The sequence below is a fragment of the Mirounga angustirostris genome, unplaced genomic scaffold (genome assembly GCF_029215605.1).
Source record: "Mirounga angustirostris isolate CCGP_5_RB_7025 unplaced genomic scaffold, mMirAng1.0.hap1 SCAF_12, whole genome shotgun sequence".
In the NCBI taxonomy this organism is placed as follows: Eukaryota; Metazoa; Chordata; class Mammalia; order Carnivora; family Phocidae; genus Mirounga; species Mirounga angustirostris.
Genome location: NW_026991720.1, coordinates 13,609,018 through 13,894,599, shown reverse-complemented (window position 1 = coordinate 13,894,599; position 285,582 = coordinate 13,609,018). Strand labels below are relative to the sequence as shown.

Here is a 285,582-nt window from a genome sequence, read left to right as displayed (position 1 = left end):
TTTATGACAAGTGTTGACCCTGTACAAAAGTGAAGTTTTACACACACCCCAACCTCCTCCTGTTTTCTATCCTCACTCGTGGTGCAATCGACACAGCCCCCCAGGCTTCATGTTGCCTAGCTCTTTTTGGAAATAAATGCACTTGGATGTTTTGCTGGGAAAGCTGCCTTCTCCTCAGAGCATGTGTGCCATACAGCCACAGCGAAGGGAAAATAGAAAACCTCTAAAGCAGTAAATTATCACTCTCACTCAGACGGTGCTTCGTCACTCTAGACAAGCCACCCAACCTAGCTGTGCCTGGATTTCTCTAACGCACCCTGGACCGATTCGGGTGACAGACACACGCGGAGCTAGAAGGCAAGGAGCTCCCACTGTGAAGGAGGAACACGGACATGTCACAGTTTGAATTTGAGTGGATCCAAGAAAATCAGTTCTGGGAAAGTGGCAAGAGAGAGAAAAAAATGCCTTGCTACAAACATAAAAAATGCCTTGCTACAAACAAGAGCTGTGCAGTGATGAGAGAATGGGAAGCTTACCTAAAGGACACCATGAGACCCGTGGCCTGTCTCGGGTTGACCAGATGAAGAATGATCCATTTTTAAGCAAAGTATGGCACTGAAATGATTTTCAACCTGGGATTCTGCTGCAGCTCAAAGGGGGGCAAATGTGAACTCCGGGCCTGGACCCACCCTAGGGGGTTTAGTGCTGAGAACACTAGGATTTGGTGTTGAGATAATTTGGTGTTGGTAATATCTTCTGAGTTAGGGCTAGTGATAGTGGAGGACCAACCAAGAGATGTGACCTACCTGGTTGAAAAGCTATCCTGAAAAGGAAAAAATCCAACATCTGTGATTTCATACATAAATATAATTCTTGCTGAGCAAGGGGAGAGGGAAAAGAATTAAGAGAGAAGGGTGGGACAAGAGAACAGAATGCAGATCAGATTTAAGAGGGGCAGAATAGGGCGCCTGGGTGGCTCAGTTGGTTAAGCATCTGCCTTTGGCTCAGGTCAAGATCCCAGAGTCCCAGGATCGAGTCCCACATCAGGCTCCCTGCTTGGCAGGGAGTCTGCTTCTCCCTCTGACCCTACCCCTTCTTGTGCTCACTCTTTCTCTCTCTCAAATAAATAAATAAAATAAAATAATAAAATCTTTAAGCAGCACAGAATATAACACTGAGGGATATCGTAGAGATCAACATAGAAGTATGTCCAGAGAATGGGGCTAAGTTGGGCCCAAATTTAGATAGGTCCCTAAAATGACCGCTACCTTCCAAATATCAGGATTCCTCTTCTTCTCCACATTTCCCTAGGGCTTAGTGCAGACAGGAGCAGGAAGCCCTTCAAAAAGGAATGGACCAGAACAGTGCCTCTCCTGGCTGGCCCCGCCTCCCGCATCATCGGCCTCCCCTCTGCTCCGCAGCCCAGCGAGTCCGGGAAGGGCACAGAATTGCAGTCAGGAACGGAAGCTGCTGGAGGCCTGACTCACCCTGTCCCCAGCCACTCAGGTCATGGGTGGGCAGGCCTGCGCACGATGAATCACTGAGCGCTGTGAATGCTATTCTGAGCTCTGCCAAGGACACGGATGCTCTGTTGGCACCCTGGCACCCTTCACAGTTTCTCTCCTTCCTTGTCTGGCTGCCAGGAGACAAGTGCTGTAGGAACGGAGTATTTGAGTTTTTGTAGCCGAAGACAGAAACTATCTAACTCTTTCTATTCCTGCTTCCCTTCTCAGTTCCTGGAAATCACTAATCCAAAGCGGGGACTGAGAGCTACCTCGTTCCAAACCCAACTGAGGTAGCCTTGGGGAGAAGCCTCCAGGGAAGGGTAGGGGAGGGCGGGGTGTACCTCGTGTAATTTCCCAAATGAGTCACCTGGCTATTTACTTTGACGGAAAGTACTTAAGAAGATTATAAGCGTTGTGGACATCGCTGCTGTAAACATCGGGGTGCATGTACCCCTTCGGATCCCTACATTTGTATCTTTGGGGTAAATACCCAGTAGTGCAATTGCTGGATCGTATGGTAGCTCTATTTTCAACTTTTTGAGGAACCTCCATACTGTTTTCCAGAGTGGCTGCACCAGTTTGCATTCCCACCAACAGTGTAGGAGGGTTCTCCTTTCTGTCCTTCGACAGATGAATGGGATAAAGAAGATGTGGTGTGTACACACACACACACACACACAGGAATATTATGCAGCCATCAAAAAGAATGAAATCTTGCCATTTGCAACAACGTGGATGGAACTGGAGGGTATTATGCTAAGTGAAATAAGTCAATCAGAGAAAGACATGTATCATATGACCTCACTGATATGAGGAATTCTTAATCTCAGGAAAGAAACTGATGGTTGCTGGAGTGGTGGGGGGTGGGAGGGATGGGGTGGCTGGGTGATAGACATTGGGGAGGGTATGTGCTATGGTGAGCGCTGTGAAGTGTGCAAGACTGTTGAATCACAGATCTGTACCTCTGAAACAAATCATACATTATATGTTAAAAAAAAAAAAGAAGAAGAAGAAGAAGAAGATAGCAGGAGGGGAAGAATGAAGGGGGGGAATCGGAGGGGGAGACGAACCATGACAGACTACAGACTCTGAAAAACAAACTGAGGGTTCTAGAGGGGAGGGGGGTGGGAGGACGGATTAGCCTGGTGATGGGTATTAAAGAGGGCACATACTGCATGGAGCACTGGGTGTTATACGCAAACAATGAATCATGGAACACTACATCAAAAACTAATGATGTAATGTATGGTGATTAACATAACATAATAAAAAAAAAAGAAGAAGAAGAAGTATATAAGTGTTAAGTTCTAGATTCTACAAAGAAAAGCCAGACTGGTACCTACAGCTCTGCATAACTGCACAGCACTTGGGTTAATTCCCCAATCTATCAAGCTCCCATACAGTCAGTGATGACTTACACCCAAGCAAGCCACACAAAGAGTTAAATGTTACATGGACTATATCAAACCCACCAAAAGCTGCTGGACTTAGCTACCAAGAATTTAAATAAGAATGTGGCTTTGTAATATCCTCCTACTCCTCAGTATTAAATTACAAGAAGATCCACAGGGGAAAGTCTGCTGCCCTTCATCCTCTTATTGCCTGTGTCACAGACCCTTGGGGATAGGCATTTGGAAAAGCAAAGCTCATACTTCAGGAAGATGATAATTTTAGTACGTTCCATTAACAAATATTTATTGAATATAGCATTTGGGGCGTTATAGAGATGAAGGCGGCACCCTGGAAGAGATTAATTCTAGTAGGAGAGATAAGATATGTACACAAATCATTTTAAAGAAGCACAAAGTCCCACAGGATATGAGGAAGGAGAATATCTAGTTTGATGAAAGTCAGGCAGGATCCATGAGCTGTGACTTGGAGAACGAGTACACTTTCCACAAGGGAAGAGGCAGAGATGATATTTAAGGTGCAGAACACTCTCTCATTTTTCTACAGGGGTGTGGGGAGATAAAACTGGAGAAGCACATAGGGTTTGGACACACAGGGCCTTAAGCAACAATCCAGTGGGTGTGGAGAACTCACTGAAGACACTTAACAGGGTGAGAGTCAGGATCGACTCAGTTCCTACAAGCTCAGCCTTGCAGTTGCTCGCAGGGTGGACCAAAAGGGAGAGAAACCAGGGCTAGAGAACAAGTGTTTTAGTTCAGATGGGACCAATGGAAGCCTGAAGGAAGGCAGTGTGCTATGGGGATAGAAAGGGAAACAGGTGTGTACAGTGTTATGGAGGGGATTAAGCAGAGCCCAAATTTCACTGAATGTGAGGAGAGGAGAGGAGAGAAAGACATCAAAATGACGCTGGAAAACTAGAAACCGTAAGAGATAAATGTGTGTTTCAACCTGAAAAAATGATTTGAAGCTGGAATGACAAAAAATGATAGCAGCATTCATAGGCTTACAGACATAAGGAGGGGGAAGAGATTTGGGGGATGGTTCTCCTTTGTGAAAGTTAAGAGGCTGTGCAGATGCCCAGAACACAGTCAAAAATACTTAGGAGAGAGGGCGCCTCGGTGGCTCAGTTGGTTAAGCGACTGCCTTCGGTTCAGGTCATGATCCTGGAGTCCCGGGATCGAGTCCCGCATCGGGCTCCCTGCTCGGCAGGGAGTCTGCTTCTCCCTCTCCCGCTCCCCCCTCTTGTGCTCTTTCTCTCTCTCACTCTCTCTCTCAAATAAATAAATAAAATCTTTAAAAACAAAAATACTTAGGAGAGAGATGAGGGTGGAGAGAGAGATGTGGGAGTCACCCACACAGGGGTACCAGTGGGGACTATGGGACACAGCAAAGAAGAGCATTCTGAAGGCAGAACTAACCTAATGAAGGCCTACATTTAAAGAACAGAAGAAACAGAAACAATGAGGGAAAGCAAAAAGAATGAGTATTTCCTGAATTCCAACCGTGTGCTTGTGCTGAGATTCCCATATACTATTATCTGTGAAGTATTTTTCCCATTTTAGAGATGAGAAAACTACATCTCAGCTTAGTCCACCAAACAACGCAGAATCCCACATCAGAAACCCAAGAATCATTCTCTTCAAGTCCATTTTCTTCACCTCTCACAGTCAAGTGCAACCTACCTCGTTACTTCCACCTCTGAATCCTCCTTGACTCTCTTCCCTTCTTTCATCTTTACTTTGGGCCCTTTATTCTTCCCTGCTTAGGCATAACCTCCTATCTCCAGATCTTCCCATTCACGGTCTCACTCACCACCAATCCATCTCCTCCCCTACCACCATCCAGTTCTCACAAAGCCTTCAGAAGCTTGCAAGGCCCCACTTATCTCCCTAGGATCACCTCAAGCCCCTCACTTGCAAGCACCCACACTCAAGCCTCACAGACTAACCTGTGGTTCACAGAAGCCAGCTAACACCCAATCTCTGCACATGTTCCCTCTCTTCCAAGACTATCTCCAATTGTTCAAGAGCAATTTAGGCATATCTTCAAGTTGATCTTCCCAAGGGCCTGTTTTCTGTACTCCTCACAGCCCTGGCCATACCCCCATCACAGCACTTATCACACTAAAATGTTTTATCCATATGATGGTCTCTCTCATGTATTAACAGCAGTTTGGGAGCAGGGATTTTCTTCTATACACTGGTGTCTAACACTCAACATCTGGTAGAATTAATAAGACAATCAATTTAAATCCAAATCTGATTTTGAGGTCCACATTCCTTCCACCATACCATAAATTCAGAGAGTAGACAGAGAAACAAGATAGTGTATGATGACAAAAAGGTAAGAGGCCATCTATGAAAAACCCACAGCTAACATCAAACTTAATGGTGAAAGACTGGATGTTTTCCTCCTAAGATTAGGAGCAGGACAAGGATGGCCACTGTTGCCACTTCTATTCAACACTGTACTGGAAGTTCTAACCAGGGAAATTAGGTAAGAAAAAGAAATAACAGTCATCCATATTGGAAAGGAAGAAGTAAAACTATTTCTATTCCCAGATGATGTGATCTTGCATACAAAAAAAAAAAAAAAAATCCTAAGAGGGATGCCTGGGTGGCTCAGCAGGTTAAGTGTCTGCCTTTGGCTCAGGTCATGATCCCAGGGTCCTGGGATCGCGTCCCGCATTGGGCTCCTTGCTCAGTGGGAAGCCCGTTTCTCCCTCTGCCTGCCGCCCCCCTGTTCATTCTCTCTCTCTCTGACAAATAAATAAATAAATAAATAAATAAACAAATAAATCCATCTTGAAAAAAGATATAAATCCTAAGGAATTCAGAAAACAATTATAAGAACATAAAACAAGTTCAGCTAGGGGGTAAGACACAAGCTCAATATACAAAAATCAGCTCTATCTCTATATACTAGCAGTGAACAATATGAAATGAAATTAAGCAAACAGGGGCGCCTTGTTGGCTCAGTCAGTTAAGCCTCTGCCTTCGACTCAGCTCATGATCCCAGGGTCCTGGGATCAAGTCCTGCACTGGGCTCCCTGCTCAGGCGGTGGTCTGCTTCTCCCTCTGCCCCTCCCCACTGCTTGTGCTCTCTCACTCTCTCTCAAATAAATAAATAAAATCTAAAAAAGAAAAGAAAAAGGGTGCCTGGGTGGCTCAGTTGGTTAAGTGACTGCCTTCGGCTCAGGTCATGATCCTGGAGTCCCAGGATTGAGTCCCGCATCGGGCTCCCTGCTCGGCGGGGAGTCTGCTTCTCCTCCCTCTCCTGCTCTCTGTCTCTCGTTCTCTCTCTCTCTCAAATAAATAAATAAAATATAAAAAAAAAAAAAAAGAAAAGAAATTAACCAAACAATCCCATTTACAATAGCCTCAAAAAGAAAAATTACTTAGGAATAAATGTAACAAAAGAAGTACAAGACTTGTACACTGAAAACAATGAAACGTGATTGAATGAAATTGAAGAAGACCTAAATAAATGGAAAGACATCCCATATTCAAGAACTGGAAGATTTAAGATGGCAATACTCCCCAAATTGATCTACAGAGTCAACACAATCCCTTTCCAAATTCCAGCTGCCTTCTTTTTTTGCATAAATTGACAAACTATGAAATTTACATGGAAATATAAGGAACCCAGAATCACCAAACCAATTCTGACAAAGAAGAACAGAATAGGAACACCCACTCTTCCTGTTCTCAAAACTCACTACAAAGCTTCAAAAATCAAGACCATGCAGTACTGACATAAGGACAGACATAGAGATCATCTAGACATATAGGTCAATGGCACAGAATTGAGAATCCAGAAATAAACCCTTACATTAATGATCAATGGATCTTTGACAAGGGTGCCAAGACAATTCAATGAGGAAAGAATATCTTTTCAAGAAAAGATGCTGAAACTGGATGTCCACATGCCGAAGAATGAACTTGGACTCCTATCTTATACCATATACAAAAATTAACTCAAAATGGATCGTGCACCTAAAGGTAAGAGCTAAAACAAGAAAACTCTTAAGAGAAAACTTAGGACTAAATCTTTATGACCTTGGATTAGGCAAAGATATCTTACATATGACACCAAAATCAAAAGCAACGAAAGAAAAAATATGTAAGCTGACTTTATCAAAATTTTTTTAAAAAATTGTGTTTCAAAGGACACCAGCAAGAAAGTGAAAAGACAATCCACAGGTTAAGAGAAAATACTTTCAAATCATATATCTAATAAGGGACTTACATCCAGAATACATAAAGAACTCCTACAACCCAACAATAAAAAGACAAATAACCTAATTTTAAAATGGGCACAGGAAACATTTTTCCAGGAAGACATACAAACAGCCAATAAACACATGAAAAGTTGCTCAACATCATTAGTTATGAGAGAACTGCAAATCAAAACCACAATAAGACATCACTTCAAATCTATGAAGATGACTAAGTTTATTTTTTATTTTATTTTTTTAAGATTTTATTTATTTATTTGACAGGGAGAGATATAGCGAGAGAGGGAACACAAGCAGGGGGAGTGGGAGAGGGAGAAGCAGGCTTCCCGCTGAGCAGGGAGCCCGATGCGGGGCTCGATCCCAGGACCCTGGGATCACGACCTGAGCCGAAGGCAGATGCTTAACTGACTGAGCCACCCAGGAGCCCCTGAAGATGACTAAGTTCAAAAAAGTCACACAACAATAAGTACAGATGAAGATGTGGAGAAATTGGAACTTTCACCGATTGCTGGTTGGAATGTAAAATGGTGTAGCCACTTTAGAAGATAGTTTGGCAGTTCTATATGTTAAATATAGTCACCATAGGACTCAGCAATTCCACACCTAGGAATATACCCAAGAGACCTGAAAACATATAACCACACAAAACTTGTACATAAATCTCACAGCAGGATTTTTCACAATAGCCAAAAGTGGGTATAACCCAAATGTCCATCAACTGAAGAATGAATCAACAAAATGTGGTGTATGCATACAATCCAGTTAAAAAAAAAAAAAATGGAATGAAGAACTAACACATGGAAATGAATGAGCCTTTGTCTCAATTTTACCGGCCGGATTTTAATTCATGGAGGTTACGAGTGATGACACAGACAGGTGGATGCCTTGGAAGATCTTTATTACTTACAATTCCTAAGAGGAGGGTTCACCATGCCACACAGGGCCACACGGGGAAGCTCGGGTTGGGGTCTGGAGGCAGGAGGAGTAGGAGAAAACCGGAACCAGAGCCCTTATTACGTTTTCTGCAGGAAAGGCAAGGCAGGACAGGGTAAATAGTTTAGGACTGGCTTGTCTGAATAATTCCAAGAGGGTTTGGGAAATAGGGGCTGTCCCTAGTTGTCTGGCCCTGGGGTGATTTAGGGGAAAAAATACTGGCGTGGTGTGTGAGCGGTGGATAAAGTAGATGGTTGGTTCAGGGTGTGGGCTCTGGATTGGTTCGTTTGCATATGGAAAGTGTGCTCCAGGGTGAGTCCTTTGTTATCTCTAAGAATTGGCTAACCCGGGCGCGTGGGTGGCTCAGTCGGTTAGGCGACTGCCTTCCGCTCAGGTCACGATCCTGGAGTCCCGGGATGGAGTCCCACATCAGGCTCCCTGCTCCGTGGGAAGCCTGCTTCTCCCTCTCCCACTCCCCCTGCTTGTGTTCCCTCTCTGGCTCTGTCTCTCTGTCAAATAAATAAATAAAATCTTAAAAAAAAAAAAAAGAATGCCGAAAATAAGAAAGTACAGTTAATACAGTTGGCCCTCTGATGAATGAATGCCAAGTAGACAAATACAGAATCTAAAAAAACCCAGTTAGAACAGCCTTGAAAACATTATGCTAAGAAGCCAATCACAAAAGATTGCATATTATTATATGATCCCATTTATATGAAATGTCCAGAATAGACAATTAGATACAGAATGTAAATTAGGGGGCGCCTGGGTGGCGCAGTCAGTTAAGCGCATGACTCTTGGTTTCAGCTCAGGTTGGGATCTCAGGGTTGTGAGATGAAAACCCCGTGTCGGGCTGTGAGCTCAGCGCAGAGTCTGCTAGAGATTATCTTCCTCTCCCTTTGTTCCTCCCCCTACTTGCACTGGTGTGCTCTCTCTCTCTCTCTAAAATAAATAAATAAAATCTTTTTAAAAAATGTAAATCAGTAGTTGCCAGGAGCTGGGGAGAAAGGAGAAGGAGAGTGACTGCTAATGAATCTGGGGTTTCTTCCTGGGTGATGAAAATATTCCAAAATTAATTAACATAACATAATTTTAAAAAAAGGAAAAAAAATTCCAAAATTAACAGCAGTGATGGATGTACAACTCTGTGAATGTGCCTAAAACCACTATCCACTTTAAGTGGGTGACTTGTATGGTATGTATAAATTATATCTCAATAAAGTTGTTATTTAAAAAATAAAAGGTTAGGGAAGAGAGGTGTTCAACGCTGTAACAAACAAGACATCAGTGGAAGAGAAGTGTCCCCCATGCTTGCTCTCAGAGCTCTGGTCTCCCAGATTTTCTCACTGGAGGTAAGGGTTCATGCAAGATCTCAAAATTAATCCAGTAAAGAAAAGAGACACTTTTGATACTAGACCAGGAGAATAACACCACAAAAACAATGTTTAAGAAGATTATTCTAAGAGTTGAATGTGCGGCAGACTGGAGCAGGACAAGACAAAAATTAGGCAGGGAACACCAAAAATAAGGCTGCTGTGAATAATTCAGGTAGACGAAGGTGGCTTAGAAAGCAACACGAACAATGAATGAGAAAAGCAAGAAAGGATCAGCAACACCTGGAGGCTGACTGCATGAAGACAGGAAAAGATGTGTCAAAAATGATCCTTAAGGCTATGAACCTGGGGGCCTGCAGGATGGTACTGACAGTTAAAGAGAAACCAGAAAGTATGAGGATTATGGCACAGTTGAGGACTTATGGTCCAGGAAAAGAGACAGCTACTTAATGACGAAGAATCAAGGTTGTTCAAAAATGTTCCAAGTAGCTTATTAGACAAAGACCAGTAGGAAGGTTATATAGTGGATTTGCAGGGTGGAGAAAATGAACTACATTAAATTGGGCTGCCAACAGGACATCCTCGTGAGCTCCAGGCAATTTAAGATTTAAAAATGAGTAACAAATTGGGGCTAGAGATAAATACTCCGTAGTCATCTGTAGGTTTTAGAAAAATGTGAAAAAGGAAGCTTTCTAAAGGAAAGAACTAGAACAGAGAAAATTAAACATTCACTAAGTTCTACCTTCACTCTCCAGGCACTGTATTAAGGAGATTTTTCTAAATGATTAGAAGATGATCCTGACTTTCCAGAGCTCTGTAGACTGATAAAGACAAGGCTGAAAATAGAGTATGAACAAGAGCCTCTGGAGCACAGAAGATGAAACAATTTTGTCCAGAGAGTGTTCTCGAGATTGAAGATTAGGAGAGGGGAAATCAAATCCGAGAGAGAAGAAGAGCTCAAAAAAGATAGTCGAAGACTTCAAAAGTAAAGAACTGCACTGGTACATGTGATCAGAAAGCGATAGCTGGGGGAATAGTTTCAATACAAATTTAAGATTGGAAGCCCAAAAAGCTAAAAGAGAGAGGGAAGCTGTCCTCAAATATTCCAAGAGAAAAAATACATCTGTGTTACTTTGGAAGGAAGAAATAATAAGGAAAGGAGAACGAATTTTCTAACAATTCGAGCTACTGAATGATGCAATGGTCCCACTAGGGAGGGTGCGCTCTGTCACCGGACGAGAACATTCCCAAGTGCAGGTACCAGACAGCTGTTAGGGGACGATGCGAAGGAGTTCACACCGTGGGGAGGAGGTAGACTACCCTTTAGCTCTCACCTCAATAATTCAAAGCTAGTGTCCAGGTTAGGGAAGGAATAGTTAGTGGGAGGAGGAAAGAGAGGGAGAGAGAGGGGGAGGTTTGCATGGGTAGCCCATCCATTTGGATTTGGACTTGGACTCATTCCTCACGGTAGAAGGGATGGCAGCAGCAAGGTGTGAAGGGAACGGTTGAGGATCTCAACTGAGGAGCTTGCAGAGTTTAATGACTGGAAATGAACGTGAGATTTACAGGGAAGCTAAGGCATCACTTCCTCTGGGAGACAGAACTGTCCAAGTGCATAAAACCCAGAGAATCTGCATCTTTCCGTAAAACAGGCTGGGCGGCCGTCAGTGGCAGTAGGAGGCTGGGGGCAGGGCTGGGGGTAGGGAACGGAACCCCACATACACGGTAATAATGAAATAAAGAGGGTTTCAAACCACATGTACAGCAATGATGATGTAAAGAACACGTGGCACCCTCTGGTGCTGGAAAGCACAGCAGGCAGGGTCTCTGGGACTTTGTCTCCCCCTGCTGAGTCAAGAAGCATGAGCCGCCTGACCGGGAAAGACGGGCTTCTTTTGGGGTGGGGAGAGGGAGGAAGACGTAACTGTTGATATAAAATCTCCTTACAGATGAGAACCACCACAATCCCGCAGCACTACATTTGGAAGCTCTGGCAAAAAGTAGCAGCGCGGTGCCCGAGCCAAATAGGAGCTGGATGCGGGAAGGGGGACAGCTCTGGGGCATTTCTATATGCCACCCCTGAAAGTCTTTTCTCGAAAAGATTCTTGTCTTAACTAACCCATCCCTTTATCCAGAGGCTGTTTCAATAGCCTAAGTGATTGCAGAGACCAGAGGTGGGGAGTAGGGGGTGGGGGGGGCTTTGGTCTTATTTTAACTTAATTAGGAACCTTTCCTCTGGTCATGACACAGGCTTGTTTCTTGAAAGTTCTGCTAAAATGACCAATCTGGGTGATGATGCAGCACTTACATTCATTCCTCCCAAGAGCTCATTCATAGGATCATCTTTTACATGAACCCAATTCGTAGTACCAACAACGGTGAAACCTGTTTCACGGCTCTGGGGGCATTTGGGGCAGAGTCTCGGTGGACTCGACTCTAGTCACTGCTGCTTCACCTCCCAGCCGCACCCGACTGCCTCTAGTTCTTTTATATCCCCACTAACATCTTCATCCCACAAAACAGAGCCAACTCGTGTATGCTACTCATTAGGCGGTTAGTTTAATGGAAACCAACTGCATTACTGTTAGGTTTCTGAAACTTGTCTATGGTGAGGCTAGGAAAACAAACAAATCGCTAAATAAATAAGCAATTGCACGCGTGCACGCACACACACACACACACACACACAGAATCTAGGACTATGGTATCCTGATGTCCCTCTATAGGGTGTGATAGTAACTATTAAACAAGGTGAAGGCCTTTGAAGTCCTCAGCTGAAAGGTTTCACCTAAATACAATCATCCCATTAAAATCCACAACATTCTGGTCAGACAGGGCAGCACTTTTATCAACACTCCACCGTGATAAAGGGGATTCAAAACAGTTCCAAATGATTTTGTTACTTCTTGAAATTCGGGAAGGGCAAAAGGAAAAAACAGCTATTCCTTCAATAGGAGGGCAATAGCAGGCCCGAAAAAGCGGAGTCCCAGCATCTCAGAAGCAAGCCCCTCATTCAAAGGTAATGAAGCATTCATCAGAAAGAAAGGAACCAAGCAGGGATCTTGGTCAAGAGGAAAGAGGCAGACCTGGCACAGGGGTGCACATGACATCATCATACCTGCACCGACTATCCCGGAGCCCGGAAGGAGGGAAGAAATGACAATACAAGTGTCTGTCAGGTGGCGGAGTCCCCCTGAGCCTCAGGGAGAAGGACCAAGAAAAAGAGGGAAGAGGCGTTCTTTACAAAGGCAAACTTGGGGCGGGAGGCAACCGCAGATGGAGGCCACGGGCTGGCATAAGAGCAGCAGCTCTGAGGGGCCTGGGGCAGGGGGGGGGACCCCCCGCCAAGCAGCAGGTGCAGGGCCAGAGGCAGTTTAACGCAAGATCTGCTCAGGTCCTGGCACTCTGGGCTCGGAAAAGATGAGAGCAGTTGCACAATGTATATACCTTGCAAGTAAGGCTAGGATGGGAGTCAATAAGAGGAGGTCGTATGGTATGATGGCAAAGATGCTAGAGTTAGGTCAAAAGGCCTGCGTTTTTATTCCGTTCTGCTTCTGTCATGTACTAGCTTTGTGACCCTGGGCAAACTACTGAATGTCTCTGAGCTCAGCTCTCCCATCTGAGGAACAGAACCACACGTCCTGCCTGTCTCACAATGATGTGGTGGGCATAAGAGAAAGTAGTGAGTAGGTGGGCACTTTTTAAAGACGTACATGCATGTGAACTATTATGTGAGGATGACAGAAAGACCACACCACTGGGTACTCAGGTACAGAATTTCAAGTATTAGACCTGACGTATTTGTATATATGTACGTATGTGTGTGTATGCAACATATATATTTACATATAACATATATATACTGTTGCCTATAATAACCTATAACACACGCATATAACCATTTTAGTGATCTATATTATCTATGTTCACATAAATATCGTTATCTCCTATTTAATCTGATTTATTCCTATAGATGCTGAAACAAACTTGGTCACCAGAAGTGATCAGGGCATCGAAGGAAAAGCAAAAGGAAGATGACCCTCGATCTAAAAGTGCAAGAGGCCACATAGGAAGGTAAACTGGCTGTCTTGATTAAATGGCGGGTGCACCCTTGGACATGGAGCTGACTCTTTGATGCTCACCATTTAATTGAGGAAATGACAACCAGAAACAACCAGGGAACAAAATAGAGCAGTAAAATCAATAGCCTGGGGCAGGCTGTGTGGCCTACGAATAACGGCTCTGGAACTTTAAAGGAGAGAAAGAGCATTAGGAGCGGCGTCATGAGGAAAAGCTCCGGAGGCAGGACGCCAGGGGCTGAGACGGATAAAGAGCAATGGAACGGCGGCGGCAGAAGCAGGACAGTCCAGGTAAAATCACACAGCAGGAATACAAACATCGGCTTGAACAGCATGGGATCTGCGCTAGAGCAAAAAGCTCACTGTTCACCGTTGCTTAGCCTCTGGGAGAGCTGACGGGTCTCCCAAGGAGCCTGAGGAGAGGATAATGCACCCTAGGCCAGCCGGCCTCCTAACCTGGCCACTACGGCAGGAGGCGGTACTGTACATAAAACAAGTGGAAGGGCCTTTGGCAGGGTGAGGGACCCACAGCCCGCTGTGCCTACCCTCCACTCTCTCATTTTCCTTCTACCTTTTCCAACATGATCAACATTTACTCAGCACCAACCATGCAGGAAATTGGAGAAAAAGAGCAACAATCTCCTTGGGGAGTTAGATGTAAAAAATAGCTAAGACAGAAACAGCTAAGCACCAAGTAATACTGCTATTCCTAGCCAAGGAAGGCGAGACAGTGGATGCTAGTCAGGCTGGGTGGAAAAGGTTTCTTGGACTCGCTGGTGCTGGCCAAGCCTGGGAGGAAAGATGAGATTCCCAAGGCTGAGAGTTAAAAAAGGGGTATTATAGACAAGAAGGTGTGCACACCAACGGGAATACTCGTAACACTACTGAACTATACGCTTAAAATGGTTAAGATGGTAAATGTTATCTGTATTTTAATCACAGTTTTTTAAAAACTTTTTAAAAATTTACATACAGGTGCTTCCTTAAAAAAAAGACAAGAAGATATGAAAACACAACTGCCATTTGCAGCAAGTGATAAGCCAACCCGCCTGATTTTGTAGAAGGTTCGTGTAGAGTGGCAATCAGTAAAGAAACCAGTCAGCTTGAAACCAGACTGTGGAAAACCTCATGCCAGGTGGTACTTGGTTCTCTGCACCAGGGTTTCTAACTTTGTGGTCCAGGGAAGGGCTTCAAGTTTTGGCCCATGAACACCCTGTAACAAATTTTGAACGTTCATTCATATGTGTGTTTTGATCTAGGGAGAGGGTAAATGACTTTCAGATTCTCAAAAGGGTTTATGACTTAAAAACCTTGAAAACCGTTCATGCAGGCAATTGGCAGAGTGGTCTGTGTGGGGACGGGACAAGGGGGTTGAGGTTATAGGGCTTGAGTCCATTTCCCTTGAGACTTGCTCTTCACTATACACCAGAGAGTATTTAACAAACTGATGCCATACACCTCTTTAGTGGTTTCTTATTCACTAAGTATTCACAAGAGCTACTGGTAGATGAGAACAGCCCATCTGGGAAAGTTGCTGACACTTATTGTAGAAAAGAAACTACCAGCAGGTGAACAGAGAAGAGAACCCAGTAAAGGGGAGAGGAAGTCAGGAGAGTCAATAAATTAAAATGCTACAGAAGCCAGCGGGGAAAGTCCAGGGGAAGATGGAGTGGTTACCAGTGTCCAGTATAAGAGAGGAAATAAGAAAAATAAGAAATGAGAGAGGGCGCCTGGGTGGCTCAGTTGGTTGAGCGACTGCCTTCGGCTCAGGTCATGATCCTGGAGTCCCGGGATCGAGTCCCGCATCGGGCTCCCTGCTCAGCGGGGAGTCTGCTTCTCCCTCTGACCCTCTCCCCTCTCGTGCTCTCTGTCTCTCATTCTCTCTGTCTCAAATAAATAAAAAATAAATTAATTAATTAAAAAAAAAAAAGAAATGAGAGAAAAAGATCTCCAAATTCAATGGTCTTCAGATGTGCGGTTTCTGTAGGGTGAGGAAAGAAGAGGTCAGAGGGTAAGGATAAGGTGTGCAAACCGGGGCGCGTGTAGAGAAGGGAGGTGCTGCCGATAATTATGTCAGAACAACAGGAATAAACCGGGACTGTCCGGGGCAAGCAGATACACAGTTCGTTACCTCACTGAGGAGGAAGTTAGTAGGCTACCCGGAAAGGCAGCAGAGGTATCCAGGAACTCAAAGGGTTTGGTTGTGCAAAGAAAAATAGGATAGGAGTCAGCAGAACTAGGAGGGATAAGAAAAGGCTTTATCAGTTACTTATGGGAGAGGCAGGGAAGACTTCTGGAGGTTTTAAAGAGGGGAGGGAGGAAATGCATGAGAGCGTCCTGCATCCTCCATCAACTTCACGATGCATTTCTTGTGTGAACGTTGACTATGGGTCTCCGGTCTTCTAGGAAGCAGGAAGGAACAGAATAAGCAGGAGTGGGGAGGGGACTTTCTTCCTTTGAAACTACACTGAAGGAGAGAAGAAAACACAGCGTGACCAGAAAGGGCAAGCCAGTGATTTTCTTCAACCTAGTGAGCATCCCAGATGTAGCTGTCAGAGAAGCTGTCATCTCCAAATTAGCTTTCCCTATGGCCTTTTCTTCAAGGGAGAAGAAATTAATAAGAAAGTGAAGTTAGGAGTTCCTTAAAGCTGATTCTTATGTAGCCTGCCAGAACTAGAACAATAAGGAAATAAATCCATCATGAAATATATCCTTTCACTCAGGGCTAAGCACTTATCTATTTATAATTTCATTTCAGATACTGCTTGGGGGCTACAGAGAGGTCAGGTGAACACTCACCCAGCTAAGTGTAAATAGGGTAAAAAATAAAAATAAACAGGATAAGAAAACAATGTTGGTGTCAGGACACAAAAATGCTACCATACTGATTATGTGGGCAGAGAGGAAACTCTCAGCCAAATGTCAGAAGGAGGTTAAATAATAAAAAATGGCATTCATCTATAAATAATTCTTAGATTACAACCAGGCACTCATCCAAACTTAGCACAATCTCACACAAAGGGGAAGGGAAGGTGTTCACAGAACATAACAGAGATGGGGCCATCAGGGAGAAGCTATCCGTACAAGCAGGAGCACCATAGGGTCAGTAAATGGTCAACCCCAGGAAATTATAAGGCATCAACCACATTCTAGAACGAGGAAGTCAGAGTATATATTTAAATAACCAGATGGACAGGTATTTACTATAAAAGTCAGTTTATTTTCCCTTCCTGTATTTCATATTTTCCCTTTTTTTTGTCAGTAATGAGGAATTAACTGACTGGAAATCTCCTTGATTAAATAACATTAACAAGCTCATAAATTTACACACCACATTTTAGAGTATAAAGCAAGAAGCTGAAAAATATTCCCTAACCCAACACCAATTAGGCAGCCCTCAAAATTGCACATTTTCCCCCTTGTTCGTGTTCATAATTTAAAATACATATACAGAATGACCCTAAAAATGTTGGGCTAATTCCCAGCCTCGGAGACATACATGCCACAAACTTCTAAAGAGCAGATGCCGAGTCCCGAGGCCCGAGTAACCCACTGATGTGATTCAAGGTCACAGACTTGATGCGTACCAGGACAAAAGGTCTTTCCTCCGTCTCTAATTCTAGTCTTCTGCTGAGGTAACTCAAGGAACCTGGTTGTGAGAAAGATCAATTCTCTGAAAACAGGGCTAAGCAGATTAGCATCCTAGTGGATCCTAACGTTCCCAGAGAGCAAATCCGGGGTTGAGTACTTCGGTTGTGAGCTACCCCTTGGAATGTGCATGACAACTGATGATGTACCTTATGGTCCTTGAACGGAAGACTGAGTACTTCCAGGAGTCCAAGTTAATTGTGAATGAAGACAGAAGAGAACGAGCTGACAATAATTTGAAGGCATTTCTGCTTCTGGAGCTGATTAACTTTAAATCAGATACAGAGTGCCTGAGCCAGTCACCATGTAGTGTGATTTTTCCCACCACGGTTAACAAAGGGATTCTTTGTCCAAGGCAGGCTTATGCTTGATCCAGCTTGAGCACTCTACCAGGATTTGAGGCTTCAAAGATGAGCCGCTCTCGGCAAACTCATCATCAAAGCAAAATCCAGTGATCCAATGAGCCCATCATTGATGCAAACCATGTGCAACCGTCTCGTGGCCACTCAACTGTCCAGGCTGGAGAATTAGGGTCCAAGTCCAAGACAGTATTTCAGGTTAAAAGGATAAATCTCAACAGGCCAAATAAAGAGGCTGGCAGACTGATAGGCCGTCCAGTACATTTATGAAGCAACAAAGAAAATCATCCATAATAACTCATGTAGTGCAGAAAAACAGCCCAGCCTTCAGCACTGGTCAGCATCTCAAGTGGCTGACATTGTTGAAAGAGGCTTGACAATCTGAGGTTTTGTTGGAGCTCTTAAGACAACCCCCAATAGGGTGAATTAGAAGAAATAATAGTCCTGATGTGTCTTCCATTGTTCTTCTCTTCTCTTCTTCTCTTCTGGCAACACTCACTCACTCAATACATGAGCCTGTCGTCTTTGCATAAGATAGCAGGTTTCCCTCACTATTAACGGCGAGATAAATAAAATTGTACAACTTGTCTGTGAAGAGAAAAAAGCATTAAATATGCACTGATAATTTAATTAACTCTGTTAGAGCATCATGTTTTGAACGTAGTAATGAATGTGGACAGCATTCATTTCGACTTCATACAAAGATGACTCGATCTTTTCTAATGAATTAGAAAACGATTTTGAAAATTGAGGTTAATATTTTTTTAAAAAACTTAATGTTACATAGTCTCCAGAAAAATAACTAAGGTACACAAAATTAAATAATTTGCCACAGTAGAGCAAAAAATTGGTACTGGAGCTCGCTTTATTTATTTTTTATTTGTTTAAGTAATCTCTGCACCCAATGTGGGGCTCAAACTCATGACCCCAGGGCCAAGAGTCACATGCTCTGACTGAGCCAGCCAGGCGCCCCTGGAGCTCACTTTAAAAACAGTGCTTCTCACAATAAATCCAGTTTTCTTTCTAGTACAATTTCTTGTATGATCACACAGCAGGTTCACCAGGAGACATTTCCCTCTACTTAGCACAGATGTCAGAATAGGAACACAGAGACATATGGCCCAGTCTTTAGAAGCTGGAAGGCAGTTAGGCAGAAGAAGCATCCTTTGTGATAGCAGAATACATCGCCTTAAGGCAGCTCCAGGGAATTCGGGCGCTGAACTCCTGGGCTCCTTGGACAAGGCTGGAGGACCATGGCTGGACTTGGGGTGCTTGAGGCTGTCTCCAATTAGGATGTACTAGATTTACGGATGGGATACAAAATGCATCCCCTCGTGGATGAAGCTGTCACCAGACTCTCTCAAGTAGACCTATCTTGAGTACCAATAATGTAGGAGAGGAGGTCACATACTTATTCAACAGAGAGCAACATTTTAAAAGTATAAGGCTTTGCTCTGAATTGGCTAGTTCCCAGAAAGTACACAATTCTAGCCAAGAATGTTGAAGGCATGACAAATATTTTCTCAAGAGACTCTCTTCATTTTAGAACCTACATACCACAGTGTTAATTATAGCAATGCTTCTTTTTGAACCCAATGTTGCTTGGTGTATGCTGTAATTTCCTTCAGAATTCCCAAATTATATCTAGCAGATAGAGAGTACCCTGGGAAGAGTACACCGATTAATACTTTCAGCAAGTCTCTCACCACTTTTTCTAGAATTATAAATGACAATACTCATTAGGCTCAGGTCAAGGGCAAACTAAAAACCCATTCCCACCTTGAAAAAAGAACGTATCTTTTAGACTCATGACATGTTACTTTTCACAAAAGGGTCATTAAGAGCAATCAGGAATTGTGCTGATTTAAAAAGTGATCTAAGTAAATGCTTTGAACTAAATTCGTAAGAAAAACCAGGAGTTAAAAAAGGCACACACTCACTTACCATGAGAATGAAAAAGTAGAACACCCACATCCATCCCAGATTGTCCTGGATCAAAGACACTAAATACTACAAGGGAGAAAAAGAAATTACAATATAATCCTTTATAAATTAATCAAACGAAGTAGCTGAAAGGTAGATTAAACACTGCTCTTCCAGAAAATGAGAAGGGAGTTAGGATTTGTAGAATGGTTTTCGGTTTGCAAAGCTTTCACGTGCATGTGCCTACTTAAGATATCTGGCCTTCCTCTTGTAAGCTGGCAGAGTCCAAGTACAAACACTGCAGAAGAGATGACATGACTATAAGGTTTATTTTTATTCACTTTGCTAATAAGAGAGGAAGATGAACATCCTCAAGCCACTTCTGTTTAATCGTTCTTCCAATGAAAGGTAGTATAATTGATGCTTGTTTTCTTTTTTTTTTTTTTCACGATTTTATTTATTTGACAGAGAGAGACACAGCGAGACAGGGAACACAAGCAGGGGGAGTGGGAAAGGGAGAAGCAGGCTTCCCGGGGAGCAGGGAGCCCGATGCGGGGCTCAATCCCAGGACCCTGAGATCATGACCTGAGCCTAAGGCAGACGGTTAACACCAGGCGCCCCTAATTGATGCTTTTAAAAATAGTTTGTCTTTTAAGCATGTTGCCCACTTTTCAATGGTGTTATTTAGACTCAGAGGATTTCTATACGGCTTTAGCATTCGACAACAAATTCTTTTACTTTATTTCAATCACCGAAAAGAATCTAATAGCATTTAACCCATTTTCTTTTTCTATTATGATAAAATATATATAAAATTGGCCATTTTAACCATTTTTAAGTGTACAATTCAGAGGCATTACGTACATTCACAGTGTTGTACCATTATCACCACTATCTATTCCCAAAATTTTTCATCACCCTAAACACCAAGGCTGCACCCATTAAGCAATAACTCCCCACCACCCCCTCTTCCCAGCCCCCTGGTAACCTCTGAGAATTTGCCTGTTCTAGAGATTTCATGTTCAGTGGAGTCACACAATATTTGTCCTTTTGGGCCTGGCTTACCTCACTCAGCATACTGTCTTCAAGGCTGCGGCACATGTTGGAATAGCATCCCTTTCTATGGCTGGATAATATTCCACGCTGTGGACATGCCACCTTTTGTCTGTCCTTCATCAGCTGCTCAACATTTGGCTTGTTTCAGCCTTTTGGTTATTATGAATAACGCTGCCGGGAACACTGGTATATATACGTATGAGTCCTGTTTTCAGTTCTTTAAGGTATATTCCTAGGAAAGGAACTGCGGGGTCACACGGTAATTCCATGTTTAACTTTTTGAGGACCCACCAAAGCATTTTCCACAGCAGCTGCACCATTTTCCATTCCCACCAGCAATGTCAGAGATCCAGTTCCCCCAGATCCTCATAACTGCTTGTTCTTTTCTGTTGTTATTTGTAAAGTGATAGCCATCCTAATAGGTGTGAAGTGGTATCTCACTGAGGTTTTGATTTGCATTTCCCTAATAACTAAGGATGTTGAGAATCTTTACAGGTGTTTATTGGCCATTTGTATATATTTGTCATGAAGATTTATCCCTACAATTTCTTCTAAGAGTTTTTATAGTTTTAGTTCTTAAAGTTAGGTTTTGATCCATTTTGCGTCAGTTTTTGTCTACGCTGTAAGGCAAGGGGTCCACCTTCATCCTGCGTGTGTGTATATCCAGCTTCCCCAGCACCATCTGGTGAAGAAACCATTCTTTCCCCATTGAATGGTCTTGGCACCTTTGTCAAAAATCAACTGACCAGGGCGCCTGGGTGGCTCAGTCGGTTAAGCATCTGCCTTCGGCTGAGGTCATGATCCCAGGGTCCTGGGATGGAGCCCTGTGTTGGACTCTCTGCTCAGTGGGAAGCCTGCTTCTCCCTCTCCCTCTGCCTGCCACTCCCTCTGCTGTGCTCTCTCTCCCTCTGTCAAGTAAATAAATAAAATCTTTAAAAAAAAAAATCAACTGACCACAGATGTGAGAGTTTACCCATGTTCTTCCATCACACACTACCAGTGAATTTATAAGCGGAAAAAAAGCAAAATGAGTGAGTGATGTAGCCTAGATTACATAATGGAAAGCAAAAAAGCAGAGGTCTAGTCACCCATTAAAGGGCTCACAGCAGCGCTCCCAAGTGTTTCTGCCACTTTATCTTTCTTTTAAACAGTTTTATTGACATATAATTTACATAACATAAAGTTCACCCATTTAAAGTATACAACTCAATATTTACAGAATTGTGCAACTATTACCATAATGTAATTTTAGACCATTTCTATCACCCCCTACCAAAAGAAATGTTCTACCCATCAACAGTCACTCTGTAAATCCACTTGACCCCAGGCAACCATTAATCTAATTTCCTTCCCTACAGACTTGCCCATTTTGGGATAGCTCATATGAACGAAATCATTTAAGTACATGGTCTTTTGTAACTGGCTTCTTTTACTTAGCATACTATTTTTCAGGTGCATCCACGTAACATCTATCCACTTTTAAGTGCCAGATACCCTCTTCAAAGGCCAAATACTACTGCATCATATGAATATAGACATTTTGTTTATCCATTCCTCAGTTGATGGACATCTGGGTTTTTTCTACTTTTTAGCTGTTATAAGTAATCCAGCTATGAACATGTATGTGTTCAAGTGTTTATGTGGACATTTGTTCTCATTTTCCTTGGATAGATACCACAATTTAATCTTACTGAGCCCCTACTATGTGTCAAAAACATACTAAGCCATTGGGACCACAAAGATGAAGGGAACAGTTCCTGTTCTCAAGGAAATGCAGAGTCTGGCACAGATAAACCAGTAAATGTGATGCACCATGACAAGCACTCTGTTAGAGGTAGGCACCAACCGCTATGGAAACCAAGAGAGAAACAAACATTTTTCTTGTGAAGTCAAGGGAAGGTGGGGAAAAAAACTGTTCGGGGTAAATCAGAAGAGCCAGGACAAGGCTCATCACGTTTCTAATATTAAGTCATAGAGTTTGGCAGGCGAGAATTCTACCACTGAACCACCAATGCCTGGTAAGTCATAGAGTTTGGAATCTCATACCCCACGCAATGGGAAATTATTCAAAAATCAATATGGAAGAGGAATGAATAAAGCTAACAATGATTTACTCCAGATCCCATTTCCCCAACCACCAAAATGAGCCTAATGCCGACCCAAGTTCATAGTTAGGGATCCAAATACTGGCAGGTGAGACATTCCAAATACAAATAAACTCCTTGAGGGATGCCTGGGTGGCTCAGTCAGTTAAGTGTCTGCCTCCAGCTCAGGCCATGATCCCAGGGTCCTGAGATGGAGTCCTGCATCAGGCTCCCCATTCAGCGAGGAGTCTGCTTCTCCCTCTGACCCTCCCCTTTCTCATGCTCTCTCTCTCTCTCTCTCTCAAATAAATAAAAATCTTTTTTTTTTTTAAAGATTTTATTTATTTATTTGGCAGAGAGAGACACAGCAACAGAGGGAACACAAGCAGGGGGAGTGGGAGAGGGAGAAGCAGGCTTCCCGCAGAGCAGGGAGCCCGAAGCGGGGCTCGATCCCAGGACCCTGGGATCATGATCTGAGCCGAAGGCAGATGCTTAACCACTGAGACACCCAGGCGCCCCAGCAAATAAATAAAAATCTTAAACAACAACAACTAAACTCCTTGAAATGCTCATTATATAACCCACCCATTTGATTAATGAAAAAACATCAGGGAGAAATGATAACTGAGAATACAGTGATATCAGAAAAGGATGTCCAATACAATCACCCCTTACCCTTTATATAAAGACCTCTGAACTAGAAGCCAATAGAATTTTTGGTTCCTACTCCAGCGCACAATCAAGTAAGCACATTTCTCCTACTTTTGCTAGGTTTTTTCTTTCTCTTCAGTCTCATAATCAAGTACGCTAAGCTTGATATATCAACCCTATCAACCATTCGTTCTACAGCCACTCAACAGATATGAGCATGTCTACTGTGTGCCAGACACCGTCCTATGTACTGGGGCTACCATGGGACACAATAACAAATAAATATATAACATATGGCTGGGTAGTGATAAGCATGAAGATGGCTTATTTTCCTCAATACTTGCTCTCTCATTAACCACCAGCAATCAGACATTGGTGATCTATCCCCACAGAGCAAGCAAAACAGCAATATTCAAGGCCGGTAATGACCTGAGTATCGAAACTTAGAGACTTTTTTCTTCCATTCTCCTTCTCTGGCCCCTCTACACCTCTGATCTCACTGACTAACACCTCCCCTTGCCTACACGGCACTGCTGACTTCCTATGTCTTTGACCACTGGGCAACCCCTGAGGTTTTGCCTGTATTTTCTTTGCCCGTTAAACATCTCATTATCTTCCAAAGTTTCATCTATTTTATCTATGCAGATGATTCTCTGATCCTTCTTTTTGCAAAATTAGCCCTCAATGACCTGGAAAGGTATACCCTAGGAGAGGCATGAGTCGCTACTGTCCCAAGGAAGAGAAGGCTGAATTTAAGCCTTTGAATAGTTCTGACTACTTACTGTAGGCCAATCTTAGCCTAGACAATCTCAAGTTTAGAGTGCCTAAGAATCACCAGGAAGGCTTGTTGAAACACAGATCTCCAGGTTCTAATTCAGCAAGCCTGCAGTAAGCTCAGTGTTCTGTACTTTAATAAATAACCCAGATGATTCTGACACAAGACATTTATGAACCTCCCTTTGAGACACAGTCATTGGAAGCAGAGAAAGTGACTCAGAGCAGCTGCCGAATCCATGGCAATTTCTGGTAGAGATCCATGAGAAGAACTTGCATGTCTGGTATGAGAGAGGAGGTTGGGTGTGCATGCCAGGTGGGGGATAATGAGAAGCACGTGTCTCGTGGCCCCTCGGAGTGCCAAGTTCAGGCTGGGAAGAAGGGAGTAGCAAACTGGGACTGAGGATCTGTCTTATGAGGTGTCAGCTTATTTCCAGACAGGAAGAATCTGGAAATAAAAGTGGGAAGAAAAAACTAAAAAATGTAGAGGGACCTTCCACATTAGGTCCCGTTAGCTGACCTCAAAGAAGATTAGAAACCTAAGGCTTACAGAAAAGTATACTACGCAGAACGAGAGTGCCACCTACTGTGGCCCAGAGGGCAGGTGTAAATTCCTCCACCAATGAGAGACTACTCACCACTCAATTTCAACCCCTCTCTTGTTCCCTCACCTGGCCCACTGCAGCTCCAATGCTTCCAGTGCCATCAACAATTCCTGTGACGGTCGCCAAAGCCTCACTGCTCCCTTGGATCAACTCCTGGCGACCCAGGTCCGCAGAAATAGCAGAGCTAATCATGTTAGAAGGTCCGCCAATAAAAAATCCTGAAGTCATAAACAAAACAGGTTCTCATTAAAACATTATTCATCACACCACTAGAAATCTACTGGACGAGACAACTCTTATCCCAACCTTTTAATCAGTATGTTGGAGAGAAACAGCGGAAGGGGGAGGAAAAAAACAGTAAAGATGAAAACTCTTCCAGATCATGTCATCTTCAAACTAGTTAGCATCCACTTTTCTGAAAGCCCTACTTGAATTATACGATATTCTGGTATATTTTATAAAAACCAAAGATACAGAAAATACAGTGAATATACAGCCTTTCTAATCCTGTAAAGACTGCATTCATCAATAACTAATTACACTTGGGGCGCCTGGGTGGCTCAGTTGGTTGGGCGACTGCCTTTGGCTCAGGTCATGGTCCTGGAGTCCCGGGATAGAGTCCCGCATCGGGCTCCCTGCTCGGCAGGGAGTCTGCTTCTCCCTCTGGCCCTCCCCCATCTCATGTGCTCTCTCTCATTCTCTCTCTCTCAAATAAATAAATAAAATCTTTAAAATAAAAATAAAAACAAAAAAAGATTAAAAAAAATAACTAATTACACTTGCTTCTCAACTTCTACTATGGTAGAGTTGTATCAACTGAGTATTTGACTATCCAAATTCAATCACACATATTGAAAAAAAAGCGAGAAGAGAAAAAGCTCTGTCGTCTGACAGACGGTTCTATCAGCCACTGCTCCCCACAAGGCTGTCTGAGGACTGAGCAGGAATTGGCCCACGTGACTCTGTTCACGTGGCTGGAATGAGTTTCATGTCACATATCATGAGCAGCTCTCACTATCCTGAGTAGGATCTAAAGTTTAAAAATAATCTTTCTATACCATGGTCCCTAATTACACTCAACTGTTTCATCTGGTGCTCACATGGAGAAATACTGACCAATTCCAACATAGCTGGAAAACCTTTTTTTTTTTAAAGATTTTATTTATTTATTTGACAGAGAGACACACAGCGAGAGGGAACACAAGCAGGGGGAGTGGGAGAGGGAGAAGCAGGCTTCCCGCTGAGCAGGGAGTCCGATGCGGGGCTCGATCCCAGGATCCCAGGACCCTGGGATCATGACCAGAGCCTAAGGCAGATGCCCAACGACCGAGCCATCCAGGTGCCCCAGGAAAACCTTTTTGAAAGCTGGTGAATTGGTTTCCAGTGTGGCATCTTCCTAAACCACCTCCAGAAGTAGTAAGGGAAGCTGGGGAAGCAATCAAACATTTTAGAAAAATCTCTGTCCAAGGGGACTGCTTCCGTAACAACAGGACTGAAGAGGTCACATAATAGCAGAGAAACAGAATCTGAATCTGAAGTAGGCAGCTTTCCTTTTACCATCGGAGCTCTTTATAATGAAGGTTTTAGTATTACTCAAACCGAGGGAGCAAACGGTTTCCCTTTCCTTTCTATTTACAGGGGAGCAGTAACAGTATAGTAAAATGGAGCCACACGACACACCTGTAACCGCCATCAGAAGTGCATTAATGGACTTATCGTTCGGAGAACCTATGAGAAAAGATGCAGAAACAGCATGCTGACTTTAAAAGCAGATTACATCGGCCCCCACTGAACAGCACAGAAAGATCTGGATCTCAGTGACCTCACAGATCACTCCCAGAGACAACAAAGGGATACAACTCTTTCACCGCCTACTCCAACTTTTATTTGTAATGTCTGCCTCTTGCTGGTGCTCAAGCTAATGAGACTTCTAAAAGCTGAAGAAAAACTCTACTCCCATCTCAGCAGCATCTTAAGGGACATATACCAAACCTACTAATTACCATCTTTCCTCTTTTGAAACCCTTTCCCTTTTATTGTTTTATTGGCTCTAATGCTGGCCCTCTGGAGCCTACCCTCAAACAAAGCAGATACACTCCCAAGCAAGCTTTTAAACAAACCAACAAAGCAGGAGAGATGCCAGTTTCCTCCCCAACACAAATAAAACTACGTGACGATACTTTTACCAGGCATTTACAGGACAATACAAAGGTCTCGTATCAACCTTTGTAGCTGGTCTCAAGCATCTCTCCGGGGTTGATCACTGACTCATGGCAAATGCCTTAGTCCTGAGAGATCAGAAAAATAATTCAGTTGCAAGGGAATACTCACGGCTATATCCAACGAGGGACCCAACAGCCAGAAGCAGACTGAGAGCTAAAACTGGTGCTCTCTTCTGTAATATGTCAGAGATGAAACCTTGCAAAGTCCCACCTGCAAGTACCAAGAGGGCATCACAAGCAAAATTGTTTATGATTTAGCTCAGTTTATCTGAAGCTTGTTCCCCACGTACTCTCTCCCTGCTAGCAGGATCCTGACACTGGTCTACCCAAAAAGATGGCTGACTCTCCCAAAAAAGCTTCCTCCACAGCTTCCTTTAAGGAAGATTACCTGACTGTTAATGGCTACAAAGGCTGATAGGAACAGGACACCATGAATCACACAGCAAAATAAGGAAAAAGGAAAAAATCATCAAAACCACCCACTGTCCCTTGCTGTTCTCACTTCTCAAACCAGGCTTTTCCTGATTTTTCTTTTTATTTATTTTATTTTATTTTACTTTATTTTATTTTAGAGACAGAGCCCATGCATGTGCAGGAGCAGAGGGATCTTTTTTTTTTTTTTTAGATTTTATTTATTTATTTGACAGAGAGAGAGAGCACAAGCAGGGAAGTGGGAGAGGGAGAAGGAGAAGCAGGCTCCCTACTGAGCAGGGAGCCCAATGTGGGGGCTCGATCCCAGGACCCTGAGATCATGACCTGAGCCAAAGGCAGATGCTTAATCGACTGAGCCACCCAGGCGCCCCAGAGGGAGAGAATCTTAAGCAGGCTTCATGCTCAGCACAGGGCCCGACATGGGGCTCAATCTCACGACCCTGAGATCATGACCTGAGCCAAAATCAAGAGTCGGATGCCTAACGGACTGAGCCACCCAGGTACCCCTCTGCTTTTTATTTTAAAAGATGGTTCATTAAAGACCATGCCTCATGAGCTGTTAGTAGCGGCCAATAAATGTTCACTAAAATTAAATGCAGTGATTATGATTTGGTGATAATGAACAGGTCAGGATCTTTAGAAAGAGGTAATGTGAATCCTTTAAGCAACAAGGTCACATTTAGATACAGCCACATTTTGAGCAATAGGGGTTATGGGACATCTGGTACATCCTCATTGGACAGCAGGACCCAGAAGTATGGTCAGGTCTAACGGTGGCAGCCTCACCTTTGGCTCTGTATCTAAGAATAAGGGCAGACAAGTTCAAGTACAGTAACAGCGTATCACCTGAGGACTCACTGCTCTCAGGTGCTCAGGGCAGCTTAGCCTTACCACAATTCTAAATCCAAACATTACAGAAAGGATGTTATGATTTTGCCATAGCCATATAGGTAACACCCAGTAAAATGCACTCTGTACAACGGTCTTATTTTAGAGTTTCTGAAGTACTTGTTTATGCTTCCAGCCGTAGCAAAAAGTCACTATTAAAATCTGCTGTGTGCGGTGGAACAGTTGCAAAATACTCATTGAAATGAATCCCCACTATTATTCCTACCTCTAGGATCTGACAAAATCCATACACTAAGCTAGTATTTTCCCTTCTTTGACTGTGCGTGGTGGGGAAGGTGGGAAGTAGATAAAACGAACACATTCACATTCTAACTTGGATCTCTGGCATACAATTAGCTTTAGATCTAAGATATCACTGAAAGTGTGCGAAAGGGTTACATTTAAAGAGATCACAGAGGGAAACATCCCTGTGCTTCCCAACACAAAAGAACTGATCCATAAACAAAGAACCGAGAAAAAAAGAGCCCTATAAATCACAGGGCCTGCCCGTGGGCTGGCTCTTCCTTTCTATGGATTCTTTTTTTTTAAGACTTTAGCTGTTTACTGGTAGGACGGTTTAGGAAAAATGGCTGTAGACTAAGTAATAAAACTTTAAACGATGTCAGATTTCATAACCCAGTAAAATATTACCAGTGACTAACTCTCTTCACAGAAAAAGATCATCTGGCATTACCTATAATTCCTCCAACATCATACCAAATGGACAACTTGTCAGCTTCAGCCTCCTTCCATCCAAAGTTGTTACTCAGATAAAAGGGCAACCAGAAGAAGAAGGAATAATTTACTAACTTCAAGCAGGCGTAGGCCAGTGAGTACTACAAGAAAAACATTCGACCTTCGATAAGGAACAAACAACAGCACAGATGGACCACAATTCTTAATGTAATTAAAAACCAAAACCATACACAGGGGTTTGGGAAGAATAGTACCTGATTTTAAAATTACACACTTCTATAAATTCCCATTTGCCTGACTTTACCTAGTCTCCCTCTTCTCTTTATCCCCATTAGCTTCCAGAAAGGCATGTGCAGCAGGCCTCTGGAATAAAAATACACATGACTATTTCTTAATTGTCCCCAGTTTCTTCTTTCAGTTCCCCGGCAGAAGCAAAGCAGTGTTTTGAACCTCAAAGGGAGAGCATACACTCATGTTTCTTTATTTAGACAAAGATAAAAGGTATTCATACCACTAACTATCATTAACCACAAGCAAAGAAATCCAGTAAACATCACAGCTTTTATTCCAAGCAGCCCCACCTTTTTGGTTCTTCTACTTCCTGCAAAATTAACATTTTGAACAGTGGAGAGCAATGTGACGAAACTATAGTTTCAAGGTCTAAGGAAAGCAGCGACATTAGAACTACTTTCACATTATGGTTTCCAAAAGCCTTGTATTCCAACATCCAGTGGAAAAGCAAAAAGTATCTTTGCTGAGTCAGAAATCAAAGAGTATGACCGTCCTGGGCCTTGTGGCTCTGCTTGGAGGACTAAAAGTGGCAGTGGCGCTAAGACTCCTATATTCAACACATTATTACCAGGGACTCCTGACATTTAGCATCAAAGGAAAAAGGGGGAGGAACAGAGAGGCTGACTTCAAAGGGTGTCTGGAGAGTATATTCTTTTCCCCGGAGCGGCCAGTTACTGCCTAGGTATCACTTGTTGTAAAACCACTTCCCTGGCAGGGCAACGGCCGCCCCCTAGAGAGCCGAGTCCCAATCATGAGGGTGTTTTGTCCAGAGAGCCTGCTCCAGAGACAAAGGAATTAAGTTAACTCCGTTTTCTCTGCATCCCTGCCTGAGTCAGGGAACAATTGCTCGTGAAATACAAAGGAGTAGCAAGAGTTTCATATTTAGTCACAACAGATGGAAGGTCTGTCCCAGAAAGGAAGCTATTACCAGCAGAATATTTTAACAACTACTTAAAAATCACTAATCTTTAGCCTAAGAACAGGCCTCAAGGACCTTGCATTCCGCTTGTATAATATATTGTCTTTTGGCTACAGAACTGCAGAAATGTACACTTACATTCTCACTCACACTTCACTGTCTGTCTGCAAATGTCGGTCCTCTCAGCCTGGGGGCACAGGCAGAGGGGACTAGTAAGCATGCAGACTCTGAAGCTAGCTGAGGGGTGACATTTGTAAAGCACCATTAGACAATAAAATAAACAAAACCAGGTGCTTATTCACAATACAGTAACCCAGCGTTATAGACCCCGGGGTAGACTGGGTTACACTCTGCTCCGTGGGAAGGGGGCACCGAGGACACAAGGATGGGCTGAGTGACTTACCCCAGGCCTTACAGAGAGTTAATGGTAAGCTGGAAATATAACCTAGGCCTCCTAACTTCCATTCCCGCACGGGCACGCCCAAAACATCAAGACAGAAAAACTGCAGAAGGGACTTAGTTCAGACGTTAGTAAATTCTCCTGACCGCAAAGGTTTTGGAAACACTGGAATGCATTACCAAGAAATACTGCTGGAGTACTGTGTTCTGCACCTTTTAATAAAAGGGCAAACAATTTTTTTTCTAGAATAAGAATACAGGCAAATAAGGCAGACTTAAATGAACCATTCAAAACCCCTCTTGGTCACATATAATTCTATACTACTTCAACAGGCCAAAAAGAACGTATTTAAAAACATTAATTTTGCCTTCTTACTTGAATGCAGGGTCAGGGTCAGCAAACTAGAGCTCACGGGCCAAACCTGTCCACACCCCTTTGTTCCATACCATCCAGGGTTTCATGTGTTCTACAGATGTGAGTAGCTGTGGTAGAGACTGTACGGCCCCCCGCCAACCCCAAGGCTGAACACATTTAGTATCTGGCTCTTCACAGAAAAGGAACACCAACTCTGCATTAGAACACAGGTAAAATTTCAAGTTGTGGCCACCCCAGACACGAGCTGAGGGGCACTATACAATATTCCTCTGAACGTATATTCCTAAAATAAAGTATCAAAGAGAAGCTAAATACTTCAAGATGCTTTATCGCAGGTAGAGCTAATATCCAGGCTATAATATCTCACGAGTTGTGGTAAGGAGATCTGAACATCCTTACCGGTATAACTCCAGGAAGACAACAGGCCTGATAAAAGCTTATTGCCTTGACCTGGGTAACAGCACTGCCCTCTTGGATGGAATAATTAGGCTCATATTCGTCTTCGTTGTCAGCACCATTAATCAATGGCCTGTGTGAGTCTTCTTCAAAATGTTCTTCTGCCTCGATACCTGGGAGACCTAGAACAGTAAGAGCCACGATTTATAGAGTACCTTCTAGACGCCTGGCACTGTGCAAGGTGCTTTGTACATATCATCACTCCTGGGGTCGAGATTATTTTTATCTCCACTTTACAGAAGCAGCAACTAAGGTTCAAGGCCAAGGTCAACCAGAGTTGATTAAGGTCACACAGCTAATAAGCAACAAAGTCAGGACTCTGATTCTACTTTACTAACTAGATTCAAAGCAATGCTTTTTCAACGACATTATACTATCTCTATTACATTTAAGAAAACGTTAATAACATACAATTAAACTGACATGTCTCTTCAATAACACGCAAAAGATGGAATTGTACATCTCTTTGCTTCTGTGGTTTTGCTTGTATGTAACCACAGATAAGTATCAAACTAAATTACTTTTATGAAAGGAGAGAAATCTGTCTGAAGAAGTGAAATGAGAAATAGATCATGCTAATTTCCAGTCAGTGTCTCAATTACAAAGCTCATTTGCAAATGCAGAGTTTTCTCTGACTCTAGAAAGGCGAGCCTCCCTCCCCTCAAACGTCTGCAGCTGCGCCCAGTCAGCCAACCGGTGTCTACGGGACACAAACAGCAAATACCACTCCTTCAACCCCCTGAAAGGAGCTCACAGTTCTCCTAGGGAACAAGAGACCGGCCGTGCTGGCCTCAGGTTTCTCTTCGCCCATAACAGTTAAGACGTGCTGAACAGAAAGGACAGCTTCTCGGGGCGCCTGGGTGGCTCAGTTGGTTAAACGACTGCCTTCGGCTCAGGTCATGATCCTGGAGTCCCGGGATCGAGTCCCGCATCGGGCTCCCTGCTCGGCAGGGGGTCTGCTTCTCCCTCTGACCCTCCCCCCTCTCATGTGCTCTCTCTCACTCTCTCTCTCTCAAATAAATAAAATCTTTAAAAAAAAAAAAAAGAAAGGACGGCTTCTCACCAATTTCTTCTGGTGACACCAGGAGTCCAAAGAAGATGACGATCCCACCGGCAAACTGCACAGCCGCTGTCACGAGAAAGGCATACTGGAGAAGAGAGGAGAGAGGTGCTGTTTGCACATCTGGGATACTGCTTAGAGCACATTCACGAGAAGCACATGTGGGGAAGGTGGGGGATCGGGTGGGAAGAAGAGGGCGATGGGGAAGGAAATGAGCACCGAGTGCTCAGGCCGAGCCAGGCACAGAGCTGTTTCACTTGTGTTTTCCACGCATTTTCCCCCTGAGGCTCAGAGAGGCCAGTTAAGGTCCCAGGGACAGGGGCGCCTGGGTGGCTCAGATGGTTGGGCGTCTGCCTTCGGCTCAGGTCATGATCCCAGGGTCCTGGGATCCAGCCCCACATCGGGCTCCCTGCTCAGCGGGAAGCCTGCTTCTCCCTCTCCCACTCCCCCTGCTTGTGTTCCCTCTTTCGCTGCGTTTCTCTCTGTCAAATAAATAAAATCTTTAAAAAAAAAAAAAAAGGTCCCAGGGACAGTGAGTGGTACCACCACAACTGTGAAATCAGGACTGGCTCCAAAACCTCATTCTCTGTCGCACAGAGCCTCCCACAAGAGACACTGTCTGCCCTCGAAAATATTCTATCCAGTTGAGGGGATTAAACAATACCCCAAACAATAGTACAAGGCATCAAGTAGGCGAATAAAGGAGAAGGCCCCGTCCTAATAAGAAACACAGATCGAAGGAAACCGCTAAAGATGCAACACGGTGTCCTCAGGAAGAGCTGAAAAGGCAACTGACGGTCTGTCCCAGCACGCCTGAAGCGAAGGGACAGGGTGGGAATGAAAGAGAAAGCCTCCCGCATGGTCCAAGTGGGGGCTTCTGCTAAGGGACAGCCGGGAATAAAACCGCTAGGAAAAGGTGAGATCAAGATTAAAGAACCTCAAAAGCCAGGCTGCACAGCGGAATTTTATTTAATAGGGAATGGAGCCTGATGTGGACAGACGATCTAAATTTCTGGAAAAGACAGTGACAAAATTAGTGTTTCCAAGAGTCAAATCTGGGAGCCACACTTGAACCAAAATTCCCACCTGAGCCAATTGGTATAATCCAGACGCAAAGCCAAAAAGCCTGGAATAAAGGTGACTGGGGCGCGCCTGGATGGCTCAGATGGTTGAGCGTCTGCCTTCGGCTCAGGTCATGATCCCGGGGTCCTGGGATCAAGTCCTGCATCGGGCTCCCCGCTCAGCAGGGAACCTGCTTCTCCCTCTGCCTCTCTCTCTCTGTCTCTTATGAATAAATAAAATCTTTAAAAAAAAAAAAAAAAGGTGACGGGGAATACAGAAAGGACTTCTCACTGAGCCAAACTCGACCAAAATTCTTCTGAGACCAAACACCTGGTGAACTATTTCAAAATTTATCTACTTTTTATTTTTTTTTAAGATTTTATTTATTTATTTTGACAGAGAGAGAGACACACACACAGCAAGAGAGGGAACACAAGCAGCGGGAGTGGGAGAGGGAGAAGCAGGCTTCCCGCCGAGCAGGCAGCCCGACACGGGGCTCGATCCCAGGACCCTGGGATCATGACCCGAGCCGAACGCAGACGCCCAACGACTGAGCCACCCAGGCGCCCCTTGAACAACACATTCAAATCCTTTACCTTTCTTTTTGTGTATTGTTGGTCTTCTTATCAATTTGCAGGTACTCTTTACATATTAGGGAGATTAGCTCTTGATCTGTGACATGAATTGCAAATAATTTTTTACCCAATTGATTATACTGTCTTTAGACTTGGTATTTTTTCCATGAATAATTTCTGTGTTTGAAAGTCTCAGAAGTTTGTCTACTTTTAATATAAGCCTTGCCCCACCCAAACACAGCTCTACACTGTGTTCTAGATGGCCACAGTATTATTTCCTAAAAAACAAAACGTATTATATGTACTCAAGAAAAAGTTAGAAGGAAATACCTACCTCATACCCGTATTGCAGAACAGAAGAAGCTAGGCATGCTCCCAAAATATTGCCCACTGAAGCACAGGCACTCCAGAGACCAAAAACAACTCCTCGTCTAAGACAGAGAACAGTGACAAACAGAAGACAATAGAATCAGAATGAATTCTGGTGCAGTTCAAATACAAAATGGCCAAAACAGTGAAAGTTCACATTCCAAAGAATCAACATTCTATCTTAAGATTTTTTTTTTTTTAAGATTTTTTATTTATTTATTTGACAGAGGGAGAGACAGCGAGAGAGGGAACACAAGCAGGGGGAGTGGGAGAGGGAGAAGCAGGCTCCCCGCAGAGCAGGGAGCCCGATGCGGGGCTCGATCCCAGGACCCCGGGATCATGACCTGAGCCAAAGGCAGACGCTTAACGACTGAGCCACCCAGGCGCCCCCTTAAGATTTTTTTAAAGTATACCCAAATGACAAAACATCAGGTCACTTTAAGATAGTATTAAACAAGGGGTGCCTGGGTGGCTCAGTCGGTTCGTTAAGCGTCTGCCTTAGGCTCAGGTCATGATCCCAGGGTCCCAGGGAGTCTGCCTCTCCCTCTCCCGGTCCCTGCTCCTGCTCTCTCTCACTCTCTCTCATGTGCACACTCTCTCTCTCTCTAATAAATAAATAAAATCTTCTATAAAAAAACGTAATATTACACTAAAGTTCAATTTCGGGCGCATCACAAGACACTGTTAAGAGAATTTTGAAAGTAAGCCACAGACTAGGAGGAAATATTCGCATATCGCTTATCTAGTAAAAGACTCACATCTAGAATATAAAGAACTCTCAAAACTCAGTAATACAAAAACAATCCAGTGGCGCTGGCTGGCTCAGTAGGTGGAGCGTGCAACTCTTGATCTTGGGGTTGTAAGTTCAAGCCCCATGTTGGGTATAGAGATTACTTTAAAAAAATTAAATCTCGGGGCGCCTGGGTGGCTCAGTCATTAAGCGTCTGCCTTTGGCTCAGGTCATGATCCCAGGGTCCTGGGATCCAGCCCCGCATTGGGCTCCCTGCTCAGTGGGAAGCCTGCTTCTCCCTCTCCTGCTCCCCCTGCTTGTGTTCCCTCTCTCGCTGTGTCTCTCTATATCAAATAAATTTTAAAAATCTTTAAAAATAAATAAATAAATATAAAAAATTAAATCTTAAAAAAAATCCAGTAAGGGGTGCCTGGGTGGCTCAGTCGTTAAGCGTCTGCCTTCGGCTCAGGTCATGATCCCAGGGTCCTGGGATCGAGCCCCACATCGGGCTCCCTGCTCGGCGGGAAGCCTGCTTCTCCCTCTCCCACTCCCCCTGCTTGTGTTCCCTCTCTCGCTGTGTCTCTCTCGGTCAAATAAATAAAATCTTTAAAAAAAAAAAAATCCAATAAAATGTTAAAGAGTATGAATGTACAATCATCTCAAGATAAAAAGTTTTTGAAAAAAAAAAAGATAAAAAGTTTTTGAAAAAGAGGCTTCATGCACACAAAAACATGATGCAAATAAGCAAATAAAAAGGTGTTCAACATCATCAGACATTAGGGAAATGCAAATTAAATCCACAATGATGTATTATATACCTACTAGGATAGCTAAAAGAGAAAAGACCACACATACGTGTTGGCAAGAACACATAGCAACTAGAGCCCTTACACCCTGCTGATGGGAATGTAAAATGGTAAAAACCACTTTGGAAGAGTCCGCCGGTTTCTTTCTTTTTTTTTTTTAAAGATCTTATTTATTTATGAGTCAGAGAGAGAGCACAAGCATGGGGAGTGACAGGCTGAGCAGGGAGCCCTAATTGGGACTCAATCCCCGGACCCCAGGATCCTGACCCAGGCCGAAGGCAGACGCTTAACTGACTGAGCCACCCAGGCGTCCCGACCACGGTTCCTTAAAAAGATAAACACACACCTACCATATGACCCAGCCATTCCACTTTGACATATTCATCCAAGGAAAATGAAAGCATATGTTCATACAAGAATTTGTACACAAACATTCACAGGCGCTTTATCTGTAATAGCCAAAAACTGACAACAACCCAAATAAATGTTCACCAACAGGCGAAAAGATAAATTGTGATACAATCGATTACTGCTCAGCTATAGAAAGGAATAAACTATCGATGCACACATGACTGGATCTCAGAATAATTACACTGAATGAAAGTAGACAAGAAACAGTATATACTGTCTGATTCTATTATATAAAGTTTGAGAAAATGCAAATTAACCTAAAGTGACAGAAAGCTGATCAAGAGTTACCTGGAGATGGCAATGGGAGGGAGCGGAAGGTAACAGGAGGGGGGAGGAGAGGAATTACCAAAGGGCATGAGGAAACTTTTGGGGGTAATGCATATGCCCATTTTCTTAACTGTGATGGTGGTTTTAAGGATGTATGCAGGCTGAATTTCATCAAATGGTACGTCTTAAATATGTGCAGCTTATTACATACCTTAATAAAGCCATTAGAAAAAAGGGGGAGAAAAAGGTAAACAACTGAATGGAAGGAAAACTAGCTATTACAACAGTCCCGGAGAAAAATGATTAGTTCTGAACACAGGCAATGGCAGTAGGGCTGGTAAAAGAAAGATGAGTTAATTTGTTTTTTAAAGATTTTATTTTTAAATCATCTCTACACCCAACATGGGGCTCAAACTCATGACCCTGAAATCAAGAGTCACATGCTCTTCCGACTGAGCAAGCCAGGTGCCCCAAATTAATATTTTTAACATCAAAATCTGTATTTTATTTATTTGATATGTGTATTTTTAAATGTGTTTTATTTATAAGGAATTTCTATACCCCACATGGGGCTCAAACTCACGACCCCAGGATGAAGAGTGATACGCTTTTCTGACAGAGCCAGCCTGGTGCCCCTCTATTAATATCATACTATGTTAGGTCTAGATTTTTTTAGTTTTTTTTTTTTTAAGAATTTATGTATTTATTTGACAGAGAAAGAGACAGCGAGAGAGGGAACACAAGCAGGGGAAGTGGGAGGGGGAGAAGCAGGCTTCCCAAGGAGCAGGGAGCCCGATGCGGGGCTCGATCCCAGGACTCTGGGATCATGACCTGAGCCGAAGGCAGACACTTAACGACTGAGCCACCCAGGCACCCCTAGATTTCTTAGCTCCTTAAACATTTTTATAACCTCACTGAGACAGAAGGAGTCTTAGAAACGAACAGCAAGACAACACAGCAGAGTGAAAAATAGTTTGTTCAGAAGTCCTAGCTCTGCTGCTTCCAGCTGTGCAATCTCAAGCAGGTCACGGCCAGTGTTCTCAGCTAGAACACGCTATGCTCCTCACAGCACTGAGCTCAGTGCTATGTGCGAAAGGGCTTGGTACTGCACGAGTGTACATGTTAGTTTGACCAAGCCTAAATCTGCTTAAAAACTATGACCCTGGGGGCGCCTGGCTGGCTCAGTCAACAGAGTGTGAGACTCTTGATCTCAGGGTTGTGAGTTTGAGCCCCACAATGGGTGTAGAGATTATGTATGAATAAAATCTTTTTTAAAAAATAAAAACTATGGGGCGCCTGGGTGGCTCAGTTGGTTGAGCGACTGCCTTCGGCTCAGGTCACGATCCTGGAGTCCCAGGATCGAGTCCCGCATCGGGCTCCCTGCTCAGCAGGAAGTCTGCTTCTCCCTCTGACCCTCCTCCCTCTCGTGCTCTCTGTCTCTCATTCTCTCTCTCGCAAATAAATAAATAAAATCTTTAAAAAAAAATAAAAAATAAAAACAAAAACTATGACCCTGATAAAGGGGCATGATTCATCCGAAGTTAACAGTTCATAAATGTGTATCTCACAATATATAAATATTTATCCAGGAAAAATGAAAGAAATCCAAATTAATAATATTCCTGAAATCAGAATGTCACCAAAAAGGCAAACAACAAAGCCAAGTCTTTGGGTATCTCAACTTATTTTCCATGCTGTAAATGAAATATAGCTCTTCTTCCTGGTAGCCTGGAAGATACTATAGCAGATGCCCACCCTCATGCCATGGCCTGCATCACACATAAACTCACATACCATCTGACAACTACTTGAAGGTTTAGGGGAAAAATGTCCAATTTGGGCTTTTAAGTCCCAAAGTTTGGCATTCTTCATCCGCATCTTATTAGAGTCTTCGTTATGTGATCTTAGGCAAGTCCCATAGATAATTTTTGCCTCAGTTTCTTCACCTTTAATGTAAGAAGGTAAAACTAGACCACTGAGTCTCAAAAAGGGGAGGGGAAGGCAAAACCCACAGGAAGACACGTGATGGGATGGCATGTGAGATTTATTTTATCATGTTATGTTACTTATGTTCTGTAAAGGGAAGATTTTTATTAAAAATTGAGATGTAATGCCTTAGCCACGCTCAAAATCTGACCATGGCCCAGTGAATATTAAGAATGTGCCTCACTGGGTTGCCTGGGTGGCTCAGTCGGTAAAGTGGTTACCTTTGGCTCAGGACATGATCCTAAGGTCCTGGGATGGAGTCCCACATCAGGCTCCTTGCTCGGCAGAGAGCCTGCTTCTCCCTCTGCCAGCCATTCCCCCTGCTTGTGCTCTCTCTCTCTCTCTGATTTAAAAAACAAAAAAAGAATGTGCCTCACCGGGGCACCTGGGTGGCTCAGTTGGTTAAACATCCAACTCTTGATTTCAGCTCCCGGTTGTAAGATGGAGACCCACATCAGGCTCCATGCTGGGTGTAGAGCCTCCTTAAGATCTCTCTTTCCCTCTGCCCCTCCCCCTGCTCATGTGCACACGCGCACTCTCTCTCTCTCAAAAAACAAAGAAAAAGAATGAGCCTCACTGGGCTAGGCCATCCCCCAAGTCCACACCATTTCCTGTAATGCACTCCCAACACAAAAGCTTCTCTCTCTCAACTAGTCTAACTTTCTAAAACAGAGAAAAGATGTGGGTAGTGTCGAAAAGATCGACTAAATTGATGACAAGTCTGAGTAATCTCAAATTAAAACCACTTAAAAAGAGAAATTAAAGAGGAAGGGAGAGGCATACCCAGCTTTCCCAAACCAGTTGCCCATAACGGCAACCACGCAGGGCCAACCAGTGGACTGCAGCAGGCCATTTACAATCCACAGACAGCAGTAGAACCCCTTGTTGTAGAAACGCAGCCATTCTGTGACTGTGCCAAAGACGTACACCTGAGAGATGAAGGGAAGAAAAGGGGACATGTGACATCCACACAGACACCTTTGGGGACACTGAACTGCCTACCACACCTACGTTTGTGCGTGAAGAGACACATTCAAAGGACTAGGTCCTAAGAGACCTGTGCCGACTCTTCAGATGCTCCTGTTTAGGGCAGCACTGAGTGAGACACCCACCAGACCGCCACCACTGACCAGAGACGTCAAACACATGCTCGTTCAAGATTACCCTTGTCTGACTCGTAGCTTAAGCTCTAAGAAGTTCAATCCTCGTTGTTCAACTTCATTAGACAACTCTTTCCGTTTTCTCGTCCCCAGGCGCATGTGTGTGGAGGACTATTATAGGGACTGACTGAGGTCACATATGTGTGGTCAGGGCAGTGCCATGCACACTGTGGGGATCAGGACGCGCCAGCTACGGTCCTTACTGCAATCGTTAAGAGAACCAGTGTAACCTGTGATCTGCTCAGTAATTCAGGAGCATTCGCCAAGTCACTGCTCTTTTCTTGGCATTTTGCTAAAGTGGATGTTTTATCGGTAGTCAAAGTTTCTTTTGGAATATTATGCGTGGGCTAAAAACTAGTATGTACAATACTGTAGGATTCCATTCTGGAAAAAGCACAACTATGAGGACAGAAAAATGGTCAGTGGTTGCCAGAGGCTGGGGGAAGGGTGGGGGGGAGAGTGGTGGTGACACAACTATACTCGTTTGTCAAAACTCAGAACTACACACCAAGAAGGGTGAGTTTATGCGCATACTTCAATTTTTCAAAAAATGTGAAAAAACAGAACAAAAATGTACACAGGTTTTAAAACAATACGTATATATGTGTGGGTCAGCGGGCCATGAATAAGTGAAGTACGTCAATCTCTCAAACAGCAGATACTGGAAAGCAAAAATAAAATTGGGTCTAATCGAACTCCATGCTTTCATTCAACCAACAAAAATTCCTCACTAGGAGCTAGGAAACAAAAAAAGATGCATCAGGGCGCCTGGGTGGCTCAGTTGGTTAAGCGACTGCCTTCAGCTCAGGTCATGATCCTGGAGTCCCGGGATCGAGTCCCGCATCGGGCTCCCTGCTCAGCGGGGAGTCTGCTTCTCCCTCTGACCCTCCCCCCTCTCATGTGCTCTCTCTCTCTCTCTCTCTCTCATTCTCTCTGGCTCAAATAAATAAATAAAATCTTCAAAAAAAAAAAATGCATCAAACGTGGATCTTGGCCTCTCTGGCACTTGATTAGGCAGGTGTTGTTCCACAAGCCTCACACACAGAAACCCATATAACCATCCCTACCAGCCCTGGTGGGAGGTACTCAAACGAGGAGGCTGAAGCACACAGCAATCACACCCAGGAAAGGGCAGAGGAGGGACAGACACCCAGGGAGTCCAGGTCTTGGGAAATCTGTGACCTCAACCACCGTGCCACAGACTCCTGGGGAAAGCAAGAATGATACAGAAATCAGTGGACTTCCTCGTCAACAACCTCAGTGCCTTCAAAGAAACACAGGAGGGGGAGTATAGAAGAGGAACCGATTACTTTTAAGAATGAATGAGGTCAGTAAAGGAAGACATCGTGAAGGAAGTGCCATTTGGCCAATAACTTGCTGGCGACATTGAGTGAGACTATGGAGAGCTGAAAAGAGAGCCATTCAAGGCAGGAAGAAGAGCAAGCACAAACGTAGTGAGGCAGAAAGGCACAGGATACGGTAGGACCACAGAAAATAGTTTGGCCAGAGCCAAGTGGTGAAGTGTAGTGACAGACACGACTGTCAAGGCGGGCCATGACCCGGTTCTCGAGAGCACCAAATGCAGTGCTATTTATGCTTGGCTCTTGTGCTCACTTCGGCAGCACGTATACTCTTTATGTGTGGCTCTGGTGCTGAGTCATGGAAGGGGCCTGATCCAAACCTCACTTTAAAAGGACTCCCCTAGGGGCGCCTGGGTGGCTCAGTTATTAAACGTCTGCCTTCAGCTCGGGTCATGGTCCCAGGGCCCTGGGATCGAGCCCCGCATTGGGCTCCCTGCTCCGCGGGAAGCCTGCTTCTCCCTCTCCCACGCCCCCTGCTTGTGTTCCCTCTCTCGCTATGTCTCTCCCTGTCAAATAAATAAATAAAATCTTAAAATAAAAATAAAAATAAAAAAACCTGAAGATTAATTTTACTTTTCTATTCTACATATAGAAATGGGGGGGGGGTACTTGGATTCTAAAATACCCGACCAAGATGATGATATTGATGATGATGATGATGATGATAATACCTTTTCAACTTACCACTAGCGCAGAAGAGCACATGCCAAAAGATAGAACCCATCGTAAGTTAAGCCGATCTCCAACAATTCCACTGATGAAAAGGCCCTAAAAATAAAGCATTTTATTTTACAGCTCTTAATAACAACACAGCCTGACAAAAGGAAGATGTTTTGCCAAGCAACTAGGGAAATAAAACACTAACATGACTCAAAATTAAACTTCATTCTTATGCCCAGACTAGCTGTCTCCATCAGCTTCACAAACGTTCCATGAAACGACAGTGCGCTTCTGCACATTATACTATAAACCAACTCACGCACCAAAATACCGTAATCCAGTGTAAACTTTGATTCTACCAAAAGTAGATCCCCCTCACTGCCTAAAAGGAGACTGGAAAAACAAAAATAAAAACAAAACGGAACAAAACTAGGAATACTAATAAAACAAGCACACAAATATATTTCATTTTCTAGAACAGATCAACTCTTAAAGATCAGTTATCTGCATTCCCAGAGGCTGCTCTTAGCCATCTGCATTCTGAATCAAGGTATGTTACAACATGTCCTGCACCACAGAAGCTTCTGGGGCACAGGCACTGCCTGTTTAATCGGACCTTTGGGTTTCATGACCTCACGAGGCAGGGAGAGTAGGGACGCACAGACGGTAATTAGTTGAAGATAAGTACAAATGTTCTGCCTTCTGCTTTCCTCCCACTGAGTGGCCGGAAATAAAAACCTGGGTCATGGTAGCAAGGCAGACTAAAGAGCCCAGGGCAATACACTAAGTTTCTTCCATAAATCTGTAAAATGAATCAACACCCTGACGGAAAACCTAAATCCAGATACAAGCGTTTCTGATCAACTGATGACATCCACATTAGAGAAAATTTACATGATGTGTCTTATTATGGTCAACCTGTCACAACCTCAAAAGAGGCACCTGTAGGCTTTCGATTCTGTGCTCTATAGCTGCCACTCACATGTCTTATGCTATATATAGTAAAGGGGGTGAAGAAAATCTCTCAGTGTTTCAGATCGGGGATTCAATTCATCCGTGTTGTTCCAAATGCCCGCATGACACCTGGAAGCTACAGAAGAACATGCAGCTCGATATAAAGAAGAAGTATGATCACTGACATTTCGTGGTACCTTTTATCTCCTAAACCTATTTAATCCTAGGGATAGGTATTATCACAACTCTATAGAAGAGGAAACTAAAGATCAAAAGAAGGTTAAATTCCATTTCAAAAAAGTTTCACACAGCTAGTTGACGGTGGAAGAGCTGGTCTTTGCACTAGACTACACCGCTTCTTAAAATACTCCATAAAAGGCTCAAAGAGAGGCACCCCTGGGAGTGCTCCAGCCAAAGCCGGATGACCCTGTACTAGCATTTCATACAGAAAACGCCCAGGGTGAGGAGCATGGCTACATGATGGAAGGTCTGCTCCAATTGTTTCTACAAGTTTCCTCTTTGAAGAAGACATTCCAATAACTGCCCAAATAAACATTCAGAGAGTACTTTAGGACTTTCACCGGGTATTTCACATCACCTGGACATTCGTAATTAAAAGGCTTTTTATGGGGCACTTGGGTGGCTCAGTCTGTAAGTGTCTGACCCTTGATTTCGGCTCAGGTCATGGTTTTGGGGTTGTGGGATTGAGCCCCGTGTAGCTTGACAGGGAGTCTGCTTGGGATTCTCTCTCTCTCCCTCTGCCCCTCCCCCTGCTTACACATGCACACATGCTCTCACTCAGAGAAATAAACCTTTAAAAAAAAAAAAAAAAGGCTTTTGTGTAACTGTACACATTTTCAAAAGAGGAAATCAGACACTGGGAGGAAAGGAGGACCACTCACGGTGCGTGGGTCCAGTGGCTACCACCACTTCCCACAGCCTTACTTCAGCAACCACCAGACTTGCTCCCTACAACCACACAGAGATTCTTCCTTCAAAACACAGTTAAAACCTACTCTTCCAACCTCTGTTACTCCCACCCTAGATCTAAGCCACTATCATCCTTCACCTCAAAATCGGAATAGCCTAACCTGTCTCCTTATTTCTGTCTCTGCCCTTTGGTCTAGTCTCCCGGGGCAGCAAGTGCGCCTGTCCAAACACAGGGCAGATCCTGGTACTCCTCTGTGTAAAACCTTCCAGGGCTCTCATCTCACTCAAGATTAAAGCCAAAGCCCAAATAAAGGAACCAAAGCCCTAAAGGTCTGAGCCCCATACCTTCTCTGGCCTCACTTCCTGTCACTCTGTTCCAGTCAACCTGACCTCACCCACGTCAGGTCTTTGCTCAAATATCCCCTCTTACCTGAGGTCTTCCCCAGCCATCCTACTTAAATTACAACTCCCACCCACAGCTATTTATTCCCCTTTTCCTGCTTTTTTCTCCACAGCACCTACCCCCTTCAACCATACTCTCTATTTGCTTACGTATAGCATTGTATTACTGTTTGTTTTCCTTAGATCCCACTTCAAGAATGTAAGTTTTATAGGGCGCCTGGGTGGCTCAGTTGGTTAAGCGACTGCCTTCGGCTCAGGTCATGATCCTGGAGTCCCGGGATCGAGTCCCGCATCGGGCTCCCTGCTCGGCAGGGAGTCTGCTTCTCCCTCTGACCCTCCTCCCTCTCATGCTCTCTGTCTCTCATTCTCTCTGTCTCAAATAAATAATAAATAAAATCTTTAAAAAAAAAAAAAAAGAATGTAAGTTTTATAAAGCTAGGGATTATTCCTGTGTTGCTCATTGATGAACTCCCACAGACCTGGCACGTGCTAGGTGTTCAGTAAATATCTGTCAAATGGATGAATAAAGGAATGGATGGGTGGGTGGGCAGGTGGGTGGATGGATGGATGGATGGGAGGGACACAGAATATAAACTTCAGCTATGCTGAACTCTCCTCAGTCAGCAAATTCTAGAATCCCTTACAAACTTAATAAGGTTTCCATTTACATCTTTCCTCAACCTAAAACCCCCAAATTCTAAAACTTACCACAGCATAAGAGAAGAGGAAAATAGTATCCAGTGTCCCGAGGAAAAGAGTGGCTTCCTCTGCGCTGGGAAACAAATGGTTGCTGTTCCAAATCTAGAGCAACACAACAAGAACCACGTCAGTCCCCGCTGGTACCTGTCAGTCCTTCCTCTTTCTCAAAGCACCCTCATCTACAGCCTCTGCCCACCCTCACAGAACCCTGGGGAGGTTTAACAGAGGAAACCGGCACTCATGCCGAAAGGTCTGCAAGGTCAAAGCTATTTGCACGATACTGAAATGTTATCTGCTTTTGCCCTTTAACTTTTCCCTTGATGGTGCAAACGCAGTGGGGGGAAAAATAATAATCGCTATATTTACTGCCACGGTCAAAGTTAAAAAAAAAAAAAAAAGCCAATTTCACTTAAGAACATCCTTGGTACATGCTAAATGCTCAAAAAATATTTGTGGAGTAGTGGGGCACCTGGGTGGCTCAGTCGGTTGAGTGCTGGACTCTTGATGCCAGCTCAGGTCATGATCTCAGAGTCGTGAGATCGAGCCCCGTGGGCTCCGTGCTCAGCGCAGAGTCTGCTTGTCTCTCTCCCTCTATTCCACCCCCTCACGCATGCTCTCTCTTTCTCAAATAAATAAAAATCTTAAAAAAATTTTTTTTTTGTTGAGCAGTAAAAAGTGTTAATTTTACTAAAGCTGGCCCCTGAGTACACTTATTTTTAACACCCTGTGTGCCGGAGTGGGGAGTGTGTAGAGCACTGGGCACAGCAAAGTACCGGGGCTGCACTGAGGGAAAGCACTTGGCAGCTGGGTGAGGTGCAAGCGAGGAGACTGTTTTTTACTTGAAAGAATGACTGACAGACAAGCTATAGTTATTCAGATTTGGGTATTTGGCAGACATTTCCTCAAAAAAGAACGAAATAAGCCTGTCACTTCAGAATCCATTCAAAGTAAAGACAGACAAATGGGTCTTAATGTAAGGGTATAAAAAGTTAATTGATACAGTTTCAGATTCCACATGGCAACTAACCTCTAAGAAACTGCCACTTGTCAAAGTCTGGTGTAGTAACAAAGATGAATGCCCACAATTAACTGAAAAGGCTATTAAAATACTTCTCCCCTTCCCACTATGTATCTGTCAAAGGTCAAAATCTCTTCGTATAGTTCAAAGGATCATGTTGCAAGAGACTGAATTCAGAAGCAGACGTGAAAAACTACTATCTTCTATTAAGCCAGACATGATGAGATCTGCAAAAATGTAAATCAATGCCACTCTCCTCATTAAGTGATTTTGTTTCAAAAAATCATTTTTCATAAAATGTTATTTATGTTAACACATTATGAGTTTATTTAATTCACTTAAAAATAACTTTAAAAATCTATGTATTTTTTAAAGATTTTATTTATTATTTATTTTAGAGGTCGGAGGAGAGGCAGAGGGAGAGAGAGAATCTCAAGCAGACTCTGTGCTGAGTGTGGAACCCGACGTGGGGCTTGACCCCAAGACCCTGAGATCATGACCTGAGCCGAAATCAAGAGTCAGATGCTTACCCGACTGAGCCACCCAGGCAAGCCTCCCCTTTTTATTGTTGAAAACCGATGTATTTTTTTTTTCAATTTCTAGTTTTAGTTTCTAAAACACTAAGTATCTAAAAATATGAACCCACATAGCCAAAAGCTCTTTGGGATCCTCAGAGCAAAAATTTAGAGAACTACAGGAATAAATGATTTCTGAGATGGGTTGTCACAGGAAAGAAATTCTGACTCTAGAATATTAAGAAGAAAAATCACAATCAGCAATAAATAAAATCTTTAAAACAAAGTAAAATTATAAAATATATAAAGCGTGATTCTAAAGGATTGGGACTCATTTCTTGTGGCTTATGGCACTGGTCTTGCTCCTTTAACACCACCTCACACACTGCTGCCATGACAGAGAAGAGCCTACAAAGCTAAGCCCTATCAGTGTGCTAAGTGGGGCCCTAAAGTTCTCCAGTTAGAGTTATTTTGCCACATTTTCCCTCAGACTTTGACCCTGATGTTCATCAGGACCCAGGACTAAGCCCTGTTGGGCATACACCAACGTGAGCTAGAGACCACGGCCTCAAGCAACTGCTCGAAGTTTCTGGAGTTTTTCTTTATTCTCTCAAGAGGTCACCAAAACTCCCTGCAGGTGTGGCTTTCACAAGAACTGACAAACTTAAAACAGCTTTCTTCTGCTTCACTGCCAGAATTCAGCTGAAATATACTTTTGATGGCTTACTTAACAAATAGAACACAAAACCAAACCAAAAACTAAAAAAACCAAGTAGGACTAACACAAAGATACAGAAAATAGGATAATAGAAAAAGCCTAGAAAAGAAAGTTTACTTCAGTCACAGAAGTCAAAATCAAGACAAGTATACCAGTTAGTAAGAAATGGTCCATCCAAAGGAGTGAATCATCCAATGTTTTGTGAAAGTCACCGACAAAATGACTTTACCATGCTGAAACCCCATACACTTCAGTGGTTTAAGCTGGCCTGCGTGTATGTACAATTATCATGTGAACCCACCGGCTCGTATGAACATGGGGTTTTCCTGTGTCTGATGGGGAGGGTTTGCACGAATCTACGAGAACAGCGGCATGCTGAGGCACTTCCTGGAAACACGAAATTGTGTGCTTATAACAACAGTGACAGTGTGGGTTTGGGTTTCCTAAGCGAGAATGTTCATCACCGAGTGAGGGCGAGGCATGGGGTGGGGACCTACTGACAAGAGATTCCAGCAGTGGTGAGCAGAGGATGAGCTCATGCTGACCTGCGTTCAGGGGTCTGTTCTCTGCCTACAGTGAGTGGTATCAGTTGACGTGAGGTTCTTCAGGGAAAGAGTGGCTGTGGATGAGCTTGAGATGGAAAGCTGAGGACACCCTGAATCCCGCTTCCCTCTCCTGGACAGTGGAGGCTCCCCACGCTATTCTCATGGAAGGACTATACTGTCTGGAGAGGTAAGGCTTTTTAATTTAGTGAACAAAATTCTGTTTACAATTTTCAGTCAATTGTCTGACTCGTCAAATTTAACCATTACCTCCTTATTATCTCTATACATAGATCTTATGTTATGTTCAATGGCTGTTTTCAATGTTTGTGCAAATCAGAGGGATCCATTATAAATTCTCAAGGAAAAGACACTGTGTGTGCTTAATTCATTTTGTAAAGCATCTAAGATGGCTATGCATAACAATGAAAGCTATCAAAAGTAATTTTTGATGATGCTGACACTTAAGAAATGTTTAACAATATATAAGCAAAATACTTTTCAGAATAATTCCACATAAACTTCTGGTTCTAAGAACGCTTCCCACTTTGGCCAAGAAAGGAGGTCTCAAAGGGAGGCCAGGGTTGACAGTTACAGACCCAGAAGCACAGGAAGAGTGAAAGGCACAGATGGCCCCAGCAGCTCCACTCCCAGCAGTGGGCTTCAGAAAGGAAAAAAACCAGACCTTAAGGTCTAAAGAAAGGAACAGAAGGTCAGCACTTCTGTCCATGATGGCAGAGATGGAAGTACAAACATCTCCAGGATCAGTCTGAACTTGACTTCTATATAACCAATCCATCCAAACTACTTAATCCATAGTTCTGAAAAACCAGAATGGTGAAACCTATTTTAGCAACAATTAGAGTAAAAAAACAAACAGCTAAGCAGAAAAGTTAATGCAAGTCCCATAAGAGCTAATAATGTGACATAGTTACTGGCAGGAAAGAGTTAACACGGCAGGCCTGGGAGGAGGGGGGATTGGTTAGCCAGGTGATGGGTATTAAGAAGGGCACGTACTGCATGGAGCACTGGGTGTTATATGAAAACAATGGATCATGGAACACTACATCAAAAACTAATGATGTGATGTATGGTGACTAACATAATAAAATTTTTAAAAATTAAAAAACAAACAAACAAAAAAAAAACATGGCAGGCCTGAGACTGTTCTCCTCAAAAGGGCCTACTTGTGAAGTGAGCCCCTTGGCTGGCATCTGGGAACTGGGATTTGGGGAGGGTTCCCATCCTTCTCTGCTAAGAGTGGTTCACTGTACCTAAACTGTTTGTACAAACAATGTGGTTTATGCTGAACCTGCTTTCCTTCTGAGAGTCTGGAATTTTTGTATGTGCCAGGCACAGGGCACCTACATGACCAATCCCAATAAAAACCCTGGGCGCTGGGGCGCCTGGGTGGCTCAGTTGGTTAAGCGACTGCCTTCAGCTCAGGTCATGATCCCAGGGTCCTGGGATCGAGTCCCGCATCGGACTCCCTGCTCTGCGGGGAGCCTGCTTCCCCCTCTCCCACTCCCCCTGCTTGTGTTCCCTCTCTCGCTGTGTCTCTCAATGTTGTCACAACTTGTTGCTAGAAGAATTACATCCATCCCATGCACTCCACTGAAAAAACACTCTTGGAAACTTGTACCTGGCTTCCTCCAGACCTCAGCCTGCCGAGGTTTTCTTTGAATATTCAGCAGGCTGTCATGTAGCAGGAATCGACTACTATGCGTGGCTCAGAAGAAAACCCAAGATCAAGGGGCGCCTGGGTGGCTCAGTCGTTAAGCGGCTGCCTTCGGCTCAGGTCATGATCTCAGAGTCCTGGGATCGAGCCCCGCATTGGGCTCCTTGCTCTGCGGGAAGCCTGCTTCTCCCTCTCCCACTCCCCCTGCTTGTGTTCCCTCTCTCGCTGTGTCTATCTCTGTCAAATGAATAAATAAAATCTTAAAAAAAAAAAAGAAAACCCAAGATCGAAATTAAACAGCAGAATAGTTTTCCCTCAATACAAGAAAGAACTTCCTCGAAGTATTAAAGCAGAAGGTGAGTGAGCATCTTTCAATAATGACAAAGAAAGATTCCATTCTGGCTGAGAGGTCAGAGCACACGACCCCTCTAAGGCCACCCTGTTCTGAAGGTTTCTGATAAGTCACTTGATCACTTAGACATACTCACTGTGCACACAACACTAGTCAAGACTGAGTGTGAAATCTAGCCCTCTAGAAATCCAAATCAAAACCTCAATGAGATACCACCTCACACCAGTCAGAATGGCTAAAATTAACAAGTCAGGAAACGACAGATGTTGGTGGGGATGTGGAGAAAGGGGAACCCTCCTACACTGTTGGTGGGAATGCAAGCTGGTGCAACCAGTCTGGAAAACTGTATGGAGGTTCTTCAAAAAGTTGAAAATAGAGCTACCATATGATCCAACAATTGCACTACTGGGTATTTACCCCAAAGATACAAATGTAGGGATCTGAAGGGGTATGTGCACCCCGATGTTTATAGCAGCAATGTCCACAATAGCCAAACTATGGAAAGAGCCAAGATGTCCATCGACAGATGAATGGATAAAGAAGATGTGGTGCATATATACAATGGAATATTATGCAGCCATCAAAAGGAATGAAATCTTGCCATTTGCAACGACGTGGATGGAACTGGAGGTGTTATGCTGAGTGAAATAAGTCAATCAGAGAAAGACATGTATCATATGACCTCACTGATATGAGGAATTCTTAATCTCAGGAAACAAACGGAGGGTTGCTGGAGTGGTGGTGAGTGGGAGGAATGGGGTGGCTGGGTGTTAGACATTGGGGAGAGTATGTGCTATGGTGAGCGCTGTGAAGTGTGCAAGACTGTTGAATCACAGACCTGTACCTCTGAAGCAAATAATACATTATATGTTTAAAAAAAAAAAAAAAAGAAGAAGATAGCAGGAGGGGAAGAATGAAGGGGAGGAAATCGGATGGGAAGACGAACCATGAGAGACGATGGACTCTGAAAAACAAACTGAGGGTTCTAGAGGGGAGGGGGGTGGGAGGATGGGTTAGCCTGGTGATGGGTATTAAAGAGGGCATGTATTGAATGGAGCACTGGGTGTTATACGCAAACAGTGAATCATGGAACACTACATCAAAAACTAATGATGTAATGTATGGCGATTAACTTAACATAAAAAAAATCTAGCCCTCTATTCTTAACATCTTTTCTTTTAAAAGTTCCTGATAACTTAAATTCAATAAAAATTGTACAAGAGGGCTGCCTGGCTGGCTCAATCGGAAGAGCACGCAACTTTTGATCTCGGAGTCATTAGTTCAAGCCCCTTGTTGGGTGTGGAGATTACTAAAAAAACAAAAAACAAAACACTTTTTTTTTTAAAGATTTTTTATTTATTTATTTTTGCGAGGGAGAGCGCGTGCGCACACCAGAGAGCAAGCTTGAGCAGGGGGGAGGGGCGAAGGGAGAAGCAGACTCCCTGCTGAGCAGGGAGCCCAAAGCAGGGCTCAATCCCAGAACCCTGGGATCAGGAACCGAGCCACCTAGGCACCCAAAAATAAACTTTAAATAAAGGGGGGTGGGAAAGAAAAATCGTAAAAGAGCATCTTCAACAGAACATCAGTTCTGTGAGGACAGGCTCTTTTTTTCCTTTTAAACCTTCCTCTAGGTTTTTTTGGGGGTGGGTAATGCTCACTGCCTAGAACAGTGTTTATGCAAGACAGACTCTCAATAAGCAATTGACTGAGTAACTTAATCACATTTTGAGGGGATAGTCCTATAACCTTCAGATCTCTATCAACTTTTAATTGATCCAAATAGGGGGAAAGTATTTTAAGAAATCAGACATGCTGGGGCACCTGGGTGGCTCAGTTGGTTAAGCATCTGACTTTGGCTCAGGTCATGATCTCAGGGGTCCTGGGATCAAGCTCCGGTTGGGCTCCCCACTCAGTAGGGAGTCTGCTTCCCCTCTCTCTCTGCCCCGCCTGCCCCTCCCGTAGCTTGTCCTCTCTCTCTCAAATGAATAAATAAAGTCTTTTTGAAAAAAAAAAAGTAAGACATGCCAAGAATATTAATATGTATGTATAATCCCACATAAGTAGAACTCAAGGAATGTGGTAAAGAATGAGGGGAGTGGACTTGTGTATTGACTAAGGATATTGTAAAGAATAGCATCTCCATTCCAAACTGGGATTCACCTGATCCATAATGAATTCAAGGAAGTGGATACATACTCCCTGACTCTAGACTTTTTTTTTTTTAAGATTTTACTCACTTATTTGAAAGAGAGAGAGCATGAGAGAGGGGAGGGTCAGAGGGAGAACCAGACTCCCCGCTGAGCAGGGAGCCCGATGCAGGACTCGATCCCAGGACTCCAGATCATGACCTGAGTCAAGGCAGTCGCTTGACCAACTGCACCATTCAGGTGCCCTGACTTCTAGACTCTTAAGCAAGATACAAACAAATGAAACAATTAGAAAGTATGTAAATACTGAGACATTAAACTATGTAACACATGGTGTACACCTTTCAGAGGGGGGAAAATCAGTGGAAGGTGGGAAGAAACTTGAGAGAAAAAGTGGTGATTTCAGGACGCCTGGATGGCTCAGTCAGTAGAGCATAAGCCTCTTGGTCTCAGGGTCGTGAGTTCGAGCCTCATGTTGGGTATAGAGATGACTTAAAAAAAAAGAAAAAGTGGTATTTTATCTTGCCACAAAGGAAAAAGCAAGATTTAGATGGGTGGGAAGAAAGCAAAAGAGCATACAAAAGAATATGAGCAAAATCTCAAAGGCAGAAATGAATACAGGTACTTGTGAAATTCAATTAAAAAACCACCTCAACAGAGATGTGTCACTTCAAAACAGTGAGAAGGAAGCTGGATGCAAGGGTAAATAAAACAGGCTTGAGTCAGGGCAAGCTAAGAAACTGGGCAGAACAGTTTGGGTTTTATGCCATAGGAAACAGCCATTTCAGAGTCCTAGGCAGATGAACGAAACAAAGTAGAAGAACTTGAGAGGAATTTAGGGGTGGGCACAGCTCCCTTCCTAAACCCATCCCAACATTTGCTCTGCTTACCTCTACAGGCAGTCTAACTGACTTGTTGAAAGCACTTGGGGTCCACTGCTTAGAGATACTGACTTTAACATTGCTAAAAGTTTTTCTTGATGCGTGGAGCAACGAATAACTGCAAAAGAGAAAAGAAATACGACTGAATGAATAGCAAAGAAAACGGCATTCAATAAAATTTCAGATATAGTCCCATTTGTTTTATTCAACTTTAGAATTCTTCTCTTAAAAAAAAAAAAGGAAAAGTACTGCTTTATGAGAACTATCAATTGAACAGTCTCTGCCAAGCAAAAGAAAAAATTAATTACTCTTCTTCATTATGAGCCCCTGTGTTCACTCATAACTTACCCCTCCACCTAGAAGATAGACGCATGACTGATCCCAACCCACTCTAAATCATGGTGGCAGTTCTGTAAAGAATTTGAAGTCTTTAACAACCGTTGGCCCCTTGATGCATTAGCCATTAAGTAGCTTTCTCTGGAGTCCTGTCTTTTCCTCCCATTGGTGTCTCCTCTCACCCCTCAAAAATGGATATCCCTAACATAAGCATCCAAAATTACCTATCAACTCTTACACAGAGAGCCATTTCCTAGTTTCTGCCTTAAAACAAACAAATAAATCACATCATTTGTGGTGACTTCAATAAAGATTAATAACAAACAAAATCTGCCCAGAAGAAATAATCAAAATAGCTGAGTCTCAGGGTTATAAATAACATGGCTCCTAAAACCAAACAGCCTGATTTATGGCATCTATGGACCACCAAAGAGAGCCACTGAGGGCCACAGAATCATAAATATGGATGATCCTTCAGTCAGGCTAACACTCGGGATCTCACAGGAGTTTCTAGAGCTCCTCACAATTGTCTCATACCATCTTTACTGCTCAAGGATGCACAGGGCACTCCCTGAATATTCGCACCCTTTGTTCTGAAGCTCCTGGTTTTAATCGTATATTAAACCAGGGTTTCTCAACCATGGCACTAGTGACATTTTGGGCCCCCCAAATTCTCTATTGTGGAAGGCTAACCTGTGCGTTGTAGGATCTACAGGAGCGACCCTGGTCTCTACCCACTGCAAGTGGCACCCTTTTGGTGACAACCAAAAATGCCTCCAGACATTGCCAAACATGGGCAAAATGGTCCTTGAAAACTACTTAGAGGTACCAGAAATCACAGCAGAAAGAATAACCAGCCTATTTCATAAGCCCATGCCAATCACCACACTAAACACTTGCTGTGCCAATAACTAGCTCCCTCAAACAAACAAAACCAAAAAACCCAAGGGCACAGTTTGAGCAACGAACATACCTGAAGAAGGTGAGCAGGAACACAACAACATGATGATGGCTGAACCGGGAGAACAGAGTTCCTCTTTGAAAAATATTTGGCCAGGCCATAGTCTTCTGACCTTCCTCCTCACTTCTGACCTTAAAGTTTGGATAGTGAATTATTTACATCATTTCTTCTTTCTGGAAAGGCAAAATGCATTATCAACATTACTTAAAATAGGCAGTCTATCCAAAAACTGAATTATGTAGACTTATAATAGTCAGTATATTATCAGACCTTGAAAAAAATCACATGGGCTAGCTGACACCAGAAAACTGACACCAGATAATTGTGTTTATAACAAGTCCCTAAAAAGAAAAATAATTTTTTTTACGATTTTTATTTATTCATTGAGACACAGAGAGAGAGAGGGAGAGAGAGAGGGAGAGAGAGAGAAAGAGAGCACGAGCAGGGGGAGAGGCAGAGGGAGAGGGAGAAGCAGGCTCCCTGCTGAGTCAGGATCCGGATGTGGGGCTCGATCCCAGGACCCTGGGATCATGACCTGAGCCAAAGGCAGAGGCTTAACCATCTGAGCCACCCAGGCGCCCCAAAGGAAAAATTCTTGACAAAAGATTACATCCTAATAGAAAGAATTCTAACTGAACCATGAAAGACTGTGGACTCTGAGAAACAAACTGAGGGTTCTAGAGGGGAGGGGGGTGGGGGGATGGGTTAGCTTCGTGATGGGTATTAAAGAGGGCATGTATTGGGGCACCTGGGTGGCTCAGTCGTTAAGCGTCTGCCTTTGGCTCAGGTCGTGATCCCAGGGTCCTGGGATCGAGCCCCGCATCAGGCTCTCTGCTTGGTGGGAAGCCTGCTTCTCCCTTTCCCACTGTTCTCTCTTGCTTGCTGTATCTCTCTGTCAAATAAACAAATAAAATCTTTAAAAAATAAAAATAAAAAAAAATAAAGAGGGCACGTATTGAATGGAGCACTGGGTGTTATATGCAATGAATCTTGGAACACTACATCAAAAAAAATAATTAAAAAAAAAAGAACTCTCATACAAACTGATAAGAAAATCACTAATTCAGGGGTGCCTGGCTGGTTCAATCAGAAGAACATACGACTCTTGATTTCGGAGTTGTGAGTTCCAGCCCCATGCTGGGTGTAGAGACTACTTAAAAATAAAATCTTTTCCTTTTTAAGATTTTATTTATGAGACAGAGAGAGTGAGTGAGAGAGAGAGAGCATAAGCGGGGTGGGGGGCAGAGGGAGAGGAATAAGCAGACTCTCCACTGAGCAGGGAGATTGATGCGGGCCTTGATCTGACTGAACCACCCAGGTGCACACCTTAAAAATAAAATCTTAAAAAAAAGAAAAGAAAAGAAAAGAAAAGGGCGCCTGGGTGGCTCAGTCGTTGGGCGTCTGCCTTCGGCTCGGGTCATGATCCCAGGCTCCTGGGATCGAGCCCCACATCAATCTCCCTGCTCTGCAGGGAGCCTGCTTCTCCCTCTCCCACTCCCCCTGCTTGTGTTCCCTCTCTCGCTGTGTCTCTCTCTGTCAAATAAATAAACAAAATCTTTAAAAAAAGAAAACACTAATTCTGACAGAAAAATGAGGAAAGGAAATGAACAGGAAATTCAGAAAAAATGAAATGGCTATTAAGCTTATCAAAAGCTCCAATCTTACCAGTAACACAAGAAATGCTAAGTAAGCAAGAAAACGTTTGCATAGTTAAAAAAGATGTGCCCAATGTAGTTCAAGGTCTAATGACTCCTGAACTCTCATATGCTGCCGAGGGCGGTGAAACACAGTATTAGAGGAAGATAATCAACCATGTTCATCAAGAGCCTTTGACACAAAAATTCAATTTCCAGGGATCTACTCCTAAAGAAATACAAGATGCATTCAGGTCTATAAACAAAGGTAGTTTTCATAATGTGTCAAAGGAGCTTTTTTATATTAAAAAAATGAACTTTGTAATGTTCATCATCATTAGCCATCAGGGAAATCCAAATCAAAACCACACTGAGATACCACCTTACACCAGTTAGAATGGCAAAAATGGACAGGGAAAGAAACAACAAATGTTGGAGAGGTTGTGGAGAAAGGGGAACCCTCTTACACTGTTGGTGGGAATGCAAGTTGGTACAGCCACTTTGGAAAACCGTGTGGAGGTGCCTCAAAAATTTAAAAATAGAGCTACCCTATGACCCAGCAATTGCACTACTGGTTTACCCCAAAGACACAGATGTAGTGAAAAGAAGGGCCATATGCACCCCAATGTTCATAGCAGCAATGTCCACAATAGCCAAACTGTGGAAAGAGCCGAGATGCCCTTCAACAGATGAATGGATAAAGATGTGGTCCATATATACAATGGAATATTACTCAGCCATCAGAAAAGATGAATACCCAACTTTTACATCAACATGGATGGGACTGGAGGAGATTATGCTAAGTGAAATAAGTCAAGCAGAGAAAGTCAATTATCATATGGTTTCACTTATTTGTGGAACATAAGGAATAACATGGAGGACATTAGGAGAAGAAAGGGAAAAATGGGGGGGGAATTGGAGGGAGAGATGAACCATGAGAGACTATGGACCTGAGAAACAAACAGGGTTTTAGAGGAGAGGGGGGAGGGGGGATTGGTTAGCCAGGTGATGGGTATTAAGGAGGGCACGTACTGCATGGAGCATTGGGTGTTATACGAAAACAATGGATCATGGATCACTACATCAAAAACTAATGATGTATTGTATGGTGACTAACATAACATAATAAAATTAAAAACTACAAAAAAAAAAAATGAACTTTGTGTCAGTCATAAGGAAATGGGGAAAGAGGCAAGGCCACTCCCATCTGTCTGTCTCCACTACTTCCCTTCACTGCTCCTTGGTCCTCTCTGAACTCTGCACCATGCTCTGACAAAGTAAGCATCTAAACATAATGCCTCCAGTTATTCGTCTGCAGAAACAACCTAAACGTGCAATTAAAAGGGGAATGATTAAATGAATTATGGTAGAGCCATATGGCTGAATATTTTATAATCATGTGACATGATGAATTAAAGCTTTTTAATGACATGAGAAAATGTCACGTAAAAACAGTAAAAAATGGGGCACCTGGCTGGCTCAGTCAGGAGAGCATAGGATTCTTGATGTCGGGGTCATGAGTTCAAGACCCACGTTGGGCGTAGATTACTTACAAAAAAAAAAAAAAGAGATGACTTATAATCAACTCAACACTATGTTTACATAATATTTACAAATAAATAAGGAATGCACTAGTTCTCTCTGGCAGAAGCATTATGGGTAACTTTAATTTTCTATATCCTTTCCTAAAAATTTTACAATAAAGGTATATATTACTTCTACAATCAGAAGGGAAAACATCCACAGCATTGGAAAAGTCCTATAATTTACCTGCATATTAGGAAAAAAATAAATTAAATTAACAAAACGACCTGTATGCTACATACTACAGTAGTCCAGGTATAGACAAACTCCAGAACGCCCAGTACTGAAATTGACAAGTCACAGGGCTTTGCTTTCAAGGCTGTGCTCCTTGTAACTGTTGTTACATTCATGTTTCCACTAGCCATGCTTGGTGGATGTAGCCAAACCTTACCAGCTGCCATGAGGCCATTCCTGAAACTTTTGTATAAAAGGTACAAAGTTGAGGGCGCCTGGGTGGCTCAGTCGTTAAGCGTCTGCCTTCAGCTCGGGTCATGATCCCAGGGTCCTGGGATCGAGTCCCACATCGGGCTCCCCGCTCTGCGGGAAGCCTGCTTCTCCCTCTCCCATTCCCCCTGCTTGTGTTCCTGCTCTTGCTGTGTCTCTCTCTGTCAAAAAAATAAATAAAATCTTTAAAAATAAATAAAAATAAATAAAAAATAAAAGGTACAAAGTTGAGGTGGTTAAAATTATATAAACATTACAGCTGTTTCACTTACTGGCTATAAGCCCTTGGACAAGCCAATCTTTTTTTTTTTTAATATTTTATTTATTTGAAAGAGAGAGAGAGCACAAGCAGGGGGAGCGGCAGAGGGAGAGGGAGAAACAGGCTCCCCGCTGAGCAGGGGGCCCAATGCAGGGCCCGATCCCAGGACCCTGAGATCATGACCTGAGCTGAAGGCAGATGCTCAACCATCTGAGCCACCCAGGTGCCCCTGGACAAGCCAATCTTTATGAATCACAGATGGTCATCTATAAAATGGCCTATCTGTTCTGAGGGTTAGGAGACTAAAATAAACAATATATGTAAGGTATTAAGATAATTATTTTAGCCACTGACCTGCCCAGGATTAATCAATCCCACATTGGTAGAATGTAGCTATTTCATTTCATCTTTCTGCCTGAAAAATGTTCACAAAATAATAAGCCAAGTAGGATTTTTAAAAATTCCACTTACAAGATGTAACAAATAAACTTTGTAATTCCAGAAAGTTACAAACCGGAGAGCTATTAGTGTCACTGCTAAATTTACCTCCATCCCCTAAATTAAACATGAGACCCCAGTGGAACAACTCAGAGTTTTATGTAAATTGTAATTCTATGAATTGAACACATTCACACCTCGAAACAGAGTACTGAGTACTTCAGAAAAGGATATGATTTATGAAGTTCAGTAACTTATCAGGTAAAATAATAATTCCAAAAATGTACACTCTACCAGATTGGGATTACATTGCTTTGACAATAATGGTTGTGTATTTCAAGGTTGTACAGTTACATTAATAACTTTACATGACTACTGAGCTGTTTGAGACCATCTGGATTTCATTTCTAAATAAACCACTTTTTCCTTAGCTACAGTGATAGCAGAGAAAGGGCTTAGTAAGTACACCGGGAAAATGGTTTTAAATATTCACCTGCTGTCGGCAGAATGCCATTTAAAATGAATACTATTATAGCATCTGGTCTTAAGTAATTACAGTAATTAACAATAATAATAATAATACCTTGCACTTATATTCCCTACATCACAGAAGTAATTTCTAATCATCTGTGAGCTCTGCGACCCTGGGGAAGTGCTGAGAGTTTCTGCCAAGTCTGAATCCACCAAGCACATCCTACTTTCTGAAGACCATTTTCTTTCCTGCTCTAAATACAGACAGAACAAACCTAACATTTTTCAAGTGTATGTAAATCCTGTTAAAATTAATAAAACCAAAATTCATTTAAGTATTTCTAAATTCATAGTAGCTTGCCATCTAGTATTTTCTCAATTAATGGATACTGAATATACAACTATCATATGAGAACAAGAATTAGCTTTTAAAAACAAAACTTATTGGGGCGCCTGGGTGGCTCAGTTGGTTAAGCGACTGCCTTCAGCTCAGGTCATGATCCCAGGGTCCTGGGATCGAGTCCCGCATCGGGCTCCCTGCTCTGCGGGGAGCCTGCTTCTCCCTCTCCCACTCCCCCTGCTTGTGTTCCCTCTCTTGCTGTGTCTCTCTCTGTCAAATAAATAAATAAAATCTTTAAAAAAAAAAAAAAAACTTATTAAAAATAAGATCCTTGGGGCACCAGGGTGGCTCAGTCGTTAAGCATCTGCCTTCGGCTCAGGTCATGATCCCAGGGTCCTGGGACGGAGCCCCACCATCGGGCTCCCTGCCCAACGGAGGGTCTGCTTCTCCCTCTCCCACTGTCCCTGCTTGTGTTCCCTCTCTCACTATGTATCTCTCTGTCAAATAAATAAAATATTTTTTAAATAAATAAAAAAATAAAAATAAGATTCTCCCCATCAAAAAGGATCCAAACCACTGAGCCATGTTCTACTTTTCAAAACAAGCTGATAATCATTAACTCATCTGATTCATAATGAAGCTTTTTTGAGTCCTAGAAGATCTCCCATACAAGGTATTTTCCAGGATGGAACACTCCACATTGCGTGATCAATGTTACATAAAAGATGGCTTCACATGTAACATGTCCAGATAGAAGGCAATCTCCCCTTTATAAAACAATGCCTTGGAATATAAAGCATACCAAAACTGCCACTTTCTACAGATATTCAGAGACCATTCCAACCCCACATCAGTAAGATTTCAGGTTGTTGTGTATTAGGAACACCGTGGGAGACACCGACTAGAAAGTGGACGGGGTGGAAGGCTGGCAGGAAAGGAGATGGCACACATAAAGCATCTCGCCCCCCATGTCCATGTCACCTGACCCAATCTTCACCCCACAACCTTCTTATCTTGCTCTCTGGAAATCTAGATATGCAGTGAATGAACTTCTCCACATGGTCACCCTCCTCTGAGAGTTCTTTGCCTCAGACTCCTGCCTTCCCCCAGATGACCTGCCCCCTCTGAGGTCTCTCAAGAGAGCTGTCTTTCTTCTCACGGTCACTCTTCCTCCTCACAAGACCCCAGCTTCTCTGAACTCAGGCTGGCGTCGGGGGGGGGGGACCTCTACCGCCCGCTGCCCCACTGTCTTGTCACCTCCTGACCTCCCAGCACTCCGCTCTCACTGCAGACAGCCCCTTGCCTCACTTTCCTTCCGCCACCGCTTCCGTCCCAGCGCAACAGCCAGGTGGCTCAACTCTCCATCCCCTGTCCTCTTCACCACCCATCTTTTCCTCTGCCCCACGTCGAAAACCCACTCTGCCCCACATCGAAAACCCGGTCCAGTACCTACAAGACCTCCCCAACCTAGACTGCAAACACCCTACATTCTTTCCCTCTCCCACTTCCCACTCAACGGTCATCTTGCCTCAGCAAGGCGCCCAATTTGGTCACCTCACCACTTTCCCATTATGCATTACCCTCCTCTTGTCCTCATTTCCTTCTTTACTTAGAATCTAACCAACTCCCTTGGGGGCCCTTTTTTTTTTTTTTTTTTTTTGCTTGCCTCTGTCCTTCCCTGCACCCAAGGAGTTGGAGTTTTGCCTGAGAAAAATCACATAAGCAGGCCGATTTCACTTTTTAGATTCAAAACCACAAACCTCAAAGAACATGCAACACTGCCCAGCATGTCTACACTTTCCTAATTATTTTGCTTCCTCAACCTCTAAGACAACAACTTCACACTTCACTCTTTAAAGTCCCGGCATCCTTCTCTCTCCTTCACCTGGTACAATGGCTTTCTGCCAATGACCCCCCAGAACTAGGGCTCTAATGTGGACCCTCCAGAGCTCCCAACAGTACAGCCAACCGTCCACTTGATATGCTGCCATGGATCTGAAGCAAGATTCTTCGTTTCCTCCCTCCAGACCTATTCCTCCCCCAATATTCCCCACCTCATAAATGACACCACCATTCCTCCAAGTTGCCCAAGGTAACCAGGACTTATCCTTCACTTTTCCTTTTCTCTCTCAGCTTCCACATCCATCCCACTTCTAATTAGCTCCCAAAATACATCCCAAATCTATCCACCTCTCTCCATCCACACTGCCACCACAAAGATTAACCACCCATATCTCCACCAAGCCTACCCCAACAGCCTTCTGCAGGCTTTCACTATTTCTACATCTACCCTGCCCCGAACTCATTCTCCACACATCAGCCAGAAATAGACCTTTTTTTTTTTTTAAGATTTTATTTATTTGAGGGGTGCCTGGGTGGCTCAGTCGTTAGGCGTCTGCCTCCGGCTCAGGCCATGATCCCAGGGTCCTGGGATCAAGCCCTATATTGGGCTCCTTGCTCAGCAGGGAGTCTGCTTCTCCCTCTCCCCCCTCTTGTGCTCTCTCTCTCTCTCAAATAAATAAAATCTTAAAAAAAAAAAAAAAAAAGAAAGAAACTCTTTGCCATGGCCTTCAAAGCCTGAATACCCCAGTCCTCCACAGTAAAATAGGAAGGTTAAGGTGGGGGAGAGCTATGGAGTTGACAGCTGTGGTTGGCAAAAGGAGGCTAGGAATGAAGAAGGGGACTGCCTGAGGCAATGCTTTTTGAGAGATTGGGTTTTTTTTTTAATTGTTTTATTGATTTTCAATAGGTTATACATGCCTAAGGCAGAAAAATCAAAAGACATCAAAGGGTACATACAGTGATGTCTCCCTCTGTGATCTCATCACCCTGTGTTCCTAAATCCTCACAGAATCTATGCCTGTGCATACACTCCAGGTAGAGCCCCTCATACACATCCACAAAAGAGCCTATCACACGCACTATTCTGCACCTTTTTCTTTTTTTTTCTTTCAAAGATTTTATTTATTTATTTGACAGAGAGAAAGAGAAAGCACAAGTAGGGGGAGTGGGAGAGGGAGCAGACTCCCCACTGAGCAGGGAGCCCAAAACAGGGCTGGATCCCAGGACCCTGGGATCATGACCCAAGCCAAAGGCAGATGCTCAACCAACTGAGCCACCCAGGCGCCACTTTCTTTCCTTCACTTATCAGAAGTTAGAGATCTGTCCTTACCCACACCTAGAGAGTTACCCCATTCCAATCTCCTACCAGACATCTGTGTGGTTCCCAAGCCTTTGGCAGGATGGAGCCAGCCATACTATGACACAGTGAGGAGCTAGCCCGTTTCCTTCCTCCTCTTTGCCCACCTTCCTCCCCACCCTCGCCAGTACCACTCTCTCGCTCACGGCAACCACCCCACACCTAATTCTTTTCTTGTCCCTGAGCCCTTTCTTGCTTTTGCCTTTGCATTTGCTGTTCCACTGCCTGAAATGCTTCTCTCCTGGTTCTTTGCAAATGGCTTGCTCTTTCCTTTTCTTGGCTCATCCTCAAGTCATCTCCCTCAGTGTGTGCCCTGACGGCCCTATCTACAATGCTTGGGGCACTCAGTGACCTCTTTCATCTCTGTCTCTGTTTCTTCCCTTCATAGCATTGCTCCCAATCGAACTACTCTGGTTTAACTGTTTACATGTGGATTGTTCATCTGTAAGCTCCCCAAGAGCAGTGGCCTCATCTCTCTTAAGTCCATGGCTATTATCTCCAGCACCTAGCAGAGCATTCAGAACCATCAATAAAGATTTTGTGAATGAATTAGTTCTTTTGCCATAACCAACACCGTACACTTTCTTTCTTTTTTTTTTTTTAAGATTTTATTTATTTATTTGAGAAACAGAGACACAGTGAGAGAGGGAACACAAGCAGGGGGAGCGGGAGAAGGAGAAGCAGGCCTCCCACGGAGCAGGGAGCCCGACGTGGGGCTCGATCCCAGGACCCCGGGATCATGACCCGAGCTGAAGGCAGACGCCCAACGACTGAGCCACCCAGGCGCCCCAACACCGTATACTTTCAAAGTGCCAGGCACTGTGCTAGGTACTTGCCCTGAACTACTGCATTTAGGTTCTCACATCTTAGAGATGAGAAAACAGATTTTACAAAGCAATATCTCTTTACAGATGAAGCAAGCATTCAAACCCAGACCTGACCCTAGTCTCTATACTATACTGTGTAAGAAAAAAGGTTAAAATATCCTAAGTCGAGTAAAACATAGTAATCAGAAATATCTCACTGGAGGCTTAGAGGTATAAATTCAGAACGGAAAACAAAACACCCACACCTTACTAGTAATAGTGTTACTCAAGGAGTAGGACATTAAATGGGCAATGACTTCACTTGTCAGACTTCAGTTTTTACATTTGCAAAGTAAAAAGATTATGTGTACTGAAATATAAAAAGGCAGCTGGAAGAGTATTAAATGCACAGTTGAGTTGAGCTATTTTGACAGTATTGTGTATGTTGTAATTTAGCACCTCAATGCTTGACACTTAGGCAAATATCCTTTTCATCCCACATTATCTCATTTGATGCCGTTTACTTGTACCACCTGAACCCTTCTACTCAAAACTGAAGTCTTCTGTAATTTTTCTCTCTTCTTAAATTGTTGCATTACCAGAGATGTAAAGTACTTAGCACTTACCTGTAAAATTATCCTGTCTTATTCCAGGGTTCCTAAAACTACATTCTTCCTACCTATTTTAAACATATTCCAAAGACAAGGAGGTTTCAAGATACAAATCTTTCCCTCCTGGGGCACTTGGCTGGTTCAGGTGGAGCATGCAACCCTCGATCTAGGGGTCTGGGTTTAAGCCCCACACTGGGGGATAGATGGTACTTAAAAAAAAAAAATCTGGGTGGCTCAGTGGGTTAAGCATCTGCCTTCAGCTCAGGTCATGATCCCAGGGTCCTCCGATGGAGCCCTGCATCTGGCCCCCTGCTCAGCAGGGTGTCTGCTTCTCCCCATCCCTCTGCATCTCCCCCTGCTCATGCTCTTGCGCGTGCTCTCTCAGATAAATCAATAAAATCTTTAAAAAAAAAAAAAAGTTAACGGAAGAACGATGCTAGGTGAAGCCACGTGTGGCCCACAGAGGCATTAAAGTTAGAGTTGTAACCACAGACCCTCCACTTAAAGTCTCTGAGCCTCAATTCCCTTATTTAAGAATTAATTTTGAGATAATTTCAGAAAGTTCCTAGTACAGAGCCTGGCACACAGTAAGCATCCAACAAATGGCAAAGAATTCAGCACCAAGACACTGAAGAAAGGTGGCAATTAAGATTCAGGTTTCGTTCACCCGGGACGAAACATACTCTTCTCCCTATAAACATTCAGTAATAAGTTACTATGAGATCACCTACAATCTTACATTTCAGGAAACACCACAAACCCTGCGGACACATTCCCATTATCCCCTGCCAAAAGTGAGAATAAACAGACCCCATTCTGCAAATAAGATTACCGAGGGAACGACGAATAAGTAATTTGACGGAATTCCTTGACTGAGGCCACAGTAGTTGCCAGAACACAAAACTCAGTTATTCCATTAAGACCCCTCTAACCCCTCCGGCCTCAGTGCATCACCTTTTCCAAAAGCCTGCCTTCCCACCCAACTGAAAAGCGCCCCCTCGCCGGTCTGAACGACAGCCCCGCTGCTGGACAAGAGCCCTCGTGGCGCGGCCCGGCCCCGACTCCTCCCCAGGGCCCTCCGCGATCCTCCCGCTCTCCTGCCGCTGCGGTCCTCGCCGGCCCCGCCCGGCTCCGCACACGGGGCACCGAGGAGCCGGGCCCGGGGCGGAGGGGAGCGCCGGCCGCTGCCTCCAGCCCACGGCGCCACACCCACCGGCCGCCACCCGCCGCATCTCCGCGTCGTCGCCCCCAGTCCCGTGGAAGCCCCCGCGGACCGTCCCCGCGGGCGGCGCCCCCACTCCTCACCCCAAACCGGGCTCCGGCCCCTTCTCGGTCGGACCCCACGCGCCGCGGCTGGCGCACCCGAGACGCGCCGTCGTGGCCGTGCTGCGGCCCACCGCCCGCTCGCTCCGCTCCGCTGCCCTCAGCCCCTCGCCCGTACCGCCACCTCACCCGCGGCTCGGCGGCCAGGGTTTCCGGACGCTCACGTGACCCGCCCTTCCCCGAGGCATGCTGGGAGCTGTAGTCCGACCGCGGCTGCACCGGCAGGCCGCCAGGGTGGCGGGGAAGGCGGAGGGAGGAGGAGGACGGAGGCCTTGGTGAACCTGGCTGCTGGGCTGGGGGAGGGGACGATGGCCAGGAATGTAAACTGGAAAAAGGCAGTGAGAGAGAGGTAAGATATAATCTGGAGAGAAGTGCTATCTAGGTCATCTTTTTTCAGAAAAGCTTTACTCTGCTCTTTCTTTTTATTAAAAGTAAAACGCTACTAAGTTTGCTACTGAGTAGCCAGCCATAAGGGCATAAGACTTAGATTTTTGTTTAAATTAATTAAATGCAGTGGCCCCTGCAGGCGGCCAGTAATCTGCCGCTATCATTCACCGTTCTGCGCTCCACCCCCCCCAACCCAGTCAAACAGATGAATGTTAAGATCCTGACAGCCTCTCGAAAAATTTAAAGGCCTTAGGACACAGGACTTGCAAGTAAAATCTGCTGCCCTCCTGGGCTCTCTTTCAACTGTTGGGGAAATACAACTTTAAAAAGAAATCTCCTAACCCAGAAAACCTCTCCACGAAGAGAGCAGAGAAAGAAAACAGATTTACTGGGCGCCTGGGTGGCTCAGTCATTAAGCGTCTGCCTTCAGCTCAGGTCATGGTCCCAGGGTCCTGGGATCGAGACCCGCATCGGGCTCCCTGCTCCGCGGGAAGCCTGCTTCTCCCTCTCCCGCTCCCCCTGCTTGTGTTCCCTCTCTCGCTGTGTCTCTGTCAAATAAATAAAATCTTTAAAAAGAAAACAGATTTACTACTGGATAAGCATTAAACCAGAACGTGATGCTCATTATGAACAATGAACTAACAGATTGCAAAAAGACAGGGGCGCCTGGGTGGCTCAGTTGGTTAAGCCACTGCCTTCGGCTCAGGTCATGATCCTGGAGTCTCGGGATCGAGTCCCGCATCGGGCTCCCTGCTCAGCGGGGAGTCTGCTTCTTCCTCTGACCCTCTTCCCTCTCATGCTCTCTCTCAAATAAATAAATAAAATCTTTGAAAAAAAAAAAAAAGACAGAAAGGAATCTCCCGCATATACAGCCAAGCATATACAACCCCTTACATGCATGTTTTCAGGATAAACCATCACCAGTCCTCAAACGAGAAGACTTGACAGGACATTTTGTTACATATAGTTGGTCCTAACTTTATCATGGTAATTGGGGAGACTGCCTATGTTGGCTTCTTCAAAGGAGAAACAAACTCCTCATATCTTTAGGACAAGAGATAGTGTTGCAAGTTGGAGCAAGGCGCCCACAGATGTTAGGCTTGGGAACTAGGGGCCTGGAGCACTCCCCGGATGTTTATTTCAAAAGCTGGCTCCTGGGTCCTGGAAAGGTTCCTGATAGGAGACTGGCAAGAGATTATTTAGCCATTACGAAGCTATTCATCTATTTGAAAGGGACAAAGAAAGAAATTTTGAAAGAAAAAGAAAGAAAAGGGCAGGGTGGAGGTGGGGGTTCTTCTTTAGTTTCTCTTCCCTTCTTTTTTTTTTTTTAAAGACTTATTTATTTGACAGAGAGAGACACAGTGAGAGAGGGAACACAAGCAGGGGGAGTGGGAAAGGAGAAGCAGGCTTCCCGCGAAGCAGGGAGACCCATGTGGGGCTTGATCCCAGGACTCTGGGATCATGACCTGAGCCGAAGGCAGACGCATAACAACTGAGCCACCCAGGCGCCCCTCCCTTCCCTTTGCTATTTCTAAGGGAGAATTAAGCCTCTTATTTTCAATTTGTATTTGCCATGTGATGTCAGGGTGAGCAAAACCAAATCAGCCAAATGGTTCACTTTTCTTTTAAAAAATGTGGAGGGGTTCCTGGCTGGCTCAGTTGGTGAAGTATGCAACTCTTGATCTTGGGGTGGTGAATTCGAGCCCCATGTTGGGTGTAGAGATTACTTAATAAAATCCCTACACGTGCATATATGGAATATTATTCAGCCTTTAAAAGGAATGAAATTCTGACACACGCTACAACATAGATGAACCTGGAGAGCATTATGCTAAATGAAATAAGCCAGTCACAAAAGGACAGATATTGTATGATTCCATTTACATGAAGTACCTAGAGTAATCAAAATCATAGGGAGAGAAAGTAGGATCATGGTTAGTAGAAATGGGAGTTATTGTTTAATGGGTAGAGTTTCAGTTGGGGATGATGCAAAAGTTCTGGAGATGGATAGTAGTGATGGTTGCACAACAATGTGAATATGTTTAATGCCATTGAACAGAATCCTTCAAAATGGCTAAAATGGAGGCACCTGGGTGGCTCAGTCAGTTAAGCATCCAACTCTTGATTTCAGCTCAGGTCGTGATCTCAGGGTCGTGAGATGGAGCCCTTTGTTGGGTCCCACACTCAGCACAGAGTCTGCTTAAGATTCTCTCCCTTTCCCTCTGCCCCTCCCCACCCCAGCTCTCACTCTCTCTCTCTCAAAAAAAAAAAAAAAGCTAAAATGGTAAAGTGTACATATTGTGAAACATATGTGTGTGCATGTACATATGTCTACGTATGCATGTGTGGAGAGGAATAAAATAAGTATAGGGCGCCTGGGTGGCTCAGTTAAGTGTCTGCCTTCAGCTCAGGTCATGATCCCAGGGTCTCCTTGCTCAGTGGGGGACTCCTTGCTCAGTGGGGAGTCTGCTCCTCCCTCTCCCTCTGCCCTCCCCTGGTTTGTGCTCTCTCTCTCTAGCTCTCTCTCAAATAAATAAATAAAATCTTTAAAAAAATAAATTAATTAAATAAAATAAGTATATAACCTGCGTCACTACCACCCAGGCCAAGAAGCCCACACCACACTCTGCGCTCATAGTCATGTTGGCAGAAATGGTCTGGTGGAGAAAGTCAGAATGGGGGAGACGGAATCTCTCTCTCTCCTTAACTTCCATAACCATCTAGGCATTTTACTATTTGATTATTTTTTTTTAAGATTTTATTTATTTATTTGCGAGGGAGAGAGAGAGAACATGGAGGGGGGAGGACAGAGGGAGAAGCAGGCTCCCCGCTGAGCAGGGAACCTGCCCGCAGGGCTCCATCCCAGGACCCTGAGATCATGACCTGAGCCAAAGGCAGACGCTTAACCAACTGAACCTCCCAGGCGCCCTAGACATTTTACTATTTGATTTCTACTTCTAGATGTTCTCCAAGTACTGGGGCTGAGTCAGCTGACTTTTTTTTTCTTCCCCAGTAACCATTACCAGAAGAAGAAACCGTTTTGACACCTAGCCTCACCGACATGCACATCTAACAGGTTTTATTTCCTGCCTCCCACCCATACAGGGTGCTGGATCTTGAACTATATGTCATTTTCAGTGCACAGACGTCTGCCTGTGACTCCCCAAGTGACAACGTGCCCCAGGTGCACTCGCCAGTGCTTTTGTTTTCTTGCTCTACCTGCCAGCACCGGGTTTATGACTCAAGAGAGGTTCCTGAAAAGTGATGTGTAAATGGAATATGGGGTAAGAGAAATTATAACTTACAGGTTTTCTGAAGGAATTACAGAAAGAAATGCTCTTGGAAAGTGAATAAACCCTCATCTATTTCAGTGCTTCTCGATCTTTTTAGACCCCAACCCACAGTAAGAGATACATTTTACATCACCTGGGTACATCCATGCATGGACACAACTGACCCAAACAGGGTACGAAACAGTACTTAGCCTTACCGCATGAGATACATTCTGAAATTCTGTCCTAGTTTCTTCTGTAAAAATGCTGGTTGCAGGCCACCTGGCTGGCTCAGTCGGCAGAGCACAATGCCTCTCAGTCTCGGGTCGTGAATTAAAAGCCCATGTTGGGCATGGAGCCTTCTTTAAAAAAAAAAAAAATGCTGGTTGCCACCCACAAAAAAAATGGATTTCATGACTCACTAATAGGTCTCAGCCCACAGTTTGAAAACACTATACCAATTTAAATATTTTATCAATCTGATGTTTCCATTTTGCACATGGTAGCTTAACTGCCTACACCTTACATTCTACATTATGGAGAAAATCTAGTCCCTAAGATATGATAAGCGGTGACTCTTCCAGACTCTGTGAGGGAAAAACTTAAGTTTTATGCTTTTACTGCCAGTAGGAGACTGATAAATTCTAGGTTTTCTCAGACCTAGAAATCAACCTTCATTCTGTGGTAGATTTTTTGAGGAAGGAAAACAAATGTTTTTCAGCTCTTTCTTCCCATGCAAGTTCAGAGTTGTTTTGTTTTTGGTTTTGTTTTTGTTTTTTAATCTTCTCTTTGGGTCGCCTCCTTTCTCTCCGTGGCTCCTCAGAAAGAGTTATTCAAGTCCACAAAACAGCCAAATGACTCAAGACCTAGATCTGTATTCTCCTTCACCTTGCCCCCCCTCAACTAGCCGCCCCCCACCCCAGCCAAACAAGGGACCCCAGGAAAAACCGGAGGGCAAGGACTGCAAAAGAGAAGGTGAGTAGAAGGAAGGAACAGGGTGGCTGAATAGTTAAGGGCTAGTCCTTGTCGTCTGGCTCTGCTAAGTGCCGAATGTCAGGAGGGCAAGTTGACTGCGTGGGGAGCACTGGCCAGCGCCTCGCCCTGCGCTTTGTACCCAACGGCAGCTGAGGCCAGGGCGGTGGGAGGGCTCGCGCTTTCCTTTCACTTTCTCAGGTCGCCAAGCCCGACACCTGGGGACCGAACACCAGCTCCCACCACTCCGACCAGGCCCGGAGGGAGGAAGAAAGGTGTGGAGGGCGGGGAAGGAAAACTAGGAGAATAAAGTAAACATTACCTGCCAGCAGAGGTGGGAGAGCGAGCCAGGTAAGCAACAGGTGAACCAGGAAGGTGAAGGCTACAGGATGCGGGGTGGAGGGCATCCGGCACCGGCGGGTGGGCACTGCTCATTTCTCCTTGCAGGGGGCGCTGGCTAAGGTAAAGAGGGCTTTTGTGAAAACAAACCCGGAGGACTTGCTTGGGGCAGGGGGAAGGTGGAAGTAAGGTCCCTCCCTGCTCAAGGTAGTGATATGACACCGGAAGTGGAATGGCCTTCTTTATTTGAAAAGCCAGAAGGAAAAAAGTGGTTTCATTGTGTCTTTTGTCTGCTGCATCATTTGCCAGAGGTGAGTTTCAGAGGCGTCCAAGAGAGGAATGGGAGCCTTCTTCATCTGTTTAAAGCTCAGGGTTTTCATGTACAGATTATGAGTCTGTGTGCTTTCTTATTTGTGTGATGATTCAGACCTGTCCTTTTCTGACTTTAGAGAAAACCAAAAAATAAAACTGGAAGAAATGGAGGAGGGTGTCATAAGGCAGGAACAACGTGAAGCATGTCAAATTTAATCATCCAATGGGATAAGTTTTCATGTATTTTTATGAAACATTGGATGAGGAGACCCAACACAACATCATGTGAAGAACGGTTGAAAGGCCCAGGGATATTTGCCTTGAGGGGATATGTTTGCTGCCTCAGATTTCTGATGGGCTGTCATGTGGAATCGGAATCTGCCAAGTCCTGGCACAGCCCGAGGGGCAACAGATGGAAACCCCATGGAGATAGAGTTCAACCCATGTAAATTACAGTTGCACATGCCAAGTGGATTCTTGCAGGAGGTAGTAAGTTCCCTGTGATCAAAGATATCAAAGTACAGGTAGATATTGAAGCAGAAATGCTGAGGTGGGAATAAAGTTTCAGGTGAGTGATTCTGTTGATCAGTGCCCCCCCAACCTGGATGGTCATCAGAATCACCTGGGAAGTGTGTGCCTGTGTGTGTGTGTCTTTAAATATATTTGGCAGATCTCGAATGGGCTCTAGCAATATATCTTTCTAAGTATCTCTTTCAGATAGTTGTGACATAATCAGTTTGGGAAACACTGTCATTAGAAACTTTAAGTTATTTCTCAGCCCAGAGTAAAATATGCCATAAACACTTGAAAACCATAGTTTTCATTTTGGGGTTTTTTGGGTTTTTTTTAAGTTTATTTTTAAGTGATTCCTACACCCAACATGGGGCTTGAACTCACAACCCTGGGATCAAGAGTCATGTGCTCTACCAACTGAGCCAGCCAGGTGCTCCACGTAGTTTTCATCTTGAATATTCTCGAAATCGTAATTTCCTGGTCAAGAAAACCAGAAGAAAAAGGCCATGTCTCTCTTCCCCAAACTGACTTCTGTGTCAAATCTTGTCGGTCCTTGTTGCTGGTTGCCTGGACGGTCTGTCTTCTGTAGTTGGGAGTTTTCCTCCCCGTGGGAAGTGAAGCTAGGATGACAGCGAGGAGTGTTCTCCACCTGATGAATGGCAGGTGGGACACTCCCGTAGGCATCTACCCTGCCATCCTCCTGCTCTGGGCGCTTGACAGAGCATGGGGTACTTCCTCGCCTCAGTGACTAAGATTTCAGTCAATGTTGTCATCTGAGAGTGTCGCTTGTGTGCTGGCCCCCACAGAGAATGGCAGTTAAACCTCTTCATTTTAAAGCAATGCCAACCCATGGAGACTAGGTGTGGGCATGTGGGGACAGCTCCCTTGTACCTGACCAGGAATTAATATCCTTCTCCCACAAGAATGCGAGTGCTATGAATGAACAACCTCTCTTTCTCTTGTCCTGTCCTACATCCCAAGTGCCTAGAACAGTGCCTGGTGCCTGATGGAACAGTGTCTAGTTCACTAAAAAGATGCTGGATTCCTTCTTTTCTTCCTAGGTCCATTCTAGGTGGCAAGGAGCCATGCAATTCTCCAGCTCATCCAGGGCAGCAGATGAGAATTTTGACTATTTGTTCAAGATTATCCTCATTGGGGATTCCAATGTGGGGAAGACGTGTGTGGTACAGCATTTCAAATCTGGGGTCTACACAGAGACACAGCAGAACACGATTGGGGTGGACTTCACTGTGCGCTCCCTTGAGATCGATGGCAAGAAAGTGAAGGTCAGAAAGGCACGGGGTTGGCTCCTCCTCTCTTAGCTAGAGGTTTTTTTTTTTTTTTTTAAGATTTTATTTATTTGAGAGAGAGAGAGAGAGCATCAGCAGGGGGGAGGGGTAGAGGGAGAAGCAGATCCCTACTGAGCAAGGAGCCAACGTGGGGCTCCATCCCAGGACCCTGGGATCATGACCTGAGTCGAAGGCAAATGCCCAACTGACTGAGCCACCCAGGTGCCCCTTAGGTAGAGTTCTTAACACCACAACACATGCCTGAGGAATAAAAGATTTAAATATAAAACATGAAGTCATAGGAATACCAGAAAAAAAGACCATTGAAATATTTATTTTTATCATTGTGGGATGGGGAAATCAGCCTTTTTTTTTTTTTTTTAAGATTTTATTTATTTGAGAGAAAGATTGAGAGAACGAGTGGGAGGAGGGGCAGAGGGAGAAGCCAACTAGCCGCAAGCAGGGAGCCTGATGCAGGACTCAATCCCTGAGATCATGACCTGAGCCAAAGGCAGATGCTTAACTGACTGAGCCACTGATGCACCAGCAGTCTTTTTTTTTTTTTTTTTTTAAGATTTTATGTATTTATTTGAAAGAGAGAGAGCAAAGCGGGGGAGAGGGGTATGAGGAAGCAGAGAGAGAGGGAGAGGAACAGGCAGACTCCCTGCTGAGCGCAGAGCCCAACGCAAGGCTGATCCCAGGACCCCAAGATCATGACCCAAGCCGAAATCAGACGCTTAACTGACTGAGCCACCCAGGCGCCCCAGGAAATAAGCCTTTTAAGACAAGAACCCAGAAGCCATAAAAGAAAAGATTGCTCAATCATAACTACCTAAAGGCCAAGTTTCTATATCTCTATATAATGATATAAAGGTCAAATTTCTACATCCACAAAAATACCATAAACAAAGTCAAAAGATGAATGACAAACTGTAAAGAAATACTTGCAAATATGGAACTGACAAAAGGCTAATTTCTTTAACATAAAAGGAGCCCCAATAAATATCTAAGAAAAAGACTAACAACCAAATACAAAAAGTAGGCAATCCACAGATTGGACACAATTGCTATTTCATAAATTCGATAAGAACTAGTTCAGAAATTCATGTCAAGATATAAAGGTGCCCATCCTCACTCATGATTTTAAAAGTGCAAATGTGAATCAAAAACCAATGATGTAATGTATGGTGATTAACATAACATAATAAAATTTAAAAAATAAAAATAAAAGTGCAAATTCAAATAACAGTGAGAGACTTTTACCCATTTGGTTAGAAAAGATCAGAAAGTGTTGGTGAAAGTGTTGGTGAAAATGTAAAGCTTGGGATCTTTATTAAATAAAAACAACTGTAAAAAGACATTTTGGAGACAATCAGGAGAATTTTAACATATTAGATGATACCAAGGAGTTAGTGAGAAGCTGATTAGCAGTGATTAGGGCATTGTGCTTCTGTATGAAAATGTCTACTTTTGACACAAATGAAATGACATGACGTCTGGGATTCACCCAGGTCAGTAACACCTCAGGGGCGCCTGGGTAGCTCAGTGGTTGAGTGTCTGCCTTTGGCTCAGGTCATGATCTCAGGGTCCTGGGATCGAGCCCCGCATCGGGCTCCCTGCTCAGAAAGGAGCCTGCTTCTCCCTCTCCCACTCCCCCTGCTTGTGTTCCCTCTCGGTGTGTCTCTGTCAATAAATAAATAAACTTCTTTAATAAAAAATAAATAAAATAACACCTAGGGGCTAGATGAAGCAAGAGTGGTGAAATCTTGATAATTACTGAGTCTGGATATTGGCTATATGAGGGTTCCTTGCTTTATTCTCTCTAGTTTGGGGTACGTTTGCATCTTTCTTTAGGGGCTCTTGGCTGGCTCAGTCGGTAGAGCATGCGACTCTTGATCTCAGGGTCATGAGTACAAGCCCCACACTGGGTGCCGAGTTTCCTTAATGAAGTAAAGAATTAATTAATTAGTATATTTTATAAATAGTGTGAGAGAGTGAACAAACGGGTACCCTCAGACACAGTGGGAGGGTGTACAATCAGGTGCCCCGGCGTGGGATGGTCACTGAGAAGGTATTATCATAAGGACACTCCTAAACAGACACAGCTGAGTGGTCCTTTAAAATCAGAACGGTTCAGCCAGTGTTATCACCTTGAGTGGGATCAACGAGCAGGTTCCAAAGGTTGACCCCGAAATCTAGACAAAGGGATGATGGAGGTAAAAAGGTCAAGAACACCAGACCTATGACATTGGGTCCACCTCTCCGACTAAAGTGTCCCTTAGGTGGTGGCTCCCAAACCTGAAAGCACATCCAAATCACCCTGAGGAGCAAAAGGAAACACGGATCCCTGGGCCCCACTCCTGACCTACTGAATATCTCCAAGTGAGACCCAGGAAACTGCCTTTTTCGGACGAAGGAGGTGAGCAAGCTGCCATCAGGCACGGGAACTCCTGATGCAGACCCCCCTTTCCTGCCCTCTTCCAGATGCAAGTGTGGGACACGGCGGGCCAGGAGCGCTTCCGGACCATCACTCAGAGCTACTACCGCAGTGCCCACGCCGCCATCATTGCCTACGACCTCACCCGACGGTCCACCTTCGAGTCTGTTCCTCACTGGATCCACGAGATAGAAAAATACGGAGCGGCGAACTTGGTCATTATGCTGATTGGTATGGCGTTTTCAAAGCATTTGGCTTTTCTTTCCTGGGCCCCTCTGCGGATGCTCAGGTTTTTGTGTGTTTCTGATGGCAAGGGAACGTGAAATCATAAAAGTGCAGGTGGTAGACGGGACCTCACAAAGCGGCCCCCAAACTCCCACCAGATTCACTGGAGAATGTGGGTGGAGGGGTGTGAACTTGTTAATAATACGGTTTCCAAGGCCCCACCTTAGAGTGTCTGGTCCCAAACACCTGGGATGGGGCCCGGGCTACTCGATGAAGGCATCATATCCCAACTGATTTGATGCAAATGTGTGTAGACCACACAGGAAATCCCCTGGAGGCTGAGGTTAACAATATCAAACAGCTCCAAATCCCCAAGGGAGCCACTCACAGGCCTGGGACCGCACCCATGAATGACTCCTTTACAACTGCTAGGATCCTAAGCAAATCTTAACGACAAACCACCATCAAAATTAACAGCAACTTCAACTGCACAAAGGAAACGGCCGGCTTAACGTGAGCGGTCCTACTGCATGTTCAGAAGGTGTACATTTCCATCCCTTCTCAGTAGTTTGAGTTTTGCAAACAGAGCTGCCTTTTCCTTCCTCCTATGAACACAACTATTAACTAAGTGGCTGTTTGATTTTGGCAAGATGGTTTAGGCCCTTGCTCCTCAAAGTGCGGTCTGTGGGCCAGCAGTTACCCGCCAGAGTTTGTGAAAAGTGCAAGATCTTAGGCCACATCCCACACTTCCTGAATCAGAATCTTCATTTTAAGAGGATCCTAAGGAGATTCATAGGCAAATGGAAGTTTACACAGAACAAGTCTAGACAGTGAGCTGTGAGACTCTCATGAGAAAGAGCTAAACACACCGTGTTTAATGGCTAATTCATCCTCTGACAAGCATGTCCTAGCCCTGTGGCCAGACACCCTCTGAGCCTTGTTCCTGATCTATAAGATGTGACTAATACTTAATGGGTTGTGGTAAAACTTTAATGAGATACTGTATATAAATTGCTTAGCAGTGCCTGGCACCAAGTAAGTGTTTAATAGACCGTAGGATGTGTTCTAGGAAGTTTGTTTGAGGAACGGTCTCCTCTATGTTCCAAATAATTCAGGGCTTAGAGGGGAGGGTGCAAGTTCCCAGGACCTAGGAAGAGCCAGCGATCAAGCCCCAGCCAGAGCAGGAGACACAGTGGGGCCAGCCTGCTTCTCCCCCTCCCCAACCCCCCTACCCTTCCAACACCCCCCCCCCCCGGCCGCCCTGCCCACCACCACCAACAGGCAGGACCTGTGCACCCTCCTCTCAGGGCTGGGCTCTGGGAGCCAGCCCCTTTGTGCTGTATTGTGCACCTGTTCCCTCTCTCAGCTGCTTCTCACGCCTTACTCTTACTCGTGGAATCCCTCAAAACATCATCTCCGACCTGCTCCCGCCACAGACCTCATTCTCTCAGTATCTCCTTGCTCACAAGGCAATCCCCGTTCCTTCTTTTCATGGCAAAGCATGACCCAGGCTGCTGGTCAACCCAAGGACGGGCAGGTGCGGGGCAAGGTGCCTACCTGAGACCAAGAGCTGGGCCCCGATGGTGAAGGTGGTCACAGGATGCAAAGCCTGGCCACAGGCGGGTCCTAGAAGAGGTCACTGGCACGTGTTCTGAGCACATCTAGCCCATTCATTATTACTGCCATGATTCCAGAAAGGGCGTTTTGATTCATAGTTCGGCTCCTGTCGTACGCACAGACTTGAAGGGAGCTCATGCCGTTCCTCTAACTTGAGAAACAAAGTCATTCCAAGAGCCTAGAGTGCGCTCCCTCCTTCCTGCTACCTCAGATCCAAAGTCCCAGATTCCACAGTCTGCTGCCAAAGTAGATGCCCCTCAGCTTCCGTCCCCTCGTTTTCTCCGAGGGGCTTGTCCCACATGGCAGAAAGCAGGGGGGAGAGATTAGTGAGGCTTCCCCACGGAGGGCACCTCGTCTCTCTGGGAGGAGCGAGATGCCTCTCTCCTGTAGCTTCTCACCCAAAGGCCCTGTTGGGACCAGAAACTTTTGTGATTTGACTTCTGGTATAAAGGACACTTCTACAAGCAGAGTTCAGAGTTCGAGGAATAAGCACTGACCCCAAAAGAGCTGTATTTCTTCCCCAACAACCACTTCTGGGAACAACGAAAAGAAGGATGCTCACGAGGTGTCCTGCATCCTTCAGGATAGCAGGGCCCCACCCTTGGGGTGTGAGGACCAGGGGCCGTGCTAGGGAGATGCTGGTGACAGGTGACATTAAACGCTTAGCCGATCCAGGTACAATTCTGAGCCCTCGGAGTCACTGCATTTAACTGGACTTTGGAGTCAGACAGATTGGGGTTCAGAGCTCCTTCTCTGCCTTCCCTTCTGAACTTGGACTCGTTGCTCTCTCTAAATTTCTATTTCCTCATCTATGAAACAGATACCTGCTTCAGGTGTACTGTTGAGTTGAATGGATATATCTGAAGCACTTAGCGTGGTGCTAAGACCTCAGTAAGGGGAAGCCATTATTTCCTGGTGGAGCAAAGATGAGGCTCTGCTGTGCTAGCTGGAGGGGCTCAGAGGCCCCCCCGGGGGGAGAGCGGAGCCAACGGGGAGGGACATCCATGACCTCCGGGGCAGAAGGAAACCCCACCAGGGGTAGCTCCCAGAGAAAGGACAAGGGTGGAAAACGTGCATCTAAGGGGAATGAAGACGTTCTGATCACACTAAGTTTTCCCAGGAAGGTGGACTGGATCTCTTTTCCATTAAATTCCTGTGCTCCCAACAATGTAGTAGTTGTTCCTTGGGGCCTGGAAGCCTGCAAGGCAAAGCTGCATGCCCCCAGGAACACTTCCCTTCTGAGCTATCTTTGGAAGACAAAGCCTTTTCTCCAATGTCCTGGGCCTCCCTCGATGACTCTCCCCCCAGCACTCTCCTTAACTGCTAATTCCTCTGCAGCAGACACAGATGGGGCAGAGGAGGAGGTAACAAATGCTAAGATGGGGGCACCTGGGTAGCTTAGTTGGTTAAGCATCTGCCTTCAGTTCAGGTCATGATCCCGGGGTCCTGGGATCGAGCCCCGCATCGGGCTCCCTGCTCAGTGGAGAGCCTGTTTCTCCCTCTCCCTCTGCCTCTCCCCCTGCTTGTGCTCTCTCGCGCGCTCTCTCCCTCTAGATCGCTCTATCTCAAGTAAAATAAAATCTTTTAAAGAATGCTAAGATGTGGGGCGCCTGGGTGGCTCAGTTGGTTAAGCGACTGCCTTCGGCTCAGGTCATGATCCTGGAGTCCCGGGATCGAGTCCCGCATCAGGTTCCCTGCTCGGCAGGGGGTCTGCTTCTCCCTCTGACCCTCCTCCCTCTCATGCTCTCTGTCTCTCATTCTCTCTCTCTCAAATAAATAAATAAAATCTTAAAAAAAAAAAAAAAAGAATGCTAAGATGTTGCAGGATTTCCAGGAATCTCACAGCTGTTGTGGTATCTACACCCTAGTCTGTCATTCCTTACAACCATCTCTGCCTCACTTTACGATTGGTTCTAGAAATGCCCCCAAAGATGATCAGGATGTGTCAGTTTAGGACGCAGACTTTCACACAAATGTCAGAGAGCTGATTGTGCACCAATTTGTACTGCTCCTTCTCTCCGGCCATTTACCGGAAGACCAGCCCCTTGGTAGTGTCCCTGTGTTTAAAATCCTTGGTGGACCCCCACTGCCCCCAAGATAGCATACAAATTCCTGAGCACAGCCTACAAGCACCCCGCTTTCCTCCTCCAGAAGGCTGGCTCTTATCTTTGCCTCATCCCTTCTGCTATTTGTGGCCTCCCAGCTCTTAGTACCCACCATGAGAGGGAGGGGTCAGGAGCCAACTTCCTTTATAGGTTATACGGGATGTTCTCCTGACTTCCCTCGGCACCTGCTATCTGTCCCCTTAGGATTTCAGGCAAACCTTCCACTTTAACTGCTGCTATATTTCCAAGTCCACGGTCTCTCAGCAAAAACCCTTTGTGCCTAAGAGTTCAGCCTTCAGAATCTGTCAGATTTTAGAAGAATGCATTCTATGTCATGTACCACCCTCAGTAGGTCTGGGCCAACACCCCAAGGTCAAATGCCTGCTTACTTAGGCAGTGCAGTGAAATGTGTGACATAGTCCTACAAAGCAGGTTGAATAAAAACCTCAAATGCCAGTTTAGGGCAGATGTTACTGTCAGAGGAATTGCCAAATACACTTAGGGGTTTCCGAGGTTTTTGGGTTTGGGAAATGTGGACAAGGGATTATACACCTGTAGTACTAACAACTGTTGCCATTCACCTGGTCCTTGACCTATATTATTTCGTGGCCTATCTCAGATCAGAAAATTCCTGTACAGTTGTTGAACTGCCTGTGTGTCTGTCTTGTCTCCGTAACAAGATGAGGCACTCCTTCCTTCGGGGCAGGAACATCTCTGGGTGCCCAACACACAGCCCTTACTTAGCAAGCAAGGATTTGGATTGCGAGGGGCAAACACACGGTTTCTTTCCCTTCCACCAGGTGTCCCGGCACATTGTGAGGTGTGTGGAGGGGCTGGGCACTGGGCAGACAGTGCTGCTGACCTGCCCTGGCAATGGGGCAGGTTGGCGGAGCAGGTCATAAAAGGCAGAAACAGTGCCACTGAGCCCAGCACCTACAGCTCAAAGTGAGGGATGCAAGGAGCTCCCACTCCTACAGCATCCCTCCCCACCCCACCCCCCCAAGAGGCTCTCACCGCTGCCTTCCAGAAGCAGAGCTGTGCCCTGAGCTTCAGCCTCCCGGGCTATGCATATGCATGCAGCTGTCTTGAAGAGATGTGCCTGAGTTCGTTTCCAGGGGCTGCTGTGACAAATTACCACACACCGAGCAGCTTAAAATCGTGGGAGGGTGTTCCCTCTCAATTCTGGAGGTCAGAAATCTGAACTCGGTATCACTGGGCCAAAATCAAGGCGTCCGCAGGGCCGCACGGCTCCGGGGGTTCCAAGGGAGCATCTGTTCTTTGCCTCTTTCCGCTTCTGGTGGCTGCCAGCACTCTGTGCTGTGGCCACAACATCTAGTGTGTACGTCCCTCTTCATCTTACCTCCTGTGTGTGTGTGACGTCTCCCCCCACCCCCCAGTCCACTCATCAGGGTACCTGTGGCTTTATTGGGGCCCATCCAGCTAATCCAGGTTCATCTCCCCATCTTGAGATTCTTAATAACATCTGCAAAGACCCATCTTCCAAATAAGGTGACATTCAGTTTCCAGGGATTAGAACCCGGTATCTTTGGGAGTCAGTTTTCAGCCCAGCCCAGTAGGTAGGTGGTGTCTCAGACTGAACACAGTTGTAAGAAAGGTTCCTTCAGCCCTGAGCCAACATTGCCTGGGGGATGGAGTCCTGCAGCCTGCAGCCTGGGTCTGCATTAGCAAGCCCTACTTTAGCCTACTTAAAAAAAAAAAAAAAAAAATTATTTTTAGGTAATCTCTACACCCAATGTGCAGCTCGAATTTACAATCCTGAGATCAAGAGTCCCATGCTCTACCAACTGAGCCAGCCAGGCGCCCCTGAGTAGACATTTTTTTAAAAAGATTATGTTTATTTATTTGAGAGAGCGAGCATGAGTGGGGGGGAGGAGCAGAGGGACAAGCAGACTCCACGCCGAGCATGGAGCCTGACATGGGGCCTGATCCCACACCCCGAGACCATGACCTGTGTTGAAATCAAGAGTTGGCCGCTGGGGCGCCTGGCTGGCTTAGTCGGTTAAGTGGCTGCCTTCGGCTCAAGTCATGATCCCAGGGTCCCAGGGTCCCAGGGTCCTGGGATTGAGCCCCACATCGGGCTCCCTGCTCCAAGGGAAGCCTGCTTCTCCCTCTCCCACCCCCCCTGCTTGTGTTCCCTTTCTCACCGTCAAATAAAATCTTAAAAAAAAAAAAAAAAAGAGTTGGCTGCTTAACCAACTGAGCCACCCAGACGCCCCCTAAATAGATATTTTTAATTTCAATATATGTCAATCCATCAGTCTTTCCCCAGTGATACAGTGCACAACTTTGCATGCACACACATGCAAAGGAGTGCACTGTATCAGTGGGGAAATCTGAATAAGCTCTATGGGATGTACCAATGGTAATTTCCTGGTTTTGATGTCAGACAATCATTCCCCAAGAGGTTACCAGTGGGGAAACTGGATGAACAGTACGCTAGACCTCCCTGAAGGACCTCCTTCAACAACCTGTGAGTCTATAATTGTTTCAAAATGAAAAGTTTTAAAGGTTTTCATGGTGGGGAGGGTTAATTATGGGGGGAAAGGGTCTAAGAAGGCTCCTTTATGAGAAAAAACAAGTTGAGAAACACTGGTCTGGCCCATCTTAATTACAGTAGCTTTGTAATAAATCCTGATGTCTGGTAGAACAAATCCTGCAGGAAAACAATTTTACCTTTAGATTCCTGCCTCAGAGAAATCAAAGTCCAATGATTGGATGCATGTAGGGTTGAAGTGGAAAAGCAAAAGAGATGGGTCACTCTTCCTTCTATAACCAGTCCTGGGCCATGCTCACAAAACCCTTCATTGAACTTTCTGGGGTAATAGGGAATGTTCTATATCCTGAGGGGAATGATGGTTACAGAGCATATACATTTGTCAGAATTCATGAACTGCACACTTAAAGTCTGCCTCCTGTTATATTTAAGTTGTAGCTAAATCCTGCATTATTCATTTCGTACCTTCAATCCGGCAAATCCTCATCACAAGCTCCTCATCTAGCCCAGGCCACCTGCTTGTGGATCCCACAGTATCCAACCCTTTGTGGTTTGGAAAAGAGAGCAGAAAGAGAAACAAGATTTGAAGGAGTAACAGAGAAGCCCGAGACACCCTCTCTGGCACAAGCTTTACCTAGTTAGACTTAGAAGGAAGGAATGACTGTCCCTCCGTAGAACGTAGAGGCTCCACCTGTCCCTGCCAATAAAACACACACCTCCGGCCCGTTTCTCACAGCTCCTCAGGATCTCATCTGACAGTGAATTAAGACAGTGGCTCTTTTTCCATCAATCCGTGGTTTCATTTTCAGTAAATCTGCCCACAATGGCTGTTTAGGAATGAATCACGCATGAATACTGTTGAACTAAAATGTTTCTATTAAAGGTTCATTAAAAAAAAAAAAAAAAAAAAAAACCACAGATTCAGTTCCTCCATGGAATATTTGCTTCTTTCTTGCTCCCAGGGAACAAATGTGACCTGTGGGAAAAACGGAATGTCCTGTTTGAGGATGCCTGCACACTGGCTGAGAAGTACGGCCTCCTTGCTGTTTTAGAAACATCTGCCAAAGAGTCTAAGAACATAGACGAGGTCTTCATGCTGATGGCCAGGGAGCTGATCACCCGCAACAGCCTGCACTTATTTGGGGAGAGCACCCTGAACAGCCTGTCCCCGGATTCTAGGCCGGTCCTTGTGGCCCAGGGTCCGAAGGAGAAGACCCACTGCATGTGCTGAAGACGTTCACGAGGCCAGTTGCAGCCACTGGATGCCACGTCTGATGCTGAAGGTAGCTGGATACCCTGTTGTCTGCCACGTAGCATCTCAGACCAAAGCACAGACTTGCCGCTGGGCCTTAACCCTTTCCTCCAGGATGGGGAGCACTTTGCCTGGAATCACACCAGAGGCCAGACCTGCTGACCCCGAGTAAAGCCACACCACTGTTTCTCTTGGTTCTGTTTCAGACTTGAGGCACAGGGGTAGGAGGACAAGGTCTACTCTTTATCCTTCCATTTTGTCTCCCCAACGCTTCCAACCAGTTTCTACTGAATTTTGCTTCTCGCTTGAAGAAGGTAGTGAAGAAAGAATAAAGGAGGGATATCAAGAGAGGGGAGAGGATGTTTAGAACATTCCAGAGCTGTTTAAAACAGCTGGGGTGCGGGGTGGGGGTGGGGGGGATGTGGAAAAAAAGCCTGCAGTGATAAACCAGAACGCTGTTAACTTTTGCTTCCCGACATTCACACCTCAGGTCTTTAGTTTGGGAGCAAAGCCTTTGACATCGAGACCATAAATACTGTCTTGCCAAATGGTCAAGAGCCATGTGATGGAGACAGAATTGGATCTCACTCTATCCTAGTGGGGCTGATGGGACCACCTTCCTAGAATGTGGGAGATGCCAACAATTTCCTTCTAAAATACCAGATTATCTGCTGGATAAAAACCCGCTTCTGAATTGAAATTCAGTTGGCTCACAGATGAATGTCAAGCCAATATTGACCTTGCTGTGTGGCCCCCATGCATGCCTTGTACCTTCCAGAACCTGTGGATAATAAACATTGTTTTTTCAAAGTTCCCTGATGGTTGTTGCTGGGGCACATCTTGTAATCATAACAAGAACCACAAGGGCTGAGGGGCGCCTGGGTGGCTCAGTCCTTAAGCATCTGCCTTTAGCTCAGGTCATGATCTCAGGGTCCTGGGATCGAGCCCCGCATCAGGCTCCCTGCTCGGCGAGAGGCCTGCTTCTCCCTCTCCCACTCCCCCTGCTTGTGTTCCCTCTCTCGCTATGCCTCTCTCTGTCAAATAGATAAATAAAATCCCTAAAAAAAAAAAAAAAAAGAACCACAAGGGCTGGTTCAACCACAACAATGGCTCTGAACCAGGAAAAGTCTGTGGGGACTCACCTCAGCACTACCCAGAGGCTGAGCCCAGCACAAAACAGATAACCACTAACTACGTGTGGCTTGAGTATTGAAATGTGGCTAATTCGAATTTGAGATGAGCTCTAAGTGCAAAATACACACCAGATTTTGAACACTTAGTACAAAAAAAAAAAAAAAGAGTATAAAGAATCTTACAGGGGCACCTGGGTGGCTCAGTCATTAAGCGTCTGCCTTTGGCTCAGGTCATGATCCCAGGGTCCTGGGATCGAGTCCCACATGGGCTCCCTGCTCAGCGGGGAGCCTGCTTCTCCCTCTCCCACTCCCCTTGCTTGTGTTCCCCATCTCACTGTCTCTCTCTCTGTCAAATGAATAAATAAAATCTTAAAAAAAAAAAAAAAGGAATCTTACAATAATTTTATATTGATTATATTTTGAAATATTTTAGATACACTAGGTTAAATAAACATTTTATTAATGTTTCACCTGGTTTTTTACTTTTTTAAATGTGGCTACTAGAAAAATTTAAATTACATACGTGGTTCACACCATACATCTTATCAGATGGTACAATGAAGCAATGCCCCTCAAAGTGTAGTTCGCCAACCAGACGTGTAAGCGTGGCCAGGGGATGCTTGTTACCGATTCTTGAGCCCGTGACTGATGGAATCAGACTCTTTTCAGAAATCCACGTTCACCCAAGCTTGCCGGGTGATTCTTCCCCACACTGAAACTTTCAAATTGCTACTGTATAGAGGTTGGAGGGGTTAGGAGGAAGATCATAGAGAAGTAATCACATTTTAATTCATTTCACGATATATTGGTTGGACCTACCTTTAGGAAGCATGAGGGAAATCTAGTTCTATGCCAGAGAGAATACATGCATCAGAGCAGATCAACCTCTTTCATCTTCATGTTATTGTTCTGAAGGAAGGGTTAAGCACAGCAGAACCTCATAGGCAGATCAGGAATGTATCCGTACTAAAGCCACTGCATGATTTTCCGAGGAAGCAAGAAGCAGACAGTCATTAGAAAGGGTAAGGAAAATTGAGTAGGTCAGGGGAGAGTGAGCGAAGAAGAGGCTGAGCAAGATATGAGAATAATGTCTCATGCAAATCTTTCTTCACTTCTGTGCACATCAACCTCAGTACTCTGAAGAGCTCATCAGCTTCTCGGGTTATGCACTCCGGGGATCAGATGGAATTAAAATATTCCTACCAGGAGGGTACACATGTGAGAACAAGGCCACCTGAACACCAGCAACCTGTAATTAACCAGACTGGGCTTCTGCCGAAATTATAGTCCTTCGACAGAAACCCGCAAGTCCCCTTGAAAGGGTATCCAGCGTGGAACGGCGGCGTCACTGACCGTGGGGGCCCAATTCCCGGGGCTCAGGGCAGTCTCATAACCCACGCTGTGAAGCCAGCTTGGCAGGCTCCCCTTGAGAGCCATGCTCCAGCAAGGCTGTGTGTTACTGAATCCTGGCATTTTTCTCACATCCCCAAAACTGTAGAGTTGGTACCAAGTGAGTTATGTGAAATTAAGTTCCAAAAGGGACACTTTGGAAAATCGTAACATTGCAAACGTCTCAATATTTTGCCTGCCAATGTCAAGTACATTTCCATGTGTGAGGAAATCTTTCAGTTAATATTTCATTGTTCCCAGACAATTCCTGAATCTCTTCCCCATTCTGTTACTGAAAAGGTCTATTAGTAATAGGAATAGGACTACAGTAATATTAATAATGGCAAACACATATAGCAATTACTATGTACCCGGCACTGTACCAAACACTTTATTTATACTAACTCAATGAATCCTGCCTACTATCTTCTGAAGTGGGTACTATTTGTAACTCCTATTTTAAAATGACGATATAAAACACTGAGGGATTAAGGTCACACAGTAAGTGGCAAAGCCAGGATTCAAACCCAAACAATCTGGTTCCAGAGCCACTCTTGGCAATGAGGCTCTACTCCCTAACCAGATGACCAGTATCGGATTTGGGTTCCGTCCTATTAACCCCTCATCATCATCAACACACACAAAGAAAGAGAAATATACTCATCCTAAGATATACTCTCAAACATACATTTCAGTATCCTTCAAAGTCAAGTCCTGCAGCTCTCTCTAAAAGAAGCCTGGGGTGGGGGCGCGGGAGGAGGCAGTGTGGGAGGGGCCGGGTGGAGAAAGGTAGCCCGATGGGTGCATTAGGCTTGTCCTATCTAACCACAGGGGAATTATGGAGGAGCTGTGGCTGAATGATGCCAGGCCCAGCCGGAGTCCACCTCCTCTTGAACAGGGATGATGTGGAAACTCCACTTTGCTTATATGCAAGGTTATCTGGGTGACCCAAGGCCAACTAGGCTGAGTTCTACCCCAGCACAAGGGTTAAATGGGGAGGATGGAGAAGCAAGCATACATCAGTGCTCCCTGCAGGTCGCTTACAAACCTCCAGATAATGCAGAAGAAATTCTGGGGATTCACATCATCAAAGGCAATAATAGTGCCTGCTTCAACTTCTCATTTTCAAAAATATCAGTATCTGCTCAAGAGCCTGTGATCAAGCATTGAGTAAACATGTAAAAGTGCTCACAAGATTCACTTAGTTGGTTTACCATTCATCAGAATCCTGATCGCTGCTAAGGTGGTTTTGATGTCATAGTTTCTTTTGCGTATACTCTTGAACACATTGTTTAATCTATACCCAAAAACAACCGGAGGTAAACTACAAGTTGAGCACAGAGTAGGTGATAATTCTGCAAAATCATCCAAAGATTGCTCTTCATCTGACACCTTATTTACTTATTACTTAATTTTACTTATTCATTTTCTAAGATTTTTCTTTTTTTGACTTTATTTTTATTTATTCATTCATTCATTTTTTTAAGTAGGTTCCGCACCCAGTGAGGAGCCTAATGCCGGGCTCAAACACGACTCCGAGATCAAAAGTCACACACTCCACCAACTGAGCCAGCCAGGTGCCCCTAAATTTACTTACTCTTATATAGTGTATCAGGATGTCTCTAGAACTTAACAGGTCAATGTTTGAAAACAAAAAAAACGATTAAAAGGGACCACAGCGTGATGATTATATTCAACTAGTGTTTTCATTTACTGGGAATAAAAATTATCTACACATTGTGTTAATTTTTAGAAATGCTTGCAAATAGCCACCTGAAACCTTATCTAATTTAGAAACAAAATCCAAAAATAAAATTTATAATATCAGTAAAACATGAAACCATTTATTTTCTTTTCATTTTTTAAAAGATTTACTTACTTGAGAGAGAGAGAGGGAAGGGGGAGGGAGAGAGTTAAGAGCGAGGAGGGGGGTGGGTGTAGGCAGAGGGAGAGGGAGAAGCAGACTCCCCACTGAGCAGGGAGTCCACACAGGGCTTGATTCTAGGACCCTGGGATCATGACCTGAGTGGAAGGCAGGCGCTTAGCTGGCTGAGCCACCCAGGTACCCCTGTTTTATTTTCTTTAAGTTTTTTTAATTTTTTCTTTTCCTAAAGTAATCTCCACATTCAACATGGGGCTCCATCTCACAACCCTGAGATCCGGAGTCAGATGCTTTGCCGACTGAACCAGCCAGGTGCTGAAAAAAATTGTATTTTAAATAAATTTTAATACAAATTTTAAAGGACACCTTGGTGGCTCAGTCAGTTGGGCATCTGCCTTCAGCTCAGGTCACGATCCCAGGGTCTTGGGATTGAGCCAAAGTCAGGCTCCCTGTTCAGTGGGGAATCCACTTCCCCCTCCCCCTCCCCCTGCTCAAGCTCTCTAATAAATAAAATCTTTAAAAAAAAATACAAACTTTAATAATTTGTCAGCCAGAAGAATTTTTCACTTTAACTATTATGTACCATGTAGAAACATTAAAACTATTTTTTAATCCCTAAGGGAGTTACTAAGATTACATATTACTCAGAAACAAGCAAGAAAGGGATCTGTCATTTGGGGGGAAAAGAAAAAGTTTAAGTACACTAGCTTTAGGGCGCCCGGGTGGCTCAGTTGTTAAGTGTCTGCCTTCGGCTCAGTCATGATCCCAGGGTCCTGGGATCCAGTCCCACATCGGGCTCCCTGCTTCGCAGGAAGCCTGCTTGGTCTCGCTCTCTCTCTGTCAAACAAAATGTTAAGTACACTAGCTTTAGAAAAGCTTATTTTTTTCAATTTATTTTTGGTATGCTGCATATTCAAGAAAAATTTTAAGTTACAGAAAATCTTATTATCACAAGCACATGGGATTCCATGCAGAACGACTTTCTCAACTTGATATTGTACATCTTGTTCTAAATATTTACTTTCTCTAACATTTCAGCATGCACAGGATGTAGCTATTACTCAGGTAGGCCCTCAAAAGGTATAAATTCTGGCCTGGCCTCTTATAATATGAACCTGGCAACTCATTTCCACGTTGGGGGGTTTTAATATTCTCAACTGGAACAGGGGAGTCTGAATCACAGCATGGGTCTGCATCTTGGCTGTGCTTCCAACCAGCCAAAGTCCTTGCTAAACACGCAGATCCCCAGGCCCCAGCCCTGGAGCTATGCTTCAGCAGCTCTGGACAAGCATATATCATCTGTACTTTCTAGAAGTCTCTTCGAGGCTCAAGGTGACTCTCACAAGCCAAGTGGACTGGGCATTAAAGACTAGAACCGATCTGTTTGTCCTAAAGCTCTCCGAGCATCCAAAGCCTTAGTGGCCAGTGACCACAGAGATTGAAGGCCAATGAAGAGGTGCAAAGCAGCCCACTGTCCTCTTGGGAGTTTTGCTACTCAAACATAGGATGTTTACCATGAGCTCAATTTAAGGGTTGCTATATACTTGGGGCACCTGGGTGGCTCAGTCATTAAGCGTCTGCCTTCAGCTCAGGTCATGATCTCGGGGTCCTGGGATCAGGCACCGTATCGGGCAACCTGCTCAGCGGGAAGCCTGCTTCTCCCTCTCCCACTCCCCCTACTTGTGTTTCCTCCCTCGCTGTGTCTGTCAAGTAAAATCTTAAAAAAAAAAAAAAAAAAGTTGCTATATACTTTGTCCTAGAGGATGTGGGAGTTAAAATAGTATCTGAAAGAATATCCCAGGCGCCTGGGTGGCACAGTCGGTTAAGCATCTGCCTTCGGCTCAGGTCATGATCCCCGGATCCTGGGATCAAGTCCCAGAGATTTATTTATTCCAGAGAGAGCACATGAGAATAAGGAGAGCGTGCACGCCTGTGAGAGGGGGGAGGAGCAGAGGGAGAATCTTCAGAGCTGGGAGCCTGACTCAGGGCTTGCTGTCATGAACCTGAGATCATGACCTGAGCTGAAACCAAGAGTTGGATGCTGAGCTGAAGAAGCCAACCAGGAACCGCCCCAATTTCATTTTTGTAACAATTCATTATTAGATCACGAAAGTATTGGTCCATGATGGATTAGAAAGGTAAAAAGATACAAAGGTAAAAAAAAAAAGATAGCAGTCTTTTACCATGAACAATTTAACATAGGTGAAAACATTAAGATTGGAGAAAAAAGGGGCACTTGGCTGGCTCAGTAGAGCATGCAACTCTTGACCTCGGGGTTGAAAGTACTAGCCCCACTTTGGGTGTAGAGATTACTTAAAATCTTTTTTTTAAGATTTTATTTATTTCAGAGAGAGAATGAGAGACAGAAAGCATGAGAGGGAGGAGGGTCAGAGGGAGAAGCAGACTCCCCGCCGAGCAGGGAGCCCGATGCGGGACTCGATCCCAGGACTCCAGGATCTTGACCTGAGCCGAAGACAGTCGCTTAACCAACTGAGCCACCCAGGCGCCCCAGGAGATTACTTAAAATCTTAAAAATTGGGGAAAAATAGTGTTCAGCTCTACAAATTGCTCTGAGAAGCCAAAGAAAAGGTTTCCACAATTTCTGAATTTGGTGGGACCATCGTCCTTGACCTTCGGCAATGTACTTTTTGGGGGACTGATGAGGGCGAAGTCCATTGCATGAGGCAGTCTACTTAAGTAGTGTCTGGCCTCTAACCTGAAGGACCTAAATTGAAGCCTACCTCATTTTACCCACTGTGAAACCACAGGCAAATGACAATCTACGTTTCCGTTTCATAGTAAATTGGGAGATGCCACTTTCCTCAAATTGCTACAAGCATTAAATGAGAACTAAATGAAGTTTTAAACATAATAGGGAACACGAGTGGGGGGAGAGGCAGGAGAAGCAGCAGCAGATTCCCCACTGAGCAGAGAGCTGGATGCGGGGCTGGATCCCAGGACCCTGAGATCAGGACCTGAGTGGAAGTCAGATGCTTAATGGGCTGAGCCACCCAGGTGTCCCACTTTTATGTAAACTCTATACCAACGTGAGGCTAGAACTCATGACTGGAGATCAAGAATCCTATGCTCTACTGACTGAACCAGCCAGGAGCCCCAAATTCTACCTAACTTTTAAAGGTGTAGTAAAATTGTTCAATGGGGTAAGAAACGTCCACCATTACAATAAAGATTATAGTTAATTCCATTGCACACACAAAAAAGCGTATCTGTAGGGGTGCCTGGGTCACAGAAGATTTCCTTTTGTGTTATAAACTGTAATCATGGGAGCGAGATCTCACGTCAATATTCACAAGTTCAACCCATACCCAAAGGGGAGGATATTCTATCCAGATGAGGGCCATGGGGATCCTCCCAGAATTCTGCCTAAACACTGGATTCTTTGGGTTATAGAATGTTTTCTTATGCCTTTGTTGTATTTTTAAGATTTGACAGACAGGGAAAGCACAAACAGGGAGAGAAGCAGGCTCCTTGCTCAGCAAGAAGCCCCAAGCAGAACTCCCAGCGTCCTGGGATCACGACCTGAGCCTAAGGCAGATGCTTAACCGACTGAGCCACCCAGGTGTCCCAGATTTTGTTAGCATTTTATATTGTAGAAATGTAGTAAAAAAAGTGAAGTTAATATTAAGTGAGTACTGCCCCTTGATTTCAGTGCCCATGCTTGCCTTTCTTTAATTCTGTTGGTACCAAAACTTGATTTTCAAGCTGCAGTCCATAGATTTCTAGGTCTCTGTAGAAACGTATTTCGGTGTCCCTAAGAGTATAGGCCATTACAACAACGTTCTCCAAACTTTTGACTATTGTTCACATTAACACATTTTTTTTTAAAGACTTTATTTGACAGAGACACATCCAGAGAGGGAACACAAGCAGAGGGAATGGGAGAGGGAAAAGCAGGCTCCCCGCAGAACAGAAAGCCTGACATGGGGCTTGATCCCAGAACCCTGGCATCATGACCTGAGCCGAAGGCAGCAGACGCCCAACTGGCTGAGCCACCCAGGCACCCCAAGAAATATTCTTAAATGCCGCTTTGTGGCCCAGTAAAAGGTTTTCCCAAAACATGCCTGGGTCACCAGCTGCAGTGACCACCACTGCTCTGTAAGGGAGGTTCCAGGTTTCTACTGCTCCTTGGTATATACTACCATTATGATTAGCAAACAAGCCACTTCAATGCATTCATGGTCTCAGACTAAACTACAAGTAGTATGTTGGCTATTTTTATAATCTGCAGGATTTAAATAATGTACTATGCAAGAAACTAAATTTCTTACATTTGAATCTCTTAGTGCAAATAAACTTCATAATTAAAAACAAAGATAAATCATTCCCCCAAAGTCTTGAGGCTTAGGACACCACCGGGTAAAGAGAAAGCAGATGTTAAACTCAAAGGATGGCTGATGAAGGGTCCGGACACAGTGTGAAGAATGTAACTGTTTTCAAACAGAAGGTCTCACATATTACTGAACCTACTGGTGGATAATGTAGTAACAGAAAAATCATTTTTCCTATAAACAAGTCTATTGTGGGAAGGACTAGGTGGGTCAGTTGGTTAAACGTCTGCCTTTGGCCCAGATAATGATCTCAGGGTGCTGGAATTGAGTCCCTCATCATGTGTCCTGCTCAGTGGGAAGTCAGCTCCTCCCTCTCCTTCTGCCCCTCCTCCCCCTGCTCATGCTCTCTCTCAGGTAATCTTAGGACATGTCTATTGTGCAGGTGGTAGTGATGTTGATGAGGATGCGAACACATGACCTTCATGCAGCGTAAATATGTGTGCCATCCCTTATAGACCCAGCTTGCTTCTTCTCCAATGCCTCCTCTTGGGAGTTGTACCTGATGTATTACCAATTTTCATCCGCATCCACTGGGGAATAGGATGATTCTGCTTTTGCTTCTTGGCCAGGAATCACTGTTCTTGAAAGTCTTGCGAGAAGACATGGCAAGAAACAGTCAACCACCAAGCATGTAAATAGTATTACTCAGGTCACCCAGGAAAAGTGAGCTACATCCAGAAAGGAAGCAAACAGCAGATCTGTGTGGAGATGGAGACGTGGAGTCCCACGCCATGTCTGTCATGGACACACTACCTGTCTGCCACTGGGCTAGTAACTTCCGCACCTTGGTGTCTCCATTTGTAAAATGAGAAATACTGGCTTTAACTACTTTATAAACTCATGAGGATCAATTAAGATTCAATTAAGATCAATCAAGGGGCACCTGGATGGCTCAGTCATTAAGTGTCTGCCTTCGATGGGCACCTGGATTGGATGGCTCAGTCATTAAGTGTCTGCCTTCGGCTCAGGTCATGATCCCAAGGTCCTGGGATGGAGCGCCGCATCAGGCTCCCTGCTCGGCGGGAAGCCTGCTTCTCCCTCTGCCACTCCCTCTGCTTGTGCTCCCCGTCAAAATCTTTAAAAAAAAAAAAAAAAAGAACACCATCGAATTGTTTTGTAAATCATTTTTTCAAGACAGTGTTTTATAGCTAGGTGATAGACTTCAAATTGTGGCACTGGTGGCCCAATAATGTGAGGGCTTTAGGACAGTGAGGGCTAAGGTCTCTTGGGGACAGGATTCTGGGGGTGCAGTGCCTTCAAGGGAGAAGTTTCAGTTAGGCCAGGACCAGAGAAAAAAATGGCACAACTAAATCCGTGAGATCTGACTGCACACCCACTAGGGTAGCTGAAACTTAAAAAATAGGCAGCAACAAGTGCTGGTGAGGATGTGAAGACACTGGAATCCATTCTCAGGGTGTGCCACTTGGGAAAAGTGGTTCCTCAAAATGTTAAACACAGGATCATCATATGACCAAGCAAGTTTACTTTTAGGTATATGTAGCAGAGAAATGGAAACATGTTCCCAAGAACTTGTGCATGAGTGTTCACTGCAGAAGAGCCAGGAATGGGAACCCAAGTATCTAGCCATATATTGGAATACTCTTCAGGTAGAAAAAGGATGAATTACTGATACATGCTACCAATAAACCACGAGAACATTATGCAAAGTCAAAGCCAGTCACAGAAGGCCACATTTGATTCCATTTATATGAAGTGCTCAGCATAGGCAAATCCAGAAACAGCAAGCCCCTCTGATGTGAATGCCAGAGGCCAGCGGTTGCTGGGGGATAAAGGGGAGGAGGAAAGGGAGTGACTAACGGGAATCCGGTTTCTTTTGGAGAGGATGAAAATCGTCTGAAACCAGACAGTGATGAGGACTGCACAACGCTGTACTGGATAAACCACTAAATTGTACACTTTAAAGACATCCTGAGGTTTAAAAAAAGGAAATAATGGCATGAGAAATGAGTCAAGGTTAAGGATTTTCTCATAGGTGGTCTACAGGTGTGATAGGAGGCCGTGAACAGCACTGCCAGGGAGGGGGAAGAGAAATGGGACGGGAAGTAGCACAGACGTTGCCCCCAGCAGCACGTACCCGTGCCAAGAGATGATAAAGGGCTGGCATTGGGAGCAAAAAAGAGGCAGTGCTAGAAATGTGGAGTCCACAAGATGCCAAAACTCACTGAGCAGGATGAATTGGAGGAAGAACAGGTTCATTAAGGATCTGTTAGAATAGCCTGGGTGGCTCAGTCCGTTACAGGGTCCTACTCTTGATCTCAACTCAGGTCCTATCTCCAGGACTGAGTTCAAGCCCCGTGTTGGGCTCCATGCTGGGTGTGGATCCTACTAAAAAAAAGGATCTGTTAGAATGTAAATCTTGGGAGGGAGGATCTACCAATCTGTTCCTTATATACCAAGTAGCTAAAAAAAAATTGGAACTCAAAATCTGATGAATTAAGGTTAAAAGTTAGTACAGTGTAGGTAACTGGACTTGGACCCTTCCTCCCGAGAAGATTACTGGAACAGTGGGAGAAATTTGTAAAGTCATCGCATTGCCATGATATACCCTGATACTTGTATTGGGGTTGCAGAGCAAAAAACAGGTACTTGACTGAAGTACTTAAGCATGTCACGCCTACAATATTCTCAAATGGATCAGCAGGGTCAAAGACATACAGAATAAAAAATCAAATGCGGCAAACGTTAAATGGTGTATTGCAGTTTTTCTCTAAGGTTGAAATTTGACCAGAAAAAGGCTAGGGAACCAATAGGTGTGTATTCTACACATCTGCATATGCACACGCACACAGACACACACACAGTTGAGCCGTGTAATATATATTAGAACTTCCAACCTATAAAAACAGAGCATCTGGGCTGACCATACATTCCAATGAGCTTTCCTAATTGCACATCCCTTCAAATCCAACTACTCTCCTAACACTAATCAGAACAGCAGCAATGTGTTTACTGAACAAGAAGGTACATACCAGAATAGCTGCTTTAATGTTCTAAGATCTAAATTAGACTAAGGAAAGGTTGCGTGCAGGATGGTTTATTGATCACTAACTTGCTTGACTACTAGTTATTGAACACTAGAACAAGGTAAAAAAATGCTTTTTTTGTGTGGCTCTTTAAAGAGGATCGCCGGGGTGCCTGGGTGGCTCAGTCGGTTAAGCGTCTGCCTTCAGCTCAGGTCATGTTCCCAGGGTCCCGGGATGGAGGTCCACATCGGGCTCCCTGCTCAGCGGGGGGAGTCTCCTTCTCCCTCTGACCCCTCTGTCCCCACTCAAAATCTTAAAATTCCACCTGCTGCTCAAGCCTATGGAAACTCTCAAACTGCTTCTAGTGTTTGAAGGATACTTAAACTACCCTGTTTACAACAGTATTTTTTTTTTTAAACTGAGCTCTGTGTCCAATGTGGGGCTTGAACCCATGACCCTAAGATCTACAGTTGCATGCTCTACTGATTGAGCCAGTAATAATTTAAATAAATGCTTCTGACATTTCAAAAACTACCAGTCTCCTGGGGTACCTGGTGGCTCAGGCAAGTTAAGTGTCTACTTTCAGCTCAGGTCATGATCCAGGGTCCTGGGATCTAGCCCCCTGCTCAGAGGGAAGCCTGCTTCTCCCTTTCCTGCTGCCACTCCCCCTGCTTGTGCTGAGAAAATCTTTTAAAAAAAAATTGGAAACACACTAGACCAGTCACCTTCTAAAATAACATTTCCATCAGTAACATTTATTACCAATGGGTAAGACAAGAAAAAGAAAGCAAGAACAGTTTGCAATATTCTACTAGTATCTATATACCAAATACCAATTTTAAACCACGCAAGTCTGTGTTGGTTCATTAAGACAATTTACTTCATCATATAATTGGGGAATTTAGTTTTTACTTGATTACCTTGAGTGAGTAAGATGCCTTAAAAAAATATTCTGAACATAATTGAGTATTTTAAACAGAAGTACCTTTTTTAGTTTTCCTTATAAAATGATGGTTTCAACCTAGGACAGGCTGCTATGCTGTGACAACCATGACCCCTTTTTCTCCATATCCTGCACCTTCTCCATCTCAAGTGGGTAATTATTTGCTTCAAATGAATCTGTGGGGGCGCCTGGGTGGCTCAGTTGGTTAAGCGACACCTGGAGTCCCGGGATCGAGTCCCGCATCGGGCTCCCTGCTCAGCAGGGAGTCTGCTTCTCCCTCTGACCCTCCCCCCTCTCATGCTCTCTCTCTCATTCTCTCTCTCAAATAAATAATAAAATCTTTAAAAAACAAAACAAAACAAAAACAAATGAATCTGTGGGAGCTCACAGGAGTTTAAGAAATGGAAACAGCACTTACTGTGGTGTGTGTAGTGGCGGGGCAGAGATTTGAGACCAGTTTTGTGCAGTGGAGAAGGGAGAATTCCACTTTCAACAGGCGGGCACACAGAGCGCACGTGCAATGCACAGGACAAGACAGCAACACACATTATGACTGGCGGATACACGAACTTCCCCTGCCTTTTCCAAGATGCAAAGGGAGCTGCTCCCAACACAAACGTACCTCAACTCCAGTAAGCTATGGTCACTGCCTCCGTAGACCATTCCCTGGACCACAGACTCAAATACGTCAACAGGGCAGCTACTGATGAGCCTCTCCCTACTTTCCAGACACCAAAATGCAGAGCCTTTTAAGTCTCTTCCCCACTCAGAGCCCCAACACTTCTACCTTGCCTCGGAGGCTCTCCACCCCTCTGGGGGTGCACGTGAACCCCAGCACGACCTGGTCAGTAGCAGCTGAAGGCAGACTTTCAGCACTTCTGGAAGGAAGCAGTGGATACATGAGCTCACAGAAACAGACAACTTGTGGACCTACAACTGTTACCATGACCATGCCAAGTCACAATACACACGATTCCTAGAAATGCAAACACTGGTAATTCCTAATCCAAATGTTTTAAAAGATTCCACTTACTTAAGAGTGACAGCGAGCACAAGTAGGATGAGGGGCAGAGGAAGAGGGAGAAGTGGGCTCCCAGATGAGCAGGGAACGGGGATCATGACCTGAGCTGAGAACAGACTGAGCCCCCGAGGTGCCCCTCTAGGAAGCAGTATTTTTACAAATAAGCAATGCAAAAAGGTCACCACAGAATGGTTTTTATTAGAAGTGTGATAGAACAGTCGGAGAGAAAAGTACCCTTTCAAAACACACCATGTGTTGTGACCTACCTGCTATTTGTGGGTAGGAAGCGAGTTCAACCACAGGCGGATGGCAGTGCTTTTGGCCACTCAAGGCGGCCTAAGAGTTAGTCTTGCAAATTCTGAAGTACAAAATAGTGTGATGATCCCAGCTGGTAAGGTCTCGCTCAAACATTTCTCAGCAGGCCAGGTCTAGGGAAGCTATCACTTTTCTCAATGAACCGTATCCACAGAACTGATGAAGTGATCAGAGTCAAGAAACAAATGCTATGCTTTGACACCTACACGGTTCAGAACAGCTCATTACACAAAACAGAAAGCCAACGTGGGGTGTTTTTTTTATTGTTTTATTTGGGAAAAGTGCTTCTTACAAAAGGGCAGCTGCAAAATACAGAGACCTCTGCAACAATTACTTGTTTTTTCTTAAGAGTGAAAGAATGGGTGGGATCCAAGGAATGAGTCAAAGCAGTAGATGGGACAAATGAGGAGCATCTCCAAGTTATTTTAGGAACTAGAGCGACAAAACTCAAAGCTAAAGTTTCCAATCTTCTAACAACTTAACTTTAGCTCGTCTTGTGGATTACCACCCCCGCCCCCCTTCAGTGGAAAAGCATGACTTACTCCTGCCAACCAATAACCCCACTACAAGAAACACCTTCAACTAAGTTCTGAATCACATCTGTCTACCTGCAAAGCTCAGGGATGGAATGAGGCAAATACCCACAAAAACAAACACAAAAACCTGACCCTGACAACAAAACCTCAAATGAGGACAAACATTTGTCCCAAAGTGCCTGGCCTGGAGAGGCTGGGAGACCCTAAAATATTAAATACAACTCTGTATCCGAGCCCTGGTTTGTGTTACTGAATGGGACCAGCAGACAGGCGACCCCTGTGGCTAGGCTAAGCCCATTACTATTTATATAGACAGAGCTAGCACCGCTCTACCGACAGCTACCGATATCCTGCTTTGTCCTTCACATCTATGTGCCATACAAGGCTGAAACCACTAAACCAAAGTTTTTCCACTAAGGCTAAGAACACAGCATCTATGCAGGGATGAGAAGCTTTTCACAGTCTCACACACACCAAGTCCATCAGCCCCCGGGAGTCCGCTTCCAGCTCGGCCGTTCGGGCAGGCCACTGCATCTGTTGTACGTGTTCCTTCTCAACTTCCCTGTCGTGCTCAACACAGTAAAAATCTCAACACATTCGCACCTGGTTCTGGTTACCCAGTAGTAGGACTTGTGCGCAATTCAACGAGAGACCAAAACCATAGAACAGGTGCACAGTGGGAGTTATGGGGTAGAGAACAGATTTAAAAACACAGATGTGCAGATTTCACCAGAAACCTTGGGTATCCACCTCGTAAGTCTGTGGCAGGCTACGTGCCACAGTGCAGATCCGTCACCCATCCCGTCTATTCTTGTACCCCAAAGCAGGGCAAATACTGTTCTTGAACCTGGGATCCTCTAAGTGTGGAGAGTCCATCAACGCTACCCTAGAACGGTGTCAATCTGGTGGAAAACAGATGACGCAACATACCTATGCTAACTGTCTGACAGTTAAATTCATGTTACAAAAAAACTAGCTTTAAGGTTTATTTTTGTAACTTTTTTAACAGAAAACAACACACTCCTTGGGGCAAGGTGAGGGATCGAGACAGGCCCTGGGTAAGGAGGATCACGACAGCACCTGGAGTTGATAGGCCTGCCTAGGAGAGAAGCTCGGGCACTGCCACACCACCAGAGGGCACAGCTACTGTCTGAGGCTCAGCAGACCAGTTCACCGGCCACGTCAAGCTGCTATAGATCCAAGTCATAAAAATCTTCCAGCTCATCATGAAACAAGTCCCACTCATCTTCAGAGTCTGTCAGGTCGTCGTCCCCACCTGCAGCCAAAAGCATAAGCAACATCTCGCCCAGCTCAAAGGTGACAACCTCCTCTTCTTCGTTGTCAAAGGGGTTGCTGTTCTCTCTTTCCTCAATGAGCTCCCAGAAGTGGTTCCTTCGTTGGGCCTGTAAGAAACAAGGCCATGATAGGGATGGCACTGTCCAGTAGCATCTTCTATTCTGTTGTTTCTAAGGCAAAACATCCAGCACACCAGAGGGCATGACGAACCAGACTTCTTATTTAGGGTTGACTTTACCAATTCCTCCCCTCTGGTTACTTGAGGCAAACCGCTTACTCTAGACCTTTAAGAGCTAGCTTTTCCTCACCTATCCCTCCCAGTTTCCTGAGGTTGCCGTTCTTTCATCTGCCAGTCTCACTCCCAGACCTGAGTGTTAATCTCCTTCCCCTACCCCAATCTGTGTGGGACTCAACTGATAGCGTGGTATTTCCCCTCCTTTAAAAAAACAGCGAGAGTTACCCGGTATCTGCTTGATGTTCCCACTTTCTGTCTCTGTGGCTCCTCTCTACGGCCATCAGGGTACGCATGCTTGTAAAAACAGTTCCCTCCAAATGGGCAGCTCCCACGTCCTTCATCAAAATACCTGCACGCCTTGTTGCTGGAAAGGAAAATATCGCAACCCTTATTCACAGCGGATTTCAGGTCTGTATTTGACTATCATCCGGTATTTCTTTAAACAGGTAGTGATAGAACCAGCATGTCTGCTTCCAGCCCTCCCCAAGGTGTGTTCTAAAACATGTGTGTACTAATGCATGAAGCACTGACTACAGCAAGATACTCTGGTTCAAGTCTGTGCTGTTCGTAACAGCTCCAGTCCCGCAGATCCAGCAGAGAGAGAAATCTTCTAGGAAGCCCACACACAAGCACACAGGACAACTGTAACACGGACTCAGAATGAGGCCGGAACCCACTCACGGGGCTTCAGCTATCAGAGCAGACTTCGTTATAACCCAGTCCCTGGGCGTGCACCCCAAGGACTGCGTTATAGCAAGGTACACAACGGGTAAGTGTTATCAGGGGTGACAAAAAGGAACTGTACTGGGAAGGCAAAGAAAGGGTAGGAAGGAGGTAGGAGTATATAATGCAGCACTGTTCTTTTCAAAGTGAACCCAAGCGACGTTGGGATCTTAGCCTGAGAAAAGGCTGCAGTGCTCATACCTCATTGCTTCCTTGTATTTCTGAATGAGTTTCTGCTTCTCTTCTTTCTCCTCCACCCAGTACTCACTTGGAATGACAAAGTTAGATGTGATCCGGCATTCTGGGCAGGACCTGGGAAACAATGAACAGGCTGCAATGCACATCCCCCGTGACAGGCCCACTCTTCCTCAAGGACACACCCTGGTGCGTCACCTCCATACTTAAAAGACTTAACTGAAAGCCAAGTGGGCATTTCCTGAAAGGGTTCCACACACTGTCACACAACTGACCATTTCTTTTTGAGGCAAGACAAACTCCTTAAATCAACTCAATGGCTAGCCAGTTCACTCAAAAAAAGTAACTTCCATTTAAAAAAAACAAAAAACGAAAAACAAAAACAGAAAAAAGAAAACAAAAGAAGACATTTCACACGGACTCCTTTTTCTTTCATTTAAATAAATTTATTTCTTGTAACTTTGCTCTGTTTAGATTATGTAGTTTTTGTTCAGTTATGAGAACAATCTTTAAAGGATGGTGGATTATTGGCTAGCTTAATGGATGAATAGGAAAGTGGAAAATGTAAAACGTCAGGAAACATACATTCAGAGCTAGGTAAGTTTCTTCACTGAGCCTAAACTGGCTAATCCATTAAACACAGTCTCCTCAGAAAAAGCACGAAGATTCTACTAACTGATACACAGGGTTTCCTCATTCAAATAAAAGATCTACCAACTAACCTAGAAGCTAGCTGAAATACAAAGAAGAAATTCCAATTAGAACACCCCCGTTTCAAGATAAAATGCATGCATTTAAATGCGGTCCATCTGGTTGAAAGTTGGCACAAGATACTAAATTCTTCCCCAAAATAGAAAGCACAAACGAAGATTGGGGAGGAGTCTCACTTTATGATCTTGCTCTCAAATTGCTTAGCACTCCTCCACTTGCGAATACACTTGAGACAGTAAGTGTGGTTGCAGTTGGAGAGAATCCCAAAGCGGCGCTCGCTGGGGTTGGCTTTTTCATAGACCACCTCCATGCAGATGCCACACACCATGTCCTTACTGCGCTGGACAGCAAATGAGAGCTCCATGTCCTTCTCATGGGCCTCAATGCAAGACTAGAAAAAGTGGAGAGAGAAGAAGTGTAATCAAGTCACTGAATAATGAAAAGACTTCAACTTGACAGTTAATGACTCAGTTCAAATAATAGTCAACTGAAAAGATGTCCCCAACTGACTCGAAAAGCGGCTTTGTTCAAATACAGGTGGACACATTCTACATATTTACATCCATCACTAGAGTCAAACTAAGAACTCAACTTCAGAAACTGGGGGGAAAAAAGTATCACCCAATCTTCGCTACCCTCCATGTTACAATCCATGTTAAGACAGTTTTTCATTCTAAGCTTGATCTTCTGGTTTCTAAATGGAAAATGTAATTAAGATTAAGGTCTTAATTTACATGTCATGAAGTGAGGGTGAAGGAAGCTAACATTTATTAGGCGACAATTAGGTGCTTAAGCACCTAATTTTCACATTAAAAAAAACAGCTTTGAGGGCGCCTAGGTGGCTCAGATGGTTAAGCAGCTCCGGTCATGATCCCAGGGTCCTGGGATCGAGTCTCACATCAGGTTCCCTGCTAGGCGGGGAGCCTGCTTCTCCCTCTGCCTCTGCCTCTCTCTCTCTGTCTCTGACTCTCATGAATAAATAAAACAAAAAAAATAAAGTAAAATAAAAATTAAAAAACAGCTTTGAGATAGATACTTCACATACCATAGGATTCATTCATTTAAAGGATACAATTAAATGGTCTTTGTAGATGCAAAGTCATGCAACCATCAAACCAGTCAGTACTGGAATGTGTTCACTACCCCAAGAACCACCCCATACTCACAGCAAGGAAATCACTTCCCCGGAAACCGACCCGACCCTTCCCCCACTTCACTGTCAACTACTAATCTGTGGCTGTTCTTATTCAGGGCATTTCATATTAAGTGTGTCCTTTTGTGACAGGTTTTGTTCACTTAGCACATTTCCAAAGTTATCTATACTGAAGGTATCAGTATTTTATTTCTTTTTATTGCTGAGTAATATTCCATCACAGGGACAGACCGCTATTTATCCATTCATCAGGTGATGGACATTTTGGTTGTTTCCACTTTGGGGCTATTAACAATTATGGGGGCACCTTGCCCACACAGAAGATCATGTAACCCTTGATCTCGGGGTTGTGGGTCTAAACCCAATGTTGGGTATAGAGATTACTTAAACTTTTTAAAAAGAGGTGGGCACTTGTGTGGCTTGGTGGGTTTTGGCTGAGGTTCTGGTCTCAGGGTTCTGAAATTGAGTTACCATGTCTGACACTGCACTTAGCAGGGAGTCTGCTTAAGATCCTTTCTCCCGGGCGCCTGGGTGGCTCAGTTGGTTAAGCGACTGCCTTCGGCTCAGGTCATGATCCTGGAGTCCCGGGATCGAGTCCCGCATCGGGCTCCCTGCTCGGCAGGAAGTCTGCTTCTCCCTCTGACCCTCCCCCCTCTCATGTGCTCTATGTCTCTCTCATTCTCTCTGTCTCAAATAAATAAATAAAATCTTTAAAAAAAAAAAAAAGATCCTTTCTCCCCCCCCCCCCTCTCAAATCTGTAAAAAGAGGGGCGTACTGGCTCAGTCAGTGAAGTGTGCAGCTCTTGATCTCGTAATTGTGGGTTCAAGCCCGACACTGGGCATCAAGTCTACGTAAAAGTGAGGCTGACGGACATTATATATATACACACATACTTTTTAGATTTAGAACACATTAATTTTAAGGAATAGAAAAAAAGCAAAGTCACCCATAATTACACATAACTATAGTATTTTAATAACATTTTTTATTTTCTGAAAGTTCTTTTTAAACAATCCTAAAAGACACTACTAAAAGGGGGGTGGGGGGGAAGGAAACAAATAGCACTGCTGCCAATACCCAATATATAGCTGAAAGACAAGGATTTAACTTGCCCCAATTCTTTTTTTTTTTTTTTTTTTTTTTTTTTTAAGATTTTATTTATTTATTTGACAGAGAGAGATACAGCGAGAGAAGGAACACAAGCACGGGGAGTGGGAGAGGGAGAAGCAGGCTTCCCGCCGAGCAGGAAGCCCGATGTGGGGCTCGATCCCAGGACCCTGGGATCATGACCTGAGCCGAAGGCAGACGCTTAACGACTGAGCCACCCAGGCACCCTAACTTGCCCCAATTCACACAGCCAGCATGTCGTGAAGGTAGGATTCAATCATGTCTCTTATACTATGGCTTTACCCAACAACCAATTAATTTTTTTAAATATGATAATGGTTAGAAGCAGAATTTGTTGCTCCAATAAATATAAAGTTTGTAAAACAATGTCTTCAACAAAAAACTTACATTGCAATTGGGCTTAAAAACCATAGTCTGGGGGGTGCCTGAGTGGCTCAATGGGTTAGTGGTCTGTCTTCGGCTCAGGTCATGATACAGGTCCTTGTTGCTCAGCAGGGAGCCTGCCCTCTCTCTCCTGCTCCTATTCTCACTTGCGAGAACCGTAGTCTGAAATCCTCATCCACCGTGATTGGGAATGTAAAATGGTGTACTCACTGTGCAAAAAGTCTGGCATTGCTCAAAGTGTTAAGCATCAAGTTACCAGATGACCCAGCAACTCTACTCTCTAAGGTAACTTAAAACATGCCCACAAAAACTTACATATGAATGCTCATGGCATTATTCCCAATAGCGAGTGGGTGAAACAATCCTAAAGTCCTTCAACTGACGAAACGGAAAAACAAAATGTGGTATAGCTATACAGTGCATTATTATTCAGCCAGAAAAAGGAATGAAGTGCTGATACACACCACAACACAAATAAACCTTGAAAACATTATGCTAATGTTTAAGACAGTCACAAAGGCTACATAGGATTCCATTCATATGTGATCTCCACAACAGGCCAGTCCAGCCATTAGTAGATTAGTTGTTGCCAGGGAACTGCAGGGAAGGGCAGAACAAACAGTAATGGAGCTAAGGGGCATGAAGTTTTTCAGGGGAACTGTGGTAATGGCTGCACAAGCATGTTAATGTATTAAATACCAATGAGATGTGCGTCTTTGAAGAAATCTCGCATGCATTAACGGACTACTTCCCTGAAGACTTACTTTTATATGCTGCGATCTCTGGGCAGCATCCGTCGGATGGAGGACCTGCAGCCCACACATGTCGCAGGAGTCGCCGTGGAGATACACACAGTTCTCCCCGTACCGGCATTCTCCGACCGTAGCATAGGGACAAAGCTGCTGCTTGGTTTCTGCTGCCGTTTGCTCTTTCTCCAATTCCTCCTTGGTCACTGAGCCCTGCGGGGATGCTTCAGTGCAGGAAGGGGCAGCTGAAAACATTTAAGAGGGTAGTAAAGGTCCAAAATGGGTAAAGCAGATAATATGAACCAAGGTAACTGAGAACCTAACTGAACAGAAAACACATGAGAAGAACTTCAATTAAATTCCGAAATCTATTAACTAATCCCTTCACTCGAGAGATCAATTTTCTAATGCTGCTTGTTTAAAAAAAAAAAAAAAAAAACCCCACTTCTACGTACTTCTTGTGCGATTGCACTGATTAAAGATGCTTCGGTTTTTCAAAACATTCTAAATTCACTGGGATTCAAAAAGTTTCTTTCACTCCATCGGTTATATCCAATTTAGAGTATTAACTCAGGCTAAGTGTGAAGAGTGGAAGCAGGAAGGTTGCGAAAGCCTGCTAACTGGTGAGCTATGGCCTAGCACCCTAAGTTGTTTTTAGTCTTCAAAATACTCACTACGGCCACAGTAGGGCTGCCCAGGAACAAACTCAATGGCATTCACCCAGTCTTCTGAACCTGCTCCTACAGTTGCAAAGTTTGAATTTCTTGACTCGGCTTCGCCCGTATTCATTTCAACAACTGGTCCAATGCCTGATGAGAGACTTGAGGAAGCAGCAAGGGATGATTTCGCAGTTAGATCTGCAGCAGTCACTTCGTCCTGTTTCAAAGGCTTGCTATGTTCATATCTAAAAAAAAATTCAAAGTCAGCAGTCACTGTCTAGCCAGCAGCCCCAATTAGGGTATGAATTCCCTGATCCTGTCCTTGGGTTGTTTTCAAAATCTCTTACCTATGAATCACCCAGGAAATTGTTAAAAGGCAAATCTGGAATCTAAGTCTGGGGCAGAGCCCATGATTCTGCATGTCTATCAAGCCCGCACAGGGTATTACTGCTGGTCCAAGCACTCTTTGAGTAGCAAGGTCACAGACCAGGGGTCAGGAAACTTAGAGCCTTCAACCAGGTTTGGCCTAGAGGTCATGTTTGCCCACCCCTGCAGATGACCATCTATCATCCCTCAAACTCCACTCGAATCTGGAGTCTCACGGTTCCCATGGCAACTCTGCTAAAGAGACTGCACCGGAAGACTGATCAAAGCAAGGCGGACCCTCAAACTCAAGTAGAAAACATAGAATATTTTACCACGTATGTTAAAGTGTTCACAATATTAAACAGGAGACTTACTTAATAATAAATATACAACATGTATTCTTTTCCTACATTGAGTCATTGACCTGATAACTTTTCAAATTTTTACTCTATACCTTTTCATTCCTTTTCATTTGTAAATTATTAAAACACATCAACTATTCCCTTCAAGAACCAACTTCCAGCCCAACAAAATCCCCACAATTGAGACATTCAGACACAATAAATTAATGATACGTAGTAAGTCTGAATTGGCATAACTCACAGTACACGTTATCTAGCAGGTCTTGCAAACTAATTGGGCCATCCTAACCATGGGCCACCTGTGTTACTGGTGTGTGTATTTCCATCTAAAATAAACATAAAGGCTAACTACATACACACCATCCCTTAGCTTACTGTGAACATTTGCTTGTATTTACCATTGTATTCTATCATCTCAAACCTTCATATTCCCACTCTTAAGCTTTAGGGAACCTACTTTCCCTTGCCTTCCTTCCAAGTACCTGCTGTCAGCTATAAAACCCGATGTGTTTTATTCCAGACTGGAATCCTAAATCCTCCAAGCTGAGAGCAGAAACCACTGGGAGTATGCACCTGCACCACACCTCACTTCATTGTCAAAAAATTGTCAAGTAGTGTTCTAATGTGACTCTAAGCTGCTCTGTATGACAGGAACCAATGGCCACACAGCTCTTTATACTTCAATGTACAACCAGTTTGTTGGTCCCAGCACTAGCCATATTTTCAAGTATTCAAGTAGCACAGGTAGCTCATAGTTACCATATTAGACAGCATTTTTTAATAGATTTTACTGGAGAGAGAGCATGAGCAGTGGGGAGGGACAAAGGAGAGGGAGAAGAAGACTCCCCGCTGGACCTGAGCCAAAGACAAACACTTAACCGACTCAACTAAGCCACCTGGGCACCCAAACAGTTCAATTTTTTGAGCAACATCTACTAATAAACACATGCCATGCATTAAGGACCGTATCATCTGGGGCGCCTAGGTGTCTCAGTCAGTTAAATGAAGTAATGATCTTGGGGGTCGTGAGACAGCCCCACCTTGGGCTCCAGGCTGGGTGTGGAGCCTGATTCTTCTCTCCCTCTCCCTGACCCCCAAGGCTTGCTCTCAAAATAAATAAATCTTTAAAAAAGAAAAAAAAAAACTACTGAGGGGTTAAATTTAGTGAATAAAGCCGGGTCCTTGAATACAAATGATAATCTATTGAGTATTAACTTTTAGGGATGCTTGGGTGGCTGAGTCGGTTAAGCATCTGCCTGCATCTGACTTCTGCTCCTTGCTCAGCAGGGAGCCTGCTTCTCCCTCTGCCTCCTGTTCCCTCGTTTGTGCTTCCTAAGAAAAAAAATGAGTATTAACTTTTAAAATCAAATCTGCCTATTTAGCCAAAATTAATCCTTTACTGCAGAATAGATCTATAAAAATGATTCTGAAGTGAAGATTTGTCCATAGGTACTAGGAAAGAAAGTCCAAATAAGAAAAAAAAAAAACCTAATAAAGCAAGAAAGATGCAAGACGCATTTTGAAAGGTGCTTACTAAGGGCACCTGGGTGGCTCAGTCATCATGATCCCAGGTTCCTGGGACTGAGCCCTGCATCAGGCTCTCCACTCAGCAGGGAGCCTTCTCCCTCTCCCTGCCACTCTGTCAACTTGTGTGTGCTCTCTCTCAAATATAAAAGTAAAAAAACAAACAACCAAAAGGTGCTTACTAAGAAATATGGTTCACTGAAGCATGGACCTTAAGAACAGGGATCAATCCAGCCTATGACCCTCAGGCCGAGCCCAGAGCTAAAAATGGTTTTGATACTGAGCAAGCCAGCCAGGCTCCCCATTGACAAATAACTTCTTTTACAGGCCACAGGCCATTTATGTGGGCAATTTTAACTGTATAATTCAGGAGACAGCAACGGACTTGTATTCTTGGTTTTGATATTTTTAAATGGTTGAAAAATGTACTCAAATTTCAGCGTCTCAGTAAGTTTCGTGGGAACACACCACATTCATTCGCTTATGTATAATCTACGGCTGCTATTGCCCTGAGAACAGTATGGCCTCCAAAGCCAAAATACATTTATTATCTGGCCCTGTACAAACGAAGCCTGCCAATTCCTACTTAAGAGGACTAACACCTACTGGATTCAGAGTCCATGATTGTGTTTGTAATGATTATTAAATTAATTCCTTAAGATTAAAGACCTATCACAGAATCCGTGATCCTTTTAATCAAAGTGTTAAGAAACAATACTGAGACAACACTGAAACAATCATTGGGCTTTTCTTTCACATCTTTGCAAATACTCTGGTATAGTATTAATTTCTATGTAAGGAAACTGAAATTTTTCTTCCATCTTTAAGCAAGATTAAGATAGATGCTTTCCCCTCTGGTTGGCTACTTCCTACCCCCAATCATTCCAAGGTCTGGTATCTGTCTTTAAAATTTTAACTTAGGGGGCACGGGGGTAGCTCAGTAGGTTTAGCGTCTGACTCTTGGTTTCAGCTCAGGTCATGGTCTCAGGGTTCCTAGGATCTCCTGGGAATCATGTCTGTGTCTCTCCTCCCTCTGCCCCTCTCCCCGCTTGCGTGCTCTCTTTCAAATAAATAAATCTTAAACACGTTAATTTGCGGTACTCAGTGGGTCCAGAGGGAAAGAGCCCTCCAAAGGAAACAAAATCTACCATAGCAAAGTGTTAAGAAACAATATTTGGTTTTCAACCAAGGCAATACTCCCTCTTTCTCCACTGGGTGTTCATCAACAATGAGGGAGTTCTTATGGCATTAAGTGGGGGCAAAGGATGTTGAGAGGTCGTGCAATGTGTACAACACTTCTGAGTAATCAAGAACTGGCTTAAGTTAACAGTGCCACCTTCATGACGCAGGGACACAGTAACATTTGTGAACTGCTGGCATTAGGACATTGTCTTTCATCATAAACTATTACCTCTATGAGGCATTCAATATTTGAAATCCCTGGGCACTGGCCAATTTGTGTAAAAAGATCCCTATGCAGAAAGAGTGAAAAGTAGGTGTAAATCTTCCAGCCAGTCTGTCCCAATTGCCACAGAAGCTTCTTTCAGGCCAACTAGTAATAGGTTTCCCTAATTCCTTTCACTTCACCCTGAGAGCTCTAAACCTAGCTCAAATCAGATCACTGGCCAAAGAGGGAGCTGCATCTTTAAAGAAAAAAGCCAGTCATCAGGTGACTTGAAACTGCCTCCAGGTCAGGGCGTCGCCAAAACAGTGCACCCACCTCACTCCCTGGCCTCGACCTCCATCCCTCAGTCTCCCACAAGGAAGTCGACTGATTACAGGGTTAGATTGAGGATGGGCTTCCATACTTATTCCCAAGGAGAATATGAAATGCCTAAATGCCATTTAGGGCTGGGGAAGTTACCTGAAAAATAAGCTGATTAACACATACAGCCTCAGCCTTAGCTTCGATTTCTTCAATTTAACCTTTTTTTCACTCTCCCCACCTATATGGTCCAATCTGATGAGTCCCTCTTCTGAAGCAACAGCTGATCTGTTTACCAGCTGTACTTTCCCTCCTCCTATCACACGGCATACTCTCCACTTCTCTCTGCTGGACACCCTAGTTTCCCCTCCCACTCCTGACATTTGTTTCTTCTCTCCCAGGACGGAGTGTACAAGACTCTCGGCTGATTGTTTAGGCAATCAGGCTCCCCTACAATTAAGCTGGCCTAGAAAACCTGCAGAGACCATCCTACTACAAAGAATCACTCCTTTATATATTAGTAGGATGGAGTTCTACCAACCCCCCCCCTTTCATACTGTGACAATAAGCCTGGCGGTTTGGGTTTGGGGGGGGGTCCATTTTTCCCCTTTCCAGTAATACTGCAATGAAAAAAAATTAGCAGAGAGCAAAAGGACTCAGGTATCAGAGTTTCCATTTCTGAGCTCTTACAGTCACATGAAAAAAAATCTATTTTTCTCTATCCTTACTAGATTTCCTAGTAAAATGTGGGATAACTGCACATTAATATCCCACCCATCAATAATTTCCTAGCCTTTTGAATTCTAAGCATATGATCGTAGTAGAATGCTAAAACGGGCTGACATTCCCCAAATGTCTTACCTAATATGATGGTTTATGGTTAAAGTATGTCCAGAAGAATTCTTTGACACGCCACCCTTCAAAAGGTGGGCCCAATCTCTCTCCCCTTGAACACTTCAACATGGGCTGGATTTAGTGACTTGCTTGTAATGCAGAGTATAGCGGAAGTGAGTGCAGGACTTCTGAGACTAGGACATAAAAGGCATTGTGGATGTGTCCTTGCTGGCTCTCTTGAATCACTTGCTCTGGGGAAAGATAGCAACCAAGTAGGACACTAAAGCAGCCCTAAGGAGAGGTCCAGCTGGTAAAAAACTAAGGTCTCTCGGCATCTTAGAAGTGATCCTCCAAGCCCCCGGGCAGAGGTCAGATAATGGCGGCCCTGCCCAAATTCCTGACGGCAGTCTCTACAATCTCACAGCTAGACCACCCAAGTGAGACCCCCAGAAACTGGGAGATGTTTATCATTTCTAAGCTGCTAAATCTCAGGGTAATTTGTTCAACATCAACAGGTAACTATTTTTTATTGGTTTTATTTATTTGACAGAAAGAGAACAAGCAGGGGGAAGGACAGACAGAGGAGGAAGCAGCAGGCTCCCCGCTGAGCAGAGAGCCCAATGAGGGGCTCGATCCCAGGACCCTGGGATCATGACCTAATCAAGGCAGCTACTTACCCGACTGAGCCACCCAGGCCACTCCAATCAACAGGTAACTAAAACATCTTTTCTAACTTGGGAAGATTAATAAAACCTCCACCTATTTCTTTTTTTTTAGATTTTATTTATTTGAGAGAGCGAGACAGAGAGAGCACATGAGAGGGGGGAGGGTTGGGAGGGTCAGAGGGAGAAGCAGACTTCCTGCTGAGCAGGGAGCCCAATGCGGGACTCGATCCCAGGACTCCAGGATCATGACCTGAGCCACCCAGGCGCCCAACCTCCACCTATTTCTAAGCACAAGCCACTGCTGCTGAATCGCAATGTAACAGGATTATGGTACCAATTCAATTAATAATGATAAGAGATTAAAGAATGAATCCCTCTTGGTTCTTAACATTCTGATGGTTACTAGACACATTCCTGAGTATTCCCTCTAAATCTAAGCTTAGATTAGTTTTGCAAGCTGAAGGGTTTCAGGAAAGTTGACACTGAATGATAAGCAATGATAAGCTCTCGTTAAGTAGTAACACTATTCCAAATGCCTACGATGCCATTTTCTCTCCTAATTCATTATTAAGAGATATGCACATCACTTATAGTCTTAAAAAGGAAATACGATATACAAATACTTTCTCCACACCTTATCCCTAGGTTTGCAGAAGGAGCTCCTCAGGAATTACTACATTACAAACTCATTTTTTTTGAAAAAAATGTATTAATACATGCCCTCCAAGTTAAGAGATTTAAAGTGTACTAACACTAAGGAATACTTTTCAAAGCATTTATCTATTTATAAAGCTATTGGCATTATGTATTTTACTCACTTTTTCTCAACCTCTCAGCAAAACTGATCTGTGTGTTCTGAAACAAGTCTTACCTGCAGCGGTCTCCGTAAATGCAGTATCCTCGCTGAAAATACTTGCACACTACACCGTAAGGACTGTCAGAGAGGTCATGGGAGTAGCGGCAGTTATCTCCTTCCTTACAAACGCCGTGCATGAAATACCTGTGAGAAGAACGAACCACAAAGTTCAAGGTAGTCCTAAGAGAATTCATGACCAATGGACACCACCAGTAACACACTAGAGAGTTCCATATAGTAGTGATATCCTAGTGCTGTATGGTAATATACCCAATATATCCTATTCTACACAAACATGTGAAATGAACACAACAGCAAGCAGAAATAAGACCGTATGAGGAGATTATCCGTTATGGTACCACACGAAGACTACCTATACATATGTGCACCAATTTAAATTTCAACTCTGAGGTGCTCATTAATCTGGTCTCTGCAGTTTGACCACAGTTCTCATTTCACAGTCCTAGGGAGGTAGTAACTTTAGCTATAATGGCAGCTCTACCTGTAAAAAAGATAAAGCAAGAAACAATGTAGACCAGAATGGGTCAGACTACTCTATGTTTCACTACTTCATGAAACCATTTTAGGGGTGCCTGGGTGGCTCAGTCAGTTAAGGGTCTGCCTTATCGGCTCATGTCATCATGATCTCAGGGTCCTGGGATTGGACCCCGCGTTGTGCTCCCTGTTTTGCAGGGAGCCTGCTTCTCCCTCTGCCTCTGCCCCCGATTCTTGCTTGCGCTCTCTTGTGCTCTCTATATAGTGCTCCCTCAAAGGTTTTAAAAAGATTTTATTTATTCATCTGACAGACACAGAGAGGGGGAACACAAGCAGGGGGAGTGGGACATGTCGAGAAGCAGGCTTCCCGACAGAGCAGGGAGCCCAATGCGGGGCTCGATCCCAGGACCCTGGGATCATGACCTGAGCCGAAGGGGGATGCTTAACAACTGAGCCACCCAGGATCCCCAATAAAAAATTTTTTTAAAGATTACTTGACAGAGACACAGAGGGAACAAGTGGGGAGAGTAGGAGAGGGAGAAGCAGCCTCCCTGACCTGAACCAAAGGCAGACGCTTAACTGTCTGAGCCACTCAGGTACCCCTAAATAAAATCTTAAAAAAGAAACCATTTTAATGCTTGAAAAGCCACGTGAAGGGTACCTGAATGGCTCAGCTGCTTAAGCAACTCGATCTCAGCTTAGGTCTCCATCTCAGGGTTCTGAGTGCAAGCCCCACGCTGGACTCCAAACTGGGCATGGAATCTGCTTGTAACTTCATGTAAAATCCACATGTGAAAATATAACCAAATTTGCTGCACACACAGAGGCCAAGAGAAATCACCTTATGTTCTTTGGTTAGCAGATTATTGCTCCTCAGCCTTAAAGTATTACATGTGTACCTAACTAGCAGTTTCTGCAGTTTCCTTAACACCAAGTATCAGAGTATGCCTTAGTAGGACCTGGAATAGCACCATCAGCATCATCTGGGAATTTGCTAGAAATAAATACCTCATACCTACTAAAATCAGAAAGTGGGGATGGAGGGGGATGAGTAGAGCAAGCAGCATCTACAGTTCTCTAGGTTAGAAGTGATAGTCATTTTTTGATCACGTAAAGCAGAACCACCACCACCATCCTCCATCTTCCCATCACTGACTTCTGTCAGGGTTCTTTTCTCCCCCCCTGCCCCATTTTTTTTTTTAAAGTAAATTCTACGTCCAACGTGGGGCTTGAACCCACAACCAGAGATCAAGAACCACATGCTCTAGTAGTGACTGAGCCAGCCAGGCAGGGCACCCCAAGTATTTTTTTTTTCTTTGCTCCTTTATTGGTATCGGTCTCTTGAGCAGAGAGAGCAATGAAGGTTTATTTTTGGCAGGCCACAACTCCCCAAACAGGCACAGAAGGAAAAAGTACGTATTTCCTTAGTGTGGCTGACAACATCACTATATCCAAGAGTGTCACAGTTATCTAGAATGAGTGTATACTCCACTTGCCCACTTATCTCTGAGTATGTACAAAATATCCGTATTTACCTAAGGAAACTGGAAGGCAGCTGCCCAAAACTGAAATGTGAAAGGTTCTATTCAAAGAGTACCTGTAAGGGAAAACTTCTGCATGACAGTACATCACTTTAAAAGACTAACATGTTGGTGGAAATAATTAAAATGACCAATATCCTAAAGTGCCCTGGAGTTGTAGTCTGTTAACAAAATCTAAGAATATACTAGGAAGTGATAATTTAACTATAGTTGACCTAATTTCAACAGTTATTTTAAGTTTACCATAATGTAACTCAGGCAACTTTGAGTTAAACCACCTGTTTTTCAATAGGTAATTTTGGGGGAGCCTGGGTGGCTCGTCGCTTAAGCGTCTCACTTGCTCAGGTCTGATCCTGGGATCAAGCCCTGCAATGGGCTCCCCACTCAATGGGGAGTCTACTTGTCCCTCTCCCTCTGCTCCTCCCCCTGCTTGTGCTCTTTCTAGGTCTTAAAAAAAAAAACCTCATTTGACTGCATAAATGAAAACATCAGACACCCCCTAACTATACAAGCCAATGAGAATTACATTGTAGGGGAGCCTGGGTGGCTCAGTCGTTAAGCATCCGCTTTCGGCTCAGGTCACGATCCCAGGGTCCTGGGAATGAGCCCCGCATCAGGCTCCCTGCTCGGCGGGAAGGCTCCTTCTCCCTCTCTCACTCCCCGTGCTTGTGGTTCCCTCTCTCGCTGTCTCTCCCGTCAAATAAAATCTTTAAAAAAATTGCATTGTAATCACCACAGCAGTAAAATATTGCTTCAAAGTACATAGAAAAGTATCCAGGGGTACCTGGGTGACTCGGTTAAGGTGTCTGCCTTCGGCTCAGGACATGATCCCTGAGACCCAGGATTGAGCCCCCTTTCCAGCTCCCTGCACAATGGGGAGTCTGCTTCTCCCTCTGCCCCTCACCCTGTGCTTTCTCACACTCAAGTAAATAAGGATAATCTTTAAAGAAAAAAAAAGTATCCAGTTGGCAATAGGTTATCCTCTTGAAACAGTAGCAGTGCTCAAACCCATAGTTTACAGTCTCATGCCCAGTGAGAACTGTTCCTGTTTAAACACAAGAAGGTGTCTATACCTTCAGTGCTTCTTTGGGATCATTTTAAGTCAGATACAGATATGGAGGGGCGCCTTGGTGGCTCAGTCACTAAGCATCTGCCTTCGGCTCAGGTCATGATCCCGGCGTCCTGGGATTGAGTCCCACACAGGGCTCCCTGCTCAGTGGGGAGCCTCCTTCTCCTGCTCCCCCTGCTTGTGCATTCTGACAAAATCTTCAACAAAAAACTGGGGAGACTTAAATTCCAGCTTTGTCAATGAGAAGCTATGTGACTTTCAGCAGGTTTCAGCAATCTTTTAGATATAAGAATTTAAGTCAGTATCTGCATAGTCTGTGCTACGCATGTTCATTCAGATCTGTCCTTCCACATCTTTACTCTGCCCTGCCAGACTACATTTCTTCACTATATTGGTTTATGACCAGCCTGGCAGAGGAGGTACACAGAACAAATCAAGTTTAAGAGTAAGGCAGGGGGTGCCTGCGTGACGCAGTCGTTAAGCGTCTGCCTTCAGCTCAGGTCATGATCCCAGGGTCCTGGGATCGAGCCCTGCATCAGGCTCCCTGCTCGGCAGGAAGCCTGCTTCTTCCTCTCCCACTCCACCTGCTTGTGTTCCCTGTCTCGCTGGGTCTGTCAAATAAAATCTTAAAAAAAAAAAAATAAAAATAAAAGTAAGAGTAAGGCAAACGATTAAGGCAAGACACCTGTATGTCATGCTACAAGATTTTAGGTAACTGTAGTAATATAGCCAAAATACAAAGAAACTTTTCATATGCAGAAAGATACATCATGTATCTAGCTGGTTCAACATGAAGCCGGAGAAGAATTACCCAACAATGACATTATGTTCCTGATGTCCAGAACTACCAACACAGAAGGAATTCAAGCAGACACAAAATCACCCGATACTTCAGAATCAACAAAAATGCTAGAACACAAGCCCTAATTAGTTACTGCCAAATACTAAACATAAATGGTTGTTTGGTATGTATGGTCTGGGTTTTCAGCTTATTTTTCTGGCCTTTTGTCCCTCAGTGATATGAACACTATTGGTATTTCCAGAATTAAATACAATTCTCACAGTGAAATCCCTCCTCACCAACCCATCTCTAAGAGATTATGATTGTGAAAAGTGTTACGCGTATCAGAAAGTAGAAAAAAAGGCAAACCTCTCCCAAGAAATTTCTCCCCAAAATGAAACCAAAGTTTTGTTTTTTTGTTTTTTATTTTTTTTATTTTTTTTTAAAGATTTTATTTATTTATTTATTTATTTATTTGACAGAGAGAGACACAGTGAGAGAGGGAACACAAGCAGGGGGAGTGGGAGAGGGAGAAGCAGGCCTCCCGCCGCGCAGGGAGCCCGATGCGGGGCTCGATCCCAGGACCCCGGGATCATGACCTGAGCAGAAGGCAGGCGCTTAACGACTGAGCCACCCAGGCGCCCGTTTTTTATTTTTTAAAGATTTTATTTATTTACTTGACAGAGAGACACACACAGCGAAGAGAGGAAACACAAGCAGGGGGAGTGGGAGAGGGATAAGCAGGTTTCCCGCAGAGCGGGGAGCCCAATGAGGGGCTCAATCCCAGGACCCTGGGGCCATGACCTGACTGAGCCACCCAGGCGCCCCTCGAAGTTTTATTTTTTAAATGCCACCACCAAGCCACCATCCAAATCTTGATGCCATTGCCCAGACTAAAGCTTCCTTTGGAGAAAAGGCTGGGCCATAGGACTTTTTAAAATGTTTTTATTTTAGAGAGAAGGATGGGGGGAGCGCAGAGGGAGAGGGAGAGAATCTCAAGGCAGACTCCCCACTGAGCTTGGATGGGTATGGGGTCCATCCCTCCACCGAGATGACCTCTGACCCTCATGACCTCTGACCCTTCCTCTGGCTCGTGCTCTCACTGCAATTGTCACTCCAGACAGTGTCCAGTTAAGACAAATATAATCGCCTAGCAATCTCCCTACTGCTGTACCTCTTGGAAACCTAAGAACGTTTGCCAAAATACATTACAAAACACCCTAACAGTAGCTTCTGGGGTACAACAGACCCGAACAATACCCTCAAAGTACCTCTAGGCATCATAACAACCTGCCTGTGGGTTGACAGAAGAAATTACAGAATGCTACCTAATTCAGCATTTACCACTTCATCAGCTATAGCATTTTTTAACTGATACTTAATCTGAGGAGTGCATGTACTATTTTTCAGACTAGACTGCAAATTCCTGGTGGCTGAGGACCATGGTTTACTCTGCTTTTTATCTCTTACAATACTTATACAAATAATAGTTACCTATTTAATAAAAACTGTTAAGTGACATGGCAAATGTCAGTAGCAAATTAATTCTTAATGAATGGGCTGGTAACTTTTTCAATGCCACCCCTTCAAAAAAGCCTATATGCTAGATAGTTTCCAAGTAATAAACTTCACTATGGATAGAGAATTTCTGGAATAATTTCCTTTATTTTTAAAAATCAAAATGAACACACTTGGTTTTGGGATATTATTTCAAATGCCAGAACAGTCATCTACCACTGTAGAACTCTCATAAAGCAGTGTCTAAATCCAAAATTATAGCTTGCAAGTTATGACTTTTAAGTATTTTAACCCTATACTCTCGAAGAAGCTAAAAGCAATAGCATATTTCATAATATTCCTCCAATAAAAAAATATGAAAAATGGCCTGGTGGGGGCAGCATTATACAGTTCCCTGGGAAGGTATAAGTTTTTCTTAAGCTGCAGACATCAAACACAATGAGGTAGAATTTTGAGAAATATAAATAGTAACCAGTACGAAAATTGAGCGATTTAAAAAATCTGTCCTCCAAATTACTACTTGGAGGATTATGACCTAAGTAAATAGCCTTTTTTTTAAAGATTGTATTTGACAGAGAGAGACCTAGAGCAGGAACACAAGCAGGGGGAGTGGGAGAGAGAGATGCAGGCTTCCCGCAGAGCAGAGAGCCTGATGTGGGGCTCGATCCCAGGACCCTGGGATCATGACCTGAGCCGAAGGCAGACGCTTAAGGACTGAGCCACCCAGGCGCCCCCTAAGTAAATAGCCTTAACTGCTAGATGGAAAGAAATAAGCAGAAACACTGAAGTGTATCACTTAGCTTAATTCTCCTCTAGGGAGATTTAGCAACACAATGAAAATACATTTTTGCATTCCCTTTAACATCTAGGGCATCGTCTCTTGTTGTAGGCACTAATACTTATTTAATGAATAACTGAATGAGGTAGTCCCCAAAAGATACTTAAGTACACATAAGGATAAACAAAATAGGGCCCCTGCTCAAGAAAGCTCAAGGTCCACAATAAATGAAGATCTCATATTCACTATCCAAAGAGAATTTTAAAATAGATGTTCATACCTAGAACTGAAAAATGTCAAATATTAAAATCAAAGATATACTAGCCCGTACTTTTTAAAAATTAAATACTAGCCCGTACTTTTTAAAAATTAAAACTTAAGAAAAAACTAGTACATCTAAGCATGTTATCTTTTACATAATGCCTTTCCAAAATATTAGATTACTGAGCTATGTAAATTTTTTAAAATACATATATAAAATCTATTGGTTCATGGGCAATGAATTCCCACCAGTCCAGGAACAATCTACAATATTGCATTTAACTCAAAGATCCTGAAGTCAAGCAAAGAGGAATGCTTAGTCTGGGTTTTCAGCTTATTTTTCTGGCCTTTTATCTGGCCTATTTAGTAAGCTATTCTGAATTCTGGTTATATACTGCTGAGGAACTAGAAAAGGGAAGTAAGAACAGAGCCAAGTGTCCAACAGAGAAGAAAGTGTAAAAGTGACAATGAATTCTGGGCACTGCTGTAAAGTTGGGTTCAAGTTACAGCTGCCAAGATAAAAAATGAGATAACTATGGTAATACCAGGTTGGTGATGGGTGTTAAAAGCTAGACTATATTGAGATTGGAAATGATAGGTTAAAATCAAGGCTTTGTATGGAGTTCCTGTTAAGAACTCATATTCAAGCAACATTATTTTCAGTATATAGAAGTAGATTGGCACTGCCGAGTGAAGGGCTAAAAACTCAGGTATATAAAGGTTACACTAGTTCTTTTTTTAAAGATCCAACTAGCACATATAAATCAACTGCAGCACTGTAGAAAAAAGAAATTGTAAATAGGGACTTCATAACTGTTTCATGAACAAGAATTTTGAAATTCTCATTCAAGATACTGCACTTGATTCCATTCTTACGATCTACAACGACTGGTAAAGAGAAGCGACCTAAAAGAGCTTTTATGCTTCTTCATCCCGCTACTGAAAATAAGCTCAAGTTTATTATTCATGCCTTACATGTATATAAAAACAGAGAACGCCATTTAGTATCACTGTTAACACCAGGACAGTGAGTTCTGTATACTAAGAATCCTTACGTATTGCATGGAAATTATTATCCCACCCCCGGGTGAAAACCGGCATTCCAGTTGCATTTTTTCAACTGCTAGAAAAACGCTTCCAGTCGCTAATGATCACTTCTAAAAGAATCCAAGGTAACGTTCAATTAAATGCACTCATCCTGTATGTACAGCTCGATCAATTTTTACACGCGTACACACGTACCTATTACCGCCATCCACTAATTTTTCAAATACTTGCATCTATCGGACATACCAAACCCAAACAAAGCCGCTCTCCTTCAGAAGTAAAATGCGTGTTATTTCAAGAGAACATTTTCACCGCGGGAGGGGAATGGACAGCTCGTGTGTAATTTAAGGCGGAGGAGACGACCTCAGCCGGCACTCGGTTCTAAGACAAAGCTCAGAACCGCCAACCTCGATAAACATACAAAGAAGAAATAACAAAAGCTACTTCTCGGGTGGGGCGGGGGCGGGGAGACGCGAGCAGACGTTACCAACGGATGACACGGTGCCGAGGCCAGGCGGCCAGGCCGCCTCGTCCGGGCCCGCGGCCGCGCTCCCCAGCCCCGCAGGCCTGCAGGGAGGCCGGCTGCAGGCTACAACACGCACCCTTCCTTCCTTTCGAACCTGCGGAGCTGCACGCAGGGGCTGCAGATCCCGCGACAAAAAGGAGGACGAGTCTGCCCACCTTTCTCTCTACGCGGCGCGCCGCTCCGCCAGCGCGGGGAGGGCGGCGGGCGGTGCGGCGGCCCCGCAGCAGAGCCGCGCGCGCCCGGCACCGCGGCGGCCGGCGGGGGTTGACGCAGCGCGGGCGGGGAAGCCGCGGCGGCCAAACGCCGCTCTCCTCCCTCCTCCGCCCGCCCCCGGCAGCCCGCCCGCCCCTTCCTCTGCGCCCTCTCCGCGGCCTCGGCCCCCTCCCCGCGCCGGCGCCCGGCTGCGCAGCAGCGTCTCACCTGCAGGTGACCTGTTTAGTCCAGCCGCCGCCGCTGCCGTCGCTGCCGCCTCCCCCTCCCCCCGCCCCCGAGGACGGGGAGGTGACTGTGGGGATAGGGGTGGGGGAGGCCGCTGCCACCGCCGCCGCTGCCGCTCCTGCTCCTGATGTTGTGGCTGTTGTTCCGGGAGCTGCAGCCTCCGCCATTACTGTTTATCCCACACAGCAATAGCACCGGAACTTCCGGGATCACATAGTTCCGGTCCGGCTGCGGGAGAAGGCGGCGAGGCGAGGGGAGGGGAAGGAGACTGGGGCGCCGGCTCGCTCCTCTTGGCTTCGCGTAGGGTCTCCGAGCGCTCTAGCCGCTCGGACTGCGGGCTGGAGCCGCAGCGCCCGCGGCCCGCCCCTCGACCCCGGCGCCCAGCGTCCTGATTGGCGGATGAGACAGCCCCGCCTGCGGGGGCGGGGCAGGGGCGGGGCCCCGCGAGCTGGGCCCACCCTCACTGCTCCCCCCGCCCCCCGACACACACACTGGGCGGCACATCTAGGGAACTTTATAATATAAAGTCCTCATTTCAAGAGTGCTAACCCAGAGGAATACCTGCTAGCAGAGGCTGATACAGTGGAGGGCGGGAATTGAGGACCTGGGGTGGACTTTCCCATTTACTGACTCTACCAACTGACCCGGTCAGCAGAGGGAACCGGGGATACAGACCTATTCTCTCTGAGCCCGTTTCCTCATCTCCAATGGGATGATGGGCGACCCTCCCTCACAGGGTTGCTGTGAGGATTATAGGACATGCAATCACTGAGGTTAGTGCCTGGTACATATTAAACACTTAATGTTCTCTTATTCCTCCAATCAGGGTGTCTTCTCTAAACCCAGGAGACTAGCATGGTACCAAACAGGTTCTGGAGTCAGCTTGTCTCCCTCACCTCCCGGTGTCTCCCATTCCTGGCTATGTGCCTTTGAGCAAGCTAATTTACCTCTTAGTGATCCTGCTTTCTCGATCTGTAAGTAACAGTAAGGGTCTATGGAAAACACTGTTCTTTCACACAATACTGAACAGATAGTAACATAAGGTGTCTGAAATATCCCAGCTTACAGTCATTTGTAAAACTGAAAATTAAAATGTATATAATCCTATTTCCCTATTAATGTCCACTGTCCTCTGACATGCTGCCTATTAAATTCTGATTTTCCATAGGCAGTTTTTCTTCATAAGCCCTTGATTTGCTTTTCTTTAAGTCCACCTAAGAGTGAAAATCCTCCCCAGTGGCGATCAGACCAGGATGTACCTAACAGACACAAATAAGGACAGTGACAAAGCCAACAGAAAACCGTGTTTCTCCCAAGGCCACGCGATGGCTGCAAAAAGACTAACAATCCCTTTTTTTCAGTAAGTTTTAAAAATTGTCTTCCCAGTCCCACTTCTTTGCTCCCTCCAACCTCCCAAAGATCATTGAGATGCCCAGTTCCTAAACTTCCCTACCTCATGATGGTACCTAATCCGGGGCTGGTTCCTTTTCTGCTGGTCTCTCCCAAGCCAGCTTAGACCTTGTAAGGGGCCCCGCCCCTCCCTACTGCCCTTCCACGTTGCCCCCCCATTTCTTAGCTGCAGTCACCCCTGCTGCAGCAAGTTCATAAATTTAACTTCGTGGGACTACAGGTATAGTCCCAATAGTCTTGAGTTTTACCTTACCGAGTAATACTGTGATTTTTAGTTCAATTTTTTTTTTAGAGATTTTGTCAGAGCGAGAGCGCACAAGCAGGGTCAACAGTGGAGGGAGGGAGAAGCAGGATCCCCACCAAACAGGGAGCCCGGATGTGGGGCTCAATCTCAGGGTCCTGGGATCATGACCTGAGCCAAACGCAGTTTCTTAACCACCTGAGCCACCCAATGTTGATTTTTAAAAAGGGAAGTGAGGGAGGGGCACCTGGCTGGCTCACTAGAGAAGGCAGCACTTGATCTACAGGTCCTGAGTTCCAGGTTGAGCTGAAGATTGAGTTAAAAATGGGGGAGGTAGGGGAAGCAAGCACTTCAAGAGGGTTACTTGGGCTCCTGTTCCCAGCTCAGTGCAGGAGTTTGCTTGTCCCTCTCTAAAATATTAAAGAAAAAAGGGCTACTTCAACTTAAAGCATTCCTCTATTTTAGGAAAATTCTCTTGTATGTTATGGATTCGTTTTGTCTCCATATTGCTGCCCTCACCCGGAAAGCACTGGCGCCCAGCTCAGAGCCCCCAGTGGTATCATGAGATCATGAAAGATCTGAGCCTCAGTAACACACCTGAAAAGGCCCTGGGCATGAACTTCAGAATAATCCAGACCTGGTCCGAAGATGGGGGGAGGGATGGGACCCAGGGCTGTCCCCAAGGTCACATGTGCCCATCCAAGCTTAGTTCTGAATTTCTGATCTCCCTGCTCAACCCTTCAGCCAGAGCGAAGGTGTGTCTCTGCTCAAAGTCCTCCAAATAGGGTTTCAATCAGAGTAACTCCTTGGCAATGAAAAGAATTCTCTCATGTTATAAAAATTACTATGCCTTGGCTCACCATCCATACCAACAGGAATAATGATGTTTTGTTTCAGGAAACAAACTAGAGTCATCTGTTGATTCCTGGGAGGTAAGTTCAGCACAAGGGCAGTTCATGCATTTCTTCACTCAAGAAGTATTAGTGACTCTGCTATACACCGAAAAGCCAGGTTCTTTATTGTAGGAGCCAAGAGCCTCCCTCCTGTGTGGTATGATGTGCGGGCACCAAGAACCTTCTCAGATTACGAATGCCTTCTTAGATGCCAAGGTCCAGATGGGGACAACCACAGGCTGGGGAGGACTCCCATGGGAGCACTCACCCCACTCCACCTCCACTGACTGGGCATCAAGGCCAGTTTAAGAACCCTCGGCAGACACAAGGGAAAGAGAGAAAGGATTCCCAATGAAGGGCATGGTGGGCATTCTCCTTCACAATTTTGTGAAGAAAAGCTATAGCCAAGCTGTAGTCCTCGAGTATAGTGACCTTGTTTATTGAAACAAAAATGTTCCACAACCTGACAAAGCAGTGGACTGGTCAGGTAAACAGGAAGCTTGAAGTCAGGGCTGTGCAGAAGACCCAGGTGACCCAGGAATCAGAACTTCAGTCCCTGAACCTAGCTGTTTGACAGAGCCAAGTTACTGCCCGTTTCCTCACCCGTGAAATACCTCCCTCGTTAAGTATTCAATGTGTTAATATACATAATGCTCAAAGGACAGTCGCTGGCCTTAGTAAGGGCTAGATAGGTATTTACTCGTTTCCACTGATGTTGGCACAGGATGTTTTTGCTTGTTAAGATTTTGAAGACAGAGCACACATGCACAAGCAGGGGGAGGGGCAGAGGGAGGGGGAGAAGCAGAGCTGGATGAGGGCTCCATCTCAGGACCCTGAGATCATGACCTGAGCTGAAGGCAGATGCTTAACCAACTGAGCCATCCGGCATAGGATATTAAAATAGTTTTGTCAAATTTAGCGAATAAAAATACAGGATGCCCAGTTATATCTGAATTTCACTAAAAAAAATATATATTTTTAGTAAGCTCTATGCCCAATGTGGGCATAGAACTCAGGACCCTGAGAGCAAGTTACATGCTCTGCTGATTGAGCAAAATAGGTGCTCCTACATCTGAATTTCGGATAAACAAACTGGTTTTTCATGTAAGTATATCCCCAGTATTGCATGGCTCAGGTCATGGTCCCAGGGTCCTGGGATGGGGCTCCCTGCTCGGTGGGAACCCTGCTTCTCCCTCCCACTCCCCCTGCTTGTGTTCCCTCTCCCGCTGTCTTTGTCAAGTAAATAAAATCTGTAAAAAAAAGAAAAAAAGTGATTTCACTGTCTGAACTTCAAATATAATGCCTCCTCTGCTTTACCTGACTACGTTACAACCAGTTTTCATGATGCTGGCAGGCCAGGTTTGAGGACCTGGAGAGGGGGTCCCATGGGTCTAGCCAAGAGGGCCCTTACCTTCATGTAGGGTGGAAATCAAATGTGAGCCAGAAGGAAGTGACAGCAAAGTTTAGTGAATGAGACACGCAGGGACAGAGCATCTGAGAACTAGGAAAATAACATGGGGTCTCTTCTTTGCTTAGGGTCTAGGGTTCTTATTGGCGGTTTTGCTCTGATGGACATGTCCTCTTAGGCCTGGGAACTGGTCAGACTAAGGACAGGGTCCAGGTGTCCTTTCTTAGTTACTCAATCCCTGAAGCCAGGGGTCTTGGCAGCAAGGTGTTTGGAGTCAGAGGTCCTGGAGAATGTTTAGGGAGGGGTCACTCCCCAGGTATTATCGAATGTACAGGAGAAAACTTCCCAAGGATATCACTAACTCTTTGTCCCTTTCAAGGGGGAGGTATGCCATTTGCATTTACAAGGCATGTGTAGCGTGGGGCTGAGGGTGCAGGCCAAAGCAAGAATAGAAGCTGGAAAAGGAGTTGGGGGCACCTGGGAGGCTCAGTAAATTAAGCCCCTGCCTTTGGCTTGGGTCATGATCCAGAGTCATCAGGCTCCCTGCTCAGTGGGGAGTCTGCTTCTCCCTCTGCCCCTCACCCTGCTTATGCTCTCAAAGAAAGAAAAAGAAAGGCTGGAAAAGGAGCAAAAGGGGGAAAAAAACTGGTTTTCTCCCCCATGGTCTCAAAAAACTTTCACCTACTTTACGTACTTTGAGCCTCCCAACAGGCTTTTGCAGTAGGACAAGCACAGATGACCGTGCCTCTTTACTCTTTACATCTGTAAAACGAGGTGTAGACAGGAAGGGATACTATATACACAGGTTCACACAGCAATCCCCGCCCCCCCCCCCCCGGAGTGACAGAGCAGGGCTTGAAGCTTGAGGAATTTTGAGGTCTGGTGCTCCCTCCCCAGCATGTGCTGAAGTCAGGCCAGGCCCTGCCTTAAGGGAGTTTTTCATTTGAAAGGGGGACCTGCAGGGGCGCCTGGGTGGCTCAGTCGGTTAAGCGACTGCCTTCGGCTCAGGTCATGATCCTGGAGTCCCTGGATGAGTCCCGCATCGGGCTCCCTGCTCTGCAGGGAGTCTGCTCCTCCCTCTGACCCTCCCCCCTCTCATGTGCTCTGTCTCTCTCATTCTGTCTCAAATAAATAAAATCTTTAAAAAAAAAGGGGGGGGGACCTGCAGACCAGACACAATCATGCTTGTCCCTCCGTGCAGAGTGCTACAGAATTAAAGTATAAGAAGGCCTGGCATCCTGCCATGGCACCTTGGGAGTCTACACTGGGAAGAAGTTTAGTTTGTACTCTGGCACCAACTTTGAAAATTTTAGCCTGGCAGTAAACAGTGCTACTCTGTGCTATTTTTCTCAAAAGGGGATTTAAATTTAAAAAAAAAAAAAAGATTTTTTATTTGAGAAAGCACGTGCAACCTAAGTCAGGGGAGGGTTAGAAGGAGAGAATCTCTAGCAGACCCCCGCCCACTAAGTGGGGAGCCAGCTGCAGGGGAATCCATCTCCCGATCGAGATCACGACCTGACCCAAAACCCAGAGCCCACTAACCACAGACCCAGGTGCCCCTCCCAAGGGGATTTGAATAATAATTTGGTCCCTGTAAAAAAGTTTGTATTCTCAGAGGTCAGTGGCTTCCCCTGACTTTTAAGTATCATCTCCCACATTTATAAATTTTGTAGCAAGTACTGTGTTAATTTGTGACTTGCATAATTTTTTAACAATGCAGTCACCTGACTCAAGTATTTATAAAACTAGAAAGGCGTGACAAAGATTCTCTGACCAAATACTCAAGGTCCCCTGAACTCCAGTAGGCCTCAATTTTTCAACTTCCATTTTCATCTCTACATTGTCTGATTTTAGCCAGAATCCTCCACCCTCCATATCTGATCAGGCTCACCTTACACCATCCCTCAGGTTGAAACGACTTCAACCACCTCCATTTTGACCTCAGTCTGTACTTTCTCACTGATTAAGTTCTCCTTTCCAGCATATCTCTAATTCAGGGCAAAGACCCTGCGGGTAAAGCATCCCCTGATGGGAACTGAAAATGTCCCCCTCGAACAATAAGGACTGCCCTCAGCCGGTGAGACCCCACATGATTGACTCCAAGATGATCAACCTGACCTTTACTGCCCACCTGCAGGTACCCACCCACCTTTGTCCTGCATTTTTTATATAAATCTGGAAATGGGGCATCTGGCTGGCTCAGTGGATAGACCGTAAGACTCGTAATCTTAGGGTTGGGTTTAAGCCCCACATTGGATGTACGGCCTATTTAAAAAAAAACTCCCAGTATTTCCAGGACTCAGCCTGACTGAGGTTGTCAATCTGCTGTCTTCCCCGTCTGAGCCTCACTGAAGTAAATCCGTTTGTTTCACCATCACAGTCTCCTTTGCCTTTGGGTTTTGGCAGCAGTGAGTGGCCGAACCCAGTCTGTCTGGGACCCCCAGAGGCAGGTGCTTGGTCACCCCTGCCCCCTGCCTACTAGGTGAGGTCTGATCACCCTGGTTTGCCTTCAAGAGTCCTGTTAGGTCGGTTTAGCCGAAGTGCCCCCTTACCCCGTTTTTTCCTTCATTTTCCATCCACTGAATCCCCCACCCCACCCCCGCTTTGCTCCTTGGCTGTATATTCCAACTTGCCCAAGCTGAAGTAGAGCCCAATCTTGCCCCGCTCTGTAAGCCGCCACCCCGTTCCTATACCCACCGGGATGGCTCCCCTTCTTGTTTTAAGTTTTCATAGTCAACTAACTTACTAAGTTGGCCTTGCCATGCTTTCCCAAATGCCATTGCAGTTAGAACGTTATTTTCTTTGAATAGGTATGGAGTGAAAACGTCACCACCTAGGCCCCAAGACCTGGCCTTTACTGCCAGCCTGCTTGAACTCACTAACCTTTGTCTTACATTTTCCCTAAGCTCTTCTTCCCGGCTTTCCCCTTAATTCAGGCAAATGAAACCTAAAACCATCCCCAGGTGATGGGCCGGCCCGGGCCAAATCTCCTGCGGGCCCAGACCACCCAGCCTGAGCGGAAACCTCCCTCATGCCTGCGCAGATGGACCTTGGAGTGACCTCATTATACTACTAAGATCTCTGCTCAGAGAGGAGCCTCAACCACTTACAGAACACACCAAGGGCGCCTGGGTGGCTCAGTTGGTTAAGCGACTGCTTTCGGCTCAGGTCATGATCCTGGAGTCCCTGGATTGAGTCCCGCATCGGGCTCCCTGCTCGGCAGGGAGCCTGCTTCTCCCTCTGACCCTCCCCCCTCTCATGTGCTCTCTCATTCTGTTTCAAATAAATAAATAAAATCTTAAAAAAAAAAAATAACACACCAAGTATGTATAGGCCAAGTTCCCTTAAATGTGCAACCCTCACGCCCGCCTCTTCCTACGATGACCAGCCTCCCCCATCTAAATATTTATCCTAACCCTGAAGGAATCTATTCACCCTCTCAGGGTGTCACGTCTCTGGAGGCCATTCCCCATGATCTCATTTGCCAAAAGTAAGAATTTTCTTTGTGTGGCCACTCAACCTGGTCGTTTCTGACTCACCTAACAATGAGCTCACAAAAATTCTCTCCCCCACGCCACCGTTCCTTTCTCCCGGCCACCCATCTCATACCAAATAGCAACTACTGCTTTTCATTATTTGTATATCCTTCCGGAGATATCTTATGCACACTCAAATGAATGTCTGTACTTTTTCCTCCTCTTGAAGACTAGTGGCAGGTTAGACACCTGGCCCCCGCCCCCCCATCTAACAAACAATGTATTTAAAGCTCTTTCCATATCAGAACCTAAAGGGAATCTTCATTCTTTATACTCGCATAGTTCTCTGCTGGGTCATTTATATGACCGGTCCCCCTGTTAGGAACAACTGGTGTTGTTTTCAGTAACAGGGTTTCATTCAATTAATCATGTTTTATGTAGGATGATATCTTGTATATGGGGGATTAGGTCTGCAGGATAAACTAGAACTGGATTTCTTAAAAGAGTATGGACATTTACCATGTTAACAGATTTTATGAAAACGTCCCCCATACAGGCTGTTCCCATTTATAGTCCCATCAGCAATGCATTCGAACACCTGTTTGCAAAACAACCTCACCAATCCCACAAGCAACCAAATTTTTGGCTATTTGCCAACCCAAGGCGGGGGGGGGGGGGGGGTGTAACATTTCTACACTCAAAATGTTACCTTTCCCAAGTTTTTATTTGTAAAAATCATCTTTACACCCAGCTTGAGGCTCGAACTCACAACCCGGCGATCAAGAGTTGCATGCTTCAACTGAGGTGCTAGGTGCCCCTTTTCTTTTTCAGGGATGTTCTTTTACGTATGAACTTTAGAATCTGAGTGTCTAACTTTCAAATCCCGTTATTTTTATTTTTAACATCAAACACTTTGGGAAGGACCTTCCTACCCCCATCTGAACACAATGCTTGGAGGTCTTTCTCCTCAGCATTTTAGGTCAATGCCTGACTCAGATTAGGGGACCAAAGTATTTGTGTAAGTAAACAAGTGGATAGATAATCAATGAAGAACATGGGCATGGACATGGGCATGGATGAGGGAAATTTAATTTGTGGAGCCTTACCTGACCTCCAAGGTTTCCCTCCTGCTTTTGATGTTTGTCGTGGTGGGGTTCGGAGCCGACGGCCAAGAAAATTCTTGAGGTGGGTTCAGTACCAAAAAACGTGGTCTTACCAAAGCAGAGGGACAAGGAGACTCGCGGGCAGGAAAGATTGCGGCTCCGGGATGCGGAAGAGCAACTGATTATATACTGTGGAGTTGGGTGGAGGCAAAGACGGAGGGAAGTTTCCAGAAGGACTTTCATATGCTAAAGAAGACCTCTCAGATCCTGGAGGCCTGCTAATTGTCAAGCTAAGGTTGTTTTTCCCTCTAGCAAAGCATTAACATTAAGACAATTGGGAGTTTCCCGGAGGAATGTTACAGTCTGCCCGCCTCAAGTACTTGTCAATGCGCAGCAGGTTATAAGGACATTTAATTTTATCTACATTTCCTCTGCCTTTGTTCCCCACATCACTTTGACGGAACGGGAACGAAGGTTTTAGGATAAGAATAAGGAAAATTTAGGGATAACTCAGCACCTCCTCTTTAAACTGCTGGCTGGTCCAGCTCCTTCACTTCTAACCTGGAGTTTGGTGCTTGAGGGCATTCTCTTAGGGAGGGGCAAAACATGCTACTAGGTTTCCAACTTCCATTCTTGCCTCTGCTACTTGTAGGAGCTGAAAACGATTGATAATCTCAAAAAAGAGCAGGGCCACCTGTGGGTAGGAAAAAGCTAAACTAGATTCTACAAAAGGGCTCAGAGTAGCCTTTTAAAATACAGAGACTTTAGAGTTAGAAAAAAATCTTGTCTGCTTTAACCTTTGCTTTCTTGCTTTGGTGGAGGGTGGGGGAGGGTTGGGGGAGGGGGGGGCGGGGAAGTGGTTAGAAGTTGCAAATGAAACTCTGCTGGAATCCCTGAGACCCAGTGGGCAGCCTAATCGGCCTTGGAAATGTTCCATTTCAGAGAATTCTGGAGTCCCGACTGAGAACTAGAAGCCGAGAATGAGTTTGAGAATTAACCAGTCTTCTTTGGTTAAAATACCAGATTTTGTCTTTTTAAGAAAAAGCCTCTTCCAGCTTCAGCCTAAAGGCGCCGCAGTTAGGGGATGATGGCGTCAGGGAATGCATTCACTCATACGATCACTCAGGTGCCTCCGGGAAGTCTTTGCTAACATAATTGCACAGAGTCCTAAAGGATTAGAAAGAAGAAGGCATGGGGCACCTGGGTGGCTCAGTTGGTTAAGCGACTGCCTTCGGCTCAGGTCAGGATCCTGGAGTCCCAGGATCGAGTCCCGCATCGGGCTCCCTGCTCGGCGGGGAGTCTGCTTCTCCCTCTGACCCTCCTCCCTCTCATGCTCTCTGTCTCTCATTCTCTCTTTCTCTCAAATAAATAAATAAAATCTTTAAAAAAGAAAGAAAGAAAGAAGGCATGTAAAGGTCCAAGGGGATCGTGGACAGGACAGAGGGATCGGCAGGTGTGGAAGCTGAGCGTTGGGGCCTTGGCTGATGTGACCCAGGAACGGCTCGTGCCAGTGTGGCTGGAGCCCAGGGACCGAGAGCGTGGGCAGAGACAGGCAGGCTGGCTCGAGAGCCCTGGGGAGAGATGGTGGGAGCTGGTGCCCTGGGGAGCACACTCCTCCCGACACCCCAGCTCACAGCATAGTTCCAGGGCGCAGGGGTGCCAAAGCACCTGGCTGGGGGGGGTGGGGGCGCAAACAGACCAGGTTCGGCCAAAATCCAAAGGCAGAGAGACGGGCGGTGGTGAAACAAGAAAGGATTTTGTTTCAGCGAGGTCCACACTGGGAAGACAGTAGACTAGGGTCTCAAAAGGCTGTCTCCAAGTGCTAAAACTACTTCCAGGTTTAAGGAAGGAAAATGCGGGACAAAGATGAGTGGATCCCAGCAGGTGGGCCGTACAGGTCAGGTTGATCCCAGTCTTGGGGTCAATCATGGGTGGGGTCTTGCTGGCTCCGGGCAGTTCTTATCACTGGAGGGGGCAGTTTCGGTTCTCAGCAGGGGATGCTTTGCCTGCAGGGTCTTTTGCCTGAGTCAAAAGATAAGTTGGAAAGAAGAACTTAATCAGTAAGAAAGCACAAACTGAGGTCAAAATGGAGGTGGTTGAGGGCGCCTGAGTGGCTCAGTCGTTAAGTGTCTGCCTTCGGCTCAGGTCATGATCCTGGGGTCCTGGGATCGAGGCCCGCATTGGGCTCCCTGCTGGGTGGGGGGTCTGCTCCTCCCTCTCCTTCTGTCTGCCGCTCCCCCTGCTTGTACTCTCTCTCTCTCACTCTCTCGCTAATAAAAAATAAAAAATCTTAAAAAAAAAAAAATGGAGGTGGTTGAGGGGAGCCTGGGTGGCTCAGTCGGTTAAGCATCTGCCTTCGGCTCGGGTCATGATCTCAGGGTCCTGGGATCGAGTCCCACATCGGGCTCCCTGCTCAGCAGGGAGCCTCCTTCTCCCTCTCCCTCTGCCCCCACTCCATGCTCTCTCCCAAACTCGAAGTCAGCCGTGAGTAAGCAGCTGAGATGAGGACTCTGTCTGGCCCAGGTGAGCTTCTTAGGGTCAAGCAGTGCAAGATCACTATGATGTTTAGGGATCACAGGGCCTTCGGTGGCCCTGTTTCTAATGAGGTCAGATGCGGAAGGGTCAGCATCTGCAGAGTCAGGCACTTTGCTGCAGAAATCCCCGCTTTTTAAAGGAGTTTGTTCAGTCTTTATGCGGAGGGAGCAGAAGGCTAGCTGAGGACGGGCAGAAGCCGACTCCCCACAACCCGCCCCCCCATGGGATATGTGTGACATGCCTCAGGCACTCCAGGCTGCCCGAAAGGAAACACAAATAGTTAATTTATAGAGCTGAGTCTCCCTCGGTTTACAAAAGTCGTAGCAATTTACAAGAACAAAGCATTTCTATCAATGGCCTAGCTTCCAGAAAGGAATGTAGATACAATTAAATGTCCTTGTAATCTGCAGCCCTTTCTTTGAGAGATACTTCAAGTGAGCAGAGTGTAATGTTCCTCCAGGAAGCTCCCAAATATCTTACTGTTAATGCCTGCCTTACTGGAAGGAAAGACAACCCTAACTTGACAATGCCAAGGCTTCCGTATCCTGAGTCTTCTTTACCATACAAATATGCTTTCGAAACCTCCCTTTTCCTTACCTCCCCAACTCCCAAGAATATAATCAGCCACCCCTCACAAACCTGGGGCAGTAGCTCTTTTGGCCCACAGGTCCTGTCCCTGTGCTTTAATAAACCACCATTTTCCACCAGAGATGTCTCAAGAATTCTTTCTCGGTCGTTGGCTCTGGACCTCATGAGCCCCACCGAACCTCACCTATATATATATTTCTTTAAAGATTTTATTTATTTATTTGAGAGAGAGAATGAGATAGAGAGCATGAGAGGGGGGAGGGTCAGAGAGAGAGGCAGCCTTCCCGCTGAGCAGGGAGCCCGACGTGGGACTCGATCCCGGGACTCCAGGATCATGACCTGAGCCGAAGGCAGTCGCTTAACCAACTGAGCCACCCAGGCGCCCACCTCACCTATATTCTAAAACCGTATCATTTAGCCTTGCGGACCTCTTCTGGTTATAGTGGTTATCAGTTCTCAGCTCTTCCAGGCTCTCTTTTTTTTTTTTTTTTAAGATTTTATTTATTTATTTGACAGAGAGAGAGATAGCGAGAGCAGGAACCCAAGCAGGGGGAGTGGGAGAGAGAGAAGCAGGCTTCCCGCCGAGCAGGGAGCCCGATGTGGGACTCGATCCCAGGACCCCGGGATCATGACCTGAGCCGAAGGCAGACGACGCTTAATGACTGAGCCACCCAGGCGCCCTCTTCCAGGCTCTCTTGCTGGTTATCAGTTCTGGATGCCACCAGTATGTTCTGGTTCTAGCAATATCTATTCTCAGTTCATTGCCCTTGGCTGCCTTCCCGATTCATTATGTCATTGCTTGGCAAGAGTCACTGCTCAACTTGAGTGACTCCATCTTGCTCTCTACAAGGCAACAGAGACCCCTCCCCCCCTTTTTTCACCCTTGGGTAGTCACAGATGCAGAGTATCTATTCAGCTTTCTGTCTGCTTCTGCTCCTGGCTTCATACTTATCAGGGAGCTTTGATCTGAAGGATTACAGCAATGCCTTCTGGATTTGGTAGTTATTACAGAGGAAGAAAAAACTTTGCCTCTATCCTGTTATGTTCAGTAACTGGGGCTTGTGAATTAAATTGACAAAAGCCATTAATAGGAGAAAAGAGTTTATTTCATAAGCATAAGGGGAGTCATCAAAAGAAGTAGCTGGCTCCTGGGGTACCTGGCTGGCTCAGTTGGAAGAGCATAGGACTCTTGGTCTTGGGGTTGTAAGTTCGAGCCCCAGTTTGGGTGTAGAGATTACTATAAATAAATAAACTTTTTTGGGCGCCTGGGTGGCTCAGTTGGTTAAGCGACTGCCTTCGGCTCAGGTCATGATCCCAGGGTCCTGGGATAGAGTCCCACATCGGGCTCCCGGCTCAGCGGGGAGCCTGCTTCTCCCTCTGACTCTCTCCTCTCTCATGCTGTTTCTCTCTCGCTCGCCCTCTAATAAATAAATAAATAAAATCTTAAAATAAATAAATAAATAAATAAACTTTTTTAAAAAGTAGCTGGCTCTTAAATGGTTAAAAGTTAAAGGCTTATATATCTAACTTAGTAAGGAAACAGGAGAGGGGAGAAAAGGCTACTATGGGAAAAACCAGTAGGCTTCATTAGGAAAGACAAATGGGTTTCTAGAACAGATGAGAGATAAAAAAAAAGTTTGTGATAATGTTTGTATACACAGTTATGCATGGTCTTTCTGTCCTCTTTTTTTTTTTTTTTTAAGATTTTATTTATTTATTTGAGAGAGAGAGACTGAGAGAGAGAGCACATGAGAGGGGGGAGGGTCAGAGGGAGAAGCAGGCTCCCTGCCGAGCAGGGAGCCCGATGCGGGACTCAATCCAGGGACTCCAGGATCATGACCTGAGCCGAAGGCAGTCGCTTAACCAACTGAGCCACCCAGGCGCCCTCTTTCTGTCCTCTTAAGGGCCATAAAGGGGACCTACAATAGCCTCACTTTCCAGAAGTTGTTGCTTTTAGTCAGTAAGCAAAGCACTGAAAGGGCTTTTTTTTCTTCATCTTTTGAATCTCAAATGTCTTCAGCTTAAAATAATCGTGATATCAACTCTGGTCTTCTGAGTGGGTCCCCCGTTATCAAGGTGTATCTCCCAGCATCTTGTGCCTGTTGTCCCCAAACTGAAAATGCACGTGTAACTGATGGATGAAACCAATGCTCTTGGATAAGAGAGCTGGGCAGAGAGTGCTTGCATTTCTATGTGCTAGTAGGACAGGGATCTGAGCTGCCAAAGCTGCCCCCCACCCCAAAGAGCAGTAGCAGGCCCCCGGCCCCTCGGCCTGTAGGGGAGCCTTCACCTCGCCTACCCCACCTCAGCCCGGTGCCCACAGCCCCCTGCTCCCTCTCACAGCACTGGCCCAGCTCCCAGAGCTCCAATTCCCCATTCAGGCACCACCTGCAAGGCCCAGAGGCTGCCTGCCTATGCCTTCCCCTCTCTCTCTCTCTCTCCACAGCAACCTTGGGCCAAGTCCTGGTCTTTTCACCGCTGAAATTCTCCTCCGATGTGCCCACTTCCCTCACCGTCACCACCACTACCCGAAGCCAAGGCACTGTTGCTACTTGCTGGCCTATTTCAGTGGCCTCATAAGTGGTCTGTGGGCATCCACTCTGGTCCTTTCCATTCCATGCCCAACATTGCAGGCAGTGATCTTCTAAATCTAAAGATGCTTATGTCATGGGGTGCCTGGTTGGCTCAGTCGGTGAAGTGTGCAGCTCTGGATCTCGGGGTCATGAGTTCGAGCCCCAAGCTGGGTGTAGAGATGACGTAAAAATAAAATTTTTATTAAATAAATAAAAATAAAGATGCATATGTTGTTCTCTTGCTTAAAACTATTTATAGTTTCTAGTAACTTTTAGAATAAAAATTTTCACTATTAACACGACCTATAGAGCCTTATGAAGTTTGGCCCTTTTATAGACTGAACTGTACCCCTCTCTCCAATTCTTATGTTGCAGCCCTAACCCTCACTACCTCAGAATGTGACTGTATTTGGAGATAGAGCCTTTAAGGAGGTAATTAAGGTTAAGTGAGGTCACTGGGGTGGCCCCTAATCCAGTGACCGGTCCCCTTATGAGAAGAGGAGTTTAGGTCACAGACATGCACAGAGGACAGAATTTGTGAAGACACAGAGAAAAGACAGTCCGCAAGCCAAGGAGAGAGGCCTCTGAAGAAACCAAACGTTGGCTTCTGCCTCTGGAGCTGGGAGACAATACGTTTCCGTGACGTTACCTCGTCTGGAGTGTTTCGCGATGGCAGCCCTGACAACCAACACGACCCCTACTCACCTCTCCAGGTCCGGGTCTCTACAAAGCTCCATTGGCTTGGTTTCTAGAACTCGCTTTAATCTCTCCCACCAAGTGGCCATTCCAAGCCATTTCCAACCTTCTCTCCTTTGCCCATTCCCACTACAGGAGCCAAATGCATACTGGTTTCTCAGCATCCCTTGTAGCAGAAGATAGCCGTGGGGTCAGCTCTGGCCAATGAGCTGGGAGAGCCGGCTGCCGGAGGCTTCTGGGAAAGGTCCCCTGGATTTCATGGGTAGGCGGAGAGCTCCCATTTGGTCCTCCTGCTTCCTGCCTTTGAAAACCATCTCAATCTCTGGAGCTGGGCTGATGAGAGGACAAGCCTGAGACCAAGCCCTAATGCATGAAAGACGGCAAGCAGAGAGAGGCTGGCTCCTTAAGGACAGTGTGCAGCAGCTGGGCCAGCGCCAACAGCCACCACCTCCATACTTCTCCTTGTGTGAAAAAAGAAACTCCATTGGTTTAAGCCACCTGCTGTCCGACTTTGTGTTTCTTGGAGCCCAAAGCATTTCTAACCAATACATGATTCAAGGCTTTGCACACGCTATTCCCTCTTTCTAGAATGCTGTTTCCTGCTCTCCTCAACTTTCAGATCTCCGACAAGTGCCACTTTCTTGGGGAAGCGTTCTCTAGACTCCTAACCAAGTCCAACCCCCTTTGATCTACTCTCCGACTCCAGTTCCCCATCCGTCTTAACGCCTTGCATGATGGCAACATTTTGTTTGCTTGTGCGTGATTATATGAGTGTCTTTCTTACCCCCCAGAAGCTCTTGAGATCAGGGACCATGTCTATATTTGTTTACCGTTGTACCTCCAATGTCTACCACACTCAATCTGTGTCGAATGAATGAATAAATGAACAAGTGTCAGGAAGGACCAACGTCAAGACATGCGTTCGTTCAAACTAGAATAGTATTTGGCACATCATTGTAGTTCAAGAAATACATGTCTAATGAGTAAATGAATGAGTGGACGGGGGGATACAAAGATGAAAAGAAATAGCACTTGTCTTGGGGGAGCTGAGACCGGAAGAGGCGAAGAGGACCCCAAAACAAAGCCTTTTATTGGGGAATGTGCAAATGCCGCAAGGTGCTATCAGAGCTCAGAGAAGCAGCCTGTAAGTTGGACCTGATTAGGAGCGAGGGTAGCAGGGAAGGTGCAACATGAGTTGAATATTAAGTGAGCTGAGCTAGCGCATGTGCCCTAGGTGCAGATTGCACGAAGCTGACGGACAGGATGGTGTGGGAGGGAGGCTGGGAGCAGCTCTGCGTTCGCTGCTGGAGCATGAAGTCCTATGCAGGAAAGGGCAGCCTGCGGCCCTCTGCACGTGGCGGGAGGGGGCAGGGCACACTTGGATTTGGTCCTGCCAGTCATGGGAAGCCCTGCAAGATTTTGGGCAGGCGCCTGGCCGGGCTGGTCAGATCACATTCTAGCAGTGGAAGAAACGTGGCTCTGAGTCCTCAAGCTGCCAACTTTGCCGTTGTTCCCAGCCCTTCTAACTGGGGTGTTTCCAAGGGCAGGCAAGGTTTCCACACACAGGTTGTTCCAAAAAACACATCTACCCTATTGACTGAGTCAAGTAAACAGGTTCTGACCATTCACCTGGGACCTGGGCACCCGCCCTGCCCTGCAGTCTCTCTACTCCAAGCCAGATCATAATACTGGGTGTCTTAAAATCCACAGGGACCACTTTGACCCCTGGTGTCCCACACCCTCATCCTCAATGACCTGCTTTCTCTCTCGCCCTCCCTCCCTTCCTTTCTGCATTCCTCCCTTCCTTCCCTTCTTTCTTTCTGTGCCCCAGATACCATGGCTTCAGCCCCTGCACCTGCTCTGCCTCCATCCACTGCCCCTGCAGCCGATCCTCTGGCCACAACCCACATCGCCTCTCCCAAACGCTGCATCATCTGGTAGTGCTTTCAGAGACAATCATCTCGCGAGCCCAGGACCCCCAAGAAATGCAATTTGTTGCAAAATTGTCTTTCTTGGTCGCCAGATCCTCCCCTAAATCAATGAGAAGCTACAGGCTTTAAGTAGAAAGCTGGTTGATTCCACTAGACCATCAGTGGGGATTCTGTTCCAACACTGCATTTGAAAGGTAAAAATGCCTGGTGTGACCCCAATGCCCATTGACAGGTAAATGGATAAACAAAAGGTGCATATACATATACTGGAATGAATATTGTTTAGGCTTAAAATGGAATGGAATTCCAGGCTCCAACCTGGATGAACCTTAAGGACGTTATGCTAAGGGCAGATACTGCAGGACTCCACTTACGTGAGGTACCTAGACTAGTTAAATTCGTAGAGGCAGGAAGTAGAATAGAGTTCGTTGGGGTGGGGGGGGTGGTAAGGGAGCAGGGGGAGTCTTATTTAATGGGTCCGCAGTTACAGTTGGGGGTGGGGAAAAAGTTCTCAAGATGGATGGCAGTGATGGGTGCACAATAAAGTGAATATACTTAACACTGCTAACCCTACACTTAGAAATGGTTACGATGGTAAATTTTATGTTTATATACACTTTAACACAATTAAAACAAAATTTTAAAAAGATTTTATCTTTAAGTAATCTCTACACCCAACGTGGGGCTCGAACTTAACAGCCCGGAGATCAAGAGTCACATGTGGGGCACCTGGGTGGCTCAGTCGGTTAAGCATCTGCCTTCGGCTCAGGTCATGATCCCGGGGTCCTGGGATCGAGTCCCGCATCGGGCTCCCTGCTCAGCGGGAAGCCTGCTTCTCCCTCTCCCACTCCCCCTGCTTGTGTTCCCTCTCTCGCTGTGTCTCTCTCTGTCAAATAAATAAATAAAATCTTAAAAAAAAAAAAAGAGTCTCATGCTCCACCAACTGAGGCAGCCAGGCGTCCCCAAAAATGTTTTAACATGAATGGATTTAGGAGCATTTGGAATACATACCGCGCACGTGGTTGAGTGCCCGTTCTCTGTGAAGCCCTGCGAGACCCGGAGCCCCCCGAGGGGCCTGGTGTGCCCCTCAGGAAGGCAGACATCCCTGGGAGAGAGAACGGTGCAGTTGGCTACCAAATAAGGAGGTGCACGAGCTAGAAATAGCTGTTAAGACCAGCTGAGGCGCATCCTGACTTTAAGATCAGCTCAGCTGTTAGCCGCCTGGGAGACACGGGGCCAGAGCTCCCTCTTTGTCGCCTCCCTCTTCATCCACCACCTGTCCTGCCAAGCGCACCAGCTCCTCCTTCCCTCTCCCATCTGCCCCATGGCACCATCAGCGGAAGGCTCTGGGATCCCGCTCTGAGCAGGCTTCGAGGCCACCCTTCCCGGGGGTGGCGGCAGGTGCTCCCAGAGTCAGTTGAGTCTGGGTTCAGGAGGGACCTCTTCTCCTATGTTACAGGTGGGGAAACAGAAGGGCAGGAGGTGAGGACACGTGTCCCAAGTTCCACAGTAACTTGGAGGCAGAGCTGGGCCATGAGGCTGCAGACCCCACTCACCCCCCTACTTCATTGCCCTGTTGATGCTGGATCCCCCTGCCCCCCCGCCGTGGGAAGAAAGTGGGAATCTGGAGAGGTGGCTGAAATAAATTGTCCCTCCCCTCAGTGAGGCCAGGACATTCTCAGTTTGCCAGTGAGATACTGATTTGCTGGGCTTGGCACACAACACACAGGGATGAGGATGACGTTTTTTTTGCTCTTTTTGATGTGGGTGTATGAGCAAACAAAAGGGTGTAGAACCAACGTGCCCAGTCTAAACTGAAGGGGATCAGTATATGCCACCCGAAAATATGCCAAAGATACTTTGAGCTGAAGGCAATCGAGAATCAACAGATAAAGTCTTTATTTTTTAAAGTAAGCTCTAAGCCCAATGTGGGGTTTGAACTCACGACCTCGAGACCAAGAGTCACAGGTTCTACCGACAGAGTCAGCCGGAGCCCCTCCTCCTGAATTTTATCACCATAGATTAATTTTCTTTTGTGTTGTTTTGTTGGATGCGTGTAGAAAGAGAATGCTGCAGTATGTTTCATTCTACACGCGGGTGGTGAGGCTCATCATGTTAGCGCTCCATCATAGCAGTGTTCCAAGACCCCTCTCTGCTCTTCTCCCATGTGAAGTCCTTATTTTTACTATATTCAGATTTATCAGTGTTTTGCTTTATTTTTATTTATTTAAAGATTTTATTTATTTATTTAAACAGAAAGTGACAGAGAGAGCACAAGCAGGGGGAGTGGGAGAGGGAGAAGCAGGCTTCCCGCAGAGCAGGGAGCCGGATGCAGGGACTCGATCCCAGGACCGTGGGATCATGACCTAAGCTGAAGGCAGCCACTTAACCAACTGAGCCACCCAGGCGTCCCAGTGTTTTGCTTTATACTTTGCCTGCTCTATGTCTTGTCAGGGAACTCACCCACCTTGAGGTCAGGAAGACTCTCCCGTATTGGCTTCTGAAATGTTATATCTAGCTTTTTACATTTTGGTTTGTTTTAACAAGCTGTTAGATGGTGCTTACCAAGTTCCAAACCTTAAAAATGTTAACTAATTTAAACCTCATAAAAGCCCCATTTATTATTTCAATCTTCTAGATGAGGAAATTGAGAGAGACGTTCGGTAAGTCACTCCGAGTCCCACAGCTAGTGAGGGCAAGCCAGAATTCAAACCCACAGTTTCCAGAATCTGGGATTAATACTTGGCACACTTTGGTGGATACCTGGAGTTAATTTGTATGCATGGGCAAAGGTGGGGGGCCACTTTTCTTCTTTCTCCATATGGAAAACCACCAGCACCAGATAACAGTGTGATTCAGGGATACTTTTTTTTTTTTTTTTTTAAGATTTTATTTATCTCAGGGGCGCCTGGGTGGCTCAGTCGTTGGGCGTCTGCCTTCGGCTCAGGTCATGATCCCAGGGTCCTGGGATCGAGCCCCGCATCGGGCTCCCTGCTCCGCGGGAAGCCTGCTTCTCCCTCTCCTGCTCCCCCTGCTTGTGTTCCCTCTCTCGTTGTGTCTCTCTCTGTCAAATAAATAAATAAATCTTAAAAAAAAGAAAAAGATTTTATTTATCTCAGAGATAGAGAGCAGGGCGAAGGGCAGAGGGAGAGGGACAAGCAGCCCCGACACGGAACTCGATTCCACTACCCTGAGATTACGATGGGAGCTGAAACCAAGAGTCGGATGCTCAACTGACTGAGCCACCCAGGCGCCCATTCATTCAGGGACTCTCTGAAGCCGCTTCAGAGCAAATCACTGTTCTTTCAGCCTTAAAAAAAGAAAGAAAGAAAAGAAAGGCCAAGTTCCTTCCTTAAGTACCTTGTCCTTCCTTCCCTTGGATCTGCAGGTCTTCAAGGATAGTAGAGAGCCTCTCTCATGCCTTGGGTCCTGGTCTTGCCTTTTCAAAATGGTGCAAACACCCAAAATGTCCTTCCCCAGATACAGAGCACTTAGTGCGGGAACAAGTGTGACAAAAACGCTCCTGCCTTCTCGGGCCTCTTTCCGAAGAAGGAGGCTGATCTGCCACCCCGGTCTCCTCTGTCGAGGGCATTGTCCACGGTCCACTGGTATGACCCTGGCAATCACGGCCCAGTGTGGGGTCGGTGGGGGGCTGGGGACGTGGGGAGCCTGCAAAGGAAGGGCGGGTATGGCCCCGGACAGAATGTTTGAGCTGTTCCCGGGGTTCAGGGGCCGGAAGCAATGCCAAGATTCAGGGAGATGTTTGATGCGGCCCCTGGATGTGTCCCTGGGAAGAGGACTAATCAGGGAGACGCCTGTGTGTCCAGAACGTGCAGCAATCTCACGGGTGGGGAGCGGAGGGTCGCAGGGGAGGATGCCATCAGCCGGTGCAGAGAACACAGGCTTCTGTAAGGAGCACGGTGTTTACCAATCGTGAGCGAAGTGCAGTGCGCGTTTGTGGGCGCTCTTAGTCTCCGGGGTTGCCGTGCAGTAGCCTCAACCCTACGGCGGGGCGTCCACTGTCCTCACGCTGGCCTGGCAGCGGCTGCTTCCTTCTGCAGGGGCTGTGGTCCCGTGACCCGGGCAGCTACAAGGTGGGCTCATCCCAGACGCCCAGTTTCCCTCCCCCTGGACCCCCAGAGACGGGTCTCGACTCGTCGAAATAGAACTCACACACCCTAAAGTTCACCCTTTCGAGGTGCACAGCTCGGTGGTTTCTAGTGTGGTCACGACCATCAGCGCTCGCTCATCCCAGAATATTCTCATCACCGCACAGGGATCTTGCCTCTTTTTACCTGCTGTGGGTGGCCCCAGGGGCCACCCCTGGGGTGGAGGGGCAGGGGTTTGGGGACCCTCGGTTCTTTTTCTACATGCTGCTTAAAGTGGAGAGGTTTCGATGTTCCCCTGAAGGTCACCAGTGCACGTGTGTGGGGGGGTGTACCCCCCCGTGGGGGTGCGCGTGGGGGGGGGCAGGGCACGCTGTGTTGCCTCAGATGGTGGAGGGTTTGGGCCGCAGGGAACCTGTGGGTAGTAGGCAGGTCCAGTCAGGGAGGGGATGGCAAGTCAAGGAGAACATTCAGGACAGCGGCACCCCCTGCCGCCCCCATCTCTAGGCGAGGGGAGGGTGCCTTTTTTTATGATAATCACCTGTGAGCAACAAAGAATAACCAGACCCTATGAAGGAAGTAAGCCATTGAGGGTGTTATCACTAGTCCTTGCTCAATGGTGATGTCAATAGAGATGCTAAAAGGATTTAAGCTCCCTGGTTAGCTTTCTATAAAAGACCGACGCTGGCAACCCTGTCGGGACCCCTCTCACTCGTGAGAGCTTTTTCTGTATCTTCACTCAATAAACTTCTGTCGCTTTACTGCGAGGTTCATTCTCCGTGAGACAAGAACCTCGCTCTCCCGCTTCAGTTGGAGGCAATTGTGTAGAGGAAGTTGGCATTTATCTCATAGAAATGTATGTGTGGATGATAAACGGCCAGAGTGAAAATAAGTGCCCCAGAATATAAATGCTCTGCAACATTATTGCTGTGGGTTTGTGTGTGTGTGTCTCGGGGGGGGGTTTAACAGGTACACAACGCAAAATGTATCATTTTCACTGTTTTTAAACTATACAGCTCAGCGGCATTAAGTACATTCATGTTGTACAGCGATCACCTGGTTTTTGTTTTTATTTGTTATTTTTTTAAAAGATTTTATTTATTTATTTGAGAAAGAGAGAGAGGACAGGGAGCACGAGCAAGGGGAGGGGGAGGGGCAGAGGGAGAAGCAGGCTTCCCGCCGAGCAGGGAGCCCGATGCGGGGCTCGATCCCAGGACCCTGGGATCATGACCTGAGCCGAAGGCAGACGTTCAACGACTGAGCCACAGGTGCCCCTGGTTTTTGTTTTTTAAGCGCAGTGTTTTGTCGCAGCTAGAAGTGCAGGATGGTGACAGTCGGGCTTGGTGTAGCCCGAACCCCACTGGCTCCCCCGGCAGGCGGATGCCCCATCCCTGCAGGCTTTCAGCTTCCCTCTGCTCCGCAGCACCATGTCCTGACTCAGCAGGGGCTTGGCTAGGCCGGAGGGAGGGGCCCCGGAACCGAGGACCTGCGGCCGGTGGACCCACGCTGCTGGGAAGGGCCCTGACCCACCTGCCCCTGAGTCACCCTAGTGGCTGACCCCCCCTCCCCCCACCGCCCGCTTGGGCACAGTCCGCTGTGCCAGCTCCGGCTCAGGGCTCCCCGGGCCGGATAAACCAGCACAGTGAGGGCGGAAGAGCAACCTGGGCCCCAGGCCAAACTCCAGGTCTGGGGGTCAGGTCGGCGGCCAGGCCTCCCGGAGCTGCCACCCGGCTCCGCCCACTGGATCAGCCCTTTCGCACCTGCCTGAGAGAGTGATGCGTGAGTCCCCGGGAATCTGGAGTCCTCTGCCCGAAAGACAGCTCAGTCCACATTCTGCCCATGCGGGTGAGGGAATTTTTTTTTTAAGATTTTATTTATTTGAGAGAGAGAGAATGAGAGAGAGAGAACACATGAGAGGGGGGGAGGGTCAGAGGACGAAGCAGACTCCCGGCCGAGCAGGGAGCCCGATGCGGGACTCGATCCCAGGACTCCAGGATCATGACCTGAGCCGAAGGCAGTCGCTCAACCAACTGAGCCACCCAGGCGCCCCGCGGGTGAGGGAACTAACAACCCGTGGTGAGGTTTGGGCGCAGGACTGGACTGGGTGCTCTTAGCAAGACGGTTGGGGTGGGGCGGGCGATGGTAGCAGGCAGAGGAGGGCAAGAGGGGCAGCTGAGGAGCCCCGGGTTGAACCAAAGGTGAGGCTGTTGTGCCTTTTTGGCCCGTTGTCGCGGAAGCTGGCACCAGCCTCTGTCAATTGTGACCAGAAAGGAGTCAGAGGTTGGCAGCTACGCCCCACCCAAGAGCTGGGTGAGGGCGAGGTGTGGCCACCCGATAAGCCGGGGTGTGAAGTTAATTGGCCTTCACAGGTGAGCGCAGCCCAGTGACCCCTCTCACCTGCCCCTGGCTCTTATTCACCTCTGCTCAGGCCAGAATCTCCCTTTCCTCCTCCGCCTGTTTCAGCCCCTCCTGGCCACCCAAGTCCGGCTCTGAGCTCAGCTCACATGGTGAAGTCTGAGCCCCCTCCCCCGCCCCTGCTCTCACCCACCCTGCCCTCCTCTGAGCTCATCCCCACAGCAATCCCTCCTCGGGACTTTTGGGGGCCTAGCACGTACTGCCTTGGGTTAGCTTTCAAGCCTGCGCAAGGTAACTTGAGTAATGGGACCTTTTTTAAAAAACCGAATCCACCAGGTTTGGTATCTCAGATGAGTGTGGGTGGCCCCGTGTAAGCGTATACCCATTTCATTTGTTTTTATTTTTGCAGAGCATTTTAGGGGCTCTTAGGCAATGCTGAACACAGGACATACAGGCAGAGGTCTCATTTCCAAAACCTGGCCCTGAGATTACTCTCCATCAGTGAAACATAAGGGAGAATTTGCTTACAAGGGAGATCAGTCACCTGAGGAGGTGAGTCACCTAAGACAGAGTCCTGTAAATGTGTGAAGACATTGGGGCAACTCCTGGCCAATGAAAGGTTCTAGGGCTTTAGCTCCAGGTAGATTAAGGTGGATCCCAGGAATCTGCATTTCAAACTAGTATCCCACCAAACTGACGCAGGAGGTGCCAATCACCCCTGAGAAGCATGGGGTCCTCTCTGAGAAGTGTGGCCGGAAGGTGATGGATATCGCTGAGCAAGCTGGAACCGGTCTGAAGAAGGGAAGGGAGCACCGAAAGGTGGGGTGCCCTCAGACGTTGTGGGTGGGAATGAAAAATGGTGCAACCACTGTGGAAATCAGTCGGATGGTCCCCCCAAATTGAAATGTAGACATTTCTCTAGGATCCAGCAATTCCACTCCTAGGTACATCTACTCAAAGAAACTGAAAACAGGTACGTAAATAAATACACGTGCGCATGTTTGCAGCAGGACTGTTCCCAATGGTCAAAAGGTGGAAATAAACCGAGTGTCCATTGATGGAAGAATGAGTAAACGAAATGTGGTCCAACCATACCCCGCATATCATTCGGCCATAAGCAGGAATGAAGTACTGTTAGGTGCTACGGCGTGGATGCCCCTCGAAAACATTATACTCGGTGAAAACAACCAGACACAAAAGGTGACATATTGTGATCCCACTTGTATAAAATACCCAGAAGAGAGAAACCCATAGAGATGGCAAGAAGAGTGGTGGTTGCCAGGGGCTGGGGGTGAGGAGGGGCTGGGAGTAACTGCTTAATGCGTACAGGGTTTTCTTTTGGGGTGATGGAAATGTCTTTTGGTTGTTGCTAATGTTGTGAGTATACTAAATGCCACTGAATTGTTCACTTTAAAATGATTGATTGTATGTTCTGTGAACTTCACCCCAATATACGAAAAAGGGGGAAAAAGACAGGGTGGGTAGGAAGGAAAGGGCCCAGGGTCAAGGAGGCGGCAGGATTCTCCAGCACTGCCTGGGGGAAACGGGTCCTGTGATTCACCGCGAACTGAAACCCTGGGCTTCTAAACACATACACATACACATTCTCATGGAAAATGTATGCCTTTTATTGGCATTAGAGGACTGGGTTCTTGGATAGATGCTCCATGTGCAGCAAGACACAGAGGCTGGGTGGCGGTGATCTGGTCCAGCCCACCCAGGCCTTAGAGCCACACTTCGTTTCTGAACCCAAACCGTGTTATCCATCCAGAATCTGCCCTAAACCGTGAGCTCAGATTACAACTCTGCTTTGTTTCTCTTGCCTCTGACCCTGCCCAGCCTAATTTACCACTTTGCAAGTTGTTGACAACTTTTCAGTTGATTTAGTTTAAACGTAAGCAAGGCCAGGGCCGGATGGGAGGAATGCTGGGAAGGTGGGTCGGAGGGCTCTCCAGGGTCTGATGATGGTTTCTTTTTGACTTGAGTGCTGCTTACACGGATGTGGTCATTTGCAAAAGTCTGTGACGCTGTATACTCATGATCTGAGAACTCTTCTGTATGTATATTGTACTTCAAGCAAAAATGAAAATAAGGCATTTATACAAAGATGCTTTTCTCAATGCTCTTTATGATATTAAAAACTGGAACTAGCTTGGGGCGCCTGGGTGGCTCAGTTGGTTAAGCGACTGCCTTCGGCTCAGGTCATGATCCTGGAGTCCTGGGATCGAGTCCCACATCGGGCTCCCTGCTCGGCGGAGAGTCTGCTTCTCCCTCTGACCCTTCCCCCTCTCATGCTCTCTCTCTAATAAATAAATAAACAAATCTAAAAAAAACAAACAAACCTGGAAATAGCTTGCATGCATAGGAGTAGAAGATTGGTAAACTGATTTCTAATACATTTATAAAACAGAATGTTACACAGTCATTAGAAATGTTGACAAAGATGTATATTTATTCACTTGGAGGTGTTAAGTAAACAATATGAAATAAGTTAGAAAAGAAGGTATATTCCAAAATATTAAAAGTGATCATCTCTGGGCAGAATACTGGTATTCATAACATTAACTACTCTGAGGAGCTTGTAAGGTACAAATTCCTGAGACCCCACCACTCAGAGATTCCCCTTCCGTCTCCCCCGCTCAACCCCAACCACACGTACCTACCCAGGCTAATTGTGATGCATAGCCTGGTTCCAACCTTGGACCCCCTTGAGAATCTGATACAAACCGTGGATCCTCTCTTAAAACACAAATGGACACACCAAGTCTTGGCTGTAACTTGTGGGCAGAAGGGCGTCATCCATGACTCCAGTTAAGAACCTCTAATGTAGAATGATAGAGATCAACCGCTTCATTTTCCTCGTTCTTCTTTTTTTTTCTTCCTTATTAGACCCCTTGCTCCCCACTCCCTGAAGGTGAGAATCTCTGCCAAGTGGCACAGATCCTTGGGCCACTGCCAAGGTCAGAGCACATCCCTTTTGTGTGTTTTTGTCGGACCGCTGCTGCCATCCAGAGGGGGTCTGCTCGTGCGATGTGCAAGCAGCGGGTCGGCCCACTGGTGGCCCTGAGGCCTGCTTCAGAACTTGCCTGCGCTGCCTGCCTTCTCTTCCTGCATCCTCACTGTGACCTTTGCAGGACAGGACTTGGGGTGCAGGCTTTACCCCCACCGCTCTGCTTCTGGTCCCGAGAAGGCAAGCCGCCTAGCTGGCGCATGAGTCTGATGAAGCTAGCCCCGAAGTTCTGATGACCCCTCTTGTAAACATCAACACCACAAGCCCCTCCACATATGCTGATCTGGGTCCCTACAATGAGATGGGAAACATTCCCTACAATATAAATGGAAGTAGGGTCAAAGCTGTGGATTACATGTTTTAAGGACCCCAAGAATATTTTATTAACAGATCCCATGAGGAGATCTCTTTTTCTGTGTCCCTCTGAAAGTCATGGACTGCTCGGGCAGTGGATGGTTCTATGGCTTCGAAGAGAAAAAAGGCCATCGGGAAGTGTCGGGTCCATTTGGGCCCAGAGGAGTGGGGAGCACGACCAACGGCCTCGGCCACCAGGTGGCGTCCCCGGCCGGCCTGGACGTGCAGCTCAGCCCAGGAAGCCAAATGTCTGCGGTGCTCGCGCTCCTTCCTTCATGCTCCAGGCAAGCACATTCCACACACAGGCCAGTCCATTCCCCGAGGACACCTGTCACCTGTGAGCACGAGTACCCTAGGACCGCCACTGCCCTCCTCCCCTAACACCTGCATCTGTCCCCAGCTCCACCCAGAGGGGCGCCTTGTTTTCCGGTCCCTGGTCACCGCTCCTGCCCTCCCCTTCCTCCTCTCTTCTGGGGGTCAGAGCGCAGCCGCCAGGCAGGATGAACCAGGGCACCATGGCATAGGGCACGAGAGAGTTTTCTTAGCCCTGGCATAATAAAAAGAAAACCCAAACACTTTTCTTTCTTTTAATACCTAAGAGTAAAAAATAGAAAAAATCCCAAACCCAACAACCCAAACAATCCATCTGGAAGTTGCTGCCATGCCTGGTCGCAGGTCCCCTTTCCAGGGCTGTTCTGCGGGAGCAGCCCCTGCCGGGCCCTGGGTCCTGGGGAGGCCCTGCGGCAGCCTGAAACCATCCCGGCCTTTACCCCGCACAACCAGGACCCAGCGTTCCAGAAAGGCCACCAGGGCTGTTTCTGTAAAAAATGTGGTTGTAACCAGGAGGAAGTTGTCCCTTGAGGCTGGGCTGGAGGTTATTTCTTGTGGAGAAACTTCATTTTATTGCCTAAAAAAAAGAGAAGGAGAACATGTCACCAGGCAGACAAAAGTGAAATCGTGCCCTTTTCATCCCGGACGTGGTGGGGATGATTGTGGCCTCCCAGGCCACCTCTGGAGCCTCTCCTCACGCAAGCTCCCCAACGCAAAGGGACCTTCCTCAGATGTGGGGAGTTTTGAAAGGAAGCGTGTCAGGAGTGTTTGCTCCTGACACGCTGACACAGGGAGCACCGAATGTAACATGTCCTTGAGGAGCCACAGGAGGAGAAAACCCCTGGCAGCACGGGCGGGTAGGAGGGCCTCCCCAGGAAACCAGCCGTCCTGCGGAAGGAAGGCACAGTGTGGCCCACTTGCAGCTCCTCCTGGGCGCCTTATCACCCTCGAGTAAACCAAGGTCCTTCTAATTCTTTTGGTTTTTGTCTTTTAATTTTTACTTATTTTTTTAAGTAATCTCTATACCTAACATGGGGCTTGAACTCACAACCCCTGAGATCGAGAGTGGCGCGTTCCATGGACCGAGCCAGCCTGGCGCCCCAACGACCTTGTAATTCTTACATTTCCACTAATTTGGAGGCTGCTCCAGGTCTTCACTACCAGACACCCTTCTTCGGTTCCCCTCATGCTTCCTAAGCTCAGTTCCCCAGAAGACTGAAGAGTGTGGGAGAGAAGAGTGAGGAACAGAGCAGGACGGCCCAGGGGCCGGTGAGGCAGGGAGGGGTGCTTTGTTTCCCTTGTCTATCCTCTGGGGCCAGATCAGAACAGGAGCCTACGAGGCCACAGTGCAGCGAGCTCTGCATTATTTGGCACCCGCCCCAGGGGAGGGAACCGGCCGAGACTCGAGACTCGGGGGACCCAAGGCTGGTGATGGGGACCGAGACCGCCGGGCCTTACCGAGTCCCTTCAGGAACTTATTGACACCACTGTGTTCTCCACTGGGGAGTGTTTCCAGGTACTCTTGGGCTCGGACCTCAAACAGACCTGTTAGCAAGAGAAATCCCAGCCATTTTAGTTCCTTCTCTCTCTCTTCTAAACATCTCCATTTCCTTACTGCCATAAAAAAGAAACCTTGCTTCTGAGACGAGCTGCTCCTATAAACATTCTCTGAATCATAAGGTTTATAAGGGTTTTTATTGCCCTTATAATTGCCCAACCTTGTGCAATAACTATCTTCGGGAGGCTGTTAAACTAGATCGTACGTGAAATCCTATTTTTATTCAACAAACACCTTCCAAGTGTCTATACTGTGCCAGGCACGTGGTTTCGAAGATGAAACAGCCCACCCTGGCTTTCGGACTCCTGTAGTCTCCCCTTTCCTCATACTCTCCCCTAAGAGGAACATCGGCCAAGTGGTTTCGCTTCCAGGGAAACCGTGTGCCATCTGTGGGCTCAGGAAGGCCGGACAGGCCACCTCAGAGGCCCTCACCTCTAGCCTCAAGGTGTGAGCCTCAGGCATTGTCTTCCTCTCTCACTGATCTTCCCTGGACAGAGGAGCCTCCCATGCCACTTTTAAGCTTTTGTGTCTCGACCTTTCTATCAAACAGTGATCTGTAAGCAGATAATCTGGTTAGCAGAGCTTCTATTTCAAGGAATCCTGTCGTCAGGAGTGACTCAGACACTAATCAATTTCCTTTTGTCTCTTCAGATACCACTCATCAGGGCGCCTGGGTGGCTCAGTTGGTTAAGCAACTGCCTTCGGCTCAGGGCATGATCCTGGAGTCCCGGGATCGAGTCCCGCATCGGGCTCCCTGCTTGGCGGGGAGTCTGCTTCTCCCTCTGACCCTCCCCCCTCTCATGCTCTCTATCTCCTTCTCTCTCTCAAATAAATAAATAAAATCTTTAAAAAAAAAACAAACAGATACCACTCATCAGAATACCAGTCTCTGTCTTTACTTTGCAAAGAGCTCCAGGCATGTGGGGCTTTGGTTCCTTCACCCAGGCTGGGCCATCACAGCACCAGAGGACACGGAAGCCTGGGGCCAGAGGCTGTCCCAGGACCCTCGCTGCCCTCCGTCTTCACCGGACCGGCTTCTCCGCGGTGTCTCTCCCCCACCCAGGTCTAATTCCCACCAGTGACTGTCTTTACCAACGTTTCTAGCTTTCCGATTCCCAAAAGGACTTAGGACGATGCAAGAAAGAGAGGGGAGTGATTCGGTCCTCCCTCACATACTCCCCCTCCTCAGCCCTGGAAGTTTGATGGAACCCAGCCAGAGGGGACAGGGAGAGGGAGGAGAGAGAGTGCAGGAGGCCAGGCTCCATGGTGAGATGACCCACAAGCTCCCCAAGCTGGGGAGTCTCTGCTGTCCTCCCTCCGGTGTTGCGGCCGATCGGGCTGAATGTGAGGAGGCGCTCACACAAAGTGGGGGGCACGGCCAGCCTCCTTCCCCCTGTCCCACCCCAGGTGGCTCCTGCCTGCTGGTGCCACACCTCGGGAGACTGGGAGGAAAGCAGGGCAGAAGGGAGGAGAGGCCTGAGGAAAAGGAGAAGAGGGGCCAGCGAGAGGCAGGAAAGCATGTTCAGGAGAGTTTCATCAAGTTGGAAAGATGGAACACAAGGAGAACCCACCGCCCAAACCTGGAACGTGGTTCTGGGAGAGGATGTGAGCGGGGAAAGAGATGGCCAGAGCAGACAGGCAGACGCTGGGGCAGTGTGACCAGCTCCGAGGCGCCAAGACGGAGCGTTCCCGGAGGAGGCCGCGCTGCCCCTCCCACCTGCGCCCGGGCCCCACGACCTTCCACCCCGCTCCTCGGCCTCTGCCGGCCAGGGCCTCTCTAGCTGCCTCGGCCCCCGGCACGGAAGGTGCCCCCTAACCTTTGGCATCCTGCCGGCGCAGCTCCCGCTCCTGGATGAAGCCCCGAAAGGTCTGGGTCTCCATGAAAACCTCCAGGAAGCGGCGGAGGCTCTTGGAGGAGACGGCTTTGCGGAAGGCCTCTCGCTGCAGGGTCCTCTCCTCGCGCTCGCCCGCCGTCAGGAACAGGGAGTAGTGGCCCACGATCTCCACGAAGAAGCGGACGAAGGCTTCGGACACCACCTCATTCAAGGGGCTGGACTCGGGGCCTGAGCAAAGTGGGGAAGGGCCGGCACCGGTGAGGGCGGACGCAGAGCCTGAGACAGCCCGGCGGGCGCAAGTAAGGACTAGAGCGGATCATCATTCTCCCTGACAAAGGTTACCCAGAGGGACGAAGCCATTTCTTTCTCCCCTTTAATTGGGTATTTTAGGGCCAAACTGGGGGAGGTGGGAAAAATTTTCTCACGATTCATTGCTAGCAAGAGATCCAGATCAAGGGGTTACACACCCAGTTTCTCTCCTTGCACACCCCTCTGGCCACTCTTCCTATTTAACTCAATGCCACATGGAAGGGCTGGTCACCTCCCCACTTGCTGCCCGACTCTAATGATGGAAGAGGGAGATGGAGGCGGCTGAGCTCTTACCGTGCTTGCAGTCTGGGGGCCCTTCATCCTGGTCACTAGCCAGGTCATTCCTCTGCTCCAGAATGTGCTCCAGGGCCACCTGAAGCTTCCTGGGGAGGATGGAATCCTCGTCATCCATCTGTAAAGCAGAGAGAGCAGGTGGGCCGCTGCCCCAGTGCCTCTGGGGATGAGAGCGGCATCCTGGACCGCAGGTCACACTGGATACACTGCAGGGCAATCCCGGCACAGTTTTTGGATTAGTGAGAGAAACATGATTTATTTTCTCATTTTTATTTTTTTTAAAGATTTTATTTATATATTTGACAGAGAGAGAGAGCAAACACAAGCAGGGTGAGCGGCAGAGGGAGAGGGAGAAGCAGGCTCCCCACTGAGCAGGGAGCCCCAATGCTGGGCTCGATCCCAGGACCTGGGATCATGACCTGAGCCGAAGGCAGACACTCAACCGACTGAGCCACCCAGGCGCCCAAGAAACATGATTTAGAGATAGAGATCTGAGGTTTGAATCTTGATTCCACGTGGTTTTTCTTTTTTTTTTTTTTTTTAAGTTTTATTTATTTAAGTAAGCTCTACACCCCACCTGGGGCTCAAACTCCCAACCCTGAGATTAAGAGTTGCATGCTCTTCCAACTGAGCCAGCCAGGTGCTCCTCTTGATTCCACTTTTTACAAGCAATATGAGCCTCAGTTTCCCCACTTGTAAAATGGGGGTACCAATCAATATCTACTTCATTGTGAAGATTAAATGGGCTATAGAAGACATGGATGAAAGAATTTGAAAAAGATATAAAGAAATGGAAAGATATTCTGTATTCATGGATTGGAAAAATCAATATTGTTAAAATGTCCATTTTACCCAAAGCCATCTATAGATTCAGTGCAATCCCTACCAAGACTGCAATGGCATTTTTTATAGAAATAGAAAAAATCCTAAAATTCACATGGAACCACAAAAGACACTGAATAGCCAAAGCGGTCCTGAGAAAAAAGAACAAAGCTGGAGGCATCACAATTCCCGATTTCAAGCTTTATTAACAAAGCTGTAGTAATCAAAACAGTCTGGTAGTGGCATGAAAACAGACACACAGACCAATGGAACAGAATCAAGAGCCCAGAAATCAACCTGTGTGTATATGGTCAACAAATATTTGACAAAGGAGCTAAGAATTCAATGGAGGAAATGATGGCCTTTTCAATAAACGGTGCCAGGAAATTCATGCAAAGGTATGACATTGGACCCCTATCTTACACCACTCACAAAAATTAACATGAAATGGATTAAAGACTTAAAGATAAGACCTGAAACTAAAACTACTAAAAATAAACAGGGAAGTTCCTTGACATTGGTCTTGGCAGTGCTTTTTGGATATGACACCAAAAGCTACAAGCAACAAAAGCAAAAATAAACAAGGACTACATCACACTAAAAAGCTTCTGTACAGTGAAAAAAAATGATCAGTAACAGTTGTACACTTAGGCTCTGCTGGTGGGAATGTGAATGAGTGCAGCCGCTATGGAAAACAGTATGGAGGTTCATCTACCATGTGATTCAGTAATTCCACTTCCGGGTATATATCTGAAGGAAATGAAGTTACCATCTTTCTTTCTTTCGTTTTTAGAGAAAGAGCATGAGCGTGAGCAGGGGGGAGGGGCAGAGGGGGAGGGAGAGAATCTTTTCTTTTTTTTTTTAAAGATTTTTATTTATTTATTTGACAGAGAGATAGAGAGAGAGAGCACAAGTAGGCAGAGCGGCAGGCAGAGGGAGAGGGAGAAGCAGGCTCCCACTGAGCAGGGAGCCGGACGTGGGGCTCGATCCCAGGACCCCAGGATCATGACCTGAGCTGAAGGCAGCCGCTTAACCGACTGAGCCACCCAGGTGCCCCGGGGGAGGGAGAGAATCTTAAGCAGGCTCCATGCCCAGCTTGGAGCCTGACGTGGGGCTTGATCTCACAACCCTGAGATCAGGACCTGAGCCGAAATCAAGAGTTGGACACTTAACTGACTGAGCCACCCTGAAATCACTTTTTTTTTTTTTTTTAAGATTTTATTTATTTATTTGAGACAAAGAGAATGAGAGAGACAGAGAGTACATGAGAGGGGGGTAGGGTCAGAGGGAGAAGCAGGCTCCCCACTGAGCCGGGAGCCCGATGCAGAACTAGATCCCAGGACTCCAGGATCATGACCTGAGCCAAAGGCAGTCGCTTAACCAACTGAGCCACCCAGGCGCCCCCTGAAATCACTATCTTGAAGAGGTATCTGCACCCCCCTGCTCATTGCAGAACCATTCACAAAGGCCAAGATATATGAACAACCTAAGTGTTCATGCATGGGTGAATGAATAAAGAAAGTAAGATTGCGTGTGTGTGTGTGTGTGTGTACGTACATACACACAATGGAATGTATATACACATATAATGGAATATTAGTTATAAAAAAGAAGGAAATCTTGCCTTTTATGACAACATGGATGGACCTTGAGGGCATTATGCTTAGTGAAATGAGTCAGAGAAATACAAATACTGTATGTTCTCACTTATATGTGAAATCTAAAAAAAGCTGGATTCATAGAATTAGAGTAGAATGGTGGTTGCCAGGAGCTAGGGGGTGGGGGAAATGGGTAAGTGTGGTCAAAGGGTACAGACTTCAGGTTATAAGATAAATGGGTTCTGGGAATCCTACGCACAGCATGGTGACTATAGTTAACAATACTCTATTGTATACTTGAAAGTTGTTAAAAGAGTAGGTCTCAAATGCTATCAGCACACACACAAAAAAGGTAATGAATTATCTGAGGGGAAAGAAGTGTCAACTAAACTTATTGTGATAATCATTTCACAGTATATCATCATGTTGTACATCGTAAACTCATATATGTTATATGTCAGTAATATTTCAATAAAGCTGGGTGAAAAATTAAATGCAGTACAATTACTTTGTAAAAGTGCTTGGCACCTAGTGGATTGTCAACATATGTGCCCCACTGCCCCCACCCCGTAGGATGGCTAGTGTTATTCAGGGACTCTGGTCAGGGCAGATGACCAGTGTGATCATGGACCTTGGAGCAGGCGGGCCCTGGGGAAGGGCAAGTAGACAGAAGTAATGATTCAAAACAGAACAAAACAAAACATTAACATGACAGAACTTTTCAGCAGTATGGCAACTCCAAGTTTAAAAGCAATCCATGGGAATGCCTGGAAAACCTTTCTGTAATGATTCTTTGCAAGATCCGTTAGGATTTAGCCCTCTTTGGCAAGCGATAACAAGAAAATAAATGTGTAGGGGCGCCTGGGTGGCTCAGTCGTTAAGTGTCTGCCTTTAGCTCAGGTCATGATCCCAGGGTCCTGGGATTGAGCCCTGCATCAGGCTCCCTGCTTGGCAGGAAGCCTGCTTCTCCCTCTCCTACTCCCCCTGCTTGTGTTCCCTCTCTCGCTGTCAAATAAATAAATAAAATCTTAAAAAAAAAAAAAAGAAAAGAAATATGTAGGGAGCCTGGGTGGCTCAGTTGGTTAAGCATCTGCCTTTGGCTCTGGTCATGGTCTTGGGGTGCTGCTGAGCGGGGTGTCTGCTTCTCCTTCTGCCCCTCCCCCTTGCTTGCGTGCACGCACCTGCTCTTTCTCTCTGTCTCTCTCTCTCATGTCCTCTCTCACTCTCTCTCTCAATAATAAAATCTATTTTTTTAAGATTTTATTTATTTATTTGACAGAGAGAGACATAGCGAGAGAGGGAACACAAGCAGGGGGAGTGGGAGAGGGAGAAGCAGGCTTCCCGCCGAGCAGGGAGCCCCATGCAGGGCTCGATCCCAGGACCCCGGGATCATGACCAGAGCCGAAGGCAGACGCTTAACCAACTGAGCCACCCAGGAGTCCCACCTTTCAATTTTTTCTAGAGGCACACACACACACACACACATACACATTGACCCTTAAACAACACAGATTTGAACTGCGCAGGGCCAGTTATTGGCAGATTTTTTTTTTTTCAATAAGTCCACTACAGTCCTATAAGTGTATTTTCTCTTCCTTATGATTTTCTTGATGATATTTTCTTTTCTCTAGCTTAATTTATTGTAAGAATATGGCATATAATACCTATAACATACAAAATATGTGTTAATTGACTGTCATCAGTAATGCTTTTGACCAACAGTAGGCTATTGGTAACTAAGTTGCTGGTAAGTCAAAAATTATGCACAGATTTTTAACTGTGAAGGGGGTGGGCACCCCTAACCCCTGTGTTGTTTAAGGGCCAACTGTGTTTCTTTCTTTCTCTTTCTCTCTCCTTTTAATAAAAAAAAAAGATCAGGACAATAATGTATATAATCTTGTGTGCTGATTTTTTCCACTCGATTTTATATTCTGAACTTTGTTAACAGTTATTTTTTGAAAGCATTTTAAAAAGACAAGTGTCTATAGTTATAACCTATACAAAGCTTCTAATTGTTAGAAAAGCACATTGTGATACAACACATGGGACTCAATGCTTTGCCAAACCTTTGCTCTTTGGCCCCTGCCTTCTCTCCCGTTCTCAGTCAGGGCCTGGCCAGGGATCACCCAAGCCCGCCGACCTGTTTTGCAATCCCAGGCCCACCAAGGAGCCTTTCCAGGCCCGGACAGCTGTGTCTCTAACAACAGAGAGGTGAAGACAGAGAAGCAGGTTGCTGCCTTTTCACTCACCTGTCTGAGGAACCGATTGTTGACGAGGTCGACCACAAGGACCTGCAAGATGAGGCAAAGGGACGATCACTGTCACCAGGGCTTCCGGGATATAGTGACAGACTCGTAGCCTTCCTCCCCCTTGGCACCCAGACAGGCAGCTGGGGTGGGGGTGGAGGGACCCAGTTGTGGTTCCCTGATGTTGCCGCTGTAGCCACAAATGATGAAGGGGGGGGGGGGGGGGAAGGGCTTTCCAGAATTGCATGCTTTCAACACCGAACCCACAGGCTCGGACATGTGTATACCACAGACTGGACTCCCTGCCCTGTTCCGAGACTGACGCAGAGCCTCTGGGACAGACTTTTAGTGTGCGGGTTGGTGGGTGAAGAAGGCTGGAGGATCCCTCCTTGTTTCCATTCCATTCAAGTCTGCACTCCCCACTCCCAGGGCTCGCTCTCCTCCCAGCTCCCCACTGGGCCTTGTCATTTTTCTTAATGGGATCGGAGGAGAGAGATCCAGAGGAGTGGATCCAACTGGAGAATGAGTCAAGCTGCAGGTGCTGGGCTTTCATTAATCAAAGTTTTTAGGATAAGCACCTTCCCCTTCTCTCCTCAGAGTGGGGCTGAGCCCCGGGGCCAGATGTAGGGGGAGGCAAGTGAGTTGCCTAGGGCACATGGTCAGGAAAATGCTGGGTGTCTGCCCCCATGACCCTGGCCAGCATGGGCCACTGGCTACAATGGAGGAAGAGCATGGGCCTGCATGGCCACCATGTTTTCACCAACAGCTGGAAACACAGGCTCTAATGCATCCCAGAGACCCTGCCCAGGAGCTGAGGGGGCTCTCTCCTTCCTTCTCAAACACACGTATGGGGTCGAACTGAGCCATTTCAGGGATCACAGGGTACCCAGACAAATTCCTTGTGGTTCAGAAACCTACACTCAAAGGCCTGTGTGTGCTGGTGAATACCTCACGGGACTTCAGGCCTCCCTGGGCAATTAGAGAAGCCACATCTGGGGGCCTGGGATGAATTTCAGGGACAGGCTTTCCCCTCGGGGTTCAGAAGTGAATGGTATCATTTAGGCCCCTCCAGTTTCCTCACTGACTGCTGGGAGCAATCAGTACAAGGGACAGAGATTATTTAGAGGCGGGGACTGGGGCTAAAGACCGACCGAAATGCCAGGGAGGACTTTCCCTACTTGGGGGCAAACCTGAAAACCCAGAAGTGGATCACTGAGAACATTTTGGTGGTTGTCTTTTTAACTGATGTGACAAAGGACCTGTTTGCAGGAGCACGGCCTTGTCAGCTTTGCTATTAGTCCAAATATAAACTCCAGCTCTTGTTAGCTCTTGGGCGCTTTCTTCCTCGGTGCTGGGGAGAGGGAGGAGGGAAGGATCGGGTGGGTGCCTGCCTGCTTTATGGATCAAGTGTTTTAACATCTGGTAAGTTGTAGATTGCTGCCCTTTAGGCCAGTGGGCTCATTTAGAGAAACCCGAATTTGCAGGCACCAAGGGTCTACCGGGGCAGACTGCAGGGGCCCCCACCCCCGGGCGACGCGCGCTTGCGGCGCCTTAGCCAGCACCTCCCCTCTGCCCTCCGGCCCCCCCGGGGGGGAACCGGGGCGTCCCGGGCTTGCCTCTTCCAGTGGCAGCTCCCGCAGCAGCGGCAGCGAGCTGGTGAGCAGCCCGACGAGGAAGGGGGTCGGTGAGCACACGATGTCGATCATGGCGGGCGGCAGCACGGGGATGTAGGTGTGCTGCCAGGTGAAGGGGTAGATGACGGCCACCATAGCGTGGCAGCACTTGGACAGCGTGCTGCAGCGGAAGGGGGAGAAGGGGAGAAGGGGCAGATTCAGGGAAAGCTCTGGACGGGGCCTGCTCAGGCTCACGGGGTGGGCAGCCTCCACGGAGGAGGCTGGGGAGAAATGCAGACACCATCCCAGGGGCGTGTTGGCCAGGAAAGGCGCCACGCACCTACTCGGCACCCTGTGTAACGCGGCCCGAACCCAGATGACACCAGGCACGTGGGGCCTGTGCGAGGCTCTGAGTCACAGCTGGAAGGATGGATTGAAGGCCTCAGCTCATTTTCGCTAGTGTGCGTCACACGCGAGCTGCGTTCTCGGAAGGTCTTGACCAAATCATTCGCTTCCACCCCTCTTCCCCAAACCCTTCCAAATCAACAAAAGCCTCTTTCTTCATGGATGCTCACGAATTTCTCTTATTGAAGATGCTTTTATATTCTCAACTAGCCTTCTCTTTGCTCTCTTCCACACATTTGCTCAGCCAAGCACGAATACCTAGGTGCAATCAAGGGAAATAGGGTAACTCCTCTGGTATTCACGTGGCCAGCAGTCAGCTCCCAGGCTCTGTTGTGTAAACATGAAACTCGTGTACAGTTGCCCCTTACCCAGAATACAAAACTTAAAAAGAAATAACAACGCTGGGAGTCTCCCTTAAAGAACTTTGATCATGGTACAGCCTTTATCGGCAAGCCCTGAGCTCCAGTGATCACTGTTCCTAGTGCTCTGCGCAGAGCCTGAGCTCATGAGTGGATGAATGGGGGGATTACCCGGGACTATCACCTGGAATATCAGCCCCACCGGGCTGCACACAGGGATGCCCGGCAGCCTCCCATGGTGAGCAAGAGCCAACCTTCTCTCCTTCCCTGCAGTTTCTTCTTTCTTCACCAGCCTGCTGGCGAGCAGACCCTTTCGCTCTCATTCTAGTGTGCTCTTTCTAAAATGCCATGGGATTCGAAACTCTGGAAGCTTGTTAGAAATACAAGTAATGTGGATGCAACTGGAGGGTATTATGCTGAGCGAAATAAGTCAATCAGAGAAAGACATGTATCATATGACCTCACTGATATGAGGAATTCTTAATCTCAGGAAACAAATTGAGGGTTGCTGGAGTGGGGGGTGGGGTGGGAGGGATGGGGTGACTGGGTGATGGACACTGGGGAGGGTACGTGCTCTGGTGAGCGCTGTGAATTGTGCAAGACTGTTGAATCTCTGAAACAAATAATGCAATATATGTTAAGAAAAAAAAAAAAGATAGCAGAAGGGGAAGAATGAAGCGGGGGAAATCGGAGGGGTAGACGAACCATGAGAGACGATGGACTCTGAGAAACAAACTGAGGGTTCTAGAGGGGAGGGGGGTGGGAGGATGGGTTAGCCTGGTGGTGGGTATTGAGGAGGGCACGTTCTGCATGGAACACTGGATGTTATGCACAAACAATGAATCATGGAACACTATATCGAAAACTAATGATGTAATGTATGGGGATTAACATAACAATAAAAAATTAAAAAAAAAAAGAAATACATGTAATGTAAGAATAAAATAAAAGTGAGGGCCCATGGTTTCTCCCAAGAACGTACTGCATCCTCCTCAGGGCGCGGGCCCTGTAACCAGCATTTCCTTTGTTAGGCCACCTTCTGAATATTTGCCCTGGTTCTCAGATGTGCTCTGTTAGGCAGAGTTGCAAGGAAGCGGAGTTCTTGGGCGCCTGAGTGGCTCAGTTGGTTAAGCGACTGCCTTCGGCTCAGGTCATGATCCTGGAGTCCTGGGATCGAGTCCCACATCGGGCTCCCTGCTCGGCGGGGAGTCTGCTTCTCCCTCTGATCCTCCTCCCTCTCATGCTCTCTGTCTCTCATTCTCTCTCTCGCAAATAAATAAAGTCTTAAAAAAAAAAAATTTTTTTAAAGGAAGCGGAGTTCTCCATAGACGAACGCTCCCTTGCTGGATTCCCATTGACATCAGGCATCTATGCAGGATTATTTGGGAGGTCTGTCCCAGGCGACCACAATCAAGCAAATATCTCAAAAAAAGGCAGTCAAATGAATTTTTTTGTTTCCCAGTGCATATAAAAATTATGTTTATATTACACTGTATGCAAGTGTGTGATAGCATTGTCTAAAAAAATAATATATGTACTTTAATTAAAAAGTAGTTTATGCTAAAAAATGCTAACCATCATCTGAGCTTTCAGTGAGTCATAATCAGCAGTCACAGATGACCGTAACATAATAATAATGAAAAATATTGTGAGACATTACCAAAATGGGACACAGAGTCATGAAGTGAGCAAGTGCTGGTGGAAAAACAGAGCTCATGAACTTGCCTGATGCAGGGTTGCCACAAACCTTCCATTTTTTTTTAAAGATTTTATTTATTTTTTGACAGAGAGACAGCAAGAGAGGGAACACAAGCAGGAGGAGTGGGAGAGGGAGAAGCAGGCTTCCCGCCGAGCAGGGAGCCCGATATAGGGCTCGATCCCAAGACCCTGGGATCATGACCTGAGCCGAAGGCGGACGCTTAACGACTGGGCCACCCAGGCGCCCCAAACCTTCAATTTGTAAAAAAACAAAACCAAAAAATGCAGTATCTGCAAAGTGCAACAGACCAAGGTCTGCCTGCAACCTCAATGTCATAAAACTTTCCTGAGCCCGTTTTAATAGGATCACTTAGCTCTGGCTTCCTTAAGGAGAAAAGAGGTGAACTAAAAGATATTGGCTAGCAAGTGAAATAAGCCAGAGAGAAAAAGGCAAATACTGGACGATTCCACTTATACGTGAGGGACTTAGAACAGGCAAATTCATAGAGACCAGGGGCTGGGGGAGCAAGAACGGGGAGCTGCTGCCTAGAGTGGACAGACTTTCAGTTTGAGATGATGAAAAGTTCTGGAAATGGACAGTGCTGATGGTCGCAAACACTGTGAATGTCCTTAATGCTGCCACTGAACTGTGTACTTAAAAATGATTAAAATAGTGAGCTTTATGTTATGTATATTTTATCACAATAAAAAAAAAACCAAGAAAAAATTACTTACCTGCAAAAGGAATTCCTCTGAATCTGGCATCCCTGAACATCCTTAAAATATATACTAGCCCCCTTTCCCATCCCACCTGCATTTGGGGGCCCCCAAACCAAACAAGAGTAATGTTGAATCTTGTTCATTTATCAGCATGAACCTCCTGACCTTCCTGTTCCCTGTCTTTGCAAATTATCTCTCTGAACACTAAGTGGAGTCCTGAAATGCTTCTTAGGAGCATGGCACCCACATGTCGCACTATTTGGTCCTAGTCTTTTCTTTCAAGTGATTACCCCCAAAACGAGAAAGATACTACCCCAAGATTTCATTATCATAATGCCCATAATATCTTCTTCATAAGAGGGAGGTATATAAGGTATATAATACCTTCTCTATAATACCTTCCTTATACCTATTGAGTAATAGTGAGACAGAATAATTGTTAGGACGTATAATGAGAAGAACAGCAATAATTCAGCTGGCAGGTTGGTGACTTCTCAAAGAATTTTCTCTCAAAGCAGAGAAACATTTTTCCTCAGGCATCCCTTTCTCTCAGATATTCAGGAATGTAAATACTGTTGGTGAGTTGCTCACCTTTGTGTTTAATTTCCTTGATGATTGAATGTGTTGAATTTACTTTGTTCTAAAATTTAAAACTTTTAGGGCCAACCTGTATCAGTGTGTGACCAGTCCGCAAAGTTGATCTGCTCACGTACTATAGTTGTGAGGACACAACTGAGAAAACCAGGATGTTAAAATATAAATGTGGATAGCTGGGTCTAGAGCAGGTTTTTTCAGACAACAGTTTGCAGCCCATCATTGGGTCCTGAAATAATTTTAGTGGGCTGTGATCAGTCTTAGAAACAACAAAAAGAACAGACTAGAAGAGTGTGCTGCATTCTGTTCCAGTCGTAAATAACGATCTGTGGGCCTGTGTGTGGTATATGCGTTGGGTCTGAACGTGAACGGCATTGCTCATTAGGGCCTGCAGTAAAAAGGGTCTGAAGTCAACGATTTGGATCAAAGAACTGGAGGCTGGAGGCAGGTAGGCAGTAATGGTTCAGTTGGAATTCTGGTATGTTCCATGTTTTCCTGGGACCTTAAAAGAGACGGTGAGAAGGAATTCCCTGAAGGAAGCCTCGTGTATGAAACCCGTCTCCTTGGACAGCACGTTTGTTGGAAGCTCCCAAATGTGTCTTGGAGGAAGAGGGCTTCTGGGTGGGCCTTGGCGGTGGGAGTGGTCATGCGGGGCCCATTTCACAGCTGGTTCTGAAGCTTTTCACTTCTGTCTGCTTGCTAGCGGAGAATAAAAATGCAGTGCTCACGCTGAAGAGTTCTTTCACATTTTCAGAGTTGTGGTTTAAGCACTTTTGACCCCAGGGAGGTTACAGAATCACAGAATTTTAGACCTGGAGCCACCTTAGAGATGGAGTTCATCTTCTTTTGAATCTTTTTTTTTTTTTTTTCGGTAAGCTTCACACCCAACGTGGGGCTTGGACTCACGACGCTGAGATCAAGAACCGCATGCTCTATCGACTGAACTGGCCAGGCGCCCCTTCTTTTGAATTTTAAGAGCTAAAGAGACAGAGGCCGAGGCTGACCTCTGCATTCAAGGTGGGCCGTGAAGCGCCTGGAGGAGGGGAAGAGATAGAGAGCGAGGAATGGAGGCACGAAGAGACACAGTGAGAAGCCTTTGTGGTTTCCTCAATCACTGCAGTAGAAAAATAAATGTGTTTAAGTTTTTTTTTTTCCCAACTCAAAGAAAAGGCCTTCTGCCCTTTTGCTTTCTTGCTGCCTCATTCCTGGAATGAGAAAGTGTAATGAGTTGCTGGCTTCTCTCTGCCGCTAGAGCATCCTGTGGCTCCTAGGGGAAGCCTAAGGGGCCCTGCAGTGCCGGGAGCCCCCCCCACACCTCCCAACGTTCAGCTGCAGAGTGTGAACCAGCTGGATGAGGAAGCAGTTGGAATAGGTCATTAAAAATGAGAAGCCATGCCAGTTCTAGCCAGATACATACACTGGGTGAATGAATGTTCCGGAGAGAAAGATCAAATTCATTCATGCCACTGGAATGCACGGAACTAAAGGACAGCTGAATTCAATTTTGATGGGGACCAATGATGACAGCTCAGCTGGGTACCCTGCTCGCCACGGAGGCAGGTGGGGGCCCCTGCTATCTCTCCGGACAAGGGTTTTTTGTTTGTTTGTTTTTAAATCGTCTGATGTGCTGTTGCAGCTGGGGCCAAATGTTTCCGCACCTGGCTGTCATTAGCACCTCGCTGGCAGGCGCATACGGAGCGCCGGGTGCTCACGGCAGCAGGTGGGCATCGTTTGAGGAGTGGCGCATTCCTCCTCTTGCTCACCGGCCCACATGAGTGTGCTGGGAGAAAAAAACAAAACAAACCAACAACTTCTCTCTCTTGAAACACTAGAAGGAAAGGTCGAATTCTGCAAAGAGTACAGTTAGTGACAACTCTCCCCCCAAAATAAATGGTAGAGGAGAAAGGGATTATTTTGAGTATAGCTTGTGTTTTTCTCGGTCTCTGCTGCAAGTGCTAATGAAATTTTATTCCCAGGCTCATGAAGGCTAGAGGAGCCTTCCACGGGGGGTAGAGGGGTGGGCACTGCTAGGATGGGTGGTCTCTTAGGAATATGGAAAGAGGGCGCCTGGGTGACTCAGTTGGTTAAGCGACTGCCTTCGGCTCAGGTCATGATCCTGGAGTCCCTGGATCGCGTCCCGCATCGGGCTCCCTGCTCAGCAGGGAGTCTGCTTCTCCCTCTGACCCTCCCCCCTCTCATGTGCTCTCTCTTTCTCATTCTCTCTCAAATAAATAAATAAAACCTTAAAAAAAAAAAGGAATATGGAAAGAACAGGGTTTGGTTTGGGCGACGCTGAGGATGACTTTTCAAGTAAGCTTGCCATACAGCCTTCCTAAGCATCTGCTGGTTGGAGGAGAGGCAATGTTTTGGAGGAAGTCCTAGGAAGACAGCCCTCACAGCTGGCTCTTGTTACCGTGGGGGTGGAGGAAAGCAACACCAGCCTTCAGCTGTGATCGATTTGTACAAAAGCAGGGGAGGGAGGTGATGCCCACGCGGGAGGCTGGCTGGGCCACAGGGCTTCAAGATGGGCACAGGGGAGAAGCGTCCCAGAATGCTTTGCTATTTGGCGGTGCTTTGTGAGGGCTGAAGCATTAGTCTGGAGAAATCAGGATGTACTTGTGTGTAATCAAGTTCTCCTGGAGAAGACACTTTGGTTCTGGTTGCTACCAAGCTCCTGTCACCGTATGTGGGGTTACTATGCTCAGCAACCTTCCAACTCACCTAGGAACCAGTAAGAACTGAACACAGAGCCTTCTCTAAAATGCTACCAGAACAGTAAACAATGAGTTTCCTGAGTTAGACAGACTCCCCAGGAATTTGAAGAATGATCCTATCAGCATCCGTCAGTATCCCAAGCAAAGTATCTCTCCTAGTGTATCATTCCCAGGAACATGAGCAAAAGGCAAACTTCAGTCTGGGCTGGTACCTGGAGGGACCTAGCGGGAGGTGGGTGCCACCATGCCCTGGCTGCCGTATTTCCATGACTGTACTTTCTTTCTTTCTTTTTTAAAGATTTTTTATTTATTTATTTGACAGAGACAGAGATAGCGAGAGCAGGAACACAAGCAGCGGGAGTGGGAGAGGGAGAGCAGGCTTCCCGCCGAGGAGGGAACCCGATGTGGGACTCGATCCCAGGACCCTGGGATCATGACCTGAGCCGAAGGCAGACGCTTAACGACCGAGCCACCCAGGCGCCCCCATGACTGTACTTTCAAACCTAGAAGTAACATGTTGCCAAATTAAAAAAAAAAAAATTAGGCTGGGCCTCGAGAAAACTGGCTTTGCTACTTCCTGTATGATCTTAGGTGAAAGCCTTGAACTTCCTTATCTGTAGAATAAGTCAAGTGGACTAGATAATTTCTAACTTCCTTCCAGCTTTAATGTTTACAAACTATAAATCTACGTGCGCGAAAGAAAACCAGGCGCTGGAAATAGCTGGAAAGTGAAAAGAACCACGGCTTGTCATCGGGAGATAATCCTAGGGCTCATTAGTGGAGACAGGACAGAAGAGCTGGGGTGACATCGCATGGGACAAACTAATAGAACAAAGTAGTGGAGAGGTTTTGAGTCCCTGCAGTAAGCTCCACATAAAGGTGGCAACACAAACAAGGACGGCCTGAGAGCATCTGACCCCTGATGGATGAACCGGACTAAGTCTTCAGCCCAAGATTTTGCTAGTGATGGGTTTGACGTAGAAGACAATTTTGGTCACGCTAGTCTCCAAATCTTGCTCCAAATGTTACCTTCTTGGTGTTCATATGCAAAAATAGGTAGTTGATACTTAAAATTTCATCAGACTGATCCCATTATGTTACTAAAGTTGTATTTTTCATAGGCTTTTGCTGAATGAAATGTATGTACCTCTAAGACTGGCAGCCACTCTGGGGACCTCTGAAGTAGTATTCTGGATGCCAGATCACCAAGGTGGCAGCTATTGATGCTGCAGGTGGGCCTCGGGCAAGCTCATCTGCCCAGAGAGGGCACGCTCACAAACTCTACCTTTTTCTGAGATGGCAAACATTGCCAAGCATAACCGATTCTAGACAGGACAGGGGGTCCCCATTTAGGCTTACAGATACTGATAAAAAAAAAAACAACCCAAAGGAGAACACAAAAGGACGAAGGTGCATAGCTACCTAGGAACTTATCTGTGCAGTTACTCATGGGCAAAGCCAAGGTGCAAACTCCAGTATTTACCAAGATTTGACCACCTTGGGGCGCCTCGGTGGCTCAGTCAGTTAAACGTCTGCCTTTGGCTCAAGTCATAATCCCAGAGTCCTGGGATCAAGCCCCGCTTCGGGCTCCCTGCTCAGTGGGGAGTCTGCTTCTCCCTCTGCTGCTCCCCCTGCTGGTACTGTGTGTGTGTGTGTGTGTGTGTGTGTGTGTGAAATAAGTAAATAAATAAATCTTAAAAAAAAGATTTGACCACCTAATCCTAAGTAGTCATTTGGCTTATAGTCTTCCGGTACCCCAAAAAGGATAAAAAGGAAATTTCTCAAATATTAAAAACTTTGTCCCCTCTAAAACTTTTGAACAAATCTGTTTATGTGCAGCTCTGATTTTATGATTCGGCTGCGTCTGTAGATTAGTCAAAATGTTGGGAATTGAAATTAATAAACTAAAAAACAAATGTTTATCATTGGGGAAATGAAGAAAGGGGTATAAGAAAATATTTATTTGGGTTGCTATGACAACAGAACAAGCCATCACAACAACATTCTCTCTTTTCCATCTGTCAAACTTGGGCTTGACGGAGCCTTAAGAAACACTCAGTGTCCACCCTGAAGATGAAACAGAGCAAAAATATTATTCTAAATTTGATAGATTTTTGGCTCGACTTAAAACTCTTTCATAACTCATTCAGTATTTGCCACAAGTCCCGGCTACTTCCTGTTGCAGTGGGTAGACTCACTAGCAGTGAAGAGTAAGTACATTGTGTGTGTGTGTGTGTGTGTGTGTGTGTGTGTGTGTGGTGGGGGGATGGCAGCATGACTACAGGCCAAATTCAGGCTAACGTCCACCGAGATGCCAAGCGGCCACTCACTGAGCTCGTGGCCTGTCCTGCTCTCTTGTGCTGTTCTGAGGTCTCACAAAGATTGGGGGGAATCAGAAGAATGAGGAGGCTTGCTTCCACTTCTAGCTGAACAGGGCTGGAAATGGGACCACATGTGGCATGTGGAATACCGTGCCCAGGGGTGATGAGGATGAAAGACCCCACGGGAGCTTATGCTGAAGGCTCTCCTCATAGACTTTCCCAGGTCAGATGATCTGCAGCCAGCCACTGTCCTCAAATCCCTAGTTTGTCATGACCTGGTCAAAGAACTCTTCAGTTCCTTATGGTTCTTTGTCCATAAATCAGGCAGCATTAGGTGGAGGCAGATTCCTCCTGGAGGGATACCCAGTAAGAAGAGCAGGCCCGAGAAGGGAAGATGGGTTCTAGCTTTTTTCACTCAGCAACTTCACACACAGGATGTTCTTTGGTGGATTTTCTGTGTTTTGATCATTAGCTATCTTTCTTCCTTCCTTCCTTCCTTCCTTCCTTCCTCCCTCCCTCCCTCCCTCCTTCTCTTTCTTTTTTTTCTTAAGATTTTATTTTTAAGTAATCTCTACACCAATGTGGGATTCAAACTTACAACCCTAAGATCAAGAGTCGCAGGCTCCACTGACTGAGCCAGCCAGGAGCCCCAGCTGTGTCACTTTCTTACAGGTGAGCCAGATTTCCCTGTACTGGCTCAGTTGGCCTGTTAGGAAGGGGTCACCACGGAGGGTCAGAGAGACCTGACACCGAGGTCTCCAGAAGTAGACAGTGTAAGCTGTAAAAGGAGGTGCAGAGACGCCCCGACTTCTGAGCACAGTCTAGAGCAGAGGCCTGGGCATCCTGGAGAGGACCCACAACACGGTGCGTAATTTAACTCTAACCCAAGAACGTTAAGAAGGGAATTAGATGTGCATGCACAGTTACTTGGGCGTCACACAGCTCTGAAGTGTCAGGGACTGGAATCGCTCTAAGGAAGGCCCCAGTAGCTACCCAGGTGATTTCTACTGAACCAGACGAAGCCGGGAGGGGAGTGAGCCTATGGAGCTCAGGGAGAGGTGGGGTGTTGGGGCTGACTTTCCCTCAGCAGCATGTTCATAGAATCACATAGCATTTGAGCCAGAGGGGTCCTGCAGGCATTAGACAGTCCTCCCCCCCACTGCACAGTTGGGCACATGAGGTGGTCGTCCCCTGGGACACTCTGGCAAGCACAGGACGCCTGAGGAGGTGGGGTCAGGAAAAATACCCTTATAGCAGATTCTGGGCCAGGATCAAAGGGAGGGCAAGGCACGAAGGAGCACGGTTCCAGGAGGTCCCGAGCACTCTGGCCTGTGGAGTGAGAGAATTTCAGAGCGAGGAGAGACTGTGGGGTCGCCCGGTCCCACCAGCCTCACTGGGCCCCAGCTGAAGGCCACAGAGAGGGAGGGCTTGGGGAGAAAAGCACAGAAGTCTTAGCTTCTTCAGTACACAATTCTAGCCTGATGCCAAGCACACAAGAGGTCTCAACGGCATGTTTTAAAAAAGACTTTCCTTATATATTTCTGTAGATGGGGGTCAAAGAGGTTGCCCTTCCCCCCGCCAGACCACGTGGCGTGCTCCTCCTCCTCCCTTCTCATTTTCTCTGGAGCCAAGCTGCCTGCGTCCCAGCCCTCCCACTAACCACTGGTTTGCTTGAGCAAAGTGACTTAACCTTTGTGTGCTTCTTAGTTTCCTAATAATAGAAGCTATCTGACTGAGTTGTCAGGAGCCTGAAAGAGTACAGATCAACCCCTTCCAAGAGCCGGGCCCAGAGGCAACATTCCAGTGTTCTTTGTGGTGGCGGTGTTGTTCCTGTCATCAGGCTTGCTCATGCTGCGATTCCTTCTTTTCTGGCCTCAGCTCTATGGGCCTTTATTTATTTATTTTTCCATCTCTTCAGGTCTGCCTGGGCATTGGATGGAAAGATAATTTATGGGGCAAGAGAGAGAATACTTCGAGGCATTTGTAACAGGAAAAGCAGGGGCTGGCTGCCTTTGGGGACAACATGACATGGGGGCTGTCACAAGTCGCAGTGACGAGGGGCCTGGGTGCAGATGAGCCCTGGTTTCATAAATGAGGAGGCCCAGGCCCACAGCTGAGGATGCTCAGGCTTCCTCCCTCCTCCGGGGAAGCACCCCGGGGCCCTGCATCCCACGTGATGAGACGGATGTGCAAGTATGAAAGCTCTAAAGGGTCTATAAAGGTAATTAAGGTGTTTTACACACACACACACACACACACACACACACACTCACACAGTGGTTAACTGCGCCATGGCCTGGCTCTGGACTCTGTCCCTGCAGCAGCTGTAGCTGGCGTTTTACCCCCTCTGCCCTCTCATGGCGGTCTGCTGTTCGAAGGGACTCCGTCTCTAAGGGCAGAACACCAGGCATCATGGAAAGTGGGGCGAGGAGAGACACTTTGAAGTCCCCTCCAATCCGACCACATCGGTGACCTGTCCCCGCAGTAAAGCTGAGCAGGAGGGGAGGAGCTGGGAGAAGCAACCCAGATGCAGCCACGGGGCAGGGTCCATTCTCAGGGATGGAGTCCCTTCACCTTCCTTTGTCTCTTGTTACAGCAGCTCTGGGGAACGGGCTTCAGTCTGTCAACCCAGAAATCTGTCCAGGCTGGAGGGAGAGGTGGGCAAGTCCCCTCCAGACATCTTCGTCACAGCATTTCCAGGAGTCTTCATACCCTAAGCCTGACCCATCCCCTCTGCTGTCCTTCAGGGATGCATCTGTCTTTGACCCTTTCTATTCCCACCCTCTCTCTCATTGTACCTCTCTTTCGTGTTCTCCTTTGTTGGGGAGGGAAGCCTGGGGAGGGCACGCTCCTCTCCAGCCATGCCCGTCTTCCCAGACATTTTCTCAGGAGGCACCTTCCCAAGCCTACCATCTTCAACCCGGCAGCAAGCTCCTGAAGGGACTGCTTGGCCCCATGTCCAGTCTGGGTGGGCAGCAGGTTTACTGGGCTGGCCTTCACTTCTTGCCTTGGCCTTCCTGAGAGCCATCACTTTCCCCTCCCCCACGGTGGAGCCTGAGAATTCTACTTCCGGGGACAGAGTGGAGCTTCCAGAGCAGACAGACAGCTACTCGATGAAACCCGACCCTGGTCACTGAAGGGTTATTACTCATCTTTCGCTTCCAGAGCCCCAACCTTATAACTCTCCCGCCTGAATTCCCCAGTGCCCAGTGAGCTTGGAGAGCTGCCCACTCCCAGCACCAGCTGCAGGCTGAGAGCCGGCCTGCTTCCTGCGCGGACCCCAGTGCACTGGGGAGTGCAAGAAGCATGACAGTAACAGTGAAGAGCTCACTAAAAACCGGGGGGGGGGGGGGGGGGGGCGGGGGAGCAGGCTGGGAATAGCTAAGTGGCTGCTGTCCAAAGAGGAGCATCACCAAGATGACCAGATGGGCTGGAGTGGGAGGAGAGGACTGGATTCCATTTCCTTCCACGTTCCTGATGAGCTCCACATTCATTCCTCTGTCCTTTCCGTTCTTCTTTCCCTGTTCTTCTTCCTCCCTTTTGTTTTCCAGATTTGGGAGTCCTCTTTCCTCTCCAAGCCACGGTTCTTTGATTTGTGTGTTTTTGGCATTTCTTCTTTCTGGCTGGACTCCTCGGTTGGCCTCATCTGCTTTCCCTGGTTGGCGCGCCCATCTCAGCCCTTCCTGGAGGGGCAGTCACCAGCCATGCTGCTGTGCCCTCAGTTCCGGAGCAAAGAAGCCTCTGATTCAGTGTTCTGAAGCGATGAAAATGCCAGGAATTCTTTTTTTTTCTTTTTTAATTCAGAATTCACTCAAATCCCTATCTGCATCTCCTCTGGCTCTTCTTTGATTTGTGACTTGGGCTTTGCAAATCACTGAACGTGTCCCTTAGGACATGGGGGGCATCCTACCATGCAGTGAGCAGGTGTGTGTGATTCTGTGTCATTTATCCACCGTAGGGATCCATCTGTGTTTAGCATGGCCCTGCAGGCCTCTGTGAACCTTGGCCCCTTGCCCCCCACTCCGCCTTCCTTCGTCTGCTTAGCTGTAGTGAACTGCTTTATAAGTTTCTGAAGGTGACACGCTCGGCCTCCTGTCTCCTTTCCTTTGTCTAGATAGCTATAGCTCCTTTAGCCTGGAATGTGCTTTCTACTTGCTCTTAGTCTCAGGACTCACCCAGAAGTGGCCTCCTCTGAGCGTAAGTGCCCTCCTTGGTGTCCAGAACATGCCACTCCGGTAAGCCTCGACGGCACAGTCCCAGGGGCTCTGCTCACGCCTCCATCCCCCACCCCACCTGGACTGAAAACCGTGAGTACAGCTCTGCGCTTTACCCTTGTGCCTTTAGCCCACAGCAGAGCGCCCAGCACCCCGCGGAATGATGAAAGGTAGGCTGAATATCAGATAAGTAGCACAGAGAAGCGCAGGCTTACGTTGTTTTACAGAACCAGTGTGCCTTATAAACCTCCCATCCTCGCGGCCCACTGGTCTGCACTCTTCCCTCAGAGGGGCTTCCTCTGCAGTCCTGGGCAGTCACCTGCCCCCCACGCTCCAGACAGTCCTCCGACTGTCATTCAGACACTCTAGTAGAAATGGTCAAGGCAGGTACCTGAGCTTGTCTGCGATGAAGATGATCCTTCTTTCCAGAAGCAGGGAGGCAAACACACAGAGCAGGTGGCGGACGCTGAGAGAGGAGAAGAGAGACTCAAAGTCTACGTGCTCAAGCCGGGAGTCCAGTGGGCGGCACAGTTCAATCACCTGCCGGGGAACAGAGCAGCCATGAGGAGGTCCTCAGCAGGGGTGAGCCATTTGCAGAGGAAGAGGGAAAGAAAACGAGGAAGGCAAAAGTGATTGGGGAAAAGAAAGATCCTAGGACACTGAGGGAGCAGGTACATTTGGTACGAACTCTTTCTCACAGTTGAGTGTGAGGAACGTTCAGATGGAGGTGGGGACACTGGATGGCAGAATCAATGGCCCGTGGCCCCAAATGCTTGGAGGCTCTGCCTGACAGTGACATGTCTGGACCATCCCCCTCCCCGGGAGTTCCATGACTGTTGATGTCCTATCACTTAGAGTCCCACAGGAAAGTGTCTCTGCCTCACGAGGGAATATTACCTGCTGGAATGGAGTCACAGGCTCACGCAGAAGGACCAACAGATCCAAGCAGCACTTTCCGGACTCAACTCCTCTGGAAGGCATTTCTCAATAAACCCAACCCCATACCAATCCTTTCCTTATGATGTGTCTGACGGCTTATATGCTTAGTGGGCACATCTTCTCATTCTGTACTCGTTGAAATGTTCCCAAATTCATCTCAAGTCACTGCTCATGTGTGTTTTTCCCTTTAAATAGCTGACTCCTTCACAGTGAGCAGAGACTGGTGTTTTACTCTGAGCATGGCACCTGCCCAGTGCTGCCCCCATAGTGGGGCTCACTAATGTTAACATCCTTATGGCCAAGCCACCTGCATCTGGTATAGGATACTACAGGGTTCTCCAGCAACACGGAGAATGCTTCCCTCTGTTCTGGGAAATTGAGTTGTTCCAGAATACCCTAGACCTATCCTTAATCCCTCACCTGTATCCAGAGCTGCTTTTTCGAGGACTTTTGCAACTAGAGACTCAAGGCTGAATGGAATCTGCCTAGTGATATCTACAGAGCCATATGAAGGGAATGGGAAGGATGCAAATAAAGTCCTGCATTAAGTTCCAACCCAGCCAAGGAAAGGGACGTACCTCAAAGTCCTAGAGAGGTGAATAAAAAGTAGTATGTACGCTTGTCTTCCCTGAAAATAATCTGTTTTACATTATGAAGTTACAGAGGTGATGGAGACCCAAAATGTAAATAGGTTCAAATACAACCTATAAGTGTAATTGGCTAATAAGAGAAGCTAAGGATCCAGTTCCCTCACCTGTAACACCAATGTCATGCAAAGAAACACCATGTGCTGCCATGGCACAGCTCTGGGGCTTGCTCTCTGGGACTAAACCCTGGAACGGAGGGACAGGACTTAGGGTGGATTTTATGATGTCTGATGTCACATTCAGTGATGTAACGGACCTCTGAAAGCCAGCCGTTTGGTCTGAGCCATTCTCTCCCCTAGGAGACAATAGGAATCTGATGACTTACCTCAGTTCCCGATCCTGGCAAGAAGTTCTTGACAACGATGGTTTTGCCCAGTGCTGGGAAAGGGGCTTCCATGACACTCCTCATGAGGGGCTGTACCAGGGCAGGAGAAATGCCTCGCCGTTTTTCCACCTCATCCAAGATCTGCAAGGGTCACAAAAGCAGCTTAGCTATCCTGAAGTCAGGGCACCAAGATATCACTCCGTTTTCGATGAAATGGGCCTGCCACCGTGACTAAAGAATTATGGGGAAGCCCTGCTGTCCTCATCAGGCCAAACTTAAAGTGTTTTCACCCCATATGTTATTGCCTCAAATCTCCTCTCTATGTACCCACTCCTTTGCCATGTGCCTTTGCAGTTCTTCTCACTAAAGTGGTGAAGTTCCTTGATCCCCTTGACTTTGGGTTTGGCCACTTAACTTACTGGCCTAATACATGCATTCTCACTGGGAGCAATATTGCCCCAAGGGGATAAAAATTGGTTCTTGGGGGCGCCTGGGTGGCTCAGTTGGTTAAGCGACTGCCTTCGGCTCAGGTCATGATCCTGGAGTCCCGGGATCGAGTCCCGCATCGGGCTCCCTGCTCGGCGGGGAGTCTGCTTCTCCCTCTGACCCGCCTCCCCCTCATGCCCTCTGTCTCTCATTCTCTCTGTCTCAAATAAATAAATAAAATCTTTAAAAAAAAAAAAAAATTGGTTCTTGGGGGTGATGCTGAAAAAAACTTAGATATTATAATGGTTTGTAGCCCTTTAAAAGCCCATAGTACCTAAAAAGATCTACAGCGTATCTGTGGAGTTAAAATATCTCTGAGGGTAGCCATTACGGAAGTGCAAACCAAAATCACAACAAGATACCACTTCACACCCATTAGGATGGCTATGACCAAAAGATAGACAATAGCAAGTGTTGGTGAGGAAGAGGAGAAATTGGAACCCTCATGTACTGCTGGTGGGAATGTAAACTAGTGAAGCCCCTTTGCTAAGCCGTCTGGCAGTACCTTAAAAGGTTAAAGATAGTGCTTCCATATGACTTAGCCATTACACTTCTGGATATTTACCAACAGAAATGAAAACATGTTCACACAAATGTGTGTACATTGGGGTGCCTGGGTGGCACAGTCAGTTAGGCGTCTGACTCTTGATTTCAGCTCAGGTCATGATCTCAGGGTGGTGAGATCAAGCCCCATGTCAGCGAGCTCACAATCAGCATAGAGTATGCTTGAGATTCTCTCTCCCTCTCCCTCTGCCCCACCCCCGCGTGCTCTCTCTCTCTCTCTAAGATAAATAAATCTTAAAAAAAAAAAAAACAAGAACTAGTGTATTAATGTTCATAGCAGAATTATTCATAATAGTCAAAAAGGGGAAGTAACCTAAATGTCCATCAACTGATGAATGGATAAACAAAATGTGATATTCCATTATATACCATTATCAGCCATAAAAAGGAATGAGATACTGATTCATGCTACAACATGGATGAACCTTGAAAAGATTAGGCTAAGTCAAAGACACCAGTCACAGAAGGCCACTTATTGTATGATTCCACTTGGATAAAATGTCCAGAACAGGCAAATCCATAGAGACTGAAAGCAGATTGGTCGTTACTAGGGTTGGAAAGTGACTGCTCATGGCTACAGGTGTTGCTTGCTGGGGTGATAAAAATGTCCTATAAATGTGGTGATCGTTATACAACTGTGTGGATATGCTTTAAAAGCCACTGAATCCTAGATTTTAAATGGGCAAATTTTATGTTTTACAAACTATATTTCAATAAAACTGTTATTTTATTTTATTTTTTTTAAAGATTTTGTTTGACAGAGAGAGACAGAGCGAGAGAGGGAACACAAGCAGGGGGAATGGGAGAGGGAGAAGCAGGCTTCCCGCTGAGCAGGGAGCCCGATGCGGGGCTTGATCCCAGGACCCTGGGATCATGACCTGAGCCGAAGGCAGACACTTAACAACTGAGCCACCCAGGCGCCCCATCAATAAAACTGTTATTTGAAAAAAAAATCTAAATGCAAGACCCTCCATAATCTAGTTGTGGACCAAAGAGTTTATTTTCAATTAATTATTTTTTTTTTATTTTTAAAGATTTTATTTATTTATTTGACAGAAAGAGACACAGTGAGAGAGGGAACACAAGCAGGGGGAGTGGGAGAAGGAGAAGCAGGCTTCCCGCGGAGCAGGAAGCCTGACGCGGGGCTCGATCCCAGGACTCTGGGATCATGACCTGAGCTGGAGGCAGATGCTTAACGACTGAGCCACCCAGGCACCCCGGACCAAAGAGTTTAAATAAAAATACCATTTATATTAATACACGTGTAGCCATTGAACCCTTGAAATATGGCGAGTCTGAATTGAGGTGTGTTGTAAAGTGTAAAATCCTCAGTAGATTTCAGAATACAAAATTAAGGATGTAAACTATCAATGACCATATGGATTATATGTTGAAAAAATAATATTTTGGATATGTGGGTTAAATGAAATTTATTATTAAAATTAAAAAGATCGTATATATGGTAATTCTTCAAAAAATTAAACATAGAATTACCATATAATCCAGTAATTCCACACTTATGGATACATAGCCCAAATATTTGAAAGCAGGGACTCAGATATCTGAATGGCCATGTTCATAGCAGCATAATTCACAATAACTAAAATGTGGAAACAACACAAATGTTCATCTAATAAACTGATGGACAAATAAAGAAAATGTGATATATATAAATAATAGACTGTTATTCAGCTTTAAAAAGGAAGGAAATTATGACATATGCTCCAATATTGATGAACCTTGAGGACATATGCTAAGTGAATATAAGTCAGTCACAGAAGGACAAATATATGATTCCATTTACATGAGATCCTGCAGTGATCAGATTCATAGAGACAGAAAGTAGAATGGTGGTTGCCAGGACTAGGGAAAGAAGGGAATGGGGAGTTAGTGTTTAATGGGTGCAGAGTTTTGGTTCAGAGATATCAAAAAATTCTGGAGATGGATGATGGTGACAGTTATACACAATGTGAATGAACATAATGCTAATCAACTGTACACCTAAAAATGGCTAAAATAGGGGCATCTGGCTGGCTTAGTCGGTAGAGCATGCAACTCTTGATCTGAGGGTTGTGAGTTTGAGCCCCATCTTGGGTGTAGAGATTACTTAAAAATAAAATTTAAAAAATGGCTAAAATAGTAACTTTTATGTTATGTTTATTTTATGGTGTTAAAAAATAACATGACAAAAAATTAAAAAGAATCTTTTGGGGGTGGGGAGGCAATTCAGGGAAAAAACATCTTAAAAGGCTGGTTAGGGGGTAATAAAGAATGGATGAGGAACACTGAAGCAGAAGTGACAGTGCACCAGTTTGAAACCTGGGCCTTAGGAGGCCTGTCTTATGTGTTTCTGCTTGCCCACTTGGGCCTCTGCCTCAGGCACAAGAACTGCACACCTGGGCCAGCTCCCTGTCTAAGGAGGAAGACAGACATGTGGACTAGGCCCAACCCCAGACTGGCAGCCGACAGCAGAGCCCGGGCTGCCTGAGTCAGCCAACTCCCAGCCTACCCCCAACGCACGAGTGAGCCCAGTGGAGAAAAGCCGAGCTGAGGCCAGCTGATCTGCGCGTCTGTAAGAATAAATGACTGGTGCTTTAAGCCACTGTGGTTTGTTACTCGGCATGACTGTTAGTGATACTTAATGGTATACTTTTCTTCAGAGATTTTGAGAGCTCTTCTTGAACAGGATTCCCCTTCCCTCCTCCCTTCGTTTTCTGTTTTTGTTTTTCAATGTGGGGCTTGAACTCACAACCCTGATTCCTTTCTCTGTACAACAGGACAATTTGTCATTTTAGCCATCCTAGTCCCTCACCTGGAAATAGCTCGAGTTTTAGAGATCAGTTTGCCAAAGCTCTGTTTCTGGTTCTATCCAGCATATTTACTGTTTGGTCTTTGGCATGGCATCACATCACACTCCCATAATATCTCTAGTCACAAAAATGCTACGAAAACACAGAACTGTGCATCACACACTGTTAGTATGTTGACTTGCTTGTCATCCCCCGTCCATGACAAAACAATGGAGCTCACGTGAATTCCAAAGGCACCACTGGATGCTGGGCTAACTCAGCTGTTTTACTTCTACCTTCTGTAGCATTCTCACAACAGCAAAGGCTATGACACAGCCTTATTTCCACATTTAAACAACCCCTTGGGAGAGACCTACGTGAGCAGTAATGCATAACTGTCCTAGAGCCTCTAAGTGACCAACTTCTGTGTAAAAGGCTTACCACCCCAGCGGAGGGGAGGCAGGAACACAGATACATCGATATCATTCTTTATTTCTAACACACTTGCCCAGAAGTATAAGTTCTACCAAGGCAAGAGGTTACACTAGATCAGTATAGATCAGGCTTCCTCTGAGGTAAGTGGAAGGTGGCCAGGAGGCAGACATGTTTCGGAACGCTTTCAGGAAGTGCTGTTTGCCATCCGTGGACAATAGACACAGGACTTCAATTCTCCGAAAGAAAGCTCAGAAAGAAATGCTCAAGGAGAATTTAAAATCACTTTATGGATTAGATACTCATGTCTGGTTAATGTAGGAAATGAATGTTGGATTATACCTAATTTTTGAGATTATCATCATACACAATAGCAATTAGCTCCTCTGTCCACCCAGAATAGTGGGGTGGGTGAGCCAATTCAGTATGGCAATTCCTAGGTCTTGATACACTGGCTCATCTTCCCAAAAAGAGGACCAGATTGTATTAAGATTTTGATCCATTTATTTATTTATTTTATTTATTATTTTTAAAGATTTTATTTATTTATTTGAGACAGAGAGAATGAGAGACAGAGACCATGAGAGGGAGGAGGGTCAGAGGGAGAAGCAGACTCCCCGCCGAGCAGGGAGCCCGATGCGGGACTCGATCCCGGGACTCCAGGATCATGACCTGAGCCGAAGGCAGTCGCTTAACCAACTGAGCCACCCAGGCACCCGATCCATTTATTTATTTATTTTAAAGATTTTATTTATTTATTTGACAGAGCGAGAGAGCACAAGCAGGGGGAACAGTAGAGGTAGAGGGAGAAGCAGGCTCCCCACCCAAGCAGGGAGCCCGATGCGGGGCTCGATCCCAGGACCCTGAGATCATGACCTGAGCCGAAGGCAGACGCTTAACCATCTGAGCCACCCAGGCACCCCAAGGTTTTGATCCATTTAGAGCACTACTACAATAATAAATATCTCACACACACCACACATATATACATACTTATACATCCATCCATCCAAGTGGCCTCTTTGTCATGCAAAAGCGAGTATGACAAAGGACAATGCTTAGAAGTAAGAAAGTAAAACACAAGGAATATTCTGGAAAGATCCTCTGCCCCTTCCATCCTCTGTAATTACTTTGCCTCTTCCCCAACTGCCTCTCTCTGGGCCCTGACCTTCACTGGCTCTCACTGCGGGTACTAATGATAAGAGAACAGAGGAGGTGATGGGGGAGGAAGTGGGAAGGAAACTATGTGGGGATATGATTACAAAAGCACCAGGAGTCCAGGTGTTTCCTGTGTCCTCCCGGGCTCTGCCTTGCCTTCCCTTCCTCCCCCCTCTGAGGCCTCACCTTTGAAAAGAGGCTGAAGCATCCCAGGCGGCTCACGATGCAGTAAACTTCAGGGAGACGCTTCCCTTTGCCACCAGGCTTTTGGTGTGAAACAAGGAAATCGTGAGTGTTACCATCTCAAAGTAGAGAACCCAAACATTTTTAAGTGCCTATCATGTGCCAGATGTTTCCCCACTCCAGCTTTTGAAAACCCAAGTAAGTAGTTACCAATACCCCATTTTATAGGTGGGAAGCACTTCTGGTCACACAGTATATATATTTATAGTCTCCTGAAGGGACCAAATCAAGGGTGTCGTGCGCACAGTAGGTGCTCAATATGGCCTATGGAACCGTAAAGTAAGGAGGCTTAACTTGTTTACCGAAATCACTGTGGTCCCTCTTAAGGAGTTACCTTGAAACCAAATGTTGTTTATTATAATGGTAATTCCAAACCAGAAATCATTTCTGAATATCCTTTTTGGAACCTGCCTTTTAAGGTAATTTTCCAACCAAAATGAAAATCAATCTCAATATGTCAAAGTAATTTCATTACCAAAACTTATTATCCATTTCACTTTTTAAATTGTTATCTATGCTTTTTATTCACTAATTAATTCAACAAATATTTATTGAATACCTACTATGTGCTGTGCATTATCCTGACTCTAAATTATATCAACTTATTTTGAAGATTCAAATACACTGAGTGGAAAATGATTTGCTTCTGTTAAAGATTTTCAAAAGAATGGGTCTCAAAAAGACAAGCTCTAAAATGGGTTAGCATGATCATTTCATTGGAATACAATCATCACTTGTAAAGGTGATTGTTCTGAAGAACACATTCTTGAATGATCTGTAGTATGAACAACAGAACTATCCTTCTTTGGCCTTTAGCAACCGTTATGAATGTGTGCGCTATAAGCTCTCCGGGTCTGTTTAGCATGTTTTATTAGAATATTTGGCTTAAGGACAGAAAGGTCTTTTATTTGGCAGGGAAAATAATGGAGGAAGTATTTTCTCTCTAAGGGAGACAGAGTTCTTGTTCCTTTCTACCAGTAAGATTTCGATGAATCCTCAAATCTTCCATGTTTTTAACTCCGCTGATGAACCTGTCACACTTCCTGCCTCTGCTCTCATGGCACACGGTGGAGCCCCAGGACCCAGTGCTGCGCAGGGCTGCCCAGAGCGCTGGCAGACCAACAGAAGACTGTACTAACCAGCAGTCTTCGGCAGTAACCGAACCGTCTGCTCCCATCTTCTCCAGTTAAGACAAATGAGAAGGTTTCACTGCGGTTGGGGAAACAAAAGTACATTACATAGCAAAACAAAACAAAAGACACCTGGTTAGAGAGCAACCGGGGGACATTCTGGAGGGGCTGTCAAAAAGGGCGGCTCCCTGTCCTGCCTGTCCATCTCTGTGCGAGGACTCTGTGCGCCTGTAGTTTTGGGGTCTGTGTGAGGGAGAAGGAGACCTAAAGTGTCACCGCATCCTGAAAGGATGAGGTGTCATAGCGCTCCATCACCTGACCGCCCCGTTGCCCAAGAACGGCAGTCACTTACAGAGCATCGGTTGTGACTACGGCCCTCCGTGAGCTCCAGGGTGGAGGGCATCCGCCGTTCTAGGGATGTGACTCAGTGAAGGAGCAGCCGGAGAGGGGACAGTTCTGTGTCCCTCTTGAAACTGCCCCTGGGGTGACCCTCCCGGAGAACTGTCTCTCCAGAGCCCCCCGAGGCTTGGACGCCCTGAGGGACTGCTGAGCCAACCCGGGGAGCACAGTATGCCTCAAATACAGGCTATGCAGCCCCCTGAGTTTGGTCAATTGCTGAAACATCTGATAAAAAAAATACTGGTGCGTAACAACACGGTTAGAGCAGAAACGTAAAGCTATCACAGTCTGAGTTGACAGCTAGATGGGCTGCTATTAAATGATTCCAGAGCACGGACCAGGAAGGCTGACGGGCAATGTTCCTCTAGTTTCTCCTAGACGAAGAATTACTTTTGCCCTTCACAGAGGCTTATGAACCAAACATATGCCCAGATTGAGTGGGAGGCTGGGAATCTGCATATTTAGCCAGGTGGTTCTTATCTTCAGGGAAGTTTTAAAACACCGGTGGGGAAAGTATCTAGCCTGGGGCCCATCAGGATTGCTGGCAGTAAAACCGAATTATGGCGTCTGTCCTCTATGACCTCTCCCTGGTTCTTGCCGAGCCTTTGGGGGTGGGGAAGGGAGATGCCTGCACATACCTGGTAAATTGCTGGACAGGAGTCCAGTCCTTGGCATCAGGGAAACAGAACTGAGGGATAGCCTTCAGCTGGTCCTCAGACTCTCTCATGAACTTGAAAGACCTTTCCAACTGCAGTGAGAAGGGTGAGAGAAGGTTGGGGAATAAACCCCAGCTTGGGAGAGAAAGGCAGATGCTTGGCAAGACCACATCTTCCACCTGCCCACAGTTGAGACCACCACCTTAACCTAGGAAGGGTCTGTAGCTCAGTCTGCTGGGGCCCTTTTTTTCCCAGGGCATTGTCAACTCTAGTCTTATGGGAGAAGTCAGGAGAAAACAAAATAGTGTGTTTTAGAGAAATATTCTTTTTTTTTTTTTTTTTTAAAGATTTTATTTATTTATTTGAAGAGAGAGACACAGCGAGAGAGGAAACACAAGCAGGGGGAGTGGGAGAGGGAGAAGCAGGCCTCCCGCTGAGCAGGGAGCCCGATGCGGGGCTCGATCCCAGGACCCTGAGATCACGACCTGAGCCGAAGGCAGACGCTTAACGACTGAGCCACCCAGGCGCCCCTAGAGAAATATTCTTGATGTCTAACATTCTGGAATATAACTGTTTTATTTATTTTATTTTTTGTATATTTTTTTGGACTATATTTTATTTTTTATTATTTTTTAAAAGATTTTATTTACTTATTTGACACAGAGAGAGAGCGTGAGAGAGCAAAAGCAAGGAAAGCGGCAGAAAGAGAGGGAGAAGCAGGCTCCCCACTGAATAGGGAGCCCGACACGGGACTTAATCCCAGGATTATGGGCTCTGACCTGAACTGAAGGCAGACGATTAACCGACTGAGCCACCCAGGTGCCCCTGGACTATAACTATTTTAACCAATAAGGAAAAAGTGTCAAACCAATCCCCTCCAAATAGGAGACTCTGAATCTGCAAGGCAGAGCCTTGAATCTGGTCTTCCAACCTCTGGGCCCCTGAAAGCTGCTCTTCCTCGATCCAGGCAAAGACATTTTGTAACATTTCTTAGTGAATACATCCAGTTAAATTACATTATACACTAAACTTCAATTAATTTCATTGTCCTTGAATGTCAGAACTGAAAGGAAATGAGACATCATCCAGTGTCACATTCTTATTTTAGAGAAGGAAATAGCCCTGACATGTTAAGTGATATGTCCATGGTCACATACTTAGTGTGGAATCTAGCTAGGGATTGTTTTTCTTGTTTTGTTTTGTTTTTTTTTTTAACTTTTCCTGAGAGAGAGATTGCAGTGGGGAGGAGCAGAGGGAGAGGGACAAGAAGACTCTGCACTGAGTGTGTAACTTGAAGGGGGGCTTGATCCCACGACCCTGAGATCATGACCTGACCTGAAATCAAGAGTTGGATGCTCAACTGACTGAGCCATGCAGGTGCCCCTCTAGCTAGGAATCTTAATCTTTAGTCTCTCTCTCTCTGATTTATTTGACATCATAGACTGAATGAGTATCCTCTTGTTAAAAAAACAGAACAGGGGTGCCTGGGTGGGTCAGGTGGTTAAGCGTCTGCCTTCGGCTCAGATCATGATCCCGGAGTCCCAGGATTGAGCCCCGCATTGGGCTTCCTGTTCAGCAGAGAGTCTGCTTCTCCCTTTTCCTCTATTCCTCCCCCGCTCATGCTTGCTCTTTCAATCTCTCTCTTGCTCTTCTTTCTCAAATAAATACATACAATCTTTAAAGTCTAATTTAAGATTGTATTTAAAGCCATGTGTTTACTTATTTGTGTATGAACAGGAGTCTGTGCTTTGCACCCCATTCTGCGGATCTACTGAAAATAATGTGCGTGCAGTTGACAACACTGTTCTATATACTTGGAAATGTTGGGAGGGTGAATTTTATGTTGTGTGTGTGCGTGTGTGTGTATATATGTGTGTGTGTGTATATATATATATACATTTTTAAAGATTTTATTTATTTACTTGACAGAGAGACACAGCGAGAGAGGGAACACAAGCAGGGGGAGTGGGAGAGGGAGAAACAGGCTCCCCGCTGAGCAGGGAGTCCGATGCGGGGCTCGATCCCAGGACCCTGGGATCCTGACCTGAGCTGAAGGCAGATGCTTAACCGACTGAGCCCCCCAGGCGCCCCTATGTTGTATATTTTTGTGCCATGTTAAAAATGAAGCACTATAGGTTCAAGTTTAGGAAACAAAAAGGAATAATCAGTAATTAGCATATTTGTTTATAAATTTGTACTTCTAAAGTGTTGGGAAGAATGGCTGGCTTCTGTTGTTGTTATTGACACATTTATACTTGTTAACTTTTCTTTATAAAGAGTTAAAGAAAAACATTATGCTCAAGTTACCTTCAGTAATTTGATGTACCAAATATTTGGAGTCTGAATTTCTGAAGTTAGAAAACTGTAATGCTACCCTAAATTCTTTCTGTAATATTTTCCACCAATTTCTTATTTTGTCTCTCAGAGCTTGCCATTGACCTCCACCTCAAACCAGCTTTGCAGACAGCTTCTGAAGTCTGCAGACCACCAACACTGTTGAATGCTTCCCAGAGGATCTAGAAGCCTTCCCCAGGACACCAAATGTCAGAGAGGGAAGGTCTCTAAAGAGAGTATCCAAAGGAATACAGCACTGGGCTGATTTTTTTTCAATTTTAAAACCTACTTCTAGTATGTTTTCCCTTAGGCTACAGCAAATAAAATTAAAGCTGCTATTAATATTAATGGTTGAGACAACTATCAATGAATGAAACACAGCCACCATTTATAGACTTAAAGCCAATTAGTAACTGTCTTTTGGTTTTCCTCCTTCAGAATCAGTAGTCACTGTCTCTTTTCTATATAATGATACTCTCTTCCCTCCATGACCCAGAAGATTCCAGCTGGTCCTGGAGCAGTTTTTGAGTTGATAATTCACTAGCTCAGACTGTTGCCAAAGCAATAATTTTGACTACCCTTGGACAGTCTCACAGAGAAGCAAATACCAGCTGGGTGTAGTTGTTGGAAGGGGTCATTAATCACCACAGAGGGAAGGGCCATCAACTATAAAGAATACAAAAGGAAAGAACGGGGACATTTCTCCACAGTGGAAACCATTAGAGAACTGCAGAGTAGGCCTTGTAGGGAGGCAAGTTCTAGCACTTTTTGACATGGCCCATCCATTTGGATATACCTGCCCTCGGATCACATGCACGATACACACAAATACGTGTGAACACACATGTGCCTGTACATGCTATCATCAACATAGGAGTTATCAACCCATATGGGCACATATGTGCTCTTATATGCACATACACTCATTTACAGGAAGTGAGACATGGAGATGTCTCTCACAAATACAAGCAATCATAAATGGCTGGAAAATTTCCCAGTCTCCATGAATTGTCATAAAGATAATTACATGATATTGAGCATTTTAGTGGAACATGGCAGGCATGATCTCTAGTGTGCAAATACGGAGGGTAAGTCTTGGTCAAGGTGACTATAGAAATGGGGGATAAAACTCATGAGAAAGAGAAAGGAGGAAAAGGTACTTCTGACAGAGAAAGAGCAAAGGCAAGAAGATATAAAATAGCCTGATCTGCAAAAAATGCATGTACAGAATGATCACATAACATTTAAAATATATATCTAAAGAAACACTGGCAACAAGATACATTTCCAACAGAAAGAGACTGGTTAAACAGATTAGGGCATACCCACATAACAGAGTTTATATAATTAAAAAAAAAAAGCTTTAGAATTTATATTAAATATGTTTCTAAATAATGATATGTTTACAAAACATGATGCAAAAATTATACAGTGTATAACACCAGTTTTGTCAGAAAATTACACTGTGAGAAAAGTCTGGGAGAAAACATAATAAAATGCTAACATCGATTATCTCTGTGGAGTGGGATTATAGATAACTTTTTCTTGATACATTTCCAGATTGGTCCCCTTTCCAATAATGACTATGTAAGTTTCTGCTCAAAGAAGTTTTAATGTGGATGTCTAAGAGCCTGGGGATTCCAGGTTGGAAACTACAAGCATTCAATAGTTATGGTGATTCATTCATTCATTCATTCATGAATTAATGTCTTTGTTCCTGAAACATTGATTAAGTATTGCCACATGTACAACATTGTGCTACGCCCCGAGGGAAGTAAACAGGATAAAAACAGTCCTTCGTGCCTTGGTGCTCTCTCCGTGTGGGCCTCAACTAAATGTGGGCATACCTACGGGGCGCCTGGGTGGCTCAGTCGGTTAAGAGTCCAACTCTTGATTTCAGCTCAGGTCACGATCTCAGGGTTGTGAAAGCGAGCCTTGCGTTGCGCTCTGCTTTCAGCAGAGTCTGCTTGAGATTCTCTCTCCCCTTCTCCCTCTGTACCCCCCTCTCCTTCTCTCTCAAATAAATAAATAAAATATTTTAGAAACAAATAAATAAATGTGGGCATACCTATAGTATAGGGATTTTCAGGGGATCATCCTTGGAGGTCAGCTAAAGGAAGGTCAACAGAGCCAGTTAGGAGGGCTAGTGCCCATGGCTTACTTCATTTATACAGTTTCCATCCTAAATTCCAAGGACAGGACTTGATTGCTGCACTGGACCACCGTGGGCAGGACAGAAGGAAGCTGGCCCAGGACAGGAGGAGACCCAGGCCTCCACAGATACTGGGATTATGTGTGGGTGGTGGCAGCAAAGGGAGGCCCCTGAGGGCACCAGGACAGTACACCCTCCCCGCCCCCTGCCTCCGAGCACCTTCATTGTATGAACTGTGCATGGTGTCACATTCTACCTCATGAGTCTTTGTATGCTTATCTTTTGCATTCCTGTCAGAGTATGGGCTTCTTGAGGACAGGAAACACATTTTGCTCATCTTTGTAATGATGGGGCCAAGCAGAAAACAGCTTGAATGTAATAGGGTCTCAGTAAATTCTGGTGGGACTGAAAAGAGCCTCTTTAATACTGGCATCAAAGCCTAAGAATGCATAAATTTATACATTATTGGTCATGCCATTTTAGGCTTTCTGAGGGCCATTTCATGAACCATGTTAGAACAGAACAGAAATCTAGTGCACACATCCAGGGGTACATGGTGCACGTACAGATGTTTGGCATGGACACAAACATAGCCCTCCCTGGGGAGAGCTGTGTGGCTGATGGGAAAGATGCTTCTAGGACAGCTTGGAAAGAGATGTGGCTGGATAAGGAGACGGGGAGGATGAAGAGGATGGCATAGTCACCACAGGAAGTGAGTAAGTGTTTTTGTCTGTACTTTGAGTCTTCAAATCCTTCACCACCTGGGACCTCCAAAATTCTCCAGCGGCAGCTTTTTTCATTTGCTATACCCAGTGGGGACTCATGGTTCAAGATTCTAGACACTGAGTGTTCCTCAGACTCCCGTACCTCCCGGAAACCGCGAGTCCCAACAAGATGTGGGCACGAGTGCTACAGTCCCCCTCGCAGGCCGCCGAGGCCGGGCCGCCCTGTACCTTGAGAGGGAACTGCTGGGTGAGTTCTGGCACATACGCAGCCCCGGCCTGCTTCTTGTGCAGGGACACGACCACGAAGTACTCGAACAGCTGCCTCTGCTGGTACTCCATGAGCTCCCGGTCAAGGCACGGGTATCTGGGAGCGTGCTTCAGGCGGGACTTCACATTGACCAGGCGCTGGCTGTGAGCTGGGGAGAGAGGGCGAGTGAGCGCCTGGGCGTCTCTCCTTCTGACGTGGAACCGCACAGAGCTGTGACAGCTCTGTGTGGTTCCCGGCTCAGAGTACTCCTTCTGATCCTACAAGTGTTCCCACCTTTAACAAATGAGTACAAAACTCTTTGGGGTTCTTGCCAAACTTGGGGGGAACCACACTGGATGGGCCGCCAGGCTAATAGGGGTGCAGAAGCCTGGAACGCGGGGCTTTGCTCTGCCATGGGCTGGCTGGGTGGACTGGGGACAGTGGCTTGAGTCATCCTTGTGTCGCTCTGTCAGATGGGGTGGAGACACTGACTCCTCCCCTCACACACTCCCTTCATCTTTCAGTTTGTGGGATGTGACAAAATCCAGACCACAGAGCTTTGCGAGCGGGAAACTTTGTCATCATCTGCATGACAGACCGGGCAGAGCCATGACTAACTCAGGAGCTCCCGCTTGCCTTCCCTCCTGCCGCTGTTGTCTGTGATGGAAACGGGCTTGTTTCATCCTAGAGGTGGGCCAGGGAGCACGGGGTGTGAGAGATGAATGAGGCAGGGCCGCTGACCGCACGGGTCTCCATCACCTCACTCAGCAGGCCTGGACTATGGCTTTCCTGGGCTTCCCCCTGGAGTCTGAGAAATTGTGGAAAACTCACTAAAGCCTAGACCAAAGTCACCGAATTTAGATCTACAGAGACCAATTATTTCAGTGACTTCATTTGACAGATGAGAAATTAGAGGCCCTGAGATCTTAAGTGATTTCCTTCTGGTCCTACAGCAATTTTCACAGGAGTGGGACAAGAGCCCAGGTGTCTGGAACCCCAGACCAGCTGCGCTGTACATCCCACGTGTGGAAAACACCAATAACGGAAAGGCACGGCAACGGGGCCACTGTAGACGTAGCCACCCTGCATCTCTACAGCCACAGACTCAGTGACCGAACAGGCCCATGCCGGTCATGCTCAGGACTGACCGGCCCCCACGCATCCCGTGGGTCCCCCATCCCCTCAGACGTTCACGCCTTGCCCAACAAGCTCGTGCAAGGACGCTCTGTCCCGTCCCTCACATTAAGCAGGAAGGGCCATCTTGGTAGCTCCCCAGCCCCTGCCTGTGCCATGCACGGCAGCTGGTCTTCTCACCTTTCAGCTTCTCTTCCGTGTCACTGTCAGACTCACTGTTCTCATCTGTCACTAGACAGAAAAACAAACAACAAATTAAAAATGGCAATAGGAGGAAAGTTGCTCATGTGAGTTTTTCTAATAAGAAAACTTTTTGTATGAAGTGACACAAATCCAAGATTTCTACTTCAGAGGGGCTACTTTCTTTCTGGTGATTTAAACGTAATGGACAAACTAGGTCTTCGTCCAACTAAATATAATTTCCAAATTAATGTGGCTCTAGTTCAGATGGTACCTATATCTGGTAATATAGCAGAGACCGCTCCTTATATGCATGGGAAGCAAAGAAGGCAGCTCCCAGGGTGAGCCAGAGCCCACAGCCCTGGGCTGGCCTGACGGACAGTGAAACAGGACCAGAGGATGCACCACCAGGCTGAGCTCATTCCTGGCTCTTCGCTGTCCCGCGGTCCCAAGGACAACAGGAGGTATTTACAAAGCCCCACCTTGTTCTCCTCTTTGGTGAGCCAACCCCAAACAACAGGAAGCCTCTTTTAGGAAGACTCTTGTTTTCACATAGGTGGGGGAGGTGGGACGGTGGACAGTACCTTTTCCCGAGCCGCTCTCCGTGGACTGGGAGAGCCTCTTCACGCGTTTCTTCCCTCTCCGGGCCTCATAAATGGCATTGATTCGCAACACCAGCTGCCAGATGCAGGGAGAAGAAAAGGCAGTGTTAGCAGCTGGGATTCCTCTACTGCTCGTTCTCTTCTGGGACGATCTAAGGCCCGGGGAAGGAGGGAGGAGCCGGTTCCCACTGGTCCACTGGCATCTTTCGACTACTCTTTTCTACCAGACAGGAACATGACTTTCAAGAACACTAAAGGAGGCTGCCAGCCTCACTGATGTGTGAACGGGTGATGTCTAAATATACTAACGCAGGCAGCGGGGACACAGGGAGACAATTTCATTGGCTAATTGTGTGACGACTGCTCCCCCTTCGATGCCTCCATGTCACTGTGGCTTGGGGAGAGCCTTTGCCTCCCCACCCCGGGGGGGGGGGGGGAAACAGAAAAGGAAGAGACAGCAAAAATAAAAAGCCTCCCAGGCAGGGCCCCTTTTGTAGGAACCGTGCCAAAGACCGTCTGAGCGGCACTGGGCGGCAAGGGGGCAGGGCTTACGGTGGATTTCGAGTTCTAGCTTGGGGCTGCATGGTGGTGCCCTGCACCCAGCAGACGCAGCACACCCCCCTTCTTGCAGGGGAGCGCTCATCCACACTCATGGAGGCCTTTGGTGATCTCTCCTACTGCTCAGCAGGCACCACTACTCAGCAGCACATTTTCCACGCTGACTCTAGCAGACCCATCTGCCACAGAAACCCCGGTCACTTCCCACCGAAACCCCGGGTCACTACCCACCAGGCTTTCCAGCACCGCCTGCAAATTTCAAGAGTGGAAGCTCCCTGGGCCCCACCTGATTGCGAGAAGGGGAAGTCTACCCATGCATAGTCAAGGCAAGCCAATGATTTTAATTAAATTAATTAATTAATTAAAGTTTATTTTTAGTAATTTCTACACCCAACGTGAGGCTCAAAACCATGACCCCGAGATCAAGAGCCACATGCTCCTCCTAGTGAGCCCCCAACAGGTGATTTTAAAGGGGAGCTGTGTTTAAATAAAATCTAAAAAAAAACAGTGGGGGGCGCCTGGATGGCTCAGTCATTGGGCGTCTGCCTTCAGCTCAGGTCGTGATCCCAGGGTCCTGGAATCGAGCCACGCATCCGGCTCCCTGCTCAGCGGGGAGCCTGCTTCTCCCTCTCCCACTCCCCCTGCTTGTGTTCCCTCTTTCGCTCTCTCTCTCTGTCAAATAAATAAATAAAATCTTTTAAAAAATAAATAAAGGGGAGCTGTGTTTGAAAGCTGCCTTAAAAAGTTTTATATTCTTTTTGGCATTGGAAGAACTGGAGAGAGGATGTGTTATAGTAAACTAGGTGATGGGCACGCAGGCGGGTGCGGTGGGTTAGCTGGTGCCACTCCCTGGCTCTGCCCTCCACTTCTCTGTCCCACTCCCTGAAGTAGCTCACCAGCTCCTCCCCACAAGCCAGAGCGACAGACTGCCAGTGGAGGAAGGTGGCTCATCCTCCACGTCTCCTTGTGGTGGGCCTGGGCCCTGGTCCTCCAGCTCTGCAACTGGTAAGACACTGCCCTGCCATATGGTTGGACACCTACACACTCTGGGTCCTGACAGGTGGCCCAGCCCTGGCCTTGCCAGCTCTCTTTGTGAATTCCTCGTCCCCAGCCCTGTGCTGGCTTTGCCTTATCTGAACGATCTCTGCCTTCACCACCAAACCCCTCCCGTGCGGCAGTTATTTATTTTTGTTCTTACGAACCAGCCATTCCCTTGAGAGCTCATAGCCCTGAACTGGCTCTCTTTTCTTCTTACACACGTCCTAACCATTGGAGTATTAATGCTAACCCCATTTCCCACGGAAGAAGACAATGCATAAATGAGATGCTGGTATTATTCACAATAGCCAGGAAGTGAAAACATCCAAATGTCGATTAAAGGATGAATGGGTAAGCACAATGTGGTACGTACATACAATGGCACATTATTTAGCCTTCAAAAGGAAGGGAATTTGGACACATGCTAAAGCATAAATGTTCTGCTAAGAGAAATAAGTCAGTCACAAAAAGACAAATATTATATGATTTCATTTATATGAGGTACCTGGAATAGGCAAATTCAAAGAGACAGAAAGTAGAATGATGGTTGCCAGAGGCTGGGGAGGAGGGCGGAATGGGGAGTTAGGGTTTAACGGGGTGCAGAGTTTCCGTTTGGGGAGATGAAGAGTTCTGTAGATGGATGCTGGTGATGGTTGTATAACAGTGTAAATGTACTTAATGCTACTGAACTGTGCACTTAAAAATAGTTAAAATGGCAATTTTTATCTTGTACATATTTACCACAATTTAAAAATATATAAATAAACAAATGAGTTAACTAGGTCAAATTGTGTTTTTTTTTTGCGGGGGGGGGGGGGGCGGATTTTTAAACCCATTCAGCCTCCTCTCACCCAATATCCAAAATTAACTAGAAAGAAGACAGCTACAATACAGTTAACATCCTTCCACTTATTAAAATATAGTGAATACTAGAACGTAAGCTCCATGCAGGTGGGGATCTTTGTCACTTCTGTTCGTTGCTGTAAGAGTACCTGTATGGGCTGGGACAGCGCCTGGCACCTGGTAGGGACTCAACAAGTATTTGTTGATAGGGAATTTGTTGGATGAATACTAAGCATCCCCTATGTACAAGGGGTTTTGCTAGAAGCTGTGAGGGGTAAAAAGATATATGGAGCATGGCATCTGTTCTCAGGCAGTTTATAAGCTAATTGCAAGGACCAATATGCATTCATAGCTATCATATAAGACAATTCATGAGTGCTGTGTGAGTAGTACAAATGTCATGACAGAGAAGGTTCTTCTCACTTTAAATCAGGTCATGGAATAAGTGGAAGCCATGTACACTTCAGTCAATAAATCTCTGTTCCTTTTTATTTAAAAGATTTTTCCCAGAGAGAAAAACTTTAAACATGCTCTCACATAATTATACTTTAACTGGAGTTAAGTTTTGTTGTTTTAAAAGTGTTCTGTACTAGGGGGCACCTGGATGGCTCAGGCGGTTAAGTGTCAATTCTTTTTTTTTTTTTTAAAGATTTTATTTATTTTGACAGAGAGAGCGAGCGAGCCAGTGCACAAGCAGGGGGAGGGGCAGAGCCAGAGAGAGAAGCAGGCTCCCCACCGAGCAAGGAGCCCTATGTGGGACTTGATCTCAGGACCCTGGGATCACGACCTGAGCCAAAGGCAAACGCTTAACCGACTGAGCCACCCAGGTGTCCCTAAGTGTCGATTCTTGATTTCAGCTCAGGTCATGATCTCGTGGTCATGGGATCCAGCCCCATGCTGGGCTCCACACTCAGCAGGGAGTCTGCTTGAGATTCTCCTTCTCCCTCTGCCCTTCTTCCCATGTGCTTTCTCTCTCTCAAATAAATAAATAAAATCTTAAAAAAAAAAAAAAAGAATCATGTACTCAAACCTAGAATTGTGTTAAAGCTCTTTTAACGCAACAGCTAATTCATCTGATCATCCCTGTTTAATTTGCTAAAACGACGGTGAGGTTGGCAGTATAGATGTTAATGGCCACTTTAAATTATCCCACAATTGAGGATTTTGACATTACAGATACCTAGGAATGTGCCAGAACAAGCAGAAGGGGAGTTAAGGGAGTGGCTAGAGACACCACACTTTGGGGGCCCCTGGAGCAGCTACCACAATGGCACAGGACAGCGACTTTGGAGGACAGCCGAGGGGAGACATGGGAGTGAATCTGTGCTGAAAGAGACGGGGGTCCATGTGTTAGTGGAGCTCATTCAGCAAACATCAAATAATCAATATGCAACCCGCTCCACACCCTGGGCCCCAGGCCAGACGAGGCCGAACCTGGAGAGCCTGAAGGGGGAGGAGCCGTGGCTCCTGTCCTAGCCCCTTTGTCTGCCCTTCATCAGCAAAACAAAGGAAGACATCTTTTCTCCTGTTCCAACTAAAACCCTGACCAGGCTGCAGGTTACAGGTCTTTTCTCAACCACCTGACCCTAGCCGCCCTTACTCTTCAGAATGCATTCTGATGGGCAAGTGACTTAACTTCATTTGAATGAGAAAGTTGGGGACGGGTGTGGTAGGGGTGAAATTATAGCTCAAAATATTGACTAACCAAACTGTTAGGAGGAACCAGCTCGTAAACGTCCCATGACTTTCAGGTCAATGCATCACTTTGAGAAATCAGATGAAACCTAACAGACAATATTCCCTTCTTGCCTCCATCCCCAAAATGCTCCACACAAAGTCTTACACAATTTTCCAGGTTTCGTGACCCCTAAATCCCATCCATCCATCCATCCATGTACTCTGAAATGAAGAATCCCTGCTCTAGAAGTTCCCATCGGAAGTTGGTACCAAAGTGGCCACTGAAGAGGGACCAGCACAGCAGGGCTGGAACGGAGCAAAAGGGAATCCAATCAATAGCAGACGCATTAGGATGCACATCTGCCCCTGGGCATGTTTTACCTTTTGAGTTGAAAAGAGCCAGAAAAGATGTATTTTTGACAAGTGCCGCCTCAGAGCACAGGCTCCACATGGTACCGCCTCTGCAGCTGGTGTTGGCCAAAGTGTGAGTCAGAGTGTGATGAATGGAGCTCTACTTTTTGAGGCCGGGAAGGAGGAGGAACTGGCCTTTTGAGGCGGTCATTGGAAACATGGTCTGGGATCGCGAGTATAGTGAGAGGTTAGGCTGGGAGAGGAATGGCTAAGGGGAAGGCTACAGGACCACAAGAATTATTATGACAAAGGCCCAGACAGCCTAGCCGCTGGCTCATGGTGTCTACCTGGTGATGAAGCAGGTAGAAGAGGCCCAGGATTCTGTTCTCTGCCCAGACTCCTCTGCAGCCTTCCTTTGCAGGGAAGGGGGAGTGCAAATCTGCATACAAAGCTTGTTGCAAGCCTTACCTTGGGTATCTTTCTCTTCTTCCTGCCATTCTGTGGGTCTCCAAGGTTAAAGAAAGTGTCATCAGGGCTGCTGGGGGTGGAGGGGGGGCTGATTTTGGAAGGGGACCCATATCCATCCCGACTCAGCTTCCTGGTGTCCAGCAATTTGAAGTTCCTCCTCTCTGAATTTTGCCGGAAAAAAGCAGGTTTGGCCAATGACTGCTGGGAGGGGAAAGGAGAAAAGAAGAGTAAATACAAAGGGCCTAAGGGGGAGATAGCTGGGGGTGCCAGTGATACAGACCAGGAGATCGAGAGGGAAAGCTTGGTCTCTCTTCCCAGGGTATGCTGAGTTTGTCTCTGCTAAAGGATGCAGATCCAATCCTGTCTCTCTCCCTCCTTCTTTTTAAAGATTTTATTTATTTATTTGGGAGAGAGAGAGAGATTGAGAGAGCATGAGCAGGGTGGAGGGGCAGAGGGAGAGAGAGAAGCAGACTCCCCACTGAGCAGGCAGCCCGACGTGGGGCTCGATCCTAGGACCCTGGGATCATGACCTGAGCCAAAAGCAGACGCTGAACCGACTGAGCCACCCAGGCACCCCCAATCCAGTCTCTCTTTTTAGACAAGTGGGAATTCACTGGCTCAGTCCCTTATCTGGACAAATCAGGTGTTCTGGGAACCAAGACCCACTGTATTGGGAGGGAGAAAACCTAAGCAGAGCTTTGACCCTGCTGCTGATAAGCTGAGTACCTCTTGTACAAGGAGTTTCAATCCCTAAGGCTCAGTGTTTAATTTCTAAAAACGAGCTACTTTAAGATCAAAGGCAAACAGAAAACTGATTAAAAAAAAAAAAAAGAACAACAACAAAAAAAACCCCCAAACCCCTGCAACTTATAGAACTTATTTTTCTAATACATACTATAAATTAATGAAGACAAACAGGCAAAAAAAAAAAAGAGGAATGGAAAATTTATAGAAAAAGAAATACAGTGATGCACAGATATAGAAAAAGATTCTCAGCTTCACTCATAAGAGAAAATTAAAACTCCATCAAAGAGACATTTTTCGGGGCGCCTGGGTGGCTCAGTTGGTTAAGCAACTGCCTTCGGCTCAGGTCATGGTCCCGGGGTCCTGGGATCGAGTTCCGCATCGGGCTCCCTGCTCTGAAGGGAGCCTGCTTCTCCCTCTCCCACTCCCCCTGCTTGTGTTCCCTCTCTCGCTGTGTCTCTCTCTGCCAAATAAATAAATAAAATCTTTAAAAAAAAAAAAAAAGAGGGCGCCTGGGTGGCTCAGTTGGTTAAGCGACTGCCTTTGGCTCAGGTCATGATCCTGGAGTCCCGGGATCGAGTCCCGCATCGGGCTCCCTGCTCGGCAGGGGGTCTGCTTCTCCTTCTGCCCTCTTCCCTCTCGTGCTCTCTGTCTCTCATTCTCTCTCTCTCAAATAAATAAATAAAATCTTTAAAAAAAAAAAGAGACATTTTTCACTCAAAGATTAGCAAAGATAAATTTGCTGGATTAGTGGAACTCACTGGATTAGTGACAGTGAGGGAAATAGTCCCTTTCACACTTTCATACAATGTTGGTAGGACTAGAAATTGGTACAGGTCTATGGAAGGCAATGGAGCAGTGTCAACAAAATTACAAACGCATACACCCTTTCACCCAGCAATTCCACCTGTAGGAATCTTAAAAAAAAAAAAAAAAAAATATATATATATATATATATATATAAGTTTTTCACATAAAATGGACATTTTTTCATACTTTAATATGCTAACTGCTTTTTTCTTTAGCACATTATTTTTTTAAAGATTTTATTGATTTATTTGAGAGAAAGCACAAGCAGGGTGAGGGGCAGAGGGAGAGGGAGAAGCAGGCTCCCCATGAGGGAGCCTGATGGAGGGCTCGATCCCAGAACCCTGGGATCATGACCCGAGCTGAAGGCAGATGCTTAACCGACTGAGCCACCCAGGTAGCCCTCTTTAGTATATTATTTATGTTCTTTGCCCATTTATCTTTTGGAATCCCAGGGTTTTTCTTATTAATTTGAATGATCTCTTTATATAGAACAGATATGAACTATTTGTCAGTTTTGCTGCAGGAGTGTTTTTCCCATGGTATTTTTTTTTTTTGGATCATGTGAAATTTTTATATATGAAAATCTGTTCATCTTTTCTTGTGCAACTGATTTAATCTTGTCTCTCTAGAAAAATCTATATCTTTTTAGAGGTTTAATACGTACTTAATTCCATTTTCTTTTGGATTTTCTTAGTCTATTTTGAACATATTTTATTCATTAATCCATCAGTAATTTATTTTATTGTATGTTAGTCTAAAGTGATTTTTCCCCCCAAGCTAAGTTATCCCTATTCCGTTTAATAAATGAGCCTTTTGCTATCAGTTTACAAGGCCACATCTATTACATCTTAAACTCTTATAGAATAGTCTTATTCTGTTCCACTGATTTCTCAATTCTTGTATAGTTCTGAATAGCATATAACAATAACTCCAGAACCTTTTCTTTTTAAAGATTTCTGGGAATAAAGACTCCTAGCCTTCCTAAGTGGCCTGCTCTGATGTTTGTATCATGAGTCTACAAGGAGCAATCAATTGCTTAGCACCACAAGCCCTAAGTAGAAAAAGCCAGTATGGGGACGCCTGGGTGGCTCAGTCGGCTGAGTGTCTGCCTTCGGCTCAGGTCACGATCCCAGGGTCCTGGGATTGAGTCCCACATTGGGCTCCTTGCTCAGCCGGGAGCCTGCTTCTCCCCCTGCTTGTGCTCTCTCTCTCTGACAAATAAATAAAATCTTAAAAAAAATTTTAAAAAGCCAGTATGGTTTGCTCACTATGGGCATCTTAATAATTAAACCAGCACAAAAAGAAGGAAGAACGACAATCTTTCTTATAGACCAAATTCCATCTGCAGTGAAATCCAAGGAATGGCCCCAATTCTTTCACTGCATTAGAATCACCTATCAAATTCTTGGCAAAAAGCAGTTATCTGTTTTCATTAGACTTTTAGGTTGTGAGAGTATTTGTTCAAAGATCTGACCTATGAAAAGGTCTGAGAAGAAAGAAAACAGAAAGATATCAAAACATGGCACACAGCTCTCGAAAGGGTGTCCAGAGCCCTGGTGGGGGCTGGGTTTGTGTGGGCTGCATCCCCTCCGTGGTGACACTGCCAGAGAACGGGGTCCTGGGGGTAGCCCCCAAATGTCCAGGGAGCTTTCATGAGGGGGTGGAATTTCAGTTGCTACTTAACTGGTAACAGAGGACCTACTGGGCTCTGGGGGTAGAGCGTTCTCAAGTAGACAGCACAATCTGAGAAGAGGCATGGAAGGGAGGAAGAGCAAATTAGCCCAGGGGGCGCCTGGGGGGCTCAGTCGGTTAAGGGTCTGCTTTTGGCTCTGGTGGTGATCCCAGGGTGCTGGGATCGAGTCCCGCATCGGGCTCCCTGCTCCACGGGGAGCCTGCTTCTCCCTCTGATCCTTCCCCTCCCCCTGCTCATGCTTGTGTGCTCTCTCCTCTCTCTCTCAAATAAATAAATAAAATCTTTAAAAAAAAATTAGACCAGAGAGAGTGCTCGTGGCTCAGAGCGAGTGTAGCGAAACAGATGGAGATCATACAGCAACGATGGCATCGAACTGTCTGTGCAAGGCCTTTGCGAGTGAGGGTGTGACTCTTAAGACTTAGCAGGGGGCAGCCAGCTTTTTCTTAAAGGCCAGACGGTAAATATTTTAGGCTTTGTCATAACTACTCAACTCTGCCACTGCATTGCAAAGGCGGCCATACACAATATGTACGTGAATGAGCGTGGCCATGTTCCAGAAAAACTTTATTTACACAACCAGTCACCCAGCAGTAGTTTGCCAAACCTGAATATAGTATTAAAAGGAAAGATACTATAGGACCCTAGGGATGATTATGTCAGGCTGTGGCCCAGAGAGGATTCCAGCTTTTGATCAGAAAGCCTCATGATGATAATATATGCCCATTCCCATTGTGTCTCTGTGGAACAACCTCTAGGAAGGGGCCTGACTTTGTTGCAGAGGCAAATAGAGTCTCCCTAATCTTATAAATATTGGATTCACGATGGACCCAGCAAAAGATCTGTGGTGTCCAAGAAAGAAAAGCAGACAAGAACTCTCTGTTGAAACTTCATGAGTTCTTTCAGGGAACCGAGTGGGATGGGCCCTGGCCAGGGGGCTTCCTGGTGGGGAGGAGAGGGAAACTACGTGCCTCCCTAGAGGGAACTGACCTGGACTTAAGCCAGGGTTCACTCACCCTTCTCGTCTGAGAATGGTGGCTGATGGCTTAACTCCTTCCTGTCCTGCATTGTCCCTGTCTTATTGCCTCAGGAAACAGTGATGTAAGGAGACTAAAAGGGTCCTTGATACAAAATATCTCATCTCTTCCTTACCTCTCTCAACCTCATTCCTACTTTTTTTTTTTTTAAGATTTTATTTATTTATTTGACAGAGAGAGTGAGAGCAGGAACACAAGCAGGGGGAGTGGGAGAGAGAGAAGCAGGCTTTCTGCAGAAAAGGGAGCCCAATGCGGGGCTCGATCCCAGGAGGCTGGGATCACGACCTGAGCCGAAGGCAGACGCCCAACGACTGACCCACCCAGGTGCCCCCCTACTCTCTTTTATAGAGGCCTCCTCCAAGGACTCAGGTGTCATTCTCACAAGCATATACACATTTTTCATATACGTCCACAGGTACACATATTTCCATAAACACACATAGAAATACATAAGAAGGCATACATGCACATTTCAACAATTGGGACGTTATACTAATGTAAAGAAAAACATTACATTTAAACAATGAAATACCATACAGACAATAAAAATTGTTTTTAAAAAGAAATTAATGATGTGGGGAAATACTCAGGATAAATATAAAAGACCAGCAAAAAGTATATATATATCATCCCAAGTCTTTTTTTTTAAAAGATTTTTTTTTTTTTAAGATTTTATTTATTTGACAGAGAGAGACACAGCAAGAGATGGAACACAAGCAGGGGGAGTGGGAGAGGGAGAAGTAGGCCTCCCGCCGAGCAGGGAGCCGGATGCGGGGCTCGATCCCAGGACTATGGGATCATGACCTGAGCCGAAGGCAGACGCTTAACGACTGAGCCACCCAGGCGCCCCAAGTCTTTTTTATGTACACACACACACACATGCACACTAACAATTCATTATAGAAAAAAAAAATCCCCAATTTTGGATGAGTTTTATATTCTTCATTACACTTTTCAGTATTTAAAAAAACTTTTTAAAAAGATTTTGTTTATTTATTTGAGACAGAGAGAGTGAGCATGAGAAGGGGGTGTCAGAGGGAGAAGCAGACTCTCCACTGAGCAGAGAGCTGGACATGGGGCTCGATCCTGGGACTCCGGGATCATGACCTGAGCTGAAGGTAGGTGCTTAACCAACTGAGCCACCCAGGCACCCCTAAAACACCTTTTGTGATGAGAATGCTGTGATAAGATGAAATAAGGTTATTTTTTTTTTTTAAAGATTTTATTTATTCATTTGACAGAGAGAATGAGATAGAGAGAGCATGAGAGCGGGGAGGGTCAGAAGGAGAAGCAGACTCCCTGCTGAGCAGGGAGGCCGATGTGGGACTCGATCCGGGGACTCCAGGATCATGACCTGAGCCGAAGGCAGTTGCTTAACCAACTGAGCCACCCAGGCGCCCGAAATAAGGGTATTTTTAAAAAGAACATAAAATGAAAAGCCTAATTCTCTATATTTACCAAACACACAGAAATAGTACTTATGTTGCAGGTACTAGACTAAGTGGCTTATAAGTATGAATTATTTTTTTAAGATTTTATTTATTTATTTGACAAAGAGAGCACAAGTACTGGGAGGGGGAGAAGCAGACTCCCCGCTGAGCAGGGAGCCTGATGTGGGGCTCGATCCCAGGACCCAGGGATCATGCCGAGCCAAAGGCAGACACTTAACCAACTGAGCCACCCAGAAGTCCCTACAAATATGAATTAATCTTCAGAAGACCCCTAAGAGGAGAGTACTATAATTGTTTCTATTTTATCAACGACAAAGCTGACACATGTAGATGAGATCAGTTGCCTGGCCACACAGTTAGCAAGTGGTCTAGGCAAGTTCTGAATGCAGGCCGTCAAGACTCTAGAACTTGCACACTTGACCAGATAACTGCCTCTCTGTAGCTACGGCTAAGTGATGTACGATTTTTTGGTGGGAGATGGTGTGGGTGGGCTCTCAAGGCAACCAGAGAATGCTAGTTACTGATACGTTTTGTTCCCTAATGTCTTCCATGTCAGTACATAAGAAAGAAAATGCCTCAGGGCGCCTGGGTGGCTCAGTCGGTTAAGTGTCTGACTCTTGATCTCAGCTCAGGTCTTGATCTCAGTGTCGTGAGTTCAAGCCCCACATTGGGCTCTATGCTGGGCGTGGAACTCACTTAAAAAAAAAGTCTCGTGTTAGCCTAGATTTCCTTTATTATAAAAATTAGTTCCTACCACATTTACTGTGCTATTCTAGGTGTGGGAATGGTGGGTAACACAAAGCAAGGACAGAAAATGGCCCCTTCTCAGGAGCTTGCATTGTGCGTCGATAAGCATTAGCATCTGCCCCCAACTGCACAACTGCTCCTTTCTGTCTGTCCAGCTGACCCTGACCTCTGTACTGGGACTGGGCACGATCTTATTAAATGAAAATCCCAAAAGATGTCATAGGATCTTCTGGAGACTGACAGAGGAGGTCGCCACAGAGGGACTGCTTCGGTAAAGTCTAAGGTCCCAGATGTAGCCCAGATGTGGCAGACGCTCCATGAATATTTGATGAGCTAAACAGAGGAAGTGGTGAAGTCTGCAGCTGTCCCCCAGAATGGGGGCACCAACCAGACACCCAGACGTGGGAGAGCAGAGGAACGAGCGTGGACACCGTGTCCTGCTGATGACTTGTGAAGGGCTGAAAGCAGCCTGCATGTATCGGTGGCAATCGGACACGCACCCTGGGCAACCGGATTGTCCTTCTGCAGGATCGCTGCATCTGGACCTCAAGCTCTTCTTGACGTGGTTACCTACTGTGCTTAGCTGTTCTGGTGACAGAGGACCGGGATTTGCTCTAGCTTGGCAGGAAGGGGAAGAAAAGGGCTGTTAAGTCCTTGTTCTTGGCATTAGGGAGGAGCACCCGGCTCGGAGCGCACAGCTGCTGTGGGCAGATGTTGCTCATTGTTCCTAAGAGGCGAGCAGTGCCTTCCCAGCACGAAGGGGAGAGCAGGGGAAAGCGAGGTGGGACGTGAAGGGGCAGACCGAGTTGTGACAGCCTTCCTTCTGTTAAGCCAAGCTGATCCACTATGGGAAATGAAAGATTTCCTGAATGTTGAAGGCATCTGTAGCCAATGAAAACACATTTCAGAGGCAAGTAGGAACTGTCTGCTAATGATCTGTTGTGCTGGATTATTCATGAGAACACTCTTCCATAGGAAGAGCAAAATAGCAGTTAACTGGCTTTGGCAAGAATGACAGGAATTGGTTTGGTTAGGTGAGATCCACCCTTCATGATGGATTCTACCTTCAACTCTCTTCAGGAAGACTTGTGGCAGAAAGACTCTGTGTGTGACCACTGAGCACAAAAGGCATGCCTCTTGTGCAGACCCCCCACGCGCCAGGAAATGCTGTCCTCACCTGGGGCCCAGAGGGGAACGTGGCTTCCTTTCTTAGGCTGGAAATAGATCCCTGCAGTGGGATTTAAACTGATACTTGCAGCCTGGATTTGGCCTTCCTTTACTTAATTTCTTGAACAACTATACATTGTATAACAACTATGTATAGGGGACACAAAGAAACATATTATTGAGGAACTTGAGGAATTCATAATGTAGCTGGGGAGATGTTTTTAAGATACATTCTATGACTTAAATCAGATTTCAAATCATCAAAGTAAGAGATATCACAATGTGGTATACACAATTTGGTATAAAATGAACACTTTGGCCCACAGAGGAAGAAGTTCCAGGGGCTGGAATAGCCTAGAAGCTTCCTGAAGTGATTGATCTGGGTGCTAAAGGATGGGGAGAGAAAGGCAAGAACCAAGGGCAGACGTAGAAATGACCTAGCACAGGGGTGGGCAAAATACAGCCTGTGGGCCGTATCTGGCCCACCATCTGTTTCTATATAGGCCATGACCCAAGAACAGTTTTTACATTTTTAAATGGTTGGAGGGGCGCCTGAGTGGCTCAGCTGGTTAAGCATCTACCTTCGGCTCAGGTCATGATCCCAGGCTCCTGGGATCGAATCCCATGTCGAGCTCCCTGCTCAGCGGGGAGTCTGCTTGTCCCTCTTCCTCTATCCCTCCGCCCTGCTCATACTCTCTCTCTCTCAAATAAACAAAATCTTTAAAATATTTTCAAATGATTAGAAAATAAGTAATATTTCATGATGTGAAAATTACACAAAATTCAAATTCTGGTGTCCATAAATAAAGTTTTACTGATACACGGCACATTCATTGGTTTGCATATTGTCTCACATTGTCTATGGCTGCTTTGCAGTACAATGGCAGCACTGAGTCGTTACAACAGAGATTCTCTAGTTACTTTCTGGTCCTTTAGAGGAAACGTTTGCCAATCCTGGGCCTCTAATATGAGAGGGGCAATTAATTGGCTCTTGCTGGAGGGGAGTTTTGTATGTAGGAAATGTAGGAAATTCAATAGTAATGGGTGCCCAGGGATCAGTTATGAAGGATTATTTAATGCCAAGCTAAGGAATATGAACTCAGACTTATAGGCAAAGCGTTGAAATTATCATGTACATGACTATAGTTGTATTATCTCTATGTACATAGTACAAAATTCCAAAAGGTTCAAAAGGATATTCTGTAAAAAATGTCAGTTTTCTACCTTGACCTGGACTCAACAACTCCACAGATGTAGCCACTTACTCATTCTTAGGTTTCCGTACAGAGATAATCTTCTACATACACAAACATATATGAGTTGGCATATATGTGTATTTTTCTATTTAAAACCCCACAAATGGTAGCATGCTATAAAAGTACTGTTTCTGCACCAGAACTTTCAGTCTTATATTTTAGACTTTGTTTTAGGTCAGGACATTCTCCTTTATAGTTGTATAATATGGGTGTACTATCTTATTTTCTCAGTTTGACCCAGAAGCTAAAATATTATTTTAGGATGCTTGGTTGAGCAGAGGGGTTCCAGGAAAACTAGAGGCAGAAGAGCAGGCAGGCAGCTGATACGCACATCCAGGAGCCCAGCAGTGAGGGTGGCCTGGCATTCCAGCGTAACCCAGAACTCCAGGCTGCTCAGGGCCATCGTGCTGGGGACCCCTCTCCCCACACTGCTCCCCTGGGGACTCATACCTTGGAGGGTGTGTCAGGAATGGAAGAAGTGGGAGAACCAGGAAAGGTCAAGACACATTTCTTCCCCAGGCAGCGACCATGTAAGTCAACGTCCTCGTAAGGGTTTTCCTTCATTGGCGGATCTGTGGTCAGAGGAAACAAGTCAGGAACTGGGAACATTAAGGAAGTTTTCCTTATCAGATATCTACCCAACATCTTGGTCTCTCCTTGTGGGGATGTCTGATGTCTTGCTATCCATTCATCCCCTTCCTCTTGGACCCTGATTTTTACTGGGGTAACTTCCCATGTCCTCATTCTTAGATGTACAGAGTTAACTCCATTCTGAGTTGCAGTGCTTTAGCCAATCTGAGTATTCCCAGTCCCTGCCTCAGTGTCCAGTTCAGGGAAGGGCTCCTATCCCAAGCTTACGCCAATCAAGGCATGGGACTCCTGGGCTGCGAAGGTGAACAAGGGACCTAAACCGGTCTCGTCAGAGTCAGAGTCACAGTGAACCCCTGGATTTTTGTTGGGTACAGGACACGGGCTCTCCTTCCCAACCAAAAGGTACAGATCCCAGGGAGTTGATGGCAGCCGTCATGGAGATCATGAGAAACCTGCTGGGCATGGAGCCAACCCAAGAGATAAGAAACGGGGAGAACAGGCCAGTTCTGGTCATATAAGCCAACAAACTCCCTTGTTATTTCAGCGGGGTCTTCTGTTCTCTGTCTCTGAGAGCTTCCCTGTCAGGTACACACTGAAGACCAGATCTCATACCCACTTTGGACTTGGGAAGCTTACTACTTTGGCAGCAACCCATCTCCACAACCTGGATACTATAATTCAGATCATCTATGGTGAAATTCATAGCTCAGCTAAATAAGCGCCTTCTTCAGGTCTCATGTTTCCTCCCACCATGGAGTTTTTTCTCTGCTATTGGTGATTACATGCACATATGCATGTGTGTATATGCCCTACCTGCCCCTTGCATGTGGTCGCATATGGGTTTCTCCTTCTTACCAGCTCCTTTCTTCCCTGACTCACCGCCTTCGACCCCAACAAGCAGATGCTGGGCTGAGTTCACACTTCAGTGAAACTGTGATGTTCCCTACAGAGTATGTGACTCACTAATTTAAATGCAAACAAACTCTGTGAATCTGAGCTCCACTTTAGAATTTAAAAGAATTAAGGCCAACATTATGTTTTAATAGTAGACATTCATTTGAGTCTGAATTTTGATGCCCTGTTACTGCCAGCCACACTCCTACAGATTCCAGGAGAGGGTGGTGGCCCGAGTTTTCCTTCATTCAGTAATCCTTACACTTTACTGAGCATCTGTGACACACGAGGTACTTTACATCCCATTCTCTCCCATCCCCCACCCTACCAGGTAGCTGTCATCATCCTTATTATACAGATGAGAGAACCGAAGTTCAGCGGAGTTCAGTCCCCAGCTCATTATCATACGAGCATCAATAGAGCAGAGTCGAGATTCAATCACGGCCACCAAGACTCCATGTCTCCAGTGTGTCCCACTGCATCGTGCTGCCCCCGTGGCTGTTCCTCAGCAGCCTTTCCACTCCCCTTCTGGCCCCATGCTCTCACATGTCCCTCGTGGGTCCCCCTCCCACACCCTTCCCAGCTGTCTCATTCATCTGCGTACACGTCTTCAAGACTCTGTGTGTGTGTGTGTGTGTGTGCGCTTCCAGCACTCTCTCCCCTTTCTCACAGACAAACTCATCCCCACACACTGCACGTGGGCCTCTTACCTAGAATGTCTTCATAGACGTTCTCCTCTGATAAAGTGCGTGTAAGCCCCAACTTAGTCTGTGCATACCAGTCCACCCTGCTGTTCTCAGAGGAAGACTGCAGTAAGTCTTCAAACTCATAGGACTTTCTGGTTTGTACAAGATGGGAGAAAAACAAACAAGAACTCGAATCAAATTAGGCTGGTCCAGAGATTGTATACCAAACAATTTTCTTCCTGCAAAAATTTCTATTACTGAAATCAACTCTGTTTCTTGTAAGAAGGTATAAAAATCCTTAAATAAGAAGTGTGGCTTTATTTGGAAGAATGTTTATTATGTTATGCCGAGTAAAGGTAGCAAAGTATATATATAAAGTACAATTCCTACTTCAGAAGTAAGTATATACATAGAAAAGAAGAAGAAGGGAAGGAAATGAAATATACAGCTACTATCTCAGGACGAATGGCTTGTGGCTTCTCTTCACTTTCATTTTTTCTGGACTTCTTAAATATTCTGCAATGTTTACAGAGCACACATTCATGATGGGAAAGGAGCAGCGATGGCCAGTTCAGAGTGGACGAGAGGCCTGGGCACCTCCCCACTTCTCTCACTTGAGTGGTTATTATCAGAACGAAACCCAGAGGCCAGCTGAGACACCCCAGCCCCCCCTCACCCCTCAGAGATGGGTGCAAGTACTTCTCTGTCTGTGGCCCGGCTCACTCTCTGGCTATCGCCCCCGCCTACATCCACAGGGGGCTGTCCCTGTCCTGCTGGTGCTGACCTAATGCGAAGTCCAGCCCCTTCTCTCTCTCTCTCTCACACACACACAGACAAACACACATACACACACAGCCACTCACTCTGAGTTTCTGTGATTTCTGTAGCTTCACTGAACATTTGGGAGGCCATGAGGTAGACCATATGGTGAAACACACAGAACCTCAGCCACCTCACTGGTTCAGTCCACCTCCTCTTTTTTCTTCTCTCTCCCTATCCTTCTCCAAAGTAACCCACAACTCCCCCACCACCCCCAGTTGGAGCAGAACTGCGCTGCCCACTCGGGCTCAGGAGGCTCCTCTTCTACCTCCAGCAGACTTGTCAAGAATTTGTATTGAACACACACAGGCCTTCATTGAATGGCGTTTAGGTGAACACGTAGTCTGCCCACACTCATCAGGGCACATCCCCCAGCTGGCTGTGACTTGGTCCTAGCCCTTCATTTCTCCTGGTCGAGGATGGTCATAACCCTCCTGTGGCTCTGTGCATGCACATCTAGCCCAGTGTCCTCTGCATGCTCCATGGTAAACTCTAGCTGACTACTGAGAAATGTATCATGTCTTCACTTCTTCACCCACACTTCCAGTCTCTCTGGCCCCTGGGGATTAAACACACCTGCATACAGATCCTGGATCCTTCATTCACAAGCCTTTTAACCTCAGACGAACCACTTAACTGGGCTGAAACTCACTGCCCTGACTTGAAAAACAGCAATTATCTCAGAGCATTGTCCAAAGAATAGAAATGAGAACATGTGTAAAGTCCTTAGCACTTGACAAACACGCAACAAATGTTAGCTATTGCTATTACTGTTGTGGTGCTAGTAATTATTTATGTAGCAAATGTTTTATGTTGAACATTTATTGTGGGAGAGGCACTGTGCTCAGGGTTCAATCACTAAGGAGTGACTGAAACAGTCAGGGTCCCTGTCTCAAAGAGCTTACATTCCAGGGAGGAAGACAGACATTCAACCAGAGCATGCACAAATAAACAGAACAGTAAACTGTGTTAAGCTCAGTGATGGAAAAGCACAGTGAGACTATCAAGGAGGCCTCATTTTAGGTTGGGGTTGCATCAGGAAGGTGGTGCTGACAAAGTCACTCATTAAAGCTGAGACCTGGAGGACAGAAGAAAGACCTCAGCTGGGGGAAGAGTGTTCCAAGAAAAGGAAAGGGCCACAGGGAACTTGGTGCATTTGTGGAGGGACACATACATTCGGCAAGGCTGCACTGCAGGGGCAGGGTGGTGAGTGCCAGGTGATGAAAAGGCAGTGCCAGGCAGGAGCCATTTGCCTGCCTTCCTCGCTTTGGTGGTTTCTAGCATTTAATTTTATTTTCTTGGTTTTTTTTTAAGTAGGCTCCACACCCAATGCGGGCCCCAAACTCACAACCCTGAGACCAAGACCTGAGTTGAGACCAAGAGTCGGACGCTCAACCCACTGAGCCACCAGGCACCCCTGGGATTTCTTACATTTTAAATCTTTTCCTCTCGGCTAGCTTCTTTCCCTATTTAAACACGCACAGGTTTCCCCTAGAAAAACTTCCACTGGAAGCAATGACCCTCGTAGTTCTGCGATTTCTCACCTTCCTTGCCAACATTTTAAAATGGCGTGGGTTGGGGGGCCGGGGGAGGAGGGACGAGCTTGAGGCTGTCTGACTATTCCTTTACTGGACCTCATTGGTTTTTCTTCCCTTTATCTTCTCAATCTGGCGTCTGTATGCATCCCTTTACTGAAGCGGCTCCCTGAAGCTCACTAGTGAGTTTCTGGTAAAACCTAACCACTTCCTGGGACCTTTCTTTGCAGGATACCACTTGGTTTCTGCAGCGTCTGGGAGCGGTGCTCAAAGTGCAATCTGTGGGCCAGGGCTGGTATTTCAATGCGACAGGTACAGAAATTGAGAATAAACGTTTAGAAACTTAAAAAATTTCTTTTGCTGGGGCGCCTGGGTGGCTCAGTTGGTTAAGCAACTGCCTTCGGCTCAGGTGATGATCCTGGAGTCCCGGGATCGAGTTCCGCATCGGGCTCCCTGCTCAGCAGGGAGTCTGCTTCTCCCTCTGACTCTCCTCCCTCTCATGCTCTCTGTCTCTCATTCTCTGTCTCAAATAAATAAATAAAATCTTAAAAAAAAAAATTTTCTTTTGCTTTTTTTTTTTTTAAAGTAATTTCTACACCCAGTATGGGGCTCGGACTCACGACCACAAGATCAAGAGTCACGTGCTCTACAGGTTGAACCAGGCTGCTGCCCCTGTGTTGAGAAACTTTTAAAGCAATTTGACAGAATAATTTCTTAAAAGACAACTGAAGCTTGCTTGTAGTGTGCATGCCCAAGTGGGGGGAGGGGCAGAGGGAGAGGGAGAGAGAGAATCTCAGCATACTCCCTGCTGAGCATGGAGCCCAATACAAGGCTCGATCCCATGACCCTGAGATCATGACCTGAGCCAAAACCAAGAGTGAGACAATTAACCGACTGAGCCACCCAGGTGCCCCTAAACACTCAGTGTTTTGTTTTGTTTTGTTTTTAGATTTTATTTATTTATTTGACAGAGAGAGAGCACAAGCAGCGGGAGTGACAGAGGGAGAGGGAGCAGCAGGCTCCCAGCTGAGCAGGGAGCCCCATGTGGGGTTCGATCCCAGGACTCTGGGATCATGACCTGAGCTGAAAGCAGACGCGTAACTGACTGAGCCCCCCCGGCGCCCCTCCACACTTAGTCTTTAGACACGGCCGTTAGAGTTGCCTCATGGATGTCATGTTGACTGGGACAGACTCATAATGACAGGGACAGACCACAGTGTGGCTGGTAAGTTAACTTAGCCACTAACTGGGTAAGAGCTGAGGGATGCTGTCCAGCCAGACGACTCTGGGGATCCCAGTCAGTCCTGCAGAAGATGGAAATTATTGAATCAGTAACAGCAGGCATGTGATTTGGCAGCCATATAATGACCAAGGTTTCACATCCTCCAAAAGTTCTCCAAGTCCTATGCTAAAGCTATACAATGCCAAAATAATTAGTTGAAAAGCTGAAATTTTGGTCAACATAGTTATTTGGTTTCATAAAGATCTAAAAACTCCATCATAGGATCAAATTAAACTAAAATTAAAAATCTGCATTCCAGTATGGTGATTAACATAACATAATAAAAAAAAAATCTGCATTCCAGTTCAAACATTTGGGGCATATAGATACATGTGAATTCAGGATGCTGCTTACACTTACAAAATAGTAACTTTCCTTGTTAAATGTTGGCTTTAAGGCATTCCTGCCAGAGTTATTCAGCACATGCCACAGAACATACACAACCAAGTGAGTGCTGCTGTAGGGACCTTATCTTTGGAATTTCCTGACATTTAAGGGTTTCTCATTTCCCATTTTAGGATCGAAGGCACAAGTCCTTGCATTTAATTTCCTGGGGCTTTAGAGAAATGAAGAAAGGAGAAAGGGATGAAAGGAGGAAGGGGAGAGAACACAGGAGAAAAAAGGGAAGAGAATGAAAAGAAAGAAGACATTTTCTCAAACTGAGAATCCGAGTCCACTGGTTTGGCTCCCTCAGAACTGGACTCATCAGCCTATGAAAATAAGCCCAATACATTCTCTGAAGTGTGCAGCCTGGCCATGTAATTCTAAACCCTCCCAACCTCAAAATCCTTAATCATTTCTTTCTTCAACCTTGGCTTGGCTCTCCTGCCTCAGAGAGGGCAGTAAGTCTGCCAAATTCTGAGTTGAGCCTCTTCTTTTTGTTAAGAGATAGGACCACAATAAAAAGTACACTTTATTTTTTTAAAGCAGAAAATGAACATCGTGCCCTAATCACCCCCATTGTACTATTTTAAACAAAAGGAAAAATCCAAAGCCAAAATGCTTAAAACACAGCTGATGCAACCATATTCAAATTGGCCAAGAAAAATTTCATCTTTGAACTGAAACTAAGTAACTTTAGCTGGTTTTAAAGAGAATGCTGGAAGACTGCAAAGAGCAGATGGTAGCTACGAGAGAAAAGATAATGGGAATAACTGTTCACCAGGTTCATCTGTCTGCCCCGTGATGACACAGGGGAAAGACTCTGATTTCTCAGAAGCAACCTGCCCCTGAGAGAGGGGGCCTTCCTGGAGGAACAGCCCAGAAAGGGCACGGAAGAGCCACTGTCAAGACACACTGGGGTCATGAGCAGAAAGGTCACTCCAGTACTTAGGCACGTGGGCTTTGGCACCAGTTTGGGAAAGGATTTAGAACTGGAGATGGATACAAGCTTTCTCAGAACATAAACAAGGAAGCCTCTAAGTTCTTCGATAGATCCTACATACCACTGATACCGAAGCCTGGTAAAGACAGTACAATAAGGGCGCCTGGGTGGCTCAGTTGGTTAAGCGACTGCCTTCAGCTCAGGTCATGATCCCAGGGTCCTGGGATCGAGTCCCGCATCGGGCTCCCTGCTCTGCGGGGAGCCTGCTTCTCCCTCTCCCACTCCCCCTGCTTGTGTTCCCTCTCTCGCTGTGTCTCTCTCTGTCAAATAAATAAATAAAAAATCTTAAAAAAAAAAAAAAAAAAAGACAGTACAATAAAAGTCAAGTAAACACCAGTCCCATTTATGGAATACTGACACAAAAATCTTAAATAAAATATTAGCAAACAGAATTCCGCAGTATATTAAGAGAGGAACAAACCTGGACCAAAGGGGAGTTCATTCCCAAAATGTAAGAATGGGTTAATATTAGGATATAAAGTCACTATTCATAGGTCAAAGGACAGGAACCATATGATCATATAAAGCTACTGAAAAGTAACTTGACAAAATCCAACATTCAATCCTAATTTTTAAAACTCCTAGTAAAAAAATATGTATAGGTGCCTGGGTGGCATAGTCAATTGAGCATCCGACTTGGTTTCAGTTGATTTCAGGGTCGTGAGATGGAGCCCTGTGTCAGGCTCTGTATTGGGCTTGGAGCCTGCTTAGGATTCTCCCTCTCCCTCTGCCCCTCTCCCTCCCTGTTACCCACTCAAGCGCTCTCTCTTTCTAAAAAAGAAAAAAAAATTTATTATTTTATTTTAGTTTTATTTTTTTTTAAAGATTTTATTTATTTATTTGACACACACAGAGAGACAGCTAGAGAGGGAATACAAGCAGGGAGAGTGGGAGAGGGAGAAGCAGGCTCCTGGTTGAGCAGGGAGCCCGATGCGGGGCTCGATCCCAGGACCCTGGGATCATGACCTGAGCTAAAGGCAGACACTTAACAACTAAGCCACCCAGGTGCCCTGAAAAAAATTTTTTTTAAATCATAAGGGGTGCCTGGGTGGCTCAGTCGGTTAAGCATCTGTCTTCGGCTGGGGTCATGATCCCCACATCAGGCTCCTTGCTTGGTGGGGAGTCTGCTTCTTCCTCTCCCTCTGCTGCTCCCCCTGCTTGTGCTCTCTCTCTGTCAAATAAATAAAATCTTAAAAAATAAAATAAAATAAAATAAAAAAGGAAGGTGAAAAAAAAAAGTGGTAACATTGAAAGATCTCCATGATATCCTAAGTAAAAAACAGTATATATAGCATGATTTCTTTTTTTTAAAGGACATAATTTCTACCTACCTACCTACCTACCTACCTACCTATCTGGAATATGCAAACTTTTTCCCTTGGAAGACAACATAAGAAATTATGTTTTTTGCAGCCGAAACAACCCTACCTGACAGATCGTGTTGAGTAGGAGAGTGACGTGATCGAATGTATTTCTAGAAAACTGCTCTGGCTGCTACGGAGGAGTACCTTGGCGTGGGAGGTGGATACGAGACAACTAAGCTGCTAGCAGAGTAGAGCAGAGGTAGTCAGATTCAAGATAATGTTTAAAACTAGAACTGAACAGCTTGCTGATAAATTAGATTAGGATTGTGTGAAAAAGAGAGGAATCACAAAACTCCTAGGTTTTGGCCTAAGTGCAACAAAGGGTGATGCCATTTAATAAGATGGCCATCATCTGGGGAGGAGATGCTTAGCAGTGGCTGGACTGGGAATTTAGGTTTGGACACGTTCAGTCCAAACTATTAGATAACCAAATGGAGACCCATGCAGGGGATGACTCTGCAAACCTTCGCTGGAAGAGGGAGCCAGGGCTGTACTGATACATGTGGGGGTCATAAGCATGAAACTGACATTTAAAGCCATGGGACTGAATGAGCTCATTTAGGGAGTGAGGCAGATGGAAGAGAGAAGTGTCTGCTCTGACCCAGGATGGTGTGTTGGGGGTGTTATTCTGACATTCGGAGGGAGAGGGGAATGGAACTGAGAAGGAGCAGTGTGTGAAAGCAGGACCCCCAGGAAAGTAGGTGATCTAGAAGCCCAGTGAACGCAGTGTTTCCAGGGAGGGAGTGAAGTTGTTCCTCCAACGCCAAGAGATGTCATGTAAGAAAAGAACAGAGAGGGTGCCTGGGTGGCTCAGATGGTTAAGCGTCTGCCTTCGGCTCAGGTCATGATCCCAGGGTCCTGGGATCGAGTCCCACATCGGGCTTTCCGCTCAGCGGGGAGCCTGCTTCTCCCTCTGCCTCTCTCTCTCTGTCTCTTATGAATAAATAAATAAAATCTTTAAAAAAAAAAAAAAAAGAAAGAAAAGAACAGAGAACTGGCAACTGGATTTAGTGAGATGGGGGGTCACAGGTGGCCTTGTGTCAAGAGCAGTTTCAGGATAAGCGGCAAAAGCCCAACTGCAGGGAGTCAAGGGGAAAACAGAAGGTGCAGAATGGGTGACCAGAGCAGAGACAACGGTTTTGAGTTTTGCTCTGTGGCTGGTTTCCAGGTTAGTGGGGATCAAACCAATTAGCACATCCCAGAAATGGGCCAGAAATTAGTTCTCAAAGCAGGAAAGAAATGGTTTCCAACACGCAAATTTGACCTTCAAGCGTGCACATGCTTTATTATCTAATGTACGATTTTGACATTAGAAAATATTTAGGGTGTGCCTCTTTACGTATAAGCGAGGAAACAGAAGCTTTGGGAGGTCGAACAACTTGTTCGAGGTCTTACAGATAGACGGCAACAGGGCCGAGGCAGACCCGGGCTGTGTTTCTAGAGCTCATACCAAGAAAAAACATGAAGAAAGGAGCCAGGGGATATTGGAAGCACCATGCACTAGTGGGGGACGGTAGTGGCAGATGAGTGTCAATTAGCATGAATTAGTCCATTGCCAGAGTTAACTGAGTTTTCGTTGAAGTCTTGGTTAGTGGCAGAAATACGAGTACTTATCATGTCCAAAAGGTAGATTTTCAAAGCCAATACCCACTTTGAGGACAGAGAACACAAAACACAGGCATCGCTTATCACGTCTCCGGGTTTCATCAATACACTGTCTCAAGCCATGAATGGTCTCGACCAACTACAAGATCCATCCGTTTAATAAAACCAGTAATTCGCCTGAGAGCAGCTGTGATGCCGCATAAACCACTGGAGCAGAGAGTCAGCCGTCACCTACCTGTGGTCAGCACTGGGTTTCGGCCTCCCGGTCCATAGTCTTCTGTTCACGGAGGAGGGCGGGGGGGAGGAGGGCAGGGGCGGGGGAGGTAGAGAAGGCAGAGGAGGCAGGTGCCTTTTATCCTTCTGGAAGCTGATGCCTGGGTTCCCGTCCTTGTCCCCTTCTCCATCGTGTTTGAACGTTCTCCGGGGCTTGGGCAGGGGGTTGATGAAGGGTTTTGCAGGGGAGCCCTCCGAGCTCCTGTCCACACCCTCCAGGATCTGGTCGCAGGGACTCCTGCAGGAGCCTTTCCTTTCCTCTGCGGCCTCAGGAGCGGGCTCCCTGGCCTCCAGGTCCCAGTGGTGGGACCTGAATTCCGAGCCACGCCCGCCCCCACGGTTCTCAGGAAGGGCAGGCCCATCCTCAGCCTTATCTGGCAGGCAGTGTGGGGAGTAACAAGTCCCAGGTAACTGGGGATCCAACCCCGCCGACCCATCCTTCAGAGCCTGCTCCAGTTTCTTGACCTGCCTCAGCACGGAGAGGCTATCGTTTGGAAAGCGCTGCTTGCCCAGCCTGGGCTCTCGGCCTCTGCCCAAGCTGGGTGCCAGCTGCCCAGCTGGTTGGCTGAGGTCTTGCCTTGGCTCTGCATCCTGTCCCCCGACTTTCACGACCCCTTTATTCCTCTCATTTTCTTTGCTCTCTGTCTCGGGCCTGGTTCCATCCTGAACCTCCGTGACCCATGCTCTCACACCATCACTGCTTCTCCTCCCCATCACACAGGACATCAGGTAGTCCTCCTGCCCATCTGCTTTCCTGCCGGGTGCAGGAGTAGGCAACTCCTTTTTCCCTTCCCATTCGGATATCTTGTCCTTTATGCTGAGGGGCTTGTTCAGGGCCCCGCCTCGGGGAGGAGGGCAGGGGTTCTGAATGCCACTGAGCTGCCCCTTGCCCGCCTTGCTGGCTTCTTTAGCACTGAGATCTGAAGCTGGGTCACTGATGATCATATTTGAGCTGAACATGTTCTGCTGAAAACAGTCCACTCTTGACTCTAGCATCAGGTTATTGAGACTTTCCAATGAGCTTCTTCTGGGGGGTGAATCCTGATCAGTCTCTGGGAAAGGAATGGGGGACTTAAATGGCAGCCTTCGAGGGTCTTCCCCAGCCTTTGGACCTTCCACCTTGACCCTAAACAAGAAAGACAAACACTGGGTGATGGATTCTTAGTCATTGTTCTCGGCTGGTCATAGAGATTGGCTAGAACTTAGATCTAAATACTATATGCTAATTGTAAGTCACAAACATTGAAACCGCCATTTTAAGGAATCACTTTGCTCTTCTTGGGAAGACAGTATTGTAGAATGAAAGGAACTACTGGATTTTGGAATGCAGTAGACTTGAGTTTAAAGCCTAATTCAACCACTGACCAGCTGTGTGACCTTGGACAAACTGTTTCACTTCTCTAAACCTAAGTGTCCTCATCTGTGAAATGGGAATAATAATAATATACATCTACCAGAGTGGCTGAAAACACTGAAAGAGGCAGACCATATTAAGCATTTAGCATGTCGTGAGTGTACAATAAATGTTATTATCATTATTGTTAGCTTGTTTCCCTGATGAAAATAGGGAACATCTCCTGAGGTAAAAGCTTACACAGTCCAGATTTGCTCTGCTTCTGTAATCAACGGATGGGCCTTTGTGATGACTATTTAAAAATTAGAACAATGCCATAAGTCATACAATGTTTGCTAATTCTGGGCTTCATAAGCTCTCCTGACTTGAGTAGGTAAAGCCAAAATTATTGGCTGCATTTGAATTGGACCTCCTCTAGAATGTGAGCCCGACTAGACTGGTTTCTCATGTGGACAGGGATTGTTTCGTTTTGTTGGATTACTTTGAATTTTGGCCTATCTGGGCTACTGCTGAATCCCCAGCACCTAGAACAATGGCAGAGTAGTAGAACATGGTACTCATTAGGCACATGTGACATCCACATTGGACAGAGCAAAAGAATATTTCCATCATCGCTGAAAGTTCTGGCCTAGAACAAACATGTGGGGAGATATGCCTCCCAATGTGATTTTAGGGGATTAGTCAATGCCATGAAGATGTTAAAAGCTCTTTTGAAAGAAAACCAGGAAAACATTTTTAAGCTAGTCTAATGAGAACGGGAGTATCTGTTTCTGAATGCAAAACATTCTTCCACCAGCAAAGGTCATAACTAAGTGGAGTGATCTTGGATGTGCCAAGATTAGCAAGGACGCACTGACCAACTTCATGGTGCATATTTTTTGAATATATAGATCTGACTATATAGGAATTCTGAAACTCCAGTTAAGGTTCACAGTGAGGAATGAATAATTAGCAATTTCATGCATCCTGTTACTATTTAGCTTTCTGCTCCAAAGACTAATAATTGTTTACACGAAGACTTCTCCCTCCATTGGGACTTTAACACGTAAATTGCGTTGCTATTTGTGGTTGCACAGCATAAATTAGAAACTTGTGAATAGGCAAACACATTTTCATATTTTAAATACAGCTATCAAAGCAGAATTCCTTACTTAAATAAACAATTAGCATGCATAACAGAGCGCTTACAAAAGAGAAACACATTTTTTAATTGTCCTGTCACCACTGAGGACATTAGCATGAATTCAGATTTTAGTCAGAAGCAAAAGCAGAATCAGTTTGTTGATATTTTACTGAGCGTTCAAAAGGCAGAAGTTAAAGCCCTCACTCTCACAGTGCTAGAAGCAAGGTGACAGGACAGACACATAAAAACACAATTCATTAGTTCTTGCTTAATGACAATGGATGATATAACAATAATCATATATATCATACATACTGGTTTCTTTTTAAGGATTTATTTATTTTAGAGAGAGAAAGAGAACACAGCATGAGTAGGGGGAGGGGTAGAGGGAGAGGGAGACTGTCCAACAGACTCCCCACTGAGCCCCATGCAGGGCTCGATGCAGGGCTCGATCCCACGACATGAGATCATGACTGAAATCACAGGTCGGACACTTAACCGACTGAGCCTCCCATGTACTGTTAACAATATTGACAACAGATAAATATGGCTTTCAAGTCAGAGGCACCTCGGTTTGAATCTTGGCTGTATTTTTTTCATTTTAAAGTAAGAACTCTCGGGGCACCTGGGTAGCTCAGTTGGTTGAGTATCTGACTCTTTCTTTTTGTTTGTTTGTTTTTGAGTATCTGACTCTTGATTTTGGCTCAGGTCACGATCTCAGGGTCATGAGATCAAGCCCTGTGTCGGGCTCCACACTGAGCATGGAGCCTGCTTAAGATTCTCTCTCTCCCCCTCTCCCTCTACGCCCCCGTGCCAAATAAATAAATAACTCTCTCTTCCTTCCCTAGACTGGAACTTGACTGGTGCAGAGGCCAAATTCATCTTGTTTGCTGTGCCTAGTATGCAGTAAATAGTCAAAAAATACTTGTAAGATGAATGAGTGGATGAGTCAATACATGTTAACATTCCCAGAGTACAGCACACATTCTAATTCTTGATATTACTAAATGGCAAGGAGTGTTGCAATGATTATAGTTATTGTCTAAGATCCCAGACATCTGGGGTGACCTCACAATCACGGAGGCCTATGTGAAAACTGAAAGAGAAGAAGGATGGCTTGCTGGAAGACTGTATGGATTTATGAAGTTCAAGCGAGAGGCAAGGATGATGAAGCCAGAGGCAGAGGGTCCTCTCCATGTGGTTGTTGCACCCAAGGATTTTTTGAGGTTCTGTTTCCAGAAGGACGCTATGGCCCCAGAAGGGGCCAGGGACTGGGGTGCAGAGCTGTGGTCACCAAGCCCACCGTAGAGTGTGAGACAGAGAGTCAGAGGAAAGGGCTCCATCTGGAGAGAAAACAGCACTGCTGAGACAGGATGGGCAAAGCTGACTTTGCAGACAGATGCAGCTGTAAAGATGTAAGGCTCGAGGATAATTAAAAAGCCCATGCATCCTAGTAGTTAGGAAAACAAATCCCGGGATGGAATGGGGAGAGGGCCTGAAGCTGCCATGGGCCCGTCCTCTCCACAACTGGACACCAGTCAGATCTTCCACTGACCACTGTGGTCTCAGGTTCTGCAGCGCGTGGGGATGATTTCCAGGAGGCTCATCGCAAGGACTCGGAAAAGAACCCGTCCTTAGTCCAAGGAAGTGGGGATAGAGAGGAGGGAAAGGCAGTAGAGAAAGGAAGGAAGTGGAGAATCTAGGCTAACGTCTACACTCTCAGGGGAGAAAAGCTCTTACTTGTCAGCCAATTTGTAGCTCAGGCTTTCAGTCTGGATGTGGCTGCCCTTGGCTGGCCTGCACACTGTCATCATGTCAGCACCAAGAGGAGCTCCAAGTCGCCTGGGGGAACAGGGATGCACACTCAGTGAGTCACGACAGCAAATCTAGGGCCCACACCCCAAACTATTTATCCCTGTTAGAGTCCACCCGGGAGTGGGGCGGGGTGGGGGGGGCGGGATGTCTAACTGCAACACACCCTCCAGAATCCCTGACCCAGGAGAGGGGGCAAGGGCACAGAATCCTGAGATCCTCCTGGATACAGACCCCATACCAACCACCCTCTTCTCAGACCGCATGCCAATCTCACGTGTGTCTGTGCATGCGCACGTGTGTGTAAGCAAAACATAAATACCAGCACAACCTGACACTTTTTCAGGCTCTCTAAAACCTGTGATGAGCTAATAGTCGCCAAAGAAGACATGAGTCGTTTCTTTACTTGAAACAAGAAATATACCACCTGCCAAAGCAGAAACATCTGCACAGAGGTACTCCTGTGCTGGCGCTCGGGCAGGCATGGACGCACCCCATCCTTGGCCTTGGAGCCCTGCCAACCCAGGGAAGAAAACACGTAGCCACTAGGTCATCTGTCTGGTCTAAGGAAAAGTAGGTGGCTCTGGCAAACCCAGGAATCCCACGCGCCTCAAACCTGCCGAATATTAAGGACCACGTGGATGCCAAAGCAGCGGCCTCAGCGCAGTGGTGGTTTTATGACACGCCAGTGCCTGACGTTCAAATGAAGTGAAGTAGCTGATTAAAATGCATAATTTCAAGAGCAAGGCCCATCAGAACTCTGTGTCTTCAACGTGAGGACAAATGGACATTGCTCAGGTGGACGTGGCTAGGAAGCTGAGACCCAGCGGAGAATGGAGGACGCCAACAGGATGGGAGATGCAAGTCTTCTGTAAGGCATGAACACTGCATGGCTGGTCCCTCCTGATGGGGATGAGGTGACTCTTTGACTTGAGGTTCAAGGAGTACTGAGATACTGGAGATTCACATTTCTTTTCCACTGACCCTCAAGGGAATCCCTCTCAAGTTCCAAGATTTCCATCCCCTCTCCCAGGAGAGTTTCCCTGCCAGGTGACAGGGTGGCTGCCCAAATTCCTGGCCTAGGCATCCCCATCCTGCAAGAAATCAAAGGGCTGGACTTCAAGACATGCATATAACTCCTGGGAATAAGGAGAGGGAGGCCAGAAGCAGGAAGAGGAAAAGAAAAGGAGAGTGAGCTCTGGGTAACAAATTAAAAAGAAGGGGGTTGGGCCTGGTGAGCTGAAAAGACAGGAAGAGAATAGGCTGGTCCAAGAAGGTGTGAGTTTGGGGAGGGGGGCAGAGCTTAGGACTGCCCACGGAGCTCAGCTGCCCCTTGCCCAGTCACATGGCACCCTACCTTTTGGGGTACGGCAGTGCTGAAAGCAAGCCCAGCTCTTTAAAGAAGTCAGGCCTAGGACTCTCCCCTCCCGTTATGGAAGAGAGCCCCGAAGGGCCTTTCAGAACAGGAAGGAACTCATCGCCTCTCTCATAACGCTCCACAAAGCTTCTGGTCAACTATACTTCAATAAAAAAAAAAAAGAAAGAAAAGCTTCTGGAGCCTCTCCATTTGGCTGGACTGAAAGACACTGCCCTTCTGTCCTGCATCTGGCAGAGGGCCCGTTGGATGTCAAGGACAGGGGCCGCTCCCCCCACTGCCTCCCTCATGCCTGCACTCTGCACCCACACAGCCAACCGCAGGGATGCAGCCTTGTTCTGCGTGAGCAGCAACTCTCTCCACCACCCTCTTCTTCCAAGCAGACATACCCCTTTCCCTGGCTCTAGGAGCAGGTGCCAGGCTCTGTGCAGGATGCGCCGCGGCCTCAAGGATGAGTAAGATGCGGCGTCTGCCCTCAGGGAGAATACCCAGGACTGTGCTTGGGTCACTACCAGCCCTGGCATCTGGCTTTCCCCAAAAGAAAACAATTTCCCTATACTTCCCAGAAAGCCAGAGCTTTTTCAAAAGGAACAAAAGCCGTTGTGTCTCATGCACAGAGAACTGTGTATGGAGTCCGAGGTTGAAGGTCACAGAAGCACTTAAACAATATGGTACTGAAGTGAACTCGATTCCCATCGGGCACTAATAACTTCGAGGACTAAAACCACGGTCTCTAGAGAAATAGCTGATGCCATATTCTGAAAAGCAAGTTCAAGTGGGCTTCAGGGGCTGGAACTGAGGGAGCAAAGGACGCCCCCACCACTCAGCAATCAGCCCGCCAGCATTTCTGAATTCACGGAGGAACAGAAAATGCTGCCTCCACAAAGGCATTTTTCCCTTTTCACCTTTTCACCTGTGATGTTTAAAAATCATTAATTAGGTGACAAGCCCAGCCTAATTTGCTGATTGGAAGTACTCTGTCACTTATATTACCATAACTTCACTATCACTTTGTAGATCTGGGATTATAAGACGGAGCTATTTCCCCAAGTGTGGTCCACTGGGAATCTGTTCGAGTCCTCTGGCGGACCTCGTTGGGCAGGTAGACTCCGGGGCACCACTCCAACGTCCCAAAACCCACTGTCTGGGCACTGGCCTGAAGCTGCACTTAAATACGGTCAATCAAAGGCCTCGGGTGATTTTTACACAACCCGACATTCTTTATTTCTTCCTGGGCAATTTGGCCTTGTGATCCCGACTGGTTTCCAGGAGGTATAATGAAGGCATGACTAATAAATACACATTTTCCCACTCAACTGCTTTCCATAAAAATAGAACTTCCCATTCACCAGATGGGCTTAATTAGTACTAATAATTTTAATTCAATTTAAAATGTCATACACAATTCTGAAGCTCGATGATGGGTACGTGAAGATACGTTTTAGTGAGATGCTTCTAGTCCATCTCAAAGACCCACAGAAAATGTAATTGCTTCAGCCTGACATTACCAGATTAAAAACCTGTGTTATTTTATAATTCCTTTATGTTTACCCACGAAGGCTTAAAGTTCCAGCCTGACCTCTGAAAACACCATTTTTCTTTTTTTAAGGGCCCTGGAGTACTAAAAGGTGAAGTCATTAATTAAAAAACAAGTATCTCCCCATGAGAGCATCAAGATTTTTTTTTTATTTCTTTTTTTTTAAAGATTTTATTCATTTATTTGACAGACAGAGACATAGCGAGAGAGGGAATACAAGCAGGGGGAGTGGGAGAGGGAGAAGCAGGCTTCCTGCTGAGCAGGGAGTCCGACGGGGGGGCTCGATCCCAGGACCCCGGGACCATGACCTGAGCCGAAGGCAGACGCTTAATGACTGAGCCACCCAGGTGCCCCGAGCATCAAGATTTTAAAACAGATATAAAGTGTCCCCCCCACCCAGTAGGAAGGAGGAAGTGACCATATTAGATCTTCTCCTGAACACAGTTCTTACAGGAGAGCCTGAGGGTGCCTGAAGGAGGGAGGGCGTGCGGCCACCAGGGAAAGGAAGGGGGAAGCAGCTCCTTCAGAATCCTGCCCATGCCTGCCTGCCTGCTTCGTTCCCTCCGCTGCCATTTGGGGAACCAGCCTGGTGAGGCCGGTGTAGTCTCCACTGCCCAGAGCCCAGTGAGACAGCTACCTGTGGCCTGGCCTCTCAGAGTGTTCGCACTCGTAACAGAGATTTGTTCATGTTTTATTCTGAGCATTGATTAATTGTCCATTTATCATACTACAAATTATATAGGGTGCCACTGAGCTCTCACCAACATTAATAACATTCTTCCTATTAACTCTGCTGGGTTTTTTTTTTTAAGATTTTATTTATTTATTTGACAGAGACACAGTGAGAGAGGGGACACAAGCAGGGGGAGTGGGAGAGGGAGAAGCAGGCCTCCCGCCGAGCAGGGAGCCCGATGCGGGGCTCGATCCCAGGACCCTGGGATCATGACCTGAGCCGAAGGCAGACGCTTAACGACTGAGCCACCCAGGCGCCCCTCTGCTGGGGTTTTTATGGTACAGCAGGGAGGTAATACATGATCTACAAAAATGTTGCTATCAAAGTCAACCTATAAAAAGAAGTTCAGATATTACTGTTTCAGACATTACTAGAAAAACAAGCTGGGCATGTATAAGCCATGGGGAGTGAGGGGTGGAGAGACTGGTTTTCCCCAAATCTTAAAACAAAAACAGTGATTTAAATAAAAAGTGAAATCTGGAAATGTCAATCAACTAATAAACAACAACAACAACAACAACAACAACAACAACAAAAAATATATATATATATATATATATACACACACAATGGAATACTATTTAGCCATAAAAAGAAGTGAAGTACTGTTAGATGCCACAATATGGATGAATCTTTGAAAACACAGTAAGTGAAAAAGCTAGACACAAAAAGCCACATACTGTATGATTCTATTTATAGGAAATGTCCAGGCAAGTCCATAGAGGGAAAGGGAACTGGGATTGATTGCCAATAAGTAAGGGTTTCTTTTGGGGATGATAGAAATATTCTGGAATTAGATAGTGGTCTTTATAACTATCAATATATAGTGAATAACTACAAGTCACTAAATTGTACACTTCAAACTGGTACATTCTATGTGAGTTATATCTCAAAAATATATGCATCTTCAGTGAAAACAAAAATAAGAAATTTGGGCAGGGGAAGAAGATGGAGTGAGGAATAAAACACACACAACTATAATTTTCCAGTGCCCTCTACTGCTCTGAGGTTAGTATGTTAATTCTGGAATATAGGTAAATACACATTATATTCACTTGATTCATAAGATGGTCATACTTGATATACTGAATGAAAAAATACAATTTACATCACAAATGACTGCGCACTAATACAATTCAATTTTAAATGGCTTTTCCTTGTGTCGCAAATAAAGCTGTAAGTTGTTCAGCTTTAATGATTCTAGTAACTGTTATTTTTATCAGTTTATAAACAGCAAACACAAAATTGAGAAGGAACCACAACAATTACTGCAGAACAAAAATAGTTATTTTTCTCAACTGAGCATTCTTCACGGCAAGCATAGGTGGAAGGTGTTTGCTTTCAGAAACTATGCTGAGAAGGAAGAAAAACAGCACCGTCACAACCAAGCGGCTCTGGCTGCGTCGAGCTGCTCAGTGAAGCTCCCTCCGAGCCTCTGGAGGCTTCATTCTCGTCTTCTTCAAGCAAAACAGTTTAAAAAAAAAAAAAACAACTAAATGGATTGCTCTAGTATTTTACATAATACCTTTATTTTTTTGATTTTGGAGTATTTTCAAAGCAAACCTATTTCTTCACATTTGGACAAGGACAGAAGACTGAAGCGGGTGAGGAACAAGAGAAGGCGAAGGCTACGCGCCACCTCAGAACCCAGGGGGCCATTTTGGCGACTCGCAGCCTGCACTCTTGAGCCAAATGCTTAAACCATGGCTGCACAAAACACCACGCACCAGGACCAGAAACTAGGTCCCCAGCGCACCACACCGGGCAAAGACAGTGGCGGTACCAAGGTAATGATTTTTCTGCTAACAACCATCAAAGTCTTCCTATTTCTAGGAGTTCTGCTCTTGAGCCCAGAAGATTCCCCCTTCAAATAAGAGTGTTCAAGAAGGGTCTAATGAACAAACGAACACATACCATTTTCTTATATTTACCATATCCGTCAACAGATGACTGGATAAACATGTGGTTTGGCTTTACAATGGAATATTATTCGGCCATAAAAAGGAATGAAGGACTGTACACGCTATGACGTGGATGAACCTTGGAAACACCATACTAAATGAAAAAAAAAAAAACCAACGAACAGTGACAAAAGACCAACCATGTTATATGATTCCATTTACGTGAAATGTCCAGGACAGGCAACACAAGAGAGACAGAAAGCAGATTAGTTGGGTGGGGGGAAGGGGTAACTGGGTGATAGGCATTAAGGAGGGCACGTGATGTGATGAGCACTGAGTGTTATGTGCAAATGATGATCACTGAACTCTATCTTTGAAACTAATAATACCTTATATGTTAATTAAAAAGAAAAAAGCAGATTAGTTGTTGCCAGGGCTGGGTAAGGGGAGGTGGGGAGTGACTGCTAACAGGTACGGGGTTTTTTTGCGGGGGGGGTGGTGGGAGAAGTGATGAAAATGTTCTCAATTAGGTAGTGGTGATGGTTGTACCAATAAATAGGCTAAAGATCACGTGACTGTACACTTTAAAAAGGGTGAATTTTATGGTATGTGAATTGTATCTTAATAAAGCTGTCATGGAAAAAAAAAAGAAAAAAAGCAGGAAGGACTGCTGAAAGGGAGGAGTCCTGGCCCTACCACAGACCCAGTGAATCAGACCGCCAGAGGGCCCCAGGAATATGCATTTCTAAGCTCCCCAGGGAATGCATGCTACAGTCTAAGAGCCCATAATCCATATTTATCTTCCTGCCGCTTGTGTCCTGAGTCGGCAACAGAAACACTCTCCTACGCCCTCTGCTTTGGAAGGCAGTCTTTACTCCAGCGTGTCTGCTCCTATTTCAGAGCACCTCTAAAATCTGATGGAGGAGGTATCAACACAGAGTGAGTTGCTCCTGTCCCTCGAGCCCAAGGGTAAATGCTTCAAGTACTGTGTCCCTATACAGACTCCAATACCAAGGCTCGTTTTCATTCTAAAGGAGGCCTAGGACAAAAAGTATAATCTGAGTAATTTTAAGACTTTCTGTGGGTATGAAAACTCAGTTACCGGACAATAATATTTTCTTTTAACAAGTTGGTCAGTATTTTCCTGACCTACACCTGTCAGTTTGTCTGACAAATGAAGCCACTGGGAATCTGTGGCTAGAGCAGCCTAGCAGCAGGCTAGACCACACTTTGTGATGCTCCTAAGGCCAGAGGCAGCTGAAGATTTTTATTCTTCTCGCTTATAAACCCGGTTTTCACACCTGCAGAACATTCTTATGTACAGAGATGTATTTGGCCACCTTCGTAGGATGGAAACACATTTTCGCTTGACAATATCTGCAAACCATGCTTTTTCCGTCACTCACTTGCAATGCAGAAATACTTCCATATGTTGCCTTTAGGTTGTCCATTTTGTAGAGGGTAAAAAGAGAAAAAGTACAATTAGGTGGCCATACGAGCGCTAAGCTCCGGTGTGTATATGGTTCTAGCGCTGTCAGCCCTCCCAAGTGAATGCTTGGAACTACTGCTGTCACCTCTCTGGAAAAAGTTACTATGCATCTGCCACAAATCATCAAAGTATGAGTTATGAAATTATGAAATATGCTGGGTGCCTGGGTGGCTCAGTTGGTTAAGCGACTGCCTTCGGCTCAGGTCATGATCCTGGAGTCCCGGGATCGAGTCCCGCATCGGGCTCCCTGCTCGGCAGGGAGTCTGCTTCTCCCTCCGACCCTCCCCCCTCTCATGTGCTCTCTCTCATTCTCTCTCTCAAATAAATAAATAAACTCTTAAAAAAAATTAAAAAAAAAAGAAATTATGAAATATGCTCACATTGCCAAAATATGGCTTAAGAATCTGAATTCTGGGGGCGCCTGGGTGGCTCAGTTGGTTGGGCGACTGCCTTCGGCTCAGGTCATGATCCTGGAGTCCCTGGATCGAGTCCCACATCAGGCTCCCGGCTCGGTGGGGAGTCTGCTTCTCCCTCTGACCCTCCTCCCTCTCATGCTCTCTGTCTCTCATTCTCTCTGTCTCAAATAAATAAATAAAATCTTTAAAAAAAAAAAAAAAAAAAAGAATCTGAATTCTGGTAAATATATTTTAAGTAAAAAAGTACAGGGGCTCCAGGCTGACTCAGTTGGTGGAGCATGTGACTACTGATCTGGGGTTTGTGAGTTCAAGCCCCACGTTGGGTGTAGAGCCTAATTAAAAACAAACAAACAAACAAACAAAAACTGCATTGCAGTGGTATTATCCTCATTTTAAAAAATTAAAAGTATACTTTCTTTTTTTTGTTTATTATAGGTCACCAAACTGGGAGGACTCAGGTTCTAACTTCTTTCAACCCCAAATATTTATTTTTTAAAGATTTTATTTATTTGACACAGAGAGAGCACGAACAGGAGACAGAGAGCAAGCACAAGCAGGGGGAACCGCAGGCAGGGGAGAAGCAGGCTCCCTGGGGAGAAGCAGGCTCCCTGCTTCTGAGCAAGGAGCCCGATGCGGGACTCGATCGCAGGACCCCGGGATCATGACCGGAGCCGAAAGCAGCTGCTCAACCAACTGAGCCACCCAGGTGCCCCAACCCCAAATATTTAAACTTGCTTTTCTTTCTCTCTGTTCTGGGCTAGCCAGAAACCACTTCTTATTTCTAACTTCTATGGAAGTCTGGAGTCTGCTTCTCCCTCTCCCTCTGTGATCTCTCTTGCTCTCACTCTCTCTCAAATAAATAAATAAATAAATAAATCTTTAAGGAAAAAAAAGAATCCTAAATATGGAAAAACATATGCATAAATGTTTATAGGTATTACTTATAATATTGCAAACTTAAAAATAACTTAAATGTCAAACAATATAATGGTAACATAAACCACGATATAGTTATTTGATAGAATATTATAGAGCACATCAAATTATGTTTAAAGAGGGGCTCCCGGCTGGCTCACTCTTGATCTCGGGGTGGTGAGTTTGAGCCCCACACTGGGTGCAGAGATTACTTTAAAAAAAAAAACTGTGTTGGGGTGCCCTGGTGGCTCAGTGGGTTAGGCCTCTGACTCTTGGTTTCTGCTCAGGTCATGATCTCAGGATCCTGGGATGGAGCCTCATGTGCCTCCCAGCTCAGCGGGGAGTCTGCCTCTCTGCCTCTCTGCCCCTGCTCTCATGCTCAAATGAATAAAAATAAATAAAAAATAAATAAAAATAAATCTTAAAAAAAAAAAACTATGCTTAAGGAGAATACAATTCTTTTTTTTTTTAAAGGTTCTTCTTTTTTTTTTTTTAAAGATTTTATTTATTTATTTGAGAGAGAGAGAATGAGACAGAGAGCATGAGAGGGAGGAGGGTCAGAGGGAGAAGCAGACTCCCCGCCGAGCAGGGAGCCTGATGCGGGACTCAATCCTGGGACTCCAGGATCATGACCTGAGCTGAAGGCAGTCGCTTAACCAACTGAGCCACCCAGGCGCCCCAAGGAGAATATAATTCTGTAAGGACAGAAAGGAGATTAGTGCTTGCCTAGGCGGAGAGCGGGTAGGGCAAGAAAAATGGGAATGATTGCTAATGGGTATGGGGTTTCTTTCTGAGGCAATGAAAATGTCCTAAAATTGATTGTGGTGACGGTTGCACAAGTCTGTAAACATGCTGAAAACCATTAAACTGTACCCTTTAAATGGGCGAACTGTAATGTATGTGAAGTCTCTCTCAATAAAACTCTTATTTAAAAAAATAAATTTCTGTGGGTGTCTCGGTCTGCCCTGTGGCGCCCCCAGCAGGTCCTTCGTTGCCTTGCAGCCACAACCAGGCCTGCAGGGCGTTGGCTCACCTGAGCCCCTCCGGCCACCACGCGCTTTGCTACCGCACAGCAATCTCCAAAATGGAAGCGTAAGCGACACTGTATTCGCATTACCTCCTTCCCCTTACTTGACCACCAGGACCTGCATTCTGGCCTCCCACTTCCCAGTACAGCTGTTTCATTGGGTCCAAAGAGAGACTATAGGGAAACCTACGGCTAACAGAAAAATAATCATATAATTCATTCTTCCAACTAACAGTTGTGTCTACTGTGCAAAGGGAACTGAGTGAAGCCTGGGAGAAATATAAAGTAAAGACACTGATTTGCCCTCTGAGAGTTTTCATTCTTGTACAGGAGAGACGATGCACAAGACAATACTGTATTATACACTTGGAAGTTGCTAAGGGAGTAGATCTTAAATGTTCTCACTACATACACACACACGTTAACTGTGTGAGGTGATAGGTGTGTTAACTAACCTTCACAGTGTATACATATATCATATAATCCTATCATCGTGTTGTATACTTTAAACTTATCCAAAGTTATATGTCAATTATGTCTCAATAAAGCTGGGGGGAAAGACGCACATGAGTGCCTCCAACGCAAAACACAATATGATAAGCAAAACAGTGAAAGCAAGATCCCTTTGTAGATCTGGGCTCGAAGGATGGGCTGAATTTCCTTTGGGGTATAAGGGTGAAGGCATAGATGTTTGCATGATCTCAGGACAACTAAACGTTGAAGCACAAACCACAGAACGAAAAGCAGCACCAATTCCATAAGGAGATTACACTGAACTGAGGGCTGGATTCCTTTCAGGGGTCAATCAAGTGAACAAAGGCAGAATCTGTGAACACAATTTGTGTAGATTTTCTGAAAGCTTTTACCAAGATACTACTGTAAGCGTAACGACCTTACATATTTTTTTATTTGGAAATGATTTCAGTTTGCAGTACAGTTGCCAGAATTTTACAGAAAACTCTTCTAAACCCTTTATACAAATTTACCAAGTTTTAACATTCTCTCAATGGAAGACTGCTTTAAAATGCTGTTTTGGAGGCTTAGGGAAAGTAAGTTCTAGGCAGGCACTAGAAGTCTTGAGTGCTCATGAATCCAAAAGAAAACAATCTTACAAAACCAGTTTACTGAAGTAAGCAAGCACAGCCAGGTCCAAAAGACAACTCGACCCCCAACCTACCCTAACCCTCCACCAGGACCTCCCAGGAGGACACTGACAACTTTAAAACCAGAATACCAGACATGGAAGACAAGCTAGGAAAACACTGAAAAATACAAAAGAGTGGGGGGGGGTTGGGGGTTGGGGGGCCACCACTATATATTAAAACATACTATAAAGCCTCTACAACTAAAACAGTGTGCTACTGCCAGAAGAACAGATAAATAGACTGGTGGAACAAAATAGAAAGCCTAGACCCAACTACACATAGAACTTTATATATGATAGGGGCGCCTGGGTGGCTCAGTCGGTTAAACGTCTGCCTTCGGCTCAGGTCCTGATCTCAGGGTCCTGGAATGGAGCCCTGCATCAGGCTCCCTACTCAGCAGTGAGTCTATTTCTCTTTCCCTCTGCCCCTCCATCAGCTTGTGCTCTCTCTCTCTCTCAAATAAAAAACAGAAAAGAACTTTATATATGATAAAGGTAGCATCTTAAATCACTAGGGCAAAAGTGGACTTTTTAATAAATGATGCTGTAATAACCAAATAGGCCAAAAATGTTCAAGTAAGATCACACTGCAACTCTCATGTGCCTGGGGCACCTGGCTGACTCAGTCTGTAGAGCATATGACTCTTGGTCTCAGGGTAGTGAGTTCAAGCCCCACATTGGGCATGGAGCTTACTTAAAAAAAAAAAAATGATGTACCTGCAGTTCTGGTGAACTGAGGATAATCCGCATCTTTTTCAGAGCCAGAAAACCAGCTGCAGGCAAGAACTAGTTTCACAAGGGGACTGCAGCCTTGAGGGGCTAACAGGAGACCCTGAAGGATCTGACCAGTGCCTGCCATAACTCCCGAAGGGCTCTAACTGCCTCAAAACCTGCTATGATTTCAGTGAAGTTTTTAAAAGTCTGATTCTTGGGGCGCCTGGGTGGCTCAGTTGGTTAAGCGTCTGCCTTTGGCTCAGGTCATGATCTCGGGCCCGGGATCAAGTCACACATCATGCTCCCTGCTCACTGGGGAGTCTGCTTCTCCCTCTGCCTGCCACTCCCCCTGCTTGTGTGCACTTGCGCGCTCCCTCTCTGACAAATAAATAAAATCTTTTTTTTTTTTAAAGACTTTATTTATTTATTTATTTATTTATTTGACACAGAGAGAGAGCGAGAGCAGGAACACAAGCAGGGGGAGTGGGAAAGGGAGAAGCAGGCTTCCCGCTGAGCAGGGAGCCCCATGCGGGGCTTGATCCCAGGACCCTGGGATCATGACCTGAGCCAAAGGCAGATGCTTAACGACTGAGCCACCCAGGCGCCCCTAAATAAAATCTTAAAAAAAAAAAAAAAAGTCTGATTCTTCTTCTAGGGCAGCCCTAGAGCTTATAATACATTTGTGCAGCACCTGATATCCATACTATACACACATTATAACATATATAACCGCCCTCCCTCCCACAAATTTCCAGGTGTGTTACTGTTATCCTTATTTTGAAGGTGAGAAGATCAAGGTTCAGAGACTTGCCCAGAATCACAACTGTTTAAGAGACAGAACAGGGGGGCCCCTGGGTGGCACAATCCGTTAAGTGTCTGACTCCTGGTTTCAGCTTAGGTCATGATCTTAGGGTCCTGGGATCGGGTTCTGGGATCGAGCCCTGTGTTGAGCCCCATGTCAGGCTCCTTGCTCAGCGTGCAGTCTGCTGGAGATTCTCTTCTCCCTCTGCCCTTCCCACCATGCTTGCTCTTTCTCGCTCTCTCTAAAATAAATAAATAAAATCTTAAAAAAAATAAAAGAGACAGAACAGGGAATTTGTAACTCTCTACTCCAAATTCTATATTTTGGCCCTCAAACCTCCTTATCTGCTCTCTCAGCACCTTCAACTAGAACCAGCCTGGATTGACACCTCTCACAACCTGATGCAAGAATCTGCTAATTGGTGATGCCGAGACCCGGGGGGACAGTAACCTCAGAGTCTGACCCACAGGGGTCAGGCTCCTTCGGGGAGCCTGACTTTCTTCTAAGGGCAGCAAGCAGGAAATGGCTTTCATTCATAACCTTTGGGAAGGTCAGGGTAAAGAAATTAGCACTGTTACATCCTGTGATCTGTCAGGCATTGATTTAAGCACTTCACAAACATAATTCTAGAAGTAATGCATCGCCCAAGACAAATGAAAACATATGTCCACATATGTTCTTCTACACTAATATTCATATCAGCATTATTCATAATGGCCATAAAGTGGAAATAATCCAAATGCCATCAACTGATGAACAGATAACTAAATCTGGTATACCCATACCATGGAATATTCTTCAGTTATAAAAGCAACGAAGTACTGATACATGTTACAACGTGAACCTTGAAAACATTACGCTAAATGAACAGAAGCCAGTCACAAAAGCCCATACATCGTTTGAGTCCATTTATCCGAAATGTCCAGAACAGGGAAAGCTATAGAGACATAAAGTAGATAAGTGGTCACTTAGGGCTGAGGGGAAAGGAGAGGGAGTTAGGGGGTGACGGCTAAGGGGTAGGAATGGGTTTCTTCTTCCCTGTGGTGAAAATGTTCTAAACCACTGTGGTGGTGGTTGCACAACTCTGTGAATATACTAAAAGCCATCAAATTGTATGCTTTCAGTAGATGAATTTTTTTTTTTTTTTTTTTTTAATTCATGAGAGAGAGAGAAAGAGGCAGAGGGAGAAAAAGGCTTCCCACTGAGCAGGGAGCCCGATGCGGGACTCGATCCGAGGACCCTGGGGATCGTGACCTGAGCCGAAGACAGACGCTTAACCGACTGAGCCACCCAGGCGTCCCCAGTAGATGAATGTTTATGGTAAGTAAATTATTCCTTAATAAAGCTATTACCAAAAAAAGAAAGGAAGGGGGTGGGCAGAGGAAGGAAAGAAGGATCAATCCAAGCATCCAGCACCATGTACCAAGCACATAATAGGAAGTCATAAGAGCATCACTGAGATTTTAAAAGAGACATGTCTGGTCCCAAAGCCCTTGCTCCAGAATGCCATTACTTCCTTCACAGGCAGTATCTCTGACGAAGTACTTAGCGAACGAATCCAAGAAACTAGGATACTTATGAATACAGTGGTAAAACAAATGAACACAAAACGGTCACAGAAACATAACACGGGTAGTAGACATGGCAGGCGCTATGCGGAGCTTGCCTACCTCACAAGCAGGTCCCCTTTTCTACAAAGCGTCCTATCCCTCATCCGAAGGGTTCCAGGGTCGCCGGCAGCCATCTTTGAATGATGATCCCACCCACACCCACAGCTGATTGGCTCTAGAGGAGGCCCGACTCAAGTCGGGCCAATCAGATTCCACTCCTAGGGAGTTGCGCCGATCTGCGTGGCTGGAACATGGAATCCCGAGCCTGCGAGGGAGCCATTTCCCAGCTTGTGGAGTAAGGAGCCGGGAGGCCTGCGCTGTTGGGGAGACTGATGCCAGTGCGCCGATGGCTTAGCAGCCCCTGGATCCAGTCCCCTTTTGAGGCTAGGCAGCAGTCCTGCCCGTGGGTTCCACCAGACATCTTCATACCTTTGTTTAGGCAACCAAAAGAATCCCCCCCGCAACGCCTAGTGCCGTGTTAAATCTGTGTTCATCTGCTATGTTCAACGACTTTCCCAAAGCGAAAAAGTAAAACTACTGTATGTGTGAGATTTTTGGGGGGACGATATTTATTTATTTAAGATTTCATTTATTTATTTGACAGAGACACGGCGAGGGAGGAAACACAAGCGGGAGGAGTGGGAGAGGGAGAAGCAGGCTCCCCGCTGAGCAGGGAGCCCAATGCGGGGCTCGATCCCCGGACCCTGGGACCCTGACCTGAGCTGAAGGCAGATGCTTAACGACTGAGCCACCCAGGAGCCGCAGATTTTATTTATTTTTTAGAGAGAGAGAGGGCATAGAGAGAGTGAAAAGCAGATTCCTAGCTGAGTCGAGAGCCTGACCTGGGGCTCCACCCCAGGACCCTGGCATCAGGACCTGAGCCCTAGGCAGACGCTTAACCCACTGAGCCACCCAGGCGCCCCTGTATGTGTGAGTTTTAAACATGAATCTGCATCGATATCCATGAAGCTAAGCTAGCTTCAGCTACTAAGGAAACTAACCCCCCCCCCCCCTTGGGTTTGCCTCCAGCCTGGCACAGGAGGTTGGGTGCGAAGTGATCATTCCCGTGACACGATTGAGGGGCAGAAGAGCAGCTCTCAAGAAGTCCTTTTCCCTCCCTGAGGCTCTTCATGACACTGGAGGTGCTGGAAACTTCTTAGTAAAGCTATCATGAGACCTAACCTTTCCAAGGACTTTAAGAGCATATTATAAGCATTACTACAGGAGAGCTGCTGAACCCTTGGATGAACCCTTAAATAAGACATGGTATCAGAAGGTGAACATTCTGAATCCTTCCTTCCCAATAAAAACCTCACTGAAAAAACTCTAGCTTTATATTGGAATGGACTAATGAGAGGTTACTGTGGGTAAATGAACAAATAAAAGGCATGCATGCCTTCTTCAGTTCTTATTTTAGATCTACAATATACATACAAGAAAGCAGATACCACATCTCTCCCACACACACACACTGGCAGGAACACGTTTGAATGAAAAATATTTCTAAGAGTTTTGCATAGTCTGGACACCAGAAGGAAGAGCTGACAGGAGGGAAGGGATGGACGAGTCCTTTTCCCATCTCTCTGTCTATTTATGGGAGCCATTTCCCTTCAGGAAATGCTGAGCCCCTTCTCCCAGGACCCTGTTGGGAATGACGCCTGCACTGGCTGACCCAGCCTTCCACATCCTTCTCCTGGCCTCAGCAATTCTCCCCTCGTGACCCAGTCAGTACTGGGAACCCAGCCTGTAAACGACAGTGCTTTTAGAGGCCCCAGTCTAGTGAGGAAATTCAAAGAGAAAAGGGAGGGTGGGAGAGACACACCATGAAGCCAGAAAGCCCCTGGCGTGGAGAAGCTCCTAAATCTGAACACGGTATCAAAGGGGATGAAAGGGGATGGATCAGGAGGAAGTTGGGGCTAGAAACGATGACACTGTGGCCCAGGAGTTTTGTGGCTCCCCTAGCTTTGGTCACCTGGCTGGGTGGTGGCAGAGGCAGGAGCAGGACCCAGGGCTCCTGTCGCCCCATCTAGGGCTCAATCACCAGCTCCATACTCTTTTCCCTTCCCCAGATGACTCACGTTTCAATGGAAAGCTGTCCCAGGGGAACTTGGGTCTATTGTGTCCTTGATGAAGGTGGTTCCCTTCTCTTCTTGGTCTTCTCTTTTTGGTCATCTGGGGTTTGGGTTGGGTTTTGTTTTATTTTTTTAAAGATTTTATTTATTTATTTCTTAGAGAGAGAGACAGCCAGAGAGGGAACACAAGCAGGGGGAGTGGAAGAGGGAGAAGCAGGCTTCCCGCAGAGCTGGGAGCCCGATGCGGGGCTCGATCCCAGGACCCTGGGATCATGACCTGAGCCAAAGGCAGATGCTTAACGACTGAGCCACCCAGGCGCCCCTGTTTTTGTTTTAGAGGTGAGAAATGTCCTTTGTTATTAGGACATTGAGGGATTTTTACAAAGCAACAAAAGCAAAAATGTTTGCCCCACAGATGCCAGGTAATATTAGTCACTGGCTCCCAGGGAATGCTTTTTCTGCTTTTACAAAAAAATTAATGAATATATATAGCGTTCAGAGCTTCCCTGCCCTATACCAGGGAGAAAAAGAGACTTAGTGTTAGCAGGTCAAAGAAAATGAACTGGAGAATGAGGGTAAGACAGAAAAGTAGAGACTGAGAATCAGAAAGACAAAGACTGAAAACCAAAGAAACAGGGAAAGAATGGCAGTAAAACACTGAGAGGAGAGACCCAACAAAAAACCGCCAAGACACAGACCAACAGGGAGGCTATGGGAGGTCACATCCAGATGCCTCTCCATCGGATGCAGCATCCTGGCGATCAACTTTTTTGCAGCTGAAATGTATATAAAGGAAATACCTTGCCCAAGTGTATATCATGGGCAAGAGAATAGCTAGAATGCCCTATTGGCAAATACTTGGAATTAGAATTTTCCCAGCCCCACATTTCTATTCATATTCTTTCCCTCAGTTGTCATCCTCCCTTTTCCTTGCTATTATATTCCCACCTACCCCTCAAAATCTAGTTTAAATCCTAAGTTTTCCATAAAACCTACTCTGACCCCCCCAAACTAAAGTTCTTCCCCACTCTTCTGAATTTCTAGAGCAATTACTAACTTATCTACACTTGACAATCTAACTAAATGTGCGTAACCTTGTCTTATCTCTTCTATGGCAGGCTTCAACTGTTACTGAAATACGTTTTACTCGGGGTATCTGAGTGGCTCAGTGAGTGGAGAGTCTGACTCTTTTTTTTTTTATTTTAAGATTTTATTTACTTTTGACAGAGAGAGAGTGTACAAGCAGGGGAAGCAGCAGGCAGGAGAGGTAGAAGCAGGCTCCCCACTGAGCAGGGAGCCCGATGCGGGGCTCGATGCGGGGCTCCATGCGGGGCTCGATGCGGGGCTCGATGCGGGGCTCGATCCCAGGACCCTGGGATCATGACCTGAGCCGAAGGCAGTCGCTTAACAACTGAGCCACCCAGGTGCCCCTGAGCCTCCGACTCTTGATTTGGGCTCAGGTCGTGATCTCCGGGTCGTTGAGATCCAGCCCCACCCACCTTGGGCTTGCACTCTCCCTCTCTTTCAAAATAAATAAAATCTTTAAAAAAATATATGTTTTACTCAAGGTTCCACATGTCTATGTTTGCCACTTCAAACTGCAATAATGAATGAATGGCTAACATTTATTGAGTATTTACTATTCTCTAGGCAAGCTTCTACATGGATTCTTGCACTGAATCCTCACACCAACCCTACGACTGCCTCCCCTTTACAGATGTGGAAACTGAGGTCTGGAGTGAATAACTTCCTAAGGCCACATGGATGCTGAATGGGTCCAGTTTGTCAGATTCAAGAGTCCAGTGCCTAGCACCCGAATAAATGCCTTGGGGGTAGGGTCCAGGCCTTCCCCTCCTGGGTACAGAGTAGCATCTCAGTACATTGTTAGGATTGGATTTTATTCCAGGTGCCCAGCACCCATCCCCTTTCATACCTCCCCTCCATCCCTTCCCTGCCCACCACAAACACCCTGGCCCCACCCCCCATCCCATCGGATCTGTCCTGGGCCCTGAGCACGTGGAGAGCCCCAGGGCCTGTGCCTCCCAGGGCTGGATGCTCACACTGCACCACTAAGTAGCCACTTGAAGGGATGCACCTGAAGGCCACGATTTGTTTGCTTCCTGACACCCATCTCTGGTTCCAGCTGTGCTGCCCAAACTCCTCACTTTCCTGCCTCCTCTCTCCCTCTCTAATTCCTGCCCTCCTCTTCCTTTCCTCCCCCTCAAACCCCTTCCCACCCTCTTTTGCTGGCTTCTGTTCTCTTTCTTTCCATGAGCAGAGACTTTCCAGCTTGGCTCCCGGCCAGCACATTTGGACAAAAGGCAGCAATCTTAGAGGAAGACGTCATCTCCCATCCCCTTTCCCGGGGCCAGCACCGTGGCTCCCGAGACCAGAGAGGGAGAAGGGGGCCCAGGCTGCTCTGCCGTGGCTCCCCGTTCTGGGAAAGGCCTTGAGCGATGGGGTTAAAAGCAAAGAGTTTGCAAACAGACCCAGGTTCAAACTCCAGTTCTGCCACTTGAGCCGGGGGGAACTTGCACAAGTTACTTTTCAAAGACTTCGCTCTCTCCTCTATAAAACGGTGGTCATTGTAGCACCTCCTTTGAAAGAATGCAGGAAGGATTAAATGAGAAATGCACCTGTAAAGCATTCGGCACAGCACATGTCCTATAAAAAGTGTTCCACACCCGTCGTCTGTAATAAAGCAAGCTTAACTCTGCCAAATAATAAAATAGGAGTAATAATACGGGAGCTTGTATTAATACTACTACCACCGCCTCAACTCCTCTGCAGGGCTGCTGATCCGGCCTCAGCTGTTTGCAAGTGTGGCAAAGCTGTAAACCACTCTCCAACATGGAATTGCTATTACCGTGTACGACTTGGCTTTGAAATTGGAAGGGGAGCTGACCCCCTTTCCTTTTCAGTAGGAACCAGGACGTGCTAATGCTCAGCTTCAGTGCTGGATGTGGAAGTAGGAGGAGCCCACCCCCCCCCCCCCCCCCCCCCCCCGATCAGCACAGCAGGGCTCATCCTGACTCCCCGCCCTCCTCCTCCCCTCCCCCTCTGTTTTCAGGCTCCCTGAACTCTGAGGCCCTGTTTCTGTTTGTTTACTATCTGTGCTGGTGTGTGGTACTTGGAAGTTGTGCAATGCTTGGGAACGCGTTCACTTTTATTTAGCTAGGTTTTGAGATATGGGAAATGGTCTTTCCCCTAGGATTTTATTTAGCTCATCTGGGCCAGCATGGATGGATTTGAATTTAATCAATAAGATTAATCAAAAGAGCTGAGTACAGTAGTCCGCATGAGATGCTGTTGGGAAATACACACATATATGGGATGGTCCCTGCCTCTTAGAGCTACGGATGACAGCTATGAATCAATCAATGGAATGGCAATTAAAGATTGCAATTATTCAAGACAAAAAGACAGAAGCAGTCCAGGGAATGCCTGACACACATTCCACAGAAGTCACAACAGGAGATTGGCTCAAGGACTAAATCTAAACTACAGTGGTGAAGGTTATAGAACAAATATAAACTGAAGGGATGCAGAGGTGGGCAATGAAGGTCAGAGGAGTCACAGACAGCCTCAAAGAAGAGGTTGGATCTGATGGCCCTTGTGACTGGATTGGGTCCCAACAACTGGGGAAGGAGAACGCACTCCAGGCGAGGCAAGAGCAAGAAGTTGCACCCCTGCCCGGACGCATGGACTGGGGGCTGGAAGCCCTTGGACGTGCGATGGGAGCCAGGAGACGATGAAGTGGCTTGGTGGCTTACATTTGGGCATGTCCTGAAAGCAAGGAGGAGGAGTTAAGAGGGGCTACCCTGGGAAAATGAAGAGGATACATAACGAAGATATGTACTCTTTTGGACATAATAGGGTTGAAATGGCACCTTCAAGAGGAACCTTGTGGAGTAGGCAGTCAGAGGTAAAGATCTAAGGGTCTGGGGAAGGAAGCCCCCTGGAGGGGTAAATCTGGGAGGGAGCCCAGGAACCCCTGCACACAAGAATGAGCTCCCCAAGGGACAAGTGCAGACAAAGAGAGTGAGGACACCAGCTCTGGTTGCTCTTCCATGGCCCTCATTACTCAGCTTGCCTCAGTTTCTTTTTGTTTCTTTATGTGGGCCTTCCAACTAGACGCTGCAGTCTGATGGTAGAACACTGGCCTTGGGCCTCTTTTTACTCCTCTACAGTGCCTAACCCACACTTGTTCTACTACGAGTGAGGCGTACATGCTTGCCAAATAAGAAAAAGAAAATGAATCAGTGGAGATCTCCTTTTCTAAAGATGATGAGGATAAGCCAAAGAGTGTGGCATCTCAGGTGAGGAGGCAATATTCAGAGTACTTACCAAAGGGGTGGCTGGACCACCAGCCACTCAGAATGACCTCACTGTTAACCCTGTAATGGCTGGATCTGGGGAGGTTGGGGTTCCGGGGAATGTGGGACACTGGGAGCTCAGCAGTTCAGAAGCAGTCAGCATTTTGACAAGCGGACCGATGTATGAGTGCACAGTGGTTCTACATTGACCCTGACCTGGGTCAGGGTGGGGGTGGGGTCACGTACATTAGGGAGCTAAAGAACAGAGAACTGGCCCCCGGGGGCATCATTAGTAATTGAGGATAAGGTGTCAGCAGCTGGTTAGGGAAGGAAGCCAGATTTCAGGGCCTTGGGGAGGAGCTGGTGGACCAGCCTCAGGGGCTCTTACAGCCACTCCATCTCCCCATCCTGAAAGCATCCTGCTTCTCTTTTCCTCCAGGCAGCAGGCAGCCTGAACCTGGAGCTGTGTGGGTATCAGAAGCTGCCTCTTTGACCCTTTCCCCAGCTCTCTCCTCTCTGCCCCAGGCCAGGGATCTTGGCTGTCCTGCGTTCAGGGGAGAGGAGAGCCCTTCTTGGCTCCATCTAGGCAGTGCTGGGACCTCCAAGTCTCATGGTTTTGGGAGGCATCAAGGAGCTCACTCTCCTCTGACATTTTTTTCACCCCATTAGATGCATGGGTTCAGCTGGAGGGTAAACAGAGAGCACTGGTCCCTTTTTGATGTCCTGGGAGTTTGTGCATATTTGTTGACTGTCACCAGCACAGACGATGACATGGACCAGATGGAAAGGATGACAGTGGCCACAAGATGCCAGGGAGTCTTACTTGGGGTTGGATGACCACACACTTCATTCCAAATCTGAACCCCTCTCACCTGCAACTCAGAGTATTAAGTAGAGAACCCCTCTGAGCCCCCAGAGAGCTGGAGACATTTTCTGGCAGAGAAGCCCAGAGCACCCGCAAGCTGCTTTGAGAAGCTCCTCTGTGTCTTCCCAGTCACCACCCCTGACAAAGTCTGTGGCTGAGAAACTGGCCCACTCCAGCTGCAGGGGATGCAAGTTCTGAATCTCAGGCTGCCCCATCGCCCCTGCCCGGTGATCAAATCAGTCCTCTATGGCTTCTCCCCCAGCTAACTTCTCCCCTGACCATGCAAAGGGCAGTTTTAATCCTGATTTGCTGCATGATCCCGTACAAATGCCTTTGCCGCTCATCTGGGGTGGTTGAGCCTGTAATTCCCAGAGACCTGAAAAGCACATAAAATTATAGAAGTGTCCTGCTTCAATGGTTCTCATTTGCTGAAAAAAGGCAGTCAGTTATTATTTTTCTCAGGGTGAGCTGGGGGTTGGCAGGGACAGTAGTATCCATCTCCTCTGACTCTTTTTTTTTAAATTTTATTTATCTATTTGAGAGAGAGTGAGAGCGAGAGAGATCACAGAAGGAGAGGAAGAGGGAGAAGCAGACTCGCCACTGAGCAGAGAGCCCGATGTGGGGCTCGAGCCCAGGACCCTGAGATCATGACTGAGCAGAAGGCAGACGCTTAACCGACTGAGCCACCCAGGCGCCCCTCCTCTGACTCTTTTAGCGGGAAGAAGAAGTTTACATGTAGCACCTGACCCCTCCTCCTTCCCTGGCTTTGGGCTCTACTCTAGCGGGGGCTAAACAAGGCTGGGGGGGAGGGGGCGGGCAGAAGGATGGTACAGACTCATGTCTGCTTATGTCAATGCACTGGGACCAGCAGGGAGAAGGGAGGGACACGGCCAACTCTCACCCTTTCCCGGGGCCTTGACAAGATGCAGTTTCCAAGGACAGTCCCAGGGTAAGCCTGTTGTAGACCAATTAACAACTTATCTTAAGGGCTCCCTTTCTACTTTCCAAGTGTCCCAGTTGTATATGTGGTTGCCCTATCCATGACCCATGGTGGATTTGCAGAGAACTTGGTGCTAAGTCAAATGCAACCCTATGACAGCTTCCTTTCGGAGAAGTGAGGAAGTATGAGGGAGAAAAGGAAGGCACTGTGCATTACTGCACTGGGTTGACTCTTGTGTGTAACCCACCCCACCCATCCCACGTTTCCGCCTACACAATATGTGGAATGGTGGTTACGTGGGATCAAGGTTATAGGAACATGAAACCAGTTGCCAGAGACAAAATTAAGTCAGTTCATTGGATAACAACCTATAAAACATAAAAAACCCTCTTAGAAATTATAATTTTAATATGTTGCCTATTTTAATTTAATAAAACTCAAAATAGTAGATTCCCTTTATGAATGTACCACACTGTGAATTTTCATTTTCGGATTAACTTAAATAGAAACTCATAGTAAATTCAGTGGGGGAACTAGGGTGGGAACACTTGGGTTAAGGGAGAGGGAGAGAATATATTTTACAATTTTTTTTTTAAGACTGAGCATCGGAATCTCATTTTTGAAATGTCCATCACTGGGCCCAAAGATATTCAATATGCATTTTGCTTTGAAATCTATTTTAATTTAGCAATTACACCTCTAGGAATTTATCTTACAGAAATATTGGAACAAGTGCCAGAGAGTGGCTAAACTCAGGAAAACCCAGGGCTCATAAACAGGTAATGTGTTAAACAAATGAAGGCGATCCACACAGAAGGAACTCTAGGTGGCTGGGGCGGTGGGGGGGGGGGGGGGGCGGGGAAGGATGGGACTATGTATGTCCCCCATGGAATTATTCTCACAAACCACTGTTCAATTGTGACAGCATGCATCCATTTCTGCAAGCAAACATATTACATGCAAAGGGAAGAAAAATCTAGGAGGGCTTGGGATATATACCAAACAGTGATTGCCTCCAAGGAGGGAGATGGTATGGGGTAAACTTTCATTTTTTCGTTTTATTCTTTTTACGTATTGCTTAAATGTTTTCCAACAAGCAGAACTTTCACAGTGTACACAGAAAGATATATGTATATATACAACGATGTATATAAAAGCAATCTTACAATTTTAAAGTACACTTTTTAAGAAAACAAAACCACCAAAGGAAATGCATTTGATACTGTGTTTGAACTGGTCTGACAAGTCCTGCTGATAAGACACTCAGCCCTGGGTACCATGGAAGGATGGTCACGGTCACAATTTCCTGTCCTGACCCCACTCTCCAGCTCGATCCTGCTCTCATTTCCTTCTGAAGGGGAGCATGAAACCTCTTGTTCCCCATTACTAAGGGAAGTTAACCTCTTCCCTGAGCTTGCCATGAAGGTGACTCATCCCTTCCTTCCCTAAGACCAGGGGGAAAAAGATAACAGTTTTTGGCAGTTCAGCCTGTTAGAAGGGGAGTTTGGGGCTCACCTCTCTTCCAGTCGACTGTAGGCCAAGGATGGATGTGTCAAAGGGAAGCCAAAGACAAAGCCCTTCTGGGCTGCAGATGGCAAAGGGCTTAACTTCTAGGCAAGCTGAGAGTCGACAGGATACATTTTTGCTCAGCTCAGACAATGATCTTAACAAGAGCGTAAAAGATGGTCTGACTCTGGCTTCCCAACATATTCGTCTTTGGACATCAATTCTAGAAAACTGAGTAATCGCTTGCCTCAGTTCCAGGCACTGACTTGCCTCCTATAACTAAAGGGGCAGATGTGCTTGTCAGTCCTTCTGTTTGGTAGCCAGTGTGTGTGGGTTAAAGAGAGTATGGGGTGGGACGCCTGGGGGGCTCAGTTGGTTAAGCATCGGCCTTCAGCTCAGGTCACTTTCCCAGGGTCCTGGAATCGAGCCCCGCATCAGGCTCTCTGCTCAGCGGGAAGCCTGTTTCTCCCTCTGACCCTCCCCCTGCTTGTGTTCTCTCTCTCTCTCTGACAAATAAATAAAATCTTAAATAAAAATAAATGAAGAGAGCCTGGGGTACCCATGGAGGCCATCTGGCTCTGTGGAGGAAGAAGGGTCCATGCCTGGACACAGGAGACTGGGCATGACATAACCTTGGTCACTCATGAGTACATGTGACAAATTCCACAGGTCCTCAGGAAGCAAAAAAGAAGGGGCTGGGGTTCCAGAGAGAGTAAAGGAAGCTGAGTCAACTTTGCCCACAGCCAAAGAAATGAATGCCTGCAAGGTGTATTTGAGTGTTGTTGGGAAAGTCACTGAGCCTCAAAATTTTCCCCTATTATCCTGTCAGAGATGCAAAATTCAACCCTTATAGATTCTTCCTTTTGATTGAGACCTTATGGATGTTCAATTGCAAACTAATTCTCCCAGCTTTTTTTTTTTAAAGATTTTATTTATTCACTTGAGACACAGAGATACAGAGAGAGAGAGAGAGCATGAGCAGGGAGAGTGGCAGAGGGAGAGGGAGAAGCACAGTCTCTGCACTGAACAGGGAGCCCAACGTGGGACTCTATCCCAGGACCCTGGAATCATGACCTGAGCCGAAGGCAGACGCTTAACCATCTGAGCCACCCAGTCACCCCCTCCCAGCTTTTTTCCAATCCAGAAGACATGGGTCAGAAAACAAATATACTTGAGTATCAGGAGGCAAGTAGAAAGAACCCAGAACTCAGAGGCTCGGCACTCAAGAAAAGTAGACTTCAGTGGGTTCCAGGCAAAAAGAGAGAGGTGCCAAAGCTTTTCAGTTCAGGCTAAGGTGCAGCACTGCATACAATTGCATCAGACAGCTCTAACTACAGGCGCCTTGTGATTATGCTTTTGAATTCCTTTTTTTTTTTTTTAAAGATTTTTATTTATTTATTCATGAGAGACAAAGAGAGAGAGGCAGAGGGAGAAGCAGGCTCCCAAGGAGCAGAGAGCCCGATGCGGGACTCGATCCCAGGACCCTGGGATCATGACATGAGCCGAAGGCAGACGCTCAACCATCTGAGCCACCCAGGCGCCCTTGAATTCCTATTTTTAAAAAAATACTTCACATACACACGAAGCTTCCCATGAATGTGTCTGCCGCTACCCTTCTTATCTGTATCTGTTCAAGCTGACTTTAAATCCTGACGTTGAAGGCTAATCGGCCATTATTTCATAATGAGTAACAGGCTTCTAATTTTAAATTTTATGGGGTCCTTGCTTTTGGAATCTGAGATTTCTGTCCCCTGCTGGGAGGAACCCTTTATGTGACTGTTAAATCAGCCACTCTCACCTCTGGCTGTACCTTAAAATCACCTGTGACCTTTCAAAAATCCTGATGCCCAGAGCCCATTCTCAGAGATTTTTATTTAATCCATCTAGGATCGGGTGCAGGCATCCATTTTTTAAAAAAATGCTCGCCCAGGACATTTAAGTGTTCTAATGTGCACCCTGAGTTAAAAATGTTAAGAAACGTGGTGGGGCTTGGGGAGTAGAATCTCGTACCTACTCAGTGCTAATTTAAGACATCTAAAATGAGCAAGAAATGGGTTCAACAGAAGCCATGCATTGACGTGGATTCTGCAGGTTCTGTCCCTTCTGCAGAAAGGAAAGGGAAGGGCCCGGCCAGGAGACTGGTGACTGAGTCTGCAGAACATCCCCGCTTGGCTCTCTCGGCTCACTCTCCCTGCTCTTCAGCGACATTCCTTGAGTTGCAGCAAACAAGATTCCCACCCTCCCTGGCTACACTCGCACTCTGGAGTGAATCTCTGGTCTCCTGAGTCCCACCCTTTCCCTACTGCCGAGAAGCAGGCTTACCATCAGGTCTGAGGGTAGAAAGACTTGGACCACGGTGGGGGAAGTGCTCTGCCCATCGGAGCGGAATCCTCAAATGCTGCTCTCACTCCCCATTTTCCTTTGGTCAGGATTTCCGGATGCACGCTGCCCTAGTGGACCCTTCACCAGACCAGAGTCTCAGCCCAGCGGGCTGTGGACCATTCTGTGACTTGCTTCCTTTCTGTCATGGTGGGCACCCGGCGTGCTTTGCTCTCTACATCCATCAGAGCTCTGCTCTCTACATCCATCAGAGCTCGTGTCACTTCTTCCTCCACTTGAGAAAATGGGCTCCTCCACACAGAATTCCCCTGGCTCCAGCTGCCTGCCCCGCCACTGCCCACAAGCCTGAGCGACACTCAGCAGCCCACAGAAATGCAAGCGAGTTCCCAAGTCATAACAGGAAGATGGTATAGGAAGATAGTCACGCGGAATTTTATCTTCCCATCTTTTGTAACACCAACAATGAAGATTTTTTTTCTATGTCACTCTTTAGTCTTTACACAAAGTTCCTCATGACAAATTCCCTGTTGAGTTAATTCCAGGAAAAATTTTGTTCTGAAAATTAATTTGTAAGCTTTCTGTTGTCCAAAATCCCAAACTGTGCAATTCAGTGTATTTTTGTTTGTCTCGAAGCTGCCAGAAAATTTAGAGCCGAATTCACTGTCCAAGTGTTGTAATCTGCTAAACTCAGGCCACTCAAAATATCCATTCCTTTTGCTTTGCTTTGTTTTCTCCTGAGCTTTTGGGCACTTAGTTTTGGTCTAAGTTACCTTACCTGCACCGGAGCCTGTCACCAGGTCCCACCTCTTTATCTCTTGGATCCTTCCATCCTTCTTCAGCATTGCCAATCTTCTCTGTGTCAGTAACTCTGGCCTGGGCACTGCGTGGCCTTGGTCACATCCTTCAGGCCCCCACCCAACCACCAGAGCAGACTTTCTAGGACACCACGCTGAACTCATCACTCCAGCTTCAGTGAGATCCTCCTTCCCTCTGGGGGCACACTGTGAACTCTCCCCACACTTACCATCCCCTCCTTCCCTTTTGGTGACTTTGAGCTTTCTGTTCCCTCAGGCTGGAACAAACTTCCCTGCTTTGTTTTCCCAGTGAAGAGGTTCTCAGCGCTCAGTCCCAGCATTACCTCGTCTGTGGGCCTCCCCTGAGCTGGGTGGCCCTGCTCTGGGCTCCTCTAGCATGCAGCGCTCATAGCCAGGCCACCCTAGGACTGGTTTGAAATTTTTTTTTTAAGATTTTATTTTTAAGTAATCTCTGTACTGAATGTGGGGCTTGAACTCAACAACCCCGAGATCAAGAATCCCATGCTCTACCGACTGAGCCAGCCAGGCGCCCCTAGTTTTAATTTTTTGACTACCCAACTAGGATGGTTGTTTCTGGAAGTAAGAGAGATATCTTATTCCTTTCTGTGTTTGTTCCTAATGGCTAGCACAGAGCTGTTAAGTGAATGATTACACAACCCAGGGAGGCTTACCTAAGGCCATCTTCCTCCGCCAGACATTTTACTACCCTTCCTCAAAAACAGTCACTGTTTGCCTTTGACTTCTCACAGAATTCTGCTCCACCAAAGCAGCCCACCCCGAAGACTTTCTACTCCACTCCTTTGGTGTGTTCAATACTCGATGATGCAAGCAAAAAGGATTTTGTTCTTTTAAGTTGTAACCAAGGGTGCAAGAGTTTAATAACAAAATTACGGTAGAGAGCCCATTAAAAGCCTACTACCCCGGGGCCATTATTACCTGAGTCCTTGGGAACGTTAGAGAAGTCCCATCCCTGAAGCACGTCTCCACACCGGCTAGAATTCCGCTAGCTCCTTCCCCAGCACCAGCTGGTTAAAGCACAGTCGCCGCACTTCCCTTTCCCCAGCCATGCCCCGCTTCCCCACCGGGTCCCCTCCGCCAAAGGACTCCGCCGCTGAGGTCTGGCTCTCCTCAGGGGTTTGAATCCAGCTCTCTGTGATCCCTCCTAAACATTGTTGTATCTCGTGTTGTTAAGAGACTCCCCCTGGGTTCCATCTGCTCCCAACTCCATCCTTAGGGGCAAAGTGGGAGAAATAAGATCATTTGCTCAACTTTACCCTCCTGCTTTCCCAAGACTGCAAATGCTGACCACAGTGTGTGTGTGTGTGTGTGTGTGTGTGTGTGTGTGTGTGTGTGGAGGGGTGTCTGGCTGCTCAGCCCCACTCGATGCCTTCTCTACACACACACACACACACACACACACTCTCTCTCTCTCTCTCTCTCACGCCCCCTGGGACCCAGCCGGGGCTCTGCCCAGTTTCTGCAGGTTTCCGAGGCGCGGGACAACGGCTTCCCCCCTCGGCCCTGAAAGTCTTCCCGAGCCCCCCGAGGCCGTCTGGCCAGTACTTTGCTCAAGTCCCACAGGTCGGCCTGAAGCGCCTCGGTCCCCACGTCCGCACGCGGGAGACCCGGTCTTCGGTCTGCAAGCAGCCACTGGCCCGCTCCGGACCGGGGCAGCTCCCACCGCCTCCTCCCTTCCCCACCGCCGGCGCGTCCCCCCCGCGGCGCCCCCCCCGCCCCCCGGCCCGCGCGCCCCCTCCTCGGTTCCCCCTGCCCCCCCCCGGCCCGGCCCTACCTCCCGGCGGGCCGCGGCTCCGCGGGCTCCGGGGCGCAGCGCGGGGACGCCCGGGCGGGCGGGGGCGGCGGGCGGGGGCGGCGGGGGCCCGGGGCGCCATGGCCCGCGGCCCTCCGCCCTGGTGTCGGCCGGGCCTCTGCCGGCGCCCGGCGAGCCGCGCGCCCTCCGCTCGCGTGCCCGCCGCCCGGCCGCGGCTGTGCGCGAGTGGAGGGCGGGCTCGGCCGGCTGCCGCGTCCTCTCCGCCGGGCCGCGCGCCCCGCCGCCGCCGCCCCCCGCCCGCCGCCGCCGCCGCCGCCGCTCCAGTGAGCTCATCCGCAGCTGGCGGGCGCCCGGCCCGTTGCCACGGCAACGCCTCTCCCAGGGCCGCGCGGACTCGAGCGGCTCCGGTAAACAGGACCTTCTGCCGGACTCTTCCCCTCGCCTTTGGGGGTGGGGGGGGGGGCTGTTTCTGGAGGCTTAACCCTTTCTTTGCTGGAGACCCAGCGCCGGGCGTTCTGCATCTCCGCCGGGCAGCTGTCGGCGCGCCGCGCTCGGCGGCGGCTCGGACCCTCAGACGCGGGCACGGAAGGGGCGGCGACAGTCCCTGCACCCCCACCTCCGTTCGCTCCGGTCGCCTAGCGCGTTCATGGGGCACCTACTAGGGCTCAGGCGCGGCGCCGGGGGCCGCGACACCCCAGACAACGAGGCAGCCGCCACCCCTGCCCCTTGCAGCTTGCGTTCCGGCTGCGGCTCCGACAACCAGGGTCCAGGCAATGAAAGCCCGGGGGCCGCGAGCGCGGGGCGCATGGGTTCCCGAGCCGCGCCGGGAGGGGAGTCAGGAAAAGATTCCCAGAGGGGCAATGGCTTTATAGGGCCCGCTGCCCCCACTCACGTAGGACAAACAGTCAAGGAACACAGATCGCAGGAGTTAGGACTGCCACATAAGAAGCACACGCGCAAGTGTTGTGGGCTTTTTATGCTGAGGACAATGGGGGGCCACGCAATGTGTTTGAGCCGAGGAGTTCCCTGATGAAAGGGAGATGGAGCTGACAGTGGTGATTTATGGGTCTGGGGGGAAGCCTCCAGGCTCATCTCTATACCAGAGGAAAGTCACTCTTGTCTTTAGCGCAGGGGCCCCTAGAAGGAAGGGTCTAAAGCTCAGGCAAGGGGGAGAGGGGAGATAGAGGCTTAGCCTATAAATCCACGAAAGGGGTGTGCAGGAGAGAGAAGGAAAGAAAGGATTGCGGAACAGGGGGAACATCAGATACTGTCTTGGCTGTCCCTGTAAACTGGGGGCCCAAGATTTGAGGGACTGATTTAGATAGCAAAGGCACAGGAAAAAACTGTCTCCTTCTTAGCTGAGGGTTTTGCTCATTCTGTGAGATCTTCGAAGCTTTTCTAGAGCTTGTTATAGCTTCCTAAACTCCATCATGCCATACCCATTTCAACTAAGCTCAGTAAACTTTCAGAATAAAAATTTGCAAGGTACTAGCACTTTTAAAAAAAAGTATAGGCACTTATTTATTAATTTTTAAAGATTTTATTTATGGGGGCACCTGGGTGGCTCAGTCGGTTGAGCATCTGCCTTTTTGGCTTAGGTCATGATCTCATGGTCCTGGGATCAGCGGGGAGTCTGCTTATCCCTCTCCCTCTACTCCTCACCCCCACTCATGCTCTCTCTCTGCTCTCTCTTTGTCAAATAAATAAAGATCTTTAAAGATTTTATTTATTTATTTTAGAGGGAGATAGAGAGTGGGCAAGTGGGGGGAGGGGCAGAGGGAGAGAGAGAGAGAGAGTCTGGAGCAGACTCTGCGCTGAGTTTGGAGCCGGTTGCCGAGCTTGATCCCACGACCCTGAGATCAGTACCTGAACCCAAATCAAGAGACAGACAGACGTTCAACCCACCGAGCCACCCAGGTGCCCCCAAATTATAAGCATTTAAATTATTGTTTTGTTTGTTGAAGCATCATTTAATACATTTTCACTTTCTAAAAAAAAGATCAAAAACTTGGCTTCTTTAGGGTTAATTAGTCCCGGGGTTCTGGGGTGTCATGAGGCAAACTGGCAAAGTAGAGCAAATGGCAAGTGGGGAACAACTGGGAGCCCAGCTGGCTACCTCCCCCGAGCCAGGGCACGCAGCAGGCCGGCCACCTTCGATGTTGTGGCTTCCAGATTGCCAGGCACATGTCAGGTGGACAAACCAGAGAGGAGGCTGGGGAGCTCCTCAGTAGTGGCTGCCACTCCATCTGCGCCGTCATCTTTGAGTTCTAGACACTAACTTGTTTTAGAAAAATTCCCTGCCTCAGCTCATGGGGCCAGACTCTGATGAGTGAGGCTGGGGCCTGTGCTTTGCAAGTTTCCTTCCCTGCCTGCCTGTCACAGCCCCCAACCCCATGGCTGCTCCTGTCCCTGAGCCATTCAATGGCTCTGTTGCCATGGCAGGGTCCCTCCTTTCCTGTATGGCCCTGTCTCTGCTGGCTCCCTGGAGCTCTGGTCTGTCCCAAACCCTGGTTCTCCAGCTCCAGAGGCTGGGGTAGCCGTCCAAGGTGGGGGCGGTACACTGGAGCCTGGAAGACCCTCTCCGTGGTCCCACTCCTCCCAGGTCATGACACTGCTCCAACCGTGCCCCCAGCCCTCCTGGTCGGTCCTCAGCTTCTCTCCATGTGGGAAAATGAGGCCTAGGGTAGGAGATACTGCCTGGCCTCAAGTCAGGAAAGGTGCAGAAGGGAGGAGGGAGGCAGAGTTGATTTTTCTTAGTTTTTTTTTTTAATATATATTTTATCTATCTATCTATCTATCTATCTATCTATCTATCTATCTATTTATCAGCGAGAGCATAAGCAGGGGAAACGGCAGGGAGAGGGAGAAGCAGGCTCCCTGCTAAGCAGGGAGCCTGATGCGGGACTCAATCCCAGGACCCTGGGATCATGACCTGAGCCGAAGGCAGATGTTTAATCGACTGAGCCACCCAGGTGCCCCGACTTGATCTTGAATCTGCTTTTTCCACCTAGAACAACCATGGAGAACTGCGGAACCTCTCCTACCCCTCCCTCCCCTTCCTTCAGCATCCTGTTGAGGAGTGCGGGCTCTGGGGCAGGTGGCTTTGCCTCTAAGTCTCAGGGTCTCCAACTGTAAGGTGGAATTAGGAACAGTTATAACCGACTTTATCCCGTTGTGGTGATTAAAGCAGGTCAGCAAGCAAAGGGGGTAGTCCTGGGCCTGGGAGATTGGGGGCACTCTCAGTTACCTCCTGTTTGTTATGTTCCTAATCTCTCTCTCTCGTTGCAAGAGAACAGAGGTGTTCAGAATTCAGCAGATGGGAGCAGGCCGTTTTCCTCCTCTCGTATCAGGCACAGAGCCTGCTTCATCTCACCTATAAACCAGGTGAAGGAGAACCGAGGGCCGATGAAGGAGGCTAGCCTGATTAAGATGGGGAGAGAGCCTGAAAAGGAGCCTTTGACCAACTCCTCTCCCCCAAATTGTTTCATTTCCATTCAAATTCCCTTTGGATGCTAAACATTTACCGAGAGTCTTTCATTCCAGCAACTTCACATATGTCATGTCGCATAATCCTCCCCACACTTGTGAGCAATTAACTATCAGCCCTAATATTTTATGGGTGGGAAAACGAAGTTCCAAGAGGTTATGTGCTTTAATTGAGGTCGCACTAGCCTAGGCCCATCTGGCTCAAGCCATGTTCTTTTTTACACCAGCTTTGCCTGAGAGCCGGGGTTCTGCCCAGTGCCAGCCACTCTGGACGGGGGTTTCTGGATCAGCGTTCAACCCACGTTGTGGTTATGCTTTCCCCTCTGGAAGGCAGAGGTGGTGCAGTTCCTCCAGGAATTTCTGACACCCCTCCTTAGAGACTGGGTGACCCCTGCTTGGGTCACTGGGACCCTTTCCTTCTCAGCCCTCACGTCACAGCAAGCCCTCTTCTGGGTCACGGCCACCTGCCTGCCAGCTCATAGTGGAAAGGTATACACTCAGCAGAGAACAGACAAGAGGTTTGGGTGTTGTTCCTATTCTTTTATGCAGAGAGCTGGTGTGGGGAGAGCAGTCATTCACTTATGCGCAGGCCTGTGACAACTGGATGCGGCCGAGCAAGGAAGGAACTTATTTTAGGGGCAGGGAAAAATCCACAGCCTCACCTTGAAATGCTCTTGGGAAAGCTCTTCCACGTCACTCCAGTGGCTGATGTGAGCTCACCAGCAGCAGGGCTCCCCTGCTCTTGTCCTCCTTAGGCAGCCCTTTCCCTCCTTCCCTTTTCATTCCATTGCAATCCCATCTTTGGCCCATTTTCTCCTGCCTAGAGACAGCTGGATACGAGTTCCTTCCCATCCACCACAACCCTCATCTGCCTCCCTCTGAGGAAACAAAACCAAGCCAACCATCCCACCCAAATCTCAAACCCAGGTTTGGTTTGTTCTTGGTCCCAATCAAATGTCATCCAGGAGGTGTGGAAAGGGAGGGGGTGGGTGTGAGGGGCCGCGGAGGCCACCCAGGGGAAGGGGTGAGCAGGGCCCAGACTGAGGGCCCCAGGCTCCTTCATCCTCTCCTGCTGTGAAGGGCGGGTCTTTGGCTGAGATCTGTTTGTACCCTCTCTTCCTCTCTCTGGGTGCTCTGGGGCCTTCTACCTCCCACACTGGGGCTGAAGATGGGCAGCTGTGGGGGCCCATTGGGGGCGCTGTGGAGTAAGCGACATTTGTCAGGGTACCACTGGAAATCTCAAAGAATCACTGAATTGGCAAGTAACACAATAACAGAATTTTGCCTAAGAACCATCTGTTGCGCTTCTATGCCCCTGGCTTTGGAGGGTCATTTTTTTCCCCAACAAAGAATTAAGGCATTCATAGCTTTACAAGGATTGGTGTGTTTATGACCGAAAGCAGAGAACAAAGTCATGGACATTCTGCAGCGTTCACCATTAGGCCCTCTCAAATGTCAGGCTGCCATGCCAAATACCCTCTACTTATATTCTTTTCTGTTCCTTTTGGGAGACCCAGTTGAACATGAAGGAAGGGAACAGAGTGTGGTGATTTAGATTCTCTTTTTTTTGAGTCACAGATTTCTGCGTCTGAGCAGCTGTAGATCTTCCTGTTCGCTGTGATTGCAGAACACGCTAGGACAGTCGGACCAGCTCTAGACTGGCCTGAGGACGTAAGACTCTCACAGCTTGCTTCTCAGAGCTTTCCTGACCTACTTCCCAGCCAGCTAGACAGCCTCCTCAAACCTGAGGGAGGTGTGGGAGAAGGAGAATCCCTCCAAACATTTTCATCACACAACATTATGAGCTGCGAGCTGCACGCATAGACTCAAAACCCGCCAGCTCATCCCCCCCTTGCTAATGTCCCCCCAGCCCTGATCTCAGCCTTCAGGCCTCCAAATAACTGGACTGCCTCTTAGAGGCCACACCTTGAAGGAACATGCTTCTGGGGGGCCCTAATATCTGATCCACTTCCTGTATCTCTCAGATCAACTTAGAGCAGAATAAAAAATACTGTCTTAAAGGCGAGCCAGGTGACATCTGACCAGCCTAGATAGCAGTGTGGCCTGGGCTTGGCTACTCCCTTTCGTGGGTCTCAGGTGTCTGGGGAGATCAGGGCAGTTGGCTCTCAGGCCGTCCCCAGCTCCCTGCCTTCTCAAATAGGCAAAAAATAGCAGCTGCCAGTTCTCACCCTTTCTGCTTTTTCCTGTATGGCTGGTTGTGTGCCAGCTAAAGCTAAGGCTTTGCGGAGATCACCTAGGAGGCAGGTTCTAGTGTCAGCCTCTTTTATCAGTGAAGAAACAGCCCAAAAGAGGTAGGTGCCTTGCCCAAGGCCACTGCGAATGAGGGCCAGAGCCCGGAAGGGCCCAGCAGTCTAACCCAGGACAAACCCTGCTGCTCAGCCACTAGGACCACGGGCGGGAGCCACTGTGTTCACGTGGCCGACTTGCGAGCAGAGACGTAGAAGGCCGGGGAGCAGCAGAGCAGAGCGGGAAGGGACCTCTCGGTTGGGCACAGCCAAGCCCCTCATCGAGGAGGGAGGGGACCTGCCCCCACCACTGGGCATTTGCACAAGGACAGCACCTGCCCCTGGGGCGTGCTGGAGCAACCCTAGCAAGCCAGAAGGTGGGACCCGGGGGAGGACAAATTCCCATGACAACCCCACTAAGGAGAAAGAAAGGAGGAAGCGGGAAGGCGGCCAGGGAGCCCACGCGAGGGAGGGCTGTGAGAATCGCTGCCACACGTGCGGAGGGAGGTGGGCGAGCCTGTGGCAGCCTCCTCCCTCAGTGTCCTCCTTCTCCAGCGCTGTTTCGGGTAGTCCTACTCTACGGGTTTGAGGAGCAGCTGTAGGTGGGTGGCCCAGGGCCAGAATTTTCATGCCAGGGTCCCATTCTCTTGGGAGCTGATTGCAGGCCAGGTGTACCAAGTGGGACCTGGGGGGAGTCAGTCCTGGAACTTTTATTTGTCTAACAATCCCCTAGGTTTGGGGTGGGAGTGGAGGGGGAAGCTGGGTCTCATCTTCCCCACAGGGATCCTCAGGCATCGGGGGCTGCAGCAGGCCTGCTCAGGGGCTTCCCTTCCCTGATACCCTGTTCTGAAGAAAACGAGTGTGTGTGTGTGTGTGTGTGTGTGTGTGTGTGTTGAGGGGGGAACTGCTGAAAGGGTCTCAACAGAGAACTGTCCCCCACAGGAGCTAAGCCCTGTGGTTTTCCTCTAGGGGCAACTTTGTTCCCCAGGAGACATCTGGCAACGTTGGAAGATGTATTTTAAAGTCATAGTCTGGAAAAGGTGGTGTGTGGGGGGGCGGTTTCTGGCATCACGTGGGTAGAGGCCAGAGATGCTGCTAAACATCCCACAAAGCACAGTTCAGCTTCCCCTCCCTCTCGCCGCCCCCCTCCCCCCACCACACACAACAAAGAATTATCCTGCCCCAAATGGGAAACGTGCTGAGGTCGACAACAATTGTTTGCTGAGCCCATTGCCCATCTCTACCCTCTTCCCCGGGAGTCTTGAACAAGTACTTGCCCTGCATCCCATCTGCTGTGTAACCATGTTACAAGGGAAATGCTAAAATCACAGTCATTTGGGTCCTGTGAAAAGATAAGCACAGCCAGGTGGGCCTTTGCCATTCTCTTTCCACGCCCACCCGATTCTTTTCGGTGGGGTCCGGGAACGCGGAGGAAGCTTCGGTGCACTTCACGAGCGAATGGTGCCACTTAGTGGTACCAGGGTCAACAGCAACAGCAGGAACATCTCCAAGAACTGGAAACTGTTAATAGTTAGCTGGCTTAGCTGTGAAGAAAATTTCTATGGGAAAAAAACGGGGTCCACCCAAATGAGGACAAACAGAGGCTATTTATTCAGAGATTTCTATAGCAGGGAAGTCAGCCACCGTCACTTGCATGTGGCAGAGACTCAAATACCCACGAAGACTCAAATGCTAGGTTTATAGAGGAAAAAAAAAGGCTTCAGGTGTGCCCTAATTGTCGGTTGTTGGCACAAGGCAGCTGGAGGCCTGAGCATCCTCTGTGATCGATTTGGAGAAGATATTTGGCTTTCTCTGGTTGGTCCTGGGATGGAAGTGGGGGACGAAAATTAGAGAAGTTGGCAGTCATTGACCAAGTCCTGATTGTCCGGGGCCGGTGGCTGCAGAGGCTGAGGGTCTGAGTTCTACTGTCATATACTGGCCAGTGTCCGTTTGTGTATTTAGTCTCTTAAGTCATTAACCATCCCACATACATTTGTGCTGTTACTAATCCTGAACCAGATTACATAAAATGACCCATGTGAGAAGCAGCTTGACTGCAAATCAACATCTGCAATTTTTTTTTTTAAGAATTTATTTATTTATTTGACAGAGAGAGACACAGCGAGAGAGGGAACACGAGCAGGGGGAGTGGGAGAGGGAGAAGCAGGCTTCCCGTGGAGCAGGGAGCCCGATGTGGGGCTCCATCCCAGGACCCCGGGACCATGACCCGAGCTGAAGGCAGACGCTTAACCGACTGAGCCACCCAGGAGCCCCGCATCTGTGATTTTTAAAGGCTGCCCTTACAAATTCTGAGTTAGGGTTCATATTTGATAGAACGGTGTGATTTTGCTGCCCATGTGCCTGAATATGGATGACATCATTCTCCTCATTGACAGTCACATGGACCCCAGGAATCCCTCAACTTCACCTGCTTGGGCAACTATAGATCCTTGAGAAGTTGCACCTCTAACCCAGCACCACGACCATCACCACCTCTGACACGGGGCTACAGCCCCTACCAACCTCACCATCACCTCTGTTTCTCTCCCCCTCGCTGTTTAGAGCCATATGACCTTCTTTGGTTCTTCAAGGTTAAATCAAACCAACAACCCCCGCTCCCAAATTCTCACACTCAACTCCTTCCTCTTGAGGACTTTATTCTTTACATGTCTGAACACCTTCCTCTCCAAAGTAGCTGCCATCCTTGGGGTTCTCCCAATTCTTCATTTCTTTCATGCTCTTGCCACATTGAAATTGCACATTATGTGTTCCCCTGCGGGGTCTCCCTCATGAGTGATCATCTTGTAAGGGCAGGATGTGTGTCTCCCTGTGTCTCCATGTCCCGGGGCCTAGCATGATATCTAGTTTTAATACATATTATGGAGCCTTGATAATATTAGATTCTGCTTAAGAAATACGTATTGGGATCAAAAAGTGTTGGTTGAATGAATAAGCGTGGTCTTTCAGGAGCCACTCCTCAAGGTCCAAACACATTCCCCAAATCATTGCTGCCTGGAACTCTCCGTCCAAGGATAACCTCTCCCTGCCTCTCCTCACATTCTGCTTAGCTGAGAACCCAACCTGTGTGCAGAACGGGCTTTCAATTCACTGCGCGTCTCAGCGTTTCCATGCCTTTTGTAAGGAAAGCTACAAAGATGTCGGTGGAGACTGAGAGGCACGGAGGAAGGGGAGGGCACAGAAGTTGCCTTTGCATTTTGCATTAAACCTGTTTATGGAATCCAGGACCCGAGGGCCAGGCTAGCCTCCGAGGGTGTCCGCGCCGCTTCCGCTTTAAGGGGCGGAGCCCGAGCGGGCGGGCGGGGCGCTCCCGGAAGACGCGGGGGCCGAGTCCTCGGCGTCGGATCCCCGGCCCTCGGCGCGCCCTCCACGGCACTGGGCGGCCGGACTCCGGCCCTCCGCACCCCTCTCCCCCGCCCTCCTCACCGTGATCCCCAGCCCTCCCCGCCCCTCTCTCCCCACGCTCTCCATCCCGATCGCCGGCCTTCCGCACACCCTTCCCGCTGTCGGCGTCCGGATCCTCGGGCCCTCGTCTTTGAACCTCTGCACCCCTCACCTCCCGGCCCCTGGCTCTTCCCGACCCGGGCACCCGGTGCCTGCGTCTCCGGCGGGCCGCACTGCCCCTCCTCCACGCCGCGGCTCTCAACCCTTTGTCCCGGTGTGCCTTCCTTCTTCCCCCGCACCTCCCTTGCCTCCGCCACCCCCGGCTCTCGGCACCCGGGCCCTCCGCGCCGACCTCCACCCCCACCCCCGCCCAGGCCCTCCGCGCTCTGGCCCTCGGCGGGTGCCCCGCCAGCGAGCTGGTGTGGGGTGACGCCGCGGCCGCCAGACTCTGGCTCCGCCCGCGCGGCCACCTCGTGCAGGTCGCGTCCCGGCTCTGGGCCTGGCCGGCGTCTGGCTTGGCCGCCCCGGTTCTCACAGTCGGTGCAGTTCTGAAAGCCCCCCGAAGGCGCAGCCGGCCTCAGGCCTTAGGTTTAGGCGAGGTACCGGGAGGGAGTGGGGTGGGGAGCGGGGACCGAGGGGCCGGGCTGCGCGGAGCCTGCCCGCGCTTAGCCTGCACGCGGGGTCTGAGCGGCGTGGGATCTCGCTGGTACCCCACGCTTAAGTGGGATACTCAGCTGTGGCCCTGGACTCGTGTCAGCCTTGCCTAAAGCGTGAAGTTAGATGGGTGCCCTTTAAGCCGGGGGCAGGCAGCCTAGGCCGGGGACCTCTGGGAGAGGATGGTGACCCCCTGGCGCTTCTCCGTCAGGGTCTGCTTGTCGCACCTAAGGGGTTTTGAGCTCAGAAGAGAACTCGGCCTTTTGAGATCATCTGGATGCTCTCGTAATGTCAGACTCTGTTGGCTTCTGCTTGGTACTTTACCCAAACTTGTCTCAGCCTATGGGGACACTGGTGAGGGGGCTCCTGAGAGTGTGTGCCCGCGAAGAGCCGGCTGGAGTGACCTAGCTGAAAATGGGCCTCTGGAGAGAGTCTCCCAAGAGGGGCGGCTAGGATGCCTCTTTCTGCACCTCCGTATCTGGCTCCGGGCTGGGGCTCTCTTGATGAAATTCTTCCCCCTCCTTCTCTTCTACCCCCTCACCTACCTGGCTCCCAGCGTCTCCAGCCTCTGGCTCTACCTGCTTCTGAAAGCCACGGAGACCTCAGGCCCAACATACATCAAACTGGGCCAGTGGGCCAGCACCCGGCGCGATCTCTTCTCAGAGGCTTTCTGCGCCCAGTTCTCCAAGCTGCATGTCCGGGTGACCCCCCACCCTTGGGCTCACACTGAACACTTCCTGCGCCAGGCATTTGGGGAAGACTGGGGGAGGGTCCTCTGCTTTGAGAAGAAGGAACCTGTGGGTTCAGGCTGTGTGGCCCAAGTGTACAAAGCGCGTGCCAATCCCACCTTCCTGGAGCATGACAGCGTCCAGAGACTTGCTAAGGCCTCCCGCCTGCAGCTTTCTTCAGAAGCTGGGCCAGTCGGGAGGCTGGGAGAGCTCTCTGGCCCCCCGGGGAAGGGGTGGGGGTTTCAAGGAAGTCTTGCTGACCAGTCATTTCTAGAAAGGCTGCTTCTCCCTAAAGCTGACCCGATTGGACCAAATGCAGTCGTGTCTCAGTCTTCAGCACCTGTCCACCAACCTGAGCCAGATCATCTCATCCCCGTGGCAGTGAAAGTAAGTGCTCGGATGTCTTCGGCTGGTCCTTCCTGTCTAAAATTTCACCGACTCCACAGAGCTGTCCCAGGTCAGGAACCCCCATTTGCAAATCGCCCCACATTGCCTTCCACTGATTTTTATTAGCTTGACCTTTGTCTGTGTGCCTGTGCTGAGCACGCTGGATTTCTGGGTTCGAGGGAGTGGTTGTGTGAAGAGTCTGATAAAGGAAATGAAGAGGGTTTGGGGTCCGCTGCCTCTGTGGGTGGGGGAACCACCCCCCAGCTGACCCACTCCTCTGGGGCCAGGATAAGTCAGGGACAGTCTGTGGTGAGCCCAAGATGGCGGTACTCATTTTTACGGAAGTGGCTTCCTTCTCTCTTCATTTCTAGTCACCCCTGCCTGGACTCCATCATTTTTGTCTCCACACTTTTCTGTCCCCATTCAGCATGATCCCAGGGATCTGGCAGACCCCAGCAGCAGGTACCCTTGATGCTCTCTTACACCTCCTTGGAAACAAACCTCTGTTCAGACCCATACTTTCCAATCATACTTTCCAAGGCCTGAGGCCTGGCTTTTTATAAATGCTGCCAGTGATTCCCGTGAGCAGGAACGTTTGGGGAACACTGGACCAAAACACCCTCTGCTCTGTGGAAGACACAAGGAGTGGACGGTGCCAGTCATGGTGGACGCATTATTTAGTCTGTACAAGCTGCCTTTGAGGGAGGCATGTGCTTAACTTACATCTCTATTTATATCTCTGCTTTGTTCCTGAAAGGACTTCATGTGGGGGGGGAGCGGTAAGGACTGTTATCTCCATGTTTTGTTTTTAGATTTTATTTATTTATTTGAGAGAGAGAGAGTAAGCAAGAGAGAGCACGAACAGGGGGGCGGGGCAGAGGCGGAGGGAGGAGACTCCCCGTTGAGCAGGGAGCCCGATGTGGGACTCGATCCCAGGATCCCGGGATCATGACCTGAGCCGAAGGCAGATGCTTAACCGACTGAGCCACCCAGGTGTCCCCTATCTCCATGTTTTTTTTTTTTTTTAAAGATTTTATTTATTTATTTGAGAGAGGGAATGAGATAGAGCATGAGAGGGTGGAGGGTCAGAGGGAGAAGCAGACTCCCTGCTGAGCAGGGAGCCCGATGCGGGACTCGATCCCGGGACTCCAGGATCATGACCTGAGCCGAAGGCAGTCGCTTAACCAACTGAGCCACCCAGGCGCCCCTCCTATCTCCATGTTTTAAAAAAGAGGAACAGGAGGCTGAGAGGTTGAGTAGCTTGGCCAGTTTCAGACTGGGAATGAGTTGCGGAACCAATAGGCATTTGAAAGCAGACTCTTTGCATCCCACCTCTGTGAACCTTGCTGGGGTTCTGTGACTCTACATCCTTCTCTGACTCAGGCTTTGGACTCAGTACCTGGTGTGCTCAGTAAAATGCAGATTCCTGGCCCCATGCCCAGAGTCGGTGATGCAGTAGGTCTTGGTGGAGGCCCGGCTGTCCCCATCTACACCGGGTACTCCACAGTGACTTCGATGCACACTAATGTTTGGGAGCCATTGACCTAAACTTGATGTATCTGGAAGGAAAAGCCCACCTGTTCTTCCCGGCAAAGCTAAGTGCAGCGCAGAGGAGCTGGCCCTAGTATCTGATGGAAGGCACGCGGGAGCGAGGGAGAGGAGGGTCCTGGGTGTTGGGACCACATACGTTCCGCTCTGATGAGAAGCTGGCTTGGCTCCCTGATGCTGGGGCCCCGTCCCATCTGGGTGAACGTGCCCTCCTGACCCCTCCCTGCCTCACTGTTCCTCTTCCTGGCAGGTGCTGCACCCTGGCTTGCTGTCTCAGGTGCAGATGGACTTGCTGCTGATGAAGATGGGCAGCCGAGTCCTTGCACTTTTGCCGGGAATCAAGTGGCTTAGCTTGCCTGAGATCGTGGAGGAATTTGAGAAGCTCATGGTCCATCAGGTGAAGTCTCCTTCCCTCAGTTGCAAATTGCATCTCACATAGTTCTTGCCATCAGCTGTTTAGCAAATGCTGAATGGATGCGTGACTTCCCAGTGTGTCACGGCCAGTATGGTGCGGTGGTCGGGTAGGTAATGCTAACTGACGTAACAAGGAACGCCCAGATCTCAGAGGCCGAATGCTACAAGGTGATTTCTTGCTTCTGTCAAAGTTCCATGCCGGTGAACTGAAGGAGGGAGAGGGAGCTCTACTCCATAGTGATTCAGGGACCCAGTTTCCTCCCAAGTTGGGCACGGTCATCTTCAACCCACGTCATCTCGGGTCAGTGCGGAATGGGGAGGAGGCCATGGAGGATCCCGTAAGAGATCTGGGGCCTTCTTAGTCCAGAGGCCAGAGCTTAAATGCCACAGCCCAGTGTAACTGTGAGCGTGCTGGGAAGCTACCTTCCTTACTGCCTGCAGGGAAGTGCAGGATTGTGGAGGGGCCTTCAGCATTATTACCTGTGCCCGCAGGCAGCTGCGGAACTCCCGGGTGAGAAGAATTAGTGAAGTCGCCACTGTGCCTTTGCTTTGTTTCCAGGCCCTCCTCCCTGTCCAGGACCCTTGGAATCCTTGTTTAAGTAGCGAGGCTTGGTGCACACACTTTGGGGGCGGTCCGGGCTTCAAGTAGGCAACCGTCCTGGCTCCCCGCTGGAGAGTGCAGAAGTTGGCAGTCTTCCAGAAGCAATGTGCTACGTCCTCATTCATGTCCTCCGATGGAAGGTTTTAAGTCCCAGGAATGCATTTTAATGTTTAGAAAGCCGTGCTGTGTGCTATGGAGTAATGTAGTTTTGATAATAAAAGAAGATTAAAAGCGAGAAAATAGCTTCTATTCCCACAGCCATCTCCACATTACTCTCAGTCCTACCACCCATGTGAGCTTTGGTTCCCCTTCTAGAATCTGATAGACAGCATGGGGGTGATGAGTGAGATTTTCTCATCCACAAGGAAGGTATAGTAGGCAGAGTAAATATTTTACGGACAGACCCGTAAATATTTGCAAATAGAGCATGATCTCAGAGACTCCTGTAGAAGTCTCTACAGGTTCAGTTGGGTTCAGCTGGGGCCCAGAGAGGAAGTGATCATTCTGTCCTGAGGGTCAAGGCTCCCCAGGCTCAGGCTGAGTCTTGGAAGGTGAGGGGTGTTTACAGTTGGACCAAATGGGGGAAGAACATTCCCGTCAGAGGGAATAAGGAAGGCAAAGGAGAGAGGGAGAGGCTCAGGTAGGCTGGGATGTTCAGCACCATACAGACTGGGGGAAGCTAAATTCTGGGCCAGAGAGGAAGTGGGAGGCACAAGAGATGGATCTGAAGAGAGAGCCACCTTGGATGTCATCCTCAAGAATTTAGACTTCATCCTGCGGGTAGCGGGGGGGGGGGGGGCACCAGCAGATGGATTAGAGAGAGGGACGACGGGAGTCAGAGAGCCCCACTCAGGTGCCTCTGTTAGGATTCCAGTGACTGGTTGCGAGTCAGCTTGGGAGCCAAGGTGCAGTGGGGCGGAGCTGAGCGTGCTGAGACTGCAGCCCACTGTGTGGAGGCCAAGAGAGAAGAAGTGATGTGCAGTCAGGGGGGCGGGGGCATGTAAGTTCTCTTTAGACACGGAGTTTAAGGGGCTACCACTTGAAGAGAAGTGCGGAGCTGGTAGTGGGGTCTGACCGGGGTCTGGCCAGGAGACCGTGGTCTTGTCACGAGGAGGTGCCAGCTGAGGATGGAGGCAACGGAGAGGGGGGCACAGGCTGGTGAAGGGCAGCAGCCGAGAGAGCGTCAGCACGTGTGGGGCATACAGAGGAGGAACGGCCGGGAGACCAGACCCAGACGGGGCAGTTGGAGGCTGGGGGAGGGTCATGGGGGGGAAGTAAACAGCAGGTGCCAGGAGATGGGCTGTTCAGGAAGAAGGGGGTCCTCAACGGCACCAGTACCGGGCGCCCCGAGAGCTCGTTAGGATAAAGATGGGAGCGGTCCCTTGAGTCGGGCACGCGGAAGCCTTGGGGAGTGTAGGGAGCAGGGTCAGTGCAGTGGGCGGAGGGGAGCGGGCTGCTGGAAACCAGTGGAGACAAACCCCTGGGACATGGGGAAGGGCTGCATGGGCTGGAGTGAAGGGGGTGAGCGGAGAGGGAATGGCGGGGAGGCAGCCAAGCCCAGGTGCTGCAGGGCTGCCTGCCGCTGTAGCTTCCAGAAGTTCGTGGAGGCAAAACCGCCCCTGCCGAGTCTCCTGGGGCGTTCTGCAGGAAGGCGGGGGGGCAGGCTGGTGGATGTGGGGACTGGCTAGCTCTGTGGTGCTGCAGATGCTGCCATCCCGGTGCCCAGGTCACCCCTCATCCCTTCTCTCCATGTCCCTCTAGATTGACCTGCGTTACGAAGCTCGGAATCTAGAACACTTCCAGTGCAACTTCCTGAATGTGAATTCTGTCAAATTCCCCACCCCTCTGCGTCCCTTTGTCACCAGGGATGTCTTGGTGGAGACGTACGAGGTAAGTGAGAGCTTCCTGGGGCTGTGCCTTTCGCTCACGGCTGGGCCACCTCCGCTGAAAAGACAAAAGCCAAGAGAGCATGTGATTACTGTCTGTAAAGCTGAGGGGAGTTCGGATACGGGGCGGGGAGGCAGCGTAGGGAGGTGGCTGGGAGCCTGGACGTGGCCCCAGACTTTTCTGGACTTGAAAATCTTTCCATTTTATTTGCTGGTGACTTCATTTTCCTCCTGTGTAACAGTGGGCGCCTGTCCCTGCCTCGTAGGCTTGTCCCAGGAGTCAGTGACACGTTGAATGCAAAATGCCTTCAGCACAGAGTTTGCAAAGAAAAAGTGCTCAGGAAGCGTTGGTGTCACATCATTGGCCTTAGCTGTTGCCTGGTCCGGCCTCCTTTGTAAAAATGGTAACGTGAGACCCAGGGAAGTGACATGAAAGACCCACTGTTACTGGCTGTGTGACCTTGAGCAAGTTACTTAAACTCTCTGGGCTTTAGTTCTTCTCTTTGCTACTGAGGAATAACAAGATCGATCTCAATGGGCACTTGTCTCAATGGACAAATAACTAACCTATATGAAATGTTTACTTTCCCCTTTCTTCCCTTTCTCCCCTTCCTTTCCTGCTCGAGGTCACAGAGCTCACTCATGTCCCTGTTGGCTCTCCTGAGGCCTGCTCCTGTCTTCTCTCGCGACATTACAACATCTCTTATCTGTGGGTGGCAGAGTCACGGGTTTCCTCCATAATAAGTCTATGGGACTTGTTTTCTTTTGAGAAGTGTTACAGAAGGGAAGAGCAAACAGGTTAAAATTAACTTGTGGGTGACAGATTCAGAGGGATTGTAAGGAAGGGAAAACTCTTTGGGAAGAGTTGGGATGGGAAGGTAGCGCCGATGTGTCCCGTGGGGATGAAGAGCAGGGCACTGGGCGGGCTGTCCAGGGTAAAGCTCTCTCTTTCCTGACCTTCCTTAAAGGAGAGCGTGCCGGTGTCCAGCTACCAGCAGGCGGGGATTCCCACTGACTTGAAGAAGAAGATTGCACGGCTGGGGATCAACATGCTCCTGAAGATGGTGAGCTCGTGGGCTTGGAGAGGGTACTCTGGGCCCGCAGGTGGTCGAGTTGCGTGTGGGGAGATGGTGGAGACACCGGTCGGCTGCCATGGGCGAGGGGGTGAGCAAAGCAGCAAGCCACCATGGTGAGAGTCTGCTCCGGAAGTAGCCCCTTCATTCTGTGCCTTTTTGTTAAGCACAGTCTTGGGGGCACGCATGCTGTCACCGTGCCAGGTGCTGTGGGAAGAGCAGGGAGCCAGACCCAGGCCCTGCCCACGTTGCCTATAGTTTAGACAAACAGCCAAAGATATTGTATGTTCAATGGCACTTCATTCATTCATTCGGCAGTGTTTATTGAGCACGTATTCTGTGCCAGGCACTGAATTAAGTGCTAGATTTACAGCAGTGAGCGAAACAGACATGATTACAATGTTCATGGAACTACCGTTCTCTGGGAAGACAGGCCACAAATAAATGATACACAGGTACCACAGGGTCATTTAGGAGGGGCCCGTCCCGGCCTCGGGATTTATTCAGGAAGTGGCGCCATCTGAGCTGAGATGTAAAGTCTAGGTGTCACCTACGAGGGGACAGCCTGACGATGAAAAGGACGCTCGTAAAGGGACATAGTGAGCACTCAGCCATGTCAGCTTTCAGGCATTCATAGCAGCTCACGTGGAGGAGTGAAGGAAGAAGGTACGGAAGTGTAGGGCCTGAGCTCTTCCTGGTAGCCAGCACGGAAGACTGTGGTCGAGGGATGGATGGCACGTTGTTGGCAGGAAAGAGGATGAGCGTCCAGGCCTGGAGGGTGCAGGATCTGGGTAAGAAGGAACCAGGTGTGTGGCCAAAGTGGGAGGACAGAACCCACGTGACTGACGTGAGCCGTGGGGAACGAGGCTGGTGGCCAAAGTGGGGCAGGGGCGGGAACAGGAGCTCGGAGCAGGCCCTGCCTCCACCTCTAGCCTCTAGTGGAAAGTCAGCAGCCCCCACCCGAGGGGCTCCTGGAGCAGCGGGATTGTGTGGGGAGAGCTGGGTGTCCACTCAGTCGGTGCTGTGGGAGTTCAGTGGGGAACCAGGCCCCAGGGCTCCGAGGGGCCCCTGGACCGGAGGGCAAGCTGCAGTGGGAGCAGCTAGGGGAGAAGCAGCACCAAGCGGAGCCAGAAGATGGGAGATCATGACGGGCCCCTGCTTGCAGGACGGAGGACGGGGGCGAAAGCTGGGGGGCTAAGCTGACAGCCATGCGCCAAGAGGTTCGGCCCTGGGGTCGGGTCAGCGAGCCTTTCGTACCCACATCTGGCAGCTGTGCCAGCCCTGGCTTCTCTAGTTCTCAGTAGTTTCACCAGGGAAGCAGCCTCTTGCCACCTTCAGAGCCAGAACCCGCACCCGGGGGGGTCTCTCTGTGGCCTGGGGCTGCGGTAGGAGGAGTCCCGGAGAGCCTCTGTCCCCGCAGCTCTCTGCACCGTCCTCGGGCTCTCCTTCCCCTTCAGAATTACTGCGGGTGGTTTCTGACCACAGAGACGACCTTTCACAGGACGCACACTCCTGCCCCACGAAGTCACACCTGACTTCCGTCCATCGTAGTCCCTGGGGCTTTCTTTCCTGCTTAGTAGGTTCAAAGCCACTTCCCCCGGCCCACCCGATTCTGTGTGCTGGGATGGTTGTCGGTATCACGGTCAGACTTCACTGTGATGGTCAGATGGAGGTAATGGAGGGCAGGTCTGATTTATGAAAAAATTTTAAAAAGATTATTTATTTTTATTTATTTGACAGAGAGAGAGAGAGCACAAGAAGGGAGAGTGGCAGTCGGAGGGAGAGGGAGAAGCAGGCTTCCTGCTGAGCAGGGAGCCTGATGCGGGGCTCGATCCCAGGACCCTGTGACCATGACCTGAGCCGAAGGCAGACGCTTAACCAGAGATAATTTTTCTCTTAATAATGTCAACCTGGCCTATGCCAGTACAGATTCTGAATGCATGACATAAGCAGTGAGCCTTTATGAGACGTGCACCTCTCTGCCGCGTACTCAGTCCCTGGGCACTCCCTGTCACCTTGGAAGCTTTTTTGCACATGGCCTGGTGGTGATGGGGCGGCGAGGGGTGACTCTGCCTTGAGTGGCGCTGATCTGCTTCCAGATATTCGTGGACAACTTCGTCCATGCGGACCTCCACCCCGGGAACATCCTGGTGCAGGGTGCCGACGGTCTTCCCGGGAGTCCAGAGGCACAGCCGCAGCGGGTGGAGGTGCGCGACGCGCTGGTGGGGGCCGCGCCGCCCGCCCGCCGCGCGCTGCGCCTGGTGCTGCTGGACGCCGGCATCGTGGCGGAGCTGCGGGCCGCCGACCTGAGCAACTTCCGGGCCGTGTTCACGGCTGTGGCGATGGGGCAGGTGAGACCCCCTGGGCCTGCGGGAGCTGGGGACCATCTCGACCTGTGGGGCCCCTCGGCCCTCGTCAGTGTAGTAGACGCCTCCGTTTGCCTCCGTTTGCCACGGGTGCTGCCGACGGCCGGAGTCCAGCGGTGGGGGAGGGCCTGGCAGGGAGAGGGGGAGGGGGGAGGGGAAAGGAAGCCAGCCCAGGGGGCTTCAGTCAGAATGTGCTGAGGCCCACGTGTCACACCTGTTCTGAGCAGCTCGCGGTTTGGGACCAGGGGAGGAAAGGGCTCTACCCTGAATGCTGCCACCCGCCCGCAGCTTCTCTCCCCGCCTCGGCAGGCCTGCGGGTGGGTGGGTGCTGGGAACACCGGCTTCTGGTCGGAGTCACAGCCGGCCTGGCCTGTGCCACTTGCCACAGACGGCAGGCCGGTGAGAAGCCCCAACACAGACTTAGCCCCCAAGGCTGGGAAGATCCCCTGGGTCTGGAGTGGTTTTTGACTCCTGACCCTGTGGCTGCGAGGGGCTCCGGTGGCTGAGAATTATTATTTACGGAAAGGGATTCAGCACAACGTCTACTGAGTCAAGAGTGACAATGAAGAAACCCTCTGACCGACTGGTGTGGAATTTTCCGGCAGGAAAGACCCTGGCAAAGAGAGAACTGTTTTGTTTTTGTTGTTTTGTTTGTTTGTTTGTTTGTTAATAAAGGCAAAAATTCAGGGGAGCCCCTGCTTCTTTGGGAGCCTTCTGAGGGGACAAACCAAAGGCTTGAGCCTGAGACAGTTAAAAGTGTCCCCTGAGTCAAGGTTAAACACAGGTGCAGTGGCAGGTGGCGGGGGGGGGACGTTCCCCTGCACAGGTTGGGGTGAAGGAAGGTCACAGCCAGAGAGGAGGAGCTCAGCTCCCGGGGCGGCGCTGGGGGAGGCGAAAGGCTCTGGGAGTGACCACTAGGGTGTTCAGGGGGCCCGGAGGCTCTGGTCCGAGGGCGCCCAGGGCAGAGGAGGAGGTGGGAGGCTGGAGCACAGAGGCTGGGCCAGGCGTGAGGAGGGAATGCTCCTCGGCCAGGAAGAGAGCCCACAAGGCGAGTGTGGCCGGTCGAGTCCAGAGGCAGGTCCTGGTGACTCTGGGGACGGGCTGCTTGGTCAGCAGGGCCTCGTGGAGCGTGAGTGGCAGGACACTGGCTTTGCCACGTGCCCCGTGTGGCCGTTGAAGGTGAAGGAGATGAACACAGCCCCTGGCCCTGGCTGCGCTAGCCCAGGGGAGCTGCCACCCCTTTCAAGGTCTCTGTCGGTTACCAGCTATTCTGGAGGGGGGTGAGATTAAAAAAGGATGGGTGGTCAAAGGCAGGATGGTTGAAACCTTGGGTGGAAGCAACTAGGATATGAGGCAGAGCGTCTAGTTTTATGGTCTCTTGACTCTACCAAGTTCCTTTCTTTCATGTCTTGTAGGGCCAGAGAGTGGCTGAGCTCATCCTGCATCACGCCCGGGCCAGCGAGTGCAGGGACGTGGAGGGGTTCAAGGCTGAGATGGCCACACTGGTGACCCAGGCCAGGAAGGACACCATCACCCTGGAAAAGGTGAGTAGGCCACTCGGGGGGGTGGAGGCTGTGGGGCGTTTACCGCCCTGGCCCTTGGATGGAGCAAAGGTCGAAGGGAGACCCTCTTTATGGGGAGTTGGGGGTTGAATAGGGTTGAGTTTTAAGGCAGATAAAGAGCAAACCTGTCCTCTGCCCGCATCTTCCGGGTGTGAGGCAGGTCACTGGAGTCCCTGGCTTTCAGGAGTGGCTCGGTGACCTGGTGGCATTTATAGTGCCGTAACCCCTCCCTGTCCCGGGTGTAGCCATTCTGCTGCTTCCCGGGATCAGGAGCTCAGCTGAGCAGGGAGGGAGGGAGGACTAAGGCCCTTGAGCAGCCAAAGGACATACCTAACGTTCGTGTCCTTTATTTACACCTGAACCAAAGCCCACTCTGTGTTTTAGACACAGTTCTAGCAAACTTGACTGTTTTCTCACCGAGTGCATGAGTGCATGGTCTACACTAGCAGGAGCGAGTCAGAGCAAGGAGTGGCCCCCAGGTAGTGAGGATCGGCGCCTGGCACCCCAGCCCTGCGGATCTCATGGATTCAGATGTGATTCTGTGTGTGCTGGGAGTGATGGGAGTGATGGGAGTGATGGGAGTGATGGGGTAGACGGGCCTCGAGGCTCGACTCCGGCAGGGGTCTTTGAACTCACTAGTGCAATGGGGGCTGTGCTGGTGCGTGTGTGGTCCTTTCTGGAATTTGTCCGACAGCTGGTGTGTGTGTTGGGGGGGGCGGTGGTTGCTAGTGTGGGTGTGAGCGGGTGTGGGTGGGAGGACAGGGAGGGACGGGGCCTGGAAGGGAGAGGAGCGGTGGAGGGGACTCTGCAGTCAGTTTTATCCTGTTTTCCAGCTTCAAGTTTCCAGCCTCCTGTCGAATGTCTTTAAGTTACTGATGACTCACAAGGTAAGGCCACCGGTGGAGCCGAGCCCCCGCGCTCTGGTCAGGCTGGTGGGGAGGGGTCTGGGGAAGCGGGCGGGTGGCCTCAGGGCGCTGAGAGGGACTTCTCCTACAGGACATCTCAGTTATGCAAACATTTTCCGTACCAGTCCGTTTGTGTGAAGGGTGCCGTTTCCGTTTCCTGACACGGTTGTGGCGGGGTCTTTTCCTCGCCACAGTTAGTCTGGGTACTGTCAGTCTAGCAGTCTAAGTACTTGTGATCCCTAGCTGGAGGAATAGGTCTATACAAATGCAAAAACTGTCTAACTCAGGCTCTTCATACCTTTTCTCTCTTCAGTTCATGTTACTGATGCTTAGTCTTAATGTAAGTCATACGTAGTTTTTTCCTGGGGTCAGGGGCGGCCCAAGAGGAGGTGCCTCTTGTCCTGGTGTGTTTGGAGGCCCCAGCGGGGCTGTCCTGGCCCAGCCCCTTGGAGGGCGGCAGCCTCACGGTTCTTCACCTTGGCCTTTGCCTCGGGCTCTGTCTCCGTGTGATGGAGGGTGGTCTTGGGCCACTTTTCAGAACCAAGCCACCCGCCAAGGGTGTCACGCGTTGAGGGCAGGGCAGGTTCTCCTCTGAAGACGGCCTTTCCCATTGTTTCTCTTGAGGTTCTGCAGTCTGATAATCAAACACTGCATGGGAAAGGCAGCTACCTGACAAGGATCGTAACACACGACTGAGAGAAGGTTGTCTGGCTGAGCACCTTCACTTTACAGAAGGCAGGAGGGAGGCAGGGTGGTCTGCTCGCCTCCCTGGGCCTCGTGGGCGGAGCCAAGACTTGACCCACAACCAGGTCTCTCAGTACCGCGCTCTCTCTGCGGCTCCCCAGTTGCTCTGCAGCGGCTGGGTGCTCGGAACCAAACTGACACGCAGACTAAGGGTCCCCTAAGTATGCCATGGAGTCATGGGGTGACAGGTGCAGCGAGCACATGTGGGATGCCTGCCACCTGGACTCGGTCGTGCTGGGTGCTTTTCATCCAGTCTCTCATTCAAACCTCAGGATAGGGCGCTTGGGTGGCTCAGTTGGTTAGGCGACTGCCTTCGGCTCGGGTCATGATCCTGGAGTCCCAGGATCGAGTCCTACATCGGGCTCTCTGCTCAGCAGGGGGTCTGCTTCTCCCTCTGCCCTCTTCCCTCTCGTGCTCTCTGTCTCTCATTCTCTCTCTCTCGAATAAATAAATAAAATCTTAAAAAAAAAAAAACAACCTCAGGATAATCCCCATGGACAGGTGTGATCTCTGCCATATTATCTGCACGAAGAGATGGGCACTGAAAGGTCAGGTGACTCCCCACGCCCCACCGACTGTGCATGCCAGAGCCATGGTCTGCACCCATCTCCGCCTCTAGAGTTGGCCTTGTTGGTGGGGTTTTGGTGAAAAGCTTTATGCTTTCCAAAACTTTTGACAAGTTCTGTTTTAAAAACGACTTAAATATCACCGTGGGATTGGGAAAAGCTTTAATCATTGCTAGGGAGTGGGGCTGGAGAGAAACAGGAATGAACACACACTCCTGGGAGTTCAGTTGCACCCAGTGTGGAGCGCGTAGCCTCAGCTTGCACTCTCCAGCTCTGACCTGCATGAGCCTCTCCGAGCCCGCAGGGCTGCCGGGAGGACTGGCCGAGTCACGGCGCTGTATGCTGAGCCCCCTCTCAGCACCCTGGGGTGCCTGATTTAGCTGTGTCGTATTTGTCAGTATCCCACTTAAACCCCTCCACATTCATCAAGGCACCACCTATGCCAGGAGCCCCGGCAACAAACCCACGGCCACGTGGCCCCTATGGCAGGTTCAGGACCCGGGTGCCGGCAGTCTGACCACAGAGCCCCGACTCTTACTGCTTTGTCCTCCTGCCTCCTGTGCTCTAAGTCTGGACATGGCCTTCCTGATACACAGTGGGGGACACCATGGGCAGAAGCTCCCTAAAGGTTTGCTGTTGACATTGCTGTTCCCAGGATGGAAGAGCAGAGAATGTCTAGTACAAGTACTGCATTCTAGGTACTTCCCTAGGCATTTCATTTTTTTAAAAAAACTTAAAAATGTTTACTTATGGTTAAAAATACATATATAAAATTCACCCTAACCATTTCCAGTGCATAGTTCAGCAGCGTCAACCATATTTACATTGTTGCGTGGCGAATCTCTAGAAGTTTCTCAACTTGCAAAATGGAAACTATATCCATTGAACAACTCCCGATTAATTTCTCCCTCCTCTCGACCCCTGGCAACCACCAGTCCACTTTCTGTTTCCATGATTTGGGTGACTTTAGTTATCTCGTATAAATGGAGTTGTGCAGTATTTGGCCTTTTGTGACTGGCTTATTTCACTCACCATGATGCTCTCGAGGCTCATACATATTGTAGCATGTCACAGAATTCTTTTTCAAGACTAAAGAATATTCCATTATATATATATATCTCTCATATTTTTTTATTCGTTCATCCATCCGGAGACATTTGGGCTAGTTCCACCTCTTGGCTATTATGAATAATGCTGCAGTGAACATGGATGTGCAAGTATTTCTTTGAGGTCCTGCTTTCAGTTCTTTTGTACATTTACCCAGAAGTGGGACTGCAAGATCATAAGGTATTTTTGTAGTTTTTGAGGAAGCTCTATACCGCTTTTCCACACATGATTTTACATTCCCGCCATCAATATACAAAGGATCCGGTTTTCCACATCCTCACCAACACTTGTTATTCTGTTTTTTTGATAATGGTCATCCTAAGGGGTGGGAGGTGGTATCTCATTGTGATTTTGATAGCATTTCTCAAATGATTAGTGATGTTCAGCATCTATTCATATGCTTGTTGGCCATTTGAATGTCTTCTTTGGAGAAATGTCTATTCATGCGGCACTTAATTTTTTTTTTCTAATATTTATTTATTTGACAGAGAGAGACACAGCGAGAGAGGGAACACAAGCAGGGGAGAGGGGTAGAGGGAGAGGGAGAAGCAGGCTTCCCGCTGAGCAGGGAGCCCGATGTGGGGCTTGATCCCAGGACCCTTGGATCATGACCTGAGCCGAAGGCAGATGCTCAACGACTGAGCCACCCAGGCGCCCCCATGCGGCACTTAATTTTTTATTTTTATTTTATTTATTTATTTATTTTTTTAAAGATTTATTTATTCATTTGAGAGAGCGAGAATAAGAGAGAGTACATGAGAGGGGGGAGGGTCAGAGGGAGAAGCAGACTCCCCGCTGAGCAGGGAGCCCGATGCGGGACTCGATCCAGGGACTCCAGGATCATGACCTGAGCCGAAGGCAGTTGCTTAACCAACTGAGCCACCCAGGTGCCCAGCACTTAATTTTTTAATAAGATATTGGCCAGAAACACAGAGATAAAAAGAATACAGCAAACACTGAGGAACTCACCACTCAGCTTAAGAATGAAAGCCTTGCCCGTGGTGTTAAAGCACCATCTGACTCCCGAGACAACCTTTCAGGCCTGAACGGAGACAGATACCCTTTCCTTTCAACAGAGATTATTTCCCCCTGTGTCCACCTGCAGTTTTCCGACCTTCAGTCCATTTGAGAAACAGATTCTTATTCTTCTAGGTTTAAATCTTGGCTCTCCTCTCCCTCATGCAGTGGCTTGAGCAAGTCACTTAACCAGCCTGTGCTTGAGCTTTCTTTCTATAGAACGGGGATAATGATAGTACTTTTGAGAATTAGTTGAGTGATTCACTTAAATTGCTATTACTATTAACCTGGCTCCAAAGGGGAAGAAGTTGGGGCGCCTGGGTGGCTCAGTCGATAAGCATCTGCCTTCAGCTCAGGTCATGATCCTGGGGTCCTGGGATTGAGCCCCACATCGGGCTCCCTGCTCAGTGGGGAGCCTGCTTCTCTCTCGCTCTCTCTCTCAAATAAATAAATAAAATTTTAAAATAAAAGGGTGGGGGAGAAGCTCTTCTGTGTTTGAGCAAAGCCACTTGTGCGTGGTCTCAAAAAGGCTACTGCAGATCTTGAAGAATGACCCTCATGTAGATTTATAGTTTCTGGTATAGCTATGAAATATTCATTGTATTATTTTCAAGTCATTCAAACACATACACACACACACACCCCCCCTAGAGAAGTACATGCTGCATCCCCCAGATTTCCCCTTAATATTTCTAGTAGATGGAAGGTTGGGTGAGTAGATGAGATGGTGGGGAGAATGATGGGTAGGGGAAAGAGTGTTAGGTAGATGGTAGAAATCCCAGTAGGCCTGGAGTGGACAATCACATGGTTACCCAGGATACTGTCCCTAGATCAATGGGCTTTGGAAAGAACCCATGTTTTTCTGTTTCAGGTAAAACTAGAGAGCAACTTTGCCTCCATCGTGTTCGCCATCATGGTGTTGGAGGGGCTTGGCCGCTCACTGGACCCCAAACTGGACATCCTGGAGGCAGCAAAGCCCTTCCTTCTGAAAGGACCAGCGTCCTCCTGCTGACTGCAGCAGTGGGCATGCAGTGGGCCTTCGTCTGAGACCCGAAGGCCACTCCCAACCGCCTCTCCTGTGGCAGCTTGAACATTTTAAAATTGGGATGCATGGAAGGCATACCAATATTTTTCATTCTGACTTGGTTTCAGGGGTCTGTTTTAAAAGCTTTGGGTTATTTGGGGAAATGAAAGGAGGGAAGAGCCCTAGCCATTCAGTCGTGGAAGCTGGGCCTGGTGTCTTGGAGACTATTTCAGGGAAAATGTTCTGTGGAGGAGGACAAATAAACTTAGTTATTTTGTTTTCCCGTTTTTGTCTCTTCTCCTTTTAACCCTCTCTCCTTCCTGATCAGGTGGGTCCTGCTGGGTATTCCATGACTCTGGGATTTAGGTTGGAAAAGGTCACAGAATCCTGTAGGCCCATGGCTTCCCAGTGTTTCTGATTACGCATCCTACTGGTGAAATATATATATTTACATATATATGTGCACAGGTATCACTTATTCATAGGTTTTATACAGGTGTGACCACCACTAGCAAATCTCTGGGAGGCACAGTATATGTACCGGGGGCAAAGTTTGCTGTATTCCAAATGATCTTCTTGATAATTTTTAATATTTTTTGATGATCTCCTGCTCGATTTTATTACAAGGTAAAATGATTAATGTGGCTGACATACTAGGGACAGGAGCAGAATCAGCTCTGCCATTTTCTTCAAGTTCCCCCGTGTCCACATGTTAGCGTTCAGACTGCAGTTTCTCTGGGTAATGTTCAGCCCCTTTTCCATTTGTCCGGAGTCAGTTTTGGCTAATACTAACATAGAGATAAAATAATCAGTACATCCTTAAGCAGGGCTTGAAATCTGCAGTAGCTTCCCAGTGGTACCCCAGCAAGGGATTAAGGCGGCCGCTGCCTACCTCTCTGCACTGGGTCCACTCATGGTCAGTTCTCTCACAGCTGTGGCTGGCCCACGTGGACTAAGAGGCTCCCAGGGTCAGCCGGTAGAGTAGAGATTCGTAAAGCTTAGTTTCTTTCTTTCTTTCTTTTTTTTTTTTTTTAAGATTTTATTTATTTATTTGAGAGAGAGAATGAGAGAGAGCATGAGAGGGGGAGGGTCAGAGGGAGAAGCAGACTCCCTGCCGAGCAGGGAGCCCGATGCGGGACTCGATCCTGGGACTCCAGGATCGTGACCTGAGCCGAAGGCAGTTGCTCAACCGACTGAGCCACCCAGGCGCCCTCTTTCTTTTTTTAAGCTTAAATTTCTTCACAAGCCGGCTGATGACAATTACTGCTTCCCACTTGATTACAGTAATGGGTTTCAGCAAAATTAGTGAGCTGTCTCTTAGCAGGTGTGCCGGAGCTGCACAATAGGTAACGGATCCAGTGATGTTACTTTAGTTTTTAAATTTCAGCTTTTGCTTAAAAGACTTTCGGGACTGCATACATTTTTCAAGGCGGCTGATTACATTATTTTAAAACAAACCCAACCCTGCTCACACAACTTAAAACAAACCTCATTATTTATAAGGCAATATTTATGCCCAAAGGCACGTACCTGTTTATTTTGAGAGAGGGTGAGAGAGAGGAAGCGGGAGGGGTAGAGGGAGAGGGAGAAGCAGGCTCCCCGCTGAGCGGGGAGCCCGATGCGGGGCTCGATCCCAGGACCCTGAGATCATGACCTGAGCTGAAGGCAGTTGCTTAACCGACTGAGCCACCCAGGCGCCCCTAGTTTCTTTCCTTCTTTTTTTTTTTTTTTTAAAATAAAAAATAGCATTTTCTCCCACATCCCAGTGGGTTCTCTTGCTTGCTTTGGAGGCCACTGCTTTAGACAGTGAGTGGAAAGTCAAGCTCTCCTGCTCTCTGGAAGTTCTGCTCTGACCACAGGACTCCATTCTTCCATTCTTTCCTCAAGAATAAAGTTCCTCCTTTCTGTCTTTTGGGAAGCAACTAAGGTTTAGGCAGACAGAGAGGTTCATTTGGGGCAGTTTTTTCCAGAGAGCTGGAGATGTTATTTTTACTTGCCAAGTCATGAGGGGAGGGCAGTCTAGTCAGGCAGTGAGGGGCTGGCGTGGCTCACGGTAGCTGGGAGAGGGCAGTGGCACCAATTAGCCCCCTCATGGACACCCTGGCCAGACACAGGGCGGATGTGTCAAGTGCACAGACACTGAGGTGACAGGCGTACAGACACAGAGCAGGTGCCGTCCTGAGCCCACACCAGCACTACTGAGCTTTAACTAAAAGCCCGTTGGTTTAATCACACCATAGTGGTACATATTAGGTAGTTATCTATCAGTGCATACAAACTGTCCAAAACTTAGTAGCTTGAAAATGATAAAACTTAGTACCTCACAGTGTCTGCAAGTCAGAAATCTGGGTGCTGCTTCCCAGGTCCCCTGCTCAGGGTTTTGCATGGGCTGTGAGCATCTTGAGGCTCCCCAGGTGTGGATCTGATGCCACGCTCATTCAAATGGTGGTTGGCACAATTCAGTTTCTCATGGACTGTTGGACCAAGGGCCTCAGTTCCTCAGGAAATTTTACAGCAGCAACAGAAAAATGAACACAGGCTGTATTGAAGAGGAGAGAAATGGGCAACAGATATGCTTTAGTATGGGTAATTTGCTGAGTTTTAAATTACGCATCTTAAAACGGCAAAACTTGATCTGTAAAGTCATCTTCTTAAGGAGAAAAGGCTATGGCTACTTCCTTGGCTGAGCAGGGAGCCCGATGCAGGGTTGATGTGGGGCTTGATGCAGGGCTCGATCCCAGGACCCTGGGATCATGACCTGAGCCGAAGGCAGACGCTTTACCGACTGAGCCACCCAGGCACCCCCGTGGAATAGGTCCTTGATTTGGGGTTAGATGCTCTATGTTAGGTGATTTAGAGTCTGTCTTTTGTTAGCAGTTGTCAGTTTGTTAACACTTGGCTGGGAATTTGATTCATCATGTAGCAGCTGAGAGCTCAGTGTCAGGGCTTGGCATCCTTCCTCTCACCTTCTAAAATGCATCCTCTCAAATGGGGCGCTTATCTGAGAACCCAAAAGAAGCCACCCCAACCCCTCACTGCCATCATGCAATCTACAAAAAGTAGTAAGGGATATTTGCTCTGGGAGTTCTTAAAGCATGTCTGCAGAACAAACATGCATCACTGCTACATAGTCAAAATAGTTTACTGATGGAGACCCTATACTTTCTACAGTAAAAAAATCAGAATTTGTAATGCAAGACATTAAAGCTAAAGACCCCACAAGTGGTCTATAAAACAATATTGCTTTAAATACAGGCAAGCACTGAAGTTAAGTTTTCTTTTGTAATTCAGCAAGAAAGATGGGGAAGGTGGATGGATTTTAATACACCTGAATAGGTTCTGGTACAAGGAAGGGAAGGAATAACAAAGCATAAACATTTCCTGAGTGTGTGCTGTGGGCCAGGTACTCTCTTAAATGACTCCCCTCAGATGGGGCCACTGATACTCAGAGACGTAGAGTGACTTGTCCAAATTCAAAGAACTGGCAGTGCTGAGGTTTGAACTTTAGATATTTTGGCCCTTTTTTGGTTTAAGCTGTGCTTTATTTTTTTTTTTTTCCTTGGCCTTGACATCATAAATTCGTTCTTTGCTGGGATCAGGGAAGTTGTGTAGCTTGGGCAGTGAGCTCCCAAGGAAGGATGGAAAGCCCTGTCTTCCCAAATCATGAACTTCATATCTTAGTGGCTTGTACATGTAACTAGAAAGGGTAGGTGGTGAATGGTAGCTCAGAGAAAGCCACACTAGTGTATCAACTAGAAAGTCAACTTTCATCCAGAAGATAGTGGATTCTCTCCTCTAATTTATATACCAACTTAGAAGTTAGGAGGGCAGGACAACAGGGGAGAGTCCTACAGGGCCAGAGGGGTAATTAATAGGCTGTTCAGAATGCCACAGGGCAGCTCAGTAAATCATAAGCTTTACCTGAGTGTAACTCCAGGGAGAGAGGTTTCCCGTTACAGGGCACATGGAGACCCACATCTTGGCACAGAAGGACAGATGTCAGTTATAGTTAAGGCATTCAAACCCCTACATTTAAGTCTACATTTCTGTCCATAAGTATCCCATTTTTCATGCATGAGTGTGAAGTTTTCAGTGTTTAGCTGAAGGATCATTTGATCCATTTCAAATTGAAATCTCCAAGGTGTGAGGCTGGCAGGCTAACTTCATATAATTTAATCAAACCTGGAACTTTTTAGGAAAGCTATAACCCATATATAAGACCCTAAGAATTTGCAGGACTGATGTGGGGTGGGTGTCCAGAGAAGCTGAGAGTCCATCCAGGATTTAATAGAAGGCAATATTAAAAGATAAAAGCCAAGAATCAGGGCTTGGCCCTGGATCAGGGTATTAGAGCACTGCGGAAACTGGAGGCCACGCTAAAATGCAGATTCCTTGGCCCTAGTTCAGACTGAAGAGTATCTGAGGTCGGGCTCCTTAGATGAACGTGATGCCATGAGCCCACGTACTGGTATTTGGGAACCATTGGCTGCCGGTCGGTAACCAAGTTTGCAGAACAACAGTAAAACAATGAAGACCTTAAAGAAACCGTCGGGAGCCTCTTGCAGGAGAGGAGAGTACAAAAGACTAGCTTCGGGGGGCGCCTAGGTGGCTCAGTCCTTAAGCTTCTGCGTTCGGCTCAGGTCATGATCCCAGGGTCTTGGGATCGAGCCCCGCATCGGGCTCCCTGCTCCGCGGGAGGCCTGCTTCTCCCTCTCCCGCTCCCCCTGCTTGTATTCCCTCTCTCGCGGTCTCTCTCTCTCTCAAATTAAAAACAAAAACAAAAACTTTAAAAAAAGACTAACTTGGGGAAGGTCCTCTGGTTCAGAGTGGGTCAGGCGGCCTAAAAGGGTCCGGAAGGCTGTTAACTCAGCAGCAGCAGGTAGAAGAGGGGAGGACGTGGGAAAACACCATCAAGATCAGCAGTCAGGGGAGCGACAGCAGACTCAGCGTTGGTTTCTCAGCACACGCGTACAAACACAGGTTCCTGAAGCCGAGCCCGACGCCCGGCGGCCCGAATACCGCTTCCCTGCCCGCGTAAGTCACCTTCTGGGAGGTGGGCGGGCCGACGCCGTGACGTCACGAGGCGGGGCGCCGGGGGAAGTGACGTAGGAGGCGGTGGGGCCTGAGAAGTGCTGTCCGGACGCGCGCTGGCATGTCGGCTTTGACGCGGCTGGTGTCTTTTGTTCGCGTTGGAGGCCAGTGGTTCAGAGGCCCCGGCTCGCGGGCGGCGGGAGGCAGCGGAGTTCGTCAGTGAGTGTTGGCTGGGGGAGGGGCCTCGCCTGCTTCTAACGGAAAACGCCGGTCTTCGGGACGCCCTCACCTTGACGCCGGGCGCCTGGGGTGGACCGGGTTCCCGCAGCGACCTCCGCCCCGAGGCATGCTGGGACTTGGAGTCCGTCTCCGCGGCGCCGGGGCCGGGAGAGCGGGGGCCGTGGGCTCAGGGAGGTTTCTTGGCAGGTTTTTATGACCTGAGCCGAAGGCAGACGCTTAACGACTGAGCCACCCTGGCGCCCCCGCTGGGCGGGTTTTAAACTGTGTATCCGGTCACTCCGGCCCCAGGGGAGGCCTGCCCTCGGGAAATTCAGTTAATCGTGGAGGCAGGCTGGAGCTAATCTGGAAGCGAGAGCAGGAGGGAAGAACTTGTACCGTATGTTTCCGAGGCAAGGAGTAGCACAGAGGCGCCGCGGGAGACCTAGATACTATTTTTTTTTATTTTAAAGATTTTATTTATTTATTTGACAGAGAGAGATACAGTGAGAGAGGGAACACAAGCAGGGGGAGTGGGAGAGGGAGAAGCAGGCTTCCTGCGGAGCAGGGAGCCCGATGCGGGGCTCGATCCCAGGACCCTGGGACCATGACCTGAGCTGAAGGCAGACGCTTAATGACTGAGCCACCCAGGCGCCCCACCTAGATACTATTTTTTAAAGCAGTTTTAGGTTCACAGCAAAACTGAGCGGAAGGTACAGAGATTTCCCATAACCTTCCTGCCTCACAAGTGCATTGCCTCCCCAATTATCAGCGTTCTCCACGAGAGTGTAGAATTGATTGACACATTATCACCCAAATCCCATAGTTTGTATTAGGGTTTACTCTTGCAACACCAGAATTGAGAGCGAGCAAAAGAAGAGTCACCTGTGAAGTAGCCCAGAAATTCGGCTGGAGAGCATAGTGCTGGGCTGCCAAGGGAAGGCACCTGCCAAAAACAAATTGGTAGTGCGGAGAGATTCAGTAAGGGCAGGATGGAAAATAGAACATTGGATTTTTACGGGTGATGTTCCAGGCCCCTTAGATCATCTGCATTTTTCCAAGAGGCAGTGCAGGGTCGTGGTTAAAAGCAGGATCCTGGCCCCAAACCGCCTCAATTCATATTTCACCTCTGCCACACTCTAGCTGTTTGGCCTTGGAAAGGTTTCTTGATTTCTAACTGCCTCCGTTTTCTCACCCGAATGATGGGGATAATGTCAATTTCCAGGGAACTGAGTGAATAAGAATTCTGTGAAGCATTTTAGGACAGCTGCTGCTGCCTAGTAAGGACCTTACCAGTATTGTTTAACTGTTGTTGGGGAACTGAGACTCAGGAACGTTAAAGGAGTGACTTGCTTAAAGTCACATGTCTCTTGGGCGCTTGGGTGGCTCAGTTGGTTAGGCGACTGCCTTCGGCTCGGGTCATGATCCTGGAGTCCCGGGATCGAGTCCCACATCGGGCTCCCTGCTCAGCAGGGGGTCTGCTTCTCCCTCTGCCCTCTTCCCTCTCCCCTCTCGTGCTCTCTGTCTCTCATTCTCTCTCTCTCGAATAAATAAATAAAATCTTAAAAAAAAAAAAAGTCACATGTCTCTTAAGGCTGTGGAGCTGGGACAGGTGTGGGGTGGAAAGGAGGAAAAGGCCTGCGTGACCTAAACAAGGACAGTGATGGAAAGCCACCAGCCATAGCCCTTGACCCTGCATGGGAAAACTGGGGAGTGCTTCTCTTCACTGAGGTGTTGTTACTTACATAACACACCTTATTATTATCACACACAGTTGTGTGATAATTAAGTGGATAGGTATGGAGCATCTTCCAGGTGCCAGGGTCCTTTCTAGGTTGTAGGGATAGAGCAGAATACAAGAAAGATAAGGGAGCTTCCATCCTGGAGAGGACACAGGTAGAAGAGAACATGTTTAGGTACTGTTAAGTGACATGAAGAAATAAAGCAGGGGATTAATCTAGAGAGTGCCTGGGATGGGGGTGGATGGGATATTGTACTTAGGATGATGTGGCAATGCAGGCCTGATAGTGATTTGAATAGGACCTGAGTGATAAGTCAGCCAAGCAAAGATGCCAGAAGGAGCCTCTGACAAGGAGACTGCAAGTGTTGAGGCTCTGAGTGCTGATGATGGACAAGCAAGCCAGTGAGGCTGGAATGGGCTGAGCAAAGGGGAGAGGTAGAGGTGAGGTCAGGGGAGGGGTGGAGGCAGGTTAGTGACAGCCCTGTAGGGATTTTATTTTAATGGGAAGCCATTTGAGACTGAAGCAGGAAAATGATATGATCTGGTTTCACTATTTTTTAAGTATATTTATTTATTTATTTTTAGTAATCTCTATACCCAATGTGGGGCTTGAACCCATGACCCGGAGATCAAGAGTCACATGCTCTTCTGACTGAGGCAGCCAGGCACCCCTTTTTATCACATATTTTTTGATATGATCTGGTTTATGTTTTAAAATTTAACTTTCACAGAGTTATGATGCATTTTTGTTTTTAAACTTGACACTTAAAAATCCTGGGTTGGAATAGCCATTATTTCTTGGGATACTGTTTCTTCCCCATTCTGTTTTCTCCTTATGGAACAGGAATTGGGCATATGTCAACTTTTCTCATGCTCCTAACCTCAGTTACATTTTCTTATTTCTAGAAATTGTTTTTGCTGTTTTTAAACCTCTTTGTTCTTTATAATGAGTTTCTTTTTCCTTGCTCTTAATTACACACTGCTCCACACTCAGCAGGGAGTCTGCTTGGGATTCTCTCTCCCCCTCCCCCTCTTGTGCATTTTTTATCTTTCTCCAAAATAAATAAAATCTTAAAAAAAAAAAAAGATTCTCTCTCTCTGCCCCCCCTTCTAAAAATAAAAAAAAAAATTTCCATCTTGCAGTCAGTGGCCCACTTTCTTTCTCTTTCTTTCGATTATATTTCTTTAGAGAGAGAGCGTGAGCAGGGGGAGGGGCAGAGGAAGAGAGAGAGAATCTCAAGTGGATTCTGTGCTGAGTGTAGAGCCCGACCCGGTGCTCGATCCCATGATTCTGAGACGATGACCTGAATCAAAATCAAGAGTCATTTGCTTAACCTACTGAGCCACCCAGGCACCCCTCTTTTTTTTTTTCTTTTTAAAGTAATCTGTCCACCCAGCATGGGGCTGGAACTCAAAACCCCGAGATCAAGAGTCGCATGCTCTACCAACTGAGCCAGCTAGGTGTCCCAGTGACCCACTTGTTTCAAGGAATAGTTAAAATAGCATGTCACTCTAGCAATAATGAGATGTGGAGTTCCTGGTAGTGGGTTTGAAGTATAATTCTCAAATATTATTTTTTTAAAGATTTTATTTATTTATTTGAGAGAGAGAATGAGAGAGAGCATGAGAGGGGGAGGGTCAGAGGGAGAAGCAGACTCCCTGCTGAGCAGAGAGCCCGATGCGGGACTCGATCCCGGGACTCCAGGATCATGACCTGAGCTGAAGGCAGTCGCTTAACCAACTGAGCCACCCAGGCGCCCTCAAATATTATTTTAATGCATTTAACTGATGGGCCCTTATAACTAGATTGTATCTAAAACCTATCAAAGAGGAAGCCTGTTGTTACAGTATATTGAATTCCCATCCCCATGGTTTGTTTGTATAATACAGTATTTATATGCACAGATAGATCCTGAAGACTGTTAAATAGAATTGGCATATGATGGCATTACAGAAATAGTGTGTTATATTCTTCAGGTTGTAAAGCAATGATGCTTGAGGGAGTCTTTTAAAAGTAATATGTGGTAGAGGCGCCTGGGTGGCTCAGTATGTTAAGCGTCTGCCTTTGGCTAGGTCATGATCATCCCAGGGCCCTCCATATAGCCCCGCATCGGGCTCTCTGCTCGGCTGGGGGCCTGCTTCTCCCTCTCCCACTGCCTGCCACTCTGCCTACTTGTGATCCCTCTCTCTCTCTCTCTCTCAAATAAATAAATAAAATCTTAAAAAAAAAAAATAAAAGTAATATGTGGTCAGAGGCATCTGGGTGGCTCAGTCAGTTAAGCGCCTGATTTCGGCTCAGGTCATGATCTCAGGGTAGTGGGATCGAGTCCGACATCGGGCTCTCCACTTAGCAGGGAGTCCGCTTGTCCCTCTGCCCGCCCCGCCCCCCCGCATGCTTGCTCACTCAAATAAATAAATCTTAAAAGTAATATGAGGTCACTATTTTTAAAAAAGATACATATTACTCAGCCATAAAAAAAAAATTTGCCATTTACAGCCACATGGAGTCAGACAGTATTATGCTAAACAAAATAAGTCAGAGAAAAACATGATTTCACTCATATGTGGAATTTAAGAAAATAAATGAGCAAAGGGGGGAAAAAAAAGAGGCAAATGAAGAAACAGACTCTTAACTACAGAGAACATACTGGTGGTTACCAGAGGGGAGGTGGTGGGGGAATGGGTAAAACAGGTGATGGGAATTAAGGAGGGCACTTGCTGTGATGAGCACCAGTTGTAAGGAAGTGTTGAATCACTGTATTGTACACCTGAAATTAATAATACACTATATTGTAACTAACGAATTTAAATAAAAACTTAAAAAAAGAACCCATACAAAACCCTCCACATACATACATATGCAAAAATAAAAGCCATCTCATATCATCCATAGCTAATTATCAATATTTTATGTAGAGCCTTCCAAAGAAAAGTGTTAATATATTGAATAAATATTTACATAAAAATGAAACTATCACTTCACTGTGGTATCGTGCTGATGGGAATTCTAATTAAGAACTGTCTTTGGTTCATAAAATGAGAAAATTATTAATATTGTTTGTTTATAGGCTAGGCAATACATAAGAGCTTAGGCTTTGCCTCCAAATAATACCCTGATGTTTTCATTTGTAAACACTAAGAACCATAGGATCTGTCTCCTAGGGTTATGAAAATAAACGATAATGCGTGTAAAATGCTTCGTGTGGTGTACGGCACATGGCAGACACTCAGTAAATGATAACTGTTCATAACCTTTAAGAGCGGGACAGGCTAATAAAAAGGGGAGGAGGTAATACGTATCAGGGACCATAGATGTCTTCATGTTCACAGATCTACAGTGCATTTTGAAGAAATGTTAGTGCAGTTTTGGTAGTTTTTGCTGCACAAAAGAGCACATTGTTTTACAAGCTGTTCTTAAATTTGTGAATACATTTTCTGTGGAAATTCTCTAAATTCTTTATTTTTGTATAGTAGAATATGTATAGCTGCTAAATAGAACTTGACAGTAATGCCATTAAGTACAAATTATATTAAGTTAGATTCAATCAATAACTAATTATAATCTAACTGAATAAAATGCAGACCTCATGGATTGTGTCCCACAATTTGTCAACAGAATCTAAATGGAAAAAAAAAAGTTCCTATTTACTCTTTTTTTTTTTTTTTTTAAAGATTTTATTATTTATTTGGCAGAGAGAGAGAGACAGTGAGAGAGGGAACACAAGCAGGGGGAGTGGGAGAAGGAGAAGCAGGCTTCCCGCCGAGCAGGGAGCTTGATGCAGGGCTCCATCCCAGGACCCTGGGATCATGACCTGAGCCAAAGGCAGAAACTTAACGACTGAGCCACCCAGGTGCCCCGTTCCTATTTACTCTTTAAGGCTCTTTGCTTTGTTCAGCACTATTAGCTTATTCAAAAGGATTTGCTGGTGTAGTTAGAGCATGCGACTCTTGATCTCAGGGTCATGAGTTTGAGCCCCACATTGGGTGTAGAGATCGCTAAAAAAAAAATTAAAAAAAGATTTGCTGAGTTCTCCTTCCCACGTAGTGTTCTTTATATTAGGAAAGACTATAATAGAGCAGAGGACATAATTTGCCTTTGAAATAGATATGGCTAAACAGAACAAGATTAACTTCCTGATTTGTTTTCCGAGCTAAGCTAAGTGCCCAACTACTGCAGGTTCACATCCCTTAACTGAAACTTTGGGGCCAGTGGCCCCATTTCTGCTGTAAAATCCATGAATATTCACTAAAGGGAAATAATCGTCTTTCATCCTTGCAGGCCAGTTTTTGCTGCCAAACAAGTTTAAAAGCAAGCTTATGAAAAAGGAGTTTTGAGGGATTAGGGAGCTCTGTCATCCTGTACTTCGTGGAGGAGATGAGAAACGTTAGATTTAGTTTCTAGCTGGAGCTCAAAAGTTTTGGGTGACTTCAAACTTAGAAGAGGTACCGAGTTGCATGACATCTTGTTCTGTCTTGTAGTGCTGGTAGCAGTGTGCATATCGAGCCACGGTATAGACAGTTTCCCCAGCTGACCAAGTCCCAGGTGATCCAGGCCGAGATTTTCAGTGGGACCATGTGGTTCTGGATTCTCTGGCGTTTTTGGCATGACTCAGATGCTGTGCTGGTAAGTGCAGGAGATGAATTCTAATATATTAATAAAATATTATAACTAATTAGATTATTACTAATATATTAATAGCTTAGCTTTTTTTTTTTTCCCTCCTTCCTGTTTGTAGACCATTTTTCTATCTGGGTATATCCCTTTACCATGTTGTCTTTGTGTACATGCAGGAATCCTGTTATTTAATGGAATACATTATCTCTGACCTTTCCTATCACAGATGCGTATGTAGGTAGTCCATCTCTTATGGCTTCTGTTAGGTTGCCATATTTGGAAGGAAGACTAGAAACAAATTGTTTTACTTTCTGAACCAGGGGTTCATTGGTGGGTTAAGTTTCACACTTAAATTTCTTTTTTTTTTTTTTTTTTAAGATTTTATTTATTTATTGGAGAGAGAGAATGAGAGGGAGCACATGAGAGGGGTTATGGTCAGAGGGAGAAGCAGACTCCCCGCCAAACAGGGAGCCCTATGCGGGACTCGATCCAGGGACTCCAGGATCATGACCTGAGCCGAAGGCAGTTGCTTAACCAACTGAGCCACCCAGGTGCCCCACACTTAAATTTCTTTAAATGCACCTCACAGGGGTGCCTGGGTGGCTCAGATGGTTAAGCGTCTGCCTTCGGCTCAGGTCATGATCCCAGAGTCCTGGGTTCGAGCCCCGCATCAGGCTCCCTGCTCAGCAGGGAGTCTGCATCTCTCTCTCCCTCTGCCTGCAGCTCCCCCTGCTTGTGCTCTCTCTGTGTCAAATAAATAAAATCTTAAAAAAAAAAATAAATAAAAATAAATGCACCTCACACCAGTCAGAATGGCTAAAGTTAACAAGTCAGGAAACGACACATGTTGGCAGGGATGCAAAAAAGGGGAACCCTCCTACAGTGTTGGTGGGAATGCAAGCTGGTGCAGCCACTCTGGACAACAGTATGGAGGTTCCTCAAAAAGTTGAAAATAGAGCTACCCTACAACCCAGCAATTGCACTACTGGGTATTTACCCCAAAGATACAAATGTAGTGAAAAGAAGGGGTACGTGCACCCTGATGTTTATAGCAGCAATGTCCACAATAGCCAAACTATGGGAAGAGCCAAGATGTCCATTAACAGATGAATGGATAAAGAGGATGTGGTATATATATACAATGGAATATTATGCAGCCATCAGAAAAATGAAATCTTGCCATTTGCAATGACATGGATGGAATTAGAGGGTATTAGGCTAAGTGAAATAAGTCAATCAGACATGTATCATATGATCTCACTGATATGAGGAATTCTTAATCTCAGGAAACAAACTGAGGGTGCTGGAATGGTGGGGGGTGGGAGGGATGGGGTGGCTGGGTGGTAGACATTGGGGAGGGTATGTGTTATGGTGAGTGCTGTGAATTGTGTAAGACTGTTGAATCACAGACCTGTACCTCTGAAACAAATCATACATTATATGTTAAAAAAAAAAAAGATAGTAGGAAGGGAAAAAAGAAGGTGGGGAATCGGAGGGGGAAATGAACTATGAGAGACTATGGACTCTGAGAAATGGGGAGGGGGTGGGGGGATGGGTTAGCCTGGTGATGGGTATTAAAGAGGGCACGTATTGTATGGAGCACTGGGTGTTATACGTAAACAATCATGGACCACTACATCAAAAACTAATGATGTAATGTATGGTGATTAACCTAACATAATAAAATAAAATTAAAAAAAAAATACAGAGGACTGAAAAAAAATTCTTTAAATGCTGAATGTCATCTAGTCTCTCTAGAGGCCCAGGGCAGCCAGATTGGGGTGGGAGAGATGTGGGTTAATTTGTCTTAAGGTGAGAAGTTAGCTAGTGGTAACTTTCTAACGTGTCATTAGCCTTGACTAAGCTTTTATGACTTTTACACAGACCCTGTTCTCTAGGAAGTTAAGCTTTTAAGCCATTGAAATCTGCGCTTGCTGATCCGGATAGGATAGGAAAAAAATCTTCAGTGTGCACGTCTTAGACGCATCATTTCTCTTAGAACTTCTCTGTGCCCTTGCCATGCAGTAGAGAGCTGCTTAGTGTCTGTGAATTGGCAGCACATAGTCACCCCTACCTCATCGTAGGTCAGCTGTCAGGAGGATATGTGGCTGCTTGGCCTGAGACGAGGATGCCTCCAGATACGTTCTGGATCAGGACTGAAGATGCACGAGCCCACTGAGGCTGCCAGATCTCTCCCGGGTCGGCAGCAATGACAGGTCATTTTGAGACATTCTGTTTTACCAGGGCTTCAACACGTTGTCGAGATGTGGGCTGTCTTTGAAGTCTGTTGTCTGCCTTCCTCCATCACAAACACATACTGAAATGCTGGCTCAGCCTGGTGGCTCCAGAATGGGTCTTTTAAAATTCAGGCCACAGCCCATACTGAGCAAATTGAAGAACAGTTGGACAGTCAAATAGTTAAAGTAGTAGAATTTGTTCCTGTGACTTGTCAAGGGCTGTCTGTGTATGTGACAGCCTTACCATATATATATATGTGTGTGTGTGTGTATATATATATATATATATTTTTTAATTCATTATATGGAATATTTACTTTTTTTTTAATGGTTGTCACCAGGGTCACTTTCCATATCCAGATCCTTCCCAGTGGACGGATGAAGAACTAGGTATCCTTCCTGATGATGAAGACTGAAAGTGTACAATAAACTCTTTGCAAGCAGGTATGCCCCAAATTCCTTTTTAAAGTTTATCTTGTGTCGATTAAAATGTTTGACTTTATGATGGTCTTGAAGGTGGTACATTTTCTTTTTTATTTTAAAGATTTTATTTATTTATTTGAGAGAGAATGAGATAGAGAGAGAGCATGAGAGGGGGGAGGGTCAGAGGGAGAAGCGGACTCCCTGCTGAGCAGGGAGCCCGATGCGGGGACTCGATCCCGGGACTCCAGGATCATGACCTGAGCCGAAGGCAGTTGCTTAACCAACTGAGCCACCCAGGTGCCCAAAGGTGGTACATTTTCTAAAAGCATGGATGACAATTAACTATATCATGTCTAATTTTGCCTTTAGTATTTTTGTATTTGCTGTCTTCCTCCCACCCCCTTCTTTTGGTCTCATCTTCCTTTTCACTATTTCTTTTAAAAAATTTTCTTTTCCTGAGTTGTCTTACAATTTAGGGTCCTGTTTAGCCATCTGTTGATCAAAGACTTTTAAAAAAAAAATTAATTCCTTTTCTAAAAATTTTATTTATTTGAGAGAGAGAGATCACAAGTAGGGGGAGGGACAGACGGAGCTCCAGGCTCCCCGCTGAGCAGGGAGCCGAATGCGGGACTTGATCCCAGGACCCTGAGATCATGACCTGAGCTGAAGGCAGGCACTTAACCGACTGAGCCACCCAGGTGCCCTCCACCCTGAGTGTCTAAATGGAAAGTTCCAGCATATGGGAATGTTAGGATATGGAATTGTGTGGAAATTAACCCTAAACACTAAAAGGTTATGGCCCTTTCATTTTTCCAAATTAGGAATCAGTTTTTCTTCTTTCAAAAGGAAGGTACTAGGAGTAGGTACTAGAAAAGGGAGTCTCTTTTCCCACAAACCCCTCGGAGTCAAGACATTCTTTTTTTTTTTTTTTAGATTTTATTTATTTGAGACAGAGAGAATGCGAGAGAGCGAGCACATGAGAGCGGGAAGGGTCAGAGGGAGAAGCAGACTCCCCGCCGCAGGGAGCCCGATGCGGGACTCAATCCCGGGACTCCAGGATCATGACCTGAGCCGAAGGCAGTTGCTTAACCAACTGAGCCACCCAGGTGCCCCCGGAGTCAAGACATTCTCATGCAGTGTTTTTAAATTAATCATTGCACATAAATAATTGCCATCACTCAAAATGCCTTGGGAATTGTTTTATTTATTTATTTTTGGGAACTGTTTTTTTTTTTTTTTTTAAAGATTTTATTTATTTATTTGAGAGAGAGAATGAGAGATAGCACGAGAGGGAAGAGGATCAGAGGGAGAAGCAGACCCCCTGCTGAGCAGGGAGCCCGATGCGGGACTCGATCCCGGGACTCCAGGGTCATGACCTGAGCCGAAGGCAGTCGCTTAACCAACTGAGCCACCCAGGCGCCCAATTTTTGGGCACTGTTTTAAAGGCTAGGAAGCATTAAGGAAAAAGTGTTCCTATTACATCATATTGTTGGTATTGTTACTCTAATTTTAATTAGAAGTAGCTTATTAACATGGACAGCAGTTTTGGGGTCTTTAGGGAGCCAGGGGGATGGGAAAAAATGCCACCGAAGGGCAGGCAGCAAAGCTGTGTTACAATCTGTTCCGTGTCTCTGCATTTACTGTGGGTCAGTCAGAGGCCCCAGGCCCTGCCAGGACCCTGCTTCCCTGTGTAATACGTCTGCCGGCACTAACCTCTCCTCTTCCTGTGATTTCCCAGTATTCTCACACATGGTCGTTAATATTTTATTTTAAAGAGGAGGCTCTAAACTCTGAGAAAGTAAGGTGCCTTTGTTTCTCTAGAAGACTACTCCCATAATCCGTGTTCAGTGAATGCTTGAATAATGGAATGAACCAAAATTATGAATTTGAATGATTGAAAATAAAAGTACTTAAAGCTTTCTACTTTTGTTTCCCTGCAGGAGCCAGGTGAGAATTTCGAGCAGTTACGGACTTCATATTGTACATGGAAGTTGTAAAATTAAAGTGTTTCGGTCAATAGTAAGGAACTGAGTTTTGGATGTTTCTGATAACGACAGCCACTCTTTATGGATTATTTCCTATGCCCCCGGCTGCTGTCCTAATTGGGTACAGGCCCTTTCAGTGGGTCCTCGGGGTTATCCCGGGGTGGAGACAGACATTAGCTCCACTTACCAGTGAAGTGATTGAGGCTGAAGCCGATGAAGTGACTTTGCCTGTGGGTCACACATGGATGAGGGGCGACATTGGGTCTGACCCTGCACTTACCTGCAGTGCCAGACTGCCTTCCTCCTAGGGAATATTTTAGTCACACGTATGTTGACAGTGCGAAAACTCTTGCTGTCTCTCTACTGCTGGCGCCATCTCGCCCTGATTCACGGAGGTTAGAGGTCCGTGCAGTCCAGTGCTTGTGTATTTGTGGATCTCTTGTGGGCTGGGCGTTGTGCTGAGTGGCCATTTGTGGACCCAAGACACATGTCTAACTGGGATTTCTTAGGGCTGGAGGAATGGGAGGTGTGGGTGAAATAGGCTGTTCCACTTTTTCTAAAATGTGTTTG

The 285,582-nt window shown here is 46.8% G+C and overlaps 6 protein-coding genes and 1 long non-coding RNA gene across 25 annotated transcripts; 3 read left to right on the top strand and 4 right to left on the bottom strand.

Moving 5' to 3' along the window:
• Positions 1-16,697: 16,697 nt before the first annotated feature.
• On the bottom strand, positions 16,698-65,128 carry SLC37A3 (solute carrier family 37 member 3). 7 transcript variants are annotated; one of them, XM_064574887.1, is made up of 16 exons: positions 64,949-65,127; positions 58,133-58,193; positions 53,870-54,030; positions 52,570-52,678; positions 44,719-44,811; positions 41,749-41,832; positions 39,327-39,472; positions 34,309-34,405; positions 32,341-32,425; positions 31,221-31,399; positions 28,835-28,976; positions 26,930-27,031; positions 26,279-26,326; positions 24,665-24,816; positions 19,450-19,515; positions 16,698-18,093 (listed from the first exon to the last, which is right to left on the bottom strand). In XM_064574887.1, the coding sequence occupies exons 3-16, from the start codon at positions 53,956-53,958 to the stop codon at positions 18,001-18,003; spliced, it is 1,485 nt and encodes a 494-aa protein (XP_064430957.1). In that variant the 5' UTR covers positions 53,959-54,030; positions 58,133-58,193; positions 64,949-65,127; the 3' UTR covers positions 16,698-18,000. The 7 variants fall into 7 exon arrangements, with proteins under 7 accessions (XP_064430957.1, XP_064430956.1, XP_045720139.1 ...); XM_064574886.1 differs by lacking the exon at positions 58,133-58,193 and adding an exon at positions 54,606-54,749; XM_045864183.3 differs by lacking the exon at positions 58,133-58,193.
• A 31-nt stretch (positions 65,129-65,159) lies between these two features.
• RAB19 (RAB19, member RAS oncogene family) lies at positions 65,160-82,603 on the top strand. Of its 3 annotated transcripts, XM_045865089.3 has the most exons (7): positions 65,160-65,315; positions 68,459-68,637; positions 69,449-69,600; positions 69,799-69,948; positions 71,823-72,047; positions 74,535-74,718; positions 81,912-82,603. In XM_045865089.3, exons 5-7 carry the CDS (start codon positions 71,847-71,849, stop codon positions 82,178-82,180), a joined length of 654 nt encoding a protein of 217 aa, XP_045721045.1. In that variant the 5' UTR covers positions 65,160-65,315; positions 68,459-68,637; positions 69,449-69,600; positions 69,799-69,948; positions 71,823-71,846; the 3' UTR covers positions 82,181-82,603. The 3 variants fall into 3 exon arrangements, with proteins under 3 accessions (XP_045721045.1, XP_045721044.1, XP_064430960.1); XM_045865088.3 differs by having other exon boundaries at positions 68,492-68,637; positions 69,449-69,948; XM_064574890.1 differs by lacking the exons at positions 65,160-65,315; positions 68,459-68,637 and having other exon boundaries at positions 69,122-69,948.
• A 15,123-nt stretch (positions 82,604-97,726) lies between these two features.
• On the bottom strand, positions 97,727-119,093 carry MKRN1 (makorin ring finger protein 1). Of its 4 annotated transcripts, none has more exons than XM_054505175.2 (8): positions 118,733-119,093; positions 110,312-110,440; positions 104,000-104,229; positions 103,344-103,570; positions 100,090-100,304; positions 99,209-99,319; positions 98,510-98,648; positions 97,727-98,219 (listed from the first exon to the last, which is right to left on the bottom strand). In XM_054505175.2, the coding sequence occupies exons 1-8, from the start codon at positions 118,915-118,917 to the stop codon at positions 97,944-97,946; spliced, it is 1,512 nt and encodes a 503-aa protein (XP_054361150.1). In that variant the 5' UTR covers positions 118,918-119,093; the 3' UTR covers positions 97,727-97,943. The 4 variants fall into 4 exon arrangements, with proteins under 4 accessions (XP_054361150.1, XP_045720137.1, XP_054361151.1 ...); XM_045864181.3 differs by having other exon boundaries at positions 97,727-98,156; positions 118,733-119,092; XM_054505176.2 differs by lacking the exon at positions 118,733-119,093 and adding an exon at positions 118,468-118,607.
• A 26,909-nt stretch (positions 119,094-146,002) lies between these two features.
• DENND2A (DENN domain containing 2A) lies at positions 146,003-243,268 on the bottom strand. 7 transcript variants are annotated; one of them, XM_045864177.3, is made up of 20 exons: positions 243,070-243,262; positions 214,689-214,790; positions 210,434-211,597; positions 202,234-202,361; positions 200,489-200,610; positions 191,137-191,337; positions 186,184-186,277; positions 185,600-185,650; positions 184,267-184,454; positions 178,810-178,919; positions 177,782-177,851; positions 176,586-176,663; positions 170,971-171,111; positions 169,451-169,599; positions 156,038-156,215; positions 154,425-154,466; positions 149,756-149,873; positions 149,135-149,380; positions 147,218-147,304; positions 146,003-146,336 (listed from the first exon to the last, which is right to left on the bottom strand). In XM_045864177.3, exons 2-20 carry the CDS (start codon positions 214,760-214,762, stop codon positions 146,305-146,307), a joined length of 3,273 nt encoding a protein of 1,090 aa, XP_045720133.2. In that variant the 5' UTR covers positions 214,763-214,790; positions 243,070-243,262; the 3' UTR covers positions 146,003-146,304. The 7 variants fall into 7 exon arrangements, 5 of the variants coding, with proteins under 5 accessions (XP_045720133.2, XP_054361148.2, XP_045720134.2 ...); XM_054505173.2 differs by lacking the exon at positions 243,070-243,262 and adding an exon at positions 240,445-242,344; XM_045864178.3 differs by lacking the exon at positions 243,070-243,262 and adding an exon at positions 242,214-242,338.
• Positions 243,269-252,788: 9,520 nt separating this feature from the next.
• ADCK2 (aarF domain containing kinase 2) lies at positions 252,789-269,044 on the top strand. 2 transcript variants are annotated; one of them, XM_045864173.3, is made up of 8 exons: positions 252,789-253,951; positions 255,750-255,896; positions 258,276-258,404; positions 259,369-259,464; positions 261,573-261,824; positions 263,255-263,383; positions 264,235-264,288; positions 268,612-269,044. In XM_045864173.3, the coding sequence occupies exons 1-8, from the start codon at positions 253,019-253,021 to the stop codon at positions 268,750-268,752; spliced, it is 1,881 nt and encodes a 626-aa protein (XP_045720129.1). In that variant the 5' UTR covers positions 252,789-253,018; the 3' UTR covers positions 268,753-269,044. The 2 variants fall into 2 exon arrangements, with proteins under 2 accessions (XP_045720129.1, XP_045720128.1); XM_045864172.3 differs by having other exon boundaries at positions 264,217-264,288.
• On the bottom strand, positions 255,890-273,862 carry LOC123835242 (uncharacterized). The gene is made up of 4 exons (XR_006788687.3): positions 273,567-273,862; positions 271,085-271,303; positions 258,402-258,458; positions 255,890-256,704 (listed from the first exon to the last, which is right to left on the bottom strand). It is a non-coding gene; the product is annotated as an uncharacterized LOC123835242 (long non-coding RNA).
• NDUFB2 (NADH:ubiquinone oxidoreductase subunit B2) lies at positions 273,851-285,050 on the top strand. Its single transcript, XM_045864174.3, has 4 exons — positions 273,851-274,014; positions 280,232-280,376; positions 282,946-283,048; positions 284,968-285,050. Exons 1-3 carry the CDS (start codon positions 273,917-273,919, stop codon positions 283,018-283,020), a joined length of 318 nt encoding a protein of 105 aa, XP_045720130.1. The 5' UTR covers positions 273,851-273,916; the 3' UTR covers positions 283,021-283,048; positions 284,968-285,050.
• Positions 285,051-285,582: the final 532 nt, after the last annotated feature.

Excerpts from the sequence above, each read along its gene's own strand:
- SLC37A3 (XM_064574887.1), bottom strand. The coding sequence starts at position 53,958 with ATGGCCTGGCCAAATATTTTTCAAAGAGGAACTCTGTTCTCCCGGTTC. Across the intron at positions 32,426-34,308 it reads TTCTGCAATACGGGTATGAG|TATGCCTTTCTCGTGACAGC; the intron begins GTAGGTATTTCC and ends TCTCTTCTCCAG. Across the intron at positions 19,516-24,664 it reads TTGGAGCTGCAGTGGGCCAG|TATTTAGTGTCTTTGATCCA; the intron begins GTGAGGGAACAA and ends TCTCCCTTGTAG.
- RAB19 (XM_045865088.3), top strand. The coding sequence starts at position 71,847 with ATGCAATTCTCCAGCTCATCCAGGGCAGCAGATGAGAATTTTGACTAT. Across the intron at positions 72,048-74,534 it reads TCGATGGCAAGAAAGTGAAG|ATGCAAGTGTGGGACACGGC; the intron begins GTCAGAAAGGCA and ends GCCCTCTTCCAG. Across the intron at positions 74,719-81,911 it reads CTTGGTCATTATGCTGATTG|GGAACAAATGTGACCTGTGG; the intron begins GTATGGCGTTTT and ends TCTTGCTCCCAG.
- MKRN1 (XM_054505175.2), bottom strand. The coding sequence starts at position 118,917 with ATGGCGGAGGCTGCAGCTCCCGGAACAACAGCCACAACATCAGGAGCA. Across the intron at positions 103,571-103,999 it reads GCAGCCCTACTGTGGCCGTA|CTGCCCCTTCCTGCACTGAA; the intron begins GTGAGTATTTTG and ends AAATGTTTTCAG. Across the intron at positions 99,320-100,089 it reads TTTGAGAGCAAGATCATAAA|GTCCTGCCCAGAATGCCGGA; the intron begins GTGAGACTCCTC and ends ATTGTTTCCCAG.
- DENND2A (XM_045864177.3), bottom strand. The coding sequence starts at position 214,762 with ATGATGACAGTGTGCAGGCCAGCCAAGGGCAGCCACATCCAGACTGAA. Across the intron at positions 184,455-185,599 it reads CACGGAAGAGAAGCTGAAAG|CTCACAGCCAGCGCCTGGTC; the intron begins GTGAGAAGACCA and ends CTCTCTCCCCAG. Across the intron at positions 171,112-176,585 it reads GCTTCAGCCTCTTTTCAAAG|ATCTTGGATGAGGTGGAAAA; the intron begins GTGAGGCCTCAG and ends TGACCCTTGCAG.
- ADCK2 (XM_045864172.3), top strand. The coding sequence starts at position 253,019 with ATGGTGACCCCCTGGCGCTTCTCCGTCAGGGTCTGCTTGTCGCACCTA. Across the intron at positions 255,897-258,275 it reads AGAAGCTCATGGTCCATCAG|ATTGACCTGCGTTACGAAGC; the intron begins GTGAAGTCTCCT and ends ATGTCCCTCTAG. Across the intron at positions 264,289-268,611 it reads AGTTACTGATGACTCACAAG|GTAAAACTAGAGAGCAACTT; the intron begins GTAAGGCCACCG and ends TTTCTGTTTCAG.
- NDUFB2 (XM_045864174.3), top strand. The coding sequence starts at position 273,917 with ATGTCGGCTTTGACGCGGCTGGTGTCTTTTGTTCGCGTTGGAGGCCAG. Across the intron at positions 274,015-280,231 it reads GGAGGCAGCGGAGTTCGTCA|TGCTGGTAGCAGTGTGCATA; the intron begins GTGAGTGTTGGC and ends TCTGTCTTGTAG. Across the intron at positions 280,377-282,945 it reads ATGACTCAGATGCTGTGCTG|GGTCACTTTCCATATCCAGA; the intron begins GTAAGTGCAGGA and ends GGTTGTCACCAG.